Below are 285,000 nucleotides of genomic sequence, written 5' to 3'. Positions count from 1 at the left end.
AGGTTAACCCAGAAGCCATGAGTGTGCCCGTCAACGACCCCGAGAGTATACTGAGTTACCAGGTAAAGTGTGCCTTAAGGGCTTTCTGCATGGCGCGTTGCTTCAACCCTGAGATGAGGGGGACAAGGGACACTGTGCTCAAGCTCCAACAGCTGGAGTCTCTGGTTAGACATTCTGTGCGCTAAAAGAAACTAAAAGATGGATGGTGTGATCTTCAGAGAACATTTTCATGACAGGGACGACTAAGGATAGATCTGATTCTTGTACCAATCTTATTAAATGTGCCAGTTTTGTTTTTTGTTTTTTGTTGTTTGTTTTCTTTCTTTTATTGAGGGTGTGCTATCTGTCTGGACTCTTTGTAATTCCAGGATGTTAGCGTGTGTCTCCATCCCTGCAGGATGATGCTCCATTTGGAGGATGTTGTTATTCCGAGACACCAACACGTGCAATAATTCCACAGAGCGTGCCACTTTGCAGTGCAATGGGGAATTTGGGGTTTTCATTGCCTTCCTCCACGAATTCACGATTTAATTTGTCATGGAAATGTAATGGCCACAGTGTTGTGAGAAGTGCAGCGGGTTATTGATCACATATCGACGCATGTTCACCCAGCCTACATACCACAGCGGTCACTAAAATCCCTCGTGCGCGTCCTGGAGTCGCATGTGCGTGCACGTGTGGGGCATAACAAGATAAAGAGAGTTTGGATGATTTGTTTTTAACGTGATCTTCATTAGATGGCGGGTTATTTTCTCATTTACCCTCAAATGACCTTGACGCCATTCTCACATGGTGAAAGAGCCGAGTGTCTCCCACCACACATCCTTGTCATTAGCTATTGCTGGGGGCGGGAAGAGGACCGCTTAAGTGCTCAAGTGTGGTTTAAATGGGGGAAATTGGTTGAGCAATGCACTGATGTTATGCTATCCTTTACATTCACTCAGCTTAAGTAGAAATGGAGGGGGATCAGCAACACAAATAAATCAATGTCCATGTCAGCTTTTTGTTCATTATGCAATATGCATCTTTTCATGACAAACAGTCTATCATAGCTCTATGGACTTGATGCAGTCCACTCTCAAAGTCATGGCATCATTTTTATTTTACAACAACATCCTGTCTTAGTGCAGGAGTTGTGGAGAAAAGCCAGAGATGAGTTCAGTGGTCGATATAATAAGACGGCTTCCAGAAATGGAAAGGGAATCTTGAGAGAGCCTCATTCTTCATGTGTCAGCCCATATCATTGTTTGAAAGACTTTCTCCGTTACAACCGATGTGTTTTGGTCTGTCACTTTGGACCAGGCACCCCTTAGACCCCGCTGAAGTGGTTGTACAGAGATTTTGGTTTGGTGAAGGAAAATATCAGATGATTTGCTTGAGTAACCAGTCAGCCAATTACATTGTGACCACTGACATATGAAGTTAGAGACACTGATTATCACTTCATAGTATTAGTCAAAAGTATTACCGTAGTTTAAAATAGTAGATTTTTGTATGATGTCCAATAGAAAATAATACATATTGCATCTTAATATAGGGTGATATTTAGTTAGTTATTTGGAGTGATGTATTCAGTTAAAAGGAAAGACTATATAATTAATAAAGGTACAAGTACTCTACTATTTGACTTTCAGATGCAGTAGTTGGTAGTAATGTATTGCAAATACTGACATGTACAATTTATATTTACTAACTACTTTTAAAATCACAAGTTGATACTGAGTTCAATCACAGTAATCAGCTCTATCTATTGGCTTTAGGATTCTTCTTTTAACAGGGAAAATTACTTTTTTTCCAACTAAAATTGTTTGCCATGATGCAATCTGTTTTTTACCTTTTCATTCATAGAATGTGCCATGAGTATAAAAACCTAAATTTAATTCAATACAATCTATTTTTGTTTTCTTTTAAATGACCACAGGATCAAAGTGCTGCGCACAAAATTAATTGAACCATTAAATCCATCAAATAAAAGTAAACTAATTCAATTAAAGACATAGATGAAAGTACAGAGAATACATTAGAATAAGTACTTCATACAGTGTTAATGGCCAAAGTGAAGTGGTGGGTTTTAAGATTTAATATAAAAAGAGATAAAGAAGGTGTCAGATGAGCGGTAGCAAATTCTTAAATATGAGCTGTGAGCAATAAAAGCATGGTTCCCTCTGAGACTGAGTCTGGTTTTAGGCTCCATCAGAAGCAGTCGAGCTGAGTGGAAGGGGCAAGTCTGTAAAAGTTCATAGGTAGGGTGGGGTAGGACCATGGAAGCATTCAATAACAAATTAATGAATCATAGAATGGATCCTAAAATCAACAGGCAGCAAGTCGTATGAGGCTAAAATAGGTAAAAACTGCTCATGAGAGTTAGCAGACATGCAGCAGCATTTTGAACTCGCTGAAGACAAAATATAAATTTTTTTCTGTTTACTTTGATTCGATTTTTTTTTTTTAAATCAACCATACTGGTAATTGAGTACATTTAAGTAATTTCCACTATTGTAACCAGTTATATGAAAATATATTATTTGCTTCAGTAATATCAGCAAGCGACTGATGGCGCCCAATGACAGATATGAGTGTTTAATTAATATTACAAAGAAGTTAGCCTTGAAGAATATCTAATGTTAAAAACATACATCGAAAAGCAACCGCGTCAATTAAAGGCCTGATATTATATCAATGTTATTTAAGGTGCAGTTTTTATTATAATTTATCACTCTCCATGTCATAAATCTGTCCCAAGTTTTATTTCCTGAAATGCACGATTGTCACATTTTCTTGTTGCAGTCCTGTGCAGTCATATTTGGCATTTTTCCCAATCTTCCATTTGAATTAGTACGGTGGCAGAGAGTCCATTTGGTGAGAGTGCTTCGTCGTAATTTGTCTGAGGAATGCAAGAGCTGGTCAAACAGCACAACTGTAAATTTGTACACGTTTTCCCCCCCAGACAAAAGAGCAAATCTCTTGGAGAAATCTTTTAACAGATGGTCAGAGACCGTTCAAGTGAATCCTTGTTGGGGCTCTTGTACCTGTGGAGTCAACATGTACTCCTGCTGTTTGTGTAAATTAATGACTCCCAAACCAATCCTAAAAATGTTTGGGTTAACGGATTAGTCCAAATCAGCCACGTATGTGAATGTGTATTGGTGATAGGGTCTTTATTTTAACAATTTCACGGACTCTCCATCTATCCAGAGTGTAATTTTTCTTACAGTGACAAAGTTGGCAGGGATCGGGTCCAGTCCCCTGTGACATCGGTACGGATAAAGCACAGCAACGGCAAAAAGTAATAATGATCAATATTTAGCTGGATGAGTCAACTGATGGTCTATTTTTGATACTTAAACTAACAGTCTCTATTCAATGATATCATTTGCAATGCAAATCCCCAAGACGTTCACGCACAAAGCACAGGATGCAGTAATAAAACCTTTAAAGAACGAGAGCTGAGGAGCAGTAGACTTGTGTGTGTGGCATTGAATTAGCCGTGTATGACTCATGCTGCCCGTGGGCTGAGGCAGTCAAAACAGCCGTCCCTCTCATCCTGTCTCTTCTCGCTCTCTCCCTTCCATCCTCACGTATTCACCTCTTTTCTTTCATCCATTCACATGTACCCCTGCTCCGAGTGAGAACTGTTGCACATGTCTTCTCATATGACTGCTTAAACAGTGCAATCCAAGGAAGGGGGCAGCAGCGGCCTGAGGCAGTGCCACCAAGTGCCAATCCAAGCTCTCTGTCACTAAGCCCAGTCTGGAAGTGACAGCCTCAGTTGTCTAAGTCAGGAACTGTGTCCATGCTGTCAGTTCAGGGTGCTTCAAGAAGGGTCAACGTATGAGGAGGTCGTGAGATAGTGGTAATGTGGCAGATAAAAATAGGAGACTGTAGAGGAACATCATCAGGGATCTTTGGAGTGTTTTGTGAGAACAGAGGTTGGCACATCTGGTCCCGAGAGGTCCGGGTGCTGCATGTTGGTGACACGTTCCAATCATCCATCGTCTCAACTGCTTTATGTATGATTTAGTAGTATCTGCAAAAATCCCACACATTAGGAGGACATGCAAATTCCACATGGAAAGGCCTCCGCGAAAGGCAAGAGCATTGACTACTACAACTCCATGCTTGATATTCCTGCTCCAAGACATTTGAATTTAATGAATATGTTATCATGAATCTCTGCCGAAAGCCTAATATTGATTTTAGTATCAAAATCAAGTACGTTAGAGCAGGGACACACTGAAACCAAGACAGAGCTGTTGAAAGACCCGAAAGCTTGCATCTTGTTGCAGAATCACGGATGGACCATTAGAAGTATATCGGTCAGTGTCTCGCAAGCCTCTTATCTTTACTGCTGATATCCATCTTTCCTTGTCAGATTGTGTTCACAACAATATGTGCTCATACAAGTATTGTGCGCCGTCTTACTGCCTCTATGGATCTCGGGCCAGCAAAAGAGCTGACTGTACTCATGGTTCCCTCAGTGCCCTGATGAACAGAGAGGACATTTTAGTGCAGCAAACTGATCACCCTTCTCAGTCAGGAGAGAGGAGGCAAATCATTGCTGCTCTACTTGGTCAGGATGACAACAATTTCAATGATTTCACTTTGACAATATCTCTTGAGTTTGCCCCAAAATTAATTTTTCACCCACTGAAGGATTTAAAAAAAAAAATTGCCTTAGTTAAGAAACAGCTCTAAAGTCACACTGACAACAGGTCAATGATTTCGATTGTAATTAAATATCAAAATCCACATTTTTCTTTGTGGAAAAAGTCTTTGGTGTATGACGTATCTACGAATGACTTTCAGAATTAAAAGGAGAGTTTGTCAGCATCTTAAGTAGGACACAGTGCGTCTGTACTGGGAATCTGGGAATCTGTCATCTTTTTTTGGGACCAGAAAGAGCGTGGTGTAATTCTTCAGCTATCAAGCCTTTGCGAGAGATAACGTTTCTATTTTGGGGATTTGACAAGCTGAGACACTTGACGAGGTTGCCTGCGATTCTTCTTGTGAAAATGTGTCAGATGAGGCAGAGGAACGTACAAAAGCTCCGAATAAAATGATGAGTCTGCATTACAGCATATGAGTGCTCATGAATCGCTTCCTGAAGTGAAAATGTTGCTTACTGACAGAAATAACTCATTTAAAGAAAAAGTTTGATGATTTTTTTTTTTTTTTTTTTTAATTCTGATGTATAACAGGTGGAATAACAATTAGGTCTATAACACATTTGCAATCACTTCTTCAAACAGAAGTCTAGTTACTTCACAAGTAACTTAAAGAAAAAAATGAATAGTTACCTGGAAATATTTAGGATGTCTAAAAATTGTGTGGATTGTGCAAAACACTGTGTGGTTCAGTCTGATGACTGTGTCTCTCATCAAGGTCAGATGAAGTTACATCAATTAGTTGGAAGTCAAATGATGGACGCATGCTATTTTGGTCTGTTTGAGTGAATCAGTCAATTCGAAGTGTTCCAATTCATCAAACAGGATATAACTGTCTTATCTGCTCGATGTCGAGGCCAAACAATAGATGACAATGAGAATGAGCAGCGATAAACCATGTAGACAACAGCAAGCAGCACTTTTAAAGCTCAGTTAACCTTAATCTATGGACTGAGAAGACATCTTCGACAGTGTGGAGGCAGGCTGATGTCTTCTCATGCTAGAAGTACAGCCAAACTGTGAGTAAGACAGTGGGAGACATCAGGTCCACAATTGTTTGAACGAAAGTAATGGACTCACAGCAACTTCAGTAACTGAATTATTGTTTCATAAAGGTAGTTAGTTGTGCTTAGCTCTGTTCTATTCTCATATTAGTTTATATAGCCTTGATCACAGTACTTGTAAACTGTAGGAATAAGAAATATCACTTAATTTAATCATTTGTTTTGAATATATGGCTTTAAAAGCTCAATGGTGACATACTTCCAATGATGGGGGAGCTCATCCAGTGCAACAGTAAATTTGAAAGTTTACTGAGAACTAAAATTTGTAGCACAAGATTTCGTCATTGTGTGTTTGTCCACTGCAGTCCAGTATTGTTCTGGGGCAATGCAGAAGAAAATTTGTCATGAGAATACAGTCAGTCAAGTAGATAATCACTCCATTTTGTGTTTGCAGTCTGTTAAAGTGTAATTTAACTTGAGTTTAGATATACTTTAATAGTTCTCAGTCTAACAGGGGGTGATAAGCAGAGGTTATTTGCATATTTAGGGCTTTAAACTGTGCTAAAACCAAAAGTAGAGTTTTGTGTTTGCACTCCTAATTTCTCATCCTTTCACTCTTTGAATTCACGTGATTTTATCATCTGATGTCACACTGTTATTTGACTGCAGATTTTGCCATAAAGCAGCTCCAGTGAGAGTTTACCACAGTTGGTTACCGGTAAAATGCTTGTTAAAGGACAGTACTTCAAGGACAGGCAGCCATTTTGAATCAAGTGATGGGCCGCTCACTACTGTGGTACTGTGGCATTAATCTGTGTGGAAAATGATTTACTCGAAAGCCCGTCGAGGTAGTGTGACCATTATTGAGCTGGAATGAAGAAAGAAGGACAGTTGCCAGGAGATAGAAACAGGCACCAACTCAGAAATGTAATGCCACGTCAGTGGAAAATTACGCACACGCACACGCTTGGAGGGTCACACTGCTCAAGCCCAGGAGGCAAACTGAACTTGGAAGTACCATGTGAGCTCTCAATTAGCTGAAGCACTTCATATGACTTAAGGGAGGTGAGACGTGAATGACAGGGAACCATTAACATTTTAGAAAAACACATACCTGCATGAAATTGTCATTAAGAAGGCGCTACTAGTGAACTGTGACTGGGACGACTATGAGCTGTGAGTCATTGTATGTTGTCAGGACTGGACTCAGTTGACAGACCATCGTAATTGTAGAGTGGATTCCCAGCAGTGTAATCTGATCTCACTCAAGATACAAGAAGACTGTAGTTCCTTCATCTTGTGTCCCTTATTTTGTAAGTGCTATCGAAAAGGCTGTGTGTGTGTGTGTGTGTGTGTGTGTGTGTGTCTGTGTGTGTGTGTGTGTGTGTGTGTGTGTGTGTGTGTGTGTGTGTGTGTGTGTGTGTGTGTGTGTGTGTGTGTGTGTGTTTATTCAAGACCAGTTTTTTTCATATTTACATTAAAGCCCGAAGGCAGTATTTAGTTTATCTTTCATTAATTAAAGCTCTCTCTCTCTCTCTCTCTCTCTCTCTCTCACCCCCTTTTTGTGCTTGTGTGTTTGTCTGTATAACAAATTGATTCAAACTAATTGATCAGATCTGATAGACTACCATCCTTTCTAGGACAAAGAGCTTTTAAATGTGTTCTCTCTCTCTCTCTCTCTCGTCCATTCTCTCTTGTTGCATGTCTATATGTTTAGTAAACCTCATATTCTAATGGAAGTGGCTGCATCGCTGCCTCTAGCCCAAGCTCAAAACCCACTCGCTGCACACATGCCCTAATTCAGCTGCAGTGACTGATAACACTTTGTGTGTGACACACTATCAGTGTGCAATAAGATTGAGCCAAAGGAGGCATGAATACATTTTATTGTCTTTTTTTTCCCAGTGGTGTAAACTGCAGAATTTGTCTGAGGTCTGTAATGATGAATCTGATGTTATAGAGCAGGACTTTTCCACTCGTCACTTTAGGAAGAGGTGACCTGTATTGTGCTGGTACAAGTGTCATTGGTGATACTACACTGCTCCTGTGTGTGTGTGTGTGTGTGTGTGTGTGTGTGTGTGTGTGTGTGTGTGTGTGTGTGTGTGTGTGTGTGTGTGTGTGTGTGTGTGTGTGTGTGTGTGTGTGTGTGTGTGTGTGTGTGTGCGTGCGTGCGTGCGTGCGTGCGTGTGTGTGTGTGTGTGTGTGTGTGTGTGTGTGTGTGTGTGTGCGTGTCTGTCTGCGCCCTGTGATAGACTGGTGACCTGTCCACAGTGCACCCTTCCTTCCCCATAATTAACTAGGATTAACTGGGACTTCAGCATCATGTCACCCTGAATGTGATAAAGTGGTATAGAAGATAAATGGACAATTACGTCAGGGGTCTGCTATATTTGAATTCAAAAGAACCACTTCTCCTCAACACCAAGTCAAATTTGGCTGGAGTTGTAAAATATATTTGGCCTTAAGAATCAAGATAACCCATTTTAAAGTGATGTTTTTGCAATCAGCATGTTGCATCTCATGGCAGGAATAGGCCTTCTTTAATATGAACGCCTCTGTTTGAGTCATCCAGACAAACAATCAAATAAAATGTCGACAACTAATAAAGTCGCTATTTATTGAACCCTCAGATTGTTGGCTTTGTCACACAATTAAGGTAAGAACTGCTGGTTGCAGACTCCTGATTTAAGTTTTGTGAATTTTTCTGTGGTAGAGTTTGCATTTCTGTAACTGAAAACCTCAAATAGATCATTTCCATAATGTATGTTCTCATTGTAATGACTATATTATTTGTAAAGGCTTCATAGTTCCTAAATACAAAATACAAAATCAGCTTTTTTCTGTTGTTTTACCAAACATTGCTTTAACTGGATTGAAAGGCCTTTGGCCTATTTCATAAGCAGATTTTGCACTCGGGTGTGCTACAGCAATAATATCTGTTATCCATTCATATATCCATCTTCTATACCCATTTCATTCAGGGTAGTATGGTACAGCATTTATGTGCCATAAAATTTGAAATAAAAACTATCAGAGACTTACACACAGCGACCTTTTTTTTGTAACCGTTCCTTTATGTCCTGCATAAACATGATTGTTATGGCACGAGTGACATTCAGTGTTTGGTCTGAGCATGCCTCCCTAATTAAGTAGCCTCACTTTTAAAAGGCCTGTATTGTCATGGGATAATGAAGTGTGCAGTCATGGAAAGGGAAATAAATCCCTTAGCTCTGATATGGTAGAGAGGTTGTGAAAGGAGGCAAGGAGGCAGTGCCGGGCCGCCCGCTCTGGTGAATTAAGTCGATGTCTTGGGATCTCAAAGATGTTATAGACGACTGTGTAAATTATAATCATGTTATTTTGGATCGAAAAATTGACCCTTATCAGGTAAGGCATTTGGCTTCCTTACTACACATTAACTGTTGGGTTTTTTTCTCATCAAAATCTTGTGTGACTAGTGTTCAGTTGATAAGATTTAGCAGCCACGGAGGGCTAGAGGGATTAAACAAAAGACTTGAGCATGAGTGGAAGTATAAATTTAAACTGAATCAGAGGTGAACGGACACAGACAGGCATTGTTCCCATTTATCAGAACTGCCAGCAGAATTCAGTGACATTTTAATAGTAGGGTTTTATATTTCGTCAATAAACTGTGCACAGTGTTTTATCAGCCAAACCCTCAGAGAAATAAGAAGAAGCACTGCTTGCTCTTTGCTCAAAACACTCATCTTAGTAATACACACAGGGATTTGTGTTGGGTCCTGCTATGCAGATGCATTTTTTTGTCCTTGAAAGCTTTAATCAACAGCTTATCACTCTGATGATCAGGGAATACAGTTATTTATCACTGTACATGTTGGCTCAATTGTAAAATATCATTAGTGTATTAAACTACATGGCTTTTAATTTTACATTTGTAAACCTCACGTGTAGGCTATTAGAAGAAAATACAATATTTGTTTAATTATTGCATTCCTTCTAGGACCCTTTATTTAAACCATTCTGGGGGGTAAAAAAAAACCCAACAAAGACAACTGGTGATGGTGAAAACAAAATGGGATTATTTCAGTGAGTGTGTAGCTGGGAAGCTTGCCTTCTATTGATTCAACTGTGACTTCCGCATCATATCAAGAGCTATAAGGCAATCAGTTGATAAGTTCAGGTTAACCTTAAGATGACCTCGTCAAAGTAAAGATCTAAATCATCTTGAAATAATGTGAGAGAATTTGAACAAGGATAAAAAAAGCACAAAAATAGTCTATATCTGATAAATAGATCAGAGTCGAATTACATCGGTTTATTCAAGAACGTTTTACTTACTGTGTCACATGACTGTTAAGCATGGTATTTCACAATAAAACACAGCATGATGGAGCCTGTAGACCTTCAGCATTGGCGCTTCAATTTTACCCCAGAGAATCTAATATGTTGTCATTGTTTCCACATTAATCTTTTCATGAACACCCAATCACAATAACTAATTTCTTGGTGATCAATGGCATGTAGCATCACTGTTAATTAGATGCATCATTCTCAGTCAAACTAAAGCACCACAGGAAATGGGTTCTTATCCATTCTCTAATCAGTTAAATTAAAGCTAAATTACTGCTTATTATTGCTTTGTGTTTCACTGCAGAAAAATCAGCCTCTTCTGCAGAATTTCTCTGTTCCTCCTCCTTTGTCTTCATAGATATTACATTCCTGCACTGATATCCAAGATTTTGTATCAGCTTCACTAAATAGTGAATATATTATATTTATTCTATTGTTTTGGCCATTCTACTTCCACCCCCTAGCACACTCATAGAAACACATTCGTAAGGATCATGTGCCCTTATAGAGTGGGTGGAAGTATCTGTGATTTGGAAAACAGCTTCTACCAGTGTGCTTGTTACCATCTGCAGTTAAAGGTTAGTTAAAAACTATACATAACTGTATGTTGCTGCTCGCAGGCATTTATAGCATCCTCGGGGTATTTATTTATAGATTTTAGCATCTTTACTGGCTAGAGCTCTAGCCATTATTATGCTCTCATATCAAAGCTGATTCATTCCTTGGTTGCAGTGGTACAAACTCATTCCCTTTAACACTATGTGGGAGGCAACAGAAATCATAGATCAAAGATTTGCTGTTAGCATGAGCTGATGCAGAGCGTTGAAGAGACATCCTGTGAACACAGGCTGTGTAGCAACGTGGTAACTCAGGAGCCAGTGTAGAGGTTCCTGCAGCACTCTGCCCTCATTATCATAGGACACACTCAAGCAGAGTCTGACAGGAGATAACCACCACTGCAGGTGAGATGGCAACCTTGTCGCTGTGATACTGAATGCAGCTACAGAAACGTCCCGTCACTGTCTGACAGTGTTACGGACGGATTGATGGATATGACACTGCTAATTTGATTTGATTTCACTGTGGATCATTAAGCCTAACACATCCTCCAACTGAGTCATAGTCTATTTAGGCCTGGTGTGTGTTTTTGTGTGCGTGCGTGCGTGCGTGGGTGCGTGCGTGCGTTCATGTGCACATCTGCGTGTCTGTCAATAACAGACAGTCCTAGAATAGCCTGTCTGGAATTTGATGCTTATCATCTAAAAGGTTTCATCGGGTTTGCCTATTAGTGGCTCTGTTACAATTCCAGTCGTCACTTCTGGACCGGACACTGTTGGATGATAATGAACTTTTAGCTTTTCTCTCTTTTTATCAGAACATGGTAAACCTGTCCACCGGATCTGCTGGAGATGAAGGATCGTCAATTACAATCAATAACACCAGTGACGTTCTTGCATTTGTTGTCTGTGTCATTTATCCATCAGAGGTCAGATGAAGAGGTGGTGGTAGACCAGGGAGGAACCAGCTCAGTACTGAACATCCACTATGAGAAAGAGGAACTGGAAGGTAAGTAAACTGTGCAGCAGGGCGCAGAAGTGGCCATGATGACTAATTCAGAGGTCATTCAACAAGAATCGGTGTCTGCCTCAGGTTATCAAAATCTTTCAGGAAGTCTGATTCATTTTCACAACATTGTAACCAGTGTTTTCTTGCATAGTCTGCATTGTTTCCATATTTGGACATCATCTCCATTTGTCATGGCAAAATGACTGAAGAACGAAATCCTGTGAAAGTGTTTAACAGGAACCACTACATATATGAAATAAATAACTCAGACACACGTAAGCATACAATACGAAAGGTAAACTCAAATAAAAACTCAATGTTAAGAAAACCAGGCTGTCCACTGCCATCACATACACCAGCAAGATGGAAAAGCTGGAAGCATCCTTTTTTGAGGAATTCCCCCCCAAAAAGTGAACATAGAGGCTGAAAGGGTATGCAACACATTTTCCCCTGGTCTACTAAACATGGCAGGAAAATTAAACCATAAGTAGGTATGATCTTTTTCCTGAATGAATAAGTTGGCTTCTTAATGTATAATTCTAGTCTTTGACTTTAATTCTGTGAAAACAAATCAGAAATTCGATATAGCATGGTGCCTCCCAAAACACTGCCATCGTCATGTTCAGTATTGATTTGGCAGACCAGAGATGTTCTCACCTTTTATTTATAGTTACTGCATTTGTTTGAGATGCACTGTTCCTCAGCTTCAAATGCATCCAGGCATCTCTCGCAAATCTTCACCTTCTCCTGTCAAATACACAGAAATGAGCTTGTTGAAAAGCACGTCGTTTAGTTTTTCACCTTCGAATCCCAGATGTTCTGGCCTCGCTGAGTTTGCAGCCCGTCTGTTCAGAGCACTGCCAGTGTGTCATATATACTATATAATACATGACCCTCACCTGTTACATGTTGTGTATGTTTCTCTTTTCTGCCTCATATGCAGCAAACTAAGATGCATATTGTGTATTCTGACAACATTCAATCAGGGCCAGCATAAACTTTCAGAGGAATTGGAGCTGCAGTCTGTTGTTTTGTTTTTCCACACAATGGTTCACTGCTTTTTATTTTAAGTTCACTGTAAATAAACGCTGAACACCGCAGACCAGGAACAGCCCACAAGAGCTATCGTTTTGGAGATGCTCCGATGCATCTGTCTCGTCATCACCATTGGTTCCTTCCCATATATTTCCACTCGTCCATCTTTCTTCAATTTTAAAGACAAACTGTTGCCTGAACACTGAGTAATGTTTCTCACCCACTAACAGTCGTCATATTAAAGATATACCTTGGGATTTTCTTTTCAATTGTCAGTGAGTGTAATGTTATAGATGATTGATATATTTGATGAAAACCATATAATGCGATAATGTACCGTGAGGTAAAGAAGAAATCTTTCTTAATGTTTTTGTATTGTTTAGTTGGTAATGACTTGTGTGTTGATCGTTTACACTGCAGGTTCGGTTTAAGACAGTGAGCTGCTGTGTTGATTAAATTAGATGATCATTAGCGTGGGTTTGTATGTATCGCTGGGCTCATAACTGCTGCAGTGGATGATAATGATAATGATTCATTCAGAGATAGAAAGATTATAATAGAAACGACTGAAAGAATGAATTGCCTTTGGTTTTCATTGTATTTCTCGCTCACCTTATTTTGATTACCTTTAATCTCAGAAGCCTCTGCTTTGACATTTAACCTTTATCTGACGATTTACATATGTGAGTAGATGAGAAAAATGTGTAACAGTCTAAGGATTGTGCTTGTCTTGTCCCTGTGGAGCTTCAAGCCAACATCTGAACCTCAGTTTAATGGTTTTCACCCACTGTGACTTCAATCCTGTGAACTCAGTGACCACAGTGGTCTTCATCATTGGCTGGCTTTCTTCTCTTGTTTTTCTCTTCTTGTGTTTAAATGTGCTTCCTTCAGCTCAGTCACATGATCACTTTATTAAAAAACTGAGGAGCTGACCTGATTAAAACATTTCAAGACAAAGTCTTTCCACAAATGATAGGCATGATGTTCAGCTTATAAACATCATCAGATAACTTCAAAGAGGTGTCAAACATAACTTCTCTCACAATAACAGCAGAATATAGCCCAGAAAGGATGGAGACAAAAGTAAATAGATTTCACTTATCTAGCACTTTTACACTATGTAAGCAGACCACAAAGTACTTTACACTCTTAATTACATCCACCCATTCTCACAAACGCACGCACACACAAAACACAGATGACTCAATCCATCCACTGGGAGCAGTTTGGGGTTCAGTGTCTTCCTCAAGGCTCACTGTTTATATTTACTCTGTTTTGAACAGTCTGTTTTGAACATAAACACAAGTACAGGTACAGGTGCAGTACGTGTCATTTAGGTTTTGCCACTTATGCACTTAATGTGTTTTAGGTGTCAGTACTGAGACACTGCAGTTTCAATCCACCTCTTGAATTTTGTCAGTCTTACCTTTTTTATTTTTAGTCTGTAATTGTCAAGAGCTCCAGCCTGTGTTGTGTTTATCTTTTAATCTGCCCCTTTGTGCACTGGTCTGAAGATGAGACCAAACACTGTCTTTTCAGGACTGTATAAGCTGGAATTCGCTGGTTAGCTTCCTGACTTCAGTAACCATACTTGCAGCACCCCACACTGTGTGTTTTAATATATTTATAAGCATTTTATTTCATGTTTATATAAAACATTACATCATGTACATTTGAATGACCCTGAACAGGATGATGGATGCTTGGAGGCATGTGTTCAAACTGTATCAGTAAAAAACCTCTTTATCATATATTTCTTTCAGGCCACAGGACCTTGTTTGTGGGGGTCCGGATGCCGAGGCAGAGTCACCGTCACCACAAAACCCATGGTTCCCGCCACCGCAAGAGAGACAAGAGGGCAGGAAGCATCGCAACACAACAAAGCGAGGAAACTGATACAACTACCTGCACTCATGGTAGCACGTCCCCCAACACTGTTTGATGCCGGAGAGTATTTCATCCCAAATGCAATATTACTTCCTTTTATTTATCTGAAACACTTGCTCATCAATTGTAGAGCACTGAGACTTGCAGGCATACTTGTGCCCTCATTTCCCAGAGAGGAGGTAGTAATGGTGGTTAAACACAGCCCGTCAATACTGTCAGCACTTCACACATGCTCTTTGAGCCCTCGAGGCCAAAATTGACAAGCCACTAATTAGCTAACAAAGAACAGAAACTAGTCAGCGTGCGGCATATGTGTATGTAGATTAGTTCTAAAGAATGGGGAGTCATTTAAAAGCTATGTAATCAAAGTACAAAATGCAGCCTGTGATTCCAGAAGGGATTTGAGAGAGACGTGGTTCACATGTGTGTCCTCGCTCACGTTCTCTCACTTTTTCAGACACGCCGTCCCAGAGGGTCCAGTTCATCCTGGGAACAGAGGAGGATGCTGAACATGTGGCCCATGAGTTGTTCACTGAGCTGGATGAGATCTGTGTGAAGGATGGCAAGGATGCTGAGTGGAAGGAAACAGCCAGGTCAGGATCTCCTCTGGGAGATGTTGGATGAAGTGCTTGGCAATAAAGCTTCTGACAACTCAGCAGTGCTCCAGTTCTTCTGTTACGAAGAGAGAAGTGGGCAAATAGTATCTACATTTCAAGCTTATTCTTGCTCTGTTCACTCAGACAGAAAGCTCAAATCACTAAAGTGCCGCTGCGCTTTCACTCATGTTGCACAGATACCAGATCTCAATTCGGTTATTTATAGGTCATTTTATTTTTGATTGGCGTTAATCTTTAAAGCCTCTGCTTTGATATTCACATAAAATGCATGTGAGATGAGGAAACATACGTAGATATTTAAGTGAGGGATTAGGAAACACAACATACAAGCGCCTAAGAAGTGTTTGTATGTTGTGGTACATTGACATTCGAGATACAAGGATTTACATTTAGATACATTTAGAACAAACTACTTCCAGGCTTATAGATGTTGCCTTTCCCAAAACATTTGAAACATTATTTTCTCAAGTTGAATAAATATTATCATTAAAAAAAAAAAGACTTCCCTGAAGTTACTGAAGCTGTCTATGAAGCTTCACACTGTACTTTTATAATTGCTCTCTGATGTTTTACCTTCATCTGACTTTAGATGGGGCCTTATCTTCTGTGCCTTTTCTTACAGGTGGCTAAAGTTTGAGGAGGACGTAGAGGACGGTGGTGAAAGGTGGAGCAAGCCTTATGTGGCCACACTTTCCCTCCACAGCCTGTTCGAGCTCCGCAGTTGCATAATCAATGGCAGCGTGCTGCTTGACATGCATGCTGACTGCATCGAGGAGATTGCAGGTGAGGCCTTTAGTGATGGACATGTATTATAATCTCAAACCCACAGAGCTATTTATCATGAGAACATACACAAATCTCCAACTGAACATTCTGTGAAATAAGTTTGTGATTGATGGAGGAGGCAGATGTCACTTGGATATATAATTTTACAACATAGATTCCGATCCTCCTTTCTTTTGCTGTCCAGCACTTTTTGCCACTTGAGTGAATCTTACATTCAGTGCACCAAAGCAGGCCTTATATCTTGGCCAGATTGCTTCTGAATGTCCATTACAAATCAATTTATCCTCCTCAGAGAGGAAACACACATGCAGCTCAGAGCAAAGAGAAACATCACATGCAATCATCACACTGACTCAGACGTTGAAGCTCTCAGTAATAGAAAGACTCTCCGATCATATAACATTGCCATGGTGTCGTTGTAAAACTGACAAATAGCTGGTTTTTTACCAGAATTGTCTTTAATATTTATCAGTTTCTGTGACAACAGTGAAAATGGATAGTCTACTCACTGTGATGAAATCCAATTTAAATCAATAAATGTGATTTTCCGGCAAATATACAATCCATAGACGATGCACCAATGTACCTGCAATAAGTGTGTGACTCAATGCAAATTGGTCACATCACCTGAGTGTCCTCAGGATTTACTGATACATTTATACACATACAAACACACACAACTCATATTCTGTGGTCATCATCCAATGAATTATTTTACGTTCCTGATCATTCCAACACACACTCATTCATTTATTCATTCGCACAGACAGACGCCCTTGAACTTTTCCACATTTAGACCAACAAAACATGCTGCATAATGGGAAGTGGAAGGAAAATAATATCACAGCTGCAGTTCTTTTGGGGTCTGTCTTTACCAGTTTTGCACATGAGAGAATGAACTTTTTGCCGTTGCTTTGAAAAATAGATCAAGCTCAGTCAGGCTGGATGGAAACCGCCTGTGAACAGCGACTTACAATTGGATAAAGGTCTAGGCATTGGCTTGTCCATTCGAACAATTATAGCTCTGACTATATGTTTGGTCTCAAGTCTTTTGCAAACTAACATTTTTCTTCCTAGAGTTATGGCTTCATCCATCTTCCTATCAGCTCCGAGTATAAAAAAATCCCATAAAATACAAAAATGTGACAAAATGTGGAAAGGTTCTCTTTTGCAAGCCACTGTATATGTATTGAAACGTGCTTTAAAGCTCTCAATCACTCAAGCTTTGTCTTGGTCAATATGGCAGATATATAGTATAGTCACTTTTCACTTATCTGTATAACTCTTGCCAGCAGCGCCTGGACTCCAAACAGTAGCCAAGATACATTAAAGTAACATTCATTCATACATTCATTTATTTATTATTTGGCTTACTCATCATTAAACTCGATCTAGTGTCATCTGGAAATGGTTCACAAATTAAAATGATATTATAAAAAACAAAAAGTACAGACTGGGAGTAAATATAGCAGCTCTTACCATAAACCAAAGTCCTGTTGAATAAAAAAAAAAAGGATACTCCATAGCACTGGTTTAATTGTGAGACTAATTTTGTTTGTTAGTATGTCCCAGAGGACTTTGCATAATGTAACCACAAAGTTGTTTTAATGTCTTTAAATTTATAGTGATGCTAACCCTAACCCTAACCCTAAACACTGATCAATAGTATGATCCCACATAGGTACAATAAGAAGCATGTCATAAAGGTTATGCTCTTTAAACATCCATCTCTCCTCTCTGCTCACGCTATCCAGACGAGCATCACAGCAGACTCAAAAAAAAAGAAAACAAAACTAGATAAAGTCGCACATATGGAGAATTTTGAGTCAAAAATCAATCAAACAAGCATACACGTCCGTAGTGTCGCAGTAGAAGTAGTGACAGAAAGACTCAGTAGATCTGCTGGTTAGAACAAAGAGCTGACCTCCTGTGAGATGACAGTGCTTATTGCATTTACTCTATAAAAATAATATATACAGTATCGTTGAATTCATCATCTGTAGCATATGTAACTCCTGGCCGGCTGTCAGAGGACACGCTGGCGTACGCAGAGCTGTTGCCATGGTCCCACATTAAGTGGAGCTTGAACCATTCCAGGCCACTAAACGCTGAGCGGAGATGACTTTAAATTCACCATTTGTGAGTTTCGTCTTTATTATAGGATGCCATGTGCTCCTCTCTTGTCATTGTCACTATTAACATGGCTGATTATAGAGTCACTGAGGTCAGCACATCATCAGCGGCGACCTTGAAGTGTGATCAGAATAAATTCAGGCACCAGTGTGTGTGTGTGTGTGTGTGTGTGTGTGTGTGTGTGTGTGTGTGTGTGTGTGTGTGTGTGTGTGTGTGTGTGTGTGGATGAAACTGAAGAAGCTGGAATTCAGTGACGTGTCAGCGAGGAAAATCTAGGAGAAGGATGAGAGTGCAGGAGCTCTGGGGGAGACGAGGGCATGCTGATTATTCTCCAGTCCCACATGACCAGATACATTGGACACATATTGACCCAAGCTTTCCCACGCACACACACACACACACACACACACACACACACACACACACACACACACACACACACACACACACACACACACACACACACACACACACACAAACACACACACACACCTTCTGCTCCGCAGTGAGCCAGCGACAGATGTCTGACCAGATTGTTGCACATTTATTCAAAAACAGCAGTTGCAAGCATAAACAAGTATTTCAGGGATCAAGGAAAACACATTTTCATTGTTGAGACATTCAATTAGTTCTTCGCTGTGCATTTTTATTCAGAAAGCAGAGGTTTGTGAACATAGTTTTATCAAAGCTGTCAAAGTAGCCTGAATATTTAAGTATAGCTGATACCAGCCAATAAGTCATTTATAAATATTTAAAAAAGAAAGATTTATTGCATCGAACCAGGAAAGGTTTGTTGTATTTCTCGTTATCTTTGTCACATTGTTGAATTGGATTTGACGAAACAATTTAAAATTGGGAGCGTAGATATCACAGAAACAAGTGTCTCATGTTACACAGTTAAACCTATTGTCCCATTCATGTTCCTTATCTCAATCTCACCCCCACATCACCAAAGACATGATGCATGAGGTTTGAGGTTTGATGAGGAATTTTCAGCTATGATCACTGCTGCAACAAAGTGCATCACTGATTTCCAGACATGGTACTGGACCACCAGGAGGCATCAAATGAGCTGGATGACACTGTGAGAGTGAGGGTCCGAGAGGCTCTGCTGAAGAGACACCACCACCAAAATGAGAAGAAGAAGAACCTGATCCCAATTGTCCGCTCCATCGCGGAGGGCACACGAAAACAGTCCGAGCCCCATCTGACAGGTGGTTTTCTGACACAAACATATATTGCATATTACTACATATTGAACGTGTTGTACTGTATATTTGTATGCTGACTATTTACACATTCACACCTTATCATGCGCCAGGTTCAGTCACATCTTCCCACCCACCTCCATCTACTGAACTATCCAAGAATGGTTCTGGACAGGACAACACTCAAGTGGACCTCAGTAAGGTACATAAGCAGATTCTGTGACAAAGACAGCTTCCTTACAAACATTCTTTATGAATATATTTACTGAAATATGCAACTGAATGTTTGGAAGTATGATAATGCTAAAGGCTTTTTCTTATCTTTATCAGCCATATTCATGCAACGTTGGCTCTCTGTTGAGGTCAATTATCAATGTTTGTTGTGCTGTGAACATCTGCATTAACAACTTGGTCAAAGAGTGCCACCCAGGGACCAGACGGGGAACTACATTAATTTAAATTACTTAAGAGAACAACAGTCACTGCAAGACAGCTCAAATGACAAGCGGTAACATCTAACCAGGGTACATTGTAATATCAGCACCACAGTAACTTGCACCAGGCTCTCTGATAGATTTCAGGTCATGTAGAGGTCTTGTAATTTAGTACATTTTCTTTTAAATCTCTGTTATGTCTGATAAAGGACTGCTCTCTCGCCTGGGTTTCTCCTAGAATCCAAAAACATTCATGTTTCATTGATAGATGACTACATTGCCCGTATGTGTAAGAGTGTGATGACCTCTGGGTTAACCCTGTGTGTTCTTGTGTGTATTTGTGTGATAGTAACTTCAGATTTCTCTCAAAAGGTGGACCTACACTTCATGAAAAAGATCCCAGAGGGTGCAGAGGCTTCTAATGTGTTGGTGGGAGAGCTGGATTTCCTGGAGAGGCCGATTGTGGCCTTTGTCCGTCTTTCCCCCGCTGTTCTGCTCAGCGGACTCACTGAGGTCCCCATTCCCACCAGGTAGACACATTTCTCTTCAAATACATCGACTGTTCTCTATTTATAAAATGTAATTATGTAAATTCAAACAATATACATCTGCTAACAAATGCCAGATTCCTCTTCATTCTTCTGGGCCCGGATGGAAAAGCTCAGCAATACCATGAAATTGGCCGATCCATGGCAACCATCATGACGGATGAGGTAACGGCTGAGTTAAATAAAGTCAAGCTTAAGACAGCCACACAGAAAAAGGAGATGTCAGAGTTTGGATTACGAGGGCTTACAGTTACGGTTTCTCTGTCATTATTGTGTCTGTACCAGATCTTCCATGATGTGGCGTACAAGGCAAAGGACAGAGGTGACTTGCTCGCGGGAATAGATGAGTTCTTGGACCAGGTTACTGTCCTGCCACCAGGAGAATGGGACCCCTCCATTCGCATTGAGCCCCCAAAGAACGTCCCCTCTCAGGTACCGACCAAGGACACCATGAAGACACACTTTTTGCATCTGAATGTTAACAACGCCCGGTGCAATGTTTAGCAATTTTGTGGTTTGCACTTAATCCTGGCTGTCTGTAGGAGAAAAGGAAGATGCCAGGAGTTCCGAATGGCACAGCTTGTCAGGTAGATGAAGAGCTCCACGCTGAACACCACGGACCAGAGCTGCAGAGAACTGGAAGGCAAGAAGTTAACTAATATTTCGGCATGATGTTTTAAAGAATGATTGAAAAAGTTATAGTTAGTAGATTTGTCCCATTTCCACAAGTTGTTTATTGAACCATGAAAACAGGGGAATAAAGTGTCGTGTGTCATGGAACCGAGTTTAACAATCTTACCCAAGTTCACTGTTGCTGATCATAAAATCAAAATTTAGTTGTGTGAGTTGCTGAACAAGTGACTGACAGCATGACTGAGAGTGACAGTTTGAAAGGAATCACGACCCAAATTATCGTTCACTTATTTCCAGATAAAACCACAGGACATGAGATTGAGTGATCATTTTGGGTTTGCATCATATTTTGCTGTTTCAAACTGTTAAAGCTTCCGAAAGTGATATTTTCGTACTGTTTGTCCCAGATAATTCAAAATTTCAGGTCGTTCTGTACTATTTGTGTTTAACCACACGGCCTCGCATATTTCTGAAGTTACAATGCACTGAGGATTGTGCAAAAAAGCATAGTCTTGTCTTCAGGACTCTCAGACTTATTTCATTGGACTTTATCTTTAAAGTGCAGCTCTCAAGCAATTTCAGGAGCCACACTTTTATGGATTTCAAACTTTGTTTGGAACCTATATTTTATGTGTCCCTGTATAGCTTATCAATTTATAACTTGACATGTTGGTACCATAATCTAACCTAAAATAATTAGGAAATTAATTGTGGGTTTCAGGTGTAGGGTCTTCGAGTGCAATGTTACAGAGTGAAAAGTTCATAACAATGTTGCATTTCTTGTGTTTTATAAGATGTAATATTAGTGAGTTTATCTCATCAAATCTTGGATTCATCTTGAAAATGCTTATTTTAATCCTTAAATGAAGAGCTGGACGATAGATAATACACTTATTTGCTCCTTTCCCAAGAGTTTAATTGACACCACTCATCAATTTGCTGACCATGCAGCTCAAGCCAGTTAGATTAGCGCAAAGATGGAGAAATTAAACCGAGGGTTATCTGTTTTACAGTTCTCAGCAAGAAAACAAATACACTGAACAAGCACCGAGCCAAAACAAGTCCCATAGCAGTGGAAACGACAGTCCATATTGACAATGTCCATGTAATAACTATAATAAGTCAACTTCAAGTCAACAATCCCTTCACCATGGCTCTTTAAGCTAAAACTCCACATTCCTCCTGTGTAGGTTGTTTGGTGGTCTGATTCTGGACATCAAGCGGAAAGTACCGTACTATGTCAGTGACTATAAAGATGGACTGAGCCTCCAATGTGTGGCCTCGTTCCTCTTCCTCTACTGTGCCTGTATGTCTCCCGTCATCACCTTCGGAGGGCTTCTGGGGGAGGCGACAGAAGGACGCATCGTAAGAGCGCCAACACACAAACAGTCACATGAATGTGTTGTGTTTTTCAACAACAAAATCGCAGCCTTTCGGACAAGACACTTTGTATTTCCACCACATGCAGAGTGCCATCGAGTCCTTACTGGGTGCCTCCATGACTGGAATTGCATACTCGCTGTTCGCTGGTCAGCCTCTTACGATTCTTGGCAGCACAGGCCCCGTGCTGGTATTTGAGAAAATTCTCTTCAAATTCTGCAAGTATGGTCGACAACTTGTCTCCTGCATTTTAATCACTCACATGTTTGCTTTAGTTTCATGTAGTTTTCCTCTCCTCTCTCTTTCTCCTCTTCTGTGTGCCTTCTCTTTTAAAGGGACTATGACTTGTCCTACCTTTCCCTGCGGACTTGTATCGGCTTGTGGACGGCCCTGCTGTGTTTGGTGCTGGTTGCCACAGACGCCAGCTCTCTGGTGTGCTACATCACTCGTTTCACAGAAGAGGCTTTTGCTGCCCTCATCTGCCTCATCTTCATCTATGAGGCTTTGGAGAAGCTGGTTCACCTGGGGGAACTCTACCCCTTCAATACCCACAGCGACCTGGACAAACTCACTCTGGCATAGTGAGTGATACAATGATGATTTTTCACAAATTTCTCTACGTCTGGTTTCATTTTATTTAGGTCTTTGTTTTCTGAGAAGACATTGGAAAGTCTCTCATCACGAAATGTCTTTTATCAGAAAATATTATTCAGGTTTTAAAGACCCAGTAGAGCTCACACCCCTGATTCCTTTCTGACTTTAGCTGTAGGTGTGCAGAGCCTGATAAACCAACTAATACAACTTTGGATCTGTGGATGAAGAGAAACATCACACCCTCCGCTGTCTCTTGGTCCAACCTGACTGCCAAGGTATTGCCACAGTGTGGAAACAGTTACAAACTCCTCCGAGTGTTGGCATAACTTTCACTTGATTGCATATATGGCTTTGGCTCCAGATTGTTTGCTCTTGTTAACGATCAACTAACCTCTTTCTGGAGCTGCTAACCTCTGCTGAGACAAGGAGAGTCAGTCAATTAACCTTTAACTGCTGAGTTTAACTGTACAAAACAAAAAAAGTTTTTCCTATTATTATTTATACTCGGTAGGCTCTTTCTCTGCCCGTCTGTTTTGCATTTGTTTTTTTTTTAAATGTTAAGCGATTGTTTTACTCTAATGTATCATCTGTCAATCTTCACAGGAGTGTATCAGTCTGCAGGGGCAGTTTGTTGGGACGGCATGTGGCCACCATGGCCCCTACACCCCAGACGTCCTTTTCTGGTCCACCATCTTGTTCTTCTCAACATTCTTCATGTCTGCCTTCCTCAAACAATTCAAGACAAGTCGTTACTTCCCCACCAAGGTCGCCTATGAGTTTAACAGCAAATGATATCATAAATTGTGAAAAACAATAACAGAGGTCTGCCGTGCCCTATTATGAATCAGAGTGCTGTTAAATCTTGTGTACAGGTGCGGTCTATGATCAGTGACTTTGCGGTGTTCCTTACCATTGTGTTCATGGTTCTGATTGACTTTGCTATTGGAGTGCCGTCCCAGAAGTTAAAGGTGCCGAGCAAGTTCCAGGTATGAATGTAAAATACAAGATGTGTATATTGACCTTCGTCGACCAATGCCTTCAGCATTATTGCGTAACATTTCTGCCAATCGTTCCTCCAGCCGACCAGAGATGATCGTGGTTGGTTGATCAATCCAATAGGACGCAACCCGTGGTGGACAGTGCTGGCCGCCTCTATTCCTGCTCTCCTCTGCACCATTCTCATTTTTATGGACCAACAGATAACCGCAGTCATCATTAACCGAAAAGAGCACAAGCTATTGGCAAGAAAACGACTCCCTGAAAGTTCAAATCCTGTTTTACTCAGAGGTTATGGAACTATATTTGACATTTCTTTTGTGGTTTTACAGAAGGGCTGTGGGTACCATCTGGACCTGCTGATGGTGGGGGTGATGCTCGCCGTGTGCTCCATCATGGGCTTGCCCTGGTTCGTAGCAGCAACCGTTCTGTCCATCTCTCATGTCAACAGTCTGAAGCTGGAGTCCGAGAGCTCGGCTCCGGGAGAGCAGCCACGTTTCCTGGGCATTAGAGAGCAACGACTCACCGGTCTGGTCATCTTTCTGCTCATGGGCTGCTCTGTATTCATGACAGGAGCCCTGCAGGTTAGTCAGACAGGCTGTACAATACTGCCCCTACCTGGCTGTGACGGGCAGTCAATAGATAGAAAGCATGAAGAAATTAAATTCAACTTATCAGTATTTACCTTATCAATACTTATTGAAATGCATTTAACATGAATCTTTTTTGATTAGAATAGAATTTTCTACTAAAAGACATTAAACCATGTTGAAGAAATGTCCTCCGGAGGGCACCTTTTAAGCCTGTTAAGCTTGTTTTTTTGTTTTTTTTTCCTTACTAAAATGTTTTAACTAGTATTCTTTTACCAATCGTTTCACACAAGCATCTGTTCTTCTTCTTATTTAAAGCAGTGTGTATTTTTTTTGCACGTCTGTCTAAAGTTGATACTTTGACAAATCGCGACAGACAGACAAAGAAATAATTCAATTATTGTTTATTTTAACCTATTATATTGAGATGCAGAAAAACCCAAACCCATAGCACTCATAATGGAATATTAATTTTATTTTATTTCTGTTTTTTTTTTTAGTTTATTCCCATGCCGGTGTTGTATGGTGTTTTCCTTTACATGGGAGCGTCTTCATTAAAAGGCATCCAGGTAATGTGTAATTTATAACTTTGGCACACGTACATGATCTTTTTATTGGGGAAAACTCTGATTGCATATAATCCGACTATGTTTTGTTGTTAGTTTTCAATATGTTGATGCTTATTACTTCAGCTCAGAGCTCTGCGAACACAAAATGTCTTCAGGTTATATGCAGTATTTTGCTGTCCCCTATTTTACCCTCTCGTGATCTGATTAATGCTGTTGTAACTCAGTGAGGCCTGAAGGTTAATTAACCAGAGATCCAACTGCATTTGTCCTTCATCATTGCTTCCATTATATTGCCATTCCCACCATCTGTCACTGGGATCTGCTCTCATCTGTTCATTCTCGCCTTACTTCTATGCCTGCATTCATCTCTATCACACCTCAGTTCTTTGATCGCCTCAAACTCTTCGGTATGCCAGCGAAGCATCAGCCAGACTTCATCTATCTGCGACATGTCCCTTTGAGAAAGGTGCATCTCTTCACTGTCACCCAGCTGACCTGTCTGGTGTTGCTCTGGGTCATCAAGACTTCACCTGCTGCAATTGTGTTTCCCATGATGGTGAGTCAACCACATCCACTCTGTCTCCCCATGTCCAAATGTCTTTGTATGGAACTTTTTGTATATTTTTAATCATCTGTCCCCACAGGTGCTGGCTTTGGTTTTTGTCCGCAAGCTCCTAGACTTGTGTTTCTCTAAACGAGAACTAAGCTACCTGGATGACTTAATGCCTGAATGGAAGAAGAAAAATCTTGATGATGCTTCCAAAAAGATGGAAGAGGTAGTCTGAAGGGAATGTTTGTCTTTGAGAATCAGTAAATACAGTTTGACTCTATTAACGGCCATGTCTTATAGGAATCACAAGGCATGCTCAGCACTAAAACAGAGGATACACCTGTTCAGATTCCCATGGAGAGCAGCAGCAAGCCCACTCAGTCTTTAAAAGCACACGACCCCAGGTGAGTGCAAACACCTTCACATGCACACAGAAATGAAATACAGCCCAGATGTCTGCATGCTGGGATGGTAAGATCATTGTTGAAAAAGCGCCTCTGACCCCTTTGTCCACATGCACGTTTGGTTTTGGTGTGTGATGCTGTTTTTCCATTGTGAATACTAACGCACTGGGAGCGCTCCCTAAAGTCCACCTCTACCTCTGTCCGTCTTCTGACCTTACCTCCTTTCCGTCTCCCTGATCCTCAGGTGTGATCCCTCTGATATTAACATATCTGATGAAATGTCTAAGACCACCGTTTGGAAATCCCTCAACTCCAATCAAAGGGACATTCGTCCTGTGGCTGCTAAAAAGGCAAGGCCATACCCCTTTCCCCACTCACCCTTGCCCTTTGGATGTCTTCCTTTGTGGCACACTGTGGCTGCTTGCTTTGTTTGTGCTTTGTAGTGATTGCTAAAACTTACATTAAATGTAAGAGAGCGAGTGGCATAACTCTGGATTTTGTTTTTTCCACCCTGCAGGATTGAAGAAATTGCATTCATTGATGAGTAAAGGATGTCCACAGTTGTGGCAGACTCAGCTGTATCACCTGACTGTAGTTTAGGGCCACAGAATGCCAAAATTTGGCTGCTTCGCCATCGATCTCTTCAGTGGTTAGAAAAAGGAGGCTTCAACTGTTCTACCAGCTATTCAGAACACACACACACACACACACACACACACAATTCTATCTTTGTGAGGTTTGCGTATAAATATATATATATATAATAATAATATTTTTTTTATTGCACAAACCAATTCCTTTAAATTGAAATCAATGCCAAATTAATTTAAACTTTGACCCTGACAAGCAGCAAGCTCCAACTTCATCAATCTCACCCATCAGTTACATGTATGCTTATTTTTACTGTAGTTTCACCACAGCTGGTTTCAATGCCATCTGCTTGTATCCTTAAATACCAGAATGACAGCAACTAATCCAGACAGAGAAGCAGACAAAATGTTGTTCTGTTAAAGATTCCGGTATGAACTAACCAAAGATAGACTGATTTTGTCGAACAGTTCCCTTCTGATTAATTTGATGAGAGATGTGACACATCCTTAGCTAATAAAGTATTTACAAAATCCTAGAATTGCTCAGCTGACTGGACATGATGAAGATGAAACTGCAAAGATGCGCTCACAGCTGCTGGCAGTCACAACAAAAAATGATTTCTACTTCACGGGTCAACACTAAACGTCACTTCCTTAAAAAAAGTATTACCAAAGATCTCCTTGTAGCCAGTGTTAGTTTTCGAAACCCAAAAAGTAATGGCAATGGTTTAACTAATTTGAATAGGTATTCACCCCATTACCAAGCTTGAATGACATTGCACTTAAGATATTGTTGTTAATATCTATTACTTGTTAATATCTACTCACTCGGTTTTTTTTTTTGTTACATTTATTTCAGACATGTGGGTACAACAACAAAACAAAAAATATAATAAAAACACAAACATAACAGAGCAACACAAGCAAAAAAAATTAAGTAACAGATAACTAAATAAATAAGGGTCTTTTATAAAGAAAGAATCATACTGGGTAAAGCCATTCCATCCACCCCCACTATTACAATATACGTGGTATATACAGTCCTCACAAAGATTTCATATATTTATATTCTAAATATATATATATATATGAACGAAAACAACCTCTTCTGCACCTCTTTCGCTCAAAGCAACACTCAGCTTTCATCCTCACACTGTCGCTGGGCTTTCTAAAGGAGCATAAATACTTCTTATCAAACAAACCAGGTTCCTTTGAATAATCCATGTAGGTTTGTCTGTCAGCCCTAAAACTACTAGAGTCTAGTGTAATTCAGTGCGTCCTGAGTGTTCCTTTATTTAGAATAGTGATGATTGTGGTTAATTGATCGGTAGCTCCAGTAATCCACAGACATACTCGTTTGGGCCATAAAAGGACGTGTCAGTTTTGTGCAATGATGTAAACTGAAATCAGTAAACGTTAGAAGATCCACGTCAGTGGCATCAACAGTGTGTGTTTTATTAGGTGTAATTAATCTTTTGCCCTTTATGAATGTTTGTCTCTGAAATAATGATTGTTGAGGACTGGAGGTAGTGATGCCAAATGTTTGTCACGTGTTGTATAGTGTCTTATTTCTTTACCTCAGAGAAAATAATGAATGCTCCTGCAAGGCACTTTGGATGATGTTAGGTCAGGGAAAACCCATGCAGAAAAGTGTGTGTGTGTGTGTGTGTGTGTGTGTGTGTGTGTGTGTGTGTGTGTGTGTGTGTGTGTGTGTGTGTGTGTGTGTGTGTGTGTGTGTGTGTGTGTGTGTGTGTGTGTGTGCGTGCGTGCGTGCGTGCGTGCTTAAGGTATAAAGATAATAATTTTTTCGGACGAAGGCTTATGAATTTTCTTTCAAGCAATAATTTACCTACATCCCAACCAAAACTGACCCACTTTTTTTTTAAACTCAGAAATCATTTTGTAAAATAGTACCTTGTGTATTTGTATCATTATTTTTGTCATTTCTCGCAATAACACGTTTTTTTGTTGTTGTTGTTCTATGTGCCAAAAAGCAACAACACACAATTACTGAAGGCATTTTGACTCATTTATGATTGTCAAGACATTCAAATCTGGATAGATAAGATTTCACTGAAATATGCCCCCCTGGTCCTTTTATAATCACTTCTTGTGGTTGTGTTTGATTTATGTAAATTAGGAAATTGTAACGGGCAAGAAGATGGATGGATGGATGAAACTGTAACTCCAGCATCACCTTAAAGCTTGTCGAGCTAAAAGGGAAAGGAGAGTTATGTTAAAAGGAATGATCCTCAAATATAGTTCATTTGAGTTGCACTTTCTGTAGATAAAGAATGTTATTATATATTTTACTTTCAAGAGATTAATTGAGCTATTTGATTACAAAAGTCACGGTTTATATATACACACACACACACACGAATATCTTTACTTTCTTTGTGTATATAGTATAATAAGAAATTTTAAGCTACAGAAATGCTGAAGAATGCACCATATAACAAATACTCTTGAAATGAAAGATAATATAATACTGTTGCAGCTTTTTGCTTATTGTTATATGGTGAGTGAAGATGGAGTTATTCTAATAATCTATCACCACAACTGTCCTTTTGGTGCGGTGGTAATCCTAGAGAGCCTCAAAATATGATTAGTGGATATTTCACTAAACCGTGAGAGGTTGAAGTCGCCAGTTCATCAAAGTATTTTTAGATGGAAGATTTGTGGCCAGAGAGAGAGAGAGCGAGAGGATGATGTGCAAGACATATCCTGTACTGGACTCGATTCAGGGATTTTGTTATGTGCGCCTGAGAGAAGAAGATGTGGAAAAATTGCACCAGTACTGGTGATGTTCAATCTGATCACAGCCTCCTCGAGTTAATACACATGTAACTATATTACATTACATAAAATCCATGACGAGATATGTTTAGTCCAAATTTTGTCTCTGAATTTCAATTTAGGTATATCCATCCATCATTTTCTATACTGCTTCATCCAACCGCCTGAAGTCAAGCAGGCAAAGTCAGAGCTACCTATTCGCCTCAAACTTTGACTGTTGAAAGAAACTCACACACACACAGTGAGAACTTGCAAACTATATATAATAGAACATATAGAAAGGCTCCAAACCCAGACTTGTACCAGGAATATTCTTGCTATGAGGCAGGGTGCAGACCTCGATTTGTGATTTTATGTTTGTAATTTAAAGATTTGTACCTCCAGGTGTTCTATTCAAGGTACTTTCAAGCAAAGAGTGGGACTCAACTCGCCCCTCTGAATGATAACTAGTAATGATAATTGCCTCCTCTCTGGCACATATGAACATTTTGTACAATGTGTCTGCTGTCATGTAATTCTGCTTTCAATCTGTCAGACTTCTGAATGTCAGTCGTCTTTGTGCACCGGAAGACTCATTACTGAATGACTGAATGGCATGGCTACAATATTATCCATTGTGTATATATACTTATATGTATTTAACGTCACATGAATGTGTGCAGAGGAGATGCTGTACAAAATAAATTTGAATGAAAAGGACTTGACCGAATTACAAATTCACTGTTAATCATCCAGCATTTAAGGACTGTAAATCTGCTGTAATTGAACAATTAATTTATTAGCCGTTGTTAAAAAAAAAAAGGAAAAAAAAGAAAAGCATCATGTGTCAATAACATAAGCTTCACTTTCAACTATTAATGTATATGTGAATGTACGGTAAGAGTACTACAGTATGCCTTCGACATACTCTAGGCTGGCAGCATATACATAATACCAGAAAGCTTCATAAACTTAAATGGATGTGAGTATAAATATATGTGCAGTACATGTGTACCAGTCATAGAATACATTTGTTTTTTTGTGTATTCTTTTATTTTCTACCCTTTGACTGTATATTAAGATTCAGTGTCAGTAATGAAGACTGTGAAAAACATTATTCCTGGGTCTCATTTTGGATGATCGTAAGACTCTTTTATGCCTATTCCCCCTGGCCTCTTCAATTTTACATGTAGATGAAAGTGAAAACTGTGTGAGGCTTTGTCTTTTTCATGAATATTACTCGAAACCTGTGTCTTTTTCAAGGACATGGTGACAATGGAGGAGAAGGATGTGGGAGGTTTCAGGGAGAAGAGCACATGTACTGCAGTAACCTTAATCCTTTAGTCTCTGAGCCATAGAAAGAGCAATGCCTTGTCTCTTCAACCTCTGAATGATTAGTCATGATTGAAATTATTCTACATGTTTTTTATGTATATGTAATTTAATTTTTGACAATGGAAAAATGAAAATAAATAACTACAATCCAGATGGAATATAACCTATGTGTTGTTTCTTGTATTATATATAAAATGTCATGACACGGTCTCTGTTTTGTATGAGTAGTCCTGTGAATGAATGTATTTGAAGAGTTGTTTCACTAGGAGGCAGCAATTCTTCCCTTTTGATTCTGGCCGTGAAGACTTTCCCTTCTTAATATTATTAATTCAAATGTAAAACTGTTACATCAGTGTAAAAAAAAGAATAAAAAAAAGGAAGTTAAGCATCAGTAAATGAGGGGGGTGAAAACAAAATGTGTTTTACCTTCCTCTCAATCTCATGTTTCCATCCTCTCCCTCTTGTGCTGCACCCCTCCCCCAGTTTTTATCCTGAGGTGAGAGCACCATGTGCACATCTGGAGGTGATCCTGACTGCAAAAGGAGTAGCCTGTGAGAAGGAGTGTGGGGTTAAAGATGCATTGGACCCTGTATGTGTATGTCTATGTGTGCATGTGTGCCTTGGGGGTGTCATGTGATCCTGACTCCCAAATGCTCCTGATTACAAGCAGCTGGCGGGCCGCGGCGTGGACCAATGAGAGGAGCTTTTGGCTGTGACATCAGGCCCTGGAAGGGGGATGACAGGAGCATTTAGGATGGTTTATATCTCAAGCATTGAATCAGGGCACAGCAGCATCAGGCTGAACTATTACACTGCATCTCTCTCTCTCTCTCACACACACACACACACACACACACACACACACACACACACACACACACACACACACACACAGAGCTTGCCGTGGTGCCACTTGGTCTAAACATCACATTTATTTATCCACATTTTAATCAAAACAAACAAACTAGAAAGTATTCATGAGCATTCTAAATTGATTCAGAAATGTGCCCCAGTGGCCAGATTCACATCAGAAAACACAAAACAAAACAAGAATAACATTCATGATTCTAACATGATGGTCTGTTCAAGATTACATTGACTACAAATAATTAACTCTGAACTTCAAAATAATCTGGCAGGCATATCATCGTTTGTGTTTTGTGTTTTTTTTTTTTTGCTGTCTTGTAAGAAAACTTGGATATTTTGTCAGGTTCACAAACACAACTTGCTATTTTTGTATTTATTTCCGTTACTCTGCTAAATGAGGAGATTGATGTTTGGAAGGTAAATGTATCTTAACAGCCAGCACTGAAGCAAAAAGAAAAAAAGACAGAGGTTAATTTCATTATTTCAAAAGTTAAACAAAAAAAAAGGTTAGAAAGAAAGAAAGAAAGAAGCCTCCGCTTTTAAACTAAGGGAGGGTTTTCTGTTTTACAAGAAGTTAGAGTTCAAATTCCAAATTGAACCGATTTCCAAGACACTTGGTTTTATAGCCCAGAAATTTCCATTGAATGTAACATTTCTGGAAAGAGCCTCGTAAAATATGAGCGTGTCATGGCTCCAAAAGCTCAATTTCAAAATTATCAGTCTTGTATAAGAGGCGCCCAAAATGATCCTGTTTGTCTTTTCTGTCCTTTCTCTCTTTCTTTTAGACTCTCTGAGCCGTTGTCTTCTTTTCTCACTGAACAGAGGCAGCTCTCAGCTCGTCCCTCCTCTTCATCAATCTCTGTCATAAATCTGTCAAGCAGAGAGAAAGGAAACTGCTGAATACAGATTTGTCAGCAATTAATCTAACCTCTATTACCAGACTTGAATATTGTGTCCTCTATGCTGGGGAACAATAAGCCACTCAAACGTGTGCGTGTGTGTGTGTGTGTGTGTGTGTGTGTGTGTGTGTGTGTGTGTGTGTGTGTGTGTGTGTGTGTGTGTGTGTGTGTGTGTGTGTGTGTGTGTGTGTGTGTGTGTGTGTGTGAGAGAGAGAGAGAGAGAGAGAGAGAGAGCGAGCGAGAGAGAGAGAGAGAGAGAGAGCAATGCTTCAAATGCTTTGTCATTTGCAAAGAAAACAACATGAGTGTAGAGGTAAAGCATCGTTTGTGCCGCTTTTTTTCCTCTTCTCTGTTCTCTGACTACGCCAAGCGTTATTATTCAGACTTTTCTGCTTTTTGTTACTTTTAAGACCATTACTTAACAGGTAAAGCTCCAGCAGGCACACACTGCTGTCGCTTTACAGGTAATCGTTGAAGTCCACCATATTATTTAACCTTGAGGACAGATCTTCTGCTCTGAGCGAAGGCTAATTGACATTCAGCATTTGATGAAGATAAAGAGACACATGAGCGGTTAACGTGAGCTGTGGTAATGTGTTGGTGTGCTCCTTTTTATAGATTTTTCTACAGAGGCAGATTACAGTCAATATATTCCCAAGCATTCATGCAAATTCAAAGTAAACAGGAACATCCGCCTTTGAGCTATTAATAGTATCATGTTTGCCTATAACTCTGCACTGTAACATGTGCTCGTGTCCAATTTCTCTCCATGCTCTCCAATTCTCAACCTTGAATTTTTTTTTAAATACCTCAGAGAAAAATGACATTTTTCCAGAGGGACACACCTTTGATGAGAAACCTGGATTTTTTTTTTCTCCTTTCAATTCTATCACATACATTTAGACTTTTTTATGCTGTGACATAAGTGACATTTTATAAATGCACAAACTTTTTGTCTGTGCAATCTTATAATCCTCACCCCTAATTGTCTTCGATAAATGCGACCTATTGACCATGGGATTTTCCAAAGCAGTAAAGCAATAGTCATTGATCCTAATTTAAACAATCTTCTTTTAATTCAAAAACAAATCTCTACAAAACAAACAGGACTTCAGAAACGCAATGAGTCTTGAAAGAAGCCTAAAAGTGTCTGTTCCTGATAAAGGAGCATGTCACCCAGCGGGGCTGTGCTCGCTGACCTGCCTTATCAAGCTTTGAATACACAGCCAGGAGTTTTTAGTGGGATCTTTTGTTGGGTTCAGTTTTTGTTTTCCAGGAGAAAAATACAGAACATCGCAAGCCCCACAATGAACTGTGCTGACTCTGCCATTGCCTGTGAGAGACAATACCCACAATACATACATTTCCTGCTCTTTTTCCCGTAGATTTCCTGTTCCTGTTTTGTCCTTTCTGTCTCATGATTGCCCTTTTTACATCACGGCAGATCCAGCAACGCACGTTTGCATGGAATGTAGCTGCTGGTAATCATCCAGAAGCCGCCGATCAACCAATCATCACACACACACATGCACACGCACACGCACACGCACGCACACACACACACACACACACACACACACACACACACACACACACACACACACACACACACACACAATTATCATTACTGGGACAGTTCAGTGGAGCAGTGGGTCAGTGCTCAGCTGCTTCAGACAGAATTAGAGTGGCAAACAGCTGAGCTTCTCTGGGGTGCTATCATGTGACCTATCCCACCCACAAGACCAAAGCGGCGCTGGGTTAGAGTTACCATGTCCAATTTTCCAGCATGGCCTGTTATGTGTGCGCATGGAAATCCGTCTTCCTGTGTGCATTTGTCACTCGTACGCGATATGTTTCAGTAGTAATAAGCACGGTTTCAGTTCAGGAGAGTTTTCTACCTCTGCCAATAAACTTTTCTTGTTGCACGCAGAAAGCCGCACCTAAAATTTTTGAATGTCATTAGCACGCTTTCTGCCCTTTGTACCTCAACCTGTCCCAGCTACCTGTCCTCCTCCCCCCTGTGCTGCATAAACGTGAGTGGAGGTGTTCCTAACATAATAAGAGACGGCATCTGGGAGCTTCGACTCAGGTTGTGAGAATGTATCAAACAGCCCACCTTGTCTGGGATGAAAAGAACAGCAATATGCAGCACATTTTGAATTGTTTGGTTGCATTGTTTCCAGGCCTGCAGGATAACAGCATGGCTGTTTTTTTCAGTGTCTGTCAGCAAAGCAGGTAAGGGAGAAAGAGCTGAGCACTGCACTAGCTGTTACTCCTCTGAGTCACCCAATGCAAGGTCTCATAACTGCACTGCTCGTACAAGCAACTTTTTTCACTGTCCTAAGATTGTACTCTGAATATATATAAACATTCAATATAAATATAAAGTTTATATAGTTTATAAAAAAAACTATATAAACAGTATATAATATTATATATATATATGGAATATAATATTCCATATATATATAATATTACATTAAACCAATCGCAGCCGAACATTTGAGGCCAATGTGGAGGTCATATGCTGCAGCTCCTGTGTGTGCAGGCCAGTTTGTGTCTATGTATGAGTGTGCATATGTGTTTGTGTGTGTAAAGGTGGGGGGATGGGGCAGCGCAGGAATTAGGTAATATTGACATGGCTGTTTCAACCCCACCCTTTCAACAATACTAAGATCAATGTGCCCAATCAATAGAAGTCACTGGCAATAACTGAACAAGGAAAATATTCTTTTCTTTTTTTTTTCAACTTGCATGTGTCCCAACATGTTTTTCGTCAGGTTGAGGGGTTTTCATAACAACCCGCAATAAAGCATGCATGCATGTGCAAAATGAGAAAAGAAGACGCAGCAAGGCATGCATCAAGAGATTCATGTACACAGCTCAGCAGGGGAAGTGGGCTCTTTTCTGACACTGCATGATTGGTCACTTTTTCCCTCTCTCTCCCTTCCTGCTGAAATAGTTTTAACAAAAGAGAGGGAGATGGGGTGGCGTGGCTGGGGGAGGGGATGCATGGAGCTGCCCTGTTGTCACTAAGCAGAGAGAGAGAGAGAGAGAGAGAGAGAGAGAGAGAGAGAGAGAGAGAGAGAGAGAGAGAGAGCTGGAGGGCGAGCGAGGGAGTGTAGGAGAAAAGGATAGGGTCCCACAAGCCTCTTACACACACACACACGCGCGCACACACGCACGCACGCACTCATACACACGTCCATGCGTACGCACACACCACACATATTCACGGTCTTCACGCAGGTCAACCGCACACGCGTTTCCCATCGGCTCCTCTGTTGTACTTTGCGGAATAGAGGATTACTTTTGCCCACAAACTGAAACACTCATCGTGCAGATCCAGACATGGTCAAGTAAGTACATTTACCCGCTTCTGATTAAAAAAAAAAAATATCTATATATATTTTTTTTTGGGGGGGGGGGTTCTTTCGGCATTAATGACAGCGTGCGCGTCTCATGCGTCCGCGTCCCGTTTCTGTGTCTCATTTTCTTGTTTTGTACGTGCATTTTTAATCTTGTTGTCATTTGTCTATATGAGCTAAAACAAAATAAATAAAATACTCTTGACTTTGTTGACTATATGTCAACATGTGAAGACTGACAATTCATGCAATCTTCCTTGGTTATTCGGCGTTAGAGGAGAGTCCTCAGGGCGCAGTGTACAAAGTCCTCTTTGTAGTTATGATTTATCGTTTTTGTGTTGAAACTCGACTGCCTTTTAAAAAAAAATAAACGTTCATTGCTTTGACTGTTTTATGATCCGGGGTTAAACCCTCTCTGTCAGCGTCCAAACGCTATCTATCAGCTCATTAGACGCACCTACAATGTTTGAATATATGCGCAACCCTGCAAACACATGGCACGTATATGGTTCTGTGTATGGTAGTATTACTGCGAGTATTCCGAAAAGGGTTATTATTTTTAATATTATAAAGCATGTTTCGCTTATAATCACAGTACATTTTTGAGACTTTCTTTTTTCTCCTTTATTCAAGTTGATTCCTCTAAAATTCGTTTGAGGCTGTTATGCAACAAATACTATCAAAACCGTCCATCCAGTCACATGCTTGTTGTCTTCTGACTCTGACACTGGCTGGCGCATTTATACTCTTCAGGTGGCAGTGTGTCAGAGTGGTGCTGAAGTGTGAGATGAACCATGGAGCAATGTCGGAGGACCACCACTACTAGCCAACCCATCGACAGAAGGAGAAGTCGCAGCACCAGCAACCCAGGAAAGCCTTGCAGCATGCCGCTGGGCACCCACTAGCACCAAGTGGACCCCGGTCCCCCTCCTCTTCACCTGGGGGCCAGGGCTGCAGAATGCTCAGTCCTGTCACCCCATACAGTAAGTCTTTTGCTTTTTCATTGCCAGCGTTGGGATGATTGTGGAAAGCCAGACATGAATACCATGACCTCGGCTCAGCTTGAGTGTTTTCCTGTACACATTCTTCTTGTGGCTCTTCTTTTGTCCAGGACTCAGCTCCTGTGGCTGTGCAGAGGAAAACGAAGCGCTGGGCGGGCAGAGGAGGGAGGGGGTGTCTTTGAGAAGTCATGTTGAGAACACAGATATGCTAATGGCTTAAACAGCTGAGTCTCCAGGCTTTGCATTGAGGAATTTCACAGAAAGTGTTCAGTCACTGTTTTTTCAGCCCCTCTATGTGAATATAGTATAGTAAGAGTCTGTTTACACAGACGGCGGCTAAAACACCACAGTCTGCCGTGTTTTTGGGGCAAAATAAACATATTTCACATAGAAGCGGTGGTTGCGTCCAACCTGGTTCTAAGGCTTTGCATCAGTTCTTGAAAACCTTTTTTAAAAATTCACTATTCAGATAAAGACGATTCCCACCTGCAATCTGTGTGGTGTAAAAGCAGATAACCTCCCATGAATACCACCAATCATCACTGAGGTCTCTACTTGCATGTGTACAAATCACGAGATTCCTGTTCAGGCTGTTGAATATGCTTGTATTGACTGACTTGGGTATTGATTGGCCAAGCTTTAACAGGATTACAACACTAACCTGATTGGAATAATGCAACAGGGATTTACTTTGACATATTTTTACCATTCTGGAGCAGCTCCACAGAGAAGTATGGACAAACATAAAATGTTTCCTAGAGCCTTTTCTTTTTTGTTTTTTGTTTTTCTCTCTCTCTCTCTTTGCCCTGAAGTCCTCTTGGGTAAAATGAGGGAGTTGTCTGAGCAGACAGCAGTTTTAGTAACATGCATCTGTCACATTCCTCCTTTAAAGTGACTCACAGCATCTCGCTAGTTTTTCTTCCCACATTAAGCGCTCTCATGTGCTGGTATTTTAGGCTCAACTTCAGTCGCGTTTTATACACGGACTGATCTGTGATCAATCTCCAAAGACAACCACGTAAACATGCAATCAGCTACACCTCATTAAGGCCTCTGTCTGTAACGATGATAGTGTGACAGGAGGAGAGTGATGAGTAGTTTCAGCACTTTTTAGTTGCCAGATACCGGGGAGAAACGCTTCTGTGAATGAGAGCCAGATCGTTGGTAACCTAGTGTCAAGAGCCTCTCATTAGTCCCGTATAGTGTGCCACATAAACATCAACTTCTGCCTACACACACACACACACACACACACACACACACACACACACACACACACACACACACACACACACACACACACACACACACACACACACACACACACACACACACACACACACACACACACACACACACACACACACACACACACACACACACACACACACACATTAGGCCCTCTGTGGTAATCAAGAAAGCTTGTTAAACAAATTGTACCACGCTTTCGATCCTCATTAGCTGTTATAGTGAAGATGTGGGCTGCTGCTGCTGCTGCTGCTGGTGTTAAAATGTCAGACACAAGGAAAGCGCAAAGTGAAGGACAGATGGAGAAGACATGAGGAGGGACTGGTCAGCTGCAGCCTGATATATGAGTGGACACAATAAGCAAAGAGGGGGCCAGGCCAGCCTCTGCCACATGTGAGTGTGTGAGCTAAAGGAATGGGGGAAGGGTAGAACTGACCACACAGGCTGGGACACACACTCCTGTCTTTACTGCCGCAACGAAAGAAAGAGGCTTAAGAAAGGAAGAAAGGAGTGGGGAAAATTTTGTGAGAAAGAAAAGTGAAAATGTCTATTTAAAAAAAAAAAAATCAACAAAAATTATCCAAACAAAGTGAGTGACCTTTATTGAGGTGGTAAAACCATGTGAGCAGCAGTATCTCAACCTGGAGCTTCTCTCTCACTGGTCATTTTGTGATTTAGGAGATACGAAATAATGTGCAGGTAAAGGAGAAAACATAAATCAAATATGTTAGAGTATTTGATTGGCTCTCTAGCGTGTGGCCTTGTGGATTGTGCAAACCCAGAGAAAAGGGGGAAGGGGATATAAAAGTCAGAGGGAGGGTCCTCGCCTCCTTGCACACTGACTTTGCGCTCAGCGTTTCAGACTATGGCCACTGCTTACATAACAGTTGAACCCTCATTTGTAAGTGGGACAGAGCAAGCAGGGTGACATGGATGTTTTGTATTGCAACGTAATCCTGGCAAGCTCCACCTGTCCACATGCTTATTGATCGGAGCAGAGCTGTGAGTCATCTTTTAACTTACACGAATCACTAGTTTGCAAACAGCCAATAGGGCAGCACGGTACCTATTCTGATTTTTCTTTTTATCCCACTGTTCTTTTGCCTTGAATTGGATTTTAATATGCTGGATGTAAGGAGAGGATATGTGCTTTGTAAATAGATCTCAGGTTAGATTCTTGGCATTCCTGCAGCTTGACTCATCCGATAGCCAAAAGACCTTCTGCATGTCGGCCAGGAGAAGCTGAACACGGCATAAAAAACACAATACGGGAGTGTGCTTGTGACAAACAAACGTGTGAGTGTGTGTATGTGTGTTTGTGTGTGTGTGTGTGTGTGTGTGTGTGTGTGTGTGTGTGTGTGTGTGTGTGTGTGTGTGTGTGTGTGGGTGTGCGTGTGTGTGTCCGTCTTCAGGGGATGCCTTTGTTTATTGTGAGAGGGGTAAAAGCGCTAACAGAAACCCTTCAGCTCCAGGAGGGTGATTTTTGTTTCCACTGCCCATCCAAGCAGCCAACCATCACTGATGTTTCACCACCCCCCAAATCCCATTCCAGTCCGCCCCTTCCCCCACGTGTACTTCCATCTAATTAACCCCTAATTACTCTTTACTGACCAAGCCCTGGACCAGGAGTCAAACTGGTCTCCATTGACGCATAGAAAACATCAATAATTTACATAAATTGGTTTCTTTGAAGGAGAAACTCCTCAGCTCACCAGTATTTTGCACCAGAATTATCCACTCTCCATATGAAGAATGAAGAAAGAAAAAAAAAAAAAACGCTTAACCTGTTTTGTTGGCGTTTGTTGACGGCTGGACGGAAAGCAGGGATGTTCATGCCGAATCACTGAGGCTGCTGTTTAGGATCAAAAATACTTTTTGCTTGATGCTAATAATCATACACACATTGCGCATTTGGTGAAAAGCGAAGGACAAAACAATACTATGACGCCACTTCGTACTCTCGGCCCATTATAGGACACTTTCATGTTACAGTTCACGTATAACATTCAAGACAGATTTGTGCATTGAAGAAGCATGTCATGGTGGATACCCCACAAACAACTGTGGATTTTACTGTGGCTGTCTTGCTCTTCTTCAAACATGCAGGAGTTACTTGCTTCAAAATGTAGCTTTTCCACTCTTTGGTAGATCCCTGTCCCCTCTTGGCTCCACATGCATCTTGCAGGCCATCACCTCTTTTATTATAATTTTGTTTTACTTACCATCTGCACATCACTGCGCAACTTTTTCAAAAATGCGCAAATTGTATTGGTTAACGTGAGAACAATAAATGTGTGGAAACGTGTGTGTGTTTTTTTCTTCTTCAAGTAAACACATATACATTATTTTAACAAAGTGTGCACAGTTTTGTACCTAAAGCCAAGAAGTGGGTGATACAGTCCTGAATTAATATCATGACATTTCAAGTTATTAAAAAATAATTAACACAATAAATTGTTTCAATAATATGTTTAATATGTCAAAGATTGCCTTTCAACAATAACCTATTAAAATTAGCATCACCGTTCAAGCTGCAACGCTGACCTTTGCTATTATTAATGGGGTTATATTTCAGCATTAAGTCAATTGAAAAACAGCTAAATCATTAATATCAGTGGTTAGATTGGCAAACGTTTTATGATACGACAATACCAGCTATACCACCAATGTTTTCAGCTGTTTAGAAAACACAGACTGAAGTCTTAATGAAACAAATATGACATTTCTAGTCCTATTGAGAAAAATGTTTTATATGTCTTTACTCAGGAATTCATTGAGGACAAGTACAATGTGAATGTGAACACATCCGTTGTCATGAGTATAAAATGCCTGTGAGGGAGATTTCTCGTGTTAATAATGACACTTACATTGAGCTGAGTGCTGTTATAAATTGTCTAATTTACACTTGTCAGACCAATTTCAGAACACATTCATCACCAGGTGCTTCATTTGAAACTCTCTTTTCCAATTCAAGCAAATAACACAAACCATAAACGTATACTTACGTGCTTCCACCATTAAAACCTCAGGGCATCTCACGTCTCTTGGTATGGAACGTTTAACATAATCACTTTTCAGTTGAGAGACATGATTCTTAGCATATATAATTTAGCCAAGAAAGATATGGTGCCAAATGTTTGCACAATACTGGAGATTTCTGGTGTATTATACAAATATAAAATGCTACAAAAACACAAGCTGGAGGAATCAAAGGGAAGCTTAAACGCCATGTAAAATGAATATCACTGGTAGAATGAAGTATCCGTGGAATTTTTCTCTTTTTCCATTTTGGATAAGTGTTGTGAAATCATGTTACGTTAAATAAAGTTGATTACGACGTGTCCTTGTATGCATTGTGCAAGATCTAGAGTTATGGTAAATGAGCCGGTCGACATTCGAAGCCGACATAGGACGGAATAGCACAGCAACAGTGTGACAAACCTAACAGGTATGTCTGAAGACAGCTGCTGATGTATACATATAATTTTAAAACCTTGACCTCCGTTTGTGCTCTTGGTTCTATTTACACCGTGTCTTGTAGCCACGGTGCTGCAAGACAAAGAGGAAGCACTGGTCGACAGTATCGTAATCGCAATGATTACGGGAAGCCGCCATAGTGCCAAGCCGGCTTTATTCCCATCTTTTCTGATGGTAAGCCAAGCATGAGCAAGAATGAAGGGGTGCTTCCAGACCTCAAGACACAAAGACCACAAAGTGCTGGATTAGGGTGACCGTCACCCTCATTACACCCAAACTCCGCTGCCTAATATCCTCTCTCAAGCACAGATGTCTGATACGGCAGCTCATTATGAACAGGGGGGGGGGGGGGGGTGATCAACTGCAGTAATTCACATTGTCTGAACAGAAGTTCATTTTTACTTCAAGATACGTTAGAAAGGAGCTATTCTGTACACTGTGTAAAACAATTGCTACCTGGAGATTAAAAAAAAAAATTCCAGGATGACCCACACAGCAAGTTGTTGTCTATATGTTCTAAAACATCTCATATTTTACTGTTGTGATATTAAAAACATATTGACTTGATCTGCTGCATGTTTCTGTATCTTTGCAATTTGCCAGGGAAGAAAAGGCATGCAAAGGAGCCATAAAAGAAGTCTCACGCTCACAAAAATGTTCCAGCAAAGGGCATTCTTAACAAATCCACTTTAAATTACTGGAGTTTGTAACTGTATGTTTGTACCTGCTCACTGTTTCATTCCCCAGCAAGGCTTCAATGCTTGCCGAATAATTACTTGATTGTGGACTAAACTCTTCAAATAAGTTGCAAGCTTATGCGGAGGATAAAGACAAGGTTTACCGGGGACGCTTCTTTAATGCTGGTCACTGATTGTCAGATTGTCGCCGAGCTCTGACACTCACATAAGCCGCACACGCTCTAATCCATCATTAGTCTGGTTTCTTTTCCCAGTCTCGCCCTCAACATATCCAAACCCTCCAGTTCACTGTAGCGTCTTCTGATCTCACAGCGATCACTTCCCCCTTTGTTCAGTTTTCACATACTTTCCGAGAGGAATCCAGACTCAGTAGATTACAGCGCTGAAATGTCTGAGCGAGATTATCCACCATCTGCTGAAGAGGACTAGATTGAAGACGAAGTAGCAAATGATTGGCTCATGGCAGTGGCCAGCATGACCAGTGAGTAACAGTCTGATGACACCATGTCTGCATTTTTTATGAATCTGTGTAGAGTAGTGATGTGGTGGTGGACTTTCTGTGCACATGTTAAAGTAAATGGTAAGAAAAATGGTTTTCATTAGGAGGGCGGACTGCATGCAACTATTAACTTATGACTGTGATAGTGGAGCTACTATTGACGCTTTTCCACGAGTACCTACTCAACCCTGCTCGACTCAACTCGCCTTGCTTTTGACGCTTTTCCATTACGTGCTAGTATCTGGTACCAGGTACTTTCGTGGTACCGGCGAGTAGATAATGTGACGAGCAGCGATGAGTTGCAGGCGTTTCTTTGTCTGGTGGTGACCAGAGGATTCAGCGAGAGCTCGATGGAGCGACAAGCTACGAGTATCAGAAGGTCTCTGAGCCACAGATACCACCGGTGTTCCGGATTAAACGTTTTTCCTGTTAACTGGCTTCTTCAAGCAGCCCCTTTTCACAGCAGATGTTAAAAACCCGACCAAAATCCGTAGCTGTCCTGGTGAATGTTGTTTAACTGCATTTCCCTTAAAGTTTAAAGTATCGTATCGTTTGTTTGTCTTGTTTTAACATCAGCTGCTGCTAATGTCTTGTGACAGAAGTCACCAGTTAACAGGGGCACCAGTGAATCTGAAACACCGGACAGTGAAACATGATCATAACAATCCACATTTTGTGATATTCTAATTATGAATATATAAAAATATATTCTATTTAATTTATTATTTGAGCTGATATCCAATTCATGTTTGTCGTACTCCATGGTAATGGAGAACTACAGAGGCTGAGTCCAGTAGAGGTGAGGCGAAGAAGGTTGAGTCGAGTCGGGCTGAGTAGGTACTCGTGTGGAAAAGTGTCATAACAGTCAGAGTGTTGGAGAGGAGCTGAAAGCTATCTCTCAGTCTGCAGAAAAACATGTCTGCTTGTGCAGAGTCTGTTACTGGATGTAATTAATTGATTCCACGGTGGCGGTGTAATTTCAGGTTTCTGTGGAATTCCAAGACGTTTGTTTTTGTTGTTGTTGTTGTTCTCGGAGGAGCACACACAATAAAAGATAATATTTATTTTGAGCTTCTGTGCTCTTAAATTGGCACAAAAATCTTTACGTCTATAAATAATCAAACCTCACAGACGCCATTGCATTTACTTTATCCGAACAAAATAAATTGCTATTAGATTAGATTTTACATTAAATTAATTTACATTACATTACTAGATTAATGATGCTTTATAACTGTGGCAGGCCAGTTAAAGAAATAGACTGTTGCAGATTGCCCAAGGACATCTGTGTCAGAGTGTGAAGCGTGTACACATTTTTATTGAAAGGCGAATGTTGTATTTTCACTTAACCGTATATAAGCCGTACACCGTAAATTTGGATAAAAGACATTTTAGACATTTAGCCAAGGTTGACTATACACATTAAGCTCAAGGTCTCTGGACAGCCATTAATGCCTGACCATTCAGTTCAGTCATTATTGGTTGAACAATTGAGGGAGGGCTGCATGATGGGTAGTAAAAGAACAAAATATCTAGAACAGCCCCAAAACACAAAAAAACCCAACATCTTGTAAGGTGAAGGTAGGCACAGAGACTCTTATTGTTTCCATTAGTAAATTCAGATGTTTTTGTATCATTATAGTAGTGTTTTCTTCATTGATATTAAGTTTAATTATAATTTTGTGAAGCAAAACAGGGTTGACTAAATACGGCATATATATAAGTATTATGTAAACGTAATATAAAGTAGACATAGCAGAGTTGGTAGCAACTTGAAAAGTAATGGAACAAACAGTAATTACTCAACAATAATAATAATACACTTAAATATATATTTTATTACATAAATGTATTTTGTAAAGGTTACCTTAGCCGCCCTCCCTTTAATTACCTGATTATTATTCATTTATTCAGTTGTACACTCAATGTCTTAACAAAATAATCACATCACATATAACACACATATTGTGGCTTGTATTGATTTGGGTCACAGCCTCAGTTGTTGTAGACGTGTAGCCTGTATAAAAAAAAAAATCCAGGTAACCTTGACGGACTGACTCATCCTGCCTCACCTGGGAGCGTCTCCATAGCAACTAGTTTACTTTATGGCCTACATGTTCAGTTGTGCCGCTGCAGGTGAAAGCATGCATCGTCTCAAAACCAGAGGTGCTCTTTGAAGAGAGCAAAAGAGAACAACCCATCTTTTAGGAAATATTGTTTTTGAAGACATTTTTATCATACTAGATTTGAGGGAATATCTCACTATTTAAAACAAACTACATTTGTTCATCCAGTCAGGTGGCAGTGAAGGGCAGATGGGGGCGTATATTCAATATGATAATAATGAGAAAATAAAAAGAAGAAAGCTGCAATTGCTTATTCTTTGATTAGATTTCATCTAGTCCTTATTTTTGAGTCAGTACTCATGAGTCATCAGGAAAAAAACTGAATGAGATCAGGTTATCCCAAAGTAGCTAATTAATCTGTTTTTCCAAGCCTGTGAGAAAAGTTGATTCATCGCTGAAGGCGTAGCTGTGGCTTGTTGTTCTTTTATTATATGTGACCTTGAGTATTGTAATTATAAATTCATAGACAACAGAGCCTCAGACACTTCTTTTCTGCAGTATAGAGCCTCTTTGTTGGGATCATTTGAGCAAAGAAAGTCCAAATTACCTAAATTGCATTATATTGATAAATGCCTGTAAATGGTGCCTTTGTGCTACTTTTGTTCAGTTTACTTAATTTCTAGGGTCTCTGACCTCAACTTGAGTGACAAAGTCCTTTTTGATCTGTATGGAGATGTAGTAATAGTCACCGCACAGCAGGCACAGTGACTTGAGCCCCCTCCCTCAACCCTTTGGGGCCCTGGGCCTGGAAACCCATTCTGTTATCCACCAGTGATCTGTTGACTTACTGAGAAAAACCATGACTCAAACATGCCTGACTTGTTTATATGCAATGTAGTTTAGTTTCTGATGACACTTTAAAGGACTACAACTCATTTTCCCTCTGCTGTTGTGTTTGCATGGGAAAACATGCCTTCAATGTTCATGTGGTCAGGATGTGCACCGCAGCCAGACAAAATTCCCTCGAGCAAAGGGATTTTCAGAGCCAACGTCCGGCCTGAGCTGGTCGACAGCACTACGATCCCTGGATTGGATGAGTGGGATTATTGGGCTGAAGGATCATTTAATTTAGGGATCAACATGTGGACCGTTTAGCGGCCCATCTGGTGGTCTTTGTGGACATGTGACACAACCTGCCGTAATCCACATTTGCGAATGAGTAAACGTGTGTGTGCATGTGTGACGTTGAATAAATGAAAAGTCTTGCCACTGCTGCTTTCATTTTCTTTTACTTTCCTTTGTCAAATGTGTTTTAACTGAATCAAGAAGAAAATATTGAATCATTGCGAGTTTAGTCTGGTTTCATCTGATCATGAACTGAAAATATTTGTGACGGTTGGTTATAAGAAGCGTTGCCAGATGTTTCCATCCATTTTAAGATTAATCGTTAAAAAATTCCAATCTCCAATCAAAGCAAAGATATTAAGATATTAAGACGCACTCAATAATTCCAACATGTGTTCAATCCTTGCCAGACAATTACGTCTTGACAGCATCTGACAAATTTGGGAGGAAAAAAAAGTTAATAAAGAAGGCATGAATAAATGTCCTATTGGAACTAATTATGAAAATTTGAACTGCGTAGTCTCATTTCTGAAATGTGAAAATTACGACATGATCAAATAATAACAAGGTCTTCCACGGGATTTTCACAAAGGCAGCATTGTAGGCCTTTTATCATTCAGTTTCAAAGATTATACCCAACCAAGGCAGTGGAACCATGATTATGTTACATAATCACAAAAAAGTTAAGTCAGTGAAGCCATTGATACCTCAATATTACAGAATATTCCTCGTTAGATGAAACAAAAACACATAAAAAAAAAAAGTATGTTGTCAATGATAAAAGGAAAACAAAAAAAGAAGAATTACCCCAAATTTGTATTGTTTACCGACATGCAATCATGTTCTTGGTTTTGTGTAATATCATAATAAGTGATGGGATATTTTATCACTGACTTTCCTATGAAACAGTATCTCACGCAGGGAGGCCCACCTGAATACATTTGGTCTATACTCACAAAGTAATGTTTGTTATAGATTCATTATAGAGATACAGCATTAGATTGTTGGCCAGTAATGATATGTCACTTGATGCTGATGAAGTTTTCACAGTAGCATCTTCCGCTGACAAATGCTGTTGCGGGGAAGCCCGTTTGGCCTGAGCCTGGGGTCAGGACAGTTTAATAATACTCTGCAATGCCTGGAATGTCTGCCTAATGCTGGTTCAAAATGACAAACCCTCAACCACTAAACCAGTGGATTACATGGTGTAAAAATCCATGTATAACTGCAAATGTCACAAAACAATCTGACTCTCCAGCCTGCTTAAATCAATAGCTACACTTGTATTAGTGTTCCTAAATGCTTTGGTGTAGTCTCAGTGTGATGTGGAGGAAAAACTGCTATGATCTCCCTCCCGAGGAGTGTCCCCGCCTTCTACCCCCTCTCCTGACCAGCAGACCCCTGAGGTTTTGGCCGAATTAGATCACACGCCTGGTGGGGGTGGTTTTGTGGACTAAGAGACTCACAGAGAGACAACAATGGCCCCAATGTGAGAGAGGCAAAGGCAGAGGGCAGTGCGCGGGCTGATAGAGGCTTATCGCCGTGGAGACCAGGCTGGGGGCGATGTTGGCAGCTTCACATGAAGATTAGAGCAGTTGTGTCCTGCCTGGATGAGACTGTGTAAAAGAGCATGGGCGAAGCATTGATAAGATTCTGGAAAGAATCAGCTTTCCAAGGTGATTATGAGATCATATATTTAGATTTGGCTTTCAAAAAGAAGAGGGGTCAAGATGCCTCAAATTTTGGTCTTGGCATTTTGAATTTTCACATGTAATAGGATTATTTTTAAGTGAATACGTGGTTGAACATCTTTGGTCTTGTTTGTTTCAGGTCTGTTGAAGATGCACTGGTCTCCGGAGCACGCCGCCTCTTTATCTCAGTGGCCTGAGCAGCACCTAGACGTTACCTCCACCACCTCGCCGCCGTCTGCCCACAAACACGACCCGTACAGTACGGCTGCTCGCCGTGGCTACGCCCCCTCAGGTTATCCTTGGGCCAGTGATGACATATCAGCCCTCACTGCTTCCTCCCTGCTCAAACGTTATGCTGAGAAGTACTCGGGCCTGGAGTTGTCTTATGACCGCCCTGCAGCAGGGGCCTACGGAGAGCCAGGGACTTTCCTGAAGTCAGAGTCTGAGCCCTGGTCACTGGGTCAGGGCATGGAGTGTTACCCTGGACTGGAGGCGCTCACTGGCACTAAGGTGGGCTCTGCTGCTGTGGGGATCCCTGCCACAGGAAGTGTAACAGTAGTTAGCAGTAACCTGACCTCTGAGCCCATCTACAGTGGTGCTGGTTCCTGCAGCACCCCCTCGTCTCAGGAATACCCTCCCACCTATAACAGCACCTACTTGTCCTCAGGATACTGCCCTCAGCCCAGCGCTGCACTCCCACCTGGCCCCCTGCACACTTTGCAGCCCGCACCCACTCTGGTGCCCGGCTACAGCACCAGCACTCCTGTGTACAACTACCCGCCAGGATGCTACCCCCAAACCAGCCTGTCCTCGGGGTACAGCCACCCCAGCTCTTCCTACCTGCCATCTGGGATTAGTGCTCCCACTCCTCTGGCCCCAAGGCCCTCCATGGTAGGGGGCAGTTACAGCTACCCACCCCACAGTCTCGGAGGGACCTCAGACGCAGGGGCACCGTTGAAACGCAAGGCCTTTGAGATGACTGAAGAAGGCCAGGAGGGAGCGGATGTGGAGGGCTCGCGCTACAGAAAGTATGGTAATGGGCACGGCAAAGGGCATGGCAACGGTCACAGCAATGGCTACGACATGAGTAGCTCAGCCTCCGACCCACAGGCCTACAAATCTGGAAAGCCCCTCATCTCATCGCCGTACGGGGGTGCCGGGGACTACAGCCCACCATCAGGCCTGGCAGGAGAGGGGGTATCAGGGGAGCACAACTTTCCCCAACAGCAGAGAATGCCTCTGAAGATACCTGCAGCTCACACACGATCTGAGGACCCAACTGGGGGGCGCTGATAGCCCCAAATCCTGTATGAGAGGATTCCCTCGTTCCTTAAAATCAACCGGGGTTCTTCAACTGAACGGACTTGTGGACGTATATCAGTGAAAACCCTAATTTTCACACAAGAGCACGCGACGGGTTACTCTTGTGTATGATAAACATTTTCTTTACTAGTGTTTTTCCAAAGATTCAAAGGGGGTGTTGGGTTCCAGTTTTGCCCTTTAAGGTTGAGGTAAGTGTGAGGAACAAGGTCGAGGCATTCTCTACATTAAGACAGTCCAAATATATGAGTGTTTGTTTCTCTCAGGATCCTATTTATTTCTTTCCTGCTTCAGTAGCAGCAGCACTACAACATTGCTATTTTAGAAGTTCATGTAATTATTTGTGGCCATGATGTTTGTGAAAGGCCTTTGACTGCAATATGTTCTATCATACAACAGAGATAAAAAATAATTACTGTCCAAAAAGTAAAGAAAGCAATAACTACAATGGCGAGTTTGTCATAAAACTTCAGCACAATCACTACGACACAGCTGACTGTGAGGCTCAATGCGTCACTTGGCCTTGAGAAATTAATGTTTTCTTGCTTTGACCTTTTTCCTTATGCCTGTTTTTTTTTCTCCTCCACAGTTTTATTTGCCTCTCTTTTGCCTCATTTCTTCACTGGAGCCCCGCCTCCTCCACACAACCTTTGTAACCTGTTTTTGTCCACTTTATGCATATTGAGCTGCTCATCAAACTATGACTTGGTTGTACACACGGAGTCGCCCCTTATAATAGGACTATTTACATCTTAATGCAATAAAATAGTATTGGACAATTATTAGAGGTTTTATGATAATTTTGAGGAAAAAAATGTCATTATTAACAAAACTCAAATTATATATTTCTGCTAATCCAAAAACCGACAGGTATCGTTTCTCAAGAATACATCCAAGTTCTGTACTTGGCTGTTCTTATGCCTTGTCTTTAGTGTTTAAATTATTGCAAAACAATTATCCATATAAATCAAGAGCTACCAAATAAATAGCAAAAATGCTAAAACATGCATTCACTCAGAACAGTTGAAGGTGCACAAAGTCTGTTTGGATGTGCAGCTCAGACTTCGGGTAAATGCTTCTGAGTGCCTCCTTCAGCTTCCGCTCAACAAAAACTTTTCTATGAAGATTTACCTGCCTGTCTGCCACAATTTGCTTTTTTTTAATATGCATTGTCTTTTGCCTCTCAGAAGGATGATTTATAGTCGTGTTACCAAATGCTCAGGAAAATTATTGTTACCTCAGAATGATAAAAATAAGAATGTATGTTATTACCTTAGGGTGTTTTTTTTAGGGAGCTTTATGGAGCAAGGTGGGGAAACGGAGCCATGGCCGACACTTCAGGGAAACAATGAGCTTACAAGGCCTTTCAATAGCATAAAATACACGCATGCAAACGCACAACGCTAACCACACAGCTTTCTAGTTCTGGAAAACGTAAGGTTTTTGTACCAAGGCCTGAAATGTTGAATGTAATTCAGATATTTTTTTTAAAAAGTACAATACATGCCATAATGTACATCGATGATGTTTTTAGATATATGAAACATATTTTCTTTGTGTATAGATGTAATTCCCTATTAGGTATTGGTGGAGAAATGAATGATGTGTTAAGTGTTAGTGTAGTTAGCAGTGGGGAAAAGGGGGGGTTGTGGGCAAACTGTCAAAATGAAGCACTCCTCATGAACTATATTTGGCATTTTAAGACGTACAAATACTATTCTGTAACAATCGGTGATGTGGCTTTAATGTCATCGTAAAGTGTTTGATTCCCAGTTTGTATAACCGTTCAACATGTAGTCACGAGTCAATCGGCTTGAATTTAGCGCTTTACTGCTGACATCATGAGATGGAGACGTTAAATATTATCAGCATACCAACGTGTATGCCATCCTTTCATAAATTGTGCCATGCTCTTACTTTTGCAAACAAAGCCCTTTGGATCAGACATAATGAAAACATGATCAGGTTTGTTCTGAATTTCAGTGTGATTAAAAAAAATTAAAAAAGGAATAAGGATTGTTCGTTACACACATGCTTAAATGTAAAGTTACTCAGATTTAGTTAAACGTGAAAGATTTAGACAAAAAAAAGACCCTTTACACACTGAGAAATAAAACTGATTTCAGATGATTGTGTATTTCCCCGACATTTGATGAACTTTTAAGCGCTTAGCTACTACAAATGGATGCTCTTTATTGTCACAGGAATAACGTGCTCTACAGTAATTTACTCTCTGTAACAAGTCTTCTACTTCTGTATCTCAATGCGTCTATGACTCAGTGAGGAGAGTTGAAGTTTTACTGCAGATGAAAAATTGGGCTTTGTTTTTATCTTGTTCTTTCTTCAGTTGTACCTTCGTTGAATCTTGTACATTCTCTGTAACCATTTCTACCTCAAGTTGAAGACATTGTACATGGAAGTATTTATTTCATGTCATTACACATGCCTGTTTCAGAGCAGTGTTTCCATTTCTTGGCTTGTTATAGTCTACCTCACTAAAGATTGTTGTGTCATTGAAATGAAGATATCATACCAGAAAATATTTTTTTCTTGACTTTGTTTTTGTTGTCTGTGAGAATGAAAAATGTTTTAGTGTCTTTATCATTTACTGAATAATACTTTGAATATAAGATAACATTGGCTGCAGTATCCGTGTTCTTATTTACAAATAAGTAGATCAGGCCTGAAGTCTGTCTGGCACTGATGGATTACTCTCAGGGAAGTGACACTTAATTTGGTGAACATCCACAACTTAAGAATAAAAAGCTATTCCTTCAACTTCAACTACATAATTCTGCTACATTGAGATGAGAAAAAAACATCTCTCACACCCAAAACCGTCACTGATTCGTTAGTTTTATGTCTTGGCTTGAGATGTGTTGAATCTGATTCTCTCAGCCAAACATAAATGATCACATCAAAAGATAGATGGCTAATCTTAAATCATGGCAATACTTTATTGGTTTTATGCAGCCGTTAACTCTGACATGAATTTTTGCACCATAGACATTCAGCGAGTGCTGATACTTTAACAGCAGTAGGATGCTTCATAGCATGCATCACTCCACTTCACAATGGTTCAAATGTCATTAATGACACCAATAACAGCTAACTGTTTCTCAGTATGATAACACTAATGACATGTGTGGGGCTTTGCACATGAATTAGAAATGTGGAAATAGGTGTATAAGAATGAAAGTGGAAATTAGGGGGATGAAGAAATCCCAGAAAGATGGTGTTTAGCAATCTTTGTTCACTATTTGTAATACTGAAGACAGCAAAGATTGCACAATTGTAATCATCCTCAGGCTTACAGGTAACACACATCCGTGCGAATGTTCAGAACAATGTTACTCAATCAAGAACCATATGTTTGCCCATTTATTGGAATTAAACATCACAGTTATTATTTACTAGCCTTCTTGTCTGTATACAGGAATTCAGAAAATTGTTAGATGTAAAATTCAATATTTAAAAAAACAAAACAATGTCTTCAATGTTTTTTACTTTGTTCAGGGTCAAGGGATCACCAATCCCAGCTACCTGGGCATTCTGCACGTGTCACCAGTCTATTACAAGGAAAACAGACACTCTTATTCACATAGACAGTTTTAGTCACCATTAACTCATATGCCGGGTTGGTTTTTTTTTAGTTGTGGAAGAAACCGGAACACACATGAGAGGAGAGCCACACGTGCAGAGGGAGAACATATAAATAGCCTTCTCATATTATTAGACAGGAGTGCTACCAGCACACCAAATGTGGCCACTTTATTTTATATTGCGAGCAAATGGGGAAGTGAAGCCAAATTTAAGCCAGACAAAGTAAACTAATTAGTTTACATTGCAGTTAAACCACATTGTGGTTTTCCTCCCAATAAATGCTGATTTTGCAAGGAATGGGAGACCCCATAAGCAGAGCTCTTGTTGAAAGTTTAAAGTGAAAAAGTGGAGTAAACAAAGGATCAGGATGCAGAAAACAAGTGTTACAGTGACACCTACAGGCTTATTGTGGAAATAAACAGTCAGGAAAAACAAAACTTTTAAGGTGTTCTGCTGCATATATAGTGTAATCGATTGTCAAGGTTGAGCTCCACTTCACATTATGTCTGAAAGCAAATTTCAGTTGCAGGACATTAAAATATTATTTGCCAAGTATTCTGAGAGCTGAGAAAAGAAAAGTAATGGTGGAACAAAACCAAAAAATGGTAAATGTTTAAAAAAAAAAAAAAAAAAAGCATCATCATATGTAAATGAGGTGGCGATTAATCATGTCACAGAATCATCAACTGCAACATAAAATATGGAGGCTTGCAAGGTGGAGAAGTTATCGAGCATTCTTTCCTCACAGCATGAAGGCCATGGGTTCAAATACCACCTGGGTCTTTTCTGTATGGAGTTTGCATGTTCCCCCCCCATGTGTGCATAGGTTTCCTCTGGTTCTCTAGTTTCCTGCTCCAGTCCAAAAACTTGCATGTGAGGTTTATTGGTGACCATAAATTGTCCCTACGAGTGAATGTGTGTGGTTGCCTATCTCTGTTTGCCCTGTCATGGACTGATGACCTGTCCAGGGTGTATCCTGCCCTCGCTCATAGTGAGCCGTGTAGAAGATGGGAGGTTGGATACAGCATGGGCTGGCTGCTCCGTGGGTTTAATTTACGGCTGATTTTATAGCCATAATTCTTTTTTTTAAGATAATTCAATAAAAAATACAAATTCAAAATCACCCAGTGCTTTATCACAGCAGAAAATAAAAAAGGCTAGCAGGCTGTGAGACGTTTACATGTTCTTCCTGTGCCCACCTGGGCGACATTTTCCAGTCCTACTTTTGGATGGGGCAGGTGTAGAAGATAGTTGTGTGGATGGAGGGATGTTTAGTCTGTGAGGTGATGAATGACATTTGTCCAGCAAGCCGATGGCACACTGGGAAAATGCCAGCCACAAAATACTCAGACTGAGGAATGATCCTACCACACACGGCACAATACCTCTGGTAAGTATTTCATATTACCATAGGCTACCTCATCTTTGAGCAGGTACTTTTTACAGGTTCAGAATGGCCTTTGAAGTTATTCCCCTGTAGTCTCACTAGAGGGTGTTAGATAGCTTTAAGAAGTCATTTGAAGCCCTCAGCAAAGTCTGCTGAAGACTTCACAGCAGTAGAGACAGTAGTTAACAGCTGTGATATCTGCAGACACGACCAGGGGATGAAACAGAATCTGTATGGGGCAAAGAGGCACGGTGCTATATGATATCTTGGGCAGTGGCAGCAGAGGGCTGGGCCACTGATGGAAAACACACCAAGGAAAACAAATGTCAAATATTCTGGTTCTTTTAGGCTGATGTCTGCCTTCTGTCTGTCAAAAGAGGAGGGAAATATGGTTATCAACACTGCCTTTGCACATAGCTGTATGTCCTCTATCTCATGGCACAGATTTGGGAAAGCTGCAGCATGTACGTATGAACAAAGGCAGCTGTGGCCTCACCCAGATACTTGATCATGTAAATACTGCAGATTACATCGATTCTTCAAAGATACACACACACACACACACACACACACACACACACACACACACACACACACACACACACACACACACACACTCCTGCGCCAACCTCAGACAACCTGATCACACCAATGTCCTTAATCCACATCCCACCTCTGCATCGATGTCCTGCGATTCACATGCAAGATTGTACAGATTGTTACAAGACTTTACAGTGTGAAAATATACAATATATACATTTTAAAAATCACTAAAATGATGCACAACACATCAAAACAACAAAAGCAGATTTTATAATAATAAAAAAAAAAAAGATGGCATGTTGATCAATAACTCATTGTGTATATATGCTGTGACAATAACTGGTGCAATCCACAGTTGCAGCACCGGTGGTAGGAGAATTATTATTATTATTATTTTTTTTTAAATACTAAACTGCATGTGCCTCTGCTCAATGTTCACATGTACTTTTCATCTTTCTCAAGAAGCTTGCTCTCCCTATGCTTTCTCCTGCTGTGGGTAAGGAGGTGCTATACAGTGCACTGTACAGTCTGAGCCTATTGGGAGCCTGCTGCTGACTCAGCCCAGGCCACTGCATTCATCTATCTGCACTGCAGTGCTGTCTCTGCTTACCCCCACCCCCAACCCTCCCTCCCTGAGTGCGCCACACACACACACACACACACACACACACACACACACACACACACACACACACACACACACACACACACACACACACACACACACACACACAGACGGAGAGAGGGAGGGAGGGAGGAAAGAAACACACATGCTCCCTCACACACACACACCATCTTGGTACTATTGCACCATGACACACCTAATCACATCGCGTCAAACAGCAATCATATGCACGGCATATTTACACCAACAGCAAGAAGGCAATTTAGGTGTGTCTGTAAGTAATCAGTGTTTGTCTGCTAAACCTCAGCAGACTATCTGCCCACTGCGTCTGTCCCTCACTGTAATGTGCAGGTTTCATTTTCCATCACACTTTTGCATGTTTTTGTCAATGAGCAGCAACAAAAACAAACACCTCAGCTTGGAACGCGATGAGTCTGCTGAATAGCATCTGAGCTACTGACTGCTTCACATCATTCTGTGAGATAAAATCCTGACCTTTTGTTTTGTAACCAAAAACGACACCAGTCAAAGGAATAACTGGAAGGCTGCTTTATTGTTTGGAAATAGATTCGTGCTCAAATGAAGACATTCGTTCACTGATTCTCATTAAAATTGTCCCATGTGGTTGTGCAACACATGTCCTCTTTCTGACTGTATTAGTGGCAAGAGATAATGACAGTCAAAAGGGTTGTTTTTTTTTTTTGTTTTTTTTTTTCTCAGTTAAACTATTTTCAAAAGAAAACAACTTTATCTCAGTCATGCTACAAAAGATTAGCCTCATATACCGATTGGTAAACCAACATTTGGAAATGAACAGAAGTGAAAAAACAGAAGGCAAGCTGTTCTCCTACCAGCCTGAGAGCCAGTCAGCAGAACACACAGAGAGAGCACTTGTACTACATGACTCTACAAGATGTTAGTCCAGACAGTCTAATCTAGGTGGTGAGTTTTCAGTCTTCAGTTATTTTTGAACTCAATACATCGTTTCTATCGTGCGTCGTTTGGATTCACTCCCATGGGTGTCGAGATCCTCATTGCTGATTTTATTGACAGACTAAATAGAAAGCTAAAAAGGCACGTGCCGTTAAGAGATATTGCACCATAAACAAACACACAGACAGTTAAGACAACTAACTCTTAAATCATTAGGTATATCATATTGAAAGTGACAGCAAAGTAAAGTTCAACTCCAAACAGCAGCAGCGTGTTAAGGGAGAAACGTGGAGAGTTAGAGCTGCAACAAGCAAAAACGTTGTCACAAAAGTCAGCGGTGGCTCGTAGGGGTTGAGGGCGGGGCACACTGGTTCACCAGCAGGCGCCTGCTAAAAAGGCTATGAGTGTGTGTGCATGTAGGTTCTGTGTTTGTGTCTGCATCTGGATATCTGCGTGTGTACAGTAGAGGAAACAAGGGGGCTAGACATCTTCACACATGTACAAAAGGGTATGCTGGTAGTGCAATCCTCTCACCAAGGCAGGCTCCACAATTCTCAGCAAGCAGCCAGTACAACACCATGCATTGTACGTTGGCACCCAGTATGCAGAAGTCCTGGGCAGGCCAGAGTTTTGGTTATTCTCTGAACATACCACAGAAAGAAAGAAGCGTGATCAGCAACACTCTGTGGTTCTGGTTTCACCTCAATGCAAGGAGTGGACGGGAGAGTCGAGTTACAGATATTGTTCCAATGTTATATATACTATATATATATATATATATATATATAAATAGTTCAATATATATATAATATATATGTAGTATAGTACTGTATAGGTACTTATTGATTTATACAGTTTTAAATACAATTTCTGCTCTTTATTTTTTTTTTTTTTTAGCTTACTCCACTCTTTTTTTGTGAAAAGTGACTCAAAAAAATAAACAAAGTGAAACTACTCCATCTAACAAATGCGTCACAGCCTAACAAGTGTGACAAGGGGTGTCAGCTGGAAGCCATTCTATTTATGGTTATTAATATTTAGTGTTAGATTAATAGCTGTAGTTTTTTTTAAGTAATCCTGTATTTACAAAAAACTACACATGCTGTTAAAATAATATATTACATTATTTATAGCTTCTTAAAAAGTCCAGTCTTAGCTTTAGCAGTGTGGCCCTATAGCCTGAAAATTTTTTTCCCCCAAATGGATGCATGTGTATACACTTTTTTTAGTCTGGAAAGTTTATTTCTGTCATACGAATTGACTATATCCATGGAAATCTGGGAGAAAATGGACGGCAGTAGCATTTATGCTCATCATTCAGAGTTTTATTTGGTTCAAGTTAACACCCACACTGATTTTCGGAGATCTCATGCAGCAACTGGACCATGGAAGTGGAAAATGGATGAGAGAGTTATTCATAAACAGGGAGTGACATCACTGCACAACAGGAAGTGCAAAAGCTCTGGAGTGGTGCTTCGGCTCACAGTACCATAAGAATGCATCTGGTGCTCTGTTGGTTATTTGGTATTTGTTATGCAGAAGAGCTTCATGAAGAAAAATGGCAAATGGGAGACTCAGAGCACTTGTTGTTGGTAAATACTGAAACGTGGGGCCTATACAACGAGTGTCCCATTTCTGCTTCGGAAAGAATTAAGTGTGCTGCTCCAACCAACGTATCCCAATTCACTCTCATGACATCTCCTCACAGTGTTTCCTGTAACTGTGTTTGCTATCAGGGTGAACATTAATATTTTGTTTGGTGAAATTAATTGAGACCAGGCTACGGTCCATAACGACTTGACCACAAATGTAATCCAATATCAATAGAAACGTCGCCATAACAAGCGAAAGCAATGTTGCTGTTTCACTGAAATGTTGCTGTTTCACTGAAATGCCTCTGGCCCTAAAAGTTCTAAGCACTATAAGCAAGAAGCTCTAAACTGGGCCCTGACCGGCCGGCTGTCAGTGTGGGGCAGCCGGCCGAGATCGCGGTCCACCAACATGGCCGAAAACAAAAGAGTAAAACATAACTTCAGAAATACTCCCATCACATTCACTTGCATTTTGTTGCAGAGCTCATAATAGTACATTTATAATATCTCCTGAGAAAAAGGGATGGATTTTTCAAGCATTGCATACATTTCTAGGGTCTCTCTGTCTAATAACGACAGTGAAAAAAGAATGGGCAGGGCATACTTCACCCAGTCCCACTCCATGGACAAAGGGCAACAAGGGATAACAAGGCAGATCTCTTTGGCTTCTCCACACACAATGTTCTCATCACCCATTCAGAATTTTCTGTTTCTCTTCAAAATAAAATCCATTAAACACCCAAACAGCACAAGACCCTTCCCCCCTTGACATTCCTCTTGGCTTGGTGTGGCTATCAAAACTGTATTAAAATAAATGAATAAATCAATACCTAAATTCTCCTTAATAACATCCACCTAAACATGCACAGTACATCAGATAAAGAAAAACAAAAAAATATTTACACATAGGTAAGCTACGTGAAATCATATACACTGATCAATCCAGTCTCTTCTTAGCCCTTTCAGAAAGGTCTAACCACCCTCAGAGAAACATCAGAAATAGAACGGAGTTTGCCATACCTGTGAAATCCCCACAAACTACTGACAGTAGGTCTCCAAAAGTGCCCGCTCACACAAAAATATAGGCAGATGGCATGGGGTATTACATAGGTGCAGACAAATTATAAATATAAGCTTCAAAGTGTTGCGCCCTTGAAAATATTCCAGTCCCAATTAACAAACATTTCAGTTCCATGATACAAACAGTCATCTGTTTATACACCTTACACACTCAAAATCTTCAGAGCAGCAAATTATTGTTTGGATTTCACTCACATTCTTCATACACAATGATGGCATTTCTTCTGTCTACAGAGGCATCATTTTAAACATAGCCATTTGGAATGAGCTGAGAGATAAGTAAAAAAAAAAAAAAAAACTTTTTAAAAAAAAATCCATTTTAGATTATCAACCCCATATCACTTATCTTTGTTGAACAAATTTCTCTTTAACGTTCAAATTTCGACAATGTCTCGATTGTACAGTCGAGCCACCACTGCGGTCTGAGTATTAGTGTCTTGTGGACTATGATAATTCATGCAAGATTTCTGATCAAAACATGCCATCATGCAAGTCATTTCTATGCATTGAACAAGCACAATTACTTATGTATTTGTTTGGAAATCTTTCTGAGTAAATGTAAGCCCTTGGCCCAAGTTGACCCCATAATAAACAGACCCTTAACCAATTTGGTGTGAAAGCCCATGTAAAAAAAAAGCATTTTGATGTGGGTACAACAAAGATAAAATGAGTAGAAGAGTTGAGTGACATGGGCAAAGTGTTGAATATTGTTCTTTTTTTTTTTTTTTATCTGTTTGCATTTTTGCTGCTCAAACAAACAATTTCTAGCTTCAGTGAAACAAAAAAGTACTTAGAACACAAGTATTTGTGTCTTTCACTCAGTCATCCTTCTGTTCGCTCATAGAGTGAGTGTGTCATTTGCTCCTTTTTACAATTTCGTACTAAACGACACAGGAACACTCAGTGGCTGCTTTAAAAGAACAATTCTTCAGCATCAAGCAGCATCCTTGTTTTTCTCTCGTAGTACTGCCTTCCATAGGAATCCATTACTTGCATCCAGGCGTTAGATTCCTGTTCTTGATTATTTTTTTCATTCCACCTCTTGGTGTGGATACTTGTCTCATCTATAGACCAGTGGTAGGTGAGCAACAGACATTTTCCTGTCTGTTTTCAAGTCCTTTTGTTAAGCTCAGTAGTCTAGATACGATGTCACACAGTATGTTGATTATGTTTGGTTTGACTATAGTTCAAGAGTCTTCAAGCCGTGACAGACCAAGCTGCTTCCCTCTGCATCAATATAAGAATGAAGTCTGTAAACAAAATTATTGAATACTATTTTTTTCTGACTTGCAAATGAAATAATCTGTACATCTGTGTGGGTGAGTTTCCTCTCGCTTTGCTTGAAGTTGCATTATTATAATCTTTATTATTACTGTGATTATTAATCCAACGCTCTAACATTTAGATTCCCTGATGTCTTTTTGGTTTCGTCCTTTCTCTTTCCTTCCTCCCTTGCCCTCGTTGTTGTCATCCTGCTTCTCCTTGTCAGGTTTGGTTACACTGTCATAAGAAGGCAGGGAGGCAGTTGAGGGAGTGCCCTCCTTCTTTTCTTGCTCCTGATTGTTATCACCATTCTCCACTTTGTTATTTGCCGGTTTGCGCTTACAGACAAAACCCCGCCTCGCCAGGTAGGAGCGGTAGGCCCTCTGGATGATTCTTGCGGACACATCCTCCTGCTTGCGCCTCAGAGTGGTTGTGATGGGCTCATATGAGACCTTGGAAGGATTGGCTGCCACAAAACGCTCCTCCATTTGTTGCCTCAGCATGTCCAACTCGCCGCTGTCACCCAACACACGCTTGGTGAAGGCAAACAGGATGTCCAGGCAGTGGATGCGGTCTCCACTCACCATAGGCATGTCCATTGCAATCAGTTCAATGGTGTTAGGCTTGGGGACGCGGAGTGGATGTTCAAGGGCATCAGCAAAGTCAGAAAGCTTGGCATAGGTGATGAACTGGGAGGCATCTGGGTCAAACTTCTCCCAGATTTCATAAAAGGTCTCAAAGTCATCCTCACTGAGTGGGTCAGCACTCTCCTCTGTGGCCACACTGAAGTTTTCCAGGATGATGGCGATGTACATGTTGACCACAATGAGGAAAGAAATGATGATGTACATAACAAAGAAGAAGATGCCCACAGATGGGTTTCCACAGTCTCCCGTGGCTGGGGTTCCAGCATTCTCCAGGAGGGGGTCACAGTCTGGAGGGTAGTTTAGAATTGGCAGCAGGAGTCCATCCCAGCCAGCTGATGTGGTGATCATAAACAGGATGATCATGCTATTCCCAAAGGTCTCAAAGTTGTACATGTCGTCAATTCCGGCCCCATGCTTCACGTAGCCAAAGTTGGACATGCCAAAGATGGAGAAAATGAACATGACCAGGAAGAGTAGCAGGCCAATGTTGAATAAAGCAGGCAGTGACATCATGAGGGCAAACAACAGAGTTCTGATGCCTTTGGCGCCCTTAATAAGACGCAGGATTCGACCGATACGTGCCAGACGAATAACTCTGAAGAGTGTCGGTGACACAAAGTATTTCTCAATCAGGTCCGCCAGAAACATCCCTGAAGTCAAAAAGAAACAAGAACAGACACATGTCTGGTCAGTACACTGGAACACTGTTCATTGACACTTCACTGTTGTAATACGGACGTGACTTCAACAAACACACCGACTTGACTGCTAACTAGTAAAATCAGAAAACATTCCTCTTCATCCTGCTTTCAAACTTTGAAACTAACCAAGCACTCAACAGCCTCGCCCCTCCTTATTTAGCAGAACTCATGATTGTCCAACGCACTGAAAGGGCACTAAGGTCCACAAAGCAGCTGCTATTGGAAGTCCCTATAGCCAGGTATAAACACTGGGGCAATTGGGCTTTATGAGTTGCTGCCCCCTGACAGACGCACTTCAACCGACATTTCATTTATGGTTTGTGTTGACTATTTTTCTTTTTTTTTTCCACGAGTCTGGCTTTAAATGACTTATTGTTTGATGTAAAATTATATATTACAAGCTCAAACTATATTTTGGGCATCTAATGAAAACTCTAGACTAGAGCTTTATGAAAATCTGCCAAAATGGTTTGTTAAATACGGAATCATTTTTGTCAGCATTATCTTCAAGTCTATTTGCAATAATTAGCTATTTTCAGTCAAGTTACATAAACCACTCCCAGCAAAAAAAAAAAAAAAGACGCCCAGCAAAACATGTCAAATACTTGCCCACAATTGAGAGGATGACCACGACCACATCAAAGATGTTCCAGCCATTGGTGAAGTAATAATGACGGAGCGCAAAGAGTTTCAACAAAAACTCGCCGGTGAAGACAACGATGAAGATGAAGTTCACCCAGTACAGCACATTCTCTGTATCCTCTGACTGATCGTCTGTCTCCACCATCATGGTGACCATGTTGAGGCAGATCAGCATCATGATGGAGATGTCAAACACCTGCTGTGTTACAAAGTCAAACACCATTCCCTGGATTTTGTTCTGAGGAGAGAGTGAATGGAAGAAGAGATATTGACACTCAATTCTATTGCAAATTTTTAAATTACACAACGGTTTGATGCTGAATGGAGTGGAAAAAAAATGTTTACCTGAGGCCTGGGTATTGGTTTTTGTGGCTTCTTGGACCCTAGTTTCTTCATGGCATTGTAGTATTTCTTCTGCTCTTCTGTCATGAAGATATCCTGACCTCCAAAGTGAAGGGAGAAAAACAGTTTGGTTACAATCTGACAGAAGTTAGATCATTCACTCCACTGCTAATTTCAAGTACAGATTAAAAGGAGGCGTATTTTAACAAGGGATACACAAAATTAACTTCCTATATTTGTTTTCCCTGCATTTTGTTATGAGGTTAAAGTAAGGAAAGTAAATCTTATCTTTTTCTTTTGCTGATTGAAGTTATCGATGATGACACCGATGAAGAGGTTCAAGGTGAAGAACGAGCCAAAGATGATAAAGATGACAAAGTAGATGTACATGTACAAGTTGTCTTCATAGATAGGCTGGTCTTCAACCTGTGAAGGAAATACAGCAAAAGGTTAGCACATTACTTGAATAACATATTGAAAACCATGGACAATAGCTCAGAATTAAAAATCTTTTGATTTTACAGTCAGGTTAAGTTAACAGTGATGGAATCACGAGGAAGACCAATAACTTGAATGTAATACAGAGAAAGTAAACTGTTAGTCCATCTTCATAAGTAATATAAGCCACAGAAGATCATTATTGAGAATAATAGATTTTCAGAGCCAGACTAAATCAGATTAATTAAATGTTGACATGAAGTGTGGTTGGATGATTGTGGCCTTCAGAACATTGTCAAGTAAGCTGATTCAAGAACATAGTGGACTTGGCTGAAGTTAGAACATCAAGAGTCATTGCACACAGACATTCCAGAAAATAGACTACAAGTGTCATGGCACTAGAAATGTTGAGAAAACCAGTAAAGAGATGAGAGAGAGAGAGAGAGAGAGAGAGAGAGAGAAAAAAAAAAGCAATGGACCAAAGATCCCCATTTCCAGCAGGACTTTCCACATGTGCAGTCTAAAACTACTCAGAACCACTTTGCTGGTTGTAGTATGACTGTGCATGATTGTAGGTGCTCTAAAGGAGATGAGTGATGTTAGAGTCACAAAAAAAGAGCTAAAGTCCACAATCAAAGTAGCCTGAGCTTCATAACAACTTAGTGATACAGGCTGATCACCTCCATGACACACAGTTGAGTTTTTGCCAGCAATTAACCTCAAAAGCATGTCTGTGAACTTTGGGAGAAAAATATAAACTCCATACAGAAAGACTCCAACCTGGGACATTGTTTCGCATCACTGAAGCACAGTGTAGCTTTGGATTTGGGCTGTTTCAAGTAAATTAAAGTAAATACTCTACTGCAATACTCACCTTTCTGGAATCTATTGCTGCATACATAATGTCCATCCAGCCTTTGAATGTAGCCTGAAAATGAAGCCGCAATCTGTGAGAAAATAAGTTCCTTTGACAGAAATAGAAGCAAATGAGGGTAAAACTATCTTACCACTTGCAGCAGAGCCAGGTATCCTGCACCCACATTGTCAAAATTGATCTTGACATTCTTCCATCTGACTTCACTGTAGTTCGAATTAATGAGAGCAAAGCACTCGGTTTTGTTGTTCACTACATCCGGGAGAAAGTTCTCCTCAGCCGTTTGATTGAAACAGTAATAATACTTTCCGGCAAACAGGTTGACACCCATGATGCTGAAGATAAGCCAGAAGATGAGACACACCAGCAGCACATTCATGATGGAGGGAATTGCACCCACCAAGGCGTTCACAACAACCTGAAGATGAGAGTGAGGAAACAAACTGTAATTCAACAACTACACTCCAGCTGCAGGAGAAATTTATACATCAGAAAACCAACACAGTTGGATAGAAATGCATATTCATTTACGCTTCACATGTTGAAGTCCATCTCCTGGAATAGCAAAGGTGGTGGGATAACACCAGCTCAGTATGTTGCACAAACCAGTGAAATCAAATGAAGCTTTAATAATGAAAACCTAATATTTTCTACATTTTCAATTGAAAGGTCATCAGTTTTTGATATAGTGGGGAAGCAAATTTATGTAGGGCTTTTGCTTGTCACTATTTTACTACGTAATATTTATATATATATATGTATGTGTGTGTGTGTGAGTCTGTGTGTGTAGGTCGGATCCAATTTTGAAACTGAACAGTTAAGAAGACACAATAAATATCTATACTTAGAGAAAACTTATTTTTCATCCTACACATACAAATGTGTACCAATTTATGCATGTGATGTGAACAAAAAAAATAACTGCATGCCAAATCAGTATTTCAAGATAACATGACTAATAATACATAAATCATGTGGGATCCAAGAAGTGTGCTAAACTCTTTGAGAGGACACCAAATGAATGTGCATTTCCAAACACAGAAGCACCATGGGAACAGAAAGGCAAACACATAAAAAAAACAACAACATACAGGCAAACATCCAATGTCAAATTTGTTTGTTTTCTTACTTCAACTCTGATATTTTATAAAATATTACAAGACAGAGACAATGCATCTATGCAAAAAGTAATATACTGTAGCTGCAAAACGATGATCGTGAAAATCATGGTGATGAAATTCACTGATGAGCAAGGATGGCAGGGGAGGGGGATATGCAACCAGAAGTTTGTCGGTCTTCCAGTGTGACAATGCCAAAGCCAAACTGTGATAAGATCAGATAACAGGACAGTTGAGGCAGAGCAAAAGAGGATGCTGAGCCTAGGCACGAGCAAAAGGTTCTACCTTTCTGCCAAGAAACAACCAGAGGGCTAAACCAACCAATCACACAGTAAAGTGAGTGAACGACTGTGACAAGCTCAGTACTGAGCCCTCCAGAGGTCACATTGTATCAGAATATTGATGTGGAAACTGTACACAAAATAATTACTTGCATGCAAACTCTAAAATACAAGTCCACAAAACCATCCATTGTGAGTACAGATCTCCATATCAATTCATTCACACACTACATGACTTCTGGAGGAGGAGGGGGGAGGTGTTCTATGTAACTCAGTAAGACTTAACAGATGTTGGATTTTCTTCTGTAAATTACATCTCATTTTCTGATAACTTTGTCCTGGATTTCAGGCTCTGTGTGACGGTTCACTTCCACCTCTGGTTGCTCTCTCAGCAGGTTACTAAATAGTGCTGAATCATTATTGTAATGTGTTGCATCATTCAGGGGGCTATAACTGCTGCAGTTGAGTCCTTCGTGAGGCATTGGGTAGATTTTAATTCAATAAATCGTTGCGAGTTGCCTCAATATAAAACTGACTTTAAAATATATGAAATGAAGTATGATCAATCAAATCAGATGCATCATGACCATCTGAGATGATCTGCGTCCATGCAAAAAAGCTGCTCACAGATCAAATGGATTAGCTTCATAAATTCCCTTCCGATACATTTTGAAAATTTGCCGTTTTGCCATCTCTAGCATGCGTCAATGCTATCATTAAATTTGCATGCAAAAGCACCAGCTGCCTGGTATCTTAGGTCTTACCCTCATCCCTTCAAAACGTGACAGGGCCCTGAGGGGTCTCAAGGCCCTCAGTGTCCTGAGTGATTTAATCGGGCCTAGATCGGAGTAGCCCAACGCATTAGCTATAAGGCTGACTATAGACACCTACACAGATAGGGACAGAAGGAGAGGGGGGAAGACAGAGGCAAAGGAAGAGAGGACCCACATAGTTAGAGGGAATATAGATTGAAAAGTGGACCCTGTATAAACTCTACTGATGGCTGAATGGTTATATACAGGTAAATACAAATATGAGCTTCTATGAGGATCTATAGAACATACAGGTTAAACAGGGGTTATTACAATATACAAAATGTCATTAAAGACCACCAAAATTAGTTTTTATTTTTAAAGATTTTATTCAGTTCCTTATGTTTGTGTTTGGTTTAGTTTGGCAAGCCAGTCTAGCGTGATAACCAGCTTAACAGCACAGTGAGCACACCTGGAAAGAAACTTGTGGTTGACACAGTGAGAGGGAGAGAAGAGAGTCAAACGAAGGGAAAAATTAGAGGAGAGATGTGTTCACAAACACTAAATCAATGTGACACAATAATATACACACAGTACACGGTACAAAACAGTACAGTTTCCACACCAGAGGGCAAGTTTACTTAAAAAGGGGAGAGAAAATGCAGAAGGTTGAGGACAACTTTCAGGGTTGGAAGAGAGCTTAACCTGTGAAAGTAGGAGTCCCACCACAGCACACAAAACCTTACCCTGGACCCCCAAACATCGACACCTCAGTCCCTCTCGAGAGCTGTGCAATGTCTCTCTTAACTTAAAGAGACACAGGTTATAGGCGCCTGCTGTGAGAGAAAGCACAGGTTGATGTTAGCGGACAAGTTTGCAGGGAAAAGCAAGGAGATCACTGAAGCTTTGATGCTTTATCTTTGAGGATCTTTGAGGATCTTTATCTAAGAGGATTTCTAATGTTCTAATCACTTCATTCAACAGGGTTAGGGTCAGTGCTTTAAGTGGAAACAAATAAGTGCCGGTACTCCCCTTAGTGACATGCTGTCAGTCTCTCATAGAATTATGGGACAGAAACATGATATTCAGTGGCGTGCACAGATGTTTTGGGCGGCAGGTGCTCAGTGTATCATAAGGGCCACTTGTGCAATGTGCGGATCCACCGGCTGCCTTATTATAGTAGAGTGAGAATAAAATGTAAGTACATGTTATAAGTAATTACATATTTCTTTAAATATTGGCAGATTTGTAAAAATCACCCCCCCCCAAAAAAAAAAAAAAATCCAAGGAAAGAATGAGCGTGAGAGAGATGAGAGGATGTCACTACACCATCCTGAATAAGTTAAGATATACTTTTATTGTCCCTGTGGGGAGTTTATGTTTTTGTTTTTTAATCAGCCTGTACAGCATTATATGTATTGGGTGTAATTTAATTAATTTTATTGTGGTCATTGTGGAAAAAAAGCTGCAGTGAATCAATATGAAAATGGACACAGAGGAATCTGGGGGCATGGAGAACAATTATGTGGTGCAGTTTACAGAAAACAATGAGATTTTTTTGAGAGATTTTTTAAAAATTTGCCTTGACAGCAATGTTTCAATTAGGTGTGATTTTAGTGTGTGATTTTCAAAGAAATGCTGCAGTGAATCCACTTAAAAATGGAGTGGTACTTGGGGTTATGTAGGAATGGACAGGACATGAATGTGGTGCAGTTTGCTGAAAACAATTTGATTGGTATTTTTAGGAAATGTTCTGCCTGTACAGTAATATCATGTATTGTGTGATTTAAGTGTTTAATTGTTAAAAATGTTGATGCTGTTGATGATGACTTCAATATGGACCACAGACAGCACAGTCACTATTTAAATTTTTTTTTACATAAGCTGCTCCCACCATATTTAAAAAGAAAAAATACATTTACATATACAGTATAGGCTGCACTTGTCTTTAAGCACAGGTGTCCACATTGTAACGGCGCATGAATTTCACTGTGGGATTGTGTTTTTCTTATCTGAGGAGGACGATTGCTCAGCCATGGAGCGCAGCAGGGCGGGTTTTATGACGCACATGAACTCATCACCCAGATATTAAAATTTCATGAAAATCCACAAATTAGCATCATTGTTTAAGACGTCAGGTTCAAAGGGTCTGAAAATAGTAGCATTATAGTCCGGAAAAAAGTTCTGGTATGCTGAGGAGTCAAATTTAAAAGTGTATACCGGTCCACTTAAAGCACTGGTTAGGGTTTTGGTTTGACTGAGCAGGAAGTGAACAATAACTCATGGGATATGATTCCTCATTTGATTAATATCACTCTTTGTACATCGTTATTAGAAAAATGTGTTGCCAAACTAACTTTAATCTTATGGACACAGGATAAAACCTTCACTTCTGTACTACAAACTGTACACAAATCTATGCAGAATTAGTGATATAATCCTAACCCTCACCTCTATCACTACCTAAAGAGAGGGCTGAAATGTACAATGATCAAGTAAATCAAGTAATTCATTTGAAGAGAAAACTTGGGCTTCTCCTTTTCAGACACATTGTGTCTCCTTTTGTGACATGAGGAGGCAGGGGTCAAATTACAAACACTCACTGGAGCATGTTAGCAGGATCAGAAACACTGAAAGAAATGTTCCTGAAAAGCTTACCAATGAGAATGATTTTTTTGTTTGTTTTTTTACAGAGAGAAAAGAAAAAAGGTGGCCCACTGTTGCCACCTCAAATTACAAAGCATTCTTCAGAATAAATTCAGGTTTATAAAATCAGGACACATCAATTAGCATTTCAGCTCTTACAGGGAGTTCTTGGGTTTTTCTGCTGCTGTGTTCACGTGGATACAGGAACAGATTTAACAAGTTCAACTTACAACTGAGGAGGGGAAGAAAAATCAGAAACTACAATAGGTTGCTTCAGAGTGTAAGGTGTGAATTTTCTGGGTGAAAAAAATAATCTTAAAAAGCTACTTGGGATGGGATCCCGAAAAAATTTAAACAAACACACGGACACGTACAAATAATGAAGGATACGCTCAAAAAGTACCCATTAAAATAATTAGAAATACAGTTTTCATTGAATTGCAGTTCTATGTGCATTTATCATCACTATATTCTGAAATTTGGTATGTCACATATACACAGACATGCATGTATTTCTAAGACTCAGTCAAAAATACACACACTTGCAAATATAATCACCCATCTGTGGCGGGGACACTGTGGCTGTGATTTTACACCTCAGTGTTCAGACAACTCCAAAACAAATGGTGCCTATTCAGACCCCCAGTCCTCACAGGATAGATCCTCATGGTTTTTATTGATCACCTGACATCAGGGAAGAAAATGTCCCTTTGGAAAACTGAAGGCCTGAAACAATGACAGTATTTCCTGGATAATCATGTCACCTGAGCTAAGTTCTTGATCTTTGGGAAAGACCTTTGTTTACGACACACCCACACCGATCCTATAGTTCAACAGTAAATGTTCCCAAGTTGTTCCTTTTCCCAAAGGTATGTTTGAAGATTGTGTCACACCAACAGGAATTGATTAACACTGCAAGTGTGGGTATTGTGACAAATTCCATTACGAGTTCTGGAGACTTAACACAACATTAGTACACTGTCATCACATAGAAGTACACCAACCAGTTATAACAATATGATGGCCTGAATGGTTTGTGGCTGAGCAGAGCCATACATGACTACCCTGGATGCACTGTGCTTCTATCAGAATCAATGCTAACATCTGTTTGAGCTACATTAAGTTGTCTGTTGAATCAGATCACACAGGCAAGCTGTCACTCCCCACATGCATCAATAAATCCATGCTGCTGGTTCACTGCTCATCCTTCTTTGGACCACTTTCATGACCAATTTGGCCACTGCAGACTGGCAACACCCTTTAAGAGTAACGCATCTTTGGAAGAGCTCGAACCTGATCGCTTATCAGTTACGATTTGCCACTTTTCTTCCAGTTTCTAACACATTAATTTAGAGAAAAAACAAAACTCCTTAGATGCACAACTGCCATTCACCTGTCGGTGGTCATAATGTTATCACTGATTGGTGTAAAAGACCTTTCACATGTATGGATGTCGATACTGAATCACAGACAGTGTTAACCCACATTCAGATGGTGAGACATAGGAGTTCAAGGGGTAATGATTGAATACACATATGCAAAGAGTATATGGAAAAATGTTAGACTATAAAAGAAACTTGAAAAATGTAACATATCAGATTAACTTAACTCGTCTGAAAGAAAAATCCAGAGAAAAAGTCAAAAGCTTTGAACATTTAGCTTGAAAATTATTGACACACTTGAGGGCTTTGAATTTTAAACAAATGCTACAGTTTGTAGCTACGCAATGGTGCTACTTCAGTCACTTACGATTTAAGACAAAGTATAACATAGTACCTAATTATTGATAAAAACTTATCCAGTGATCCACTGGTAGTTTATCGGTTTTTAACGTGGAAATTCAAACATAATAAGAAAACAGAAAACTTATAACATACTCTAACCTAACCCTAACCCAAGAATTTACCGTACACTCACTTATCATTTTCAATTCTCCCAGAATTTTCTCCAGGCTCTGTCTTCTTCTCTGAGTTCTGAGTCTTTTAATAATCAATTCTTACACACTTTTCCTCTTCGTATGAGACAACACCACAACAATAAGGAACACCATGAAATGACAAGAAGCTTCAACTAAGACGTCATCTTGCACTGATGGGCGTGAACAAAAAACTGTTTTTCTCTGTTGGGGTGCGGGAAGAAAGTCAGGTGAGATACATATCATGCACAAATGACAGAAAGGGACAAACCATACGTGAGCCACAGTTACTGCCGGGTGGGAAAACACAAAATGACTCAGTAGCCAGAGCAAGACGGCAGCTCTGAAATGTACTGGGGTTTACAGATATTTACTGCATCAGGGATGCTGCTGTGCTGCTGTCAGGGGGCCCAAAGTTTCTAGTGGACAGCTATGATAGAGACATTGAACAGTGGGGGGAAACACACACTCTAATCAATTCTTCTTGTAATTAAGTCTAATATCTCACATTCAAAAAATGTTGAAAGCGCTACACCCCCAGCAATGTAAGAAATGTGTGTTTCTCTAATTTCCAGGATCAACGACCATGTTAAGACCATGTTTTTGAGAATTTAGTCTACCTGGTCAACTTTGTCACGTGATGACAGAGAAGAAGCATTTGGGTTTTAACCTGCAGCCCATTATGTAATTAAATATTGTCATTTTTAAGGAAATTAAATCTGCATGACAAATAGCCAACTGATCCCCAAACGCTAAAGCGTTCATTCAGTGTTGTTCATACTGATTGCAAAGTTTGCACTTGCATTAAGGAAAACATCCGTATCCGTGGCTCTGAAAAATGTCTTCTGCTTGAGTTGACCAAGGAGCAACATCTCAAACTCATTAGCTCTAAAGTTTGCAGCCATAAAAAATCATGGTGGGGAATTTAACCAAGGGACTTTGATGTAACCAAACAGTAACCATGCGTACTTACATCTACAATGAAGAAGTCCAACCAACACCAGGCGTTAGTGAAGTACTTGACAAAGCCGTAGGCCACCCATTTCAGCAACATCTCCAGGATGAAGATATAGGTGAAGACCCGGTCGGCGTACTCCAGAATGATTTTGACCGTTTTCCTCTGCTCTATGTACACATCTTCAAAGGCCTAAAAAGCAACAGAAAAGCATGATGCAAATGAGGTTTAATTTGTTCTTAACAGCATCTTTATCATATATAAATGATCGTGATTAAAATCCATTGTAAACTTAAGCGTCCAGTATTGAAGTTGAATTTTGTGTCAAAGTAAAAATTGTGGAGGATCTTCTGGGTTACCCATTTTTACTTACAATTTAAAATGGTGTTATCAGCTGTGTACACAGCAAAGGACAATGACATGCTAAATTAAACTCGATCCATGTTAATACAGATTGCAGACTTGCTTCATTGCCTGAGCTTATTCTTCAGCACATACGTAAGTGTTTTGATTTGGCAGGAGGCCTTCCCCATCCAGAAAGCTGCAAACCTAAGCTGGATTCTCTTGGTTTAAAGGTTAGTGCATTACAGCACTTTGCTGTGCATTAGCAGCAGCCATATTGTGAGCTGTAACAGAAGAAAAGCAGGGGAGAATCTTGCTTGCTCACATCCTTCGAAGGAAGTGGTGTTCACTCCCTCTAAGTGAATGGTGTGTATTTATTTATTCATTTATTTGTCCCCCCCCCCCCCAATTGTATTTCACATGCTATCTAAAGATGTGTGAATGCTGACAATTAAATCTGGAAATGCAAAAAAACAAGGGGACTAAGGACTATTTTGATTCGGGTGAAATTTGAAATCTGGATGGACAAAAGACCATTAAATACACCGAAGGCTGTGAGACGCTAGAGAAGCACTGTATCTTTAATTGATGAGCTAAACAAAATGCAGTTGTTTCAGTCATTGGTGAGTTGTCACCTGGGAGACCCCACATCCCCCCAATCTCGACACATTTCATATGGCCTGGCACACTGTAGTGGAATTTATTGGATATATTTCTCAAGGGTATATTTCACAATGTCACAGTCAACCGAGGGTTTTAAGTACGACCCAATTTCCACATACCCAGTGTTGAAAGCAAGATATTGTACTCTTGCTTGAAAATATGAACAGATTCTAAAATTATTTTCAGGAACTCATCTTCACACAATATCACACAAACAAAGCAGGATTCTTGTCTCTTAAAGACAAAAACTGCTTCAGTAATGTATACTCCCAGTGGTGGCACACACGCAATAATCATTTGAGTGGAACGAGAACATACACAGATCAGCCAAATCATTATTGCCACTTTCTTATTTGCATAGGTCCCCATACTGCTGCCAAGATAGCTTAAGTCAAGAATATACTAGAGCAGTGATTCCCAACCGGGGGTACACGGACCCCTAGGGGTACGCGAGGGTATTGCAGGGGGTACGCAGAAAGATTATAAATTAGCCTACAGTATCCACACACACAAAAAAAAAAATTATACTATATTATATTGTATTATATCATGAATTTTAGTAAGGCCATACGTTTATTTTCCATGAGTAGCAGTTCGTCCACAGTGATTGTAACACTACAATGCACATAATATGAAAAGACTATAAAGTGGCGCGCTTTAAAAAAAAAAAAAAAAGGTTCACGTTCTTGCTGCGGGCGCGCACGATTCGCGAAGCTAGCTAACTCTAGCTGCATACCGACTGTAAACATGGATGCATGGCTAGGCAGGAGTAAACGTCCAGCTACCGCTACTGCTACCGTCGCCTCGGACGCAGGCACAGGGGAGCCCAGTGAAAAAAGGAATTATGAAAGACTTATGAAAGACAAGCAAGCGCAAGTGTCTCATTAAAAGGTATGTTTTTACACTCACAATCATTGTTTTATTTAAATGAGCAGTTGGATAGATAGAAAGACAAAGGGTTAAATATAAGTACACATTAAGGCGAACACACGAGAGAGGGGGTACTTTTCACATGGAAACCAGCTCAAGGGGTACACTGGTCAAAAAAGGTTGGGAACCACTGTACTAGAGCACCAAGATGTGAGCAGGAGATCCTTTAATAGTAGATGTTGTGAGGTGGGGTCTCCAGATTACCGAAGGCAGCAAGGAAACTTGCCCACATATAACCCATCACTTGTTTACTGCTGATTTGGAGATGCTCTGGACCAGTCATCTGGCTATCACAGCTTGGTTCCCCCTTAAAGAATTACCTGTTTTAAAAGGCTTTGACCACAGTGGCTGATATATCATATCCACTATGAGTTAATCAGAGTTACTCACTTAACCTGGCAGTTGTAATGTTATGGCTGATCAGTGACCACGTGTTGTATTTGTGCTCTTACCAAAGCTCCACTGCTGAGCAGAATCATGAAAATGATGAGGGTTTCAAACCAGTTGTGTTCTACTATCAGGTAACAGGTCTTCCTCAGGAACCACCAGTGTTTCCCCCAGCCGTGAGTGATGGGGACGTCACAGCATTTGTATTTGGCCACACATTCTGGATGACGAACAAAAGCACAGTGACTGATACACACCAAGTAGACCAAAGTTTACTCCGATACTGGTAAAGTGTGTTAAACAGTGTGATAATTTAGTCTATAGGATTACATTTTCTTTTTCCATATCTGCTGATAAATAACCACAAGATCACCTACCATCTGTCCAACAGGCTTCTGGGTCAATGTACTCCTCAACAACTTCCACGACTGCCACCTCCTCCACGTCAGGCTTAATGTCGATTGTACTTCCCTCAGATGAACTGGTGTCATCCAGCTGGAACAAACACAGGACCAACAGACCCATTCAGGTTCAGCAGTGAGACGCTGGGAGCAGACTGTATGTATACGGCACAGTGCCAGTATAGCCATTACATTAATACCCATCAGGGGTTTATGTCCAGAACATGATTTATTACTAGAGTTACTCATGTTGTAGCCATGTAATGCAGCTAGTTTTCCCCCTCCCACTGTCTGTTATGCAGGATTATTATTAGAGGCACGAGGAAGCAATTCAACCTGGTCAATAATTTATTGCAGCAGTAATAATAGTCATGGTTTCACTTGCATAAATATAAATTCCTCACAGATTAAGGATCCATTTTTTCACAAAAAATGAATTTAACAATGATTCTACACCTGCAGATGAATGGAGTCAGTAACATATGCAAAAATTCCTTAAGTTGAGGCCAAATATTCATTTAAATATATATTAATGCTGACAACATTTCATTAAGGGCTAATTAATGAAAAGAAATATCTCCTTCTCAAGACACAGAAATCTCATCTTGCTGAAGCTCACAATTCCCAATAAATCATGTAATATCTTCAGTCAGTCTCCGGTGCAGCAGAACAGCAAAACGTCAGCTTTATTTCAGTAAAGTATGCACATGCAGACACTGGGCCAATGCAATTCACTGGAGAATGATACTGCACTTTAGAATCTTAAATTGTCAGCAAAGGAACATATGCACGCTCTCTTCCTCTTCTTCTCTCTTCTCTTTTCTTTAGTAAACAGCCAGATGGATCCCTGCTTTCCTGATTGGTTGCTCGCGGCTCTCTCTGTGTCTCCCTGCAGTGTGCCCTGTGGCTAGCTGTGGTTCAGAGAAGATTGTTGTGTGGTTGGTTGAGGCGGCCCAGTGGAATACGAACCCAGCACAGGTACAATCGTTGTGCAGCTGCATTGTCTTTCTGCTTCCTACAAGAAACCAGGTCAAGGTGACCTATACAAACTTCTCTGCAAACACAGTGAGTGCCATCTCCATCTATGCTCGTGATATGACTCTTGTGTCTGGCCAAATTCTTTTCTGTGTGCTGTTGTTGTCCTGCTGCAGATCTGCACTCTGTGTTGCAGTGCCTCTGCTTAAATGGGTATTGTACAAAATCAGGGATATCATGAGTGCGATAGCTCTTTCTGATATTCAGTGTTAATGGCTATAATGTAATATTAGTTATTACCATCTTCTCCAATTACCACAGTTATGCCATGTAACACAAAATCGTCAAAAATAAAAGCGCAGTACCAACTCTCATCAAGCAAGAACTACCGTGCCAATGAATAGACATTAAAAGCAAACTATGTACCGATACTTTTCCATTACGGTAACATTTCTGAGATGTTAGTCACACAACTTTGTCATGAAAGACAAAATCAAAATGCTCCATCTCAATTGTGGTGTGTGCTATGACATCTGATGAAGATCATTTATACTGTGCAACTAACGTTTTTGAAATCCATTAATCCATAATCTGTTATGCGTTTTAAATGACTGATTTTGTGAGTGTTTTAAAATCCCTGCAGCATATCTTAGTCATGAAAAAGGAAGTCCCATTTGGATTTTTCATAGACTAAAAAGACATAAATATGAATGGAACAACCCAAAGCTAAAAAATAAGTTGAAATGGGCCACAAGCTTCAGGACTTTTCAGACCATATAGGCAGTTCAGTATTTATTTGTACCTTAAAACCTGACCAATGAGAGAAACCTCCATATTTGTTTGTTTATGTAGTGGGAACTTTCTGAACATAAATGAAGGATAGTGTTCTTGTAGTATTGTCTCTGTATCAACTAGTACTGATTTGAAATGACATTAGTTTCTTATTTACAAATTTGTGCCCTTTTTTTTTTATTAGTGAGGATAATTTTCGTCTCGTTCTGACCGCCCTGTAATACTTCCCGCTTCCCTTGTCTTCAGTAGCAAAAATCACTATAGTCACTACTCCCAGAAGTCAATTGGAAGACTGGAAATTATCTTTCGCAGTATAATTCTATTGAAAATTTCTTTTATCTATAATTACCTTCATTTAGTAAACCAATCAATAAAATTAGAAGCAAAGGTAATACTGTCATGTTCCTATCCACATGCACATTGCAGTCACGCTTACTTACATCTTTGCTGTTCTCCACATCTGACTCACTGCTGAAGTCTTCAGTGTTGAGGTTTTCAAAGTCCGACTCGCCGACAGCAATAGGAACACAAACCGTCAGGTTGGGATTGTGGATAAAAGACATGTAGTCTTCGTCAATCATGTACTTTCCGACACTGCTTCCAATGCCGCTGGTGGTGCCATTGCCATTTTTAGGATAATCCAGTTCGCGGTTGATGTCAACCGTGTGGTTTGCAATGCAGTTCAGCTTCTTTTCATACATTTCATCCAGTGGTTTCTGTTCATCTTCTATTGGTGGCTATTCAGAGGGATAGCCATAGTAGAAACAAAAAAGATATTAGACAACAACAAAAAAAACAGCGTCATAGGAGAAAAAAAATTACTTGATGTGAAATCCATTAGGTTATAAGGCAACAAAAGAGTTGCCCATGCGTATAAATGTTTAATGATATGTTACCTTCTTGAGCACGGTGGCTACAAGAATGTGCATGTGGATCTTGAACCAGGCAATTCCTTTCTTAATGCGGACAACTGCAATCTGGAGGTTGTTGGGCTCACCATCGTCATCAGTTGCAGCAAGGTTGTCTGCACTGAACGAGCTCAGTAGCAAAGCCAGAAACAAGTTCAGCACCTTGGAGAGAAACCCACCATAAATTTAAACTTTTGATCCTTCATTAGATAACTAGTGTAAGGTACTAATATTGAGTTGACTCTATGACTGGTAAATTAATTTGTGTCTCACCACCAGGTTTCCAATAACCATGACCATCATGAAGACAATCAGGCACATGCTTTGTCCTGCTACTTCCATGCAGTCCCACATGGTCTCTATCCACTCGCCACACAACACTCTGAACACAATGAGGAAGGAGTGGAAGAAGTCGTTCATGTGCCAGCGCGGCAGCTCACAGGTCTCGGCGATCTTGCACACACAGTCCTTGTAGCTCTTGCCAAACAGCTGCATGCCCACCACAGCGAAGATGAAGACGATGATGGCCAACACCAGGGTCAGATTACCCAGAGCTCCCACTGAGTTACCAATGATCTTGATCAGCATGTTGAGGGTGGGCCATGATTTGGCCAGTTTGAAGACTCTTAACTACAGGAGAAAAAGAAAATGGGATTATATCACATTTTGTTCTTCCTCAACTGCACCATCAGAAGATAGTTTAATGGTGCTTACCAATCGGAAAGACCTGAGCACAGACAGACCCTCCACATCAGCCAGACCCAACTCAACTAAACTCAGAGTCACAATGAAGCCATCAAAGCAGTTCCAGCCTTCCTGGAAGTAGTAGTAGGGATCCATGGCAACCAGCTTTGCAAACATCTCCCCAGCAAATATACCTGTGAAAACCTGCAGGACCACAAACAGTGACACAGAATTACTAAACTACATCTAAATATATGTATGCTGTTAAAAAAACAACAATCACACAGCTGAACTAATTAAATCTATGCAAGTCATGGTCAAACAGAAAGAAAAGGTGTAATTTGTAAGTTCTTCATTCACTGGATTATTAGATGCAGTGGAATTAAATTGACAATGCTGTTCGTAGGAAGTATCAGTAACACACCCTTGTGATTTCATTGCTATAGACTTTGCATTATTACACTCTGATAATTCTGACCTATTCTTTAATTACATGTAATGGACTTCCAACAATTATTGTACATGAGTGAGACTAAAAACACAAAATTAAAAAAATTAATTAAAAAACCTTCAATTGTTTAAAACCTTCCTCACTCTGAAAATCCAAAATATTATAAAGGAGTAAAATGCTTGCTTGGACGACTTTTTGTTTGATGTGACGCTATTCAAAAACGACATGGGATATGTGAAGAGTGAGGACTCTAATAGCACAGTAACATCAAAGAGAAATTGTGCTGCGTTGCAGCAGACTTTCTATGGATTTGTAGTACTCTATGCTTTTTTCTATACAAGCCCCCAACAGCAGCTCATGTGTCCGAACAGTGCTGCAGAGAACACCCTGTGATTCACACTGCACCATCCATCATACTACGCAGACTCCTCTGGCTTCAATTCCTGTTTCAGTCAGTCAGCAAGCCAGCGTCTATGACCTCATTTCCTGTCTTCGTCCTGACACTGTGCCAATATCACTGCTGCCCTCAGACAGCTGTGCCAGAGTCATATCTGATAGCAAGGGCAGAGCACAATGAAGCAAAATGTCTCCGACAATTTTAGTTAACAAGGAGTCTACTGAAAATCTGTCATGTTGTCATGGAACGGGGGGGGGGGGGGGGGGGGGGGAGAGGGCGCTGAGTAGCTGAGTACTGTTGAGGTGAGCTGCAGCGGAAGAAGGGTGCGTGAACTAAGTGAGGGTGATGGGAGTCTGAGGAGCAGGCTTGCTGGCTACATTAAAATTGACCTAAATCTTTAATGAGACCCCATCAGATTCCTGCATACTCTAAGCATGTGCTTTCTTAAGTGCACATATCAAATGAATTGGTTTGAGGTCATGTAGGTGGGGCTTCTGTAACTCTTGGAAGATAAAAAGGTACATAGCTTTAACCCCCCCCACCCCCAAGAAAAATGTCACAAATAAATAGCTTCAGGAAGAAAAATGAGCAAATGGAGGTTTGCAGTTTCTCACCAAGTTGCCCACTGACAGGACTCCCTCAAACTGTTCAGTCATAGGGTAGTGCTCCATGGCCATGAAAAGGGTGTTTAAAACAATACAGATGGTGATTGCGAGGTCAACAAATGGGTCCATGACAATCAGGTACACGATGTGCTTGATCTTAAGCCACATGGGGGAGCACTCCCAGATGAGGAAGACGTTGGCAAACTTGTACCAGCATGGAGGGCATTTCCTCTGTGACTCCTCCAACTCTGCAGGGAGAGACAAGGAAACAAAGAAGCGCAACACACTCATGACTACAACCAATTGAGCTACAGAGGCAACACAGGATCTCTTTTCTGTTTTTGTGAAGAATTATCCATTAACAAGATGCAGACGACAGTTTCCTGGTATCTACACATGACATATTAATAATGGTCATACTATGCAACAAGGTTTAAATCAAAATAAATAAATAAATTAAGTTTTATATCTTCTGACAGGGAAAATAGGAATACATCCAATGTTTTTACCCTCTAACAGTGTGTTGGTGACTACACTCATTTGACTGTTGGCCCGCTCTTTTCCTTTGAAGGAGGAGTTGAGTTGATCCACTGATACCATGAGAGATTCGTGTTTCTTCTTCATCTCCACGTCTGTAGTCTGCGCTCACAGAAAGAGACAATGTCACTCAGACGGACTGCTGACTCCAATTCACTACTGCAAACAATGCAAAAACTTTCAGTATGCTGGACACATTCACAGCAATCCGTGAAATACTTTACCCATATGGCCTATTTTGTTTACGTCAATGTCCTGCAACATGTCATGTAACATATTCCAAACTCATGATTTAAATTCTCAAATAGTTGCCTTAATTTAGCATTACTGAAAACACATCCTGGCAACACTATAACGTCTCGCCTTATTAACTGGTCAATTGATTGACAACTACATCTATACAATTATAGGAACACAAACAACTATTTTCATAATAATAATGGTAATAATCTTCCAAAACTATTCATAAACACACTTTGTTTATCTTCTTATTAGTCTATAGAATATATAACTGAATTGAAAACATAGTCAACAGTAAAAGATTTCACGCCAAGATAATTTTAACTTAAACTAATTAACAATCATTAAATGAGTATTATGAAACAAGCAGAAAATCCATAATAACATATAAAATATGTTATTGATTAATGATGAAGCTAAAAAATAAAAACATTGAAAGATATTTCAATGTTTGTGAAAGAGCTACATCTCATGATGATTATTATAATGTCTGAGCAATTTCTTTTTCTTTTTTTTGGGGGGGGGGGTGAGTTTCCTTTTGTCTTCTTTATTTCTTAGTTTATTAAATGCAGTTTTTCCCGATTTTTTTCACTTCAGCAGGAGACCATCGATACAAAAGTGGCTTTTATTTGAGAATTTAAGTTAAAATGTTTAACGTCTTCATCGCATGACTACAATTCCTTTGACACATTAAACTGCATGCAAATGACATGCATGTTAACGACAGAGGGGGAAATCAAGACACTATTTGCTGCTCCATCATGCTACATTTTCAGAGAGGTAAAAGCGGGTCAGTTGGTTGAGAATAAAAGAGGGGTCCACCATGCTAGCTAGAATGAGGAGAAATATTGCGAGAGAAAAGATTTTGGGTTGTTGTTGCACCATCCAATTGTTCAAGAGGCAGGAGAGAAAGTAGACATATTGAAAAGAGATGGGTTCGGAGAAAGAGGAAGAGTGAAACTGAAAAGGAGAGAGAAAGGTAGGGCAGAGCAGGGAGAGAGACGGGATGGGTGTGGATGTGTAACGCTTTCAATAATGAGGGAGTATGACTAGAAAGTATGGACTAAAATGCACTTATAACCTTTATATAAGGATGAGTGTGTTGACAAGTTTTATGATACAGTTATCAGGAAGAGAGAAAGAAAGAGACATATTGCCATTATTATTGCAAGTGTTAAATAATATCCAATAAAATATTAACCATGATGCTGGAAAGGTGGTATGATTGTGGACATGGTCGGCTGGTTAGTGTGTTCGCAAAAAAAAAAAAAGGTTGAATACAGAAATTCAGAGAAGGGGAAGAGAGTTATTGAGTTTTAGGGAAAAGAGGGACAAGAGCCAAGGGGGAGAGGTTGTGAAGGAGAAGCTGCAGATACCAGGGCCACCACCACCATCATGCCTAAACTGTATTGGTGTCCCATGGACGTCCTTACACTGTCATCAGTGGCTGCCTTATCTATTTTCACCTCAGGCAGAAGCCGTCTGCCGGGCCCAGGGCCGATGAGAGACACCACGCCATTGCAGTCCACTGTGCTGTTCCTCTTCCCTCCAGAGTGGGGTGCCAGCGGATGGATGCGGGATGAGCCTTGGCTGTAGCCGCTGTAGCTGTTGCGACGGTAAGGGATAAACAAGGAGCCTCTTCGGTCTTCGCTCTCCTCCACTGTACTGTGCTCGTCGTCTGCAAATTCGTTCTCAGAGCCCATGTCCTTGGAGCGGCCTTTGAAGCTGAAGATGCTGCTGCGGCTGTTGTGGCGGGACATGAAGGGTGAGCCTGGGATACTGAGCAGTGACTACAGAGGGAGAGAGAAGCCATCACAGCGAGGGTTAGTCAGGGAGTTATCAAAACTGCAGGATTTTGCTTGTTTGTGAATAATAAAGAGAAGCGGGACCTAGAACAGCAGGTAAATCAAAGAACAATAAAAATGAACAGGAATCACCAAAGGAAAAAAAAAAAAAAAGAAAAGAAAGGAGAAAATTACAGAGGTGAAATGCAATAAAGATATTACCTGCATATTTGCAATCATGAGACACACACACACACACACACACAACTGCATTTATGGCAGTAAGATTTTGACGAATGAGTAGACTAAAACAAAAAGCATCACTCAGGGGCTGCCAATGTTTTCTGGAAATTAAAAACAAGAAGAAGAAAAAAAACTCCTGAGGGTTCTGCAGAGGTCCCATAGGTGCTCGTGGACCTAAAGGCAAGTTAATTCTTATCAATACATTTCAGTCACTGTGCGGAGACCACAGAAGCAATTGAACACATCATTCTGATGGAGGTGACAGCCTGTGAACTTTGCAGACTTTCTTGAAAATATCACCTGATTCATGATAGATGTCTTCCTCCCCAATCGGCTGCCAGGGAAACGAATGGTGCTTTTCTTGCTGCCGTCGTCTGACTCCGACTTCACCACTTTCTCACTGTCGCCCTTTTCTTTCTCTTGTTCTTTCTGACGCCATTTCTTCTTGCGATTGCGACGCTCTTTGGCACTCTTGGAGCTCAGCTTGGAGACCTCAGAAGAGCTGCGGGACAAATGCCCGTCTCGTTCATCCTCGAGTGCAGCCTCGGACACCGTGCCGGCAGATGTCGCCATGGCCGCAGCCTGAAAGGAAAAGCAAGGCGGATAATAGATTTATGATATGTAAAAATGATAAAGATGAAAACGATTAAGAGAGTGCGAGACTGACCTGTGTCTCCTCCTGCTGCCTCTTGAGCTGCTCCAGCATTGCCTTGAATTCAGCCTCTTTCTGCTCCGCCTCCTCTATTGTGGCCTGGTTCTGCTCCTCGTACGCCATGGCCACCACAGCCAGAATGAGATTCACCAGGTAGAAGGAGCCCACGAAGATGACCAGCACGAAGAAGATCATGTAGGTTTTTCCTGCAGCGCGCAGAGTCTGAGAGGAAAAACAAAGGCACATTAGAACTCATGTTATTCATAACTGTGTCTTTTTAAGAATCCTATCTGATCACATATAAATGGAAACGTTCTCAGTCACAGTTTTACCTGCACTTCTATATTTAACTCAAGGCTTCTTCCAGGAAAACCTTCACACACACTATGTACCTTCTCTATTTTGTTTTCTCACACACGCGCACACACCAGAGAGTGGCTAATTTGCCAAAGGAGGTGAAGCTGTTAAGGCAGTGGTCGTGGTACATGTCAAGATTAGGAAAGAAGAAATCCTAATGCAGTAATGTTAAGTGAGAATTTCAGGAAACATTTTAGGAAATTAAAGAGGAAAAAAAAACAAAGCAAAAAAAAACAAAACATATATATAAACTGGTTCAAAATTAAAACTACTACATGATTTTGACTTGTGGAATTCTTCTGGAATTAGCCGTGCATGAAACAAGCTGCCTTGCATAAGTGTAAGGAGGCTGCTGGGAGGAAGAGCTGAGCTTTTGATGTGCAGGTAAATGTGTAAATATGTTGCGACAAAATCCTTAGTTCCATGTATTGTGTCTGTTTTTCCCCAAAGACTGAGGACGCTTTATTGTGGCATCCGGAGAAGCCATTTTCCATTAGATAACGATGCACCAATCAAACAACAAGGGGAGACATATAATCATAAATTGTATTTCTTTACCAGCATGTAGAGATTCTCCCAGAAGTCTTGGGTCATGAGGCGAAAAAGTGTGAGGAAAGCCCACCCGAAGCTGTCAAAACTGGTGTAACCATAATTAGGGTTCCGTCCGGCTTTCATACACATGAAGCCTTCTGGACATCGCCTGAAAGAAAATGGCAACAATGCAAAAGTGTTACCTAAAATACGACTGATCTTCATTACCACATGCTCACATTGTGACCTTCGATGCAATGTGACCGTGAACATAACCTTGCGAAACCATTGTTTTTCTTGTTGTTTGCTTGCTTGCGCACGCTTTCATGTCCAGTGTTAGGAGTGGGATATTGATATGATTAACTTAAATATTTCATGACCTTTTCAGAAGGAAGCAATTCTGACTCATCAATTATGAATACACGTTTGACTGCTTTGACTGTGTATGTGCATGTGAATGCACAATATAGCACATATAGCACCAGCACAATCTGAATTTAAAAATATGCCTATAGTGCAGATTACCTTTCGGAGTTTCTGTACCACCGACGTATTGGATAAATGCTAATGCTACCTTTTCCAGTGTAATGTAGGTTTTATAATAACCAACATAAAGTTTCCTTAGGTAGTGAAACATTCTTAGTTTGACGTCTGAGAAACATTCCCCTTCCAGAGTTTGATCAGAACAAGACAATTACATGATTGAGAGCAGCTTTGTCTTTGAAATTCACCAGTCGTGCTTTGGCACAGCTATTTCCCCCCCCCCCCCAAAAAAATAATGTGCACGTTAAGCACATGTTGACCTTATGTAACAAACCTGCACACTAAAGATAATTTGACCTCAGCTTGGGAGACATGATGACAGGAACAAATGTGTATGTCGACTCCATTCTGAATAAGCAGATTCTTGATTGGACTTGCATTCCTTTCTGAATGAACCTAATCGACGCGCAATCTATTTCAAGCATTTTCAGTCTGATCGTACTGTAATTCCCATCGTTTGTGTCCAAATAAACCCGTCTAATGACAACAGGGCAGGTTCTGGAAACCACATTCACATGGAGGAATGTTTGAAGGCAGTACAAAGAATGGAAACGACCAACACATTAATTATTTTCCGCTTTGAGTTTTGATTGCATCTGAAGCCTGTCAGGGACCCAGTGTCTTGTTTTGTGGTTTATTTCTCTCTGTGTACTTCTCTGATGTCTGATCCACTCGTGGTTCTTTGTGTCCTAATATTTAAGGAATTGTCCTTTTGTGTCTGTCAAGTCTTTGTAGTCACGATCTTCTTAGCCAGAGTAATGTCCTGGCACAATTTAGTGTCATCTGTCTCGAATGTTCGCAGTTGCCAAGTTGATTCCTGGTTTCCATATCTGAGTCAATCTCTCCTCTTATCTTGGTTGTTATGATACTCCGTCCTTTATGCGTTTCACCTGTATGTTCACCTTGATCATATCAACCAGCATCTTATTAAGCCCTTATTGGAGTTTAGTCTTATTTCGTCTCCTTAGAGCTTCTCGTCTCGATACTTATTTAGATCTTGTCAAGTCACCTTTCTTCAGCTCTTCTGAAAAACCTCTTGAAAACTTGGCATATATATATACATACATATATTATGGCATGGGCTTGGCGAGCAAAGTGTTGACTTACCCTGAGTCAGAACTATTTCCACATAGCAGAGCATCAAGCTGATTAGGGAGGAAGTAGAAATTGGCTATGAAAGAAAAACAAAACAACAAAAACAGGTTCCTCCATTAGTCAAGTTGCAAAAAAGTATTTCACCTGAATAAGTCAGTGCAGTTTTGAGGAGTTTGTGTGAGAAAGCTATCGAAATATATCCTTTAGAAACTGCACATTATGACCTAAGACTTAAAAGTACAGAGACATCTTGTTAAGCCATGCAGTCGTGTTCAGTCTGCTGGGGAATAACTCACAATTGTTCATGATGTATTCGCCCCAGTCAAAGCCCCTGCTGCCATTTGACAGGTACTGCTCAGTCATGTTGATTGGCCAGATTACACACTTTTGCCGCAGGTTACCCATGAAGAGCTGCAGTCCAATCAGAGCAAAGACGCTGAGACAGAAGACAGTCAGGATCATCACATCCGACAGCTTCTTCACAGACTGGATCAGAGCACCCACAATGGTCTTCAGTCCTGTTCAAAGCAAGGATGTGAAGCACGCGCACACACGCGCACGCACACGCACACGCACACACACACACACACACACACGCAGATCAGTAACATTTCTGCAAACATTTGTCAGAAATCAGACCCATCATCAATTTTGTGGCATCAGAATGATTCATTAAGAATCAATTATCAGTGAGCCTTTTACAGTCTCTTGAAGTAGTAAGAGTAGCATGTAGATTTATTTGAGAGCTGAGTTGTGAGCAGCATTTGACTTTTTTAAGCAAGTACAGAAACTTCAGCAGCTTGGAATAAGCAGCTTCACAAAAATATATATTTATAAGAATGTGTTGACCACCAGGAGACAAATTGATGTGTATTACGCCTAGTCAACAAAAAAATATTAATATATAATTGATATAGACTGCTGTAATCCTTGTGCTTACTAGGATTACAGCAGAGCCTACATCAAAGAGATCTTGAGGGGGAAAAACATAGTTCCTAATTTTAAGTATCAAAAATATCTATCATTGAAAAAGGAATTATCAGACATCCAAACATAAATAATGTAAGCACAGTTCAATAATGGTGTGGGTGGATCCACAGTGTAATAATAAAAAAAAAAAAAATGTAGCCAACGTGTGTGTGTGTGTGTGTGTGTGTTTGTAGGAAGTTAATATCTCCATCTGCTGTCTGCAGAAGAATGTGTTCAGCTTCTGGCAGGATGAATCCTGTCCTCTTTTACTATACCAGTTATTCAGGTGTACCTGGTTCTTTACTTTTCAAGGTCATTTAGATTAGCTTTATTGGTAAATGGTATTATTCATAATATAGGATTAAAGTAATAAAAATCTGCAGATTATCTGTTTTAATGATCAACGTGATATCCTTTAAATAGAGATTAGGAGTAATGAAGACCACTTATTGTCTGTCAGAAGAGTTTTCAGGAATATGTACTTTCCTATTGTATTTCTAAGACTTTAAATTTGAATTTGCATTAGAAACTGAAACCATCTTAAAAATAAGATAAAAAAATAAGGCAGAAAAACAATCAAAAGACAATCACTGTTTATCTACTGCCACAGGGAGAACCAGATAATATTAACCACAGATTCGGAGCAGCTACATTTTCCAATTATGTCACCATATTTTTGAGAAATATTTAGTTCATGGGAAAAAATAACTCCTTGTGAAAATGTGCTTGAAAGACCTAGATTCTCCTCTTATACAATACTTTTTCAAATAGAACTCGGGTTTTACAATAAAGTGCAACATGTTCCTACCTCAGCACTTACTAAGCATTATAATTTAACAGTCCATCAAACAAATGTGAAGTTTTGTTTTTGTAGCATTTCATTAAAGCTGCCTTTTAAACTTAGAAACTGCAACTTTAAAACCATAAGTACATTTTTGGCTTCTTTCAAATGTTGGTATCGGTCTTGAATTTCTGTGTGTGTGTGTGTGTGTGTGTGTATTTTTTTTTCTTTTGTTAAAACAGATTGTCATCCATCCTCCTAAATGTTTTTTTCAAAACTATACAGTTGTAGAAACAAATTAGTCAGTAGAAACAAATCAAACATATGGCCTCTAGAAGAGTATATTATTGTAATTTATTAAACAATTTTTGGTAGTAATATAATAAATCTACTATGCATTCAAGTTGACCCACAAATAAAGAAAATACATTTGTTTTTGGGAGTACATAACATCAGAATAAACACAGTAGCTGTATGGGATGTTTCCATTTGAAAGACACACTTCAACTCTCGTAATTTCACATTTTCTACTTTCTACGTGAAAGTAAATGGATCAAAAGAAGTACAAGCCGAGTCATCTGACGTAATTTCCTCGCAGGAGGAGCAAATGACACCACAGCTGAATTTAGGAACCTCGGAGAAAAAGTTAATTTTACTTCTCGTGTTTGTCAATGGGAACATCCCTTTAGAGCCATTTTTCAAATGATTTCATTGCATCCCACTAATCAAATGAGCACAGCAGAACCTCAAACAGCACACAAAGCCAGGCTGAGTCAGGGGGAGCAGGAAGTGACGAGGAGAAAGAGAGTACAGGCCAGGAGGAGTTAACGGGGAGGAGGAGAGGGATGATGAGAGGTGGCATGCAGGTCATTTAAACGCCAAGGCTGGAGTCTGAATTGTCTGTGTCAGCATCACACATCTAAAGCGTGATGATGACCTTGCATTAACTGAAGAACTGTTTCCATCCCAGGCACCCCTTTGTCCCACTTTCACCGTGTCAGGCGAAGCCTCGGGCTGCTTTAATATGTTGAAGGGTTTATTCACTGTACTGTGGACTCTTTGTGTGTGTTTATTTATTTCAAATGCTGCATATGTATCTCTGCATTTCTTCATGTACTGTAATCTTATGAAGATTGTCTCTATCAAATTGTGCTTAAAAACATCCTCATAAAGGCTATAGATGTATTCAACATGAGATGGATTCGCGAAAGGTGACATTGTGTTTGTTTAATTGTCTTGCACAAATATTGCCTGATCTATACATGTGTGCAAGGGTTTTACTTTCATCAGTGCAATGACAAATATGAGGCCACGGTTTCTTCTGCTCAGTTATGCAGCAGGTGCATCCTGAGAGCAATTAGATGTGGATTAAGAAACACTGTACAGTACATATAAATAATTTTGTGAAATTATATTAAATATCCCTAAAATTGTTTCCCCATTTCACCTCCAGGATGGACAGAGACCTTCAAAAAAAAAAAGAACAACTCAAAACAAATCTTAACACTAAATTGAATGAATCTTAGAACTGAAAAACAAAACCAAAACAAAGGAAGTGCTTCATAAAGCCATACTTGTAAAAGCGTGTCTAAAAGCTCCATGCAGCATTGGTGTCATCAAATTAGGCTTGGCAGTCTTGGGAAATTAATACTCGTTAATGTAAAGATTTGACCGATGATGGAGTGATTTTCGTATGTTTACTTTATTCAACTGTAAACTCACTGAAAAGAATATTAACTCTTTCCCTGTGATACCACTGAAATATGGACATTTACAGATGCATCTATAAACATTTGAACACGATGGAAATGTTCATTTTTTTGTATGATTTAACCATCTTAGCACTAGATTAACTGTAGAATTGTCACAATATTTGGAATAAGAGAGTGTTGGCCCATTTTCCAAGACAACTTTATTTTTAGATATCTGGCAGTTCTATAATATTATTGTGTGATTTTTGTCTGAACTGAAAATCTCATGTTACAAGCATGTGGCACACTGGTGGATCTTGACTGTGAATGGACAGTTATACTACAGAAATCTTGGGGATCGATCGAATTACTCTGCTTTAAATTGTTCTATGGATTTACAGATTTACAGATATGAATATATTGGTTGATACAATCAGTTAAGCGTCTATATGCTTTCATTAGTGCAAATGATGTTGATCAGTATCCTTCAGCTGCTCCATTCCAGGGTTGCCACAGTGGATCATCATCTATACGTTTGTGAGCCAGATGTTCTTCATATCCAGTCATAAACTAGCTGCTCAGACCTCTATTGTCATATTTCATGATATCAATTGCTTTTATTTGATCTGGAGGCCATGCCAATCACAGTTATATAGACTTGAATTTGTAAGAAAAACTGTCAAAACAATTAACACTTCAATAAGAATCAAATTTGTTCAGATGCACCTGTATTTACTTTATGAGGGATCAAACGGCACAAAGTGATAACGGGTGCTTTTAATGTACAAACAGGACCGCCAGTAGACTGCTAAGCCTATCAAAAATGTATTGCTACCATTTTTGATTGTCATGAAGCAAAATTAGAACAAAAACAAGAGGAATTCTGAACCAATCCTTTTGATAAAAAAACCAACATAAATAAATGAACAAATAAATGAAGAACGCTAACAAATCGTGTAATCTCAGCCTTAGTGTTTAAATGGGAGTCTCACCTGGAATGACAGAAATAGTTTTCAATGCTCGGAGAACCCTGAACGTTCTCAGCGCCGAGACATTCCCAAGGTCCACAAACTCTGTTATGTATCTGTAACAAGGTAGGATGACACACAGAACAGAACTCCATGACGCACGACACACACGCACGCACACACACACAGTAACAACACACACGCACGAATGTCTGCGCAAGAGCAAGACACCAGCACCACCATCGAAGACCAAGAGGGGGACACCATGGTGAGAGAGAGAGAAGACCTGTCCAACCAGCGGGGAGAGAACGAAGGAGGAGCAAGAGGAGAGGAGAAGGATTGGAACAAAACCACACCTAACACCAACCCAGTGACTCGCCAACCCGCAAGCACACACACCTCGACCGTCTTACCTGGAATAACTGAAATTGTTTTCAAAGCCCTCAGAACCCTGAACGTACGCAGAGCTGACACATTGCCTAGGTTTACAAACTCTGTTATATACCTGCAAGGTGGATCAGATACAGTTACTCAGCATCCATTCCGGAAAGATGAAGGAATGATAGATAATTACATTATTGACATTAAAAAAACAAAACAATATTAACATGATATGATGTGGATTGAAACTACTGCAGGACATTTGTTTGTAGAATTGAGCAAAAATAAACATAATTCCCTGAACTAATCTTATTTTTGGGAGATATTTGAAACTAATGGTTTTCCTAAATCCTAATAGATTAGATTAGATAAACCTAATGGCTCTGCGCAACACAGCGTAGCCACTGACTTGTTTTTACAAACCTGCAATTGGAAGGTAAAGAAATCGATAATTTACCTCTGCAGACAACATGTCATGGTGGTCAGTGACAAAGCTTTTCAGTTGAGGATGACCTGGGTGTGAGGAAGAGTTTTGGGGTTTGGAAGTAACGACTATACTGAGTTCACTGTATGTTTGAAGGGTTTGAAACAGGATATTTTTAAAAGCTGCATATTGGATGTCCACACTGCTGAGGAGAGCAGGATGTATCCTGTTAGGACTGAAAGGCATTGAAGAGATTCGTAGATATTGCAGCCATTTCTTTCAAGTTCTACATCAGGGGTGTCATTTTAGTCAACTCAATTCCGCTTTGGGGTCACATGTCGCTTAATTTGATCTCAAGTGGGTCGAATTAGTAAAACAAAAGCATAGAAAATGTTGAATACATTTTTCCGTATTTTTGGTGGATTTGTAGAGGCTGATGACTCTTCTACATTTAAACAAGCATCTTTCCTGAAACCCAAATAACTTGCCAAGACATAGATCTGCATTTTGACATCATGCTATTCTTTATGTAGAATACCGGGGAAAAATTCAAAAAACCTGTTTTTCATTTGACATCTATAACTTTAACTTTTAAATTTACTTCCAAATCCAAAATATAACAAATAATCTGAACGTGCACAATTCAGTGTCCAAATCTAATGAACTATCTGAGACCCTATTTACCACAATGGTTCCCTTCACAATAAAGTTGACAAAGTCTCTTCAAGACACATCCACATTTTGATAAGTCCACCCTCATAGTATGGATTTGATGCTAAGGCTACTTAGCGAGCTGTGAGGGAGCTACCTTTTAAAGCTGCCACACTGATCTTTCAGCCGGGGTCACGGTGTAACTATCATCTTATTAAAATAGGACAATCCTCTGTGAAAGAATTGGGAACCAATGCAATTAAAGCGATTAAAACTGTGAGCACTTAAATTAGCGCTCATAATATATAAATGTAAAAAGAACTGGTTTCACTAATAGTTTTGAGCACCGTGCTATTGTGCTGCATTGGTAGCCAGTAATACTGGCATAAGTTACGCTTGTGTTCAAACAGCCAATGCATCTGCAGAGGAATAGTACTATCATAATTCCTTCAACCTGGTTTCATCGGTTCTCATAAATGACGAACCTATTATTTAATCTTGTGCTTGTATTCACTGAACCACATTAAATGTTTGTTAGTTTATTGATATGGTGGAAATTCTTTTGGTTTCGCACCTTATTTGAATTCCAGTTCTCTTTTACGTTTTGTAATTCATGGATTCCTTTATGAAATGATTTATTTATTTTTTTCCCCGAAGCATTAATACATTTCTGTACTTACGCCATTGAAATGACCATGAAGTCCAGCCAGTTCCATGCGTCTCTGAGAAAAGTGAAGTCATCGATAGCAAAACCTCGGGCAATAATTTTTGTGAGTGACTCAAATGTGTAGATACCTGTGAAGGTATACCTGAGGAAAAGAAGAAAAAGAATAATGTGAGCAAGAGCAGTTCAGGTGTGGTAAATATGAATGCAATATGTGAGAGGAAGTGCGACTGCATACTTACTCTACTTGTTTGGACCACTCTGGAGGGTCACTAAATGTCATGAATATACAGTTGGTCAAAATGGTACACATGATGATCATGCTGAATAACGTGAGAAAGTTAAGGAAAGGTTGGAACGTGGCTGACCCACCCCACCAAACACACCAATGCATCAATTTAATACCGCAAGACATGGAATGAAACTTCAACAGAAAAAAAACAAAAAACAAACTTTGGACAAAGTTCAGTTACGATTCATTTTTTGTGGTTTTCAAAGTGTAAAGCCTGTCCAGCAGCAGGAAGAACTGACAGTCAATTTCCCCTTTTTTTTGAAAAAAAATGCTTTAAAAAAAAAAAAGTTTTTTTAAATGAAAGTACAACTCATAATTTTTTTTTAAATCAAAACATACATTTTTAGAACTGGATATATTGTAAGTGTAATACAGAAAAAAATAAAGTTATTATAAAACCATAAATATGACAGCTACTGCAATTGCTGACAATATATAAAGATTTAGCAGATATTTGGAATCTTTTATTCTTCCAATGGATCCCAACAATAATATGTTTTAATGTCAACAAAGAGGCAGCTTGTGTTGGGGAGAGTCACCTACACTGTGAAAACCACTGATGAATGCCAGAAGCAGCGAGGAAAATAACACGCTGCATCTTTTACAGCAAAACACAGAAAACACATCACTTGAAAGGATATGAATGTATCAAAATCTTAATAGCTATTCGCCTAAGTAGATTAAAAGGACTTAAGATGTACAAGGAGGGTGTGGCACTGAAGCGGAAGAGTGTTTTCCCTTTGTTTATGACTATAAATGTCTGTGGAGAGAGAGAGAGAGAGGGAGGGAGAGAGAGAGAGATCGCAAGATGGTTAGACAGATTGAAGAATTAACCGTCAGGCACATATCACTCAGTGTGTGCTCTAAATACATTGATGCAATGTTGTTATTGTCTCGTTTTTCTTTTTAAAGAAAAAAGGAAGTGCTGACTGAGCTCACCTCTGAATTATGGCTAAACTACTGCATTGGTTTTCCCTCCAGCTGCAGGGCTGACTGCCACAATACAGATGATAGTGAAATCCATTTTGATAAGACTGCTCCCTGCGTTATCGCTTTACCCATTTAGAAACTGTTACACTACAAGCAGCAAGCTTCACAGAGCTTTGTCTAAGAAGCCAGAGAAAGGGGAACTGTATAAAATGTCTCGAGCCACAGTCAATGGCAGCAAGGGCCGGAGACGGCACACTGTTGTAGTCTGCTGACATCACTGCCAGTGTGAGCAGTCACCCAGGAAGCGGGGGTACACCTCCATCCTGGCTGCAGCAGACTGAGCTCCTGGCTCCGTTTCCACGGTGACAAAAACGGTGAGCTGCCTCCTGAAGCAGCAGACAAGCGCATGGGAAGCGCTCCCCTCTCTGTGGCCAAATGACTCTCTTCTTCCCAAGTTTAAAGCTCTTACTGGAAGGGAACCGCAAATGTTGTCATCGATCAGAGGCATTTCTGCTGACTCTCGGCTCTCAACAACCACTCCCCACCCATAAACAGCACTGGGCCAAGTGGAGCTGGGCCGGGGGGGGGGGGGGGGGGGGGGGGGGGTGAAGCAGCAGTGCATGTTTGTTTGTGCATACCTGTGTGTGGTTTGTCGACGTTTGTGTTCCAGATGTTCTGACAAATAAAATGCATCTCAAAAAACTGCGTACACTTTTCTGTGGGAGTGCATGTGACTGTGCAAACATCCCTGATGTGCAAAAGTCTGCATCGTGTTCATTTTATACATCACTGATACTTTTCACTTCGTTTACTTTTAGTCACATTTAAGGCTTAATCTGTATTGTAGTTTTGAACTAAAATCAATAGATTGAATAATTGTTTCTTCATACTGTATCTGTTTTTCCTCTTTCTGCTCATAGATTAGCTTTTTATTTGCATTGCTTAGATCTCAAAATATCACAATAAAAGAAATATTGAATCTCAAATAGTTTGAATTACATTGAGAATAAATGAATAAAAGTGACACTTTTATACATTTTGGATTTTTTTATGGATAAAACTAAATGTGCCAAGTCTTATACAATCCTAGTTTATTAGTTTATTGTCTTTTTACTTCATCCAGTCCTTTATAATTAAAAAAAGGCTTGAACTTTTTTAGTTTATATGTGATTACTGCAAAATGACAGATAAAATCACCTTTTATTGATGAACCAGTGTATGTTGGGTTTTATGTGATGTCTATGGACAATGTGTGGTTTGAATGAGAATCCTACACTGAGTTATGACATTGCAAAGACTTTTTCATTTAGTTTTGTTGTTTTTTGGGGGTTTTTTTCAAACAAATTTACTGTGCATCTATGAAGCCGCTGTCAGTTTTTAATGTTTGCAGAAGGCCTGATAAAATCTGTACTAAACCACCACTGTGGACAGAAACATCACGTCTCACTTCAAAAACATAATCATAATACATTTGAGACATGAAATCCCATTTATGATGTTGTCAGTGAACTTCCAATGGCTGCAATTTATTCAACAAGTTGTTGATGGCTTTTGTGCACTGTTCAAAAAATAATAATAATACAAACTTTTGGGTTTACATTCAAGCACCAATAAAGGATGGCCACTGAAATAATGTCTTACTGGTGGAGCAAATACATTTCGAAGTAACGCATTTATTCTTTAATATGTATGCAACACCAGCAACAACATCAGCTACGTAACACACACACACACACACACACACACACACACACACACACACACACACACACACACACACACACACACACACACGCACACACACACACACACACACACACACACACACGTTCATGGTTCACACCACAGGAAACATTGGCACGAAATGAGGAAGTGACCCAAACTGTCCAGAGACGAGTGGTGCCCTGAAATCTAATGCAAGTAAAAATAACATCCAGGGCCCGAGGAGAGTCAAGATGTATTCTCCACATCAGAAGGGTTTCCTTCTTCCCTGCATCATTTTCCTCCTGTGCATATAAAGCATCTATGCCAAGTAGAATATCCTTTACTAATATTTCCTGTCACCTGTTTTTTTTTTTTTTTATAATGAGCACAACAAAAACAGGGAGTCATGGAAACTGCTTTTATGTCGCCCAGGTAAAGCGCCCTCAAAGGTCATATGAAGTGTTTTGCTGACCAGGCAAAAAGAGCACGGAGATGGAGGGCAAGGTTGTAAAGAGAGTAACATCTCATTAGCAGTTTACTTATGCCCTGCATGCATAACCGTGTTCCAACGGCTAATCATTGGAAAGTATATTGCCACAGATAAGCCCTGTGGTTTTGCAGTTAAAGCAGGGAACTTCTCCCAGAAAATGTGTTTACTTATTTATTTTTTGCCTCTTTATCACAGAGTTTGACTTCAACATACCAGACAAAAGAATTCAGATTTTCATAAACAAACTGTTACTAAACAAACTGTGTTGACTTGACGTCTGAAAAATGTGCTGCTGTTGCATCCTTGGCAACTTGGCATAATTACAACAAGAGATCCAAATGTCAGGCAATTCCCTTAATTGATCATCTGCCACATTAATCAATAATCAATAAATCACTGAAACTGGAAATGCTAAATGAAAGATTTTCCTCAATGGACGCTTCATTCTCAAAGCCTGCTTTCGCAACATAATTTATATGAAACTGCAAAACCACAATCAAACTCTTTGGATCAAAACAATAAAAATGTAGCAGACAGATCAAAAATAAATATGTGCCAAAATGAAAACTTGGTTGTATTACATAACATGGATGAGTTCGTGGTGGAGAGCAAAGAAGGGAGACCTCGTCATGGCCGTGGCTTTTGCCTTTAAGGAGTGAGAAACTCATTTCGAGATTGTGAAGACCAAGTCACACTCAGTTAGTTGCTGTGGACCAACATTGAAAACAAAGTCTTTTGACATCTGCAATGAATGAATGAAGATCTGTGCCACATGTCCAATCCACTGTGATACAATATGTGCCTTTCTCAAGGTTATATTGTTGGTTTTTGGGGGATTTACCTGAGAGGTTTCACCTCATTACATTTTTTTAACTGTAGCTTTTAGTGGTTGATTGCATTATACTTGAGAGGTGTTCCTAACGTTGTGCATATCTCATGTATGTTAATGGGGTGGCCACAATATCAGAAACACTTCTCAATATAATGACAGGCCAGCACTGTACATTAAACAGGATAACATTAGAGTTTACCTGATGAAGAGAATGTTGAGTGTATGTGGTCAGATGAGTCATAACAGCAGATTGCTGACTGGAATTCATTATTGATTAGTAGGGGGGGGGGGGGGGGGGTTTCAAGGTATATTCTATAGGAAGAAAAATAGAAGAGAAAGAAGTGACAGTGAACTGCATGTGCAAAATGGTACTGACAACACGCACTTAGTGCAGTTAAGACAAAGTCGGACCTCTAGCATTTAAAACATCCAGATGTGAACAAAAAAAGTGGAAAAATATGAATGTATTATTTTTAACAGCAAATAATTCAAATTAGGCTCGCAGACTTTATGCTGCATCCATCAAATGGCTCCTCACAAAGTTCTCCAGTGGGAGCACATTTTCAAACATATAACCCACTAGATTGATGAGATTCTTGGTAAACTGAAAATGTACTACGTCTTTTCAAAACACATGTTCCATAGATTAGCTTTAGTCAAACAAGGTTTCCTAGTCGAAAAAAACCCAAAACAACAAACATCAATGTATGAGTCACCAAATTCAAAGTCGCACTCCTTCTAGTACAGTGCATTAAGGTATACTCCATGCATATATTATATTGGCCTAACGTCATAATTACATTGCTAAATACATATCCATACAGTCAGCAGAGTGGCTTTCATATAACCAATGTTTGCAGCAAATGCTGCAGAAATGTTCCTAAATGTCCACAAGGCATTGAAGAAAAAGGCACATATGCAAGAATCTGGAGACAGAATGCAGCTGCAAGGACTGAGGGAGAGAGAGAGAGAGAGAGAGAGACAGAGAGAGACAGAGAGAGAGCGAGAGAGAGAGAGAGAGAGAGAGAGAGAGAGAGAGAGAGAGAGAGAGAGAGCGAGAGAGAGAAATGAGGGGATAGAGAGCAAGTGATGCAGAACAGAAAGCCAAAGAGCTGCAGAGAGGAAAGAGCCAAACCTGGGATGGACAGAGGAGGGAGGAGGATGAGTAGGAACAGTAGGTATGCAGCAGTGGGAGAAACTGAGAAAGCGATGTGTAGAAGAGAGCAGCAGAAGAAAGAGAGCTAAGATCTAAGCAGGGAAATAATAAAGTAAATAAATCATGGGGATGATGTGTTGTACTTCTCTGAGCCACCAAGGACTCCTTCAGACACAAACCAGCTAACGACTTCACAACACAGACTGTATATTTAGATTTTCCAATTAGTACGTTGCCCGGTTGTAGGTTGTAGTTATGGTGAAGAGTGAGTCGATGAAATGATTTAAAGAATTTGTAATCATCAGTAAACCTGTGAGTAAATGATACATTTACTACAATTGCATTTTGCATTTTAGTGCTTCAGCAGTCTCAGAACTCTTTACCGGGAGTCACATACACAGGCACTACAAAGGTGACGGCTGCCATTCAAGGTGCCCATCCTCCATTGCAGCAACATGTTCTGTGTCGCTTTCCAAGGACACTTTCACTTGGCCGTGGTGAAACGGGGGATCAAACCACCAACTATGCGATTGGAGGACAACTTGCTACGAACAACTGAGCCACATTCGCCCACATCATTTATGTAAGAAACATGAATCAATAAAGAACACCAAATGCAGTTTTCACATTCTCCTTTGTCAATTCGCTTTTTTCCCCGTGCTTTACATCACCGCATATCGAATAACCTACATTTTTCTAAGCCGTCAGGTGAGCGGTGCTTTAGTTAATGGAAGTAGTAGATATAGCAAACATATATGCCACAACATGGACAACATGGACTAAGGATTACAAAGAGGCAAAAACATATCTTCAGTGTTGTTTGTCATTAAATGCAGACGTTTTGTGCAAAACATCACAAATCTCACACACAGCTTCGACGTCATGCTACTTTTACATTTTGTTAAACTTACGGGTGTCACAATTCAATACATGCGACTGCAAACCTATTTACCAAGTAATTATGTCAGAGTAAAAAAACGTTTCATTCTACTTTCTTATGTTGTAAAAAGCGCTACCTTCAACTCTTTAAACCAACTTCCTTCTTAATATCAAGCTGGATAGCTTCACACAAAAACTGTGTATACATTACTTTGATATCGCTAAACACATTGCAATAACTCGACGATAATTACTACGTGCCTAACTTTAACCTTACCCTAATCTTTTGTCCCTTCAATGCTGACAAGTCCCTGTTATGTGACTTATTTTAAGCAAGTTATTCCCAAACAACAGTAATAGATACCCTGCATCCACACAGGCACACACACACACAAGGCCCACTCTTTCACATAATCCAGTCGCTAGGTCCTTTACCTCAACATTAACCATCATAACTAACTGCTTAACTCAGACCCTTCATGCACTTGCCACCTTAGACCAAAACCCACATCTTTACCCTGAGAAATATGCAAAATGTTATTCAATCCAACACTATAGGCCACACAATGTGGTTCAGACCCAATGAGAGTAGTGTCCTTTTGGGGTTTTAGATCCCTCAAATACAGCAGAACACACGCACCCACACACACGCACGCACTCACGCACACATGCGAGTGCGCACGCACGCCACCCCTTCCTTCCAGTACCAGAGGATGCTGTGTCATCAGAGACTGAGGACTCAGACAGAGCACTAAAGCCTGGCCCCCGTTCTAATTTACTACACCCTGAAAGGAAGAACGCCAAAGCGGAGGCAGTGGAGGAGAGAGGAAAAGCTAGCACAATGAACAGAGACATACACACACACACAGACGGAGAGACAGAGACAAGAGTATTTTCTGTGTACAGAGCTACATGCTGTGCTTCAGAAGCCATGGCTGTTTTAGCCGTGACCTCCACTTGTGTGTCGAAACAACTGGTGAACGACACCCTGCTGTAAGGATAATGTAAAAAAGATTCCACATTCAGGAGAGCAAAGGATTTGCTTGTGAATCCTTCATTTCCTTTTTGCCAGTTTGAGTGGAATCACAAATTTAGTTAGAGTATAAAGTATTATATTGGAATCTGATTAATCCAACTCACACGCATGCCTGTACATGTTGGGCCTGATAACGTGAGTGTGGCCTCCATGCTTCCATTCCTGCTGTTCCCGTACGACTACAGCAGCTTTAACGTTGTCTAATCACATCAGACATTTGAAAAGCCCAGGCAGTCCTCTCCCCATCACAGGGGAAAACAAGAACTGCAACGCTGCATTTCTCTTCCTCACCACTGCCCCTCTTCCTCTCTTTTATGCATGAGTGCTGTGATCAGGTTTCCTGCAGCTGACGGTAACACACACACACACACACACACACACACACACACACACACACACACACACACACACACACACACACACACACACACACACACACACTGACATACAGTGTAATGGTGAGCGATTGGATGACGGTCGGTCGAGTAGAGGAGACAAGCAGGCTGGAAAGGTGAGGCCACAGAGAGAAGAGGAGGAGTGGACGCTAACTGTGAATCTCCTTAGAAGCACTTCCTCAGGTGTGGTAAAGGACAAATACATTACTGGATTAGGAAAAACCACCCACACAAATGATAGATTAGTATGAAGTATGGAACAGCTGAGGGACTACACAGGCATCTGTGATGGAGTTTGATCTTGATTAATCTAAATGAACGGCAACAATAATCTGTACTGATAAGATAGTAAAACATAAACGGAGCAAGTGGATGAGAAGTAGTTAAGATAATACCTGTATCTCTCTTAAAGGCTAACCATCTTATATCCCGCCATTTCTTCTTATGATAACCAATGGAGAATGGGACCCAAAATTGTTTTTAATAATAATTTAAAACTAAGTTAGTCTGTTTACATTTTCAGAAATGAGTGACACAGCTGGATTATTTTAGCAAGCCAGAAGATTTTGGAAATTATTCAACTCATACTACAACATTCAAAGCAGTGCAAGTCAGTATTCATCTAATTTCGAAAGAGATAAAAAAAAAAGTAGTGAGCTGCAAAAATCAATGTTCAGATGTATGTATACTATAAATGAAGAAGGGAATCTCACTCGTTAGAATCTTGAAGCTACATATTTCTGTTATGTGGTTGTGAGTTTTGTCCTGAAAGAAGTCAGTCATTCTCTCATTTGTGAGTTATAGGAAATACTATTTTTATGATTTACACATAAAGTCACTGTTGAGTAGTACTCAAACATCCTGAACTTTCCATATGGTCTACCTTTAAGCTCAATTTTAGCATGACTTTTGCAGAACATTCAACATCATTGTGATTGCAGTGTTTGCTATGGCATGGCTCAAGTTTTCAAACTTTGAGCCTTCTAACATATTCAAGCCCAAAAGAGGTCACAATACAGCAAAATGTCCTTTATTCGCTAAAGCCAGGAGAGGTAGGGGAAGCAGGCGTTGGGCCATAAGTAAAGTTGGAAAGGACGATAAGAAGACAATGGAAGCTTTCCTGTGGCCACCGCTGAACTGGGGCTGTGGATCAATAGATCACAAAAGGCACATGCACTTGATAGTTCCATCCGCCCAACGAGTGAGTGCTGCTTGCTGAGATTGCCGGTCTTGCTTACTGGACTTCTTGCTTCTGCAGAGGCCACAGATTCTGTTACACATTATCACAGTGACCACACTGGAGACTGGCTCCTCCGCACCTATACACAGCTGAAGGTACGGCACACACTCCTGCCCTTTACTCTTCACTTCCTGTCTTCTCCTGCCCTCGCTCATCCTTCTATCTTTCTCTCTTTTTTTTTTATTACAGAGTTGAAGCTTTCTATTTTATACATAAAAAAACACTTGACATTTCAGATGCCCCTTTCTGTGGGTGACTATCTCCCCTAGTCCAAAGTACAACGAAATATCACATTACCAATTGTCAAAGAGCCACTTATTTATACTGTAATGCAGTGTTTCTGTGAAGTAGTTATTAGTACCCCTAGTGGCACCTCAGAGGACTGCAGGGTATATACAAGATTTATTTCAAGGTAAATTCATAAAATACCAGTCTTGCTTCATATAATACATATTATAATCATAGTATAAAATTGTTAACAAGGATGTATGTGAATTAGACACATTCATTCGGTATTCAGTCAGTTCCAACAAAAAACTAACTACTAAACTAACAAACAGTAAATTGTCAGTATAACTAAAATTACTCTAAAATTGGTTTTACTGATCTACAACAGCAATTTCTTCAGAGGTTGATTGATGATTTTAAAAATGGCTGCCAGAATGTCTGTGAATTAAATTGTTGCGAGGCTGATTAACATGAGTCACTGATGGCCCTGTCTGACTCGGATCTTGTCTTGGCCTTACATTAACCACAAAGGTTTTGTACGGCTCGTTGAACAGTCGAATAAAAATGTTTCAAAAACGGTACATTTCAGGCATTTCTGCTTTGGGAACCTCTAACCACTGCAATGGCAACATATTTGCCCAAGTTAATAAGATTGTCCACCGTCACACCATTACAGTCAATTATTACTCCCGACTTGTCAAATGACAGTGTTTTGTCATAAAAGAAGCCAGTCAGCGACTGCACAGAGAGACTAAAAACACAAAGGTACATTCATGCTCCCCTCCATGTGTGACATCAACTATACCATACATTACAACATACAATCAATCAACAAATCACTGCCCAGGAACTGCTTTCCACCGTAACCCTGTGGTGTTGCAGGAGCAGAGCCATGTGTTTCTTCCTTCAGCTGCGCTTTGATTTCATAAATCGTAATCATAAAAAATATAAATAAATAAAGTCACAGGCTGTTCAGAATCTTGCTGTGCAACCTTATAATGCATGAAGGTTGTTTTTTTTTTCTCCCCAAGTCGTGATATTTATGACAAGAAAAATTCTAAAAAGCTTCTCAATGGCTCAAGGTCAGACACGATTGTGAAATCTTTACCTCTACTTTCAATTCTTGAAGATAATTATTTGCTGGAACAGTGTTGAATTCAGAATTTGCTTATAAATGACCCATTTGTACTCTGTGGGGTGTTCAACGTGTGGGCAGTTAAAGAGAAAACAACAGTCCTGCACAACAGCTGAGTGATATGTGAAACAATAAACACGTTTTAGCTTCTTTCTTAACTACCAAAACATTGTGTTTGTTCAACAGATGACGACGACTTACTTTCTTGTTCAGATAGTAAGGATCCAAATCCTCCAGCGGCGTGGCCGCCATGCCTCTAGGAACATCGCCGTAGATGAATGGCAGGCTCTTCCCAGCCTCCAAGTCACTGTTGGGCTTGGGTTCATTCTCGTCAGATGTGTCGCGGTGACTACTGTCCGATCTGGGCTTGGGTGGTTTCTTGTTCTTCTCCTCATTGATGCGCTTCTCGATATTAGTGAGCGACTCAGGGGTGAATTTCTTAAAGCTGTCAGGTCCTGGGGGTGCCATAAGGGGTGCGGCCATGTTTTCATCCTGCAGCTATTTCCTCTTTATTTGTTTTCCATCCAAGACATCCAGCTCTGAGCAAAAGAGACAGATACAGAGTGATAACGCAAGAGAGGGTGAGAAACCACACAAAGCAAAGAGAGGGCCGGCTCAAACAACAACAAAGCCAGAAAAAAAACCTGTTTTAATTCTTTAAGTGATCGTAAGGTGCAAACTGCATGATTTCATTAACAGCGCTGTGATTTTAAACTCTATGCTTTACTTCTACTTTAAAGTTGCATCCATCATGCTCACTCTCAGTGCAGCTAAAAGATTCACTAATTAAATTCACTACTTCTGCTACATAAAGCCAAAAAAACTAAAGTTTGTTTTGGGGTTTTTTTTTGTTCTTTTTAAGTGCAAACATTTGGAACATAAGCGAGTATGCATTATTTCTGCTTTCTCTATTAAGTAAATCTAAATGAGGCACTGGTTAGCCAAACTCAGGCTCCCAGCACATGATCATACATTACATTTTGCCCTCACCTTTGTAACCCCACAATCACATGTCAACTCTTTTTGAGATTATTCTCCAACAGTCTTCTGTTCAACCGCCTCCTTTTGATATATATCAACATCCATTTCATATGTTTGTGCTCATGCCATGCAGCTCTATTAGCAGGCATTTCTTTCACATTCCATGTTGTTTATTGCCGAGCAGAAAACAACAATCTGTGGTATGAGTGCATTGGTAGCACTGCTGATCTCACTACCATAAACATCCAGGTCTGCAGCACTATGCAGCTTTCAGCTAATTGTTTTGATATGGAAACAATGAGCTACGGCTGAGTTCGGACAGCTCTCAGAAATTCGAAGTACTCGTAGCATACGAGCTCACACAAAACTATTTTGGACTAAGCAAGCCATGAATGCCCAATCGAAAATATAATAGAAGAGATTATTTTCTACTTTCGCTGACACAACACTTTGTTCATACAATTGACAATGCCTGCGTTCGACCTTTGGCACTGGGATACTTGTTTCAAATTCAAGACGTAATCTGCATTCAATGCGCGAGGGAGAAAAAAAGTCAAGCATTTTGAAGAAATTTGGTCATGATACTGTAGAACTGGACAAAGCAGAACAAATATGTAAAGCTTAAAGCCTATTTGAAGTTGTTTGATACATTGGTTATTTTGGGGTTTCAACTTTAGGGTCCAACAATGAACAGGCCACCAGCAGCAGCATCGATTGGGGTGTGTACATGTGTATATGGGGGTCCAGCAAAAATGAAGGGGACAATTACTTCTTTTTTTTTCTCAAAGGAAGGGGGCACCAGAACCCCTTCTTATATTGCTACACAACCTGTACCCTTGGGCACAGCCATAGACATTTGTGTAAAAAAAAGAAGAAGAAAAAATACATTTAAAGATTGAAATTTATTTTACAAAAGCTTGTAATTACAGAAAGAAAATATAAGAAATAATAGTCAAAAATGAAAGATTGATCATGAAAAATATCTATTTTTAAATTTTGTAACTCTGGGATGAGAATATCTACCATTTTCATTTCTGTAAAACAAAAGTAGTCAACCAATGAGGATTTGTGAATCATTATTAAATAAACCTATACTGCTGAAATGGGCTGTACAATAATCTTGCTGTACTTGGCAGAAATTGTTCGACCCATGGGAATCTGAGTCATTGCTTGAATAGGAAGGTTATAAAATTATTATCGGCTGCATCTCACCAAGCTTAATAGATGAATTGCACACCTCAGCTGGCTCTGGTCATCCTGTTTAATACACCATTTATATTGGACAGTCAAATCACAACTCGCTCAAGACAGCATGCGCAACATTCAAGGAAATAATGGCGAGAGTACAGACCTGTGAATAAACCAAAAAGTCGGGAGAAATCCACTGACACAAAGGGATCCAACAACCCAGTATCTTCGAGAGAGAGGGAAAAAAGAAGAAGGTGGATAAAGTCCGATCCAAGTAACCGAACCTCGGCACAACCTCCAAGTCTCCTTCCACCAGTGCTACAACAATTGATCCGTCAAGGTGATTCAAACGAGAAAGCAATAGCATGACCACTTTCCACCATGCCCATAACGCTGCATGGGGCGAGCCTGGAAACAAGCAGCAAAACTGTCTGAAGATGTGCACATCTGTGTGGCTTTAAGCTCCCAATGAGTCCTGGCCCTCTGAGTCATGTGAGGGAAAAATAGAATGCAACAATCGGGAGTTTTAGGCTTGATAAAAAATAAATAAATTAAAAAAAGGAAAAAAAACCCAGCTCAGATCATTCGCAATACATCCTGGCGCACACAGTCCGGCGCGAGAAGCGCGCGTCTCGGGGTTCCATTCAATTACAGTATATCCCTTTCGACTAAAAATAAATAAATAAATAAATAAACCAAAAAAAACAAAAAACAAAAGCTGGATGGCACAGGGAACTAACAACTCCGACACTCTCAGCAAAAAAAAAAGAAAAAAATCTTCCCTCTGCTCCGTTTCAGCAGCATGTAACAAACTGCCGTGACGCTGCGTCGTCTGTGCGGACCAAAGCCATCCGAACGCACCGCGGGCGCACTCCCGTTATCTCAAAACAGTCCTTTCCTGGGCTCTGTGCACTCCGGTGAGGAGCTGACATCTGACTGAGCTACATGGAAACGCCGTGCCGATGAGGAGGAGGTGTATAGGGCACTTGCATCAGAGTCACATGGGTCTGTACAGAACTTCACCCTTCATTTCCTGCAGCGACGTCTTCATGCTGCCTGTCATTAAATGGACATGTGTCATCTCGGTTCATGTCCACAACACAACAGTGAGGAAAAAGTCACCCGAGCAGGCCAGAGTCCAGGAAAACAAGCTGGCTGCCAAAACATTAGAGAGGCCTGGAATAACCTCCTGGTATCCCCTATATGTGGATAGTGTGCTTTTTTTTAATGGCGATGGACATCTTGATAGGCTGTGATTCTCCAGCTTTATATGGGTTTACCCAAACGACGAGACGAGGGATGGCAACGAAACCCTCGCATATAAACATGGGCTATTAGGCCCCTGCACAGCAGAGATAAGCCCCCTCTTTCTTTTTCTTAGAGAACTTTCTTTCTTTGATGAAGCCCTTAACCCACACGGTGTGGATATTTATGCCACATCTCTGTCTTAGACTGATAGGAAACCTGTGCTCTGTTCGGGAAAGTCCACCGTTTGATACCGAGGCGCGCCGTTGTTCCACATAGGAGCAAAGCCTAAAATACTGCAGTGTGGTTTATTGCTGCTGTACGCTCCAAACTCCTAGTAGGTCAGTTGAATGCACAAGTCATGACAACTCATCCCCGAACTCCGAGCAACACACAGCACACCAGTCCGGCCAGCACGGCCCAATTTGACATTAAAGCAAAGGGAATTTATTTACAGCAAGAAATGGAGAGACTAAAAATGGCCTTGATGCAACACCACACCCGTAAAGATAATGCCTGACACTGACAGAGATCCGGAGGCTCAGTGGAGAGACTGGTGGTTTACATTAAAGGAAATTGTGTTTTATTTATGAAGGACACTGCTTTGAAGGAGGGAAAGAAAAAAAAAAGGTTTGAGGACTGCCAAAGTAAAGGCGCATCTAGCGTCTCACGCAATACTGTCTCCACAGAGATTACATGAGGAGGGAGTGGGAAGGGAGGGGGGGGGGAGTGGAGCGTGGGGGGGTGAAACTATCACAATTACAAAAAAAAATGGCTGAGGGGAAATTGCTTTCAAAACGATTTTTTTTTTTTTTTTTTGCCAGCGACGCATTCCTCACGCACTTGGAGCAAACGGGCTAGTTTACAGCGGCCACTCAAGAGAAGTTTGACGTGATCTCACTTCTGTATCCCAGATGCGTACGTTTCACATTCTGACACAGTGAAATGTCATTCCTCCCAGCAAGCAGGCCAACTCCCCAAATAACCTGCTGTCTGCCCGCTTCACACCGCCTGGCATCACAATAAGAAAAAGAAAAAAGAAAAAAAAAAGAAAGAAAAACGCCCCCCTCCACCCCCCCTCTTCCTCTCAAAATGCGCATTCCCCCCCCTCCCCACCCCCCCCACCCCCTGACTTCTGCCCCGATGCCCCGCATACATATCGGTCCATGCACTGGCAGGGAGCCGCTAGGAAAAGATGCTGAGAGAGGGACCGCTCTGCGGCACTGGGATGCAGTCAGTCGACAAAGTGGGACCGGGCTCCATCTCACCGCCTCGCACACCAAGACCAGCCACAAAACACACTGTCCACTTACTTTTTCCTCGCATTAACAGAAATCCAGGCAGCTGTCACGGAACTGCAGATGTAGAAAAGAGTCGGGAGTAACTGCGGCTGTCGCCATATTGTTGCTGCTATCTTCCTTCCCAGTGCGTGCGGCTACCCTGCATAATTGATGACTCTCAGCAAATTGTTAGGGAGTGTCGGCAAATGCCTTCAGTTTCAATAACGGAGAAGAGACCGCAGCATTGTAAGGATTTAAAAAAAAATAAAAAATGTTCACATAACAATAGTGCATTTTATTTGATCAAGGCTCGTATTACAATTGGCACCACATTTATTTTTCTTTTTTTTTTTAATCGTGATTTACTGTTGAAAGAAAATAGGAATGTAACTTGGGTTATTTCAGACGGACACTTGGTGGATACAAGAGATATTTAAGACACGAGTTTCATAACGACAGTTTGTATAACCTTGAAAACACAGTGTGTTGTAGGTGGTAACCCACTTTTGACCCCATTTTGTATTATAGGATTAATATTGCATTATATATAAGGAATTTGAATTAAAAAAATTCTAGCACTTTGTTTCACATAAATACAGACAAGAGGTTTAAATGTTTATTCCTGACCAACTGCACCCAACCAAATTATGTGCCAACAATAATTACTTGTGTTAGATAAAATTTTTACTTTGAAATAATGCTTCTTGATTATACACTGAAGAGCATTTGATACATTTATGAGGAACATGCATTTGTGGGATGAACAGCAGAGCTGAGTTTGTCGGTTACACCAATTACATTTTCACCAACAATGCCAAACATTTTTTTCCTGTTGCATTTGACTCTTACTTTAAGCATCTCTTACCCCCACATTCAGATCAGCAGTTCCAGACCTCAACTCCACTACAGTTATGGGATTGTACCTTTTGTACCAGGGTGGCCAACACAACCATGTTAGCTAATATGTGGCTGATGCCGGTTAAAAAGTCATATACCATCCCTCAAAATCAAGCTCCAAGTGCAAGACTGTTGTAGCTGTGCAATGTTCACTTACTGAGGTTCTGTTTGTTAAATACTTAACATGTTAAATTGTCAAAATTTCTTCTTTCTTTATATAAACTGTGAAATCCAAGAAAAAACAAACAAGACTCAAAAGAAAAGAGAAGCTGTTTAATCATTGTCAGAGAATGTTTGACAAATACATAGCTCTGCTGCTCATCCCACAAATGCATGTTCTTTCCAAATTAGCATGTTAAAAGAGAAACAAACAGGCTTTCCAAGAGTGTATGATTCATCATTTAAACACACACACATGCATGCAAACACACACACTTCACCAGCTAGTGCGGCAAGTGGATTTCTTAAAAGTAACGCAACGTTTTCTTTGGGTGCATCTTTTTAGTTGGGAAATTAAGTTATCACATGTTGATTAAGGTGTGACCATTTATCCCCAAAAATGGCATTTATTTAAAACCCTTTAAACAGTTAATTATGGTCATTAAAATATTACTACTCAGTAAAATTTGTGTTAATTATTGGCTCTGTTGATCCAAGTAGCATTCATGTACATTTGCCCCAGATTAAAAAATAAAGAAAAACTTGAGCTGGATGACAAGGTGACAAAGATGTTTAGTAAAGACTGACATTGCCTCACTCACATTATTTTGAGTTTTTAACTAAGTTATATACACGTTTCAATATAATGCAGCTTTCACATAAAGATATCACAATTTAAATGTGCAACCTCACAAAACACTTCCTGTTCCTCACAAGTCTGACACTTTCACTGTGTCTCTCTCCTCCTGTTGTCCACCTGGAGGCAGTGGACCCACAGTTTTCCTCCTCTACCATGCAACCGAACCAGGGATTGCTATACAATTTGTGTCTGTTTTTTGTGGTGCATTATTCCACTTAAAAAGAATTCACTCCTGCGAATTTGATGTTTGGCGTGTGCATGTACTTTCAACACATTTGAGATTTTGTGCGAAGTATTGTGGGAATCAGGGAATTTGACTTGATAACGGATTATAGAAAGAAAGAAAATCTGTGGTATCACACATGTTGGACGTCTACATCTTTCCATAATCCAAGCTTTTCATCCACACTGGTAAGCATTCTTCAAATGAACCCATGAAGTGACAAATAAGCAATGGTGTGTGTACCTCAAGCTCATAGGACATACACTTCCTCACTGTTGTGTAAAATAATGGAGTAAAGATGAGATACAATTGCCCCCTGCTGTCAAAGGTGGCTGAGTTTGACGTCAAGACTGCATTAATGTTGAGCCAGTTAGTCCACAAGGTCACCTGGTTGATGCTTTTATTCTAAGAATCTGATGTAATGTGAAATATTGATAACACATTCAAACATTGCTTCAATTCATACAGTTTACTGCATTCAAACAGTCTACAACTGTGCATAGAGTCAAACTGCAAACAACAACTTGTAACTGAAAAAAAAAAAAACACCCGCCATAGCTACTGTAACTATGAATGTAGGGTTTCCCAGCACAGAGCTTCAGGCTTTTAATAAGTGATGTGTTTTCCAATGCGATTCAACAATGTCTCCATCTGGTGGAATACGTTTGAACTCCAGCTTCATGACAAATGTAAAGAATTTGGCCTCCTTGTCAGAACCGGGAGCATAAAAGAGGTGTTGTACTGTGCTGGAGGTCAAAACAGCTTTGGTGTTTGCTGTTGTCAAGAGATTTGAAATCAAGCTTTACAACATACGAGTGGGACTCCTCCAGATTCCCTCATAAGGAAATGAGCCGTTAAACTATTTTTAGTTTCACCGTAATATGATGAAACAAAATTCAGACCAAAGGTTAGCTCCAATTGACCTTTAAGCTGTCTGTAATATTTGCATCTTCTTTCAGTGAGTAACAAAATGTAAAAGGGAATATAAGGTGCATACAAGGTGTGGTGCAAATCTTGTATAAAGTGCAGCTGCTCATACTTAGTCCAATTTAATCTGGGATATTTCCAGATTCCCAATGCCCCTGACCAATAAACAACTGAGAAGCCCATAATAGGGAACATGGAGACTCTTACAACCACCAGCAGCCATAGTGGGAAACATTTTGGCTTCAAAATCCACCTAAACCATCTGTGAGACATTGTTGCTCATCCATCCAAAAATACACACGCAACAAAAGCCTGCACTGGTGGCTGTAATTGGAAATGTATAATAAAGAATTCATCACATCATAAAGAGTAGTACAGAAACAATGCAAATGACTGTTAAGTCATTTTTATATGTTGCTCTGGTTCTAGTTTAGGTTTGACTATTTACCAAAAATCATTAATTGCTGTCTGTGTAATGGAAGTTTATATCAGCTGCATTGTTTCTGTACTACTTTGTTCGGTACAGCTTCACAGCCCTAGAGCATCCATTAAATATATAAACATATGCAATGTGTATTGATAAGAGAACATGAGTAAACATTTAAAGAAACACAAAGTTAATTTTCCACAATTCAGTAAAGTAATTCCACAAGTTTTGAAATGAGTAACTTGTGACAGCAAGAACAATTCCTAACAATTTATTGAAGACTAAAAGTTAGTAAATGAATAAGATGAATACAAAACCATATTCGAGGTGTGCATGTTGGCCAGTAAAACAGATATAACCTGTTTCAATTTTAGTTTTTGACTATTTTATTGTATGGGGGTTATTGTTTTATTTAAGAATAATGGCAACATTAAACTGATGACACAATTATTTGAGCTGGTATTTAAAAAAAAAAAAAAAAAAAACTGTTTCCTGCTCCCCCATGTGTTAGCATGGGGGAGCAGGAAACGGGACAAAGACGAAACAAAATAAACAACACAGACAACAGAGAGAGAGACAATACACAGGTGAAACTCGTAACGACACATATAGGTGCACACAGAGGGAGAGACAACTAGATGAGGTTAAAGTGAGGTTAGACACATGGGAAGAGACAGATAGAGAGAGACCTGTATCATCTTTTTTAAGAACGTATTTTTTTTAACTGTTTGTTTTGATCTTTCTTTTCTAATTTACTTTTTGTTTTTGTTCATCTATTTCCACATATCGGCCATGCATGTAAATCAACATAATTAGACGAGAGAACAAGCTGGACTATCCACGATGAATTAAACTCCCCAACTGTTTGTTTATCTGGATTTGTCAATCTTTATCTTACCTCGGGCAAACGTCACTTGTTGAGGAGTGCGGCGTGATTACAGCCGGAAGTGACGTGTATGATCTACCAATTCGTCACGTATCCTTTAGTAACGTATCCTCTCACGTGTATCTTACATTACACGACAGAAGCATGTGTGAAATGCAGTCGTTTGATCAAAAATAAATAAAACAAAAATATAAAAGCATGGAATTTTTTTTTTTGTAGACTACGAGGAGCCACGGGAAGCAGAACTCTACTGTGACTGGAGTGCGTGTCACTGTCGACCTTTATTTTGAAGCCGGAGTCCCACTTCCAGTTTGACCCAGCCTTTAAAAAGACCCATCCACGAGCGCCAACACGCACTTAGACGCAACAACTGTGAGAGCTGTCAAGATGAGCGTCTTCATCCAGTTTTGGACTTTAGTCGCCAACATACTGTGCATTCCGCTGCATTTGATGGAGGCGGTCGGCCTGTATGGAATTTATAAGCGCATCTTTCCCCTATGTCAGTATCGCATTTCGATCAAGTATAACGAGAAAATGCACGACAACAAGAAGGAGCTGTTTCGCAGTCTCTCCGAGTTCAAGAAACCCGGCGGGCGACTCACACTGCTGGAAATCGGCTGTGGCTCCGGCACCAATTTCCAGTATTATCCTGCAGGTTGCAGGGTGATCTGCACGGACCCCAACCCGCACTTCGAGAAATATCTGAAGAAATGCATGGACCAGAACGACCACCTGACGTATGACAGGTTTGCTGTGGCATCCGGGGAGGACATGGGGTCGATCGAGGACGAATCGGTGGACGTGGTGGTCTGCACGCTGGTCCTGTGCTCGGTGAACGACGTCCAGCAGACCCTGCGAGAGGCACAGCGGTTACTACGACCAGTGAGTCCCCCCTCCGTATATATTAGTGTTCTAATAAATATATTAGAACACTAGTATATCGTTACTTAAGGCCACTGTTCGGGATTAATGATTTGCCCCACATAAGATAAAAGAGACACTCAACAGCCAAACTCGCAATGTATTTGATTTTCATAATCTATATATAATAAATGTTCTCTCTAAATTAAGTGAAAATAAAAGGATTTTTTTTGCAGCCTGTTTGATTAATTTATTAACTAGGCTATCAAAGTTTTAGATATCGCAACGCCCTGGTATATGAATCCCACCATTGTGTCAACATCAAGTCCAGCAGAAAGCCTGATAACAGACTGGCACAAGCGGGTTTACAGCAACTGGACTTCAGTTATTGGGATGTAGACATTGTCCCTTTGAGATTATTTACAATTCGATAAATGTATAATCTATACATAGAATCTATTTTATTGCTGCAGGAGAGCAACGGACAACCACAGATAGACTATCGGTCTCTCACCCACTGGCGATATCCAGTCTTCAGACTGTATGAGGAAGTCACAAAGGTCAACAAGTCAACTTTTTGCCTGAGAGCATATAGTGTCTGCTTATGAGCAATTTCAGTTAGAATACACTTATGTATGTAATGTTTTACTTTTTGTTACAAATATGCTAAGAGGCGGGGAAAAAATATTTTCTCTGACGTGTACAAGACTTTGTCAGGTACCTCTGTAAAAAAAACCCAGCATAAATGCATGCCTTAAAAGACAGTCTGCCACATAACAGGAGTTTTAATAATATATTCGACAGAGATCAAAACTGCTTGGAATATGCTTTCCATGTGCAACAACTATAACTGGAGACACTTCTTGATACTGTGGACAATCCTTTGTCTTGCAGGGTGGAGCCTTCTTTTTCTTGGAGCATGTTGCAGCGGACCCCTCCAGTTGGGTGCACTTCTTCCAGCATGTTCTGCAGCCCCCGTGGTACTACTTTGGCGATGGATGCAAGATCACCCGGGAGACGTGGAAAAATCTGGAGGCAGCCGGATTCTCAAGTCTCAAACTGAGACACATCGAAGCACCGTTTATCCTCCTCATCAAGCCGCACATCATGGGATATGCTGTGAAATAGGAGTTTGTATTCTTTGCAGCAAGCTTCCCTCACAATCACTGTGGCTATGCCAATGATTTAATACATCTCTTGTGTGACACAATCGTCAGTGGTAGAGGTTAACGCCAGTCACTTAAATACAAAACTTATTTTTTTAATTAAAAGAAAAACATTAGAATCTTTTTTTTTTTAAATAAAATGTGAAAATGTCACAGATCCCTGAGCTAATTTTGTATATTGCTGAAGTGAGGGAAGAAAAAGGCTTACTATTCGTGGTTCATCTCTCACCTGTTTACAAGGAAACTGACACGAGCTAAACAGTTTTTATCGACCAGTGTTTATCTGTAAGATATTGTATTAACAGAAAATGAGGCAGTGCAAGAAATAGCTTTGTTGTTGTGATTTAATATCATTAAAACGCTTCATCCTGCTGCATTGGCCTTGTTCTGTTTCTTCATTATGAGGCGCACAGTGCGCTTGCGCCACCGTGTGGCCAAATGGTGACGCTTGTCGGTCAGGTGTTCTGCCTGTAATCTTTTGATCTTCTCGAGACGCCTTGTCTTCAGACACACGGGCACTTTTTTTTTTAAATTGCCAAAGACCAACCGAGGAGGAACAATGCAGTGCTTCATGATGTTTTGCAGACTGGTCTGCACGGCCGTCAGTCTGCCTTTATATCTCCTGGAGGCGGCGGGACTGTACGCGGCGTACAAGCGCGTGTTCCCTCTGCTCGCCTACAATATCACGTTTTCCTACAACGACAAAATGCACGGAATAAAGCGGGAGCTCTTTCGAAACGTGGCCAGCTTTGCAGGCAGCGACGGCACACTTCGCTTGCTGGAGATCGGCTGCGGGAGCGGAGCGAACTTCAACTTCTACCCGTACGGCTGCACGGTGGTCTGCACCGACCCCAACCGGCACTTCGACGCGTACCTGCGGAGGAGCATGGACGCCAACAAGCACCTGACGTATGACAAGTTCATAGAGGCGTCCGGGGAGGACCTGCAGTCCGTCGAGGACGAGTCTGTGGACGTGGTGGTGTGCACCTTGGTGCTGTGCTCGGTGGGCAGCGTGCCGCGGGTCCTGAGCGAGATCCGGCGCGTCCTCAGGGCGGTGAGTCTCCGCCTGCTGCCTTCACGTGCAGTAGGAAATATGAGACACGAAAGGTTGGCGGGAGGTATGGCTGGATTGACCTGCTTTAGAGCCTTGGAGCAACACACAACTTCAGGCTCCTGCCATTATTATTTTCCAGCCCCTATTTAGTTTTGGGTGCAGCCTGTACATTTGAAGTTACATGGAACAATATACTGATAAAAGCAAATTAAAGTTTTTGAAAATGTACTACTACAAAGTATATATGGAACACAAATTGCACAAATGTAGGGTTTGTATATGGTCATTGTTCCATTGATCTTCAGGAACGGGGGTTTCAAGCTGAAGTTGGCACTGGAAGGCCACATCAGTGGTTCAGTCCAGTAGTACAAAAACAAAAAGCACATTTTAGTCCCAGGAAATGTTCTTTGACTTTGAAAAATGTATGCAAATACACAACTGAATATGCAATAAAATCTCTTTTGGCCAGACAGGTGACAACACCTGTGCTCTTATGCTCAAATGTCTTCACAATTAACAAATTACAAAAGTAGTTTGTTAACTCGTGCAAATGCTAGTCAACACTAGACAATATCTTTTGTTGTTTCTTTTTGCAAGCAGCAGCTGAACTTTTTTTTTTGGAAGAAGAATTGCATTGAGGAATTCAGATTCCAATAGTCAGGCCACAGGTTTGGGATTTTTATTGTATAGACTGCTCTCTTTATCCAGACTATAAAAAACGGGAGCTCTTATCACTCCTGTTAATGTACGAAAAGGGAGAGTACATTCTTTATGCAATAACTGATGATAAACGCCAGGCACTTACAGGTTCACATACATTGTTCACACTCACATTATCTGTGCGCTTGTTAAGTTACTAATTAACCACAACAAAAAGATGGGTCTTCTGAGGACACAGAAAAATCTCATGCAAACTCAGGAAAAGTATGAAAACTCCTTTCAGGCCTGGTTTTAAACCTTGTTCTAAGGTGACATTTCTACCCGCTCATTGACTGTGCAACCCTCTATTAGAACAAACAAAAGGAAGGGGCTTTGCCTGCTTTAGGTAATCATTTGTAACCTGGCTTATTGGTGGTGTTTGATTCAGGATCGCCTCAGTCATACACTTTCTTTGCCACTAATCACATTTGACAGTTCCAAACAATAACACTAGAGAAGTAGCTTATAGAAGTTGCATTTAAAAAAAAGAAAAAGATTAAAATTAAAAATATTTTTTTCTTGGCACTGTTTTTCAGGGTGGAGCTTTTTACTTTTTGGAGCACGTTGTTTCCGACCCCTCCTCGTGGACTTACTTCTTTCAGTATGTGTTTGAGCCTTTGTGGTACTATCTTGGGGACGGATGCGTCGTCACCAGAGCGACGTGGCGAGACCTCGAGGCGGCTGGTTTCAGTGAACTTCACCTGAGACACATCGAAGCTCCTGGAGTCACTTTGATGATACGGCCACACATCATGGGTCATTCCATCAAATGACCATAAATGTGTAATGATTAACGTTACGATCAACACTTGGGAGTAAATGACTGATTAGCTCTTTATCGCGACAGCTGTTAGTGTGTGGGATAAGTTAAGACGGAAAGTATGTTTTGTCCCAGTTTATGTGCAAGAAAGCAGAGAACGGACAAATGTGAGGGTTGGAAAAGATGTTTGATATGGGCCATAATGTAATGGCCATAGAATTAGATCAAAGCACCTCCAGAACTGAAGTCAATATGGGCGGTTCTCAGTCTGCTCGTGTAGCTAAAGTCTTTCTATCGCAAGTAGAAAAAGGTGGTGAGGGTTAAGGTGTAGTTTGTTGTGGTGGACACTGCAAAGGGGGGATCTACACATAATGAGGCAGGGTGTCAATGTTACAGCTGATGTGTGTATACTTAATAATAATCACTAAGATAATACATGTATTATCCTATAGTTCCTGTTTTTCAGTCGACATTTCATGAAGCAACATGTTTAATGGTTAATAACATAAACTGCTATTTCCAAATCCAAAAGTCTTAGTATCATTGACATACAAGTGAAAACTAAAAATCGTACACGTGAAAATAGATTTATTTGCGTACAGAATCAGCAACATTTCAAACATGGTTTGTTCCTCTTTCCCACCCCTCCCAAGATGTACACAATAAATATTACCTGGACACTGTGCATTTTTTTTTTCCCTGATTGTCAAAAGTAACTGCCGAGAAACAAACCACAACCCAAGTCATCATTTCTGTTACCCTTTATGTTCCATTGCACAAAAATAAGGAATGACAAATGTAACATCTCCTCATGGGGAAATGAGGGGAACTGCTGGTTCACAAAATAAACAGAAATTATGTCCGTGTAGTACAAAGTCAAGGTTCTGCAAATGCAATTATGTTTTATTTTGTTTTGAAGCCCAACAGCAACATCTTTAAAAACACAAGAAAAAGGGAGGAAAGGAATACATTTATAAACTGAGACTCAGTGTTAAAGCTCATAATTTTTATACCTCCCAGTATTCAAAATGTACACAACTATAAATGTTATAGTATTAGCATTAAAAATAAAAAATAAAACAGCAGGTGAAAATGGTGAATTGAAGTTGTTTTGTTTTTTTTGGTTGTTTCACTCTTGTAAGCCTGTCTGTCAAAAGACACACAATTATCAAACAGAGTGAAAACAACAACAACAAATGGAGACATTCAGCCTAAAATGAAGTGTTCCCAGAAACCCTGTCATGTCCAAATGGCTGAGCTGTGCCACCGTGTCTCCAGCGTCCGCCTCTATTCAGTTACGCTATCCTGTTTTAACGCAGTAGAGATCCTTCAATGTCTTCAGTTCTTCAATCAGAGTCTTATTTTGGTTCTCAAGCACAGCGACACGGTTTTCCAGACATTTGACGTATTCCTTTTTCTTCCTTCGACACTCGCGGGCTGCCTCTCTAAAAAACACATAAAACATGGCGTTTGTCTTACTGTATTAATTTCCTCCAAATCTTCATGTTGAAAAGCTACAATTCCAATACAATACATGGAATCCCCAGCTACTCTATGAATTGTATTTGGAAAAAGTAGCCTTCAGCAGTATTTAGCAAGTCATAATAAAGTTCAATTCAACCAGGCACTGGCAATGCCAAAGGTACGATTGCTCTCCTCAACAGTTGACCCCATAAATGAAAACGATATAAAACATCCACAAATCTAAGTCGAGCTCAGTCGTAAAGTGTGTTCGTACCTGTTTTTTGCGAGCCGGATTTCTCTCTTGAATGTTGGATCGTCACTCTTGCCCTGATGTCCCACCGACGAGGTCATAACGACAGTCTGAGGCAGGGAGGTGGATGTGGGCGCCGTGCGGATCTGATACGTTTGTACCTCCCCTCCTGTACCTGCACAACATGGCAGAAAAAAAAAAAAAAAAAATCACATCAGGAGTCATGAGATCTGCTACAAAACTTACATCACTTGAAAGGACAAGTTTCTAATACTATACACACAACAGCAAATAGTTTTTTGTTGTTGTTGTTTTTTGTTACTCAAGACCATCTCACATAGTTCAAAAGAGGGCAAAGAAGTAACTGCTAAACACAAACAGTCACCAATAAACCTGACTTAAAACACATGTCTTTGGGTGGTGTTGGGGACGCTGGAGTACTTAGGCAGAACATGCTAACTCCACACAGAACGGCTCGTATCCCGGAACCAAATCAGGGCTGTTTTGCTAAACACTTCCAAGAGGGGCAGTTTATACTTCTTCGCAGCTTAATCGTAATTGAAATTAAAGAAAGTGCCTGGATGTCTTTTGAGTGACAACCCAGCTTTTTTTTTCTTCCTTCCAAGATGTTGAAATGTTATTAAGGGAAAATTATTTTTTAAATATAAACAAAACAGACCAAACAAACAAGGAAACAAATGTCCTCACCTTGCACTACAACCTGATTGCTCGGCACCAGTATCTGTTGGCCATCAGGCATCTGCGCGTACTGAACGATGGTGGCGCCCTGTTGGGCTGCAACAGAGTTGGCCATGGTGACGGCCTGCAGACCCTGAATGGATTCAGATCCTGGAGAAGCCAGCTGGATTGTGCCATTATGGGAGATGGTAACTGAAGCAAACACAAAGATGACACACTCATGTTTAAATATATAAGAAAGAAAAACATCTATTGGTGTGAACTTCATTCATTAGACATGTAAGCTAAGAATTTAGCACATTCTTCAGTTTCCAGCACATCTGCTACTCAAACTGAAACAAATTGGGACACCATCATATAGATTAGTTATGACAATCCACTTGTGAAAAACAAATGTAACTGTCAGTCAAGAATTGACAAATGCATACAGGCAAACACAGTCTCAGTTTCAACGGTCAATAGATACAACCTTGAATTCATGTTCACTTTGTTTAAAGTCAATGAATTGTTCTTACTGTACTGGCCAGTGCTGGTCTGGTAGATAGGGGTTGTTGTAACACCGGTCACTCCTGTGGATGACGGGCTGTTATCCTTTCCCTCAATGAGTGTCACTTCCTCAGAGGAAAGCTCATTTAGGATTTTCCTACAAGGTCAGGCGAGAACGGTTTTTAACATTTTCACTTTAACAGATGTTAATGAAACAAGAACTGTGTATTTTCTGTGGGTTCAGTGCTTTCCCCCCCTGCTTTTACCTGTATGAAGGTCGTCTTGCCAGAATCTCTCTGGTCTTCTGAGTAGTTGTTCCACTGTCTGACGAGTCTTGGGAATCTTCACTGTCCGTACCCTGGCTCTATAAATCACAAAGTAATTAGATTAAATGGGCTACTCTGAAAAATAGCTCAATTTTGGCAGTTTAATGTATTTTTTGTTATATAGTCATAACTATAATGGCATGAAAACCAGCAGGTCTCACCTGGATACTCTGCACTTGCGGGGACTGAATGACTGATGACTGTGCAGACTGGATCACCCCTTGAACCTGAAACTGACCCCCTGGCAGTTGTACAACCGCAACAGAAGAACCTCCCAGTGACATCTAGAGAGTTAAAAAAAAAAAAAAAAAAAACAATTTAAAATGAATAAGTACTATTTATTACACACTTGAAAACATTTCAGATTATATCTGTACAAACAGAACACCAACATTGAGATATTTTCACATATAACTTTGATTTAGTCGGTCGAAATGTTTCTTGTGTATTAAAAAAAAGTGTTTCAATGATACAAGTGTAAAATATCAATATAAAGAAATGAAATATTTACATTAAAGCAGCTGTGACTCATGCTCTAGTGACTTTGGACAAAAACTACATTGATATTATTGTCAATTATCATAATTAGGTGTATGGGGGTGATGTGTGATGTCATTTATGCTGCAATGTGCCGTTTTGAATTCATACAAAGTGAAATCTATGACCTACTTAGATACGTTGTGCTAAAATATCGAGCCACCAAATGATATGTACTGATAAGATGATAAACTGTGGTTTTTTAAGGTACTTCAACAAAGTCTAACATAAAGTTTAAGCCTGACGATTACATACATTATGTAGCTGTATTGACAGGCCAACCGGGTACTTGTGTTTTCAGTATGAACTTATATAAATATAATGTGAATAATTTGGGTTACGACTGGGCTAATCTGAGAACAGACGACATTGCAGTAGAAACTGCCTGTGACAGACGTGTTGTTCTTCCACAATAACCGAGAAGGAGCAATTCAACATTACCTTTCTATTTTTTTATTTTTTTATTTATTAAAACGTTTAACAGTCCGTGGCTGCATTACCCACGACGCTGTGGCCTCCTCGTCATTTGCTATCACGAGCAGAATGAAACTGGAACCTTAGTAAATCAGATTATTGACGCAAACAACAGTTTCTTCAGAAGTCTAAACGGACATGGCAACGAAAAAGGCGACTTCCTCTTTGGTACCGCCGCATTAGCCAATACAACTAACGTTATCGTGTAGTTACGAAACACTCGGCAAACACTCCATACTCCCATTTCTGTCCATATTCAAGTGTGACGTTTAAAAACCGTGTACGACTACTTGTTGCACAACGAGTCGATCGAAGTTAGAACTTTGTTTTTATTAAAAAAAAAAACAAACAAACAACAACGCCAGTTAATGGCCGCTAACGTTCAGCAAAACTGGACGTTCAACCCGTTTAAAACGCTCCAAAATCCTCCGTGAGCGCGCGCTGTGAGCGACAAGTTTCGTTCCGCGGATTCACGGGATGGACGAGCTTTTGTCTCCGTGAGCAAATATGTGCAACTCTGTCACTGGCACGCAAGTCACCGCGTCAATAGACGTCAGCGATACGGGGAGCCATTAAGCTAACTACACCTTCCCTCTTCGTGGAGCGGCGAGGAGTTGACGGGAACAGCGGCCGCCGCCATTACCGCCGCCGCGGCGGAGCGGACGGGCGCAACAGTAACGCCGGTCGCAGCTATATTTACCTTTCCGAACGCCGCGTGAGTGCTCTCGTTCACCGCGTGGACTTCGTGCAACTCGTGTGTGAACTTTCAACCAGGGTGTGACCAGAGAAAAGTTACTTAGCAGCAGTGGCTAACAGCTAAAAACACAAAGATGTCAGTTTAAAAAAAAATAGAGCCGACCACTTTTTCTTCAAAGGAAATGGGCGGGGGTTGCGGGCGAACGCACATGACGTCACCGTCCCTTTGTGCGTCGTGATTGGTGGAGAAAGTTTGAGCAAAGCGGAAAAAAAACAGCTTCACTTTTAATGTGAGTCACTCCTGAAATGTTTATTTAAAACCTTGAAATCTGGTGCCCGATATCCTTACTTGTGATTGTGGGTAAAGTTAAGGGAGTTATTTTAAAATAACCTATTGTTTTCCATGTCTCCGAGATGCTCCTATGATCTTAAAACAACTTAAAACACAATGAACCCCCACAACTCTTCTGAAAAAAACTTACAAATCTCACACATAAACTTTTATCATAAAGTATTATTGTAAATGGTTTTCTAGATCTACAAGCAATAAAAACTCTCCTTTTGCCAGAAATTTGTTTTCTCGAATGTATATATATTTATGTAGATATTTGTGTGTTATATTTTATCATTTTGAATATAAACAGTATCTTAGTTTATTATGCCTTGAAAACTGGGACTTCCAAATGCATCTTTTGTGTGTGTGTGGAAGCATAGGTATAATTAAAACTGAAAGTAGTGTTTGAAGGGGTCCTTGCACACCCAGACACCTAGCGCATGTTGAGGTTTGGTCCACGTCAGAGTGCGATGGAAATGTGAGCGAATTATTACATTGCCCAATTCTGTGTGTCACACAGCACTCGACCGACATCCCCCACTGCCCCTCTTCCAAGCTAAAGTCATCTTTGGCATGGTACAGCTCACTGCAGGACCTCTGTCTGTCTGTCTGTCAGAACCGGCACGTCAAAGTTCAGATGCGCCTTTTGACGAAAAGTCATATACTCTTTTCATGGGGAAGGACGGTCTTATGTACAGGCCAAATTTGAGGTCTCCTGGATTTATCCTGGATGAGTTTAATATGAGATTTCCATAGTTTATGAAAGAGTCAGAAATTACTTTTTGTTCTCTTGCATTTTTCATGCAGTATTTTAGTTGTGTAAACAGTTGTGTAAACAGACAATAAATATGCAGAGACCTGCAATGATTAAATGCCTCTGTTTATTATGTATTACTTATACATAAAGTATAAAACAAAATACAACAAACAAAAATAGAAAATAAGTGAAAAATAAATGGACTGGGTGTACCATCTTGGGTTTATTTTTTTTTGTTTGTTTTTTTTAACCATGTGAGTTAAAACGTATTCTGAGCATTAGATATTTATCAGTGGACTAAATCCTCTCAGAGTTAGGTTAGTTTTCAACAAATAATTAAAATACAACATACTAAAAGTGCATACACAAAATATTGACAGGACAACTCAAGAGAAATGAATAGTTGTAAGTACACTACTGGTTAAATTTGATCTGTCCGCTGTTTTAATTGTTACAAAATGTATAAGCATCATGTTTATTTCTCCAGACTGTGCAAACTTTGAAATTAAATTGCACTGTCATCGGGATTGCATAGTGTGTAAGAGTTTTGACAGAGAAAGAGTGGAAACCAGAGGGAGCCCTTGTAGACTTCCCAGCAAAGCAGGTAGACGGCAGATGGACACTGGCTGTCAGTCCACTCTCTTTATGCTCGTTAGGTTTGCAGTAAATACAAGGAGATTCATTCTGACGAATGCCTACATTTTATGGGCGCTATTCACAGATTGCACCAAGGGACCACCTGGTCCTTCCCTGTGTAATGAGTTTTGTTCCCTGAATATACTGTTTCTTACATATTGATCTCCCCTGCTTATGAGATGAGCTGTGACACAAGCCAATTTTCTCTTGTGCTCAGCTGAGTCATGCAAACATTCCGCTGCAAATGTAGGATGCAATGTTAAAGCTAAGATGAAGTGCTGTTAGATTTGTTTTAGTGTAAAATAAGACACTGGGGGAAAAACCCCAAATGCCAAGCTGAGTGGTCTGTCAAAATATTCCCACTTCTCATGTAACATTAAAGATGAGAACTTAAAAGTCTACACAGCAGTTATCTACTGTAAGTACCAGTAGTGCAAAGTGCATTAATGAAACGATGATAATTCCTGCATACCGTGTATGGTTTCTAGAGTTGTGTTTGGCATGATTGAATGTTATAATGGGAGAACTGCAAAAGTCTAAAAACAACAATAAACTATTTACATATTGAACATTAGGGGTTCATCACTGAAATACAGTATAATCCAGTACAAAGAAGCAAATAATTATGGCAAGGAGCACAGGGAAAGCACAAGATCTTAGGAAATCAAATACATTTTACAAACACATCTTGATGCAAATCTAATGTTTTAACCATTTTCTTTTTCATACATTATCTTTGTTTGCCAGTCGAAGATGTTTCAAATGTGGCTCAGCTTTGCATTCACAAGTGCTTCGAAGTCCAGTGATTGAATACAGAAAATAATCCATATATATGATGCCTTGTCTCTACTAACTACAATACCAAGGACAAAGCTTTCGGAATTCAAAGTAATTATTTACAGAGTTGCACAAAGACAAAACACAGTTGAAATTTTGAATGCCGAGAGGAAAAAGGGCCAAACTCTTCATTGCTTGCTCCGTTACGCAACACAAAACTGAGAGGGTCATGATGGTCCCGCAGCACAACATACAGTGGTGATGGATTAGATGAACAGTTGTGGGCCTGCCCTGAAAACAGTCATTGGATTGGTTTTAACCTTCTCCACAGACACTTTTTTCCTAGTGGCCAATAGAAAAAGGTTTCTGGCATTAACAGTGATAGCCCTCCAAATAAACTCTCAAAGCTCCTCAAACTTATATTATATATGCTCCTGAAACCATTAGTTATAATGCCTCATTTTTATAATAAAATAGACATTTTTTTTTGAGAAAGTGCAATGTTACATCGAACCTGACTAACAATGCTTTTAAAGTTAGTTATCTTTACCCATAGCTATATAGATATTATCCCAAACACAAAAGTACTTTCCGAACTGTTAAATCTTATTTACAATCTCCTTTCTGCTACTGTTATCGTCCCCCAGCTCAGTTAACTATCCAGAAACCAACAACTGGGAGAGGTGAGACAAACCTTTATACATTTATACAAATAAAAACATCTATACATTAACGTACAGTATCGAAAATACAAGGAGACTCTCATAGGTACAGTACAGAATATGGCCTCTTTCCTTTTGTACTTTGATTCCTTTGGGCATCTGTTAGGAATTCCACCACTTGTCAAACCCAATGCAGAATACACAGCCATAATTAGGAAATATATTAAAAATCAAGATAGGAATGTATGGCTGAAGTTTTATAAGGCAGGAAATATTATATTAGGGCAGGGGAATATTTTTGGTGTCATTATTAAGGGAAAGAAACAAGCTTTCTGAGCAATACATGCCAACTGAGGCCATCTGTCCTCCTATTCATCCATAATTTGTTTTAAAAAAAAAGACCAGGGCACAAGCATCTGTGTGCATTTGTCTGAAAGCTGCTCATAAAAAATATTTCAAGTTGTTGATTTAAGGTTTGTAACTGTGCAGACAGACAAGTGAACATGTTTGTGGTGACTATAGAATAATATGACAGGCCTTTACAAAGACCTTATTACAGTATTTATTACAAAGTTGTCCTCTTATAAGTGCTGTTTTGCCTTTTCATCAAAAAGTGCAGCAGGGATTTTGCTTTTCTTTGCAATAGGCAGTATTGCATTTTTACGTCCGTCCCATTTTAAATAATTCATCTATAAAAACACAGTGAACAACTCCAAACATGGCAGATCCAATCACAGACATGCAGTGGCGAAGATATGCTGGTGTCACACAGGGCTTGGTGTTAGTTACATGTGGCTCATGCTTTTAACTTTGGACCCTCAGCCAAGCCAGAGGTGGAAAGCCTTGGACGATGGCGGCAGAGGACAGGAGATGGTGGCTTCTCAAGCCCAAGGAACCATGAGCGCTCACATGTTGTAAGCAACATAGATGGGATCCAGCTGGTCGGCAAGGAAGGAGTCACGCAGATGCATGCGTTGCTTTTCTCCCCTGGAGTTGATGGGTATCACCCCCGGGTCCACAATGACCACGACGCCCACAATGAGGTGGTGCTCCTCCAGGACCACGTTAGTTATCAGAGGCACCAGGTCCAGCGCGTCCTGTTCTGAACCACACAGCTCTGACACCACCACCAGCAAGTTGGTCCATGTAAACACAGCACTGCAAAGGAAGACGGGAGAGATGCAGGACAGCAGTGTTAGGTCAGTCCAGCAGAGATTCATGGTTGACGGTGGCACAATAAAAACCTGTGAGTTACAGGGGAGGAAGTTGAGTGGTTAAGGTGCATACCTCACAGGGAGACTGTTCTGATTTGAAAAAATATATATATTAAGAAACTACTGTATAATTGTTTGGGAGAAAAGAAAGTTTCTCATGTTATCAACTACAAGAAAAAACTGTCAATTTGTCTGAATTGCATGATTATCTCGCATAAATAACAACAAGATGATAATTTTTTTAATCATTCCAAAAAAGATTTTGTTCTTTGCAATATGATCATCCAGTTTTGACAAAATCTACTGCAAAGTGAGAATGGTTTCAAAAATAGAATATAAAACTATAATAACAAAAGGCGACATGAAAGAACAGAAGAAAAAAAACATAAACTGCTATCTTCAATGCAACATTGTTTACAATGACCAAAAAATAAGAATAAGTGTGAGGTAAGTGAGGTCATTTGCTTAATATATGAGGAATATTTCCCACCTCTCAGCAATACTTCGGTGAGCTCGTGACACCGAGGTTTCAATGTCAGTGGGATGGTAGCGCAAACCTCGTAGCTCCAAAGTCTCGTCCAGTGCGCCAACCACAAAGAGAGCGTCGTGGCGGTCTGAGCACAGAAGCGCAGGGAATGGAATTGAGCGAGAACATTTCGCCGACAAAGCAGAGGGAAATGTAGGTCTGTCTCCTGTAGGACAATGAAGTACATAACAACCACACCAGATCGATCAAAGTCTATTTACCTCCACTTGCATCTAACAGCTCTGTCCTCTTCACAAAACCCAGGTATCCAGTTCGAGCCCATAAGGTCTGTGGGTCTCCAAAGCTGAGCTTCGTGTTGAAGTGATCAGCCTGAAGACTCTCCTCTCCGTAGATGGTGTAGTAGCCACTGGCATTGTGAGGGCTGTTGACCCAAATCTAAAAGACAGAGGAGCATATATGGGTTTGTTTTGCTGGAGTCACATTGCGAGGAAGAGTGTGTGCTGCGTTGTGTCGTGTCGTGTCGTGTCGCCTCTTCCACCTCTCCAAGGTGAGAATCTCCAAGTGGGCCTCTTGTCTCTGGATTGACTATTATCACCCGAACGCCCGGCAATATCTGCAAGTAACATACAAAAAAAACCCCAACCTGAATACAGAGACACTGAGGAATAAACAAGTAAAATATTCTTAACTTTACACTTTAGACACTGAGGGCACACGACATGAATTTATCTGAGGTTTCCCACCTTTCCTGACTCCATTAGAGGAAGACTCTGAGGAGCTCCTCTCTCCACCAGCCGCACTCTAAAAGAACAAAAGCACATTATGTTTATTTCTTTTTGCTACTCAGAGTTTTAGGTTTTTTTAATAGTGTTTTTTTTTTTCTTTTCTTTTTTCTATCTGGTTAAAGACTGATGTATTCTCACCTGTCATGACGCAGAGACTTCATGTCCACGTACACAGTACACGGGTCTGGACCAGTAGTGCCCTATAAGACACACAAAACAGGCACAGAACAGCTTTTACTGGCTCCCATTTCCAAGTATTAATCCAAGAGTGCATCTCTCAGAGAAGCTAAGTGGGAGTACCTGCAGGCACACCGCCAGGTTCACTCTGGAGCCAAAAGCAGTGCTGACAGCTCTGGACGAAAGCCCCAAATCCTTAAACAGCTTGGAGAAGGAGTGCGAGAGGGCGAGGCGAGGGCGTTCCTCCGCTATCACCACGCAGCTTCGCACACATGACAGGTTCACACCGCGGGCCTGAAACACACAGTGATGATCAAACTCATGGCTCAGTGTTTGTCATGAGTCGTGTTTCTCTAGCGGTATGCAGCGTTCTCACCTTAAGTAACTCAGTCTGTGTACCCAGTCCTTTAGTGCAAAGCTCCATGACAGAGTAGGAGCAGAAGGTGTCTCTGACGCGATACTGACTGAGTGTGCTCAGCCACAGAGACAAGCAGCTCTCCAGCTCAAAGGGAGGAATCAGGATGGACTGGTGGCCCGAGTAAACACTGAGGCAAGAAAGATGACGGGAAAGAGTAAGAATAACAAAGCAGGCAAAAGCCAGAGACACATGCTTCTGTATTAGCGGTACGTGACGTCTTACTGTACCTCGCGAGGCACCACAAGACAAAGCCCAGGCCACAGTAAGGATCCAGGCAGATGGCGATTTGGCGGGAGGAGTACAGCTCACACTGAAGCTTTATAGAGCGACAAAGTGCACTGACAGCTGCATGAGAGATCTTATGAAAAAAAAAAGATTCACATTTCAGAATGGAGCTTCTGAGGGTTACTACAAGTAAGACTCGCATCATAACCTGAAACATGGATATCTTTTAGCCAAAAATGCCAGTGGAAAATTTCCAAACATTACAACGACATTTGTAAAAATGATCTTGAGTTGATTGTCCCTGGGAGTGTTTTAAAGATATGGTTAATAAAAGTTATTTAATCTTTTTTTTTTTTTTTCCCCCCCAAGCAAAATGTGACTGCACCTTACACTGCTCGCCTTAGCAACTGTTAAACTTCTACTAACTCTGATCATGTGCAACAAGCACAGAGAAACAATATGGAGGTAAGTGGGTACACATGCACATCAACCATCTAATTATTTCCTCCATTGACGGAATCATGCTCATAGTGTTTAGGTTCTCTAAAACTAATCTCGTGTGTGTCTCACCTTGACCCCGGTGAGCATGCCTGTAGTGGACACACTGAAGTCCAGATAAGCTATCATCTCTGCTGTGGGCGGCTTGTAGATCTGTGGAGGTCGGCGACGAGGAAGGTCATCTGCAAAAGCGAGCAGAGCAGATTTTACAGGAAACAAAGTCAACACGACAATATAATCGACAAAAAATCACAGTCTTTTTTTTTTTTTCTTCCTTGCTCGTTACCATGTTGTGATAAGTTTCCAGAGCGCTTACAACTCTACACATTGGGCGGTTTTAATAAATGACTGACTTCCAGTTGCAAACATCACAGTAATACTCTGCAATGAACGACACAAGCGTTTCTGACAGAACTGTCCACTTTATAGAGTGACATTAGATACACCGTCCTGACCACCCCTCAGTGCTCATGAGCCTTTTGTACTGTCTTGAGTTTACCTCAGTAACTGGAAACAAAGTGCACTTTGTTAAGATAATTGTTTTAGTTTTTATTTCAAAGGTACAGTATGTACTATTTATGTTTAATATAACCTGAACAATGAGACAAAAAAGTCCTGATATCATGTAATAGATGTGGTTTATGATGTGCGGCTTATATAACTACAAAGGCCAGCAAGGTATCCGACATGCCCCAGCCCGTTTAATCCAGCAATACAAGTTTGCACCACAAGAGGGTGTATAAGGATGAATAATAAAAATGTATTTGTATGGCACTTATACATAACTAGAACTCCAAATCCTCTTTGTTTTTGTGCAACAAACTATTAATGTATCATTAGGATTTACATTTATTGAGCTATTGTTTTACAACATATGACAAACCTGAAATTCGAATCAAAAAACTGCAACAATATCATGCTGCCGTTCACTATTTGCATTACTACTTATAGATCACAGTGGATTTTTAATATACTACTTACATCTTCAAAGGCATAAACATTGAAGTAAAAAATATCGTCATATCATGATCAGAATAACTGTCAAATTCTAAAAATTATCTTAAATGTACACACATTTCTACCTCTGACTCATAATACAAACTAAAGTAGAAAGAAAATAAGTTATGTGTATTTTTATACTGGGAGTGTGTATTTTATTTTTAATTCATCAATATCGTGATGCTGATACGCCGTATTGACAAAGTTCATACAATCGTCACATACGGTTTGGTCAGTTTTCTCCCAGTTCTTTACCTGTGTCGATGATTGTTGGCCACGTTTTGATGTTCACAGAAGCAGCAGCCTCTTTGGAGCGCAGAGTCCTCATGAGGTTTTGTGTTGTCAGGATACAAGCAGCTTTACTGACCTGATAACGACCCACAAGCATGAATCATGTGAATATGAGGGTCTGCTATACAAGTGCATGAACTTAAAACACAGTCAAGTTTACCATTTTAGACCTATTTAATCACTGTCATGTAATAACTTATATCAACTCATATTTTGCCCATTATCTAATGAGTTATTTTACATACTTAGAGCAGCATGAAAGAAATCCTTTCAAAATGTAATAATACATATTGGATGGAACGGCCATTCTAGTCACATTCATTCGCTGAGGAAACATACTACAAAGCACGCTCTTCTCAACTATGGTTGTATAAAAAGTTTAACTATTTTACTACATGATCTAAAAGTTCTCAGATTATTAGTTGATACAAGCCAAGTTTCAGCCTAGTTTAATTTTTTTTTAGTTGGCAGCATAAGTTGTTTAATGTTTCCAAGTCACAGACTGTTATGTACAGATGATGTTGTGAGGAATAAATCATAGCCCGCACAAAGCACTTGCAGAAAAATCTCTGAGCACGAACAAACAAAACCCAGCGCCCGCTTACATCAATAATCATGCGGACAGTCGGCAGCGTGGCTGCCAGGTTCTGAGGGTGAGGAGGCCTGACGTTCACAGGCACACATCCAGCGTAGAGACATCCGTAGAAGGCGGCAATCAAATCGATGCCTAACAAAACATGGAGGAGGAGGACAAAGACTGGTATGAGAGGAGAAGGACATGACCGGGGCTCCTTTCCGTGTTTGAGGCGTGGAGGTGAACCCACCAGGGGGATAGAGCAGCACCACGTTCTCTCCAGTGTTGATGCTTCCTTTCTCACTGAGCGCGGCCGCTATCTTTTCTGCTCGCTTGTGAAGCTGGACGCAGGTCGCTGTGCCCACTGTTACGCCCTGAATGGACAAGACAGGAGAACACAACTCGTATGACTGCAATTGAACATTATTCCATTGCATTCTTTTCCTGAGTGTTGATGATCTGCTCCGGACAGGCGGGTACCTTTGCGTTTAGGAGAACGTAGAGGACGTGGTCCGCGTCGGTCTGCGCCCTCCACTGAAGAGCTTCTGTCAAGTACTGATGCTGTTTTTAAACAGAAACATTTTTTTAATTATAAACTACAAACATGAAGGTGCAAACACATCCATGGGGGGTAGAAGCAAGATGTGTTGTGCTATTTATTTATTTTTTCACTGAAATCTAAAAAAAAAAGTAAAGCAAGGCTTAAGATGCACACCTTCGTAAACAGCTGTCTCGCATACATTTATCATTTATATAGTATTAGCAATTAAACATAAACACTGTGAGCCAATCCAGCTCTTAAAGTAATGGACAATAACTTAGGATGTGAAGGACCATTTGTAATTAAACAGGGGAGATGGGAGGTGCACTGCTCGTGGCAAAATTAAAACCTTAAAAACATGCACATTCTTGCTTATATCTATAGAAATGTAGCACAAGCACATAAAGTAAAACCACAATACAGCAATTACAGCATGATCACAATAAAGATGGGTGTGGGGAACATGCCAGAAGAGGCCATTGTTCTTACCATCACAGTGGGCCACATACAGAGCTAAATCCAGAGAGAGATGAGAGCACAGAGAGAGGAGAGTCCAGATTTTTCTATGAAACCCAACTCTTGTTGAGGTTCGACCACTGTTACAGTGGCAGAGGGAAGTCATCAAATCTCAATATTTACCATTCTAACACACATCATGTGTGAATGCAGTTAATCAGTTTTCACGTTCAGAGTTAGCGGCAAATGGATTAATTGAACTTTTAACTACCTTCCGGACGAGATCCTGGTCTTCGATCATGCCGAGGTCCCTCCCAGCTGCCTGGGCTATCCTCTTCCCCGCTACCAGGTTGCCAACCATGACCGATGCTGGGCCCACACCAACTGCAAAGAGCAAACTGCAGTTAGTACCTGCCTGGTGTTTGTATTGCTTTCATGAAGTCGCAGCTCACTCAAATGTTGAGTCATCTGGAAGATACACCAAGAGTGTGTAACCTCTGTGAAATAATTGTTTTTACAAACTTCCAAATAAGTTTGCAAAAATAATTTAAAAAAAAGATCTAGAACATGTTTAAATAGTCAATTCAATTATGTTACATCAGTTTAGCTTTTGTATCCAGTTCTAGTGGTTTTACCTTCTTAAACCATTTTAGTTGTTACAGTTATAGATGTTTTTGGCTGTTTTTTTTATTATTATTTTTGTTGTACTTTATGTACCGGTAGTTGTTTTGAACATTTTAGCCATCTCATATTTTCTAGGTAATCAATGTGTTTGTAGCAGTTTCATAAATGTTAGCTGATGTATATTTATTAAGCCTTTTCTAAAGCAATTTTGGCTAACTTTTTAAGTGAGTAGATAAGAGCCCTTTTTAAAAATAGTCTTTTATGTAAATTAAATATCACTGCAATACTACAGTGGGGGCTGAACAGAGACCTGTTGCTCCAGAGCTGTAGTTTGGACTATAAAGCTTCAGTTATTTGTAAATACAACAGATGTAAAGTCTCAGTCAATTTAGACCATTCTAATCTATTCATTAAGATATTGCATTCATAAAGATAATTCACATGGACTTTTTATAACCAAAGTATAAACATTTAACACCTTTAAATGAGCAGCAACATAATATAAGATAACCATCTTCTCTATTGTACTATAAGAATCAAACACAGTTCTTATTTCCACTTAGATGAGAGTAAGACTAATGTTGATTCGGAGTAAATCAAGTTGACCAGGTGTAGAATCTAGCCTTTGTCGGTGAGATACTTTAAAATCATACAATGTGTGTGCCATTTGCCAGACCTTGACACAAACAGAGTGACCAGAGTGAAATACTTAAAACTATGGAGCCTTATCAGGGAGGATTTATCCTGGAGTAACCTCAGTGGAAGTCATCCAACATTTCTGAGCGTGCGCGTGTGTCAGACACACCTGGCTGCTTCTGGCGGGGCTTGGGCAGGTTGGTGACACAGGTATGGGGACACATCAGGATGTTACACGGATGCAGGCTGCCGTCCAAGTAGAACTGCTTGGTGTCCGAGATGTGGATGCCACCCAGGGGCGTCTTCGGTAAAGTGTTGGCCGGGACCAGAGCCAGACAGTAGAGGCCCACCTGGTGGATGCTGTCGATGGCCTGCAGGAGACACCAGACACGGATGATTTGGGGAGTGGCTCTATATTAATTATGAGTGGCTTAAAAGAAGATTTTTTTTAAATCAGAAGCCTGCAAAACACGTGGAAGAGGCTGAGGAGGTGATTTACCTGCAGCACTCGGCTCATCCACTGGAAGCTGTCCTCTTCACTGGCATCGGGCCTCTGTTCCGCCACGATCACAACCCTCTCGTCGTAGAACACGGTGACTGAAAACACAGCGATCCTAACAAGCAGAAACAACCAAACATTTAAAAAAAATGTTTAAACTGCTCACCCGCTTCCAGGTTGTTGTGAAATTGTCATCCTGCTGTGTGTTTGCTGGACCACCAGATGTCAGCCGGTATAAATTTAAGATTCACACTTGAGAAAGTCTCCTCACCTTCCGCGGTACACGGTCTTGACTGGCTCCACGGCGAGCGCGGTGGCAACCAGGTCGTCAGCATTGTGTCTCCGCCCACTCACCATCAGCAGACCCTCGATCTTCCCCACCACGAAGATTAAACTGCCCTGTAGGGAGGGGGCAAAACACAGCAACGTCACCATACAGTCGGTGAGAGGAGAGCAATTTCACCTGACTGTGCGGGGGGGGGGGGCTCTCCAACTCACTGGGCCAACGAAGCCCAGCAGTCCTGAGCGTACGAAGGGGATCTCGCCGATGGGGACTCCGTTAGCGTTAACAGGGATGACCTGAAGGAAAAGAGAAGACGTTAGAGGTAAAAGGTAGCGTGTGTCTGCACAGGTATACTGGGGCTTTCCCTCTGCTTTCATACCTCAAAGGTGTTCTTGGTGAGTCCGGGAAGGCCGTAGTACATGGTGCCTCCAGCGCGGGAGTTGATGATTATCTCTCCGATTTCGTCTGTTTTACATAACTGTGGCGGGCCGTCCGGCCTAACGATACACATCAGAGCTGGAAGAAAATACAACAGCAATTTGAATGGTAAGTAGTAAGGAAACTATGAAATATTTCACTTTTAAAAGGATCCTCAGTTACCAGTTCAGCCTGATTAATATCGTTCCTCTTGGTACCAGAAAATTCTAAAGGATCGAGGAACAGGATGCATCATCTGTTTGAGGTGTGTACATTTAGGATGTTTTCTATTCTGCACGTATATTGTGTTCTTAAAAATAATGCAATGTAAATACCACATTTGGAAATACAGATAACATTCAAATTCAACAACAGCCTCCCAGAATAAATGTAAGCCTATTCTTAAAGTTGAAAAATTGTAATGTATGAGCCATTTGCGAGGTGATAACACAAGTTCTGTTTCGTCAAGGATCTTTTTAATTTTGTTTCAGATGAGGACACTAAAGAATCTGGACTCTTTCACATTCTGTAAAAAAAAAAAAGAAGTAAGTTTTAAATTTGACCATTAGTGCAGAATTATTTGCAGTAATCTTATTTCAGACATTTTTGAAGAACCATTCAGGTTACATTTAATACAGTGACGATTGCGTCAAACATTTTCTTATTGCTTCGTCTTATACAGAAAGATTTGACAGTTCGCACAAAGCTCTTTTCCCATGTTAGAACCAATTCATGTCAGGTCAGCGTTTTCCTACAACGTTCATTTTTCTTTGTTTTGCTTTTTGGAACTGAGATTCCTCACATTTTACTTGGAGGTCATGCATGCTTTTTGGCACCAAAGTGTCAAAGTCTTGATCCTTTCCCAGCAGCATATTTATGCTATTTGCTTTTAATTCTTTCTTTTTAACTGCTGCGTCTCACCTCCAGGCATGACATGTCCCACATCTTGTACAGTCAGGGCCGAGTTCTTGTCCTCCGTGTTGACCCTGATGACACCGTGACTCAGACCGCCCATGGAAAGGATGGCCCGGGCAGGGAGGGGAGCCCCCGGGACTCCCGACCTGCACAAAGAAACAGGCCGATCAGACGTGTGTGCTTCCATTCGTTCTGTCAAAAACACCATTTGCTGACAAAAATTTGAATGAAACCAAATATAAAAATGTACATCTTCATCAACCCGGCTGCACCAACACAAATAAAGTCAAATCTTCTTTTTTACCCCCCCTCCGTATGAATAACTTCAGGTAGAAATAGGTCATTTGTGAATGACTTTGGTGGAACTTCTCTGTGAGATACCTGCGTATAGCAACGGTCATGGCCTCAGGAGAGGTGGCACAGGGACAGATGACCTCAGGCTTCAGGCCATGAGACTGAAACACGTTCAGGAAGGCATCGCAGGACGACACCGACCCTGGACAGCAAAACACCAATGATTCAGCAAATACGCTGATGCTGACTAGATGTAATTTTTACAGACGTATACTGGAGGACGGCGCCGTACTCACAGGGGTTAGCACCATCAGCAACGATGAGCATCCGCAACGAAGCAAGGCTGGTGTCTCTCTGGTCTCGATGAGCCATCATGGCCCAGTGCAGATCACGGCACTTTACCAGAGCGACACGAGCTGCACAACAGTAAAGGGACCCATTATGGATCAGACATTAAAGTACCTTAGATGTGTCCATATGAGTCAAGTTCAAAGGGAATGAGAGAACTACCTTTATGGATGTGGACCCTCTGTACCCAGGAGAGAGGACAAGCCTTCATGACCGCATAGGGAACGCTGATCGTGTGTATCCTGTTCATGACGGCCTGGAAAAAAACAAAACACAAATACAGTATCATTAAAAAGCGAAAAGGAACCTACGTTGGGTTAATTAAATAATTGTGTTCTTTAATTCAACATCATGTTTTACAGAATAAATATCAGACTATGCTCTTCGGAATTATACGACGAACATAAGTTGTCCTTAAAATCTAAACATTGGCATTTTCACTCTTCCAACTACCTTTTCGGATTTTGGCCATTTCATCCTTCATGAGACTGACAAATTATGCTCGTATCGAGTTTCTTTATAAATGTTGCATATTCAAAACAAAACATTTTAACACTCACTGTGAGAACTCCATGCCACAAACCCATCTCCTTCTTAAAGTCCAGGACATTCACTAAAGTTTCTCCTGCAGCAGAGACGGAGAGACGTGACCTCGAGCTGTGCTCATGCAGGAACCTTTGGGTAAACAGAAACTCTGCAAACACCACTCACCCTCGCAGTAGTTGCAGGCCTGGGTCAGAGCCTGGCAGTGGGTCAGCATGGCTACTTTAGACACGGCCACGCCCACAACGGTGCCCTCTTTGCTCGCCTTATACTGCATAGAGAGGAGTATGTCAAGCTCAATCCTACTTTAATATACTGTTTTGGATGCTCACATTACTTTGAAGGGATGTTACTCAAATTCTTAAGGATTTAAGAAAAAAAATGCTTGGAAAACGCATTCCCATAATTCTTAAGATGTTTATTTTTGCTTTCAATGCACAGAGGCAGATGAGGCATTTGTTCATATTTTTTGACAATGGAAAGTCAAATGTATCAGTCAGATACAGTATATTGCTGTTTTCAGGGGGATTGTGAAAAATGCAGCATGTAGAAAAACTATTCTTATGTTATTAGGAGAACAACAAAGGGATGATATTATGAGTTGACATAATTTTCACAAATTCTAGAAATTGTAAACAGGTAATTAAACAATCTGATTGTTCAGTCATTAAATTACTGATCTTACTAAACATGAACCAATTCATGAACTCTCCAAATACAGTCATTGGCTCAATGGAGGGTTATAATTATCTTTTTCTCACAACAGGATGCATGGAAACAAATGGCTCAATCATTGTGGAAAATCACGGTTTGGTGTTACTGACATCCAAACCAAATACAAGCCAGTGTGAGACGGACCACTTCATTATTCAAAGCAGTGTGCAGCGGCGTTACCTCTATATACGCGGGGTCGGTGTTAGCAGTGGGGATGTGCGGCTGCCAGTCCTTCGAAGGCTTGGTCAGGTACTTTGAGTCTGTTATCACCCACTTTAGTCGAGGCCAGCCTGTTAAAAGGGGTAAAGTCACACAACTTTAAATGAAAGATATTAATTTAACTGGTGAAGCAAAATTCACAGCCGTAAATACCAATTAGCCACATGTATTTTTTATTTTTTTTAATACACCTGCCACGTTCAAGAGAGCTTACTGACCTTTGTACTGCATTATTTCACCAGTGGGGGTCTTGGGTAAACCTTTTAGGCAGATCTCACTAGTCAGAGCCAAACCCACACCACAGCTACCGAGCAGGAAGCCGACCTGGCTGATACCGGCATCCTGAAGACACCGCATGCACACGTCAAGAAAACACACGTGATACTTGTGAATGATGAGAAAGTGCATGTGACTCATGTGAGGGGTTTCAAACCTTGCGAGACAGAGGCACCTCTATAGGTACAGGAATGACTTCAGCCAGGAGGCAACCATAAAATGCCACCCAGAACATCCCTGGGTCACTGTTGGGGTACACCAGCGCTACCTAGCAGGGACAAGAACTCTATTTAAGAATGTTTTATGTGTCTCTTTAAACCTCAGTGTTATTTACACATCAACCACAAAAGCAAAATGCAGCTGCAGCTATTTTGTAGAAAGTTGATAATAAACCTGAACCCAATATTTAGACATGCAGCAGTTTTGTACTCATGTTATGTTTTAACTGATCAAGACAAACTGAAAAACACATCAAACTGTCTTCAAAGTTTCAACTCTGTATTGACGTTTGAATGTTCACGGAAATTTCTGTTAGTTTAACAGGTCATTGTGAAATTTAGTGCCTTTTTTCCAATACCGAAAGAAACATGTTTGACATGCATCATGTGTCAGTCTTCTTTCTGTGTCTTTGCCGTCTCACCCTGTCTCCAGGTTTGAGGATCTGCTCATTCTTGGTGCCCAACTTGTTCAGCAGCGTGTATGCCAGCTTGACACTGCGACTCCAAAGCTTTCCTAAGAGACAAACGGTGAAACGGGAGGATTGCAGGAAATACATGAAAACCATCTCCAGATTTGTTTTTAACCCCTTAACATTTTTATGGACTGAATTGTGAAAGCTGTAAACTCCAGCATTATTATGACATGAACTGAATTTGAACAGGATTGATTTCATATTGGAAACAGCTCCACAATGTCTGCATGGGCAAAAAAAAAAAAAAAAAAATATATATACTGTATATGCGCTTGCATCTCACCGTAAGTCAGCGTGTAGAGCGGCTTGCCCGTGATGTCCAGAGCTGTGAGAGCAGGGCTTTTCCCCTGAGTGGCCCCCCAGCGAGCCAGAGCCGCCTGCAGGGCCGGGGGCCAGTTGCTGACCACTCCCAAAGGCTCTCCTTTCACAGGGATGATCTGACGGCCCTCCGGCTTGGGCATGTTGGGGTCTGGCTCAGGCACTGCAAAAGATTTAATGTGATGTGAGCTACAAACATAGCATTGCATTATTAAGTTAAGATTCATGAGATCTGTTAAAAGAGCAGGAAGCTTGTGTTTGGAGTGTCACTGGTGCTCAAATAAGTTCTGACAGTCTGATACAACCTTGAAATTAGCCTTGAAGGCGACTCCTACTAAAACAATGCCACCCCAAGTGGAAAAAAAGAAGGTGCAGCAGTTACTTCTATTGAAATATCCCAGTTCTTGTTTTCTTTGCATTTGTAGCGTACCTTCTACGATCTCCTCTGAGTCGTCGGTGAAGAACTCGCTGAGCGGGGGCCTCTTTGGCCTCTTCAGGGTGTTGAGCAGCTGCTGGATCTTTGTGGACACTCGGCTGTTCACGGGAACTCCTACAAGGAGCAGCAGCGGGGATGAACACACGGCCACAAACACTGGGACTCCAACGAACAGGGACAAAACTCAACCTCTTCAAACATCTTACCATCTCATAGTCTGCTGATTTCCATCCTATCGTGACCTTAATGAGTCATAAGCGTTCATATTGACCTGATTGTAGTACGTTTTAGGAATGAAAAGCAGCAGCATAGGTAGGTGGTGTCAACACAGGGAGAACGTGAGAACTGGGATTAAGGATTTGTTTTGCTTTAGGGACACACATGAGGATTCACTTTGTGTGTAGACGGTGTTTAGGGTTGTGTTTTTTTTTTAATTCTTTTTTAGCCTTGACCATTCACTGGAGACAGGAGGGAGAAAAAGGGTAGACCAGGAAACACAAAAAGCTAAGGGACATTATACAGTAATGAGTTTCCTTACTCTGTAAATTACCTCTTGCTATCAGCCAGTCAAATAAAGAGTGAAAAAGTGGAAAAGATCGAGAAGAAAAGAAAGCAGTAAAGACTTATTAATGAAACAATTCATGAATGGAGTATAATGCTCGATTAAAAACATGGAAATCTGGCACACATACACGAAAGTGTAAAAAAAAAAATTGCATGGCGTCGACATTACCGTCTGCCGTCTCCATCATACTCGAGCGACTCTGCCCGCGGCTCATCCCTCGGACGACGGCGTTCGAGGGCAGGTCGACTCGCGGGCCTCTGGATGGAGGAGCCACAGCTGTCACATCTGGAGGGGGGGCGCTATTCTCTGAGGGGGCTGCAGAGAGAAAAGAAATAAAAAAAAATTTCTGTGTATTCACAACCTGACAGGTTTGGTTTGACTGGTGTGAAAATGGCTTCTTCTCGCTGTTGGAGTCAAAGGCGTCAAACTCCTAATTCAGTGCAGCCACGCACATCTGCACTCCAGTGGGTCGAACCAGTAAAATGAAGACACAATGATGAACAGCTTCACACAAAACCTGAACAAATGTAACTTTGCAATAAGTATCGTTTCAACACTGTCATTTTTTTTATGATTACAATGGAATGTCAAAACCCATGTCCGCTATTAAAAGTTTGAATTTCTTCTTTATTAATGTTTTTTACATTGTGAGTTATTTGATTTTTCAAATCTGCTAAAAGATCAGAAAATATATTTGAGGCTGTTTCTCTTCAGACTGATGTTGGTAAAAGCTTGTCACAGTGTCTGTAGCTAAACAAGCTGACTAAGGTCCCTTGAGATGAGGATTTCAGCTGAGATGGATATACAAAAAAAAAAAAAAACTATAAATGCAACACAAACTAAAAAGGTCTACATGGATGAAATGCAGCATATAAAAGAACTGTACTTTTCTGGCTGCATCCCTTTTATCAGCGTGGACTAATGCTGTAATCCTAACACACATAAATGTCTCCATACATTTTAGTTACATCATATAGGCAGATTGTGTCCTCAGCAAAACTGACTAAAATAAAAATTTGGACTACAGCTAAATGTTACACTGGTGTTTATTAGTCCAACTTGTGCTTCGATGTTAGATGTGACCTTGCAAAATTGGTTTTGTTGGATCATTTCAAAGTGTGAAACCAAGACTTGAAGCTGAATTACAAGCCTTCTAATATGATGTCACAGTGTTACCGTTACTACTTTTAGTAGCCGACACAAAAAAAGGTATCACATGTGACAAACATCCCGACAAAATATAATCCACAGCTTTGGAAACCAGTTTGGTAATAACCTTAATGCCTAATAAAAATGTTTAAGAGGCAGGGGTGTTACACATACACATTCAGAAGAAGATAAAAAAAAAAAAAAGTGTTCCCTGCACTAAAGAGTGAGGATTAACATGGAAACCTGTTTGATTGCGACAACACATTGTAGTTTCTCACCAATGCGACTCTGAGCCAGCATGTCGGTCACAGCTGCAGTGCGGCTCTGCTGAGGCGGGTGTTGTGAGTGGTGTTGTGACGGGTGCTGAGGCGGGTGCTGAGGCGGGTGCTGCGGTGGGTGCTGAGGCAGGTGCTGAGGCGGGTGCTGAGACGGATGCTGAGGCGGGTGCTGCGGTTGGTACTGCGGTTGGTGGTGAGGTTGATACAGGGGTTGGTACTGCGGCTTGTACTGAGGCTGCGGCTGAGAATGGCCCTGATTGGGTTTGGCCTCTCCGTGGGACAGAGTGGAGGAGGCCGAGGAGGAGGTGGAGGAGCCCTGTGCGGAGCGGTTGGCCCAGGTTTCAGGGATCTGAAGGTGAGAAGGCGGGGGAGCAGTGACGGACGACTGCCTGCGTGATGAGGACTCCTCTTCAGAGCCTGACGAGGAGTCTGAAGAAAACAAAAGGTTGCAGACTTGAGGCTGAGGTTCCAATTTTAGCATTGTCATTTGACTTTTTCATGCCAAACCTGGTGGTGTGCGGGTATTAATGGGTGACTGCACGTAAGTGGACCGCCGCTTGGTTGGCATGGGAAGTGCAATCTTCTCCTGCTTATGTTTAGCCAGGGCAGCTTGTACTGCTTCAGTGTGGATATCTACACAAACACAGAACAGTAAACAGTCTTGTAAGTCAATTTAAAGTACAACCATAAAAAAAAAGATAGAATGACAGTGAAAATGAGACACCCCGATAACATATTTAAAGCTTGATAGTCAAGGTACAGGACACACAAAGCGCATGAACTATTAAGTTATTTCATTTTGCCATTTTTCTTTTTCACCATGTATAGTTTGAAATGTTTTATTGTTTTGATTCGATTTAAAAAAAAAAAATGTTTCCCCTCAAATATATTTGTCATCCTGGCATCTCTGAATTAAGACCTACACATTATGCAGTCCAAAAGATGGAGTTCGATGAATCAATAAGTGTAAAAACAGCTTTTAAACTCACCATGTCTCTTTACAGAGTTGGATAGTTTGAAATATGATCAGGCTAAATGATCTTGTCACACAATAGGAGGCAACAGGAGGTTTAATTGGAAGAAAGAGAAGAAAAGACAAACAAACATGATCATCTATGCTTGTAAAATTATTCATGAAAGACATCCCACAATAGAAATCTACAACTCGAAACACACAACGTTAAATAATTATTTGATGGGAAGACATTCGTTCAGTACACGTCAGCGTTCAGGAAACTAAAACGCTCTTTTGTTTCATTAGGATCCAAGAGCTGAAGACAAATTACAGGTGAAAAGTCAAAAGAAAATCCTCAGAGGACGACAGTGTTTCCACCACTAAGACGAGGAGCCATGGGAAGAGAGCAGAGCTGCGTATTAACCCACTCACATGCCTACACAGGCAAACGCACACGGTGATACATGCAGAGATACTTTCACTTGACGACACCCACAGGCGCATTAAGACGCACCACGTGGACGTCCTCACGTTCAGCAAAAAAAAAAAAAACCCAACATGCTTAACAAACGACCACTCAGAAAATAACATCTATTAACTCATGGGGACATAATTTCTGCTCAAACCATCGACACATTTAAATAAATCATCAAGCACAGCTCGTTACACCGCGGCGGCGGCGGCAGCAGGGACCATAATTACATAACTGGCATTCTGCTGAACAGAGCGCTGTGAGATAAGTCATCCTCTCTCATAATGCGCCGCCGTCCGCCCTCACACGGCAGCGTCACGAGAGCCTGACTCCTCACACACGTCTGGGAGGACGAGGGCCGCTCCACGGTGAGCCGCTCAGTAGGGGGTGCGTGGAGCCAACTCAATCCACACCAACATCCACAGACCCTCATCTAGTATTATCTCAACTACGTGCCACTTTGGAGGCATGAATTACTCACAATATTGTCATTAAGTTGCGTCTGGGGATATTGCCCGCAGTTATCATTCATCATTTCATCAGGAACTTTGAAGCCAATAAAGGTATACAAAAAGATAAAACCCTTGTTTATAAATTCGCATCCGTTTACACGAACACAAACATCTGTATTTAAGCTTTGCACTCCTTTGAGTTTTTACAGTTTCTCTTAAGAAATCTGCAACTGGAATTCAATCTCCAGTTGTACCATGGAAATCATGAAGTAAGTGGCAGTGATTTGCTGTGGTATCTATGTATCTTGTTGTAAATAAACTGTGTTATAATAGCTTCCATACAAAACGTCCTCATCATGGTGGGAAAGAGATCATGTATCCAGAACAAGCAGCTGTCTTGATTCAAAGCATCCTTATCATGACCGTCGCCGACATGAGGCCTCTGTTACACTGAAGCTTTTTGACAAATATTTTTCTTATTATAATATTTACTTTAACAGAATATTCAAATGAAAAAAAAAATCAGATTAATACCAAAAACATAATCTTGCTTATTTATATATTAAACTAATATTGATTAAACTTAAATGATTAAACTAATCATTGGTTCCAGCTCCAAAAGGCTACTTATAATACTTGAAGTTAATTTTAAGGTGTCACCGATCACTTTCCAGGCTTTGCAGCTGGCTACACTGCTGCCTTGCTTACCTGACATGTCCCCTCGCAGCAGTTTTTATTATTTTTCTTTTTTGGGTTACTTTTATTGAGTCGTATTTATAGTCTGCTGAATTGTTGGATTACCGGACACGGATACCTTTGTTGTCTACAATAGCAGCTACACATTTATAAACATATTTTAAGTAAAAGAACACCAGAAGTGATTGCTGTGGAGAGAATGTAATCTGTATTTTACTGCTACATAACACCCGTGGATGTTTTTATACTGTATGCACTGATGATCTTCCACACGGACACAAACTCTGGTCCGGAAAAGCACACGAAGGCGATCATAATACTACATGTGCCTTGTCAAATGTGCTTGTTTACATCCTTTTGCTTTATTCTGGATTCAGATGTAGAATGTATTTGGAAAAGTATAAAGCTTTACAAGTAAAATTACAGTTACAAAATCTTTACAGAATATAATGTGTTCAGGGGAGACAAGTAAACAAGCTTTAGCTTTTTAAAAAAAAACAAAAAAACAAACAAAAAAAAACTGACGGGAGCAAAGAGTTCATCTGCATTGTCTGCCTCCAAATGGGTTTAACGCCATCTTCACCGAACCATGCAGAGATAAACAAGACGTTAAAAAGTATTCAGCAAAAATTTTCAGTGGAAACAACTGTGTGTGCGTTTTAATAGAAATGTGGATGTTTTTACAGTTCAGTTGAAGAATGTTTCTCTGTGTAAGACAGTACAGTACCAACCCTGAACTGGTCTCAGTTTAACTCGTATTGAACTTATTTTTATTTATAAACTCATGTTTATTGTCTGGCCCTGGAAGGTTATATGAATTACAAGTGCAGAGTTGGCACATTTTAGTACCAGAGGGTATCCTGGTCAAAGTCAAAAACCTGATAAGTAATAATAAAATAGCCCCATTTTTAAAATTTAATCTAGCATACACAACACTGAAATATATATATTCAATATACAGATTCTTCATTACCTCTTAAAACCATGGGGAGAGTGCAGTATGACCATGATCATAATGGATCCAAATTCCACTTTTATATTTTACCACAGTGTGCAATTCCAGTTGAGTCTTTACTATACGTTTCCAGCTCTGAATCATCTGCCTTGCGAGCTAAAAGAAGTTACATGCAACCTTGATTTGATCCTGCTGAAATTTCATGATTTGTGTGACTCATTTGAATATTCTGTAAATTGCGCATCAGTCTATTTTGTATATCTTTATTTCGGTTATTGTGTTTTGAAGAAAGGGGAACCCACTATAAGTGCTCATTTTCAATTGTGTAACCATTCAATGGAATGAGCTTCATGAAATCTGAGATATCAGAAAATAACATGATTGGAATGAATAAAAGAAGGAAGGAAAGTTCCTCTCAGCATCTCCTTCTGAATCCTTAGATAAGATTGCACTCAAATAAACAACTGCATAGATTTTCAGTGAAGCTGCAACATTTCCAAACAACCCTCTACCAAACTCCAATCACACAGGCGAACTTCAGATTGGCCTGTCTGGTATTTAGCATGCTGTTTGTGCGACGCTGTTTTACATGGGAGGCCAGCAGGAGGAGAGTATTAAGTAAAGAAACAGCAGGATGTGGCCTGGTCCGCAGGGAGAACTCATTCACTGCTTGAACCTATGTGAAACTAATCTTAAAGACTCTGCTTTCCTCCTTTCTCCTCATGGAAGGTTTTCCCATACAGACGATCGAGCGATCCCCGGCTCTGCACACACACACACACACATAGCCGGGCTCTGGTATCACCCAGCTCTCAGAGAGGGGCTCCTCGCCGAGGGGTTCCCAAGCTGCAGCGCTGGGCTGCCATCTGAGTCGCTGACACACGCACACGCACACACTCCTAATTGGTCCCTCTGAAACATCCCAGCACTTAATAACAGGCTGTCTGTAACAGGTGAAAGCTGATGGAGGCTAATTTCTGCTCTGAATGGCGCGTTTCCTCGGTAACTGTCGTGCTTTCACGTGATGCAGGGTCTCTCCTTTTAGGGTGTGTTGATGTTCTCGCTGACCTGATCGATAGCGGTCATCTCTGGTTCCTCCACTGCGATGTGTCCTGCGGGAGCGGCGCTCCCGGTACCGGGACGAGCTGGACGGAGGAGCGGCGTGGCTGGAGTGGCTGGAGGAACTGGGAGCTGGAGGCCGGACGTCATTCTGAGGAGGTGGCACTGTGAGGAAACATGTAACAAGTGGGATGTTTTAAAGCACTTATAGGGGATTTCCACAAATTAACAGTTTATCTATATATGTGACTGCCCTCTGAGAGGCACCCTCAAGATCTTTTGACTTTGTTACTGCAGCAATGCACTCGGCATAGAAGAAAAATTGCATATGGGGATCAAGAATAACAACAACAATTTCTAATTTGTGGTAATAATCTGCAATATTTGTAGCTCCATATTTACACATAGATATGTATTTATTTAATCTATTTGGGGGGGGCGGGGGGGGGGGGGGGGGCAGCATTCCAACAGAGGAGGGAAATGATCTGAGATGCACTAGGAGGCAGCAGTGAGCACTGTGCAGTCTCATGGTACAATGACAGCCTTGGCCTACACTGGACATGTAGTTTTACACCACATGCATTTACTCAGTAATGCACATGTTTCTATACTCATTGCTTTGTTTGTTTCCTGAACTCTATCAAAAAAGTGAAACATGGATCATGAAATGTGTTCATGAATGTTTAAAAGGCATGAAAACACAATGTGTATGTTAAGCAGAGCGCGGCTATAAATGTAATAATTTCCATTTACACAGACCTTGAAATGCAACAGATAAAACAGATGGCACATCTGTTATGAGAGTGTTCAAACATGAGGTGACATTTTCTTTAAAACACGGGGAGTGCACGGTCTTCTTCGCCCACAGCAAACAAGAGGAGATGAATCCTTACCGGGAGCTTGGATTATGTAAGGAGCCAGGAGTTTGGTCCTTTTCTTCTCATAGCCCTTCTGTGTGATGTCACCTGGAAAATAAAACCAAACAAAACACGATATTATTCATTAAAGCACAGACCATGATTGCACGGCTTGTAATATATGAAGAATTACGCATTTGTTTAGATTAAAATCAGATTGACCCACAAAAAGTCAATAGATAGAGCAACTTCTTAATCGCATAGATCCATCCATCCATCCATGTTTTTGTGCAGTGGGAGGAGCAATATGTCCATTGAGTTTATCTACACAGTGCCAATGTATTGATCGACACAGAGGATGCTATGTATGTACATATTTCTGATATCCCCAATAGAAAACCCTACCAACAGCAACATCAAATCTAAATGTTACTGTTAAAAGTTGTTCAATACGAAAACTGTAATGACACCCCACTCACAGCTCATGTAAAGTCATAGCTTACAAATAAACATTTCTCATGACCACCTAATCTAGATATGAGTGGTATTACAGGACGAGAAAGGATCAGAGAGGAAGTGAGACAGGTGGAGAAACAAGAACCAAAATAAAAGCACAGATGGATGCAAACAGTGTGGCAGTAATCTCCAGTGATGTCTGAGGGCATCAAAGATATGGCTCAGCTCCAGCCTCAACGATAGGGGGGGAAAAAAAACAAAACGACGTCCAAATTTGGAAACATACGGAAGCGTGGGCATGCGATGTGATGATTCAACCACACAGAAAAAAACAAAAAACAAAAGTGTAATCGCCGAGCATAAGGAAGGTGGGAGACGAGGATAAATGGAGAGGACAAGATTAAAGAGGAGGGAAAGGTTAAGATAAGGACTGTGTGGCAGAAGAGCAAGGTGAATGATGTCGTATTCAAATGACCGAAGAGGAGGAAGCCTGAGTCATGTTTCCCATCAAAAGGGAGTCGAGCAATGTGTGTCTTGGACACCCCTTTCAGAGTCTCCCGCTGATAGTCCATCTGCATCGTCCTGCACCCTCCCAATCACAACACAGGCTGACTGAGCGCTCTGCCGGCCCTGAAGCAAAACGCCTCTGTGGGCAAATCTGTCAGGCTGCAAGACACATACTGTATAAATCCATGTGGAGAGCCAACACTCAACTCCATTGGCTGGTCTGACTTGGGAACCTCACTTTATGAGCAGCAGTCACTGTTGTATCGTCTCCTGAAAATCTGAGTTTCAAATCCCAGATTACAAATTAAACTGCTGACATACACAGTGAGGAGAAAGGTGTTGTTTTCTTCCACAGGAGAAAAGAGGATCAGGTGAGAGTTTCAGTATGTTTAACTAGGGAAGCTATGGGATACCCATGTGATCCAAACAAGTTGAGTTTTTTTTTTTGTGTCTTTTCTGAAAAAGTGTGCAAATGTATATTTCATTACAATTAAAGCAAAATGCAGGAGCAGAAGTAACAAATGACAAACATGTTACTCTTATCAAGTTGTATTTTGGGGTATTTGCAATTTAATGTTAATTACGGAGCACTGAAAGTGTCAACATACCCTTTTGAAATTGTAAAGAATATTATTATTATTTTTTAACTTTGCTACTTTTTTCATTATGGGAAAATTTATTTTTGAGGACCTAAACATACATAAGGTTTTCTGACAAAAATGTGATCATTTGGAGGAATCACACATGTGACTGGAACAATGGGTCAACGGCGCCACCTGGAAAATTTGAAAAATTCAGCCTCAGGATCCCGATTCACGTCGAGCTGCGAAAGTCGGCACACATATGTAACAACCCAAGATGCACAAAAAAAGCCTCTTACACATTTTTTCAGGTAGATTATTGCATATTGGATATTATATTGAAGGAAATATAGCGAACCCCCTCTCCAATTTGTGATTTGCCAAAAGAAGCCAAACGCTGTGGGGCTCGCAAACTCTCACCAACATGGAAAACCAGAAAAATTTTAATGAAAGCAAATGGGCAAGTTTACGAAATGTGCTTTCGATTCTAGAAAATGTCTTTTTATGGTTTTCATCAACACGTGTCACGTTTGACAGGAAAAGCTGCAGGCCATCCCTGTGATCTGTGTTAAACCCTCAACAACTGTTTGGTCTGAACAATGGCTCTGAATGAAGCTATTTCACATGGATCAATTGAATGTCAGCGATGGACAATGGGGTTACATGGAGGTAAATGGGGTTAAAAAGTAACAAAGTTACTGTGAAAAGTATTTTATACTTGAATAAGAGGATAAGAAAAATAAAAACAGTCCTGAACCCACAGTGATAACATCTATTTAATTTACTGAATGTAAAAAAACAAAAACCTTTATGAGCACATATAAGCACTTAATCAATATGTCAGCTGACCAACTGTCAACATGTGACACTTCAATCGATTTCTGAAATCACTCATCTGCCACCACTGTGCTTTAAACCAACACAAAATGCGGTGATACTTTTGCGGGTGAGACATTGTCACCAAAGGTAGGACACAAGCTGTCTCAACACACTATAACTGCTGCACTTCAGGAGGCATCGTCGCATCCTGTGAAATTGAATACAAAATTAAATTAAATTAAAGATAGTGCCTGGCTGAGAGTGACAGTCTTCTCAGGCAGTGAGAGCAGTGGATGAAGACAGAAGGCCGCAGCGATGAATTCCGTTAAAATTGAACTGTTCGGGAATGTGAACGTTGTGAAATGTACCCAACAACAGCGGTTCAAAGAAGGACAAACTGTGAACCAGCGACAAGGTTGTGGGCGCCCAAGACCCACTGATGCATGAGGAGAGAAACAACTTGCTCATGTGGTACCGCAGAAAAGCTACTGCAGCACAAACTGCTGAAAACCTCCATGCTGTTGTTGACAGAAAAGTGACTGAGGGGTCGGTGCATCACAGCGCGCTGAAGAGAAATCAAGGCGCAGGAGGTGATCAACAGCCCATTTGGAAACATAACGTCCAACATCCATTATTTCATGCCGACTTCAACTGCAGAGGAATGTAAAGTGAGAGGCTTCAAAAAGACTTTGGAAAAAGCAGGTTTGGAGACAAAAAATAAAAGTGAACATGAACAAATGTTATGCTAAGTCCACTCTGACACAGCAGCAATGTTTGTGCTTTCAGCTACAGATGGAGAGTGGGTCAAAGTAGAAGCAGGATTTTAGTATGTCGTCTGTGATGGACTTTTAAAAAAAAAAGGAAAAAAGAATGGTTTCTTTTATCTAAAAATAAACAATATAAAGCTTAATCTGGATATGTATTACACAGACTCATCTGGGCCGCTTGTGTTTCATCCGGTAAAAACACAAGATCATCAGTGAACAGAATTGTAAACAAATGGCGCAATATGAGTCTTTCAACGATTAACTTCAATACGCCTCCGCTGAAGCACAGAACAGACCGAACTCCTACATTTTTAAGCACCAGCTCATCATCGTAACGTCAATCGTGACATGTTGACGTCTGTCATAGTTCTTCAACACAATGGACACGACATCGGTGCCTTAGCAGTTTCCACAATGACACCGACAAACAACAACACTGCTGCATTTAAAGAGTGCTCCTGTTTGGATGACACGGCCTGAGAGTCCACTTTGCCACAATAGCTACTCTGGGCTTTTTTTTCTGCAGGAAAATGGAAGAAAAGCAAACACTTCCATAAGTAATGCATGAACGGTACAGTTGGCCGCGCTCAGTCACATGATTTATTTTTAGCTTATGTGAACAGGCAGTTTCTCTGCAGAAAAACAGAGATGCAGGGAGGGGGGGACAGAGAGAGAGAGAGAGAGAGAGAGAGAGAGAGAGAGAGAGGGGAGAGAGAGAGATAGGGGGAGAGAGAGGGATGGAGTCCGTGGTGGGGGAGGGGGCTGCCATGGCATTAAATGCATCTCAAAGTAATCACTCTTCCATCTGGATGATTTTACATTCGTCTGTTTTATGTCTATTATCGGACTCCAGCTGCTGGAGCTGAAGGGTTAAACCTCTGAGAAGGAGTGTCAGTGAACTAACTACACATGGATGGATGGATGGATGGATGGATGGATGGATGGATGGATGGATGGATGGATGGATGGGCAGCTCATCAGTCCCTCAATGGGTGAATTTAGCGAGACAGACCAGTCCCACCTTGTCGGGAATTTTTGATTTTTTTTTGATTTGACGTTTACTATCAGGAAGAATGTGCAAACTCCACAAAGGAAAGCACAAAATATCAATCCCGAACAAAGCTTTAATTCAGTGAAAGGCAAGAGCGCTCACCCCGCTATTGTAGAAAATGTTCGCAAGAAGAAAGGGTGACCAGGCAAAATAATACTTGCATCTGCTTGAGAGGCAAAGCGCAGCACCACTGAAGAGAAGGAGGGCCTCAACGGTTAGCCCACTTTCTCACAGTGACCCAGTCACGTCCGTCCCGATGGCGGAGGTCACCGGCAAACTGTCCCCGAGTTTCACTCAGGCGTCACATGAGGCAGCACACAGCACTTCTCTTCAGTTTGTGAATGATTTTCTGAGCATGTATCTCCTCTTTCCTCCTCACGTCGGAGACGGGAACATCAAAGCAGCTTCTTCTCCTCTCTCTGCCCTGTAACGCTCTCACACTTTCCAGCCTGGGATTATTTGAATTTCACTAAAACCCGCTCACTCCGTCTACCCCACAGGCACTCAGTCAGAATAGTAATTAGCCAGCGACCTCCATTCTCTTTTCTCTTGCCGCTTCCTCACTCCCTTCACATCTCACTCGGTTGCTTTCACGAGACAACAATTTGAAATCGTGTCGACACCTGCTCGCCCCCCAAAAAAATTACGCCGACACTTGTTACGACATAACAGAGAAAACGGGCACATCCAGCTGTTATCTCACAGAAGACAGACAAGCTCAACAAGGTCTGATGATAAAATGCCAATTAAAAACCGAACAGGTCCGATTTTCCACAACACTGAAACAGAAGGAAGATTCAGAATTTAAAAAAAAAAAAAAAAAAAAAAAAGGACATGTGGTCAGTGCGACTGGCCCGGTGCCATCTCCATCTGTGCTGATTAAATCTGTGTTGTTTCTTTTTTAAATTGAGACCTTGTTGTTTCTTTACTGAACGAACATTCCCGAGGCCTGAAACAGTTGGCACAGTTTGGTACAAAAAAAAAAAACATTTTACCCAAACCTCCTCTGACCACTGAATGTCTCACTCAGCTCTGAAATCCCTCGCTCACGGTGTCACACAAACACGACACCGATTCCATCAATAATTGGCAAATATACAAATATTCATACAGTAAAATGTTAGCGCTGGACAATGAAAGTCTAATACAATCACATGAGATACAATTCAATACATTTCTAAGAATGCTTCGGCACAACAATGACTGCAGAATTATATATATATATACATCTTTGAGCCACACCTTCACTCCAAATACAGGTTGGCCAAGTCCTGAATGCAGTTGGTTTTATTGACATCAATTACCTGAAGTGAATCATATCTTTTTTGAATTTCTGGACGATGGCCATCAATTCTCTTTGTCTTCGTCTGCCAGCAGTCCTGTGTAGATTATGAGGGTGAAATCTGTTATGTCTATAAACATTTTGGGGATAAACTAACTGATAAGGATTTATGATCCTTACTATCGAACTGAACCTTGCTCTTTTGTTCTCACTCGCGGCAAGGAGGTGTGCTTCTTAAAAGAAAGAAGGGGCTCAAATAGTCCGTTATTAAAAAAATAAAAATGACATTTTTCAATATTTTCAAAGAACATGTTGTCCGACTTCAATTCAAAACCAATCAGTCTCTCTGAAATGTACCCTTCAAAGTAACTTTTATGATTGCATCTTGCATGATAAATTATATTCAACTGATTATATAACTCACAAATAAACATCATTTGCAGTTTTTTCAAGCCCCGACTTTGTGTTTGTGAACGACAACAAACCTCCTCAAGGATCCAGCCGTTCACAGTGCATGTTGACACAGGACCTCAAATGTACAAACAAGATTGTGCACTCACGCGACCTACATTTGGCATTGTAGGGTTACTCACTTTCTTATCACACACACACACACACACACACACACACACACACACACACACACACACACACACACACACACACACACACACACACACACACACACACACACACACACACACACACACACACACACACACAAACACGCATGCATGCGCGCACGTTAATCTGTTTTATGACTGCTCACATTACTGAAAAGCCTGTATGCTGAGAGTTTCGTGCATCAATTTGGACACGTTTCTCCACTTCTCTTCAGTTTTTGTGTGCGGGTGTGTCGTCGTCAAATTGTTGGGCTTTCGGTCATTAAACAGCAACGTCTCACACGTCAAATCAGAAGGCATTCTTTCACCGAAGAGCACATTCCTCAAAATGAAACTTCCTGCGTGACACGTGTGAACATTTTTAGTCAAATGGAGTTTACTGGCACTGGAGAGTGCAAGATATGCTATCAAAATCTAAAACACGTGTGCAGACACACACACACAAGTGGACACGCACACACTGTAGGTGTTCAAGAATTCTCTGTTGACAAGTAGGGTGTGGCCAACTCCGGTAACAGTTCACATAGTGGATCATGTTTCGCACACATGCACGCACAAAGAGACTAATACCAGGAATAATGGTGGCCAGTGCAGTGGAGTAACTGAACTGAAGCTGACTCAGCCTGCAACGAACAGCGAGAAAGAGGAGGGTGTGGCAGACACACCTGACGCATCACTCTTCCACATTTTGAGGCAAAGGTGTTGGGGGGGGTTCTCACTGAGCACACATCCTCTTGTAGTGTTGTATCATGAGGCAGAGTCGTTAGATCAGGGCACAGGTTTGACAGCAGGTTTGTACTTGTACTTGTCTGCGAAACGTTAGAAAACCGTGCCGATACAGCTGAAGACACATGTATGTCAGTCTCAGTGAACTGCCGGGGCAGGAGATGCCCCAGTCAAGTCATGTCAAATCAAGTCACGTTATGTTCATGTGTACAACCCAGTTTCACAAGCAGCCCTCCGCCGTGTTGTGCAACAGCTGCATGTCATTTAGGAAACCCTCTTCAAGCAAAATTTCAGCTTTAAAAAAAAAAAAAAAAAAAAAAATGGTGCAATGATCAAATAGAAATAAAACGAGACAATTCAATGCCGTGGCTAACCTCCTCTTCATTTTAAGGAATTGGACCATCACGAATGCATTTTCTTCTCCAATGACCTATCTTAGGAAACCTAATTACTCAGTTTTAAATAATTGGATTAAAGGCAGGGATTTGTGAACGACCTATCTGATCTCCTGCTTTCAACCTCGTCATATAACCTCAGTGAGCAATTCATCTTCTATACCTGCTTTGTACAGATTTGAGTCAACAACTGTGTAAACTACGGGATACGCTCCGGACAGTTCAAAGTCCCTCAGAGCTAATATACAGAGAGCAACAGACAATCCCCACCCACACATGAAACAAATAACCCTGGTTGGATTGTGGAAGGAAATGGGTCCAGGAGGAGACAATCCAGACAGACACAGATAAAACATGCAAACTCCACAGCTGTGAGTTGACAGTCCTCCCCACTGCATAGCCATGATGGTTGCATTGTATTCCTTTCATCCAAGATGCACATCATTGTTTTAGTTCTCTCTCTCTCTCTCTCTCTCTATATATATATATATATATATATATATATATATATATATATATATATATATATATATATATATATATATAGCCCAGAACACTGGAAAAAATTACAATCTGCAGAAATAAAAGTGACTCTTCTAACAAACAATGAGTGGGATGGAAAGTAAGCTACAATTGTGTGAAAGTATATTGTTCTTTTTACATATTTTGCACATTTGCCTCTGGTAAAACTCATCAAACAGTAAGAACAAATGTTCCTCCATCCTTAAATGTTCATCTGAATCAAGTCCACTCGCCTGAAAACAAGAACATTTATTGACCAATTTTCTCTGTGACTAATTCGCCTCATCCAATCAGATACAGGACTAGTGTTGGGAACTCTCCCTCTTTTGCCTGTGTGTGAGGAGGATACAATCCACAAATGTATATATCGAAAATACCGATTTAACAAATTTTGGAAATGAGAACAAGTCCTTAGTAAAAAAAAACAACATTTTTTTGGAGCAAAACCTGCAACTACCAATATTTTAAAGTGACTTTAAAGAAAAACAAGCATGGAGTCAAAGTAAATTCTCAAAAAAATTCTTCACTTATAAAAGAACACATGTAAAAAAGGTTTATAATAGCAGATGGTGGAGGAAAAGTCAAATGTATGTGTTTTGTGCACACTGAACAGAATTAAATTCACAATACAGTTTCAGGCCAACCAAATCTAATTCTTCCAGGTACATTTCGAATATGATGCACACCTCGAAAACACTGGATGAAGTTTTGGTAGACTCTCCCACATGACTTATTGTGATATTTCAACATCTGTTTCGGATTTTCATGTTGTTTAGTTCAAACCAAGACCGTCAAAAACTTGCCCCACTCATCATGATCACATATTTCTGACTTTGTGGGTTGATGCTCTTCACTGAAACACCCTCACTTGACTGCAGTGGCTTGATGGTGAACCCCGTCGAGAAACACTGATGTTTTTCCACCACTTCGGTATTGGCCCGTGGCAACGTGTCGCTAAGTTTTCTCCAGGGGCCACAGACCCTTTTCTCCAGGATGGTTTTAGCAGCTTAGTGCCGCACTCAATTGTGTTGCTGTAACTGTGGCTTCAACATATGGCTGTGGTAATCTAGAGAGGGTTTATGGAAAATGCACAAATGTGTGTGTGTGTGTGTGTGTGTGTGTGTGTGTGTGTGTGTGTGTGTGTGTGTGTGTGTGTGTGTGTGTGTGTGTGTGTGTGTGTGTGTGTGTGTGTGTGTGTGTGTGTGCGTAAGCAGTGGGGTTTGGGGGCAGGGTGTGTGGGGGCACCACATGGGCCGTGTCCATGGCAACCGTGCCATGCGGCGCTGCACGCAGAAACGTGATATGTAAAAACCATGGAGATGCTACTGGCCGGCGCCGTCCACTGAGAGCTGCTGCTGACATATTAAAATCACCAGGAAGCGGTTGAGAAATGAAAGGATGAGAAGAAAGCAGCTTGTCATTCATTCATCACCCACAGCTAAACCTACAGATCCCATGAAGTATATTGGACAAGTAAAACTTGCAGTGAAATATTGCAGTGAAGAAACAAATCTGTTTCGGGACGGAGAGTCGTCTCTCAATTAGACGGTTCGATTTCTTATCCATCTTCAAGTGTCCTTGAGCAAGAAACCGAACCACAAATAGCTCCCAATGGATGGACTGAGAGACTTGCATGGCGGCCGCCCCCAATGGTGTGTGAATGCATGTGTGTGAATGGGTGAATGTGAATAACAATGTGAAGTGCTTTGGGGACTGCTCAAGCGCTGGTAGCGCAGTAGTGAAGATGATTTTTTGCAACAATAATGGTGCAATTTTTCAAAACTGTAATTGATCAGCCATAAGGAAATTATTTCCAATAATGGAAAACTGCAAAAAAAAAAAAGGAAATCTCTTGTTTGATTAGAAATCTACAAAATGCTTTACTTTGTGAAGAACAACAGATGGTAATAATAATACATTTTTTGGAACAATATTTTTAACCAAAGTCAAAGATACTTTACAGATAAAAAGCAATACAGAGACCAAAACTAATAGTAATAAGTGGCAGTAGTGATAGGCTGTTATCACAATGTGGTTGGGGCTGATCATCCTTTTAAAAGTTGGTAGTTTAATCCCGTATCTCAGCCTGTTCAAGTGTAGAAGTGTCTTTATGCAAGGCTGCAAGTTGAGCACTTTGCACGGCTGTCATCAAGTCCATTTTACATTTAAGTGATTTCATTGTGATGGAAATGGCTATATCACAGACTATTACCAATTTATTACCAGTTGTTACTACTCTTCTGACATTTGGGCAGTGACAAGCAAACGAGCAAGTTGCAGTATTTGTGAGCATGGAAAGTTCAGCATGAAGGAGAAAGCACCATGTAAACTGGAGACAGACGTGGATTAAATTGCCCTGCACTCACTGGTCTGATGCACGTGCTGAAGGCAGTCCGACTGCTGCTTCCACTTGGCACTTTTTAATAATTCAGCGAACAGCACAGTGACCTGACCACTACAAGCTCGTCTCCCTGCACCACCCTCCTCCTGACTCCGGCTTCTCTACGGGCTGCGTCACTTTTCAGCTGCAATCTGCAGAAGTGAGAAAATGGATTGCGGCAAGTTTGATCATATTTGTGCGACGGCGGCGTGGAAGCTCAGCCCTCAAGTCACCTGAGGTTCGCCGTCAACTCGAAAGTGAGCTGGCCCCGACTGCTCAACTGACAGCCTGTGTGCGTGTGGAGGTGTGTGCCCAACTCTCATCTAAATAATGCAGCTTATGTTGTCCACAAATGCTTTAATGCATTGGTGTGTGTGTGTGTGTGTGTGTGTGTGTGTGTGTGTGTGTGTGTGTGTGTGTGTGTGTGTGTGTGTGTGTGTGTGTATGTGATGGTGTGTTTTTCATGTGTAGGCCTGTGTTCACGGTAAAATTAGACCCATAAGGGTTTATGTAATAGTCTTGATTCATATACCTAAAAAAAAGATTAATTCTGTTGTCGTGGTTTTGTTTGACAGGAGGAGCGCAGGAGTCTCTTGTTTCATGCCGCGAGGCCGAGTCTGAGGCCTGGAGGACTGAAGACCGGAGGTCATCTCCGCACCACTTCATGAGCTGTTAAACAGAGAGGCGAAATTAGCTTCCTTCCTGTCCCTGTCAATACTGTGTGCATGCACGCACACAGTTTCAGACTACGAGCCTGCCCAGTCGAGAAGTGGTCATAGTTTCTATATTCCTGAGGAGGAATCCCTGAAGTATGTACCACAGTACACAATGAAATTCCTTTACCAACAGTAATGTAGTGAGGTATTCTTCTGGGTGCCAGATAGCTTCAGTGTTGTCCACAAAACTGTTATAAACAAATCAGTGAGCGGTTAGGGTGCACGCCAGAAAACGTCTTTTAAAGCCAAAAAAAAAAAAAAGAAAAGAACAAAGTGTAATTCTGATAAAGTGAAAGCATGACATATCAAAACATCTTACTGTAATCTGCCATTATCTGATTTTCTACACCATCTTCTTCAAACCCAGACGCGTGGACGCGAGCGTCATTCACTCTCACTACAGTTGAATAACGTCCCGGAGTAACACCATGCCTTATGCATCATGTTTGTCTTTGAGGAAGGGAAATAAACAATGATAATAACAAATTGTGGTGGGGGGGGGGGGGGGGGGGGGCTGCTCAGCACTGAGAGAGAGAGAGAGAGCGAGAGAGCGAGAGAGATCCCCAGTAGCAGCACTGGCCTAGTGTGACTCACAGGCTAAATGAGCCAGGCGTGTTGCCCCCTGATGCTCTGTGACCTAGATTGAAAGGCGCGGGCACGACTCTAATCTCTGGTTTCTCCTCCCTCTCTCTCAGTGCTGAGCAGGCTGCCGACATGAAAACCTGCCTTTCCTCTGTAGCATCGCGGAGAGCAACAACAGCAGGTTGCGGATACTGCTCCCAAACCCCCCCCCCCAAAAAAAAAGAATCTCCCACATCCACTCATGGGCGATGGCAGATACGGCAGCAACCCAGACAGTGAGCAAACTACAGACCAGAGAGAAGTGACTCTATGTGCTGAGCTGTCCTCTTAATGGACAAGTGATGCATCTGTGGTCACACGTGCGTATGTGAAAGGGCAGGCCAGATGGTGTGCATTGATGGTCACGTATTGAGCCGAGTATCATTTCACATGTATCATTATTGCAATACTGAAATGGCATAAAAGTTACAAAGTACTCACTCTGTAGCCTTAATAGTTGGAATGATCACAACAATAATTGGACAGTCTCCTTAAATCTCTGAATTTTATGACTTTTAAAGATAAACTTCTGATTTCTGAATGTCAATACATAGTAGGTGCCGTCATAAAAACGATCATTAAACCTTCATTATTCCAGTAAAATAATAGAATTTATATTCTATTATTGTACCTGGAGTGAAGCATATATTGGCTTCGCTGCAGGTACAATGTAGGATGTTTCTGAAACACTCAATATAACTGTGTGCCGGAATTTACAGTGTTACAAACTCCCAAGTATCCGTACTCGCATAACAAACAGTACCTGTAAACTAAGACTGTGTATATTATTTAGACAGTGTCCAGTTTTATCATGTCCAGACAGGTGATGTTACATCGGAGCTTAATAGGACAATTGCTACAAACATGAAGTGTTTTGTTTTGTAGAAGGAAAAAAAAAAACATCTTTTGAGTTTTGAAAGACATTTTTGTTCTCATGTTTAGCGTTTTACAGAGAATATACAAACCGTTGTAATTTTTACAGGTTTTGCAAGTCAATTAACCACACCTCAGGAGCAAAAAGCTTAAACTGGCTGAAAAAAGAAGAAGAAAAAAAACAGACTTTTCCACCTTGTCATGACGTCAACATCACCTCCACTCCACGTACCAAGTGGATTTAGGGCACTCCCTCCATTAGAAGCCTTTCCTTTCCTGTCAGCTTTGCTTTCAAAATGACTGAAAGATCCTCTTGGAAAGTTTGAGAGAGGAAACCTTTCCAGAAGTGCAAAAAATAAAGATGACAAAGCTATATAGTAGGAGCTTGTGTTTGGAACGATGATGTAATGTCCCTGGAAGCCTCTTTTCTCTCATTTTGCAACTTATTAAAGGCTGCCTTTACGAAAACATATAAAGAGAACTTTTAAAATCCCAAGTTGGGGATTAGCTAATGTATTTTACACCTTATTAAAGAAACATAGAAAAACCCATTGAAAATAAAACACTCGTAAAAAATAGAAAGGTATTTCAAGGTTTTATGACTCTTGTTGGCTACTAAACTATCTGGAAATGTCAAATTGTGCTTAACGACCTTAACCTCCTCATCATTTATGAGCAGAGAGAAACTCCCCACAATGTGGACAAATTTTATTTTGAACTATCTTTTAGTTATAGACCATGCAGAATGAAGTCAGTGTAGAGTTTACCTGAGGGGGCCAAAAAGGGGGGAAAAAAAGGGGTAAAAAAGGTGAATAAAACATGATTAAAGAAGTCAAATTCAGACATTTCAGATACAAACACTTCACTTATCATGTGAATAACTTCTGCACAAACTTTCTGTGGTCATTCTTCACTCTCACGTGCTCATACAAACCGTCTAAATACTGGAGACATTATGATTCCCACACACACACACACAGTGGAGCAGACCTGCTTAGACTGTTGTGGTTTGAAGCACTGAATTCCAGTTGGACTCAATCACCACGTCTTTGACCGTCTCAAAGCGTTTCTTTGTGTCATTTCACACACAGAGGTCAATGTGGGCAGAGCTGCTCTTTTATTCTCCAGCACACACACATACAGACTAAACTTGCACACAAACACAGACAAAATGCAGAGACGCACTGCAGCTCGCAACTTCTTCTGTGAGGAAGGCAAAAAAAAATAAGAAATGCTGATGCATAGTTTTCTCTGTGAGTTGCTAGGGGGAGTCCCATCTTCGGGGACAACAATAGGAGGATTGTTGCCATGTAAAAGATATCCATGAGAAAGCCCGAGACTCGCTGGGCGCCCAGCTGCCTCTCGCCCTGTACCATCAGCCTCGTGGTGGCTGAGTGCACGGAGCAGACGGCGAACGCACTTGATCACAGTAGAAGTTATGGAGCCAGACGCCGGGCATCTGGACAGCTCCGCGCCTTTCCATCCAGACAATAACTGTGTGTGTGAGATAGAGTTACAAATGATGCCGAGGTCCTCGGAGGCCGTCCACGTCAGAGGGGGGGGGGGGGGGGGGGGGGGGGTGTCGCCTCACCGCTCAGTCACACTCAAGAGACGGAAACCGTCTCAGGTAAATCAAAAAGTCCTGCCTGAGGACATCCCTTCTACCAGGAGGTGGAATGTTCTCCCTGTGCATGCTTGGGTTTTCTCCGGGTATCTGGACGACTAGAATATAGTACATGCGAGTGTGTGGTTGTTTGTCTCGCTGTGTTTACCCTCTGCAATGCTGGATTGGATGGAAAGGCATAGAAGACCAATGAATACCTCAGCGAAAAGAAGAAAGAAAAAGGAAGCTCTCGATGTACTAAATAAATTATTTCGAAAGGAGATCTTAAAAGTGAACTAAAAGAAGCCATAACTTTTGTCAGAGCAGCGTCAATTCAGTCTGTTTGCTCCCTGGTGTTTCCTCACAGCTGCCTCAGGGTACAAATGTCACTGTAAATACTTCCTTAATTAGAGCTTCAGAAACACTAAAGCGATAAAAGATTAAAAAAAAAAAAAAAAATTATGTATTTAAGGTGACTGGTTTCATTTGAATCGTGGCCTCAGTTCAACTCAAAGTTACCATGAGGATACAGGGAGCTAGACAGTTGTTGACAGACTCTGCAACAACGGCGTAACAAACGCTCCCCCTTTGAATAGATTCTCGTACGACCATGCTGAAGTCGTCCGTGCGATTCTGGAACGGAGACACGACAGAGGCGCAATGCGTAACTCGTATGCGTGTGGTCAGCGTTGGTTTCGCCCTCCCACACAAACACCCTCCTGCCTCTTGTTGCGATCCTAATGTGGCTCACGGTCATACCAGAAGGATGAATGATTCATTTTGCCGTTTCATCGGAACAAATACTAAGTCAAAATGCCCTTAAAACAAAGCCTTTGCAAAAAAACAAAAAAGGGCTTCTAGTCACTTGAGATATGGTTTGACAACTGTTTATTGTTGCACTGCTCATGAGTATTTGACCCAAACGAAACTGACTCAATAACACATGTCAGAATATTGTAAAAGAAAGTATATGCTGGCATATGTCTCTGTTAGGCGAACAAAAAAAAACAATCTCGCTTGTGAGCCTGAGATATATAATCAAATAATTGTAGGATTCAATATGTTCAGCTGACAAAATGGATCCAGTCGTTTGCTCCACTTAGGAGTTTTGTTGAATCACTGCAGTCTGTGTGGCGACGACGTCGAAATGAACGGCCCCGAGAGGCCGGCTGAGGCCTGCAACGCTGACCAGGCACAAACAAGCTGTGTACTTAAGACCTTTATAGATTCACTAAGAAACATCTGAGAGCTTATTGTCAGCAAACTAATTAAAAGAAATAACTAAAAGTGATGAAAAGGGATTTTTTTCTTCTTCTTTTAAACGATGGTTAACAGAAAGTAAAGGGAGTTGTGTAAAAGCATGGATGACGAGTGGAAGTAACAAATACCTTATTTAAGTAGTATTTTAGAGTAGTTTTGTTTTTTTTATTCTAATGGAACTCATAGTTAAAGTACATATAATGTAAACTAAACAGATATGCTAAATGAGTGAACTTAATCAAATGCCAAGATTGATGATGCGATTATAAAGTGACTAAAGCTTTAAATCGTGAGATTAGAGGTTCCAGCAGCAGTATTTTCACTTGTAACTAAGAAAAATTTAAGCAACAGTGGAGGACTTTTCCCACCTCTGGTCTGCATTCACATGCATATAATAAAATGTTAAGACATTAAAGCTCTAAAGGAAGCAACGAGCCTCTTATCATGGCTGCGACAGCAAACACTTCCGGGGTTAAGTGAAAGTTGATAGATAAGGAGTGAGGAGGGACATTTCAGACGTACCTTTAGCCTCGCTGCCTCACGGGACGGCCAAAGTATCAACATATAAAGTAACGCAACATGATTCGTTACTGTAGTTTATATTAGTGTCTAAAGTTATTTATTTATTGTTTTAAAATGCTTGAATGCAGTACAACAGTTCATATTTTACTACTACATTACAAGATGTTTATATATTCAACAAGAGAGTTGTTTTTTTTAAAATGTTCAATAAATGCTGTTCCAAAATCAAAAACGTAATTGTGTAAATAATCGCGATGATGATTTTTTTCCCCCCATAATCGAGCAGCCCTACCTACTGTTAAAACTACACCTTCCAGCATCAAGAGGCATGACTTCAGTTTATTACCAAAGTGCCAAAGGTTTGGTTTCACTGACACTAATATTTCAAGGAGATATATATTGTCGTCTCCCAGCTCAGTTCCTGGGAGAGTTTCTGTCCTGCGATGTGGAGTTTCACCTGCCCTCCAACCTGGGCAGATCCCAGTATCTGTGTGCAGCCTGTCATTGAAGGAGGGGGCAGCGGCCGATGCTTCCCCCATACTTTAGGCTCCCTGCATGAAACACAATATTACTCATCCACCCCCGAGGCACCTGAGAAATGCACAGCACCAATCAAGTCGCTGCACAGTGATTCACAGCAGGAGGAGGAGACTTGCATAACGGCCAGCTACATATTCCCTTTTTTATTTTTTTTCCCTCCCCACCGTCATTCCCAGAAAACAAACAAGCCTCATGTAGATCTGCTGCAGTTTGGAGCTCTGACTGAGTGATGGAGGGGACACACACACACACACACACACACACACACACACACACACACACACACACACACACACACACACACACACACACACACACACACACACACACACACACACACACACACACACACACACACACACACACACACAGAGAGACAGAGACAGAGAGAGGCCTCCAGGATGACAAAGTTGACCCATTTTCTTTGACAGGAGTGTGTACGCTGACATCACTGTGGTGACAAGCCATACATGTACGTGTGCAGATAATGTGAATTAAAACCAAGTATGTTAAGAATAATAAACGTCATGTTAGCCCACTTTAAAGCTCGTGATGTTACCTCTACATGGAACAATCCCAGTTATAAAGTCAGGGTTGGGGGGGAGTGTGTTAGCGGATGGAGAACTGGGAGCTTAAGAAAAGAGGTCAGTGTATGTTTATATATGATTTTGGTGATCGCGTCCCTGCAGCAGTCCTGACACCTGCACGCGGAGGATGTTTATGTCCACAAACGGACACTGAAGGTACGGTCCGGTCCAGTCCAGCCTGCAGCCATGTCCAGCCCGTGTGTGTTTGAATGTGTGTGTCCCTGTGTGCGCAGGCGGTGCAGCCTACCTTCGGACAGCTCCAGATCCAGCTCCGCCAGCTGGTCCCTGACCTCTTTAGGCAGAGCCGACAGATCAACGCCGCGGTCGGCCATGGTGGAGAGCGCAGCAGCCTGCGGGACGTTCGCGATTTCTGTGAGCGTCGGCAGACACGGTCCAGCATGAAGCTCGGGCGAGATCAAGACGCGGCGGTGGTGTTTACTCCATCTTCACGACTTCCCGACACCGCCATGACTGTGAGAGATGTGAGCAACCCGCCGGAGGACTCCGCCGGTCACGTGACGGAGGGATGGCTAAGAGATGAGGCGGACTCTCTGCTCCCTCTGCCGGTCTGACCGTGCAACTTCACCTGCATCCGCATCACCTGCAGACCCCCCCACCCCAGGCTGAGACCACGCTCTGATCCCCATGTTTATACACGTAAACTATCACCAAGAGGACAACTACAAAGGAAATAACAGGCCAAATTGTGGTATATCCTGTATATACACTCATCCATTCCTACCCCCCCCTTTTTTTTACTGATGTTATCCCAAATCATCAAATATTTGTATAACACCACACCTTTAGAACCAAAAGAGACATTTGTGTTTTCCCACCAAATCAAATTTAAATGAAGCCGCAAAATATGTTCAACCTTTAAAATGAGGCCAATACAGCGTCTAAAGTTTCATAAATACAGTAGTTTTGCAATGCGTACTTAAAAACGGTATCTTACAAATTAGGATACATGTCATTACATTTTCAGCTGTTTTTGTACCCGATTCTACTGGATCCATCCTTCTTTGCAGTGTTCTTCAGATCATTTTTACATTTTAGAATAGACTAGAAATACTTCATTGATCCCAGAGGGAATTTACCCTGCTTTCACCCATGATTAGCTGAGATCCGCTCCAATGGTCGAGGCGTTACAAAAGATGGATGAGTGGTATAAAAGATGCAAGTGTGGGACTGAAGGGGGGAAAGAAAGAAAAAAAAGAAAAGCAAAGTGCTGAAAGACAAAGCAAAGTCTGCAGTCAGGTGTTGCTGGAGTGACCTCTTTCGCCCAACGAGGCGAGGAAACACTTTCCAGCTGCAGATTGTTTCTTGGCTCGTGCAGTACAACGTCCCCAGAGGTAGCTCAGCGAGGGCCTCTTTGTCTTTACCATATTTGTCTTAAAAAAGGGCAATCATGTGATGAAACTAGTCAAGTTGTGCTTTGAAATGTAATCATATGACAAAAGTGTTTGTTAAAATGAAAGTCTAGAAGTTCTCACACATTTTGACGAAATGTATTTTTCAGCTCAGCTCTGATGTGACGATAATGAGGGGGATGAAATGAGAGCAGAGCCAAACATACTGAGGAACATTTTTATTAATTTATTTCATTATTTGCCCGAGACGACATATTCATTAGGTTAGACTATACACAAGTAATTTTTCCCATCTTGAGGCCTGAGTGTTGTATGAACTCCGTCCTTACAGATATCTCCAAGACATTTTTTTCATGTGGTTCAAGCTTCATAAGCACATAAGACATCTATCCTCTTTGACAAATTAAGGGGACATATTATCATGATGGAAAAAAAAGAAGAAAAAAAAAAGCTTAAAATTCCCACAGAGAAAAATAAAACATCTTGAAACAACATGTTATATATATATATATATAAAACAAACAAAAAAAAACCCACAGTGACAAAAAGGGGCAAAAACAACATGATAGTCTTGGAAGTACAACGCTGTATAAAACAATCTGCTTTCAAAACAAGCACCTCACACAGGTATCAGGGATACTTCATGATACAAGACTGTCGATCCTCAGAAAGCACCCAAGACCAGGACATCTGTAACTCGCTACAGATGTGCACCAATCATCGACCCCATTCATTCACCGATACTCATCTTCACATTTGCTTTGGTCACCTCACAACTTTAGCTTTCAAATGAAATAGACCAAACCCCTCCGGGCAGCTGGGCTACACACGTCAGCTAAAGAACATTGATACTTGTTAGAAAAATATATTGCACTACTCTTTTCCTCAATTGAAATGCCTGGGTACAGGATTTTACAGTCTATGCTTGATTATCATTTAAAGGCCCTCTAAATCACTAACCCTCTAAACGACTAATCTCAAGTGTGTTACATAAGGACTGAGGATGGAATCCTTACATAAATACAAATTTATTTTTTTTTGTTTTTGCATCAATAATTTGATGTTATAGAACAGAAGAGAAACATGAAAAATAAAGAGGAACTAGTATGGTTCATCACAAACAGTGGTATTCTTGAGTAATCCATGCAGTCAACAGGGTTTGATACGTAGGATTTATGCAATGACATCGACAAGCAAGAGGAGATGGTGAGAGAAACGGTTTGGTTTGTGACGACGAGGACACCGTCAAGTGTACTTCGGGGGGGGGTTAACTCAAAGAGGAAGAGAAGACATACAGTGAAGGTAAAGAAAACACTTGAAAAGTAAACAAAGGAAGCGATAAAACTTTTTCCCAGGCTGCCTTGTACTGCAATCAGCCAGCAAAACTCTCACATTAAGACTTTCACTGCGTCGGCAAAACATTACATCAAGAACTTGTTCAGGCATAAAAAGGTTTGCTCACACATTTAAAAAAAAACAAATAAAACATAAAAAACACAGGATGCCGTACAGTGAAATTGTCAACCTGGATAAAAAATAAAACGAGCCTCATCGCAGCCAGTGTAAGTGGAAAGAAGTTCTACTGAAGCTGCTTTTGTAACTGGGATTTTTATTTAATCATAATGTTTGTCTTAAAATGTAAAACTCCTCTCAGATGTTGACACTGAACAGGAAGTGACCCGAAACCCTGCAAAGTGATGGTCCACAACGTGTTTTTCATATTTACAGACCGAGTGACCAGAGCCTCTCGGGAAGGAGGGCCTGTTGGGGGTGTAGGGATGACGGAGGCACTGTGCCGTGTCCGTGTGTGGATATCGTTGGCTGTGAGGGTGGAGGGTATCTTAGTCTGGGGGTTGAGGGTGAGTCCCTCTTTTCAAACACAAAGAAAAAAAACTAAACAAAACAAAAACGACAACAACTTTGCACCAGTCCGGCCTCCTACTTCCAGTCAAGTTCATTCGGTCGACCCGAGTCCGCACATCATCTTGGGGCCGACTGTGACTGCGTCGCCATGACAACCCCTCCAGGCTGGCCCGATCCCATGCCGGCCAAGACGGACATGGCCACCGCCTCCGCAGCGCGAACACTCATCCCGTTGATGGTGGCCGCCGGGCTCGGGGCCGAGTTTGGGGTCGACGGCCCGTGCTGGATGACCGCCGCCGGGGAACCGATAGATTCGGTGGGCGTGTCCCTGGAGGTCTCCTCTCCTCCTGCAGCTACAGACAGATAGAGAAACATTCACCCTTAAGAGAGGTGAGCGCGTAAAAATGACACATTAGATGGATGAGATGACAAAGATGATCGAGTACAGGACACGTGTTGGTCAGCTCATGATCGTACACCGTTACCTAAGAAAGCTGCTTTCTTCTGCATAACAGTGACGGGACAATCTTTATGGGCGAGAAGCAGCTGCTTCAGCTGTGCCACCTCGTTCCTCAGGAGGGTTACTTCGCTCTGATGGCAGCACAAAACACACACGTTACTCTTCCATATTGTCATAAAGGAGGTTTGACCTCTGATTGACTTCAATCATTAAACGGCATTTTAAAATGCAGATGCTCCTAAAAAAATTTTTTTACTATTAATTTCTCTCATAAGTTAACAGTGACATATTAATGTATTTAGACATTTCAAACCAATTCACAAGGATAAGTATCGAGTCATGAAAAAAAAGCGTATTCAAATATTGCATTAGATCAGAATTTGTTATCACTAGACATTATGTTTATCACAATTACAACCTTATAAAAGTTTTAAATGTATGAAATTGTCCAAATACCTGACAAACAATGAACTTCTCATAGCTATTCCATTTTGTTTGGGAAGCACCGCTACACTCCCTGGAGGACACTCACCGACAGGGAGACATTCATGTTGGCAAGATCGTCTGCCTTCTTTTCCAGAGAATTAACCCACAGCTTCCGTTTCTGCCTGCACCGGGAAGCCGCCGCCCGGTTTCTTTCCAGAAAGCGCTGCCTCCTCTCGTCAGGGTCCATCTCTGACGCTCGTCGCCGCCGGCCGCCTGTCGGCTGTGCGGGGGACACCTGGAGGATGAGGAGGGGCCAGAAATGGGCTACTTGCAGATAGAAGGGACGACTGTCTTGGTTTTACTCACTATAGGTTGCAAATATGATATAAATGGTTTCAGTGATGCCACATTATGAATTCACGCCAGTCAAAGGTATATTTTTTTCCCAGTGAAGTCCGTTCTTGGCAGTGTTGACTGTGCGGCGTGCATTGTCGTACCTGTGGTTGTGCAGGTGATGGTGCGTCAGAGTTTTGAGTGGGCTGCTGGCTCTGTTCCTGCCGCTGGGGTACCGCAGGATTAGATCCTGAACCTCCGCCAGCTCCATCTTGTGCTCCGGGCCCCTGGTGAGTTAGAGCTGCCTTCAGCCGCTACCAAGATGCACAAACAACACTGCTCAATGCTAATAGTACTACCTTCATTGAGGGGGAAAAAAAAAAAACCTGATCAAACATTTGGCATGGGTCCCCGAGATCAGTCAAAACCTAAAACGATCAACGTTATTAAATCTTGCCGAGTATTGCGTACACACACAAAAAAGTGGTCAAGCGGGCAATGCTGCCAGCAATTAGGACCACTAAAGTATTGGCAAATACAAGCGTAAAGTGTGGGTTGGAGCCATGGGACTTGCCTTTTGAAGGTGTGCTGTGTATTTGTTGCCAAGATGTTCACATCTGATTTGCTAAATGCTGTAAGTGATTCCAAGGTGGAGCCTCTATGGGAAAAATATGCATCGTGTCGTCCACCAAAAAAGAGCCGGCATGCCACAAGAGATGTTCTGACCCGGTCGTCAATCAATCAAAATGCAGCTCAAGTCAAACTCGTTTCAATCCTCACGCTTGCCTTTTTCCAGCCTATCAGCTTTGATAAGTTGGGCTACGTTCACTCCGCAGGTCTTGATGCTCAGTTACAATTTCTTGCGGGGGATCCCATCTCCTGCCGTTTACGGGAGTGAACATGGATGCTACACACGGTCAGCACGTGTGCATCCATTCTCAATTGGTTGTGCAATAGGAGCCGACAAAATAAAGACAATATGACCAGGGGAAAAGAGATTGAATAAAAGAAAAAAGAAAAAGAGTGCCACTTATAAGAATGGCATTTTGTGGAGGAGCAGCTGCTTCCCCCCTGTCGATGCGTACAGCAGACGCATCGACAGACATCGGATACATATCAACTTTAGTATCCACATGTGATCGAGGCCTGGGTCTGATGTGCAAAAATTGGAATTGCAACAGCGTGCAGCATTACATTTCCCACAGATCGACTGACAGGCGCCGTCAGTGTTTGTCAGCTGTTGTTTAAATGCAAGTTGTCATAAACTGAGTTTTTTTTTCTTTCTCACCATCTCAGAGTGAAGACTATACCCCGACGGGGAGGACGACCCACTGCTTGCTCCTCCGACAGGGGGTCCTGGAATTCCAGGGATGTTAGGCACTGTGTTTACCGTCCTCGCAATCTGCAGATTGAATTAAATGTCCACAAAAGGACAGGAAAAAAAAACAAAACAAAAACAAAACACAAAGGTATGAGAAACAGTTGCCGAAAAACATTTGAAGTGAAGTTTGTTTTGAGGGCTTACAGATATAACTGAAGTCATTTGCACAGGACTGGGCAGGAGCGGGACTGTCTGTCCGTTGGGGAGGTGTCTCACCAGGGGATACGGGCTGCTGGGGGAGCTGCTGAATAGTTCATACATAGATTTACAAAGTGTGGACCAAAATCCTACTCATTAACTCAGGATCCTACTGACAAAGGTATTTTATGTTTCCCATGAGTATTTTTTTCTTTTAAAATGCACTTGTTAAGAAGTACTGCTGGAACATTGTGGAAAATATACACTGCTGTGCTGACATTTACTAAACAAATATTACATGACCCTACGTCAAAGCTTGAAAACCTTTTTTGTGCTGTGATTTTTTTGGGGGGCAGGGCAGACAAAATGTAGGTTCACACCTCATTTCCCAAGGAGCAGGATGCTCCCTCATAAAAACTAGTAAACAGTTAAGCTCCAGCTGAAACTCTACTTTATATCTGCACCTTCCCCATGATAATGAATAGTTCATCAACACATGAACCAGATCACATTTTAATAGACAATTGTAATTGTAAAAATCTAGCATCTGTTTGGTATTGACTGAAGGTTTGCAGGGTCTTTCATTAATTCACCATCTCCACTCTGAAAAAGACTTTGAAGCACGAGCCCTGAGAAAAACTGAAGAACATCAATCTGTACATTTCACCCGGCATCACTTGTGTGTCACTGTGTGTTGCTTTCAGTGCCCGGGCATGCACTATAACAAGGAGCAGCAGGAAAAGTGTTGTCGTTTACCCAAGCTGTCTGTTGGAGGGCGGAGCTTGTGTGATGACAGAAGTGGGAGATGGTAAAGTCGGGTGTAGTGCATCATTGCTCAGGTGCAGGGGGAGAGACCCTGGACGGACTATAGTTGGAGTGGGAGCCGAGCTGACCAAGGGCTTTGCGGGAATCTCCTGATAACAGATTTAACAAGTCAAAATGTATTCTTCAATCATACATTTAGTCCGTCTGCCAATCTGAAAGCAAGTGTGCACGACTGTTTGTGACAAAGCATTGTACCTTGCCTCTCACCCTTGAGTCTCCACTGTCGTCTGACATGCTGGATGATGAATCAGGGCTGTCGGGAGGGGAAGAGTCCACCTGTAAAGGACCCTCATCCTCATCCTTTACCTCCGACGGTGTTTGTAATGGGACAGGCTTAAACACCAAAAGCACATGTTAGACTATAACGGCTGTCAGATATTCGTCAGTGAAATGCTTTTAGAAATGTAATTTTATTCAACAGTGGATGAGAAAACCAAGAGTACGCTCTGGATTCAACACTCATCCCGATTCTCACCGGGTGTTTTGTCCTCTGCTCCTCTTCCGGTGCTTTACAAAACTCCTGTTCAAAGGAACTGGCCAATTCATTAAATAGGCCGACCTCCTCACAGTTCTTCAGGAAACGCGTGGGTGTGGGTGTTTGGTCTGCAAACAGAAGAAAAAAAAAAAGAGAGAAAATAATACATTAGTCATCAGCGTTAGAAAAAGGGAACAGATAAAGTACAGTACGGTACAGCTCTATAGATTACTGACAATATCATTACTTTGCTGCATCCAACAAATACCAATGAACAGTAACGGAATTACCTGCAATGATAACCGAGTCTGTTCTGGCAGGACCAAATTTTAATGTCATTTCATGCTTGTGTTTGTGGACCGACAGATGGTCTTCATTTGTGAATCTCTGTAAGAAATGACACAGCAAAAAAGGAAAAAGAAAGTAGTTAATGCTAAACTATCGAGTATCAGCATAATCCCCATGGTGTGAAAACACTCCGTCGATGAGCAATACATCTGCTTTCTTTACAGGCCATATGCAGTTAATTGAGCTGCTATAAATCGTGGTTATCTCTGAAGTGAGCCATGAATGTAGTCCAGATGTGGCTCGCTGGTTACAATATGTTGAATGGCGAAACATAGATCAGAAACCATACCTGCCCACATCCAGGGGCAGTGCATACGAAGGGTCGATCATCCCCCATCTCAGACAAATGTTCTGCAAAGGAGAAACACACCAAACTGTTATCAGATTTATTAATTCGTGTAGAAATCTCACAAGCTATTTTAATGAATATTACACAATGCACTCATTGCTGTTAGTTTTCTATTGATCTGGACTAAACTAAACATATTATACTTTAATAATCCCCATGGGAAAATTATTTTCTTTCCACATTGACCCATCCTATTTCTAGGATGCGGTGGGTAGCCAAATGATGGTGCACCGGGGAGCTGTTAGGGGTCAAGGGTCTTGCTCAATGACCAACAATGATGGCCTGTCCACTGTGGGAATTATACCTGCAAATTCCTGATCCCTCCTCAAACCTCTAAGGCCACCACTGCCCTAAGCAAGACCAAACAGTTTAGAGACACACTCCTAAAGTCAAAAACAACAGAAATTATCCATTAAAGTCTTGATACTTAGTGTAAACCAGGAATACTCAAAATCGGAGGCGTGTATACATTTCTCTGAATATGAATACATTTAGAGGTAGGCTTCTAGTTTAACTGGTGTGAAATGAATACACACAATTATTTAACTCTCTTTGGTATATAAGATTTAATGCCTTAATCATGATCCCAGTTCAGCATCTGTTCATTGAAAACACCAACAAGGAGGCAAGTTCAGTCTTCAAGTCAAAATCACTGCACATTAGGTGTCGTTATGTTACATATTCTGGATACTACTGTCGTCTGTGGCTATGGTGTTCAGTCCTGTATCACTTCTCTGCACAGTATGTCAGGAATACCTGTTGAGAACATGCTGCCACAGCAATGTACACAATTCATTCCAATGTCCGGCAATGCAGCCACTCTTGACAGATGACTGGGAGGAACACAGGCCGACGGTCTGCTTGGAGGAATAAACTGGAATCCTTCAACAATGAAGGCAAGCAGAGCCAGAAGCAGCCACCTTGCACCAAGCAGACCTGCCCGGCTGTCACCGGCGCTCGCTGCCAGCCCCGTGGAGGTGGAGCTGCGGCGGAGCGAGCTCCATCTCTCGGGTTACAGACTGCGGACAGGTTACCTGGAGCACCAATTCTTTGCTTAGCATTGACTTTATAAGCGACGGGCCTCAATGTGAGATAGCCACCCCACAATTGTCACCACAGTGTTCATTTCAAAATCGCCACAGACGTGTCATTACAGAGAACATTCAAGCCCACTGTGCCGAGAGTCATGTCGGACATGCGGAGGGTCGGACACGCCTCGCAAGGCGATTATTTTATTTGAGTAGCTGCTTCACACAGCTCGGCTATCTCAGCCCAGGCTAAGTGCTAACCTGCTCGGTTAGCTTCTAAGTTTACACTGGCAGCGCCGCAAGTTAGCCCAGACGTTAGCATGCTAATGCTAAAGACCGCTGGGCTCCCACAGCGAGCCCCGGCTACCGGAGCTCATCACATGCCCCGCGAACACTGTCGGGATCTGTGTCAAATTCCACCACAGCTCACACAAAATTATTGAAATGTGAGAAACCTGACCTGGCGTAGAGACTGCCTCTGGACCCCCCTCCCTGCTCCGGACACTGCTGCTGCCGCTGCTGGCCGTTGTTGACACTCCTGACACTTCCATTAAGCAAACATCGCGAGAGTTGGGACTTGGCAAAGTATTACGTAACAGGATTGATAAAGGCGTAAATGTAAACACGGCGTGCAATTCATTGATAAAATCGGAATCTCAGGTGTGTGTATTCAATCTTTATACACGATCCACTACAAAACTATCACCATTACTTGAGTGCCTGAAATCTATACAAAGAACATTTCATTGTTCGACTGTTAACAATATGTACCACCAGCAGTTACATAACACCTTAAGGTTATTTCAGGGTGTTTACTTAGCAGATGTCAAGGGAAGAAAAAAATCCCAATAAATCCGCTCTGCTGGTGAAGGCATAGCACTCACATTGTCCTGATGGTTCTGCAAATGAGAACGTGCGGGAAGATCTAAGGTGTTCTCTGTAATTTCAACAGAAATCATCTCTCAAACAAAAGGACAATCAGACACACCAGTTTAAAAATACCCCTTTATTTTCATACATTGAGCCAGTATTAAAATAAACCAGTGTTAAGTTGAACTTTCCGATAACAGGGTTCTGATGAAGTATCTGCAAGCTAACGAAATAAAGACATTGACAACCAGCATGCACACACATGTACTTTACCCCACGACATTCAGCCTCAGCCGCTATCACAATACATGACACTGAATGGAATTATTGTCCCCATGTGTCGTGAAGCGATAAAGGATTTTAACGTCAACCCAGAAAGCCTTGGTAGGTGTGACATTTATGTGCTCCTGGACTTATTTTTTCAAATTGAACACTGTTAAGGCACTGGATTCCTGGGCTGAGACAGTAATTCCATGCAGTCCAAGCAGAATTATACTCCTCCATACAGTTGTACTAAAAACTGAAATAATGAAGACAAAACGGTAAATACTGTACAGTGCAGTAAATGAGGACAAGCACAGGACCGGAAAACACAAAGTATAACCAACTAAAGAATATCCGCACATTTGTAGTTACATAAAGCTAATCATCATTTGCAACATTTTTAACAACTTAGTTGGGAAAAAAAATACAATCTTTTCTTATTACTTCACAAAAATTGAAAGCTTCAATATTGAAAGGATAACGTATTTAAATTTTTCAATTCACACCCCAAAAACAAATGTTGCGTTCACTGTGCAGTCAGTACAGATCCATATCCACATTTTGTTTCCTAATAAACAAGAATGCTCATCTGAAATCATTTGAACAATGCAACAATATCATTAACAATCCAAAGAAAATATTTAATGCAGAAAATGAAAGCGGTTATGCTGCTCCACAGAATGCCAAAAACAATTCAAAACTAAATCAGTACATACAAAGACCAGTATGTATGTGTATATATATACACACACACATATACATACAAAAAAAAAAAAACCTAACCTAAAAGTGGCTTGAGATCAATATACTACATTCATCTAAAGTTTCACCACCAAAATAAATTTAAGCAACAAATGTCACCAGATAAAATATAACAAAACACTGGTGTTAAAACAAGCGTTAACCCATTCGCTGAGAAAAAAACTAAACAAAAGTCATGTTCTTCGGAGCATCCATTAGTAGTACATATGTAGAATTGAGTTGCCAGTGAAACAGAGCTGCTTGTCAACAGTTGCAAACTAAAGCACGATAACTATGACCATCACCTTGCCTGGTAAGAAAGTCCCTGAACCCGATCTATGCTAAACAGGTGAGCTGTGCCCCCCCGAGGCTAATGTGAAATGATTAATTGGATCACTTTGGGCAAGTCCCAACTAAAAAGGGAGTCAAAAATCAGACTGGAACATTGACACGAACATCATCTGACAGATTCTATCAGGCATGGACGCCGTTCTGCATTCTGCATCACACAAGTCACATAAGCAGATCTGCTGCAGTTTTATTACAGCGCTTGTTCAAACGTTAGCAGTGCTGATCCAATACTTAAACTAAAACGACATCTGTAGACCAACGCAACTAATACAGCACAAGTATTGGCAAATGTCACAAACACTTCAGCAGTATCTGTACAAGATTCTCAAATCACAAGTCAAAAATGGCCTCTTTATAAACCACCACTAGCAACCACCGACTCTGTAAAGAATTCAACGTCTTGCACATCATAAATAATTTTATATACTAGATTTCTATGATAAACTAATAACAATAATGAAAAAAGAAAAGCTCAATGTCTGTCACATGGAGACAAGTATTTCAAACAAATCAGATGTAACTTGCCATTTTGCATGTTTATCAGATTGATTTGCTTAGAGATGCACAACCTCCCTTTCCTCAATGTGTAGAAACCACTTAATTTAAGCGCATTGTGTATATGGGGGGGGGGGGTGGATTTTCACTAGAAAGCCTGTTAACCTCTGACAGACTATATGCATTCATTTTTTTTTTTTAATAATCACCACCGATATAGTTTCTGAATAACTTCAGGTTTGCAACAAGATTCTTTGACAGGGTTTGTCAAATGAAATATATTCATCTCTTATTTACATATCTTACGTATTTACAATGTACAGTTCACAGTTCTCTTGTGCTTCATGTTTTTTTTTTCTTTCATTTTAGTTATTTGGCGAGCTTGGGGGAATGTTTTGTTCCTTGCCACTGCGTCGGGCCCCCCGCTGTGGGGAAAAGCGTTTGCCTGTATTAAGTCCTCTCTGATGCTCCCGAATTTTGTTCCCTGCTCCTCCAGCTCGGGCCTGGCCCATTGCTGCTTTGAAGGGGCGTAGCGGTTGTTGAGACCGTTTGTCCCCGGGTTTCTCAAGACTTTTTCTGGAGTTGGGCTGAGGCTCCTCACCCCTGTTGACCTTGAGTTCTTGCAGAGGATGGCTGGCTGAATTTGTGGGAGAGGAAGAAGAGGAAGGAACTTGTGCTGGTAGTGGCTCTTTCGCCATCCTCTGGCACACCTCTGCATAGCTCAGCTTTCTTAGCCCCTGGTGAGAAATCATCATGGGATATTAGATACATAATGACATTGCATCCTAAAAGCCCTTCAACGTCTCAAACATGGGCGGCCTGATGCCAGCTTTACCACAGGAGACGGGTGACTGAGCTACAAATGTCTTAGTGTCTTGTTTAAAAACCTTCAGGAAAGCCTATAAACACATTTCAGACAATCACCATTTCATCGATAACAAAGGTTGTACTGACTGGACCTGGATGACTTTATAAATCACTATAATCTGATGCAGCAGTGAAGAAAAAGAAAATCAGGGCTTACTGGCTCTGTTGTTGTTGGAGTTAGGGAAGAGGGGGAAGCGACTTCCGTAGAAACGGCCTGGCTGCATTCAGAGGCGGATAATTCTGGAACTGTTGGAGCTTCTGTTGACTTGGAGACGGGCACTATGGAGGGAGGGTCACATTTTTTCTCTGACTTGGTTGCTGGAGGCGCACTGAATCAAAAAGGAAGAAACAAGTTTAAAAAAAAAATTGTTGTTTACATTTATATTTTTCACCGATACTTTATTCAACTTGAAGAGAGAGGTACCTTGATACTGTTGGAGCGGCTGTTTGTGGCGCCTCAGCAGCAGGTGAAGAGGCAGGATCAGGTGTGTTTACAGGACTGACTGAGACGCTCACGTTAACTTCTTGACTCGTGGACTGAAAGAAAAAATACAAAAATATGGTAATCTAGTTAAAGATAGAAATACACAGACCCAGTCGCATGGTGATTTCAATTGTCAATAGTAGAAGGCCCTGAGAAACTAAATATTCACCTTGGTCGTCACTTTTAGGCCACGCACAACATCAGAGAGACGCACTTCGATGGCAGTCTCACTCTGCGTGCTGACAACCGAGCCGGGCAAAGGAGGGAAATTGGATGTTGCCAGATCAAACTTTGGTGTAGGTTCCTTTGCTTCTATTACAGCAGGTTTCTGTGAAGATTAATTTCAAACAGACACACACATGAAAAAAAATAGGAAAAAAAAAAGAAAGAAAAAAAGTGGCAAGAACAAAAGCCCCTTTTCCCCCCAGAGAGAACTTTGATCAAGAAAATATTTGTGAATTGGAAAAATAACGGAAATGTGCTGACCATCATACGCTCATCTTCTCTTCTCTTCCTCATACCTCGATGGCTGCCTCTCCTTCACAAAAAGCAAGTTTGTATTAAAATTATAGTCACAAAACCAAGATGAAAAAAAAACCAAAGACAAAACAAAACATCAACAAAAACACAAGGTCTTGCATCAAAACATGAAGTCTGTTTACGTCCGCCAACTGAACAACATCTATACAATAACACTTTAACGTTTGTGGAATGCAAAGTTTCAGACCGACATTGCATTGACCCAACATTTTGAATGAAATCCACCTCTACAGAATTTACAAGCAAATGAACTCACCTGCCACGCCCAGCTCCGCCCAAATCTCCACTGGGTATGATCATCAGTGGAGAAGTATCTTTCAGGTTCAAGGAGGCCAGAGGCAGTAGTTGTGGTGTGGATCCAGATGTTCCCAGTGCTTGGATGGCCTGTGGACTCATGGGACTGGATGTGCCATTCATCAGAATACCTGGCGCTAAAGAAGGAATTGCATCTCCAGCCCGAAGGGAACTCTTCATAAAGTTTCTGTATGCAGAAAGAATACATAATAGACAACTTAAAAGGTTAATTCTACCAGAAACGTGACAGACTTTGATATTTCTTATATATGAGGAGTAAAGCTGTGGCATTATTTTATTGTTAGCACTTCAAACCACAATATATAATTTAGAATCTGATTTAAAAAATAAATAAATAAATAAAAAAATTTAGTCCCACATTATTTCATGAAACAATTTGCACCTACCGGTTCCTGCTGGCAGGATGATGTATATCGTTTGAGCTGGAGTTTGATTTGTAGCCTCCAGGATTGTTAAAGCCATTGATGAATCCACTATTAGGGAATGGTGCCTAGGTGAAACAAAGACATAAAAAAAAAAACCCAAAACAATGACATAGTGCACTCCACAACTCTAAGAGAATCAAGGCAAAGAATATCACAACTGCGCCAGTGCGGGCGATGACAGACTTCGGTACTCACCAGTGGCGTTTCAAAGTAAGGGATGACTGAAGGATTCCAGGTGGGCGACACCACAGGATAAACAGGATACTGTTGCTGGGGGCTGTACACCTGCTGCATGTAGACTGGAGATCCGTACTGGGACTGTGGCTGAGCATGCTGACTGTACACACCCGAGTCCACACTGCGGAAGCCATTCTTTCCAAAGAAAGTGTTGATGGCCTTAATGCGGGCCTATAGGAGAAAGGACAAACACCATGTATGCATGGTACAACACTTCCACTGTATCAATAGTGACTAGCAATGGAGCTCTCTTGTCCTTATGTCCCCTCAGATCTCATAATCTCACGGTCATTAGGCCATAAAACTCTGCACTAACTCGGAGAAAAGAAGGGGGGCGAATTGAAGTGGGGGTAGAAGAGGAGAAGAGGGCGAGGGAAGAGTAGAATTACAGCAATGAAATTAAGATAATTTTACAGAGAATCTATGAAAAGTTCCTCCCAGCTAGGCACAGTGCATATGGGTCCTTCCAAGCGCGATACTGATCATCACCGGGGCTTATATGGGACCATTGTCATGTGACAGCCTTCTTAGCTTATCAGAAACACAATGTCACAAAGTCCAATTGAGAGAAGATTTATACTATGTGGGACTTGGAAACAGTAAATTTCACATTGTACTAAGAAGGCCACCATTTCTTGGCTCAGATTTGTTAAATTAGTGGGCAAACGCTCAAAGTAGTGAACTTGATGCTTTCACCTTGATGTAGCGTCTCTGCACACAAATACCAAGGCCACTGCTGAGGTGAAGGCTTAGCCCAACAGACTTGTCTAAATAATGTTGGCGTAACGGGTGAAAGTGTATCTAAACTTGTTGGCAGATCTTGCTGAGGAGCTTGTCCAGGTCAAAGTCAGGAAAAAGCGGTGGGCTCTCCAGGAGATAAACTAGGAAAAAAACTTGACGCGTGTTACATAAGAAATTAAAGCATACACACCATGATTGGTTTCCCCTGGAACACCTTTACTTCTTCTCTTAAGTACCTGTAAGCCTGGGGGTAAAACAAAAAAAAGAGTTTAACCAGTGTAAACTCAGTGCTGTGCCTTTGAAGCTAAATTAAACAGGAATTGACGAATCAAGAAAGATTGTACCTGTAGTGCATCCATGTCTGACTGAAATGTAATGTACCAGTTGCTGTTGTGAGCAAATTGAGCACTTAAAACCTTTGGACAGTTGTCACTCTTGAAAAGAGCTTCTACCTCCTGTAAAAAAGAAAGAAAGCAACACTCAATATATTTTGCCATAAAAAAGAGCTCAGGTGATACAAACTTATAGACTTCCATATGCTAAAATTGTTCACTCAAGCAGAACTTTCTTATTGAGCGCCACAATGTATTCTCATTGTTGAAATTGTTGAATTTTAGTCATGTAAGGTTAGGTTTTTTTCCCCTACTGGGTACATTTCTCCCCTCACGTCACACCTCACAAGAGGTGGCTGACAGGAGGTTAAACTTTCAGAGGAACTGTAACTCTTTTTTTGTTTGTTTTTTTTGCTCTGCCTCCTCTTCCATAGTTGAACGAGAAGCCAGAACCTACAATGCCACAGGGCCATTTTTAGTAGGAAGACAGTTTGATAGACACATCGAGCGGAAAAATGCTATTATTAAAGTAGCATGCCACTTTTGAAAACTGGCTGTGCAACCTCGCCTAAGTTGTTTGCATGACATTGATAGTGTGTGGCGACACAAGAGCTCTAAGTTACCAGTGGCAGAAGATATAAAGTATAAAAGCGTAGCAGCAATGCAAATTACAAGCCAAGTGACAGAAGCTAACACACATCCCAACTGTAGAGAAGACATGACTACAAATCTTTATGCCGTTACACATTTTCTGCTTCACTCTACCGACTGTGCTCAAGGGACACACACCATTGAGGAGGCCCATAGAAACACTGCCTTAGGAGCCAACTATGAAGCTTAGTCAGGAGTTGAAAAGCAAAACAACAAATTCAACATCTTACCCAAACCACTGTGGCATGTATTTGTCAGTCAACTGCTAAAACTGTACATTTCCTGTCACGTCAGATATCAACACTCCACTGTCTACTGTGAGCACCACAACAATGAGCTAGTGCTCGTGTGCATACAAATGCTCTGGAGATAAATACTGTCTTTTCTCTTGTTCCCATCTCTACAAGACCTGTTGCCGTCAGCAGCCAAAAGCATTTATGTGTGGCACTGTGTCCTTGTGAAGTTTTCTCAGTACAGAGGGGAATAACAATGTTTAGTTTTGTCCCCCCTCAACACAAGGTCAATTTGAGGACGGCACTGCAGGTTCAAAGTAAGCCATAACGGAGCTACAGTAAGCCAATAGCCTAAGTCTAGTCTAAAATCTACTCAGAGCAAAATGAGTTCACAAGTCACTGTCAACAACTTGCCAGTCAGTTCATCTCAGTGCAACAAAGTAACAGTATCTTGTTTGGCAGATTTACTGTCAAGATAAATAGGTCGACGCTGCAAGGGAATGTATTTAATCTGCAGTATGTGGTTGCCTTTACCTCAACTGGCGTCGTCTCAGGTACTTCTCTGAGAATAAGGATGCAGCGACTGTGGTTTGGCCGAACCTTCTCACCTGCTTCATCCACTTGAACCACAGGAGAGGCTGTTGGGGGGAAAAATGACAATACAAAACATTAAAAATCAGACAAACCAGTAAAATATTTCAATCCCAAATAAGGAAGTCATCATATTCTGCTTGTGCATTTAAGGAATTATTTTCAGTGACAAATTGATTTGAAGGCAACACAATAAAGTATTTGTCTCTTTATGCACTTGTGCAGTCATTTCTGATCAAGAGCAAAAATGCTGGTACCTCGCATTACATCCAGAATAAGATCCATGTCTGTTGTGAGAGCTTTGATGTCCTCCATGCAAGCAACAGTCCAGATGGGAACAAACTGATCACTGTCCATCTGAGATATCAGGTAAAGGTCCTTCGATAGGTTCTCTCTGTAAACATTCAAATCACAGCATTTAAGTATTTTGGAGATTACATCCCTCCGTATTCTACTTTTTAATCCAGAAAAGGGTGGTGGTGTGCTGGTGCATATCTCAGTTCATGTAGGATGATTCTACACTTGCCATGCACAAACATTAGTTTGGAATTCTATGACGAGATGCTAAGCGTTCAACACAGAAAATACAAAGCAAATCACTCAATAAAAAAATTAATAAACCCAATGAAATATATCCATCACTTTGTACGTGTGGCTACACTGTGACATTTACAGGGCAGCACAATACGCTTAAGTCAGAACAGTTTTGTATATAATTGTTAATGGCAGTGTTTCAAAAACGTAAATACACAATCACTCACCTGGAAAAGCAGAACTCCAGTTGTTTCTTTAATGACTCTCGCAGAGTATCTTCAGACACAGGTTGTTCCTTTGTCACATTATCAATGGTGGATTCACATTGAGAGTCATAGACTAAATAGTTCAAGTCAGGCTGTTCAATGCCATTCACAATGTCTGCATTTACAGGTGTGCAGTCCAGATACTCTGTGTCACATCCTTTCCCCCCTGAAGGAGAAATCTCTGCGTAACCTAGAAGGGAGACAGCAAGCAATAACGTATTGGTTGTGAAATAACTGCCATGTTTAGAAAATTACATAATACTTTAAGCAAGCTTTGTAACGTTTCTGTTTATTGCAGACACCCATCCAGAGATAAGACTTACAATAATGGTAGCTGCAATGCACGGCAGTATTGATTTAGATAATTGGCACAACAGGTGACGCATGCAAATTTTTGTCACACACCTCATCTACTCATTCATTGGTGAGATACCCACACATGCCTAGGTTTTTTTGTAACAGGATTAATCTGAGGTAAACACTTTAATAGTGCATACCTTCAGTCATCTCAGGAGAAGGGTAAGTCTGCAACCAAGGAGAATCCACGGTTCCCTCTGGGATGTCATTCTGTTGAGATGGGATTTCCTGCCACACTTTGGCATTGGGGTTCAGACCCACTCCCTTTGTGGTGACCTTAAATAAACAAAACAAAAAAACAACACGCTTTTAGTTACAGGAAAATTACGTTTTGCCACCTGCTACAGTCACTATGTAACCTTGAATAGTGCAGCTTTCAGAAAATATTTAACAAAACTTTGGGTTGCATTGTAATTTATTTGACTACAAATGCAGGGGTCGATCTTAACGCCAGTCTGAGACTAGTACATATTTCTACGGACTACTACACATTTCTGATGGCTCGCCATGGGACTAGTGCAAAATTAGACATTTCCAATCCAACTTTCTGCTCCATGAAGCCTCGTTTGTGCTTCACTGTTACCGCAATGACGACATGTTTTTCTCTCGACTGCTCTGCTTGGGAAGTAGCATTGCAGCTAACCAAGTTTTCATGACATGAGTTACAGAAACAAATTTATTCGGGTTGCAAAGTCGAGAAAAGATTAAAAAATATTCAAGTGATGCATTCAATTTTGGGTTTTCAACATGTCAGCCCAAGAACGTACTTGTGAGTTCGGCCTTCATACATCATGATACAATTTAACATTGACCCTTAGACGAGGCCAAAAGAAAATTCACGAGTTTCCTGGTTTCAACATGGAGCAAGACATAACAATGCAAGCCACAGTTCTAAACCCGACTAAATATACTACAGCCAATCCAATGAATAAAGACAGTGCAGACATGATCCTCTAATCCAGCTTTGTGTTTTTGCAACACACACCATCCGAGTGCTCATTGGCTTCGTTATCTCTTTCCCCGCCTCTCGATGAGTCACATGTAACCTTGCATGGCACAGGTCCGCCGGAGCTTCTGCGTGATTCCAACAAGCCATCACGACCTGTCATTCTCGCGAAACTAACAAAGTACCTTGAGTTATTGTTGGCAACTACACAATTAGTTTGTGTCATTGAACATTTCGGTCAAAAAAAACAACAAAACCCTGGCCCCGGCGCGGCAGCGGGTTTGCAGGGCAGCCGAGCAGGATCACGGGGGACACACTGAGCACATGGCGACTTTGTGCCTCGGAAATTTAAACATGCGCCGATGACTCCCATCACGCTGGCTCCACTACTGCTACGCCTTAATCTAGTCAAAAACAACACGGAGGAGTTTGATAATCAATGATTAAATCGGCTCCAAAAGCGAGCCCTTTATCTCGGATGCTTGGCGGCATGACCTTTATCACGCAACTCATCTGTAGCGGTTCAGCTAGTTGTATAACCGCTACCATAGAACTCCCGTCACGTGCCGCAAAACTACACGTGAAATGTGACAATAAAAATATACGCCTTGTACAGCGTGTGACGAAAGAAAATAACAAAACGCGTCCCTACTAATAAGCAACACTCTGAAACCCAGCGGCCGGCCAGCCTCTCGAGTTGACGCGCTACCATATGTTATCCACTAGCTTGGAGCTAACTAGCTTGTTTTCCTCCCAGCAGACTAGTTAGAACCAGTCTCACTTTACACCGCCAACACGAGCGAGTTTGAACAACCCGGTGTAACTAAGAACGACTGCCCGGGCGGGTAAAAAAATAATAAAAAAGTCGTTGTGCGGAGTATTATAGCCCATAATGTCCGTGGAAGTGTAAAGTTACCACAGTGGCAGCGTGAACGAGCCTCGGGTAGCGCGAGCTTGGGAGCTCGAGCAAGGACGCAAACAGGTTGTTAGCAAGCGTGCCCGCTCCCAGGCCCAGAACTCACCATGCTGATTCAACCTGCGCGTCTCCTCTTCTGCTTCAGGAGAACGACTTTCTGTGATGGTCTCACTCGCACACAAACGCTTAAAACTATTAAAAAAAAAAAAAAATCTTATCAAGGGTCGTCTGTCCGGCCGTCCTCGGTCCCAAGCGCGTGACGACCGTCTCCCAGCAACTCGTGCAGATTACTCCCAACACACCGCGTGCTCCTCCTGTCCAACCGGTGGAGCGCAACTTTGGTCCAACTTGGACAACTAACGACTGTTTGTCTGTTTTCTGGAATAAAAGTCGTTCTCGAAAGAAATGTCTTTGCCCCCCGCCGCTCAGTTCTTCATGCCGAAGCTTCTCCTCCTCTCGCTCAGCATGTGACAGCTGCGTCCTCCTTCTGCCACCGCGTTAACGCCGTCCGTCCCGACAGGCTGCACTCCGCCCCCGCCCCAACCTCCCCGGCAACAGCCGCGTAGCGACGTGAGCGTTTGACCTCCCGGAGGAGGACGTGTGCTCCATGCCCTCCTGGGATCCACCTTCATCTTATAATCGACCTTTTCAGGTTCAAAACAAAACCTGGCTTGCCCCGTTTTCCAGTGTCGAGAAATGACGTGAGGCTGAGCTGCACGACATATCGATAATACTTTAACCCCTTTAAAAAAAAATATATATATTTTTTTGGCAGCGTGTGTTCCGCATTCAAAACAGATCTATTTTATTTTCATTCATTATTTCGTCATTCTATCATATATTGTGCCAACAGGACAAAAGTTGGAAGCATATTAACTTAATATCAGTCAGTCAAAATTCACTAATATACACAGTTGACAATCCGCAGGAGCTGAGAAGTGAAATAGGGTTTAATAAAAGAAAGTTATATCAATATATTTTTATAAAAAAAAAGAAAAAAAAAGTAGTTTCTTTAGTCTATTTATCTTTGCAGCATTGGAAGCATTATTCGAAGGTCCAAGGAGGGTCTCCAAGGTGTTCGCCTTACTAAAAACAAATGCATTTAATCAAGATAAAAACAGTATTTCCTCAAGCTGAAAATTCAGCTTGAGGAAATACTGTTTTTATCAAATCAAAGTGGTGTCAATACATCAATTTGATTTGGTAATTTGTAATTTGTAAATAAATTATTTATCTCACCAATGTGTCTATGTAGATGTTTTTGAGTGGGATAGTACTTGACTGCAACAGTGTGGTGGTTGATGTGATGCAGTTAAGAAAAATGCTTTCTTTTAAAATATCCTTTGATCTCTTAATAACCTCTAAAACATGAGGTGAAAAAGTATAACTTTGTATGAGACAGTGGGAGCTACCTGAGCTAAACTGAATCTACCACAAATCCTATTAATAGATTATAGCCTCTCCCACAAAACGACTATTTAAAAATCCACACACAGACAAGTCGGTCACTTTTACATTCATGAGTCTCTAACTCGGAGGGAGAAGGACATGACCCCTGACCATAATTAGAAGCCAGTCAGCGTGGTTAAAGGTTAACGAGGCTCAGGCACTGCGTTTATCTTTTTTGAGTAACTTCGTCATGAGACAAAGACTAAACTCAATGATCATGAAAGGATTTAAATCTTAGGAGATCCAATTATTTTGGTGATTGGTGAGCGTGTAAGGGAACCGATTTGTTTCCAGTCATGTTGGGCTGCACCTCAGGATGTGAACAATACAAACTGTCTGACATTGTGATTGCACAGATTAAAGAACAACTCCAATCCCACACTCATGAGCTGCTGGGTTTTCAGGTACATCCACTCGCAGGCTGTTTGACATGTGGGTGAGGCGTCTCCCGGACATTACTTAAAAGTTGACTGAGAAACCTGCATTCAGTTTGAGCGCTATGTACAACAATACACAGCTTTTAAAACAGACAAGTTCCAGCCGGTCCCATTCGTACGAGTAGCCAGTCTCAGAAGAGACAGAACAGGCCCTACAAGTTAACTGAAATAACAATAATAATGAAAAACAATCACGATTACGGTAAATGCAAGTTTCAATGTAGAGGATTTAAAAAATTTAATTATAATTGTGATACTGTTTTCAGCCGTTCAAACAAACTATTAGACCACGGACAATACGGACAGATTATTCCACAAAACAATATATTCGGAAACCCAAGTAATGTTTTTATTTGCCAACAAATTTCATGTGCTTAGAACAATCAAATACAGATAATTAATTTGTTACGTCATTGAAGCACAAATTTGCACCAAACGTTTCACACTTCAAATAATTATTCTACAATAGTTGACATGTTTTTTTTCTTTTCTTCCTGACAAACACTAAAAATCCAATCAATCATTCTCATTAGGCCTTTGTTGTTGCAGCAGTCTGTGATCCTTGTTGGCTCTGCTGTAACTGCTGGCTCTTCATGATCATTACTTCAACCACAGCTGAAAGACAGAAGATGATTGTGAGTCGATTGTGATCATTTTCTTTGCCATCAGGAGAAGGATCCTCAGTATGTAGTTACCTTCTCTGACTAGCAGATTTTCAGGTAATATTCCCAGTATTTACATCGTCACTTTCCACTCAAATTCCCACCGTATTGGACAGTTGGTTAACTTGTGTCCTGATAGGAATGTTTCTTCCCAGTCATCATCCGTTATCATTACATTTGCTTTCGGTTCTTTAACTTCTATATAATCACCATTGGATTCATACTGTAGTGTTTTTTTTTTTTTTTAATAAACCCTTTTTGTGAGTCATCCTCTGTAAATGACGAACAATTCTTTGACTTCCATAGTGCTCGTCTGGGGTTTTATATGTCTAATTTCTTTAGTATTGTTGACAATATTTTTATTGTCTATAATAAATTCATTTCCAATTCAAAGCTTCTTTTACATTTACTAAGTAGTTAATGGTGGTGATTCCAATGGCACCTTAGGGCAGCTCCTTTGCTCCATTTCCACCCGTATATTATCTACATCTTCAATTATCCATAATATTAGGCTCTAAATTGGGCTGCCCAATAATAATTCTTGAGATCTGGTCAATTTAGTCCTCCCTTATTTTTAGGGCCCCAACAGTGTCCTGTATTTAATTTGTGCTTTTGTAATTTGCTATCGAAATCTTGCCATGATTTTGTCCAGCCTTTTAATGGTGGCGGTGTTATGGTCAGGTTTTAAACAGTAAACAAGGACGATGTGATATAGACTGGAAAGAAGGTTGTTTTTTGTTTGTTTGAAATCTTCGGAGAGGGATGCTTTACTGAAATACCAATTCTATTGTTTAAAAATCAAAATAATAAGGAATCAACATTAAGGACAGATGACTAGTGAAAGTGAAGATTTAAACAATGCAGACCAACTTCTGTCAGTTATGCAAGCATTTGTTCACGGACTGCTAATATTTGTCAACATGGTGGTGAACATGCACATTAGTAAAGCAGCTATTTGCACGCTGACATTTTTGGGGGGAGACAAACTGTACGTGTACACTGTCTTAGTTCTGTCCCCGTTACCCTGCAAGGTCTCACTTTCAATAAAACAGATTCTTAGCTACTAGGAGATGACGTTTAAAGATTCAGTCATGGCACTCTTAAAAAAAAAAACAAAAAAAAAAACACGAAAGGGGTGGGAATGCCTTAATATGATGAAAAAAGTGAAAACAAAAATGAAAGAACCTCTGAAGAGGAATGAAACACTGTAGACTTACCCTGCTTCATAGCATGTTTTTCCTGAAGAGCTGGTTGAACCTTTTCTATCTGCTTCGTGAGAAAGTCTATCTTACGCTTGAAGAACGCCTTTGACTCTTCTAAGTTCTACAGAGACAAACAAAGAGTAGACACAAGAAAAGTCACATAACCCCAAAGAGAAAAAAAAACGTGTTTGTCGATCACATTTCAAAATCAAACTGTTACCTTTTCAACATAGTAACCTGTCCCCACATCCACTAAAACATGCTCCACGTCGTTTAATGTTCCCGGAACATACATCTGAGGAGGAGCAATGTTAAGGAAAAGCATAAAGAACTACAGATGTAAATGACGTCACATGAAGTGCATCACAGAAAGGATACAGAGCTGGTAAGGGGCACAAGCAATTCTTTCCCTGTATGCAAGGAGAGAGGGGTGGACATCGTTAGAAAATTACACAGAGCAAAACAGTCAAATCTTGAAAATCATACAAGTGTGCATAAACAAAGAAGAAGAAAGAGTAACTGTTAATATAGACATTAAAGTATTAAACACTTACAGATAGAATTCTAACATTTATAGACACCCAAAAACCAACCTAGAAGAAATGCAATTATCATAAAACTGTAATTCATATCGCTTAATACACTTAATATACTACACCAAAGATTGAAATCAATTATAAATAGGTTTCATTGATTTACATGCGACGCACCTTTATTGTTTTTAATGAGGACATTGAGGCTGTCTTTTGCTTCGACATACTTGGTCTGCACAACTTTGAACTGAGCAATTGAAGTGGTCAAGAACTCTACCTCCTGGAAAAGAGACAGAGAGAGAGAGGGGTGTTTAAATCAGTCAGTGTGTGAAATAATCACACCGAACAAACACCAGCTTCACGCGACAGTGACACCTGACTGGGGGAACAGCCGACAACATGCCGGACAAGAGGAGGGTGGTGTCTGCACAGAGGCGAACAGTTAGCACCGTTAGCGTCAGATCCACCCGCCATCTTCCACCCACATCATCTCCCTCATGGAAACACACTGACGCAGATCAACAATAAAAGTGTCCTCTACCTGGTCCAGTTGGGTTTTTAGCCCTTCTAGCTGAGGCATGGAGAGGTCTGTGAGGTTCACCGCCATGATGGAAACGTGATCAGATCACTGCAGAGGGAGCGCGAGGAACCACTTCCGGGCCTTCTTCTTCTTCTTCTTCTTCTTCTTCTTCTTCTTCTTCTTCTTCTTCTTCTTCTTCTTTGGATGAGGCCGACTTAGGCGCACCACTGGTGTATTGCTGCCATCTGCTGGTTATTAGTCAAATTCTCAAATTCCTCTGAATTTTACTCGATTCCGACACGGGGCGTGTTTATCTGGAACAGCGGCCTCGCTTGGTCAAAGCGAAAACTACATGTAGTTACGAAGTTCACGTTCGGCCTTCTTTGATTCATATTAACTTAAAATAATTGTGGAATTGTTTTAAAAATTAAAAAAAAAGTTCAGTGTGGATTAGAATATATTTCTTATCTTATTTGTTTTTGCACAAAACATAAAAAATATAATACATAAGAAATAAATCCTGATTGTGCAAAAACTGAAAAAGCCCAAGGGGGTTTATATGAATTCTCCCCATCGTTAAACATTACAGTAGCGAAAATAAAATCTAAAAGAATTTATGCTTGAAAGTACAACAAATTGGTAAATACAAGTCTTTTGGATTCCTTATTGGAGAACAGTGAATGTGAAGAAAAAAAGGTGATACATTGACATTATTGTTAGAACTATGAAAAACACAAGCAGGGAGTGCTCTTGCATCATTGCAAGAAAGTCTCCATTTCGAGTTTGGCTGGAAAGCATTTTTGACTTTGCACATTTCAACATTTTGAAAAAAAAAACAAAAAAACCAAAACAAAACAAATGCAATGATCACAAAACAGTGTCCTCGCAATAATGACCAAAAAAGTAAATAGATTAAAAAAAGAAAGTCTGTAAAATGATTTGTTACATGATGCCACAGTTTTCTATGCGATGACAGTGACAACCTGGCTTTTTACATTAAACAAAGGTTCTCACCGATTGTCACCATGGTAATGCATCAAGTTTGTTAATGAGCTTTCCAGTGTGCTGATGTTGTAAATGAAGTCATGAAAGCCAGAGGGTGAGATAAAAGTGTTTTTATCCTATTGTTAATGTAATTTGAGTTATGATGTTTAAGCTTTGTTTAGCAGCCTGGGAATGCTGCAAGAAGCCTTTTAATTTTTTGTATATGATTCAAGACAGTGGCTATGGGTGGGTAGAGCAGCACTTTTCCACCTCAGCAGTATTACCAGTCAGGAGGGAAGTGAAGATACATTTGTTTTTGTTTTGTGGCAGTTAATAGGTTAGGTTTAAATGTTCTGATCAATGCATTCAAGGTTGTTTGGCAACTTAAAACTGTTTGTAGATGTGACTGTCTGTTTGGCCTGTGACAGAATATTAACCCTTCTAGAAGATAGATTAATCAGACATTCCCACTGGTAATGATTAAAAAGGGTTTGAAGAATTTCAGTCTTTTGTCTAATTTATCACTTGGGAAAACTTCAGTCACACACAAACACAAACAAGTGGTACCGAAACTGCAAAGAAAAAAAAGTTAGCAGCCAATTTTGTTGCAGAAAAGATGGCCATTTTTTGAAAGTAACCATCTTTGTGAGTTTCAAAGAGTCCAGTACAATTTTAAATTCTGGTAAAAAAAGAAATAAGTCAGTTTAGAGGCAAACACAAGTAGGGGTGTAAGGGGTTCAGCATTTATCCATAAAGCAATTTACAGGAGATATAATTTGAAGAGTTTAATCAAATTAGATTCATAAAATAGCAATGTTATTTTCCAGTCAAACCAAGAAAACTTACCCTTGGGAAACTTGCTGGAATATAAAAGTCTAAAATGACCAATTACGATAAACCCCAAATTACATATCAAAATGTGAACAAAAACAGAAACATGACAAAGCTCTTCGGTGCTGATCTCTGAAAAGAGCTGCAACACATTCATCCATCTTGTGTTGCAGCTGCACCGTATTGCTATAAAATAGTAACTTGTTCACTTTTAACCTCCAGAATATTCCCGTTCATATTCGTACTTAGACAATGCATGAACTTATGTCAGAATACAATGCGAGCAGAACTTTATTGCAAATTGTTCAATGAAAAAAACATTTCAAAAGATTAAAATTCAACGCATAAAAACATTAGAACTGAAGAAATGACATCAGCGTCATTTCCCCGTGTTAAAACAAAATTGATGTGACATGTTACTGCAGGTGGATGGGTAAGCCATAGACCACAGGTGCAGCTCCGATGAGGTTTTTCAGGTGTGTCGCCTGACGGGATGGGCCCACATGTGCGAGAATCGTTGCTCCAGACTCGGCGGATAACCACGACTCCAGCAAGGCTTTGGTGAAGCGATCAATATCCCGATCGGTCACATCCCACAGGTTTCCCAAAACAAAGGGGCTTTAAATAGAAAAACACAGCAGACAGAAGAAGAAGAAAAATAAAAGTCAGAAATGGAAATGATAATGCATAGGTTTTATATATATAGCGCTTTTTTTCCTCGGAGACTCAAAGATGCTTTCCATTGCATGATTCATTCACTGGTGGTAAGCCAAGTATGTGGGCAGACTGAAGGAACTAAACACTCACAAACTGCATTCACATAGGCAGTTTAAAGGCTTCAGAGGACATTTTGGCAAGTAGACCGGCAAAGATGGGAATCAAATCTGCAACAGTCTGATTGCGAGACAACCGCTCTCCCAACAGAGCCATGCCGCCCCCAACAAACATTTGAACTATGACAGCACTGACTGTGGCACCTGGCTTCAAATGAATGCATGAAGACTGATCTCTCACCAGCCTGCTATCAGGTAGTTGAGGATGATGCCTTGTCCTTCCTGATTGCCGCGCACTGCCAGAGCGGCGCTGCTGCAGCCAAACAGCAGAGAAGCAGCTCTCATCCGTCGCTTCAGGACCGTCCGGCTGTCCAGAAAGCGTGCGCCTGCACCGTGGCCCACATAGCTACAGCACGGACAGAGAGAGACGCAGGTTCAAACAAAGATAGAATTTTGAAAACGCACAAACCGGCGGTTACGGTTAAGAGTTTTTTCCAACAAACATTTGATATGAAAGTAGCCAGATGATCAAGTCGAACGAAGCAACTTTAAACATAATTCCTGGAAAAGTTCAAACTTAAACACTTGTGGGACTCACATGTAGAGATCCTTGGTCGCCACGGCTTCTTCCAGTTGACCGACACCAGGAGCAATTCCACACACACCTTGCCAGTCGGGTTTGCTTTGATGAGAGACGGTGTTTTCGGTAAACGGGTGAGAAGTGACTCATGGGGATAGCTTTAAATGAATGTGTTCCAACTTATTTAAATTGGTCTCACCTACAAAACCACTCCTTGAACTGGTTCTGAGAGTTCCCTAAATTGGCATCGGGGTCCAACACATAATAGACCTTGCTTGTATCCACACCTTCCTTCAGGATAGACTGAGGCTCAGCCTAAAACAGACGATTTAGCAAATGATTGGCATTTTTTTACCAATGAGGAAAACTGTCAGAACATTACATGAGAGTTTAAGAAAGTCACGACGGGAACAAATCTGAATCTCACCTCCTTCTGGATGCTCAGTCCAAGTAGCGAGTGGAAGGAAGGCATTCGGCTCACAGAGCAACACTTCAAGATAGAAGTGCTCTCCCACGGCAGCTTCTGAAGATACTGCAATAAGCACAGGACCGATTTAGAAACGATTCTCGACTCGCAATTGTTTTTAGTAGTTTGCGACAGACGCAAAACAAACCTTGTCCAGGATAAGAACCACATGGCCGCCTGGCTTTTCTCTATCCGAGAGTTGGGAAACGGCTGCGTGGAGAAGCCGAGTACACTCATCGTCCCACTGGGGATAAACTCCAAGTGCAAATCTTTGAAGATCTTCATCGGTTAGCATAGGAGATGCAGAAAGCACAGCCTAAGGCACAAGTCAGAGAGGCTACTTATTACTGGTGTGTGGTTGATTTTACACTTTCTTTACATGACATGGGAAGAAAAGATTAAAATCTGATTCAACAAGTTTTTCTGGAGCAAATAAGGACACACCTTCAACATGTCCTCGCTGACCGTCACTCCCCGGGAGGATAAGGCTTTACAAAGGCACTGGGCCTGTTTAGAGAGCTCGGGATCTGACAACACTGGCAGAAGTAAGCTCTTCCAGCAGCCAAGAATGTCCTCCATCCACTTCAACAGTTGCTAAAAGAGAGAAAAGACCTCGTACGGTTTTTCACTTTTCAAAATTTAAAGTCAAAACGTGTCAATGGAGAAAAATCAACTCCCTCTGCATTGCTTATATAAATTGATGTCTTTTTCCCCCCTGGTTTGAATTATTGAGCAGAAAAACCAGGTGAATGATGCAGGCATCGTGTTGCTCTTCTCATTACCTCCACTCTGGAGTCAAGAGCCCTGCGGCCCTCCCACCACTTGGCCTTCTCAGAAACACAGCTCACAACCTTCTGCTCCATCAGAATATGATCCAACTCCTGCACCAGCCAGGTGATGGGGTGCTGACAAAAGGAAAAAGCAAAAAGTCTTTATTGCTGACAAGAATAATTAAACTTACAAAAGAAGCTTTAACAGTCCAAATAGAGAGAAATGTTGTCCATTTTCAGCCACATTGAAATACGTTTTAATTTCAAACCCAGTGCAAACTGTTGCACCATTACTGACGAATTGACATCTACCCAAGAACAAACTCCACAAAACATTAAAAAAAGGAGTGTTTCAATACATTTTGGAAGCTACAACGACACACCTTAAAATGAACACTCACTGTTGTTGTGTTTGAGAGAAAGAAGTACAAAGATCTGCACGGAGAAAATGCTTTGACTGATCAGTCACCTGCTCTTTAGCCGTCGGGATGTGGACGGTGACGGGGGCAGAGCCCTTCTCAAGACGGGACAGTATGATGCTGTCACCCATTTCTCCGGGTTTCACGCCGAGCACAGAAATCAGACACACCGTCAACCCTGCATCGGAAAAACGTTAAGGGGGAAGAAAAAGGCAAAATGATATAATCACACAAACACAATGCAGAAAGGTTTCTGCTCATGCTAGTCTCAAGCATATCACTGAAACTCTCTACAAAAAAAGCAATAACATTAACTACACGGTCCTCTTTCATCACTGCCCATGTGAAAATCACCTGATGGAAAAACAACTAGTGACTTCGGTTGAATTTGTTGTTTTACCTGGAGAAAGATGCTGAATTTGTTCAACAAAGTCTTGGCAGTGCTTCTGGGGGAAAGATTCCGACTCAGCAGTTGAAAATGAATAGATGCTCTCCATTTGAGACAACTCTTGTTCAGTTGAAGCGCCGGATTCAGTTTTACGTTCATCCAGGCTCAAAGCATCCATTTGTTCCGTCAGCTCAGAGGAAGACTTTTTCAGCTTTCTATTGAAATGACAAAAAGAAATGTTTGGGTTAAGGCGTAACAATGTATGCAGGTCACTGGAAGACTGTAGGAGACTTGTGTCCTTACCTAAGACTGCTGGCTAAATGTCTGCGTGTGCGATGTCGACTTGTGACGCCCAAAGACTGGGAATGCAGCATTGCTGTAGTAACGGGGTCTTGCTGCCCCGTGGTCAAGGCCAGAAGCCCACAAATGGTTGGGTAGATAGTGGGAGAGGGAAAGTGCTGAAGTGTCAACCAGGCTGAGCGGAGCAAAAACCGAACATCCTCCAGCAACTGATGGTCTGGAAAAACAAAAAGGGCCAAAAAAAGAAGTGATTTCAAAACAATACCGAGGAGGATAATGCACAGCCTTTCAAAATACACTCAAAGACATCAGGATGAACCTAAAATGCACTATAACCTTTACAAGGTAAACTTGATGTGACCTTATCTTAACGGTTGAAAGCTCAATGTTTCTGCACTTTTGGCATGACTTGCCGTTTTCAAACAAGGAGCTTAATGGAAAAAATTAACAGGCGTTTGATCCAAGAATTTACCAATAAATTTCGCGGTTCAATTAGAATTGGTTCTTAAACAGTCGTCCTCATCTCACTGTTCACATTCTGACATCACGAGTCCAAGACGACACCCAACGCCATTGTGAGGCTTCAGGCAGGACGTTCTCAGACCAAAGTGGCCACAAAGGTTAAATTGTCAGAGTGTGATCAAGCAGGTTGAACAGAGAGACACTGGAAGAGTCACAGAAAGACAGAAGTGGACAACCTTTGGCCATCATCCCACCCTGATGACCACTTCCCTGTGAACAGTGCCCCGGAGAACGGGATGATGAATGCCACTCAACTCCAGGCACACTTGATTCAGACTTACCCGATTGGCTGTCTGAATAAGCGAGGTGAGTTTGTGCTCTTCCCCCGAGATGGTCTCTGCTCTTCAGTTCACACGATTCGCCTCTCTCCAATTCGCAACACTTGTCCCGTCGCAGCACCTCGAAATCGATGTCTGAGGAGAGACAATGTTGCTGAAATCCTGAACGTGTTCCATAGATTATGGAAAGCACTTTCAAATACACAAATATTTGTTGTGAATGGTTTTGATTGAAGTGTTCTTAAGTTGTACTGTGTGCCTAAAAATGCATACCGATCTCTTTAATAGAAGACGGGTTGTCTTTTGCCTCCGTGTCGGAATTCCTAAGTTGCTCAATGCTTATTTCGAGAACATCCATGGGTTCCTCCTCGATGGTTCTCATTTTGTCTGGCTCCTCCAGCGAGTCTGCGTCTGCCTTGGTCATTCCCCTTCTGCTCCTTCCTCTTCTTGATGAGGTAGTCTGATGAACCAAAGTGTCGTCGTCCTCAGAAGACGCCGTCCGAAGCACAGCAGTAGCCTTTTTCCCCTTCACCTGCCTCTTGGGCACGGCCTTCTCTGCAGATGGCTCGAGGCTCGTCTTAGCAGTGTTCACAGCTCTTCTCGTGGATCGTTTTTTTGGAGCATCTGCTTTTCCTTTGGAGTCGGCTTGAGAATTTGCCTCTGAATCGCTTTCATCACTGAATTCCACCTGTATAAAAATAACATTTTCCATTAAAATACACAGACAGCGTATTAAACAACAACAACAAAAAATTACATTTCAAAACGTACTATGAAGCGGGATTTCTTGACACGTTTTGGGGCAGCAGGCACAGGTTTGACTTTTTCTTGAACTGGTGACAACTCCTCATAAACATGAAACTCCAACTTCGAAGCGGTTTTTGGTGCTTTCTGCACGGAGGAAGATCCTTTTACCTTCTGGACAGGTGTACAAACCAAAGTAGGTACGGTGGTGTTGAAGTCAAAACAGCCATGATCTCCAAGAGACGCGTGAGAGGCTACTGGTGTTTTAGGAACGATATGCGTTTCTTTGGTTGAGGAGCTTTTCACCGGCTTGGTTTTCTTTACCTCCTTGTTTTTGTCCATCAAATCAGATTTTTTAATGACATGTTTGGGCTTCTTCACCATCAGTAAGGTTGGGATGGTTTTCTGGTCCGATTTGAGTTTTTTCATGACTTTTGGTGCATTCCAAGTCCAAGCATTTGAGAATACCTCCTCTGGACTGCAGCCCTGTCTTGCACCCAAGGTCATCAATGAGGCGATGGCTTTGGTTGCCATAAGCTCCGCCTTTACAGGTCTTAGCACAGGAGAGGGTGAAGAATCGACAAATCCTAGGCCAGTTTCCAGTATTTTCCACACAGCACAGGCTTTGTCCTGCCTTGGTTGCAGTTCAATCAGGGCCATACGCAGGTAAACACTGCCCACCAGGTCCTGCATCAAGGACAGCTTGAACAGGCCTTTGGGAGGGTTTCTGAGAGGAAACATTTTCAACAACTTTGCCCCAAGTTTGGTAGCGACACTCTTGCAGCGGGATAATGTTACCCGGTGAAGCTTTGAACTGACATTGGCTTCACTAGGCTCCAGCTGAAGAAACAGATCAGCCTGTGTAGCAGCCCAGCGAGCAGTGGCGCGGCCCAGGTATGGCTCGGAGCAGCAGGGGCACTGACAGTCCGTTGCATGCACAAGGGAGGAGAGCCAGCGGCGAGGCCGCGCCTTGAGAGGCGGAGAGGAGCCCAGCTCGTTCACCACAGGTTCTTTAGCAAACCATCTGACGTTCAAAATGTCCTTCAAGTCATCCTCTGTGGTCGGAAGGGGAGACTGGGGTCTCTGCGCTGGACGGCCTTTTCTTGGTTTGATTTTCACACCTGCTTTCCGGACCTGATCAGAAAAATCTGAAGGAAAGAGAAAAGTGAAGACTTTAGTGGTTCAGGGAAAAGGACGCTCCGCATTTGTGATATGCATATTGCAATGGTTTTCACTGGGAGCCTTTTCAGCTCAACCCTGTGGCATGCATGTGACGTTCGTTAGACCCGTCAAAAAGTGGGGCTTTAAACACAAGACCAGTAGTGACCCCTATTAACTTTAGTACAGATCGATGTGTCGACAGTTTCTACATGTCACTGCTGAGCCTCACATTTCAATACCTGCATTGTTGCATAATGCAAGTTTGTTTCACATGTGAAAGAGAGCTTCCAGGAAGCGATGAACAATTTCAGAATTGAGCAAAGAAAACGTTCATGCCAATTGGTGTACTATAAAAACCAACCTTACAGGTAAACAATATAGAAAACAAAATGCAAATATCAATTTGAAAAAAACAAAACTGCATTGCAATTGACACAATTTTAGAAAAAGTCCCTAAAGAAATATATAAAGAGAATTTTAGTATTTGAAGCTGCACATTAACAGACCTGTGCCGATATCCAGGAGATGTCTGACTTTGTCCAAATCACTCCTACATTCTTCCTTCTCCCCTTGCATCAGCTCCAACTCTGCTTTTATTACCAACAGCTCGGCACATCTGAAACAAACACATTGATTTTTATTTTGTCAACAAGCACTTGTAATCACGTGATCACTGCTCACCTGTAGTGTATTCATCCGGCATTTTATGAAGAGCTTAAATTTTAACTATGCACGCCGACAACCTCGAAAATTGTCAGATAGCGGATAATTATAACAAAAAGTCAATATACTAAACATGTACATACTGGCTGAGAGCTTGCAGCTTGATGGCCAGTTTCAAGGCTTCGAGACATTGGAGTCTGGCATCATTAATGGCCCCACAAGCGCTCCTCATAGCCACCATCTTCACAGAGCAGTTCAACAGCTCTGACAGCAGCTGCCACTTCAGCACCACGTTATCACCTGCCCACAGCCCGGAGAGACAATTGTGAAACAAAAAGGCATCACAAGTGTTACAGGCGCATCATCATAAACTCTTGAACAAACATACCCTGATCAATGAAGCGCGTGTCTGAGTTACTGCCACTGGTCCCATATAGGCCCTTTCCCACTAAAGTGACCAGCAGGCTGCAAAGAAGCTTCAAACTCTCATACAGGGCCGTGTCTGGAGTGTTTATGCCTGAGACACACAAAAACACAGGTCGCCATTGGCATGTTGCGGCAATTGCAAAGATGTCAATAAAATACAATGTGCATTGTTACACGAGGCAAATTGCTTTTGCCGACCTTGCTCTGCGATACGGCTCCGCTGATTCGGGGGAAGCTGAGATGTATCCAGATTTAGAAAGGCGCTGCAAGTCTGGAGGGCCTGTGCTCGCAGCATATACCAACTCTTTGACTGTCTCTGCTCATTCACGCTTTTCAACACCTGGCACAGATGAGGCACACCACGGTGCACCTACGACCAAAAAGATGGAACTCGGATTGAATAAAAGCTTGCTCTCGCATAAACGATATAAGAAAATGCCGCCGACATGTTGCAGACCTGTCCCATGCTGTAATAGTACTGAGCTTTCAACAGGATGGTCAGCATAGTGAGGGAAGACGGTCCCTCAGTAGGAGTCTCTGAGGACAGAACCTTTTCTGCTTCTTCAAGTTGGGCCTGGAAATAATAAATCAAATTACAGGATAACTTTGTCGAGACCCATTTCAATTCTTGACAGAACTCAAATAAACTCGTCACAAAGTAATAGTTCATCAGAACAAAAAGAGCCTTACCAGAGCCAATTCGGGGGTTCCCAGGTCCAGGAGGAGGCTGGCTGACTGACAGAGCGACCGAGCACAAGTCTGAGCTTCGGCGAGTTGACGTGAAAATCCAATCACGAGCTGGTGAGCTTCCAAAGCCTTCACGGGCTAAAAAAAAAAAAGAAGAAAAAATGATCAGAAAAAAAGAAAAGAAAAGAACTGTCAGACAAATACAAATGTTCTTGAGCATCATACTTCAGGAACAAACTGTGAAAATATCCTGTAAATTGAATAAAACCAACACAAACAAATACAAAACAAACAGCTATGAGAACACATTTAACAAATTAATTCTTTGTTTTTAATTTAGCACAAAACAAGATTTTTTTTAAATATTTTTTATTTTAAAGTAAAGTGTTACCTTTCCAAAGAGCTTGAACAGAGCAGCAGCCACAGAAATGGAGGTACACGTCTGCTTGGGGCTCCTCACAGAAGGCATGGCTGCTTTCTCAAAAAGAGTGGACCAAGCTTCCAGGGCACTTTCCAACGGCTGACACATTTCTTAAACAGCGAATTTCAGAAAAAGAAGTGTTAAACAGTAATCGAGTTTAGAATTCACTTTTATGATCGCTGAATAGAAAGTTATCCTACTGTTCTCTGCAGCCAGGTTGAATTTAAGGCCTTCATAAACCATATTGCTGTCTTGAGTCTTCTGCTTATCTTCATAATCAAAATCATTGTTTCCAATGGGGTTAGCCACACACTGTCTCTGCTCCTGGAGTTCCTTCTGTTTCTTGTCATTGTCAATGGCCTGGCAAGAGAAAAAAAGGTTCCAACAATGAAAAAACCAAAAATGATACATACATTTGTTAATTGCCACTTAAATCTTCCAGAGTACAATGGAAAACTCAATTTGATAAACTAAAGCGGTGACGAACCAAGGGACACAAACCACTTCAGGAAACGCTGCCTCTCAAATATATGAACACGACACGCTGGCTGATCAAACGGAACTCACTTCTTGAAGATTTTTCTCCAGAGTGCAGATATAAAGCCAAAGGAAAGCATGAGCTTTGTCATCCTTCAGTCGCTCAGCGTTCTCTGGAGTCTCTGCTTCTTCTTCAAGAAGCCGTAACGCTTCGTGTGTGAAATCAACCGCCATGCTGTGTCGGCACAAGTCAACATCATGAACACAGACGAGGAAAACTACAGACCAACTCCTGAAGCTCGCAAAACTTCAAGAAAACATCTGGTCGTCATTCAAGGCCCATAGTTAATTCAGACTGGCGTGGATAAAAGTTCTCACCAGTCGGTCTGTTCACTGAAGTCCTGGAAGCAGACCACCTGGGCCATTTCACAGAGGTAGAACGCTCGCCGATGGGTGTGGAGACTCTCCTCATGGCAGATGTCCAACAGATCACAAAGTGTGTTGTAACGTTCTTGGGCAGTGTCACCTGCCACCTCCTTATAAGCACGCAACTCTTCCTCCAAAAGACAAAGCATCACTTCCTCATTGGGGGCGTTGAGACCAAAACCATCACGTAATGTCCTGTTCCGGGAGTCATGACAGCACAAGACAAAGACGGATCGGTTTAAAAAAATCAGACATGCACGTCTAGACATTAAATCGAAGCAAGACAACGCGCATCCGTACCTGAGCCGCGTGTCATCCTCAGAGCTTCGGGCCGCATCCATTTTTGTTTTCACCCACAGAGAGACGGGCTCAGCCATGTGGCCAGTGACCTTGTCCCCGAGAGCCCTCAGCCACAGGATCACCCAGTCGAGAGCCCGCTCCAACTTTCCAGCCCGTCGAGAAGTTTGCACTGCCAGCATGAAGGGTCGACTCAGCTGCGTGGTGACAATATGAACAATATCATGAATATTGTTTTCGGTTCACAAATTTCAGCCAACATCAGCGTTTAACCATTATAAGGTGAACACATTTGAAAGAAGATCCCTTTGCCTCATGTTTTATGTAGCATATATTTAAATACATTGTGTAAAATTCGCAATGAATTCACTCACCCTATCCACAGAAAGAGAATCCGGGCAATTCTTGACTAGATCTCTGCCGAGGATCTCAACAAGACTGAAGCCTTGGTCATAGAGACGACGGTTGTACAACCAGCAGGCCAAATTGCTCACAGCAACCACTAGAAAGGCACAATTCTAATTTACATGTTTGCAGGTTGCAGTGCAAAGAAAAAATGTAAACAAACAATCAAACAAAAAAACCCTTGTGCATCAACAACTACAATGGTAGTGTATATATTCACCTGCTTTGACCACATGATTTTCACTGGACAACTTGTGTAGTGTGGTCATCATCAGTCCAGCTGTGGCTTGGCAGTACAGCAGCACTCTGTCCAGTGTGTCACTGTTCTCAAGCTTTGGACAACAAGAGACAATCAGTATAGCAAAAAAAGGTCCAATCAGAGGTTCAGAAACTGGATTAAATCTCACAATAGTGCCAACCTGTGAAGCCAACATGCTCTCGTATGCAAATACCAAGCCTTGGTAAACACTGAAGCAAAGGGCCTTCTGCAGTCTGCTTGCCTCAGCTTGACTTGTTGAATTCTGCAAAAAACAATTTCGTAATCAAATGGATATTATATTTTTCTCAAAGAAATATTTCTTGATTAACAGCCAAACTAACCTGGTTTAAAATCTTTAATATCCATTCTTGATGTTCCTCCAGAAAAGAAAACAAGGCCAAAAGCACAGGTCCACTCAGACCCTTGTTGTTCCCACTTTCAACAGCCCATACCACGAGACTGCAACTTTCCAAGACGGCATGAGATTCGTGGTCTTCTAGTTTAGTTGGGAGGGACCTCACGGCTCTCGCACACTCAGTCAAAGCCTGGCCATCTTCTTTGCCAGCTTTTGCTGCTGAATTAATTTTTACTCCCCATTTGCCAAGCACCAGCGCTGTACAACGGTAGTGATCACAGATCTTGCTCTCGATCTCAACCAGGAAGGTGGAGGCCATAACATGGTGGCCTGCTTTACAAAGTACCTTCACAACGATCAATACCATTTCAGATAGAGCATAAACATTCGGTGTCTCCCTGGACTGCTTGGGCCCATCCGCCTCTCCACGCCGACTGCTGGTCCAATGCCTGTCGAAACTCGTACGCATTTCCTGGAGAAGAAAACGGGCATCCTCCTCTGTGACCTCTCCACAGCTTTTCTGAAATTCAGTGATGACATCTATTGCATATGCAGGAGCTTTGGGGAAAGGCGGAGTTGCACTTTCTGTGTCCAACAACAAGAGGAAGGCCAAAGCTTGCATTCGATAGTGGAGCTTGTCTCGCGGATTCAGGTCGGTCCCATCTTTGGTAGAGTTTAATCCGTTCCATAGCACAGAGAAGCAGCTCCGCACAAGATTGTGGTAGTCCTCCTCAACCTGCAGACCATAAGAACCTCAGTAAAGTTAATTCTGCATTGTGGGTGGTGGATAGACAAAACATGGACATTAGGTCTTGTGGAGAACTGAAGCCTACCTGTTGTACCGAGGAGAGCCTGCTGTGAAGTCGCTCTGCCACACGGCTGCAGAGAGGATAAACCTCTAGGGAGCAAAGCTTCTTGACAATATGGAAAACAATCTTCTCCATGTAGAGTGGACAGCTCTGGTGAACCAGTGGTGCACAAATATCAAAGCCATGAAGGGAGATCTCGACCAGCTTCACCAACTGACTGATGTGGTCAAAGTGGAGGGATCCCACTCCCAGATGATGGTTGCAGGCTCTGATAACTCGGTCACACAGTGTACGACACTGAAGGCCAGGTCGACTCTTCACATATGTCTGGAAAATACAGTAAAAATATTTCCAACACAATTGGTATGGATGCACGGTTAACTGCAGTGATGGGTAGTCCTGCTGTGTGCACAACACACACGCTTGTAATGTTATTCAGTGATAACTGTGTGGTTGTGCTCACCTCCAGTTCCTGAAACAACAGTCCAGCTTCTTTGACAGAAGCGGTCCGCTGGATGTATTCTTCCACTTTCAAACACTTCATGTCGACAGCTGTAGAAGACAAACCATCTGAGGTTGACTCATGTTAACGCTTTTACCTCTCGATTGCTGGCGTAACGCTTATGCTAATGATCGGCCAGTATGTGCACAATTTAATGAATATATTCGCAGTCGATAGATCGCGTTCGTCATCCAATAGGGCCGGACACTGACAGTTTACGATGTAACGTGAGTTAGCCGGGCGACAACACGACCCAACACATCATGTTGGTAACGGACATGTTGACCTGCGCCTGTTAACTGCGACTTACCTGAAGCGATCGAGATCTATTGAACAAAGATGTATGCTAAATGAGATCAACGGTAAATCCTTCGGATTTAATAACAGCCATCTCGGCGTCTGTGGCGGAGGATTTCAAAGGTTGAACAGTCAGTCGGAAGGCAGCAAAACGCCGCGCTACGTTTTTGAAAGATGTGCTATCCAATCACAGCAGAGCAAGGAAACGCAAGGACTTGTGGGTACTGTTGTTTTATTTACCATCAACACAAGATTAGACGAGAAGAGAGCAGAATAGAATAGAATAGAAAATAGAAATAGTTTATTTATGCCAGAATGAAATATTAATATTAATAATAATAATAATAAATATTATTATTATTACTATTATTACTATTATTATTATTATTATTATTATTATTATTATTATTATTATTATTATTATTATTATTATTATTATTATTAACAACAACAACAACGACAACAACAATGATTATAATCATCATCATCATCATCATCATCATCATCATCATTATCATCATCAAATGAAGGCCCATTAATGGCTATTTAAAAAACTGTCGGTAAACAAATTAATAGCTTTTTTTTCCTTCTTTTTTTCCCCATCCATCCATTCATCCATTTTCTGCCGCTTATCCGGGGCCGGGTCGCGGAGGCAGCAGTCCGAGCAGAGTCACCCAGACTTCCCCCACCCCAGACACTTCCACCAGCTCTTCCGGTGGCACCCCAAGGCGGTCCCAGGCCAGCTGAGAGACATAGTCATTCTTCTTTTTTTTCTTTTTACGAAAAAATGGGGTACCAGCTGGAGAAATTATTTTTTTCTGTCAGGAGTTCACATGACACCAAATAATAGCCAGCCAACAACTATTTCCCTATGTGAATTTGAGGGCTAGGGTTAACTAAAAACATTACCATTACCACAAGGGTCAAATAACCAAATAATGCCACAGATGTACATTAAATTACAGCAATTTTCACTTAAAATGGGATAAAATGAGCAAATGCTGTTTCTCATGTACATGCACACAATACTGTTGTATTTAGTGGTGTTCTATTGACTCTATAAATACTTTCCAATTAGAGAGTGTTGAAGCCAGTTTTTATGTTTCAATAAAAATTCTAAACTTAGTCCACCTGGAAAGACATTTTGTGTTATTTGAGCCGTCGGATTGAATTGATTCAAATTCACCACCATACTTTGTGATCAAAATTCATTTATTGACTTTATTGATTACATTATTGATATTGTACTGTCTTCTAGCAATCATTACAAGTTGCTTCAATTTAAGACAGTCAGACCAGGTTCACTCCTGAATAATCATGGCAGGAGGTCACTAAACGGTGTCTATATCGTTGAAGACATCTTCTGGTGAAGCCATCTCAGAGGGATCCAGGCTGACGTTGTACTTGGCCAGGATTTTCAGGATGTCTCTCAGCTTCAGCCACCACTGTTCCTTTGGAATGCGATGTCTGCAGACAGGAGAAGAAGAAAGAACAAACAACATGGTCACTTTTTAAGTCAACGCAGGATTAAGTTTTGTATAAAAGTTGCTTTTGAACCACTAGAGGGCAACCAGGCTCCATGTTTTCATTTTATAGCAAAAAACTTAAGCCTTACATATCACATTTCAGGAGATAATATCAAATGGCCCAGACAAATGAAACTGGTTTCAAAGTTAAACTTTCTGTTTTAGTAATATCACATGATCCATAATCGATAATGTTATTAATGTTGTCATGCCTTATGCCTTATGTCATGCCTAGGTTTGTGTTTGAATATATGTACAGAATAAACCTTCAAAGTAACTTCAGGTTCTGTGAAATATTGTCGATGTGAGTAGGTGAAAAACAAATGAACTGAAAACTTGAAATAAGGTCTCACTTAAAGTCAGTGACTTCTTTAAGCTCTGCAAGTGGCTGCAGCACCAAAGCTCTTCCCTTCAGGCCCAGCACACAGGCCGTATCTGGAGAGCTGGTGAAGACGAAACCTAGAAGTTTGAGTGCAGAAAAAAGAAGACATATGAGCACAGGGACCACATGTAGTCAGGAAAGCACAAATTAGCAGAAAAATTTAATAGCGAGTACTCACCATTATTGTAGGACTCCTTCAGCTTGTCAGTCAACCAAAGAACAGACTTCATCCCCATCTTTGTGCCAAGGTTCCTGTCAAAGGGACTGGGTGTTCCTCCCTAATAATGCAGAATAGTTGACAATACCTTTATGATCTTGAAAAGAGCATCACATTATGATTCAGTGCACAACACGAAGAAAAACTCCAATGATAAATGACTAATTAACACACCCGCTCCATGTGTCCAAGTGCAGTCTTCCTGCATTCATAGACACCCTTGCCCTCTTCGGAGTAGAGGCTGTAGATGAAGTCAGTGGTGTAGTTTTCATTGCATTTCTTATTCCTGAAAAAAGTATAATAAAGGAAATACGGTACTATGAACTCTTGGTGAACAGTACACTGGTGATGTTGAGAGCATAAATAATGCAGATCCCTTCAAACCTCAGAATGAGTCCTCTCTTCACTGTCTTCATCTTTTCCACCAGATGCTCCACATCGACCTACAAGACATTGTCTATGAAAAACGAATATTCAACCATCCCTCACTAAAGTATGACATCCCATAGCTTCCTCTTTACTGCACATTCATGAGGAGACATACAGACCATCAGATCATGAATGGTGAAAGGTTCCTCATGAACGTAGGCTGCATCAGCTCCTGATGCCAGGCCGGCCATGGTTGCCAGGTAACCACAGTATCCCCCCATGGTTTCAACAATGAACACCCTTCTCTTGGTTCCAGCTGCAAACATCTTGATCCTGTCACAGGTCTGCAAAAAAGGCAAATGCATTAATGAATTGTGTCTCATGGATAATAGTTTTAGGATGTGTGTCTGTATGATTTACAAAATCACTTTACCATGGTTATGGTGTTGAGGGCAGTGTCAGCGCCAACACTGAAGTCAGATCCAGGAACGTTGTTGGACACAGTGGCAGGAAGAACGACCATGGGAATACAAAGATCCCCATAATTGTCCCTGGCTTGCACCAACTGCAAACCACCGCTGAATGCCTGGTCGGAGCAAAGTAGGATGCAGTGACTGACTCACATAGTCATAAACACAAGTTTGTAAATATGAATTCAACAGCTAATAACACCATTGGTTGTTACAGTGCTGCTCACCTCAAAGCCTCCAATGATGATCAAAGCATGAATTTTGAACTCAACGATGTTCTTACTTATGTCCTTCAAAAACCCCTGTGGCAGGGTTCTTCATGAAAAAAAGAAAAAAAAAACAACATGAGATTTTATTGTTCATTATTTGAATTATCAGTATCCTAATAACCTTAACAGGGGGGATTTTTGCACCTTGCTGGAGTCATTTCAGTGCTAGTAAATGTATTGTTTATGATGCGAGGTAAGACAAAATAATCATCTGTAACAAAGTTTGAAACATGTGGTCTTATCGCCGTGTTCCTCTTCAAATTGATTTAATGTCCAACCTCTTTGTTCCAAGAAAGGATCCACCCTTTCCAGTCCATCCTGCCACTCCAGACCACCCGATTGGTTCAATCTGTGCAGAGACACAGCATCTCTTATGCCCTCATGACTATGCACTGTCACACTGAAGTTGATCAATTCAATAAGATAATACCGCCCCCCTTTGAGTGCATGTAAACAGTTTACCTTTCCATGAGCCAAGCCATCAAAGCCATCATGAACTGCCAGCATCTGGTGCCCATGGAGGAGCCCAGTCCTGACCGCTGAACGCACAGCAGCATTCATTCCAGAACATGGAGTCCCAACATTCAGGATGGCAATGTTGACCCCACTCTGATGATGGAAAAACAATCAAAAAGAAACATTTTCAACAGGTTGGACAATAATCGATTAGTGTGAAGTCGGTAATCAGAATGAAAGTGGCAGAAACGTAGTTCCTGACCTTTGCTTCTGGGGGGTGCACATGAGCCAGCATTTTGTAAGTGTCCCAGTTGTTCATGAAGCTCCTGATGACAAACAGCAACGAGGTGCAGGCATTTAGGATGTACCATAGTACATGAAACTTTTAATTGATGAAGAATAATATTGATGCCTCACTTTCCCCTGAGCATCACTGCATCCTCATAACGCCCCTCAGCCATGGCTATGGTTACATCATTTGTCTAAAAAGCAAAAAAAGCATTTGTCTAAAAAGCAAAGCAGGGAAAAACTCTTGAAATATTAATAGACATGAAGAGAAATGTGTTTATCTCATTTATTTGGGTTGCCATAAATAATGCCATCCTCTTTCAAACTGTGTACAGGGAAGAATTTAGATGTTAAACGATGTTATGTTGTTGTGTGTGGTTCGGAGATGACTCACCACTTGCACACACTTCATCAGAGGCAGCCTGACGGCCATGTTTCCAGACAAGCTGACGACACAAGCAGGAGTGTCTGGTGTGGCCTCCAGTAGAGCCATCACAGCCTCCACACCCATCCTGCTCGCCTGAGTTAGAACAAGAGAGCAGGAGGGTTGCTCAAAAAAACAAATGCCTTTTTCCACTAATGGCTTCTACAACTGTAGATGATTGTGGTTGATTATGTACAATAGAAGATATAAAGGTTATATATGAAGGATATTACCAGAATCCGATCAAAGGCAGAAGGTGCTCCTCCTCTCTGCGCATGGCCCAAGATGGTGGCATGAGTGTCAAAGCCCAGTTGCGTTGATATCAGCTGGACAGACACACTGATAATGAGCAGGCTGCGTGACATGAGTCTTGATGTGCTAGTATAATAAACAGCACTGACCTGTTTGACCACATCACAAGTGATTGGTACACCCTTGCGATCCATAGCTCCCTCTGCAACGATGATGATGTTCAAACCGGAGCCACGGCCTCTTTGCTATAAGAGACAGAGTGGAACTTTAAGATAAACAAGCATGCCTTCAATGAAATCAGCTAAAGCCAAACCAAACATGAATGTGATACGGTTGAGAGGGATATTTACATCTATCAGTCGTCTGCAGAGATGATCCTCCCATCCTTCCTCTGGGGGCATCTCTGGGATGAAGACCCAGTCAGCACCACAGGCCAGAGCGGCCACCAGAGCCAGGTAGCTGGAGACAAATATTCCTATCTTTTATAGACGGTGACGGATATGGAGATTTTATATCTTAAACAATTGACATGAAAGTAAATTACAGCTCGCCTTAAATCCAGTTCAATTAGATGACACAAAGGCTGCGTTGGTGAAGTTGAACGGGTCCGTGAGGAGGAGCGACAACGTAGCCGTCTGTTGATTGGCTGCGGCGATCGTCACTCTCCACTTGCCCGCAATATTTAAATATTTTGTCTGCCGTAAACCCTCCTGTTGTTGTTTACATACCCCGCTTTGTGCTCACTGGTTGTTGTGTTAACTTGGTATATTGAAACCTTGGCACACAACACAGCACCGCGGTCATTCAAGGAGGCTCAGACGCTCTTATCCGCAACACTCACCCGCAGTGTCTGCCCATCACCTCCAGGATGAAAGTCCTCTGTTGACTACAAAATGAAACATGTTCAGTCCCAATATCAAGATTCATCAACTGCTCAGCCCATCAGTCATGTAGATGAATGTCAAAATGTGTACCTCTGCGCAGTGTTGCTGATGGCATCAACTATCTCCATGATGCGATGGAGTGCAGAGTCAGTGCCGATGGTCATATCAGTTCCATAGAAGTCATTGTCAATGGAGCCCAACATGCCAACAATATTGAGGTGGGAGGAGGATTTGGCTTCAGCTTCAGTGATCTTCCCTGTGCGTAGACACATAAGACACCAACATGACCAACATGCTGATTCAGCAGGGCTATCATGTGTGCTGTGCTGCTTGAATTAGTGAGTTGTTGAAGTCATGGCTCTTACCAGCTGTCACCAGATCTGCCAGCAGTTCACTCCACTCAGTTCTGAACTGGTTGGCGCCTGTCAGGGTACCATCACCTCCGATCACACACAGGTTGGTGATGCCCAACTTGACCAGGTTACAGGCCGCTTTGGTGCGGCCTTCCTTGTTCATGAAATCCTGACAGCGACCATTCCCAAATACAATCCCACCCTGTTGTCAGGCAAGGTGGAGAAGTTTCACTTCCAAAGAAGAGCCACAAGAAATCAAACATGACGAGGGGGCACGGTTATCTGAAACCTTAGCGCTCATGTCTGAGGTTCATTAGGTTTCGCTATTTATGATCTTTGACATTTAGGTAACCACTGACCCACGGGACTACAGAGTTACACTTTGACGGTGTGATTGTCAGGTAAAAACAATAAGGAAAATAAACACTGAGCAAAACATGTTTATGGTTTCGGTGTTTGTGCTCACCATCTGGAGCATCATTGATGCACTCTCCCAATTCACAGTGCGGATGTTGTGCTCTCCATCCACCAGACCCTGGTAACCCTGTCAACAAACAAAAACAACTCCAATCACCCCTTTGAAACAGGGTCATTGCTTAAAAACGCCTTTATTAACATCAGCATATTTTTACAGTGGCAGCTGTATTTCTTTTAACCAAATAGGGATTCATTTATCAAGCAGTAACATTCAAAAACAATTGGTTGTTTAGGAGCAAACTCTCTGCTTGATTAGTATAAGCCGGGGCTTCTTTCCTTTTGGGGGGTCTAAAACTGGAGAAATTTTATTGTTTTGTACCCTTCCTTTTAAGGGAGACTCATCTTTCCACACTTTGAAAACTTCAGGTTGGAATAATTTCTCAGGCAAAATGTGTGAAGATAGATTTGATCCAGATTATCATGTGCAGTATTTGTTCCAGCATATATTGTTAGTTGAACATTAATTGCTTTGCTTTAGTGTTTTGTACTGTTTGACTAAATGAAAGGGCAACACGGGAAGCATATTGCAGTATTTTCCCTTCTAAGGTTTTAAAATAAAATTATTTAAATAAACAAGCAAATACTTACCTCATAGACAAAATACACTTTGGCTCCACTGTAAAGCCCCATTTGAACCAAGGCCCTCAAAGCTGCATTCATATCTGTATAATGGGGATATATGCATGCATTTATATATGTGGATAAATAACAAACATTGAAACTTTTTGCACAAATTCATTTTTATGCGATGAGGTGACTGGGGCAAGCACAAAACAGATGACAACAAAATACAATGGCGTCATAACATTTTGCATGGTAAGAATTCCATTGGTAATTCAAGTTAAATTGTCTGTGAAGGCAAGACATGGAAAGGGGAGCCAAAAGCATCTCAACTTACACTGTGAAGGAGCTGGGGAGAAAAAATAAAAGTCGAGCTGCCCTCTCACTCTGCAGCACCACTTAACAAACACATGATAGAAAGGTCATGCTTCTAAAATGAATAGATACACATGAGGTTTCGCAAAGTTCAGGGAAGAAGAGAAAAACATCTGGCAGACGAGTCACTTTCTCACAAGCTCACACATTAGGATGTATTTAATTCCACTGCTTATTTTAATACTTATTTTAATACATAGATAATTGAGAAAACTATTGACCAGATGAAACTATGAACAAATAGTAAGATCGAAAAATTCTAAAATCGTGAGTTCTCGCAGAAGTTGATCAAGTTTTGAAATGAGTCTATGTCTGTTTGACAAGAAATGAAGATTCAAATGACTAATATTTTGAGTGAGACTTCGTTTTTTTTCACCTTGCATCTAAAATATATTTTTAACTGCAAATGAAAAGGTTTGATTCATTAAATCATGTTTAATGTATTATTTTACATATATCCGCATCACACACATCTATCACACCACTTGCTCCAGTAAACAAACAGTGCTCAGGCACACTACGCTTCCACTCCATGCTGGAAATAGTCCACTCACTGTTGGCAACGCCGCCTGAGGTCAGCACCGCGATTGACCGACCCACACCCATCTTGGTGAGGTCAGCAGGAGGGTGTTGTTCCATGGTGCTGGAGTTCCCGTTGGCTAAGAAAAAGAGTTTGTGAACATGAAAATTCCTGTCGCGGTACTCATTGTACTGAGAGGAGCCACTCACCTCTACTTTAGGCTGCCAGAGATGCAGACTTGTGGACACACATAGCTGGGCTAACATATTTAGTAACACACAGAGCCTATTAAAAAATTCAACCCCCCCCCCAAGTCTCTTATTGCCAAATCCCTTTATAACTTCTGTCTTAGTATTTTATTGATTTTATTGGATAGAGCGGATAGAGTAGAAACTATTTATTGTAACATAACTAAATTGATCAAAATTATGTAGAAATGTCAGCTGAAGATCTAAATTTTTTCCCTGCTGATTGACAAATAGTCATGGTTTGTAAAGTCCAGGTCAGCAGATTTCAGTGAAACTTTGCAGACATGTTCCTTTTGATTAATTAAAACAAAATAAGTACAATACAATTCATAAAATTTGACTTCATCCTGTGTTGAGAGGGAATGCCATCATCATTAAATTAACAACATTTTGCAATAAATATTGCAAAAAGGATTTGTTGTTTTAATAAATCTGTATGCAGTACAGCAATTAGTGGCGCAATTAGTGGCTCTTTGTCAAGCTTTCTGCAGAGCCTCATCATGGTAACAGGTGTGTTTGAGCAGGGAAACATCTAAAACGTGCAGGATTGCGGCCCTCAAGGACCAGGATTGCACACCCCTGCCCTAACCCCCCCCTCCAAAAAAAAACCCTTTTGGGTGGGATTTTTAAAAATCTGCCAATATTTAAATAAATATCCAATTACTCATAACATGTGCCTGTAATGCTTTTTTTTTTATTTATTATTTTTTTAAATTTCTATTTCACACTACTATAATAAGGTAGCCAGTGGATCCACATGCTGCACAAGGGGTCCTCATTTTACACTGAGCACCTGCTGCTTAAAGTATCTGTGCATACCATTGAATATAATGTTTTTTGTCTCATATTTGTATGAGAGACTGACAACATGTTACTTAGGGGAGTACCAGCACTTATTCTATTCCAGTTAAAGCACTGGTGTGGACAGTATCCAACTGTATCCAACTACTGTGGATGGGAACAAGAGGCAGAGAATCCTTGTGTGTGAGTGCATGCGTGCATGCCTCTACCTGCAACAGAAGTTCCTGGAACGAGAGAGAACCAAGAAGATCGCATCTCCCAACTGGGTGCAACCATATGGAATTGGTCATTGATGGAATTGGTAAAAGACTGTCCCATCGTGAAGAGTCCCTGTCTACTCAGAAGATCACTAGTTTTCTCAAGACTCTAATAGATTATGTTTTAGCACTTGACTGCTTAGCTGCAGGGGAAGAAGTAAAATGCCTTCACTGGTGGAGGCCGTTTCCAAGCTGCTTCAGTGAACACTGCCCACTAGTAGAATATTGACTTGTGAGTGACAAATGATGGTGACTTGGCAGTAGAAATACATGACTTATTAAATGTTTCACAAATGAATAGTTAAATGTAGTTCTCAACACATAGTGGTCCCATGATGTTGGTGTTATTATAATGAAATTCATTTTGTCTGAATATCTTACTTATAGCAAATCATCATAAATCTACTAAAAAAACTAAAAAAAACAACTACAACAAAAAAACCCTAATCTCAAAAACATGTTTGTATCTTCTTTACCTTTCAAGCAGATTTATGAAAACAAAACAAAGCCAAAAAAAATGTCCCACTGTTTATTGCAATACAGAAAATATTGGAAATTTAGTGAACTGGCATTCCCTCTCAACACAGAATGAATTAAAATTGTATTAACTGTATGTGTAGTTTAGGTATCCTTCTCGAAGCACAATATACAGTATGGGTATAGCCCAGTAGAGAGTGCTATAGTACCAGCAGCTCAATGAAAGCTCAATGTTTCATTTTTACAAAAGAGAAGGAAACTTAATGAAACTAAATGAACATTTTAAGGGTAAAAGAAGCTGTGGAAAGCACAAGAGTTGCACTTTCCAATAATGTTTATAGTTTGTTGTTACTTTGAAAGCCCTTCTGTAAATGTTCCCAAGAAGATGGGTAAAAATTTAAACCGTTCCCGGTCCCACAAGAGCCAAAATATGGCATACATTATGGCAGCTTGTTTCCAAGGCAACCAATTATTTTTTTTAAGTAAAAGTACTTATTTTTTGTGTTAATTCTTCAATAGTAACAAATGTGCAAAATTTCACTGAAAACTGAAAAACGTTACTTTCCATGGTTTAGGCCCTAATGACTTTTTTCTTCTTCTCAGTAAGCAGCTCTGAAAGAGTTTCAGGGCTGGAATGAAGTCTGACCTTTCATCACTCTGGAGGAGAATTATTATTTGTAAAAAGAATTTTAATACATCAGCAGTTGGTTCTCCCTGTTTATTCTGTCTTTAGTCATATTTTCAAACGCAGACTCCTTGATAAACTGTGTATCACTAAAAGTACTAATTAACAGTCATTTTGCCTTTTCACTGGTTGCTGTATTTCTAGGAGTTTTCTATGAGTACATGAACTCAATAAAAAAATGTTTTTAATTTTCATAGAGGGATCCGGCTGATGTCAGGTGGAGTGTAATGAAGTGAGCTATTTCTATGGTGAGAAGGAAGTGAGGAGAAGAGGGGTCACTCATGTTTTTAAAAAGAATCCTAACTTTTGTCTGATTGGCTGAATGATGAGAAACGTAAAAGTCTGACATAATGATACATAAAGGATTTTATCAAAGAGTCAACCAGGTAAGTGTACCAGATACTGGTTATTCAACTGTTCGATATTCTTCGTAATAAAAGTCACAGCTGCAACCACTGTACTTATCTTTTGAAACTGTAGCCCGACCTACCAGCATCCTTTGCGGAAATCACACGTTCTTCACGTTCAAATGCCGTGAGTCTATCACCACCTGAGGAGGGAGAGTGACACCATGGTAACCTGTGATCCAGCCTCAGCTCTGACTTGACTGGACAGCCACACCAATAGTTGTTACTATTAAAAAAAAGCAACACCCGACATAACTCAATTTTACTCACATGATAGACCCTTTCTACAAAAGACCGCTTAAGCACTATTCTTCAATATTTTTTCCTCTCAGTGATTGTGACCATGTTGTAACATCCGACTTTGTGTTGAAGGCAGATTAGTTTAATCCCACTGGCCTTATCTTGTCTTTCACTGGAACCATCAGTGGTTAATACATCTAGGCTGGTTACTTACAGCTGAATGCTGATGGAGGGGAAAAACAATGTTTTCTTTTCTTTATGGTTTTGTTTTAAATCAGAAAGAAGATCTTCTCTGGGTCCAGTCAGTCAGACACGTCCAGCTCAATACAACACCAACAAGACCACTGTTTTTGTTTTAATTGATGGCTCTTGCTCAGAACTCTCATAACAATTTGTGATTCTTCGATGTGTGCAAAAGTGTTAATTTTTTTGCACGTGAAACACACAACATGAACTCACCAGCAAAAGAAAACAACACTGTAAAGATGCAGCTTTTTATGACTTCCCAAAGTTAAAGTTCTAAGTGGAAACCCAACTAATAAACGATGAAATACTAGTATACCCACGAGTATATATTAAATGTGTGCAGATTCAGCATGCTAATGGTGATCAAGTGAGGGAAATATTAAATATTTCAATATCATTATCAGACTGACACTCTCAATGAAGACATCACTGATCACTAAGAAGATGAACATCGATGACTGCAATACTGTGAACTATTTTACCTTTATAAAGACAAGTTGCTTGGAGAAAAAACTTGCAGTATTCGTCTTATTTTTTAGTGACATTTTATTGTTATGGACTGTCCTTCCAACTGTACACAGACCTCTCGAAGAGTCTGGTAATCCTGTTTTCACAGCTTTTATTTTATTCTTGGGCTTTCTGGTCTGTGTGTTTAGGGTGACGTTCATGCAGCTGATCTAATAATCCCTTTCTGCGTAGTGCAACAGGTTGTTTCAAGGTTGTATCATTTACTCAATCAATTAATGATGATTTCACTTTTTGAGGATTTGCAGACTGTTCGGCTCACCTTCTCGCTTCCACCCAAACATCGCATCATTTACTTGAGGCGTGGGGATACCGCCCACCACGCAGAGTTGGATGTTTCTTAAGGCTACGAAGAGATAATCTTCATCCATCATCATGGTCATGCTTCTGAGCTGCGTATCCACCTGCAGAGGAGGCAGATCAGGGTTACAACTGAGATTATGTTTAAAAGCTACACTATAGGTCCAGCTTCCAGACTGATAAAAATCAAGCGGGAAACGCTACAGGTCACTGCTGTGCCACCTGGACCGAGTTGGTTATGCACACACAAGCAGAGGCAGGGCGGAAGGCCAGAGCCCTGCAAGGATTACACCTGATTCCATACACGGACATAATGAGCGGCTCGTTAACAGGACTTGTCTGTGCTCTAAGGAGCACAGTCTGTAATTGTGGGGGGGGAAAAAATCCACCTCAGGCACATTTAACATCAACACAGACAGGTTACAACATATTTCTCGAGCTCTTAGGATATGTGAAGAGTAGTTCTGCAGCCCGCCGCTAGAAGAAGGTGTCTCACATCATCAGTAGGGTAAAAAAATAAAAGGTGAGGCCGTGGGCCTAAATCTGACAGTGAGGTTATGTGACAGAGAGGTGATTAAGGCCCTGATGTGAATCAGGTGTGCTGCCTCACCTCTCTGCCCATAAAGGAGAAGCTACCCGGACAGGCAGAGGAGACACATGCAGGACTGCAGGGTCTGTGTGTGACAGTTTTGAGTTTGTGGCCACAATTCTATTTCTAATTGGGACATTCAGATTCGGATTCAAAGAAATCAAATTCACTTTCTACTGGCACAAGATTGATCCCATAGTTTTATGTCATGGTCAGCTTTTAGGGCAGTTTTGGCCCTTCTGTGGAGTTATTACTACACATTGCAACTGTCTCTTGAGAAATAGAATGAAGCTTGTATTTATAAAGTGTCCTGTATTGAACTGATAGTATCCGTATACATTCACTTATTTCCACGACAATCCATAGTAGAGATTGGGAATAATGAACAAAAGGAAGGATTTACAGTCATCGACATTAACAATGAGCTGACAGCAAAACAATTGACATCTTCTGATAACGCATAACAAATGTTGCCTTTTAAATTTGATATTTTAAAATAAAAACAAAAATTAAAGAAAATAACTGTTGAGTAGTTTGAATGACAAAGTCACTTGTCGTGCCGCTTTTTCATTTTATATCCAACTGAAAAAAGCCGACGCAACAAGAAATTTGTCATCCAACAAAGCGAGATTTAAAAAAAACCAACCAAAAAACAACAACAAAAATAGTATGTTGACACTTATAAGAACTGATCATTCAGTAAACATTTAAGTTGTTTCATGGCATCTCTTAGATCTAAAAGTGCCTTCCAAACCTGAAGCAAAATCTTGGTAAACCGGCTGTGATCATGTTGAGAAGACTAAAAAAAAAAAAAAAAAAAAAAAATATTCAGTTGACATGATGCCACATTAAGCTTTTCCTGTTAATGTTTTCATAATTTTTTCATACTACATCTGTACAATTGTACCACGTTAATGTTTACAGCATTTAAAAGGACATTCTGTTGGCACTGCATGTTGTTACATGAACATCTTTTATAGCTGTTCTTAAAAAAAACCCCACCCTTGATCCAGGTGTTTTAGCAGGTTACAGGCACCATGACCACCAGCATTGGGTAGGCAAGTCGTCACATAATCAGTCCCCTAACGCCAGTTATATATAGGGGTGTGCAATGCAGAGGATTTGTGAATGCAAATGAGCGTCTCGCTAGATTTTGACTGCAATCAGCAGAGGCCTTTATTTAGACATACCAAACGTAACTTGCAGCATCACGTGACACACAAAACCCAATTGACTTCTGGTTGCCACCTTGCAAATATTAAACTAAACTAGATTAACTAACTGACTACACGAACTAAGTAACAAAAACACAACAGAACACAATCATTGCCAACATTATAAACCTAACAAAACCCCCAATAAAGACATATTAAACACAACGAACCCAAACTCACATAATGCATTCCAGCAAAGCCTGTGTCAACTGCAGCTGGCTGGCATGTGTTTATCTAAAGGAATAAGGATCGTAAAATATCATTAAGGAATCTCAAACAATTACTCAATATCGGTCTCCAAACTCGCCCAACAAGATAAATCTCATATCGGGTCAGTGCGTCCGTTGTTGGCGTTGGAAACACAGAAACACGTACGGCGGAGCTGTCTGCGGTGCTGAAACCGCATGAACTCACATGAAAGTGACAGCCAACACATTTAGAAGCCTGTTGGCTTATGCGCAAATTCAAATTGTGCAGCAGCTCTTCTGCTTAATTCAGGCCATTCACACCGCTATCCTAGACATTTCTGATTCCTAAAACGCCATCGTGCCTCCATTTGCAAGCTCATGTTGTTTCGGATAGAGTAAAACAACTTGGGTCTCTCTTCTGGGGCAGGCTGCTTGTTGTGCGTGTTTCTGTCAATCAAGTTCATAGCTTCGCACCAGTTTCATCAACCTCCACAGCATTAAAACCTGTCCTGTCCTCTCTTCTATCCTCGCACCACCAAATGTCCACAGCCGCTCTGCTTGCTCATGGGGATTTGATTGTTGGGTTTCTCTCTGTTAAAAGCACCTAGAAGTGTTGCATTTAGTGCTATATAAAGAAAGTTGAAAGTTGATGAAAGCAACACAAATTCAGGAATTTTACTTTATTTATTTCTAATGTTGTAAGCCGTCTCAAATGACAAAATATAGAGTTTGATTGGAAGAAAAAGGTGTTGTGGATAAGACTTATTACAAATCCACTGTAATTCCAAAAAACAGAGTACAAATCCAACAAGCATACAAGATTTTGTAGTGTGAATATAAACTAGAAATAAGCTATAATTCTATATATTGATACACCTACAATCATATTTAGAAAAAAATTATGAATTTGTGATTAATTAAAACGTCTTTTTATGTAATTTTCATAAATGCATCCAGCCACTTTAACGAACTATAATTATGAAAGAGCTGAGCGCCATGCCGATTGCTCCGTGAGTGCACTGCTCACCCGCTATGATACGTGACACCGCGCAGACATGTGTTAGCTCCTGCAGTTAAAACCAGACCAACATCTGGGCATAAACTTTCTCTTTTATTACTTAAAATGTTCAGAGAAATGTATGTCTGAAAACAAATAAGCTGTGCAGTTGAAAAGTTAAAATGCTGCCTCATAGCTGACATTCATTGTGTCCATGGCAGCACCCAGTTAGCACGAGTAACCACTTGACATTTGAAAGTTGATGAAAGCTACGCAAATTCAGAAATTTTACTTTATTTCTTTCTAATGTTGTAAACCATCTCACATGACACAATATAGAATTTGATTGGAAGAAAAAGATGTTGTGGATAATACTTATTACAAATCTACTGTAATTCCAAAAGACAGTACAAATTAAACAAGTGTCCTATTAAACTTTATAGTGTGAACATAAAGTAGAAATGAGTTATGAGGCTATGTATTTATGCAGTTACAATAATATTTGCAAAAACTGATGAATGGAAAAAAAAACTGTTTCAAAAGATGTGATGTGACTATCTTGTGATTAATTAAAAGGTCTTTTTATGTAATTTCCATAAATGGCATCCAGCCACTTTAATGAACTATAACTATATGAAAAAGCAGTGCTGATTGCCCCGGAGCGCACAGGAGCGCACAGGAGCGCACAGTGCACCGGCTCAGATACATGACTCCGCACGAAGTCTGCGCAGACATCTGTTAGCTCCTGCAGTTAAAACCACACCAACATTGCAGTTTGGCCATAACATTTCTATTTTATTACTTAAAAAGTTCAGAGAAATGTATTTCTGAAAACAAATAAGCTGTGCAGTAAAAAAGTTAAAACCCTGCTTCATAGCTGACGGCTTTGAGCACCGTGTTCAGGTGCAGCAGTAAGTGCGCTCTCAGACACGTTAACCAGCTGATCTTAAAGTAGCAATATTACATGTTAGACATGATTAAAATATGACTGATAATCACCAAGGATCTGGAACATGCATGTGCAGCACACAGTGCACAATTTGTTGTGTCCGTGGCTGAAAACCAGCCAGGTCCGCTGCCAGTTACAGGAGTAACCACTTGAGATTTGAAAGTTGATGAAAGCAACCCAAATTCATACATTTTCATACATTTCTTTGTACTACTAATACTTTATAATGTGAACATAAAGTACAAATAAGCTATTAGGCTATATACAGCTCTAATAATATTTGGAAAAAACCATGAATGGAAAAAAATTTTTTTTGCTTCAAAAGATGTGATGTGACAAACATGTGATTAATTGAAATGTCTTTTTATGTACATTTCATAAATGGCATCCAGCCACTTTAATGAACTATAACTATATATGAAAGAGCTGAGCGCAGTGCCGATTGTCCCGGAGCGCACCACGCACAGGCTCTGATAAGTGAATCTGCACGATGTCTGCGCAGACATCTGTTAGCTCCTGCAGTTAAAACCAGACCACTATAGCAACTTGGGCATAAACCTTCTCTTTTATTTGTTAAAAAGTTTAGAGAAATGGATTTCTGAAAACAAAAAGCTGTGCAGTTAAAAAGTTAAAACTCTGCTTCTTAGCTGACGGCTTTGAGCGTGGTGTTGTGCAGCAGTAAGTGCGCTTTCAGAAATGTTAACTAGCTGCAGGGATCTTAAAGTAGCAATATTACATGTTAGACATGATTAAAATATGACTGATAATCACCAAGGATCTGGAACAGGCATATGCAGCACACATTTGTTGTGTCCGCAGCTGAAAACCAGCCAGGTCCGTGCTAGTAACCACTTGAGACTTGAAAGTTGATGAAAGCAACACAAATTCATAAATGTTCATATATTTATTTGTACTACTAATACTTTATAGTGTGAACATAAAGTACAAATAAGCTATAAGGCTATATATTTATACAGCTCTAATGATATTTGGGAAAAAACTATGAATGGAAAAAAAATATGTTTGTTTCAAAAGATGTGATGTGACAAACATGTGATTAATTAAAAAGGTCTTTTTATGTAATTTTCATAAATGGCATCCAGCCACTTTAATGAACTATAACTATATATGAAAGAGCTGAGCGCAGTGCCGATTGTCCCGGAGCGCACTGGCTCTGCTAAGTGACTCCGCACGATGTCTGCGCAGACATCTGTTAGCTCCTGCAGTTAAAACCAGACCACTATAGCAACTTGGGCATAAACTTTGTCTTTTATTTATTAAACAGTTCAGAGAAATGTATTTCTGATAACAAATAAGCAGGTAAAAAGTTAAAAAGCTGCTTCATAGCTGACGGCTTTGAGCGCAGTGCTCAGGTGCAGCAGTAAGTGCGCTCTCAGACATGTTAACGAGCTGCAGGGATCTTAAAATAGCAATATTGCATGTTAAACATGATTAAAATATGATTAAGCAAAAGTTTGTCTTTAGAACTTCAGAGAAAATAAAATAAAGATATGTCTCTACTTACTGGATGCTTTCCTGCAAACGTCTTGCCTCTTGCTTGGATCAAACCCCGAAGTCTCTTCAAACAAAAAGACAGGCAACTTCTATGGAATTAATGAGGGAAGATTAAGCAGCTATGACCAATCAGCTGCCAGCATTTTGGAAACTTTACTGTGACCTAGAGTATGGAACCTTCTCATTGGTCAAATGGACAACTGCCTGTTGCCTGCCGCCTGCCAGGTACGTGTCTTGCACCAACAAACCTCTCATTTCTCCATAAAAGTTACTTTAAAACGTTTAAAAGTTTACAAAATACAGCTATAGATATAGATAGTTTTGAACTGATGTATAAACACCTGCAGGAAAAATCCACAGCATTAAAAAATGGAAACAAAGGCTGATCCCCATCAAGAAGGAGATCAAGATTTGTTTTAATTAAATAACTGACTATAAATACAGAATTTGTCATCTTGTAAACCTTTAAATCGAGAGGACTTTTAGCAGGGGGGCAGGTGTAGGTTGAGTCATGCTAATGTCAAGCTAATTGCCCCAAAAATAAAAGAACTGTAAATTCAAATGCATTTAATGCATTTAATGCAAAGAAACACAGTACTACAACTGTACATGCATTCTTTATCCACACAAAAACCTGGAGTTATGCAAATTTCCATTTTATTTGAGTAATTATCTCAGAAAAACCAAAAGTTCTGGATTGACAGTTTGAAGCTATTTCATTGCATTATAGATGGATGTGTTCCTCCTACTATACCAACCAGGGACTGAATGTGTGTGAAAAATCTTGAAGAACACAGTTTTTAAACTGCAACACTTTGTATTTTAGAAGGTGAAAAATATTGTATGTCACTTAATGAGAACTTTAAGGGTCCAAATAAAGTATAATTTCTAAAAGGTTGGTTGCTTATGCATAAAAAGATGTGAAATGAGGAAATGAAATGTTTCAAAAATGTTTATTTCTAAAAAAAAATAAAAAAAAATAAAAAAATATGAGGGAGTCCAGTATAAAGCAAAATGGTTTCTCTAATGACTGCAGTCTTGTGTGTGACAGATCCTGGTCTGTGTTCCTTCACCTCAGCTGTGACAGAGGAACACTCATAAACCAGGAACAACTTATGATTCTATTGTTCGGGTGTCTTTAATATGTAAAAGTTTCTATTTGTGAAATTCTTTCAGAACTGGCCAAGGCAAGTATTTTCTAACCCCATAAGTCCAGATATCTGAAACCATCTTGACTTCAGCTTGATGAGATTATTATGTGTCCCTGTTTAATCATTACTGAAGTGCTGGACTTCTTGAAGCTTCTATCTCTTTAGATTGATCATGTGAGCTGCTGCTCACTGGGCCGTGTGCTTGGGAAAGAAAATTAGCACAAAATATTTCAATGGCTTATGCATGCTTCTCATATACAAGCATACATATACTCTTGTTGCACATATTATTTTGACTTCTGACTATAAACTCACATTCTAACTAAGCCTGTAACGTGATTCTGGGATTCCCTCTTCTCCTCTGTCACTCTCATATGTCCACTTCACTCTCCGTTAGAATCAGTCTTTTAATTCATAAAATTGAGTTGCTTCCATTTCCTATAGCTGATAGTAAATCGTACATCAAAAACATTGAGTGTGTTGCTTGTTTTCCAGTCGTGCACATCTCCAGTCATTTTCTCATAATGGATGTGTGAAAGCTCCTGCTTGATGTTCGTTCAACAGGGTTTCAACAGTTAATAGATGATCCATCACTTCCCCTCAAGGTTTAGCAGTGAGAACCTTCTCATTATGTTTAAATTCCGTTACACATTGATGATGCTCGTTTGCGTATATGCTGCTCAAAGTTTAGAAACACTAATAATTCACCTGCAGTGTAAACATGTCTGCTCCTGTGAACTGGAGCAATGTAGGCCAAGAAGGGCCAGGAAGAAACCAAGCAACTCTAACCTACCTGGCAAAAAAACTCAACATTTTCACACATCAGCAAATTTCACTTTAGTTCATTTTGTAACTACAGATATCAGACTGAAGTGCAATTTACCTGTTGTGTGATTATATGCAAAGCAATGACTTTCTTTTCCTGTCTCTTCTTTTCAGTCTAAACAAAAACTTAAAGTCACTTCACTCAACTGAAAATATTTTAATAAGGGGTCTTTACAGCCAATCAAAGTTACACACATCTTTCATGTGTGCAACATTTAATTGAGTTGGTTTATTCATTTGATCAAAAACACTCAAAAAGATTTGTTGTTATTGTTATCTGTTCCACCTTCAGTCATGTGATTGTTATGATATTTATATGTCTTTTCTTCACTGTTAATTCAACCTATTCTGTCTTTTAATGTCTCCTGCTATCAGCAGACTGGGTGGCCTGCAAGCAGGGATTCAGGGAGAGAAGTTAGACAAGTGAAAAGACACAGTGAAGAGAAGGAGCTGCCCAGCTGATCTGGAGAGGCCAGTTAGAAGCCAGGCCCCGCCCTCGTGTCAACATCTGAATCCACCCATGACTCTTCGGAGTGGCAGGTCGCAGCTCCAAGGACAAATCCACATCCAACACAGACATTGAAGCATGCCGGCACTTTCCTCGGTAAAACTGCAGCCTGAGACATGTCATCAGCATTGCTGCATTTTAAAAATGCAATAATATGAAATAATATAGAAACTGAAGAAACAAAACTCTGAAGCTGAGACACTTGGAAAGTCTTTGTATGAATCTTTAACTTGTGGCTCGCCAAGATAGTAAATCATTCACACCTCATGACTGTGCTTCTTTATTCCTAAATATCAGCTGTGGATTTGTCGTATTGGCTGGTCAATTAAAATATGAGGTGTTTTCACCTGCATTTAAACACTTTGACCACAAGGGGTAGATATTAATCAAGATTGTGGTATAAAAGATTCAAGCTTTTTATAACTTTTACCTATAAAATCCTGTTGCCAATAATTCTGACCAAGTCTGTATTTTAAATTAAGGTTACATTAAAAGAGAACATTTCAGAATTTGTATTGCAATTTGACTCAAATTGCAAGATTAAATTTTGTTATGAAACAATCATAACAAAAGTCAGGTTTCCTTTCTTTAAATGGAATTATTCCATCTCAGTTATGGATCACATAGAAAGGGATCATGTCACAACCAGTCTTCTGGTGAGCTCCAGACAGGCTGCAAGAGAAACTGTGAGATGATTTGATGCAATAAATCGTCAACTTGCACTGAGTGCATTACTAAACTGTTTTAACATTATCGTAAAAGAATTAAATCAATATAAAGTTCTCACAGTGGGCTAAAAAAACCACCTTGTTTTTTCAACCTAAACAGATGGAGTGAGGAAGCGGTCAAGAGGAACCGTTTGCCATTTTCTCAGTTTTCTTGATGACCTCTTGACCTTTACTCTGAAGACCTTAGTTGAACAATACCAAGTTTCATTTCCCAGCGCTAACGAGAAACTTTCTGGTGGGCTGCCTCTTGCTCCCCCATGAAGTTAAACATTGATTCAAACTCTTCAACCCAAAAGAGTGTCACCATTATCATAAATCTTAAAAATGGATCAAGTAAATACTGAATACCTAAATACGTTCACACATATGTGATGACAAATAGATAGAAAAAAAGTTGGTAACCTTGATCACCTTAATATTATACTTTTAAAAAAGAGCACCAACACATTTCCGTTATTTTCAATAATCTATCAATAATTTTTTTCTGAGGAAGGGGCTGCCGTGCCTCAATGTCTGTGTTGGATTGTGGATATTTCCTGTGTTTCCTGTCGCTCCAAAGAGTCAGTGGGCCCTGAATCTTCACATGCTGACAGGAGGCCAAAGTCTGGCTCCTACTCGCTGCTGCAGACCAGCCAGGAGGCTCTGCAGGCTTACAATACTCTGTTTCTTCAGATGGATGTATCAAGTCACCAGTCTATACGGGGAAGCAGATAACAGTGAACGATCCATCTCACAATGTTCTTTCCTGCTTAGTCTGGTTGGGGTCACAGTGGCAGAATAGAAAGCAGAGAAACCGAGACATCTTTATCCCCACAGCTCCTCGCGAGAAACCCTGAGCTGCTTCCAGTCCTCCCAGTCAGACGTGCCTGGTTGACCTCTCAAGAGAGGCAATCAGGGGGCGTCCTCATCAAGTGAAACGACTGCTCCTCTCAATGTGGAGGAGGAGCAGCTGGACTCTGAGTCTCCTCTGGATGGCTGAGCTCCACAATCTATCAAGAAGTGTGACAATTGCCACCCTGCGGAGAAAACTCATTCCGGCCGCTCGTACCCGCGGTCTCATTATTCCGATCATGACCATAGGCGAGGGTGGGGATGTAGACTGATCTTTAAACAGAGAGCTTTGCTTTATCGCTCAGCTGCTCTTTATTATAACGGTCTGGTACAGTGACTGCATCACTGCAGCTGCCTGTCCGAACCTGTGGTCGATCTCACCATCCCTGCTCTCATCACTCTTGAATAAGACCCCAAGATACCAAGGGTTAAGTTAAGTTAAAACTGATCTTGATAACTGATAAGTTAAAACTGATCTTTTCTTTTTTTTTAAATACAGTGTTAGTTACCAATAGATTTGAGAAGAACTATATCTTAAATCAAGGTTATATTAAAGGAAAATGGTCAGCTATTATAGTGCAAATGATCTTTGTGTGTAAGACTTTCATCTTGTAAACCTTTAAATCGAGAGGACTTTTAGCAGGGGGGCAGGTGTAGGTTGTGTCATGGTAATGTCAAGCTAAATGCCCCAAAAATAAAAGAACTGTACATTCAAATGCATTTAATGCAAAGAAACACAGTACTACAACTGTACATGCATTCTTTATCCACACAAAAACCTGGAGTTATGCAAATTTCCATTTTATTTGAGTAATTATCTCAAAAAAACCAAAAGTTCTGGATTGACAGTTTGAAGCTATTTCATTGCATTATAGATGGATGTTTTCCTCCTAATATACCAACCAGGGACTGAATGTGTGTGAAAAATCTTGAAGAACACAGTTTTTAAACTGCAACACTTTGTATTTTAGAAGGTGAAAAATATTGTATGTCACTTAATGAGAATCATTTAATCATGGGAAGAAAGTGTCCTTTGTTTGGAATTAGTATATTTTGGTTAAATACAAAATGGAAACCCATTAATCAACAAAAGACATGAAGATTGTACTAATGTAGCGACACCTCCACGCCTCATCTTAAGATGCATTCAAACATATTTCAAATTTCATATTTCTTCTGTTACTGTTTCATGGAAATCACTGAATGTGTAATGAGTGGAATAAAACCCTGCATGTGAACTGCTCTGGATGTACAAAAAAAAATCTTTATAGGAGCAAGTTTTTCTTGCTTGTCTGACGATATTAAAATTGTAGATTCAGATGGACCAATTGAAATGATTCTATATAAAAATACAATAAGATGGTACATAGATAAACCAACACATAGTATAAATAAACACCTGCTCTCGCATCCTGGGGCAGCAGGCTGAGGGTGGAGACTCCAACAGGCTCAACAAACCAATCAGAAAGGCTTGTGACGTGGTGGAGGTGGAGTCAGAGAGGAGGATCTGGTCCAAACTGAGCTCCACCCTGAACAACGCCTCTCAGCCTGCATGAAGGAAAAGTGACTCCATAAAAGCACAATAGTGATTTGAATTAAATATAAATTTTAGTTGAATTTCAGTATGAAACCTGCCAAGTCAAGAGTTAAGGATATCATTAATCCTCTATAGGACGTTAGTTACAATCTCTAACAGCTCAAGTGTTGAAATGCAGGTAAAAATTTAAATGTGACCTATTCAGCTTTTTAAAGACCACATTACAATATTATTGTTACTCTTGTTACTCCCACCATGTGCTGCTGCTTTCACTTTTCAAATGAGTAAATATGAGCAAATAGTGATGTGTGAGTGGATTCAGTGTTTACCATATAACATGGATTTTGAAGATTTAAATGGTGACACACGTTTGTGTTGATAAGTTCCATCCATGATTAACTTCTGATAAACCAGAGTTAATAGTGTGTAACAGCATGAAACCATGAGGTTTCGCACTGTTACAGCTGAGGTATGTCTTAACTAAGATCAACAAACAAAGGTCACCCTGCCTGAGCAGGGGATCAAAGAGAGTCCATGATAATTAAAACCCATTTCCTTACAACCTTTCAAATCAGCATGTTTTACAGCCTGTGCTCGTCCCGGGTCCAGCTCAGTAATGGGGAAACTTCAGAGCAGTTCAAATATTTTTTTCCCACTCATTACAAATTAAGTGATTTGTGCGAAACAGTAACAGTTAAAATATGTTTGAATGCATCTGCACATGCTGTATGGAGTGTTGTCACAATAGCTGGGATACAAAATCATGAGCTGCTGACGTGAACAGGCTCATCACAGTAGTACTTTTTTTAATAGTCAATTAATGGGTATCCATTTTGTATTCAAATACATATGTCTTACACATGGATCAGCAATGACATTATAGAACAAAACCATTTTAAAATATAACATTACATTAAAATATAGGTCTATCTGAAACTATTGGTAATCCTGCAATTAAAAAAGAGAAAGTTTTATCCACCATGACTTTAGTTACTGTAAATGTCAGGAGTCACACACCTCGCTCCAGCACCGGATCCTCTCTGGCACTCCTGCAGGCAATCAGCTAATTGATTGCCATGCATTCTTAAGCCCTGCAGTGAGGTAGGTCCGGTGCCAGAGGATTGTCTATTCCCAGTCCGTGTGGAGAGTCTCCTGTAGGCTGCTGTCGCAGGTGAGTCGGTGTTGTCCTCCCCGGGGAGGCCCCCGTTCCTGTTTCCCGGTTCCTAGAAGTTCCCCGTCCGGGTTCCGTCCCGGTTCCAAGAAGTTCCCCGTCCGGGTTCCGTCCCGGTTCCTAGAAGTTCCCCGTCCGGGTCCCGTCCCGGTTCCAAGAGGCCCCCCAGAGATTCCCCCGGGTCCCGTCCCGGTTCCAAGAGGCCCCCCAGAGATTCCCCCGGGTCCCGTCCCGGTTCCAAGAGGCCCCCGAGAGTTCCCCCGGGTCCCGTCACCGTTCCAGCTCCCCTTTCCCCGTTTCCTCAATAAAACATTGACGTTTGCAAACAATTCACTGCTTTGAGGTCTGCTTCTGGGTTCAGGCTCCACGCGCCGGCTCCCAGCCGTGACAGTAAAGTTCAGATTCTAAACAAAAGTATTGATTAGTGTTCAAGTATTCAATAATATTGACCTATAGTGGTTAAATTGTTTAATGCAGGTGAAAACAGTTGACATGTTCAACTTCTCAAACACAACCAGATATTAATATAGTTCATCATTATAAGTAAATGATTAACCAGTTAATACTACAAATCCACTGATATGAAGAAATAAAGAAACATGATCAGATTTGAGAGCAGGATGGCAACGATAGACAGAATAAATATGTTGAGTTTAATTGTCTCAGCTTCAGATTATATATACAGTATATACTGCTCAAAAACAAAGGGAACACTAAAATAACATCCTAGATCTGAATGAGTGAAATATTCCTATTAAATACTTTGTTCTATACATAGTTGATTGTGCTGACAAAATCACACAAAGATTATTAATCGAAATCAAATTTATTAACCCATGGAGGCCTGGATTTGGAGTCACTCTCAAAATTAAAGTGGAAAAACAACAGGCTGATCCAATTTTAATGTAATGTCCTTAAAACAAGTCAAAATTAGGCTCAGTAGTGTGTGTGGCCTCCACGTGCCTGTATGACCTCCCTACAACGCCTGGGCATGCTCCTGATCAGGTGGCGGATGGTCTCCCGAAGGATCTCCTCCCAGTCCTGGACTAAAGCATCTGCCAACTCCTGGACAGTCTGTGGTGCAACGTGGCATTGGTGGATGTTAGCGAGTCATGATGTCCCAGATGTGCTCAATTGGATTCAGGTCTGGGGAACAGGCGGGCCAGTCCATAGCATCAATGCCTTCATCTTGCAGGGACTGCTGACAAACTCCAGCCACATGAGGTCTAGCATTGTCTTGCATTAGGAGGAACCCAGGGCCAACCACACCAGCATATGGTCTCACAAGGGGTCTGAGGATCTCATCTCGGTACCTAATGGCAGTCAGGCTACCCCTGGAGAGCACATGGAGGACTGTGCGGCCCCCCAGAGAAATGCCACCCCACACCATTACTGACCCACTGCCAAACACGGCGTCTCGAGACTGTCACATGTGCTCAGCGTGAACCTGCTTTCATCTGTGAAGAGCACAGGGCGCCAGTGGCGAATTTGTCAATCTTGGTGTTCTCTGGCAAATGCCCCATGCTGTAAGCACAAACCCCACCTGTGGATGTCAGGCCCTCATCCCACCTTCATGGAGTCTGTTTCTGACCATTTGAGCAGACACATGCACATTTATGGTCTGCCGGAGGTCATTTTGCAGGGCTCTGGCAGTGCTCCTCCTGTTCCTCCTTGCACAAAGGTGGAGGTAGCAGTCCTGCTGCTGGGTTGTTGCCCTCCTGCGGACTCCTCCACGTCTCCTGATGTACTGGCCTGTCTTCTGGTAGCGCCTCCATGCTCTGGACACTACACTGCCAGACACAGCAAACCCTCTTGCCACAGCTCGCATTGATGTGCCATCCTGGATGAGCTGCACTACCCGAGCCACTTGTGTGGGTTGTAGGCTCCGTCTCATGCTACCACTAGAGTGAAAGCACCGCCAGCATTCAAAAGTGACCAAAACATCAGCCAGAGAGCATAGGAACTGAGAAGTGGTCTGCAGAACCACTCCTTTATTGGGGGTGTCTTGCTAATTGCCTATAATTTCCACCTGTTGTCTATTCCATTTGCACAACAGCAGGTGAAACTGATTGTCAATCAGTGTTGATTCCTAAGTGGACAGTTTGATTTCACAGAAGTGTGATTGACTTGGAGTTGCATTGTGTTGTTTAAGTGTTCCCTTTATTTTTTTTTAGCAGTGTGTGTGTGTGTGTGTGTGTATATATATATATATATATATATATATACATACAATCACAGCAGCCAGAGGAAACGCTAGGGCTTTTGGGTACTGTAGTTTTATTGTCCGATTAACACACGAATGGAATAGACACAATAGTCAAATAACCAAATAATGCCACAGTTGCATATTAAATTGCAGCAGTTTTCACTTAAAATGGGATAAAATTAGCAAATGCTGTTTCTCATGTACATGCACAAAATATTGTTGTGATTAATGGTGTATTGATTCTAGAAATACTTTCCAATTAAAGAGTGTTGAAGCCAGTTTTGATGTTTCAATAAAAATTCTAAACTTAGTCCACCTGGAAAGACATTTTGTGTTATTTGAGCTCTCGGATTGAATTGATTCAAATTCACCACCATACTTTGTGATCAAAATTCATTTATTGTGAAATCAACTCTTGTGAACTATCCAGACTGTTGACTTTTTATACAAGTTTCATTCACCTGTATCTAAATAGTAAACCCTTAGATCTAAACTGGTACTGAAAGTCAAAAACAAGTGATCCAAAAAAAGCCAAAATCATTTCTAACAATTTAACACCCCACTTTACAAACAGCATGTTTTTATCTGAAATCCCACAAATAAACCAATGTCTGTTTCATAAGCAATCAGTTAAAGACTGTGAGTTTTTTTTTTCTTATTCATTGATTACATTATTGATATTGTACTGTCTTCTAGCAATCATTACAAGGTGCTTTAATTTAAGACAGTCAGACCACGTTCACTCCTGAATAATCATGGCAGGAGGTCACTAAACGGTCTCTCTCTTCTTGATGACATGTTCCAGTGAAGCCATCTCAGAGGTATCCAGGTTGATGTTGTACTTGGCCAGGATTTTCAGGATGTCTCTCAGCTTCAGCCACCACTGTTCCTTTGGAATGCGATGTCTGCAGACAGGAGAAGAAGAAAGAACAAACAACATAGTCACTTTTTCAGTCATCTTAGGATTTATGTACAGTTTGGTATTAAAGCTGCAGTTGGTCCTTTCGAACCAGTAGAGGGCAACCAGGCTCCATGTTTTCATTTTACAGCAAAAACCTGAAGCCTTATATATCATATTTCAGGAGATAATGTCAAATGGCCCAGACAAATGTAGTCATACTCCTCGAAATACACTTGGCCCTATTCTATTCTCCCTTTACGTACTTCCTCTTGGATCGATTCTCCGGAAACATGGCACCCCTTTTCATTTTAATGCTGACGACAGCCAAATTAATTTTCCTATTGCTTTTTTCTGTGAAACCGCTCCTTGACTGCAATGTTGAATTTAATGTTGATCTTGATCTTTTAAGTCAATGCTTCACGCACTCGCCTAAAAACCTCGGCGTTAGACTGTACTCTGATCTTAAATTTGATCTACAAATAAAATCAGTGGTCAAGTCCAGATTTTTTCAGTTGAGACAACTAGCCAAAGTCAAACCCTTTCTGTCATTGCATCATTTTGAGATTTCAATCCATGCTTTTATCACCACTCGTTTAGATTACTGCAATGCACTTTATGTCGGGCTCGGCCAGGCTTCACTCTCACGTCTTCAGCTGATCCAAAATGCTGCTGCTTGACTTTTAACAGGTACCAAAAAACATGAGCACACCAGTTTTAGCATCGGATCACGAGCTCCCTGTTCGTCTTTAGGATTGATTGTGAAATTCTTTTATTTGTTTTTAAATGCCTTCCTGGCCTCGTCCCCACAGTATTTATCTGATCTGCTCCGGCCGTACCCTCCCTCACGCTCTCTCAGGTCGGCACATCAGTCATCGCTGTTTGTCCCTAAGACCAAGAGGAAGCAGAGAGGTGATCGCGCTTTTTGAGTCATAGCCCCAGAATTGTGGAATGAGTTGCCTTTTCACATCAAACAGGCCGACTCACTTCCTGTTTTTAAAACCTCTCTGTAAACACACTTTTTCTCTTTGGCTTTGAACTCTTTGCAGATTTAGTGATTTATATTGTTTTTATTGTTCTACATTGTTTTTTATTCTGTGTTGTGAATTAATGTTTTTATTTTTATCTTCTCTGTGTACAGCACTTTGGCCAAATGTGTCGTTTTAAAGTGCTCTATAAATAAAGTTGAGTTGAGAAATACATGTTTATGATGTGAAACTGGTATCAAAGTTAAACTTTCTGTTTTAGTAATATCACATGATCCATAATCGATAATATTATTAAGGTTGTCATGCCTTATGGTTCCGTAAATATCACTGAGACACAATTGCCTGACCACAACTCAGATTTGTGGGACTGATCATTTACTATTCAGTACAATGACATGTAATGACCCACTGATCTAATCAATCATTTTAAGGTTTGTGTTTGAATATATGTACAGAATAAACCTTCACGGTAACTTCAGGTTCTGTGAAATATTGTCGATGTGAGTAGGTGAAAAACAAATGAACTGAAAACTTGAAATAAGGTCTCACTCAAAGTCAGTGACTTCTTTAAGCTCTGCAAGTGGCTGCATCACCAAAGCTCTTCTCTTCAGGCCCAGCACACAGGCCGAATCTGGAGAGTTGCTAAAGAAGCGGCCTAGAAGGTTAAGTGCAGAAAGAAGAAGACATATGAGCACAGGGACCACATGTCGTCAGGAAAGCACAAATTAACAGAAAGATTTAATAGCAAGTACTCACCATGCCTGTAGGACTCCTTCAGCTTGTCAGTCAACCAAAGAATAGACTTCATCCCCATCTTTGTGCCAAAGTTCCTGTCAAAGGGACTGGGTGTTCCTCCCTAATAATGCAGAATAGTTGATAATACCTTTATGATCTTGAAAAGAGCAGCAAATTATGATTCAGTGCACAACACGAAGAAAAACTCAAATGATAAATGACTAATTGAGTCTCACACCTGCTGCATGTGTCCAAGCACATTCTTCCTGCAGTCAAAGACACCCTTGCCCTCTTCGGAGTAGAGGCTGAAGATGAAGTCAGTGGTGTAGTTTGTGTTGCATTTCTCATTCCTGAAAAAGGTGTAATAAAGGAAATACGGTACTATGAACTCTTGGTGAACAGTACACTGGTGATGTTGAGAGCATAAATAATGCAGATCCCTTCAAACCTCAGAATGAGTCCTCTCTTCACTGTCGTCTTCATCTTTTCCACCAGATGCTCCACATTGACCTACAAGACATTGTCTATGAAAAACGAATATTCAACCATCCCTCACTAAAGTATGACATCCCATAGCTTCCTCTTTACTGCACATTCATGAGGAGACATACAGACCGTCAGATCATGAATGTTGAAAGGGTCCTCATAAACGTAGGCTGCATCAGCTCCTGATGCCAGGCCGGCCATGGTTGCCAGGTAACCACAGTATCCCCCCATGGTTTCAACAATGAACACCCTTCTCTTGGTTCCAGCTGCAGACATCTTGATCCTGTCACAGGTCTGCAAAAAAGGCAAATGCATTAATGAAGTGTCTCTCATGGATAATAGTTTTAGGATGTGTGTCTGTATGATTTACAAAATCACTTTACCATGGTTATGGTGTTAAGGGCAGTGTCAGCGCCAACACTGAAGTCAGATCCAGGAACGTTGTTGGACACAGTGGCAGGAAGAACGACGATGGGAATACAAAGTTCCTCATAATTCTCCCTTGCTTGCATCAACTGCAAACCACCGCTGAATGCCTGGTCGGAGCAAAGTAGGATGCAGTGACTGACTCACATAGTCATTAACACAAGTTTGTAAATATGAATTCAACAGCTAATAACACCATTGGTTGTTACAGTGCTGCTCACCTCAAAGCCTCCAATGATGATCAAAGCATGAATTTTGAACTCAGCAATGTTCTGACTTATTTCCTTCAAAAACCCCTGTGGCAGGGTTCTTCATGAAAAAAAGAAAAAAAAACCAACATGAGATTTTAATGTTTATCATTTGAATTATTAGCATTCTAATAACCTTAACCGGGGGATTTCTGCACCTTGCTGGAGTCATTTCAGTGCTAGTAAATGTATTGTTTATGATGCGAGGTAAGACAAAACAATCATCTGAAAGGTAATCTAAAAAGGTTGAACACATGTTTAATATATCATTCAACAGAAACACTAGAAAATGATAACCTGTCTCAGAGAACTGACAGAACTCGTGCACTGCTGTAACATATCGGAAGAACACATGTAATAATGACTGTTTATACACTCTTGAATGCAAAAAAGTTTGAAACATGTGGTCTTATCGCCGTGTTCCTCTTCAAATTGATTTAATGTCCAACCTCTTTGTTCCAAGAAAGGATCCACCCTTTCCAGTCCATCCTGCCACTCCAGACCACCCGATTGGTTCAATCTGTGTAGAGACACAGCATCTCTTATGGCATCATAACTATGCACTGTCACACTAAAGTTGATAAATTCAATAAGATAATACCGCCCCCCTTTGAGTGCATGTAAACAGTTTACATTTCCATGAGCCAAGCCATCAAAGCCATCATGAACTGCCAGCATCTGGTGCCCATGGAGGAGCCCAGTCCTGACCGCTGAACGCACAGCAGCATTCATTCCAGCACATGGAGCCCCAACATTCAGGATGGCAATGTTGACCCCACTCTGATGATGGAAAAACAATCAAAAAGAAACATATTCAACAGGTGGGACAATAATTGATTAGTGTGAAGTCAGTAATCAGAATGAAAGTGGTAGAAACGTAGTTCCTGACCTTTGCTTCTGGGGGGTGCACATGAGCCAGCATTTTGTAAGTGTCCCAGTTGTTCATGAAGCTCCTAATGACAAACAGTAACGAGGTGCAGGCATTTAGGATGTACCATAGTACATGACACTTTTAAATGATGAAGAACAATATTGATGCCTCACTTTCCCCTGAGCTTCACTGCATCCTCATAATGCCCCTCAGCCATGGCTATGGTTACATCCTTTGTCTGATATTAAAAAGCAAAGCAGGGAAAAACACTTGAAATATTAATATACATGAAGAGAAATGTGTATCTCATTTATATGGGTTGCCATCAATAATGCCATCCTCATTCAAACTGTGTACAGTGAAGAATTTAGATGTTAAACGATGTTATGTTGTTGTGTGTGGTTCGGAGATGACTCACCACTTGCACACACTCCATCAGAGGCAGCCTGATGGCCATGTTTCCAGACAAGCTGACGACACAAGCAGGAGTGTCTGGTGTGGCCTCCAGTAGAGCCATAACAGCCTCCACACCCATCCTGCTCGCCTGAGTTAGAACAAGAGAGCAGGAGGGTTGCTCAAAAAAACACATGCCTTTTTACACTAATGGCTTCTACAACTGTAGATGATTGTGGTTGATTATGTACAATAGAAGATATAAAGGTTATATATGAAGGATATTACCAGAATCCGATCAAAGGCAGAAGGTGTTCCTCCTCTCTGCACATGGCCCAAGATGGTGGTACGAGTGTCAAAGCCCAGTTGCTTTGATACCAGCTGGACAGACACACTGATAATGAGCAGGCTGCGTGACATGAGTCTTGATGTGCTAGTATAATAAACAGCACTGACCTGTTTGACCACATCACAAGTGATTGGTACACCCTTGCGATCCATAGCTCCCTCTGCAACGATGATGATGTTCAAACGGGAGCCACGGCCTCTTTGCTGTAAGAGACAGAGTGGAACTTTAAGATAAACAAGCATGCCTTCAATGAAATCAGCTAAAGCCAAACCAAACATGAATGTGATACGGTTGAGAGGGATATTTACATCTATCAGTCGTCTGCAGAGATGCTCCTCCCATCCTTCCTCTGGGGGCATCTCTGGGATGAAGACCCAGTCAGCACCACAGGCCAGAGCGGCCACCAGAGCCAGGTAGCTGGAGACAAATATTCCTATCTTTTATAGATGGTGACGGATATGGAGATTTTATATCATAAGCATTTGACATGAAAGTAAATTACAGCGAGCCTTAAATCAAATCCAATTAGTTGACACCAGTGGTGTGCAGTCAGGGGCAGCAGGGCTAGCACTGCTAGCCCTATTAAAAATAGTTTAATTTAATAATTTCTTTGTTTTTTAATAACTAAAAAGTGATTCTGAAATCTGTGTCTGGAATCAATTAGTGACTTCAGCAACTTTATCCAGAAGGCGACTGGTTATATTTTGTGGAGGTCAAATCTCCTATGTCCTCTAAATGCATCACAGCTCTTTTCTGCTGCTGGGGGCCAGCAGTAACTGCATTGCTAACCTCTGATCGAAGCTGGATGCTGCTATTGTGTTAAAATATAGTGATAGTATCATTAGCCAATCAGATTTTAATGTGTTATTGACGGACTGCCTTAGGGCCAGCAGAGTTTCGAGCGCTGGTCTTGGTGTCGTCATTGAAATGAGCTTGACTGATTGGCCCATGGGCAGGGATGTGATGACGCACATTTTTATCTGCTAATCTGGAGAGATGGCAGCTAACAGTAAGATCGATGATACGATAGCGGACCTGCTTCGTCACTCTCCACTTGCCCGCAATATTTAAATATTTCATCTGCCGTAAACCCTCCTGTTGTTGTTTACATACCCCGCTGTGTGCTCACTGATTGTTGTGTTAACTTGGTATATTGAAACCTTGGCACACAACACAGCACCGCGGTCATTCAAGGAGGCTCAGACGTTCTTCTCCGCAACACTCACCCGCAGTGTCTGCCCATCACCTCCAGGATGAAAGTCCTCTGGTGACTACAAAATGAGACGTGTTCAGTTAAGAGTACCAATATCAAGATTCACCAACTGCTCAGCCCATCAGTCATGTAGATGAATGTCAAAATGTATACCTCTGCGCAGTGGTGGTGATGGCATCAACTATCTCCATGATGCGATGGAGCGCAGAGTCAGTGCCGATGGTCATATCAGTTCCACAGAAGTCATTGTCAATGGAGCCCACCATGCCAACAATATTGAGGTGGGAGGAGGATTTTGCTTCAGCTTTGGTGATCTTCCCTGTGCGTAGACACATAAGACACCAACATGACCAACATGCTGATTCAGCAGGGCTATCATGTGTGCTGTGCTGCTTGAATTAGTGAGTTGTTGAAGTCATGGCTCTTACCAGCTGTCACCAGATCTGCCAGCAGTACACTCCACTCAGTTCTGAACTGGTTGGCGCCTGTCAGGCTACCATCACCTCCGATCACACACAGGTTGGTGATGCCCAACTTGACCAGGTTACAGGCCGCTTTGGTGCGGCCTTCCTTGGTCCGGAAATCCTGACAGCGAGCGCTCCCAATTACAGTCCCACCCTGTTGTCAGGCAAAGTGGATAAGTTTCACTTCCAAAGAAGAGCCACAAGAAATCAAACATGTCGAGGGGGCACGGTTATCTGAAACCTTAGCGCTCATGTCTGAGGTTCATTAGGTTTCGCTATTTCTGATCTTTGACATTTAGGTAACCACTGACCCACGGAACTGCAGAGTTACACTTTGACGGTGTGATTGTCAGGTAAAAACAATAAGGATAATAAACACTGAGCAAAACATGTTTATGGTTTCGGTGTTTGTGCTCACCATCTGGAGCATCATTGATACACTCTCCCAAGTGGCAGGGCGGATGTTGTCCCCTCCATCCACCAGACCCTGGTAACCCTGTCAACAAACAAAAACAACTCCAATCACCCCTTTGAAACAGGGTCATTGCTTAAAAATGTCTTTATATATAGCAGTATATTTTTACAGTGGCAGCTGTATTTCTTTTAACCAAATAGGGATTCATTTATCAAGCAGTAACGGTTAAAAAACAATTGGTTGTTTAGGAGCAAACTCTCTGTTTGATTAGTATAAGCCAGGGCTTCTTTCCTTTTGGGGGTCTAAAACTGGAGAAATTTGATTATTTTGTACCCTTCCTTTTAAGGGAGAATTGCTCAGGCAAAATGTGTGAAGATAGATTTGATCCAGATTATCATGTGCAGTATTTGTTCCAGCTTCTATTGTTAGTTGAACATTAATTGCTTTGCTTTAGTGTCTTTTATTGTTTGACTAAAGGAAAAAGCAAGACAGATAACATACTGCAATCGTATCACTTCTAAGGGTTTAAAATAAAATGATTTAAATAAACAAGCAAACATTTACCTCATGGACAAAATACACTTTGGCTCCAGTGTAAAGCCCCACTCGAACCGTGGCCCTCACAGCTGCATTCATACCTGTATAATGGGGATATCGGCATGCATTTATATACAGTATATGGATAAATAACAAACATTGAGACTTATTGCACAAATTCATTAGTAATATTTTGCAAATGTACATGAGATGATAGTCAGCATATCATTCTTATTCTTAATTATTACAGCTTAGCATGAGTGGGAGCCTGCAATACTGAGCAGCATTCATGAACTGCATAGTTGTTGCGTCACACAGGGCTTAAATTACATGAAGTATTGGGGGGGGGGGGGGGGGGGATGCAGCAATGAGGTGACAGGGGCAAGCACAAAACAGATGACAACAAAATACAATGGTGTCATAACATTCTGCATGGTTAAAATTCCATTGGTAATTCAAGTTAAATTGTCTGTGAAGGCAGTGAGCTTGGACTGCAGGACAGGTCTTCTGCCTGCTCTCTTACGGTGGGTCACTAAAAGGACAAGACGTGGAGAGATCAATCTTAAGGGAGCCAAAAGCATCTCAACTTACACTGTGAATGAGCTGGGGTGAAAAAATAAGAGTCGAGCTGCCCTCTCACTCTGCAGCACCACTTAACAAACACATGATAGAAAGGTCATGCTTCTAAAATTAACCCCATAACAGATACACTTATATATGTAAAAAGAGAAGATGTTTGAAAAATATCTGCACTGAAGGAATAATGAAGTTGTAAAACTAATTAAAATTTAGTATAAGAAATGGCGACAGTTTTGCAAAGTTCAGGGAGAAAGAGAAAAAAACTAACTGGCAGATGACTCACTTTGTCACAAGTTCACACATTAGGATATGAGGGGTCAATGCTACGACTTCCAAAGGTCACAACGGACATGTACCTCATCAAGTTAAAGGTTAGGGAGACATCTGCTTCAGAGTGTGTCTATAGAAACTCTGGATTATGTATTTAATGCCACTGCTTTACACAAGTTATTTTAATACATAGATAGTTGAGAAAACTGTTGACCAGATTAAACTATGAACAAATATAGAGATTCTCAAATCATGAGTTCTCAAAAAAGTTTATCAAGTTTTTAAATGAGTCTATGTCTGTTTGACAAGAAATGAAGATTCAAATGAGTAATATTTTGAGTGAGACTTCCTTTTTTTAAACTTTGCATCTAAAATACATTTTTAACTGCAAATTAAAAGGTTTGATTCATTAAATCATGTTTAATTTATTATTTTACATACATCCGCATCACACACATCTATCACCACACTTGCTCCAGTAAACAAACAGTGCTCAGGCACACCACGCTTCCACTCCATGCTGGAAATAGTCCACTCACCCTGGGCATCGCCGCCGGAGGTCAGCACGGCGATCGCCCGACCCACACCCATCTTGGTGGGGTGAACAGGAGGGTGTTGTTCCATGGTGCTGGAGCTCGTGTTGGCTAAGAAAAAGAGTTTGTGAACATGAAAATTCCAGTCGCGGTACTCATTGTACTGAGAGGAGCCACTCACCTCTACTTCAGGCTGCCAGCTAGAAAGAGTAACGGGAGTTGCAAACGAGCACAGCTTAACTATGCAGACTTGTGGACACACATAGCTGGGCTAACATATTTAGTAACACGCACACACATGCACACACCGCACAGGCACACACACCACACAGGCACACACACACTACTCAACACAAATGTATGAAATCATTTATGATGATCTCATTTATTTATGTGCATAGTGCATTTTCATTTTCAATAGTTTTGCATATAATAACTTCATTATCATGATATTAATTAAATGAGCTGCAATGACAACAACTCAAACAATTTCCAAGGTCCATGATGTGAAATCAACTTTCTTCCACTTTGTTGTTCAATGAGTGCATAGAAGCAATATAGCAACAAGAAGATTGAGGAACAAATTTGCTGATCAAGCTGAAAGAATGTAAGTCGAATAAACTGCATCAGCTTTTTCCTTTTCAAAAAGCCATCCACCTGGTATGCACTATCCTGGAAAGCCCTTCTCTATTCTGCTCTTGGTCAATCACAGGTGAACTCACTTCAGCGTCTCCCTGCTGTCTTGGTAACGGTGTGACTGACAGGCTTTCTAGCCACTCATGTTAACTGTTGTACATTCTGATGCTATTAACTTTGACTGAACAAACGCACATAAACACGGCTGAAGAATTAGCATTATAGCATCTTACAACACGTTTTACTCTGCAAAAGGTGGGGTTGTTTATGACAGAAAACTTTTGGCCCCATCTTGCGCTCCAACTTGTATGAATACACCCTGATACTGAAGGTAGCCTCTGCCTATCACCTCCCCACCCCAGGGATATACACTGTTGATGGATTTATTTATTGATTGAAAGATTTATTTCCCAGAGAAGGGAAACAAAATCGTTGTCGTGGTATGAATACAAACATGTGAATAACAACAGTAAGTAAATAAAAGTCAAGAAAAGACATGACATAAAACTACCAGACATTATATTAAATAAAGACAAATGAAGCAGAATCACAGTCATGAAAAACTTCATTTATAACTTAGAATCAATTAGCGAGAATATAGTGATAAATATATATAGATCAATATAGTGATTGAAAAATTCTCAAATAGTGAGTTCTCAAAAAAGTTAATCAAGATTTGAAATGAGTAATAATAATATTTTGATTTGAGACTTCCTTTTTTTAACCTTGCATCTAAAATACATTTTTAACTGCAAATTAAAAGGTTTGATTCATGAAATCATGTTTAATGTATTATTTTACATATATCCGCATCACACACATCTATCACCCCACTTGCTCCAGTAAACAAACAGTGCTCAGGCACACCACGCTTCCACGCCATGCTGGAAATGGTCCACTCACCTTGGGCATCGCCGCTGGAGGTCAGCATCGCGATCGCCCGACCCACACCCATCTTGGTGGGGTCAACAGAAGGGTGTTGTTCCATGGGGCTGGAGCTTGCGTTGGCTAAAAACGAGAGTTTGTCAACATGAAAATTCCTGTCGCGGTACTCATTGTACTGAGAGGAGCCACTCACCTCTTGTTTAGGCTGCCAGAGATGCAGACTTGTGGACACACATAGCTGGGCTAACATATTTAGGCACACATGCACACAAACAGCCTATGAAAAGAATTCAACCCCCCACGTATCTTATTGCCAAATCCCTTTATAAATTCTGTCATTGTATTTTATTAGATAGAGTACAAAAGGTAGAAACTATTCATTGGAACATAACTACATTTATCAAACTAAATTTATCGATTATTTTATCGAAGAGTCAACCAGGTAAGTGTACCAGATACTGGTTATTCAACTGTTCGATATTCTTCATAATAAAAGTCACAGCTGCAACCACTGTACTTATCTTTTGAAACTGTAGCCCGACCTACCAGCATCCTTTGCGGACATGACACGTTCTTCACGTTCAAATGCCGTGAGGCTATCACCACCTGAGGAGGGAGAGTGACACCATGGTAAACTGTGATCCAGCCTCAGCTCTGACTTGACTGGACAGCCACACCAATAGTTGTTACAACACCAACAAGACCACAGGTTTTTTTTTCTAAATTGATGGCTCTTGCTCAGAACTCTCATAACAACTTGTGATTCTTTGCTGTGTGCAAACGTGTTTAGCCCCTGACACCCCCCCTGACAAAACTGTCAGAGAGTTTCCACTTCTAATAAACCCCTTTTGCACTCTCAGACACATTATGTCTGTTATTCCTGCCCAGATTTATGAATCTGATAATAATTAAGTGGAGTAACTGCAAGATGATGTGGGTAAGGGCTTTCATGTGTTTGGGGGTTTTCTTCTGAGACTGCTTTTGTTCAGTCAGTCAAATAAAGCTGAAACAACTGAAGAATAAGCAACTTGAAACTAGATTTTTTTTTTTTTTAAGTAAAGAAAATGCACAATATAGGAGATTTCAGTCATTATAATTGAGTGTAAGAAATTTGATTTAGAATTAAAAGGAAAAACTCAAAGTGACAACAGGGTCTCGTCTGTTACAGGCAACTAACTCTATGACGCGTTCTTTAAATAGATACTGTAGTTGCTATCTATGAAACTCAGTCCCTCCCCCTGTGTGCTGCCATTGCTGAGAAACTGCACAGTCATCCTCACAAATGAATGTGTTAGTCTTGCAAATTTACAACCCAACATGAACGCTTGTAAAAAGGCAAAATTACATGACAAAGATTCCCAAGAGTAAGATTAAATTTGTTCTCTGTCAAGACCTAAAAATAACAGGATGGGACAGAGACACTGAAAGCAACAAATGAAAATATGGATACACACCTGAACTTTTCCTCCTGAACCAGAACATCAGACTAACCCCAAGCATGACCCAGAGAAGCCACTGGACTGAGAGAACTTCCAGGTACCACATCCTCACAACTCCCCTCCTCAGACACCATTTTGCATCTGATCGGTATTAATAGCTTTGATATCACTTCTTCATTGTGGAGAAGAAGCCTTCATCGTTAAAGCATGCTGGGTAATCAGATACAACAATGTAAATGCAGTGCTGATGGGCTTACATTTTTAATCTTTTATGTTACTAGACAGTGAAAGTGAAAGTTAAAATGTGAAAACATTATCCTACAGAGAATATACCTCAGGAAAAAAACCCTCAAGATATGTTATGTTATTTCACATAAATTACGGTACAATTTTGTTTTGTGAAACACACAACATGAACTCACAACGCTGCAAAAATGCAGCTTTTTTTATGACTTCCCAAAGTTAAAGTCAACTCAATGATGAAATACTAGTATACCCACCCCCTTTCCCCCATCACATATACAGTAGCCAGTTAGCATGAGTATATATTAAATGTGTGCAGATTCAGCATGCTAATGGTGATCAAGTGAGGGAAATATTAAATATTTCAATATCATTATCAGACTGATACTCTCAATGAAGACATCCCTGATCACTAAGAAGATGAATATACATAACTGCAATACTGTGAACTATTTTACCTTTATAAAGACAAGTTGGTTGGTGAAAACAATTGCAGTCGTCTAATTTTTTAGTGACATTTTATTCTGGACTGTCCCTCCTACTGTATCCACAGACCACATGCACTGTGTGCAAAGCCTCTCCTTGGACTGGGGGCCTCATTTGACATTGACATTCAGCTAATGAAATTATGAGTATTACCGAGCATCCTGCATGTTGCAAGGCCCTGAAAGGTTGTTCGTGAAGCCTGTACATATGAGTTCATGCATAGGATGCCTGTCATATCCAGCATAATGATGTAATGTCAGTCTGACCAATCAGGGTTCAGAACAGACACTGGTTTAGGACAACAAGAGTGTTTGAAACCAGCGGCGGCTTGAGCAATACAGATTAAATAAAGAGGAGACTCAAGCTTCACTCAGATGATCTTAAAACTCAGCATGTAAAGGTTAGTCCATATTGTTCACTTCCTCTGCAGATAATGATTGCATAACATTCAGATACAGTCTTCAAAACTCTTGTGAACAAAAAAACAGGTGTACAGCACTATTTCACATCCTAACAGTGAGTCATTGAACTGACCCGCACCGTGCTGACAGTTCTGCTCAGCTAATGTGTCGCAGCATTGAACGGGTCCTCGCAAACCCACGCACGTCGGAATGTGTCACATGTCGAGGTTTTGTGTGCGTCTCCCAACTTCCTGTTTTCAGCAGGTGGCACTATGCCCGAATGTTGTAACTGTCTTATGGCTATGATCAGATTACAAATTAGAATTATGAGCTGTGACTGTGTGTCAGCCTGGCCATAGTGCTAAAGAAACAGCGACTACCAGGTTATAGAGCAACTTCCTCCAATTAACTGATTTCAATTCAGCTGAACTCACTCTGAAGGCAGAAATAGTGATTCTTCCTACACGTAAAACTGAAAATAACTTAACTGTCTCACAAACAGTTCTGTGCTGCACCTTCTGGATGTCACGTGCTTCTGAATGGACAGTTGTGTGATATGTACTCAATGCCAAACGCTTTCTATCCTCCTCAGTGTTACCAGCAGCATCGACAAGTTGTTATGCAGAGTTTCTGTTTCTTTGTTTTCTTTGTTTCTCGAAGAGTCTGGTAATCCTGTTTTCACAGTTTTCATTTTAGTCTGGAGCTTTCTGGTCTGTGTGGCGTTCATGCAGCTGATCTAATAATCCCTTTCTGCGTAGTGTAACAGTTTGTCACAAGGTTGTATCATTTACTCAATCGATTAATGAGGATTTCACTTTTTGAGGATTTGCAGATTGTTCAGCTCACCTTCTCGCTTCCACCCAAACGTCACGCCATGTATTTTAGGCCTGGGGATACCGCCCATCAAGCTGAATTGGATGGTTCTTAAGGCTTCGGAAAGGTCATCTTTGTCCATCATGATGGCCAGAGTTGTGAGCGGCGTATCTACCTGCAGAGGAGGCAGATCAGGGTTACAACTGAGATTATGTTTAAAAGCTATAGGTCCAGCTTCCAGACTGATAAAAATCAAGTGGGAAACGCTACAGGTCACTGCTGTGCCACCTGGATCAAGTTGGTTATGTACACACAAGCAGAGGCAGGGTGGAAGGCCAGAGCCCTGCAAGGATTATATCTGAGCATAACCGCAGTTTTTGCCCTTCTAGTTATTATTAAAAATTGCAACTGTCCCTTGAGAAATCAGGATCGTAAAATTAAGGAATCCCAAACAATTACTCAATATGGGTCTCCAAACTCTCCCAACAAGATAAATCTCATGCCGGGTTAGTGCGTCTGTTGTTGGTGTTGGAAACACAGAAACACAGATGGCGGAGCTGTCTGCGTTGCTGCAACCACATGAACTCACATGAAAGTGACAGCCAACACATTTATAACAATTGTGCACCAGCTCTTCCGCTTAATTCATGCCATTCACTCCGGTATTCTAAAAATTTCAGATTCATAAAACGCCATATTTTATGAGCCTCATTTTCTCAATGGATATGAGAGCCAGTGATGAAAGTCTTCCTTGCTCTGACCTGTTGCGGCTGTAGATTTATATGCGCTTTAAGGTAGAAAAAGACCTCTCCACCAATACTGTGGTGGCTGGAATGGTCAACACCAACAGTTCAAGGTCATTTTCAACCAAGAAAGACAGCAGTTGTTGAGGTGATTTGTTTTTGATCACCTGTGACCTATATAGTCCAGTGAGGTCGGCCTTTTGCCTCACAAAATTAAAATGCTTGCCATAGTTAGCAGGGCTGTGCAGTCTTGCATTATCAAAATGTATTGACAGATCATCAAAATTATTACAGTCAAGTAAAGCCAGAAAATCAAGTTCTCCTAGTTTCTGATATTGTGCCTCCATTTGCAAGCTCATGTTGTTCTGGATAGAGTAAAACAACTTTCGTCTCTCTTCTGGGTCAGGCTGCTTGTTGTGCTTGTTTCTGTCAATCACGTTCATAGCTTCGCACCGCTCCGGGAAAAGATCATGAAATGAGTCCAGCGACTTGCACTGGTTGTTCAATGTGTTCATGGTGTTGCTGACATGAAGAGAACATAATCCTGTATCCAACACCTTGGCCTGGAGAACACGGAACAATGGGTCTGTCTCTTAGCATTCCTTTGCTGGAAGTCTGGTAGCTGTGAGGGGCTGTGGCCTTCACAGTAAGACAGCGCAGGAGTGAGAGACTTATACAGCCAGGGGTCAGGAGTCATTTGGGCTATGAAAAGCATAAAATGCTGACACTTTCAAACCTAGAGGTACTGTAGGCTGAAAATGAATTTAAAAAAAAAAATTATATTATAATTAAAATCTGTTCCGTCCTGTCCTCTATCCTCGCACCACCAAATGTCCACAGCCGCTCTGCTTGCTCGTGGGGATTTGATTGTTGGGTTTCTCTCTGTTAAAATCACCTAGAAATGACCGTGTTGCATTTAGTGCTATATAAAGAAAGCTGAAAGTTGATGAAAGCAACACAAATTCTGGATTTTTACTTTATTTATGTCTAATGTTGTAAACCGTCTCAAATGAAAAAAATATAAAGTTTGTTTGGAAGAAAAAGTTGTTGTGGATATAAGGCTACATACGGCCTATATATTTATACAGCTCCAATAGTATTTGGAAAAAATGATGAATGGAAAAAAAGCTTTTTGTTTCAAAATATGTGATGTGACGAACATGTGATTAATTAAAATGTCTTTTTATGTAATTTTCATAAATGCATCCAGCCACTTTAACGAACTAAAAACTATGAAGGAGCTGAGCGCAGTGCACCGGCTCTGATAAGTGAATCTGCACGATGTCTGCGCAGACATGTGTTAGCTCCTGCAGTTAAAACCAGACCAACATCTGGGCATAAACTTTCTCATATATTACTTAAAATATTCAGAGAAATGTATTTCTGAAAACAAATAAGCTGTGCAGTTAAAAAAGTTAAAACTCTGCTTCATCGCTGACGGCTTGCAGCAGTAAGTGCGCTCTCAGACACGTTAACGAGCTGCAGCGATCTTAAAGTAGCACTATTTCATGTTAAACATGATTTAAATATGACTGATAATCACTATGGAGCTGGAACACGTATAGGCAGCATACAGTGCTCAATTCGTTGTGTCCATGGCTGAAAACCAGCCAGGTCAGCTCCCAGTTTGCTCTCGTAATTTGAAAGTTGATGAAAGCAACACAAATTCATACATTTTGCTTTATTTCTTTCTAATGTTGTAAACCATCTCAAATCACCAAATTTAGAGTTTGATTGGAAGAAAAACATGTTGTGGACAAGACAAGCCTAATTCCCCAAAAAACCTAGTAGAAATAAAACAAGTGTACTAGAATTTATAGTGTCAACATAGATTAGAAATAAGCTATAAGGCTATATATTTAGACAGCTACAATGTTTGAATGCAAAAAAAAACCCGTCTTTTTATGTAATTTTCATAAATAGCATCCCACCAATTCAGGGAACTATAACTATATCAGAAAGAACTGAAGGCAGCTGACGGATTACCAGAGCGCACCGAGCACCGGCCCTGACTGGTGACTCCGCACCCTGTCTCTGCAGACATCTGTTTGCTCCTGCAGTTCAAACCAGACCCACATTGCAGCTCAGACATAAACTTTTTATTATTATTATGATTATTATGATTATTATTTAAACAGTTCAAAGAAGTGTATTTCTGAAAACAAACAAGCAGGTACAAAGTTAAAAAGCTGCTTCATCGCTGACGGCTTTGAGCGCCGTGTTCAGGTGCAGCAGTGAGTGCGCTCTCAGACATGTCAACGAGCTGCAGGGATTTTAAAGTAGCAATATTTCATGTTAAACATGATTAAAATATGACTGATAATCACTAAGGGTCTGGGACATGCATGCGCAGGACACAGCAGTGCCGAAGTAATGCGCAAAGAAGCCAATTCTTCGTTAGCGCCCTGGGGACGGTGAAGGGTTCATCCACAAACAAGCCAGGTCCTTTTGCGCTAGTATTCACTTAATAAAGTAAACATTCAACGCTAATAAAGTAGCTGCAAATACGGAGATGCAATATAGAAGGATAATATTAAACTTCACGAGTTTAGCATTGACAATTTACATGGAGGGGGAAAAAGTCCACAAACTACAAGCACAAGTTTATCTTTAGAGCTTCAGAGAAAATAAAATAACGATCTGTCTCTACTTACTGGATGCTTTCCTGCAAACGTCTTGCTTCTTGCTTGGATCAAACCCAAAAGACATTTCAAACAGAAAGACAGGCAACTTCTATGGAATTAATGAGTGAATTAATGAGGGAAAATTATGCAACTGTGACCAATCAGGTGCCAGCAATTTGAAACTTAATTGTGACGTTGAGTATGGAACCTTCTCATTGGTCAAATGGACAACTGCCTGCTGCCTGCAGCCTGAGAGGTAATTGTCTTGCGACAACAAACCTCTCATTTCTCCATAAAAATTACTTTGAAACGTTTAAAGGTTTACAAAATCCCGCTTTTATCCACTTTTTATTTTAGAAGGTGAAAAATATTCACTTGATGAGAACTTTAAGGGTCCTAATAATGTATCAATTGCTTATGCATGAAAACAGGTGAAAATATTTTTTCCTTTGAAATGAGGAAGCAAAACAATTAATACGTTCCAATTTTTTTTATTTCTATTAAAAAAAAACTGCCTGTACCTGAAAACGAGATGGACACTGCATTTCAAGCACTTGGATTTTAGTGGCCCTGTGTTTTGGACTGTGGACATGGCATCTTGGCACCAGACACATCTCAGGGAGTGGAAACGGCGTTGCAGGTTTTCTTCTCTCTTTACATCCCCCAGTGATTGGGGAAATCAGACGGCCTCTCTTCTGATTCATTTTCCTGCCACTTCCATCTCTTTGATATGATTGTGTTGTGGTTCAGTGCAATGAGGGAGTCCAGTATAAACAACACTTCATAGGTGATCCATCACTTCCCCTCAAGATTTAACAGCGAGAACCTTCTCATTATGTTTAAATTCCGTCACACATTGATGATGCTCGTTCACGTATATGTTGCTCAAAGTTTAGGCCAAGAAGGGCCAGGAAGAAACCAAGCAACTCTAACCGACATGGCAAAAAATTCAACATTTACACACATCAGCAAATGTCACTTTCGTTCATTTTATAACTACACATATCAGACTGAAGCGTAATTTACCTGTTATGTGATTATATGCTAATAAAATGGCAATTACTTTATTTTCCTGTCTCTTCTTTACAGTCTAATTAAAAACTTAAAGTCACTTCACTCAACCGAAAATATTTTAATAAGGGGTCTTTACAGCCAATCAAAGTTACACACATCTTTCATGTGTACAAAATTGAATTGAGTTGGTTTATTCATTTGATGGTTTATTCATTTGAAAGATTTGTTGTTATTGTTATCTGTTCCACCTTCAGTCATATGATTGTTGTGATATTTATGTCTTTTCTTCACTGTGAATTCAACCTATTCTGTCTTCTAAGGTCTCCTGCTATCAGCAGACTGGGTGGCCTGCAAGCAGGGATTCGGGGAGAGAAGTTAGACAAGTGAAAAGACACAGTGAAGAGAAGGAGCTGCCCAGCTGATCCGGAGAGGCGGGTTAGATGCCAGGCCCCGCCCTCGTGCTGTGAGACCATTTTCTCCATTTTCTCCATTTTCTCCATTTTCTCCATTTTCTCCATTTTCTCGATGACCTCTTGACCTTTACTTTGAAGACCTTAGTTGAATAATTTAACTTAATTTAAGAAGTTTAATTTCCTAGTGTTAAGGAGAAACTTTCTGGTGGGCTGCCTCTTGCTCCACCATGAAGTTAAACATTGATTCAAACTCTTCAACCCAAAAGAGTGTCACCATTAATGTAAATCTTAAAAAATGGATAAAGTAAATACTGAATACCTAAATATGTTCACACATATGTGATGACAAATAAATAGAAAACAGTTGGTAACCTTGATCACCTTAATATTATACTTTAAAAAAAGAGCAACAACACATTTCCGTTATTTTCAATAATGTATCAATAACTTATTTTATTCAAATCAGTGTCACGACCGCAGACTGAAATCACTTCAGCCAAAGAAGAATTTTTTCTGAGGAAGGGGCTTCCGTGCCTCAATGTCTGTGTTGGATTGTGGATATTTCCTGTTTTTCCTGTCGCTCCAAAGAGTCAGTGGGTCCTGAACTTTCACATGCTGACAGGAGGCCGAAGCCTGGCACCTACCCACTGCTGCAGACCATATATGACAATACTCTGTTCAGTTATTCTTCAGCTTATCTTTTCACTTGCTTAATGCGGCGCTGGAGCCAATCCCTGCTTATTATGGGCGAGAGCAGGATACATCAAGTCACCAGTCTATACAGGGAAGCAGATAACAGTGATCGATCCATCTCACAATGTTCTTTCCTGCTTAGTCTGGTTGGGGTCACGGTGGCAGAATAGAGAGCAGAGAAACCGAGACATCTTTATCCCCACAGCTCTTCTAAAGAAACCCTGAGCTGCTCCCAGTCCTCCTCCCAGTCAGACGTGCCTGGTTGACCTCTCAAGAGAGGCGATCATCAAGTGAAATGACTGGCTCCTCTCAATGTGGAGGAGGATCAGCTGGACTCTGAGTGCATCCTGGGGCAGCAGGCTGAGGGTGGAGACTCCAACAGGCTCAACAAACCAATCAGAAAGGCCGGTGACGTGGTGGAGGTGGAGTCAGAGAGGAGGATCTGGTCCAAACTGAGCTCCACCCTGAACAACGCCTCTCAGCCTGCATGAAGGAAAAGTGACTCCATGAAAGCACAATAGTGATTTGTATTAAATATTAATTTTAGTTGAACTTCAGTATGAAACCTGTCAAGTCAAGAGTTAAGGATATCATTAATCCTCTATAGGACATTAGTTACAATCTCTAACAGCTTAAGTGTTGAAATGCAGGTAACAATTTAAATGTGACCTATTCAGCTTTTTAAAGACCACATTACAATATTATTGTTACTCTTGTTACTCCCACCATGTGCTGCTGCTTTCATTTTTCATATGAGTAAATATGAGTAAATAGTCAGTGACGTGTGAGTGGATTCAGTATTTACCATATAAAATGGAGTTTGAAGATTTAAATGGTGACACACGTTTGTGTTGATAAGTTTCATCAATGATTAACTTCAGAAAAACCAGAGTTAACAGTGTGTATCAGCATGAAACCATGAGGTTTCGCACAGTTAAGCTGAGGTATGTCTTAACTAAGATCAATGAACGAAGGTCACCCTGCCTGAGCAGGGGATCAAAAAGAGTCCATGATAATTAAAACCCATTTCCTTCAATCAGCATTTTTTACAGCCTGTGCTCGTCCGGGGTCCAGCTCAGTAATGGGAAAATGTTTCCAGTCATTACACATGAAGTGATTTGTGTGAAACAGTAACAGCTAAAATATGTTTGAATGCATCTGCACATGCTGTATGGAGTGTTGTCACAATAGCTGGGATACAAAATCATGAGCTGCTGACCTGAGCAGGCTCATCACAGTAGTACTTTTTTTAATTGTCAATTAATGGGTATCCATTTTGTATTCAAATAAATATTATGTCTTACACATAGATCATCAATGACATTATAGAACCAAACTATGTTCTTTAATTTAACATTACATTAGAACATCTGAAACTATTGGCAATCCTGCAATTTAAAAATAAAAAGAGAAACGTTTTATCCACCATGAACTTTAATTGCTGTAAAGTTCAGATTCTAAACAAAAGTTCAATACTATTGACCTCTAGTGGTTAAATTGTTTAATGCAGGTGAAAACAATTGACATGTTCAACTTCACAAACACAACCAGATATTAATATAGTTCATCATTGTAAGCAACTGATTAACCAGTTAATGCTACAAATCCACTGATAATATGAGGAAATAAAGACACATGATCAGATGCGAGAGCAGGATGGTAACGAGAAACAGAATACATGTATGTTGAGTTTTCAATTGTCTCAGCTTCAGATTATTTATTAGTTATCTGTGACTCTATGGGGATTAACATGAATATCTATACATGTTGCCACTGACACTTTCTTTGCACATCAGATATTAAAAGATGTAAGAAATCTTTACAGTCAAAGAAATTCACATTAGGAATCAGTGTATCTGCGTATATGTGTACGTTTAAGTATATGGGATTAAAGATTAAATGTTACACTTTTAGATTAAATGTTTTTTTTCTATCAAATCATATCATATTAACATCTAACATTGACTGATATGTTTAAGAAAAATTCCTTAATTTAGCATAAAATATAGTTTAAAAGTGAACTATATTCAAAACGTTCTCAAAACCAAACCTGGCTTCTGAGAGTCCAGTATGTACGGAAGTCTTGTACTGGAGTCTGGAGTCAACTAAACATGGGTCAGTATGCAGCCAGCAGACAGTGAGCGATGCAGCAACGTGACTGTGTCACTAGCATGACTTTCATAGCAGAACAAATTGAGATTACACAAGTGAAATGCAGCCAGCCGAACAATGTGACAGCACACAGGCTCACACCGGGACCCCGCCAACATTTACAGTGGATGTATTTTGAGGACATGATTGACACAATGAAAAAAACTTACGCTCTAATCTTCACAGCATGCCCATGTAGTACACTCTGATCTCCAACCAAAAACTTTACACCGTGTCGGCCTGCATTTCAGAAATGTGAAGGGTTTAAATTGGGGCCCTGTTGACAATGTGACTCACGCACGCATGCATGCACATACATTCTGCCTGAAGAGTACTTTGAATGACAAGGGTTCTCGTTATTGTGATTAATCGGTTTGTGTCATCTGTGAAAGTCATGATTGTCTTTAAAACCTCACATTGCCAACAGCGAAATGACCTCTAGAATCACATATATCACTGCGGACAAAAGCTCGCTTGTCATAAACAGACGTCTCAGGTGGCGTTTTGCACTCTGGTCCTGTGTGCACTATCTTTCGAAAATGGTGCGCCCCATGTGGGTTGAGTGACATGTAGCTCTCTCCTGAGGCAGACCCCGATCAATAGTACCATTTCCAGGTAATCCCCTCTCCTGTCTTGCCGGACACTGTTAGCATTCGCACTGTCTGTAATAAACCATATGGGTCGATACAGCACCAGTTCAACACAAAACACTTCCACCTCAGCTAATGCAGTGACATCTGAACTGGATATTGCTCCAGCCTGAACCCTCACACTGTCGTAGTGTCTAAAATACAGTATATTGTATGTGATTAAATCATACTGTGATCAAAAGGACATTACTGTTGTCAGAGGCTAAAATGGTTATATGTGACTGAATTTTCATGCTGAGATATTTAAAAATAAAAATAAAAATCAATAATGAGAAATATTGAGAAAGTCTGACAAAAATGTCATTGTCATGTCAATGATTTGTTTTTTAAGTACAGCTAAGTCTTCCATCTGTATTGTATTCTTTTCTGTCTGTGGCATTTGACCTGTGGGATCTATTGTCAATCAGACACGGAGTTCATGGCTTATTTTGGAGGCAATCTGTGGGCCCTAAAGAAAAAGGGTTGGATGCTAGTATAGTTACTGATAAAAGTGTGGCATTCACTGTCTTGCTCAAAGACACTTCGACACACAGTATCGGCGGGTGGGTGATTGAACCTGCACCATTCCAATTGAGAGACAAACCGCTCTACTAACTCAACCTCAGCCCCCTCCACCCCAGTAATGTACAAGGTCCCTCTCAAAAGAGCTATGATGTTTTATATGTTTATTTGTTTTCATAGTGATCCTGCTTTTTGTTTGGTTTGTAAAGCATCACATCACATCCCAATTGTGATCCTAATGTTTTTTGTCTCATACAGTCAGGTGTAATGTTGGCGATAATTATGATCCATCACCAGATGGCATGAAAACAAAGTCACCTGCAGAATCAAAAGCTGTTTAATACATATCTTTTGATGATCTTTGCATGATCTGTATGATAAGACGATATGAATGAACATGCACTCACAACAGACAAGTATAGATTTGTTGTTGCTGTCCGGCAAAAAAACAAACTGATCTTTGTCTTTGTTCACAAGCAGCCAAGAGGTGGCAGCAGCATCTGATGTTTCTCATCGCTGTGTTTATTGGGGAAGCGCATGCAAAGCCCTTGCCTAATAAATCATGCACTGAACGTGTCAGTGGAAATTTTGTTAGATTTTATTGCTGTTTAATCAGCTCAATGAATGTTTTAATAGGCTGATATTTCAGAGAGCGAATAGCAATGCAGTGATAAATCGTGTGGTGAGATTTGACCCCCCTCCCAAACCTCCATACCACTTTTCTCTTCTTTGTCGCCTTTCTGCTGCAGAGAATCGCTCGTGTAGACCTACACAGCTATATATTCACTTGTTGGTGCAGGAGAGTAGTTTGTTATGTATATTAATATATTAATTTGAGAAAACATTAATTTGTCCATGACCAGTGATGCTGTAAGTGTATTTAGTTGATTGCTAAACTTAAGCCGTTTCCTGTCATCACTGTTCAACTTCCCCCCCTATTTCTGTATTTGCTCATTGTTTTCTTTTCCCAGTCCCCAAAGGAGCTTTATGAATTCATCAGGTCTGGTCGCCGGGCCCCACCTTACCTTCAGACCTCCCACACCATTTAACATGTCTTTACCCCTCCTCTCTCTGAGGATTGCTCCATTTCTGCATTTGTTATCCACAATCCCCCATTCCCTTTTTGTACATATCTTAATCAGTCTATCTCCCCGTCTGCTATAGGTTTCACCCGTTCCCTCTTTGTCAAGTTCTTCTGTTGACCTTCAATTCTCCCCTATTTCATTACTCTCCCTCATTCCTGTATTTCATCCTTGTTTTCCTGACCATAAGATGGTAATTGAATGCAAAATCAACATGGCCGTGACATTTTGGGGAACACTGCTCCCCCCTTTGGGCTCTGTCTCATATATATTGTTGCCCTCTGTGTGCACAGATGTATGATGTGTGGTATCTTCTAATAAGGACATGGATGGGAGAACGGAGGAGGCTGGGGGCTTTAATTAAAGACTGAAGGGTCTTGCTGAATAAGTAGAGAGAGGAGGTAAAACGGTGGCTATCTGCTGCTAGAACAATAAATCAACCTGCCCCTTCAGCCGCCCTCAACACAATATCACCAAGTGGCATTCAGCCCCCCTCCTTGCAAAAGCAATTCCGTCATGTCTTGTTAGCTCATTCGTCTTCATCAACACCAGTGGGAGGTTCAAACCCCATCCTCAACCCCCACCACACCTCCAGACGCACCCCCTCCTCCCAATGCCAGGCGCCATTGGTCAAAGCAGAATCAGCTGTGCCTCGGCATGGGCACGAATGTCATACATTTCTCTCGCACGTACACATACTTGTGTTTTCAGAAGTTACTAGGACATTGCATTTACATGCCTTAATTTACCACAGACATACTTTAAATCCACCTGCAAGTACAACTACTAACCTAAGCCCCACCATTACTGTAACTTTAACAGTAAAACACATAATCACCAATGAATTCTATGTTTTTTCATTAGGCTTAAGTTTTTTTGTCCCTATAAAAAAGAGTGAGATATGCATAATGTAACTGTGTAAACAAATTCAGGTCCCACATGTCTCAGTGATAAATACATGTACACACACACACACACACACACACACACACACACACACACACACACACACACACGCGCGCACGCGCGCTCGTGTGGTGGCATGCAACAGCTGAAGAGACAGCAGTTAAACTAATCTTAGCTCGACCGAGTAGCTCCGGGTTGAACAGTAATCTTATTAATGAACTCATGGTTAACACACGCGACGCACTAATGGCATTCAGGGGCAATTAAGGGATGACTAATTAATGAGACATTTCCTATGAAGCTTATTGATATGTTAATTTGCAGTCATATAAATCACAGTCTTAATTGTACTGCTTTCAGATAAGATTTTCATAACACATAATAATTAATTGTTTGGCTTATGGAATTGTTGATTCGCCTCTAAATATTGTTTGTGTTGAAAAACAGCTAGAACATTTCTTTTTCTTTTTTTTGAGTCCAGGAAAACAAAGCACTTCATTTCAAATTCTTTTGTATATCCTTAATATTAACAATAATAAAACTGTGTTGCTGTGTGGGATATAGTTTTTCATGGTTTTAGCACATCCATGGAGTAGCTCCATACTCCAACAAAACCTTCCCATTGTATCTGCTACATACTTTGAATATGAGATGATTTGATGAATAGCACCTAACAGTTTAAAGACGTGTAACATCGATGACAAAAAAAACAAAACAAACAAAAAAACCTCCCTGGTTCATATTTAGGCTTTGGGGCTCTTCTGTGTGGAGTTTGCTTAATTTCCCTGTGTGTGTGTGGGGAAGTTTGAATGTGAGTGTGTGTGGTTGTCTTTGCACCCTGCCAGCTGTGAGTGACTCATACACCTCACAACCATTGCATCATGAATCATAACTGTATTATTTTTTTAACAAATTCATTAATTTAATCTTCTGAACTATGCAGCATTTGAGGGCGCAATCGAATGAATACATGAATTTGCTAAGGAGGCAACTCCTATAAAACTACCACTATATATCATGTAACGTACAAGCCACAAATGTTTAATTTGTATTGCTTGAGGGTACAACTAATTCAAAACCTGTATTGACAACCCACAATTCATAACTAGGTTGTTTTGTTATGCTGCTTATACTCTTTCACAGTTATAGAGATATTATCATACATTTGATTTCAATACAATCAGATTTTCAGAAATTTCTTCTTGTCAATTACATTTCAGATTCTGCATGGAAGTTTATGATCACTTAATAAAACATGCATTGCTGTAGATACTGGTACTAAATATGGTTGTTAGAATGATCTTCATCTTGATCACATCAAATAGCAAAAATTACACCACAGTAAAAAAAAAATTCATTGCAGCACTAAAAATTAAAGACTTTTCTTTCATAAGTTTTTAAAAAAGGTTTTAGTAAATCAACTTTCAAATGAAAATACAATTTTTACTTTTAGAACTTCAGACATTTGATTTCCTTTTCCTCCTCATTTACAGTGACATACAAAGATAAACTGAGCTCCAAATGGATTCAAACCAAACTGTATTTAAATACAGTATGTAACCAATATCTCTATTATTCTGTGGACTTTCCACTGTTGCCATACACTACAAGGTCACATAGTTCAGTCATTACTTTGTCCACACAGTCGCATGACTTGGGATCCACCCTTGCTGCCATAAATAGAGGGGTTTGATCTGAATGTCATTAGCTGTTTGGTGCCAGTGAAGAAGAAGAATGTAGATAAACAATAGATGTGCCTTTTGCTCCCACACAAACAAAGAAGCATAAAATGAGAAATCTTCACTGCTTTAACCACAAGTTACAAAACATTTAAAGGTCTGTAAATGTTCGCTGTGCTTAGCATCGGAGCCATGGTTGAAATCAGAGAAATAATTGCACTTCTGCTTGCACAATGGAAGGCCACTGTAATGTTCGAGTAGTACAAAAAGAAAAACCATATGTATTGAACAAAGTGTACATATATTTTTATTTTTACATATATTTTTCCTTGTTCTAATATAAATTCAAACTTTTCATTGAACACTGAAATCAAATTGGTAATAAAGTATTCCGACCAGACACAACAGTTCTGCTCATGTTATCTTTATTATTGATATTAGGCAAAATGGCAGGGTGAATCATTCAAGCATGAACTATACTGTGACGATATACTAATGAAATAAAACGTATTTTAGTAAAGAATGCATTTAAGTAAGTAAAAAACTAAAAAAACCCAACAACAACTTATTCTATTCAAATTAATTCCTAACCTTTTTTAAAACCCTGCTGTCTTCAACAATGATCCACACGTCATCATTTTAATTATTGAACAAATGTCAGTTTGGACAGCTACGATATTAAAGAACGTAAAGCTAAGATATTGAAGCACATTGTTGATGAGCTTAAACACGCGCACGCTCGCACGCACATAAGACTGTCTATCAATGTTTCCCCCTGTCAGTGTCGCGCAGACATTTGATCGACAGCTGTCAATCCAGCTGATGAGAGCTGACTGAAGGGGTCAGTCTTGTTACTGGGGGTGGTGGTGGGTGGGGGGGCTGTGTCGTTAAGAAAGGACTTGTGGAGAAGGGGATGGGAACAGACAAGGTCTGCTTCTGGTCTGGGCTCTCTTCGACCCCCACCTGGGGGGAGGGACACACTGGTCAGAAGTGAGAGAGAGCGAGAGAGAGAGAGAGAGAGAGAGAGAGAGAGAGAAAGAGAGAGAGAGAGAGAGAGAGAGAGAGAGAGAGAGATGCCTCGGGGCCATGAAAGCTGTTTGACATGACATGATGCCGTGAGAGTCACACCAGCAACCGAGGTGACCAAAGACACATGAGATCTGCATTAGACTCAAGAGCCTGGCATGAGAAAACTCTCAATCTTAAGTGTGTCAAAAATATGTCCAAGCATCAGTGTGATCTATAGGAGACGGAGATGGGGAATGAAGATGATGGGAAGAGACTTATGAATTAAGTTAGGGGGAGAATGCACCTCACGTCCTTGCTCTCGACTGCTGGATACAAACGAGTAAAAGAAAGAGAGTGAAATGAAAGGAGACATGAGACGAGAGAAAAGCTGAATAGCTTGAGGGAAGCATACAAGTGTGCTTTTTAAAAAAAAAAAAATAAGACTATACTTTGGTCACCATCTCTGCTACGGTGAGAGGAAGAGAAACACGGAGGGAGAAAGGGCTTGTGAAGAAACTGTGAGAAAGTGTCAAAAACAGACAGCTACAGAGACAAAAGCAGGATGCTGAAAGTATTCACCTTTAAAAGGTAAGGGGGAAAATAGCGGACAGTCAGAGAAAAGACCGCTGGCGTTGACAGAGGCAATTAACAGTCAGATGGTACACTGAAAGACTAAAAGGAGAAATGGAAGGATCAGACTGTATTCACAATGAAGAGGGGAAGCGACAGAGAAGAGCAAAGTGCAAAGACAGGAGAGGAAATGTAATGGAGGAGAAGCTGTCGGTGGACTTTGGTCCTTTGGTCCATGGTAGCCTAAACCGAACACGGGCTGTGCCCCCGAACCCCCATCCCAACACACACACACACACACACACACACTGAAATTCATTCCTCTGGCAGACTGTCTGATCCTCGATCCTCAGGGAGGTGTTAGTCTGGAGCAATCTAAGGGGCTTCGTTTGGACACCAAAGTGAGGGGAGTAATAATTCTCTCTCTCTCTCTCTCTCTCTCTCTCTCTCTCTCTCTCTCTCTCTCTCTGTCTCTCTCTCTGTCTCTGTCTCTCTCTATCCTTGCATAATATACAGACACACCCATGGAGCCAACACACACACACACACACACACACACACACACACACACACACACACACACACACACACACACACACACACACACACACACACACACACACACACACACACACACACCCAAAGCCCCCCACAGGCAGAATTGTCAACGCGGCGCTGGTGAGTGTGTAACAGTGAGGGATGTTATCACGGTGGTCGGCTCTCATATGAGATCCAGCTCAAATCCCTCCGCTCTTCACTGCAGCCTGGAATAGACGAACACCACCACCCTCAGGAGGAAAGGTACACAAAGCCTCTAAAAGAAGGACACAATTAGAGGTCAGCTCAAACCAGGAGGAGAACAGTGATTTATTGAAAATGTCGATATGTTGCAGGAAAGATACTTTTATGTTCGGGTTGCAATCTTAAGTTACAGTAATGTGTGTTGCCATAAAGAAATGAATTAGCAGTAACGGATCTGCCAAATATTCAGTGTAGTACATGTACAGAAAACACCTCGTGTTTAACATAGAATAGATAAGTGACTTCTGATTGACCATAAATGCGTTAACTGATGACAATATTGGTAGTAAAAATAACAAATTTGTGTATCTGCGACATTCGATTTCAAATCTAATCAAAGGCTACATGGTTTCATACCCATGATGAAATATAGGTCTCCAATTAACCTCATAAAACATGTCTTTGAATGCCATGTGGAAGCAAGGTGTCCAAAGAAAAGTATAGTAAGGCAAGTTAGTTAAAGAGAGCATGCAAACTTGAATAGAAGCACCCTTGGACTGCAGGGTTTGAACTGAGAACCTTCAACGTTGATGCTCTGAGAGGACAGTGCTACTTTTTGAACCACCATACTGCTAGGAATAATAATATGTCTTATTATAATGTCATGATTTCATTTTTGTTTTTTTTGCACTTCTTAGCACTTTGACTGCTACTAACTTTCAAAACGTGTTTCCCAGGCAGAACAAAGTGTCTTGTATTATGTTTTGCACACAAATAGTAGCCAGTCATGTTAAAGAATCATAATTTAATGTTTTGATAGACCTCCTGGAGTCTGGTTGCACTGTAAATGATTTGGATGTGGCAAACATGTTTTGTTTTGACATTTGTACATTTTCTTAAACCTGTTCAGGTGTATAATAATGCATGCCATAATACTAACTGGACATGGTTGGTTCCTCATACACCAATGTTGTATTCCTATGTTTACTTAAATGGTGTGCATAATTACAATAGTGGAACAATCCACTGACACAAATTAAATGAATGAATTTGCAGCACACTTTTTAAGACAAGCACATTTGAAAAAGTGAATCAATATAATGGGTGAACTAGAAACCACGGCTGATGTGATCAACTGCTACATGTCTCACCATGCATGTGTGTGCTTGTGTGGAGATCAATATCAAACAGTGTAGTGACAACATATTCAGCCTGGAGGCCTATCAGAGAGAATGTCAACCCCCTCTGGTGAGATGACCCCACCAAGACACACACACACACACACACACACACACACACACACACACACACACACACACACACACACACACACACACGGTCCGCATGTCACCTCTTTCCCAATTCATTATTAACGAGCTTGCTGGGCCTCATTAGCTGAAGGCCACACAATGCAGCCTCCACAAACAAAACAAAACGGTCCACAACAGTAATTGCCTTCTTCCTCCATGTCTCCGCCTCCAAGCTTCCTTCTTCAGCTGACACCTGCTGTGGTGAAGTTTAACAGGAAACAAATCGACACACACTAGAGGTAGAGAGGTAGAGCTGCCTCACCAGAACCACTCAGTCCGCTTTAACACTTTACTTTTTTTTCTTTTTAAAGGGTTTGGAGTTTAAAACAAAAGCCTTTTTCTATAACATGCATGTTCTTATAAATTGGAAGAAACTCTTCTTTTCATTCTTTGTACTCCATTCTTTGGACACTGATGTTTCTGATGAATGGTTTTTTTCCCCTTCTAATAATTAAAAGGCATTGTTTGCATTAAAGGGCTGCACCTCAACAAAAAAATCAGACAGCCGGAATGGAGAAAACAGGAGACATCAGCAGGGTAAACAACAAAAAGGTAAAATAGACAGAAGGGATGCTCCAGTGCTTGGCTGACACACATGGGGTCTCTGTAGACTGAGAAGATGCTTGGAGAGGAAGGGAAAGAGAGAAAGAGAGTTGTGTGGTGTGGTGAGCAGCATCCACCCCTCCTCCCTCACTCCAAGTCTCCACCTCCCTCTCCCCCCACAGTGGAACTGTATGCTTGGCTTCTCCTGCTTTCTTTAGCATTCCTCCCCATCCTCTCCCAAAGCCTGAGAGGACCGAAGCAGACAGCAGGGCTTGTCATAGTCACAGGACTACGTCCAAGCTCAGAGTGTTGCTGGGTTTGTCTGTGTGTGTGTGTGTGTGTGTGTGTGTGTGTGTGTGTGTGTGTGTGTGTGTGTGTGTGTGTGTGTGTGTGTGTGTGTGTATGTGTGTGTGTGTGTGTGTGTGTGTGTGTGTGTGTGTGTGTGTGTGTGTGTGTGTGTGTGTGTGTGTGTGTGTGTGTGTGTGCCTTTTTGTGTGAGTCCACAGGCATCTGTACTGTATGTGAATGTGCTTGAATTCACTGTAACACCCGAGTTAGTATAACTTCAAACGTTTGAGCAAATTGATTAAAGTAATCGAGCTCATTAACTTAATGAAAATCGTTTCTCTATACTTTTTTCAATTCTTAAACTGTATAGAAAAATGTCAAGTCATTTGTAGGCAACTTCAGTCAGTATTATTAAAAGTATGCCAGTTGCATTTATGCAATTGAAATTATGTAGTATAAACTCAAAACTGTAAAAAAGTAATGATGCGTTTCAGGAAAATTCATTGCTTTAAATCATAGTAGTTGTATTAAAATGTCTGAAAAAAACTAACGAAAAATAATGTATCACAGCTTAAACCTCATTTTGGATGAATGCTTTAATTTCACATGATGATGGATTAAGGTTCAATATTCATAGGTCTTGTTTCATCATCAGCTTTCTTTATTAATATTCTGGTGCCCGAGTTTTAAGTTGAGTGGACTCACGTTATTAGAAAATAAAAACTAGCAACCATGAGCACTTCACTGTCGACGTCCAGTCAGACGTGATCTATTTCACTGTATCTTTTCCATTCCCATCGCTCAGTCCCAACATGCCGGTCAGTTTGTTCTGACAGTTCCTATTTGATTCCGATAGTCGGACCTTTCAAGGCAGTTGCATGATCCAGTTTAACAGTTTCCCATGCAGTAAAATACCTTGTCCTAAAACCATTGTTGCTGAGTTTATATTTTGTTGTGGGGGGACCATTACCACAGATGGATCACCGCCCTGACTCAGGTAAATTACATTTTACAGTAGCTCACCAGGGAGACAAGGGGGTTTGTTTTAATGAAACATAATTTGTCAATCTTTGTTTCACTGTCACATTGTTTTAGTTAGATGACAGTTAAACAAACCTCCAATCAATTTTACCTCAGGACTGTGTTATTGAAGGTACTGGGTCTAATCTTTATATAAGTGGTGGCTGTTTTATTGTGTTTGGATGTCTTTAGTTACAAAAAGTAAGATTTCAATACCCATTCAATTTATGGCTTTTTTGTTTTGCCACAGTCCCCAACATAACATGTCACACATATCACACTATTTACCGGTACATCAAAATTATTAGAATTAAAAGCTTGCAAAAATGCAACTGCTAAGTTGGGGCAGGAGGATGTGAAGGCAACTGCATTTTTATCAACCAGGTTACAGTTCTTTCTGCTACTGTTTATTATACACGCGCGGCTCCCACTCCCAAACTGCAGGGGGTAATTGCATCGCAAACACACTTCCACTGCAGTATTAAATTAGACTTGCAGGTGATCCTGCAAGTGGAGAGCAGAGCGGACCATGCAACTATTCTTTCAAATTAAAATTTGCCTCTGTTGAAGTTTGACACTGAAGCAAATTAACATCTATGAGTCAAATCTTGTGTTTTCAGAGTGGATTGTTCAATCGAATAATGCGCTCATGTCATTTTCTGTGTTCATATGCGTGAAAGCCTCTAAAAAGTGTGACCCTATATAAGTCTAGTTTATCTCATGGTGAATAAATGAGAGATCTTAGGATGTAGAAACTATTGACAGAAAAACTCTTGTGACTTGGAAAGCTTTGGAATACACACACACACACACACACACACACACACACACACACACACACACACACACACACACACACACACACACACACACACACACACCATCAACTATCCCCTCTTAAATATCTATAAATTATTCACCGAGCCTCAATTGACAGGGCTGAGATCCTAATGAGAAAAATGTAGCAGGGGAGACGCTCAGCCGTATCATTGCATGCACGTGAGCATGTGCAAAGTGTAAATACGCCTCATGTCTTTGCATATAGATAGTGTGAGCTCAAATATCGGTGAGTGCAGTGTATGTATAGTGAAGCTAATTAGTATCAGTGCTGCTGGACAAGAGAAATCATTAAGTCTCTCTGCGTAATTAAGTCACGGAGGAAAAGAAGAAATTCCAACAGATCTTTCGCACTCACAGTCCTTTAGATAGGTACACTGATATATGAGAACACGCAAACACACTGTCTTTCTGTGTCTTTTGCTTTGGCATGCACAGATTGTGTAAAGCCAGAAGCTCTGAGAACGAGATGATAAAATTTATATAAATCTTATGTTTATAACTTAACTGTAAAGCTGGAGTCTGGTGCTGGGCAGGGCACCTCCATATAAATCCACGACATTGCCACCTTCCAGTCCTTGGAAGGGCTCAGTGTTTGGTGCTGGGGTGGAATTGCCAAACACATATGAAAGTGACAGTTGAAGGTCTCGGCTGATGAATGCTCATGTTTGAAATGTGTTTTAAATAGGGGATGAGTGAATAACAAAATCACTACAGCCAGTGCAGTGTAAATGTACACTACTACATTTTACAGATGCACAAGAGGTCTGTTATTGTGGGGTCTTGGAAAACGGTGGATCTTAGAAATACAATCAGGCTTTAGCTGATTAGTGGTGCACTAACTTTCAGCACTAGCAAGATGACAATGTGCCTCCAATGTACCAAAACTAGAAGCGCACTGGTCAATGTGCACAGCTTGCAATGTTCCAATTGAAGGACACAATGATATCCTTTTTAAAAATGTTTTTAAAATGCAAAGTATAGCTAGTCTTTGCACTGCATGATGAAATTTGGTGTCATCATCAACATTGGGAATAGATTTATTATTGAGTATCATGCTACTTTATTGACAATGATTAGGATCATTTTTTTTGCTGCTTCTTGTTGATGAATCATTTCTTTCAGGAATTGTCGTCATGACAAGTTCTGCATGACTCTCAAACAAGGAATCCTTGTCGGGAGCACTTGCGGTTGAAAACACCAGACTTTGTTAATGACCGCAATACTCAAGCAGACCAAAAGATGCGTGTACCACCAATTGAATTCCAACTAACTTGAGCTGAACTTAATAACTGAACAAGTCATTACATTGTCCACACATTGATCTTTGTAGACAGTCGTCCAAAATCATTATGTAACAGCTGTTGCTGGCAAATTAACCCGGCAATATAGCAGTGAAGTTGAGGATAGATTGGTGAAATGTTCCTCACAAAATGATTAAAAGTCATTCTATGAATGATAACAATAAAATCAGTTTTAACATTTCTGTTGAAAGCCCTGCACGCCCACACCAGCTTTTTGGAATTACCAAGCGTGAGACCCAGCCAAACAACCCCACTCAAGGTCACGAGTCACAACATACCAATAAGATTGATGAAGTGGAAACTTTCCAACCTAAAGAGGCACAACTAGTTAGAAAAAGAGTAAGAAAGGTTTAACAGTATGATGTTAAACTTTGCTCAGGGATCCAACAATGCATACTATGCTGCAAAGCCATAACAGGTCCTGTCCAGTACTAAACTACAGGGAACAGGATTGCTTCAACAGTATTGATCACTGCTATTCCTTATTGTACATAAATATAATATGAAGAGATCCTCTCTTTTTAATCAAAATGATTTAAATGAAAGGAGTGTCAATTCTGCAAGTCTCCTCCTGTGCAAAAAAACCCCAAAACAGTTAATAACCTGAACCAACACGAGCAATATAGTGCAACAGGTTGTTATAGCAATCATCTATTTGCTTTCATGTGTTGGAACAACAATATTACAAGCTGCTACATAAACACATTCTCCAGGCAGAAAACACAAAGGGGGACACAACAGGCTTCAGGGAAATCATAGTGTCAACTTAATTTTTGAATGCAACCTTTGTTCCCATCAAACGATAAGTCTACAGTGGGAATGTATACGTTTTCAAAAGAACACAAATATGTCTTTAATGTGCAGGTTTCAGAGGTGTGCAACAGCACCGTGAGAAAGACCAAACATCTAATAAGACAGTTTCTGAAATGGTCGAACGTTTTGTTCCTATTTCCAAGCTGCGGACAGTCTTTCACTGGGACACAGTGAAGCAAGCAGATAGAAGAGCAGATGACACAGATACATCGAAGTTTCTATCCCCCCTACCTGTCGACTTTTTCTCCTCCCAACAACCCCCACAACACCTCTCCCTGTCTCCCTCTCTGTTACCTTGGAGTCTGGCCGTCATGCTCCTGTGGCTCCACTCTAAAGGTTACGCTGTGTACCCACCGTCACTGCCTGTCACTCCACCACCACAACCAGCCACACACACACAAACACCCCCCACAAACACACAATCCATCAGTCTCAGGCCCTGTCAACCAAATATTGTCTGTAAAATCGCCAACGCATCTACAGCTTGTCTTTGTTAAGAGGATGTTGTGTTGAATAGAGTTTGAAAGCTCACTAAACAGCTCCAGTGCCATTTCTAATGTGTGGAACGTGTGCCAAAGACACAGAGAGACAAAACGAATGTGCACAGAGAAATATGAGTGTGGTTGTGTGTTCATCTGCAGTCTGCTGGGCCCGGCACATGGAATTAAAATGCTGCTCACTTGACAGAAATCAACAGGGTCCTCAGAGGCCTCCTCCTCTTCCCTCCTCCCTCATTCGACATTACTCCCTCCCTGTCTTTCCCAAAGATGAATCCTCTGCAAAATGAGCTGACGGGAGCGTCGAAGATGAGGAGAGGATTGTCACATTACAACAGTCACATGGATCAGTATAACTGACGCTTTCAATTGTGGGCTTTATGGCGATATTTATTTTTTAACATCTTTGAATGTTGATGCACTGTTTCACAACTGTAGGAGATTACAGTTCATTCATTACAGTTATCCTTACTTTTACAATCGTGGTCAATGACATCACATTCCACTTAGTGTAAAATCCTATTCGGCATGTCTTTAAGCACTTCTGAAATCATAAAACATGTTTCTGGAGTGTGTCTTGCATCTTATACAGTGGGGGTAATACACTTATATCGTCCACATACAGCTCAATTTCACCTCGATTGAGCTGTACCAGTAAATAGTAAAATGATAACATTGCAATGCATAGCAGGCACCCCTAATGTTTCTTGTTGTCATTTAAATAGATGTACAATTTGAAAATGATCATAATAAAGCATTTTTTTTAAGAATGTATACAATAAAAAAAAGAAAGAAAAATATAGGTTAAATCTGAAATCTTCCCAGCCACAGCATTCCTCTCCACACATGAAGACACAGTAAAGCTGGCAAAAGTTTCTTTTTTCTTAAATTACTAACCCTATCCCTATTAAAAACGCTAACCCTATCCCTAATCCTCAAGTGATTGATGAAGCTGTATCTAATCTAATTGAAGAATGGCATACCTGTCTTTGACTATAACCATCTATATAACAAAAGACTTCTCCACCATTTTTGCCTATCTTATTACAAATACTGTACGCCTGAACTGTCTTTTTGTGTCGTCTCAACCTGTGGAAATCAGATGTTTGCCCTATGATGATCTCTGACTTGGTGAATGCATGCTTCAGTCAAGGCAACTAAAATGAAACAGAAAGGATGAAGAAATTAGAGGCTAAGTTAGGGAATAACATTAGCCTCCTTATTTGTCCCAAAACTAAACTCATATACAAGATGTCATGATGTGAAGACTTTCCCATGTGAAATGAACTCTAAATAAAGCCCAATAGAATATTTACACTATTTAATTTCTCAGTTTTTGTATTTCATTTCATTCAATATAAACTGAGATATTACAACTTAAAATGAATATAATGCCATAAATGTGGTCTTTTTCAAATTGAAGTTAAAACTGAAAAAGTGACTCCAGAAATTGAGGCTCAGGCATTAAACCTGACATCTGTAGTTAGGTGGATTTCTTTTGGCTACTTACTGACATGGGGAACACATTTAATGCCCGGTGGAAGTTCTACTTTACATGTCAATAAGGGAGCTCATCATTTTGAGAGGACGCAACCAATGAACCTGATTCTCTGATAACTGTCTTTGGCCTGCATGTTCTGTGCTGCCGCCTGGATATCAATTGAAACAGAAAAGCCCAGCCGTCAGTCAGAGGTGCTTGGACTTAATTTAACAAAATTAGTTTAGCGACCTCTTTTAGGCAAAGCATTTTTGAAAAATGTGTCCAACATGAACTCTCCAACATGATTTTTTCTGATTCAACACACACTTGAGAGCAAATGTGTCAAACGGTCTTGGTCAAGGCCTGTCCATTACACAGCCTGCACAGAGAGAAAACCACATGCACTCAGATATTCAGTTCTATGGGACATTTAGAGTCAACAATTAAACTCTACACAGAAAGGAGTTTTTTTTTTTATACTGTCGCTCTGCCAATCACTATTGATGCGGTCTTGTGTGTAACTTCGGCCATTGGCCTACAGATCAAACAACCAATGTCAAATATCACGTTGCCTGAGTAGCTTGTTCATTCTTAAATTCACAGTTAATTTACAACACACAGATTTAAAAGAAAAGTCTTCATTATGGTCTCAAATTGCATCCCAGATATCAACACACTGATTAAACAAGCGCTGTTTTTGTTTTGTGATTACTTAATAAACAATTTCGGCCTTACTGTAAAACCTCCATCTCACAGTCACTATGACAAATATGTGAGGGACTCTGTTATTTGAACAATAAACATTGTTTATTCATTTATATCTGTTTCTCCCCACTTCCTGTCTCATCCTTCTTTTCCTTCTGTCTCTCCTTCATTCTCCTCTCTGTGGGCCGTCCGTGGACCGTTCAAGCGCTCTGACGACATGCACCGCTGAGCTCTCAACATCTTGTCTCGTCACGGCAATTACACACACACACACACACACACACACACACACACACACACACACACACACACACACACACACACACACACACACACACACACACACACACATATACACAGATTCAACATACTCAGTACACTCGGGGTGTTTTGCGAAAAAAAGTACATTGTTTATATTGAACAATGTACTACATTCTTGAAAATCATATCACTTATATACAAAAAAAAAAAAAAGAGAAAAAGAAAATATTTCTGGTGATACAAAATAAGGGGGCAAAAACTGCTGGTGTCTCAATTGGATTAACCTTTCCCATCCAAGACAAGACAAGAACTCTCAGATTGCCTCACACATCAACAGGACAAATGGTTGACTTCAGGAGTGAGGGATGGAGGGAGTGAGCAGGTGGTCCAAGAGGTCAGGGCAGGGATCAGTCACTGACCCCATCCACACTACTGCCAAAGAATAAGGGTTAATTAACAGCAGACTTTAATCACCTCTGATGAATGATTCATAGCTTCCTGGTCTATAACCAGTATTTAAAACACATGGTCAAAGGCTGAGCTGTTATGAATTATTCAGGTCTTTCTGCACCCGGCGCCACATTTCACTCACACCAAGCAAAGACAGATTTGAATTCCAGCCTGTGAGCATGTCGCTAGCATGTTGATAAATAATACACCATTAGTGTTTTGAAATACGACGATGGACTGTCAGAGGAATGAAGGGTTAAAGACTTAATGATATGGCAATTTCCCTAAATTAGGCTGCTGTCATGAAGAGTCATAATCTGGCAAAAAAAGAGGCAAGGAGGATTGAAGAGACAAAAAGAAATGTTGTAAGGCTGCTCCAGAACAAGATAAATGAACAGAGAAGGAGAGAGAGTAAGTTTGGCGAACTGAGATTTACTGTCTTTGCTGTGAATGCAGCCAGTGATAAGTCACCAGCAAAGCAGCTTCAATATATTCTTAAAATCCATGGTTGTCTTGCCTTTGCTTTTTCCACATATCATTCAACTCCTGATCACACTTTAGATAAACCGAGCTTCAGAAATTTAGAGGCCTTCATATGAAAGGCCTTATTTAGGCCTCACAAGGCACAGCAGAGATGGACAACTTTGGAGCTGAGCCCAAAACAAGGTGTGTGAATAAATATCAATTCACTACATTTTATGATTGATACTATACATTTTATGATTGATACTATAGTTTGAGTTTGTGAAGTGTCCTCTGTGGTAATTTGTACTATTAATCATTTCCATACTTTCTTCTTTATTGAAAACGCTTCTGACTTATAAACACCCTTTCAGAGAGAAATAAAAACTATATTAAAACATTAACATTAACATTTAAAACTTAACAATGTAGGTGATTCCTGGTCACACGTGTTAATACAATTAATACCAGAAAATAATTAGCTGAAAAGAAAACGTGAACCAACTTTTTTACTTGAATAAATCTCAGGGGAAATGGGAGTGTGTCACGACTACTTGAGTGCTTAGAATAGTTATTCTGTTGCAGCAGAGAAAACCAATCACATGTTTTCATACTTGTCTTTGACAAAGCTTAACAATAGAATGATAATAAGTGACTCACAGTGTATTCTCTTTTACCATGAAACATGGTGAGCTGATTTAACATACTTTTTCTCATAGATTAATGTCTCCTTCAATGCTTCATATTCAAGATAAAAAAAAAACATCTTCAGAAGTGGATTTAAGTGTTTTTGGTAAAAAAAACAAACAAAAAAAAAAAAACTGGACATAATGTGAATCTGGGGAGAGAATGACTGATTAAACTGCTAACTGTGTTGTTTGGGGCTTTTTCTTCCAGCGGCTGCACCACTTCCCCACTATTTTCTGAGGTGATATTAGGCCCAGTGTTTGACCGGCATCCTCTCCTCAGGGTCCCGTCTTTGCCCTCGCATCCTTAAACAACACGTCAAACTTCGCCCTGTCTCCACTCCTGAGTCACGTCGCAGTGTCGCGAGAAACACTGATGTCCTTCTAGGAAACAGTCTCCCTCACCTCTGAACAGAGGCTCACAAGCACCTGTTGTCACACCAGGTTTCAACTTCAGGGATATTATTAAAAAAAACAAAAAAAAAACAGCTTAAAATAAGATAATGAAAACCATTCACTTATATCAAGGTCTGCAACCTTTCCCATCAAAAAAATACTTTTTTTTGTCACTTTCCACCCAATAAAATTGTTGTGGAGCCACAAAACATGTTTAATCACAAGAGATCACACATCTTATAAAGTTGTTACACAACAAAAAGTACATCACATTGTTTATAGATGTTTATAGATTTGTTTGTATAGCCTAAACTCAATACATATGTAAATATAATCAATAAAGTTGATCAAGAAATTAAAATAGATTTCTTGGTATGTTTTGTATCATGGCATGTCTTGAAAAATCAATATATATTGAGAAATTACAAACATAGCATTGAATATTAGATTGCAATTAAGATATTTTGACATGCAAAATGTTTCCTATGCACTTGTTCTTTCTTATCAAAATTGACAAATCTACAACCATTCTACACATTCAGAAATAGGCATAAGGCTCATAAACAATGTACCTTATACCAATACATTTTATATATATTCACATATAGTCACATTATATGTTTGTTTCACCAAACAAGTTGCCTAACGCTGAAAGCCAGAAGTCTATAGTCTCACATTGAAGTTACTTTACTCACTTGTTACTTTCGGTTTGTTATTCCACTCAGCTCCTTCAAACTTACCCTTAAACAACCTCAAAACCACTTGTTGCATCTTCCGTGTTTAATTTGTGCAGAGATGGAAACAACACATTGTGATTTAACAAGCAGTCAGCTATGCCCTGGAGGCATTTACTCACAGAGTATCAGAGAAGCTGTTGCAAAATACAAATGCAGATGAAATGAAAGAAATAACGCTGCCCTTCTGTATTACATGTATATCCACCCGGATTAATGACAAAGACTGTGCATGGGGTACAAGAAGGTTACTAATTAGGTGTCAGGCATGAACACAAAACAGCACAAGTGTTTAGAAGATAAGTGAGGTGTAACAGATTAAAAAAGGCTTCACATCATTTTACAACTGGGAAGACAAAGGAAAGCTTTGTACAGCAGACAAGAGTAGGCATCTTTTTAGTTCACAGGAAAATTGTATAATTTACAGGAATAGAAGACACCTTGATTCTTGTTCTTTTTTTTTTTTCGCACTAGCTAGTAGGGATTGAAAGTTTAAGCAGTGATGTCTATTTGTCAAGCTTTCTAGATCAGTCAAATGAACAAGTAGGCCTCAGCAAAAATCCCATCAACAGTTAAATGTCCCATCAGACAAGATCCAAAAAACTCTGATGCACTGCCGGTGCAACACATTTATCAGCTGCGGCGACCAAAAATCATTTGTAGATTGACAGAAGTCGTTCCCTCTCTCCGTTTCAGCACAATTATGTTCTCCTTTTCTGTACAAGTTACAACTACAGCAGCAAACATTTCCCCCATAACTGTGCCTGGAAATGTTGTTCTGCATCTGAATCCAAGTCGAGCAGGCACAGGCTAAACGAATCGCTGTTAACCGCGTGATAAAAACAAATGAGGCCACTGCACTCGCGGTTTGTGGACAGATCAAGAGCAAGACAGAGAGAGCTGGAGGTAAAGCTTGAAAAGAGGGGGAATGGGCAAGGCTGTGTGGGAAGAAAACAGAAATAGTGTAGGGGGGGGGGGGATTTGTTACAATAATTGTGCCCAGAGCCCTTGTTTACCCGGCAGTGAAGACAGGTAGAGGCTTCAGATTAAGGACACGGATGGATAGATCAGTGTGAGGGAGACAGATTATGAGATGGATGGTTTTTCACTGTTAGATTACACATCTCCACCAAATGAAGGAAGATGGATGAACTGCTGGACTCAGCATGTGTGGCTGATCCTCATCGAGACCTTATCGAAGTGTTTGTCTAAATGGAGTCGTGTGCAGTTTAATCATAATTACGGGATCAGTTGATAAAATGATTCACTGTTACACTTTGCTGATTCATAATCTTTTGTGTACTTTGGTGTGTGCGTGCCTGCGTGCTTGTGTGTGCAGGTGTGTGTGTGTGTGTGTGTGTGTGTGTGTGTGTGTGTGTGTGTGTGTGTGTGTGTGTATTTGACTAAAGCTTGTGTACCGAAAATGGTACGAGTGTGATAATCGCTTCTTATCAGTGCTGTGAGAAATAGGCTACGAAACAGTAAAATCTGCTGAAAAACCATTTCATCTGCTTTTATGCAGCATTTTCTCCTTATAGTTGTTGCAAATAAAGACGCAACACATTTTTTTAAAAGTTCTCCTTTTGATCGCTCACATCAGAGAGATCAGAAATCCTCTCTGTAATGACGATTCTCTTCAGGCTAATGCTGGTGAAAATACTGTCGCTGTCATTGCCCTGGCTTTACGTTTGCTTTTCTCTGTATTCATGAGTTGTTTTTCCCGTGTTTGTGTTCTCTCTCTTCGCGTCTCTTATGTCTTTGTGACTCCAGGCTTGTGTGCTTCCTCTCCTCCCCCGATTGCCCTTGATCTTTGTCCGCCGTGTCACATCAAGCCTTCAGTCGGTCTCCGTGTCTTCATTGGTCCGCCCGTTAAGTTTCTGTGAGTTTTCGCTTCCTGTTTAAATAAATAAACTTTGCATCACGAAGCTGGATTTTCTCCTATCGAGGTAATTTCAGGGATTAATCCTGGGTTTTCCATCCTACAATGCTGGTTCACTTTGTCCCGTGGTCAACTAGTATAAAAGCTCCACCTCCTGACCAATCAGATCTCTTGGAAAATGGTGGATCATGATTTGATAAGAAAGAGTTTTTAAATAGACGCAATCCTTTTGATGTCTCCGAGGAAATCTTACACGAGTGGTACAGATATTCATCGGATGGGTTAGAAACAATAAACATCATCTAATGGATTCCATTGATTTCATCCATACAACAGCGACAATGTGAAGAAATAAAGCTGCGTGGCTAACCACTTTGACGTATGCTTTTGCACTTGATCCTGTCTTGAACCTCACCTCCACTGGGGTTACATCTGAAATAAAGAGGTTAATCATTATAGCCACACATGGCATAGCTGTAGAAACATGAATTAATGGAACGCACATCTACTCGTGCCGTCACGTGAGGATTTTAATATTCCAAAACAAAACGCTGCAGCAACAGTATTGCTTTTGGCCTGGATGATGTATTTGAATTCTTTATTTTTTGGGGAGAATAATTACTCTGCTATAGTAAAGTAAGCTGCTCTGCAGGGTTTCTCAATGTTTGTGATTAGACAGACGCTGTAAACTGCACCCCTGTTTTGTGAACGTGCCAGATCAGAAGTTGAAAACTCTGGGTTCAATCACTTCGTAATGTCGCTTATTACTGGGAATGTCTGAAGTTTTCAACTCAGGTAACAGAGAGATATTGCGGATATGTTCTGACAGCCGCAACTCGTAAAATTACCACCAAAGAAGTGACTATAAGTGGCATTAGTTTAACATTTGTACATTAGTGAGAGATGGAGGTAAAGAGGAAGTCCTGTGGTTGATACTTCTAACTTTTGATAATCTACCTGATGCATCAGCCTTCATAGTTCACCACTTCCTTTGTTGCACTTGATTGATTGATTTGCATTTGTATTTTTTACAAATTTCTTTGCACTCTTCAACTGATGCTGATGCTTTTGCTATTAAAGCATGCAACTAAAATATGTGAGCTTTATTAAATTTATAATAAGGTGGATGATTATTGCATTACAAGATAACTTAATAAATATGTGGAATTAAACAATTTGTTTTATAGAGGCCAATTAAAGTGAAAACAGGGTGTGCTTTCAAAATGGTTTTGGGAGCCCTCTGTGACGTATTATGTATCTACATCAACTCTTCTAATAGGGCGAGTGAAATTAGAAATATAATAGTATCGGACATTTTACTGTACATATAATCACACAAAGTTTCCGAATGGGTGTGTGAGTGGTTGTGGGTGTGTGGGCATGTGAGTGGTTGTGTGTATAGGAGAGCATTGTCCAGTATATCAGACAGCCCTGTCATGTTCATGTCGCAGCAGCAGGGTATAGGAGGTGTTCTTGTCTCTGAGTGATGCGATGGCATGAACAGCATGGTTTAAGAGCTAAAAGAAGGTCATCGATGTCTCGCTTCACTATCTCTCCCTCCTTTTCTCTCCTCTCTCTGTTGCCCCTGTCATCCCTACTGGATGATCCCTCGCGCACTCTTCCAACCCGCCTGTCTTTCTGTCCTTCGTCACGGGTTGCTGTGTTCCATTCCTTTTTCTTTTTTCCTCCCCCCGCATCCTGCTCCGTGCTGAACTAAACTCCTCCAAGCTGATTTATTTTTGCTAAATTCACGGTCCACAGGAAAAAAAAGTATTTGTAAACTGTTGGAAGAAGGAAGTGGAACAAGGAAAAGATCACAGCCCCAGACCAAACTGAGTATTTGTTGCGTTACATGGCGCTTTCAAATGAGGTCATCAGAACTGCACACTCTCATGAGACGGTGATCTGCTGATAAATGATTAGTATATTGCAGTAGCATTGGGGAAAAAAGAGATGATATGGACAGGGGCAGATCTTCTATGATGACAAACAGGGAATCTGCCCCTTTAAAAGCTGATCTGCTATCTTGAGTACTCCTCCAATTGTTTTTTTTGTTGTTTTTTTTGCTTAAAGTAATGACAAATATTAGCGTCATTTGGTTCTTGGAAATGTCTAGGAAATTTCTTTATGTTCGTTTTTTTGCTTTCAAAAAGTTAAATAAACTTTGCTATATGGACAGTAAATGTCTTCAAGTTTTACTTATACAGCAAGCAAATGGCAAACAGACTTTATTCATACAACACATTTTCACAGATTAGGCAGTCTCAAAGTACTTTAAACTTTCAGTCACATGTCCTCACTCACACTTTTAGAGCCTGTTCTAAACAGATGAATGAATTTAGAATATCAGATGTGATTAGTGATCTCATGCTCTGGCTGGGGGTCGTGAAGCCCGCTTGATTTTAAATGTTAGAACATTTTTCTAAATGTTACAAAAATAGATGAGTCAGCATTTGAGTCATTCACTTCACAAAACTATTAATTTTAAGCATTTACATTAAAAGTGTATCGTTCGTTTTAAAATATATATTAATCCCTTTTTTAAGTGTTCGTAATATACAAAAAAGCAAAGCTCACAAAATAATTAGAGGGATCAAAAATGTCGGCAAATCAGGCTGCAGAAAACGTTAATGAAAATAAGACTGTAAGACTGTACCAAGACAATTAAATAGAATATGGCTTCATAGAAGCAATGGACAAGATTAGAGCTGAATGCCTCTTTTCCAGTGAAATCTGTGCAAACTGAAGCGCCACAAGTCCATCAAACAAAACAAGATGGCGTATAAACCTAAAGAGTTTATTTTCACAAAAGAAGAACTCGTCATTGAAGTATATAACAAACAAACTGCATTTCACGAGTCTCCTCCAAATATCTTTTGCAATTGTTTTGTAGAGGTAATTTCTGAGCAGGCTCTTTGCTGACTTTGTGACTGAATATCTTCCATATTGGGCTATTTTTTTTATTTTAATAACTAAGTTTCTATATTATTATATCATTCTTCATTTATTATTATTCAATTATTTATTTCATTGTGGGACACACACACACACACACACACACACACACACACACACACACACACACACACACACACACACACACACACACACACACACACACACACACACACACACACACACACACACATGTTGCTATCATATCGGCTCAGGAAGACTCAGTACAAATCTTAATCTATATACCTGGTTGTGATGGAGTATAGGACTGTGTGTGCAGTTGACTTATCTGAAATAACCCCGGGAGATCAGTGTGCTGTAAACCAATGTGACCCCGCACTAAATACTGGACTTATGTGACAATAATGTTCGATCCCCGTCATCACTTGGCTACACTATTTGTGTTAATCTCCTTGGTTGATTTTCTTCTGTTACTTGTCACGATTGTGTGAAATGTACATCTTTACTCAAATACCAAAATGACCCAATGGTTGAAGTAAGTTTTGTGTTTTCACTCTGCACTCATAATACTGTCATAAATTTGCTCCTGTGAATCCCTTCAGCAGAACAACTTCCGCAAAGATGTGCATACAATGTCAAGTTTTCATGCATGCAAATCTTTAATAGATCGGGCCTATACAGTCTTTTGGAGGATGATAAACTATAAGTTGCACAACATTCACTCCTTTGGCGGACGACTGTCCTGAATGGCAGCTGCTTCATCAATAGTGTGTGCATGTGAATGGGTAAAAGTGACCGATTATGTAAAGCACTTTAAGAATGTGAAGTCGGGAACAGGGGCATGTGCTTTATTAGTAAAGAGCATGTAACATATCAGTCCACAATTTTTGTCATTACGTTTTTCAGAACAATGGCAGCCAAAACAGATTTAGTGGTTATACCAAAACACACAGAATATAATCTTTTTTTTTTGTGTGTGTTATTTTAACTTAGAAACATTTAATAGACTGAAGTGGACTTGTGTTGGGTAAACCAGGAGTCCAGAAAAAACTAAATAAGACTCCTAAAGCAATTTTAGAAAACACAATGTGATTGCAATACCGTAAGCTCAGTCTGTTGCTAATAATGTCATCCATGAATGTTGAAAGGAGCAGCTGAAGGATGTGCTGGTCCTGTGTTGTGATGATTCCCTATAAACAAATGGTCACCCTTTGATTAACTTTAGGGGATCTTATTACGTGTCCAAAATATTCTAATAGAGATGACACATAATTGCAGATTGGTTAAGCTGAGGCTAGAGAACACAGAAGACATGGAAAGCTGCTAATTGTCCATTATGCTGCTTTACTTATAACTTCAGCCATTAAAGTACAAGTCCTGTGCTTAGTTCTATCCTCAACCCAAGTTTTACCCCAGTATAAGCTTTCTTGTGATAATCCATATTTAAACTTCAAAAGTTGCTTCCATCATAATCCCTATGGCCATAAGAAGGTGACATAATTATTATCTTCTGATTCTGGAGATTGCAAATGGCCTTTGTGATAGCATATCATTATGACTAATGAAAACCAACAAAGATTTAATCTTTAATAAGCAGCACAATGAAATATGTATCTAAGTCACGGTCACCAAACCCAGTTGACACTGGGCGCAAAGTCGCGGTCGCTGTGGACGGTCTCCACAGCACTAAAAAATACATGGATGGCCGCTTGTCTTGTCTGTTCTATCTTGTCTCAAACTGGACAAAAGTCAAATTCCTCTCAAAAATACACTGAATGATTTAGAAAATGAAAGGTAAAAGATTTAAACAGGACTTATACAGAGGTCATTCAGCATTTCCCCCCCAATCCCCCAAACTCCAGTTGCACCTGAAGGGAAGCAAGTGACCCACCCACTAAAACCAAAACTTCAGGCAAATAAGTAAGCCAATGGCCCAACAGTTATTTTGGTAAAACTGAATCCAGTTTTCGGGAAGGCCAAATAATGCTACGTGTGGGGATACTGGTTACTCAACTGATAGTATTTTGAATATTGATGAATGATTAATTGTGATAGTAATGAAGTAAAGGAGAGAATGATTACTACTCTACCACCGATTGTTATATCTTAATGTCACTTCTAACAGAATAGCATTGACAGGTGACACATCTGCTGCCCATTACCAAACTTCTCAGACTGTAGCAAAGAATTAAAATCCCTTTGTTCTTCCTGTGAGAACCCCAAAATAAATCTATTCAGGTAAAAATGTAAGAGCATACTAACTATGTCCTGGTGGATATGGATGATTTGGGAGCTGATGCCGATTTCAATATTAGGGCATTAAAAAAAAAGTAACTTCTTAGTGCAGAGATGACACGTCGACATAAATATGTGCATTGATGTGTCAAATCAAAGATGGCGGCGTCCAGCCAGTGTGCCAGTAGCTATAAAAACATGGTTGGAGAACGAATCAATTTTAAAATAGCTCAGCCAATGGTTCTCTACATCTGTAAACAGTTCCAATTATTTTCCTTACTAGTGAAAGTCACAAGATTGCGACAGGGTACTTTACACGTGGCTTTTCACTCCTCACTCCTTCTCTCTGCTACGGGGCAACTGAAGCATGTCATGAAATGAGTCAGAGTGTCCTCAATTGGATCCGTAACACAAGGACATTGGAAAAACACCATATTCCCTGTATTTTATTAGTGAAAAAAGTGTGAACATTGGTGTCAATTGGCAATTGATTATTCTCTAGTGGCTATAATTGGCCGATTAATCGGTCTGGCAGACAGACCACAGTGTTTGCACTATTCCTGCACGTGTGTGTGTGTGCGTGTGTGTGTGTGTGTGTGTGTGTGTGTGTGTGTGTGTGTGTGTGTGTGTGTGTGTGTGTGTGTGTGTGTGTGTGTGTGTGTGTGTGTGTGTGTCTTGTTCACTTGGTGTGGTCTCCCTGTGCTTCTCGTGCTGGAGAGGCTGAGATCACGGGTTTCCTGGTGAGAACTGCAGGTTGTTGGTACAGACAAGAGCTTTAATTAATGTTCAGTGTTGGGTGGAGGATTTCTGACACAGTTGCTCAGCAGGGATTCACACCGGCGCCACAACTAATGAACTCCTACAGTCTCTCCAAACAGATCGTCATTCGGCTTCCGATGACTATACCGGCGTATCATTGGTGACACTTTAACGGGACAATGTCACACTGTACTTGTCAATTTTTTTTTTTAAATCTAACAAACCTAACAAAGTCACAAACTTTCCTTGAAATAGACAAAACGACATCTTTGTTTGAAGACCCTGTTGAGTAGTTGTGTCTCCTCACTAATTATGTCTGTGGCAAAACAATTTCTAATCCAAAAAGCAGCAATACAGATATGAATTGGAGTGATAAATCTTTATTTACCAATGTAAGAGGGCTTACTTAACCTTGGAGTGCTGGCAGAATTAAAATGTGTATTTCAGGGGAAAACCCACTCTGTATGCTTGACCATGCTGTGGAAGGAGAGTAAGACACGAGTGCAAGAGGGAGAAAAGGAAGGCAAAAGCTGAAGATGGAGATGCAAGTAGAAAATACAGGAATGGAGGGAAGAGGAATAAGGAGGGGCAGAAAACAGAACCGAGTAAATGCATGGAAATATAGTAGATTGAGAGGCCGGTGCTGCAGTGGTAATCTATGAGGAGGTAAGTGAGGAGAAGATAAAGGTATGAGATTCAATCAGGACTCTGGGAAGAATGGGGCAGGTAGAATATGGATAATGTGGTTTGGATGGTAGAGGAGGAAGAGAGAGGGGGAAGGGATGGGAGTGGGTGTGGAGAGCGAGACAGATGACAAATTGTGATTAATAGATGGGGTCCGGGGCAGCAGTGTGGAGCGCAACTCATTAATAGAGAGAATTAGAGTGGCTGTGCAACTCAATCTGCACACTGTCACTCGCAATCAGGGACCATAATCAGATCTGCACACAGACAGAGGTGGACGTACGGCAAGGGTGGGGCCCATGTTTTTGTGCACTTATGAGGAACGTTGGCTGTGTTCACTGTCACTATACTGAACATTTAACCTGGATCACAACCTTTTCATTATCCTGCTCTTAACCTCCCCATGACCCCCCCCCCCCCCCACCCCACCCCATTAATCTACTGCTTTAAAGACATGAGATAGTCTCATTTCCACAAAGAAGGAATTCAACTAAAACTGAAGGCTGCTGACAATCCTATTGATTTGACTTTAAAATGTTTGCAATGATTGCTAGTTGTTGAATGTATACATGCTGTATATGTTACATAGATAAAACGAGGTGATGAAACACAGGTAAAGAAATCTTTTTTTTCTTATTTTTAACCAAAGTGTGGGTTAGTGGGCCTTTGATTACTGAAGGCGGGTCATGAGAAATACATTTCAAGAAGTAATTTTTAATTCAGTTTTGTAATTCCATTTGGAACCAATAAAAATGCTGTACAGATATACATAAAAAAAGAACTTGTTGAGACTTTTGGAATACTCACATGAACCTCCCAGCTGTATAATCATCCAATGGTGATTTTGCTGATAGATATGCATTATTTCTATTTTGTGTTAAGTGAAGAACGAAAGAAGGAAACAGGTGTTACAGACCAATGAAGTCTGCGTATGAATTATTGGTTAATGTACAAATCAATTAAAGATCATATTTTAACTGCGGAGAAAACTGGTTGTGCTCTGTTTACCTTTTTTTTTTCTGAAAACAATAAAACGTTTGATTATTTCCATTTCAACAAAAGTCCTCCAAACCCACTAAGCAATAGTATAACCCCAAATTAAATGACACTTTCATGCTAAAAACCAAAAAAAAAGATACATGTATGTGAAGAAGAAACTTGCTAACAATAAAACATCCTCAGCCCATTTATTTAATAGAAAAAAACTGCTCACTCGTGGCCATTTAAATCTGGCTGGCATATTATTTATAAAGTTCTGATTTAGAAAGTTCACAGCCAAACACCATCAATGCACAACGTATGCATACTTGATATTACTGCCCTATGTTACTTTTCACTTGTTTTAAGTAGAACTCCCCACCAGTACCTCTCTCTTTCTGAGTTTCCAAATCATAAAACAAAAAAATAAAACTCTCCATCCATAAGTTTGAGTTGTTGTTCTGTATGTTGCACAAACAAACAAAAGCATTCTTTTCGGTGTGTTAATGAAATGGGGGGAAAAAAGAATCAATTATAGGATATCTTTCTGCACTGGAGAAAAGATGATTACTGTTGTGTATATAATGTAATAGTGCCAGGGCTTTCAACCCAACAAAGTCACTCTCCATGTTCTTCTGGAGGAGCTCGTAAGGTAAAAAAAAAAAAAGAAAAAAAAAAGTGTTATTTTTTGAAATTGTAATTACAGTTTCCTCTTTGCTTTGCAGAAATACAAGATGCACACTCAACAGCGACATGTAACTGCTTCCGATGTGATGCTCTGACCCCAACATTTCCATTACCCTCCCTGACTTGCCATTTTCCATCCTGCTCTGCCTCTTGGTCTCTTCTTCTCGCTCGCTGTCTGACCTGTGAGATTGCAGGTCAGGTTAAGCCCTTTCCAAAGCCACTTACTTGGCTTGTGTTTGTGTCTCGCTCTGTTGATAGCACCTCCACCTTGAATGAGCTGGTTAATACCAGGGTATCCTCTCTGATCACATGCTGACTCTCTGCTCATGGCCTGATTGGTTTTACTGATTGTTCTAAACAGACAGGGTGACTGTCCTGCTGGTAAATTACCTCTGTCCAGCCTTATCTATCTATCTGGCTGTGCTGCTCTCTGGGAGGCCAGAGTGGCTCAGTTGGAATGAGTCATTCCAAGATGCAGAGCCTAGTTTTTTTTTTTTATTAATCCCAAGGAAAAGTCTATTCGCCTCCACAAAACTAGATTCAAACTGGGTTTTCCCAAAGCTACTGAAGTGCTGCTGCATAGTGGAGCATGACGAAGATAAGCTACTATATTTAGGACTCTAGATAACTTTTTCAGTAACTGCAGATTGGTGATCACTATTACATAATGAACTGTCATAATGTGAAGCAAGTTTTACAGATTTTGTGACAATGGCTTTATAGAGTTATTTCCACCTACTGAAGATAAGCCACTAGCAGCTGAAAAAAAAGTATTTTTTTTAATAACCTAATGATAATTATCCCCATTATGATTACTATCATCATTATCGCCTCATAGCAAGACGATTCCTGCTTCACATTTGGCAGCTGGCTGTGTGGAGTTTGCAGGTTATTCTCTATACTCTGGCTTCATCCCTCAATACACACACATGCTGTTTAGGTTAAGAGGCGTGAGTGCGGTAGTCTGGTTGTGCAATAGACTGATTGCCAGTTAATAGTGTAACTTGCCCTCCGCTCTGTGTTAGCCGAGACTGCCTCCAGCCCCTCGTGACTCGGCACCTGGATACATTTGAAATAGAAGATGCTTGGACTATTGTTATTATTTGAATAAATTACTTTAAAATGCAGCCCTTTTTTTTCTTTTTTTTTTGCAAAGATCAGATGGTGCTAGTTTATGTACTTTCTTTATTGTCTTGTATTATTTACCATCAGTGATCTGGATTTATATATTTCTTCTGGTTCATGTTTGTTTTTGGGCTCCGATTCCATTTAACCGTCTTGTTTCTGGTGGTTGTCTGACTCCGCCCCTCATGTCCCCCTCTATTCTCCCTGTCGTCCGGCGTGAACCATTAGTCTCTAGTGTATTAATGTTTGTTCTGCAGTCTTGTATGTGCCACTGTGTTTCAGCTGTCTGTGTCTCGTTCCACCATTCATTGGTTGATTTAGTTTCTGCTTCTTGAGATTCGTTGTGTGTTGGACCACAATTCTGGACAGTTTTGGAATAAATCATTAAACTCATGACTGTGTTTGAGGTATGCAATTGGGTTGTCAGTCCACGCTCAGTGACAACAATTTTCTCTTGTAAGGAGTTTGCATAGATATTTATTTGCTTTGCCTTTTGTATCTTAGGGCCCAGCTCGAGACAGTCATTGTCATTAGCTTATGCAAAAAATGTCATAGTGCATGCCTATACACAAATTAACTTCTCAATGATATAAAGTAGATATACACAATTTACCCTGCTTTTCTGTTTCAATGTTGTAGATCAAATATAAGTTCTTCTAACTGGTTCACCTTATTGTTCTGCCAGTGTCTTATTAGATTATTATCATGCAACTTTGGCTTCAAATTTGTTTTCAAATGAAAAGACTTTTGTTGTCTCTTCACTGGAGTGCAGACGGTGTCCTTGGCTTTTGCCTCTCGTGTGTTGTGTAGTTATTCCCGTCCACTCAGCACGGCATCTGTTGCATGTGTCTCTCTGATCTGTCCGTCCTGGAAGAAAGAACCTTCATCCATCACTTTCTCTTTCTGTGCATGTGTGAAATGTCTGTCTTTGTTGAGGAAAAAGATAGAGTACATCTTTCACGGAATGGGATTTTTTTTTTTTAATAGAAAGATATATGACAGTTCATAATTTTCCTAGTTTTTCTCAAAGAAATTGAGAAATGTGTCATTTAGGAGGACAGGTGTAATCACAGGCAGGTGATGTCTTCTTGCTTGACTTCATTTTTTCTTTTTTTTTTTTCAGGATTCACTGTGGCTTATTGAGTTTGGGTCAGTGAACCTATATGTTAGCAAACAAGAGCCATGTCCAACTTGAACATAATCCTGTAACCCACTGCTGCTCAGAGCTTACAGTCTTGTGGGCATCCCCTATATTAATCATATTTCTGCCTCTCCGACACTTGAAGGTCAGAAGTGAGGAGGATTGATATCAGAGTTACCGGTAAAAGAAAAATATGTAGCATGTATTTGATGAGGAAAAAAAAGTACAATTTTGTCAACTGCGTTTCCTTGTGAGACAAATTCACAACTGAAAAACATTTTCCCTCTATGTAGTTTGGGGTTAATTAAACACAGAAGAGGATGATTTTGAGCAGACAAGAACATGATACCATACATCACAGGGAAAAAGAGGCAGGACAGATATTATTGCTCCACAGCTTATACATTCATCGGCTTAGTTAATATTTTATGGGGCTCTAAAAAGCTCATTCTCTCTAAATTGTCCTGCCTTCTTGGCAATAATAATTTAAATGCAGAGAGCCTCTGAGTGTGTCAGAGTCAAAATGTAAATTATATGTGTATCTGTGCACATATGTATGCATATAGTAGCTCCCACACCTGCCATAATAAACATAAAGAAGCACGCCAAGGCACGCTCACAAAGATGTGAATAAAGGCAGCGAGCATATTGTAAAATATTACATTCAAAAAATGGATAAAGTTCTCTGGTTCCTATACCCTTGCTTTCCCAATTTTGAAAAAAAAGAAAGAAAAAAAATGTAGAGACCTCACGGTTTCCCACTGTCTGACAAGCAGTAGTTATTTTCTATCTCCAAATGCAAATGTGACCAGAGGCTTGGCATCTGCCTGAGGGCTCAGTCGGCTGACAGTATGCATCCTGGGGAGTGATCTATTGATCCATATTCAATATCTGCTACACTCTCCAGCTCAGTAAAGTTGGGAGATGAATAAATAAGGAGCAGAACTGACAGTGCATACAAGCGCACGAGGACTGGGAGTACCTAAATGGTTTTACTTGGCTTTTTGTGAGGGGATGCCCATAGGCCAGCATTAGATCCAGGATAAGCAAGATGAAGGATAATACACTAAAATTCAGCATGGATGTTTTTCCAATACATCGGGTGTGTATCTCTGATACTGATGAGTGGAGGCTGACGGAAACAAACAGTAAATGTGATATCTCAAAGTTATCACCCACCCTCTTACAAGCAGCAACACTCTCAGGAAGACAAACAATTCAAGAAATAATTAATTCATGAATGATAAAACGGTAAAATCAGGGAGGTTGAATAAAAAAGAAGGAGAGCATGAGGAGAAAGAGGAGGGAGAGCACGAGGTGGAGGGGGGCAGTTGTCAGCAGGGATACATCTTTCATCTCTAACGAGGTCTGAAAGCTACAAAAACACAGACATTGACAACAAACCCCGAGAACACCACACTCCCCCATTCATTTTATCTTTTCACTTCGTCTGCCTGCATGATGTGATTCAGTCTCACATCTTAGCCCACGTTTTGTGCTCACACACTTCAGTCTTTGCTGCTCTCCCAAACAAGTAGCTCACAGCTTACTCCTCTCCAAAAATCTTTATTTGGTTAACCAGAGTTTCTCAAATGATCTGCTTCCCGTATTGCCGCAAAGATCCCAGCCCACATTTTACAGATAGTGATATAAATAAATAAACGCAACCTCAAATGATGGCAACTGCAGCAACGAACACATGTGAAGTGTGTAAATCCATCAGAGATCCTAATGGATATGATTTCAGTTATAAAGTCCGAATAAATTGTCAATATTCTGAACAGAAGCTTCCGATTATACAATTATTAAACAGGATGATTTATGAAAAGGTCACCGAATGTGTGTGTGTGTGTGTGGTGTGTGTGTGTGTGTGTGTGTGTGTGAGAGAGAGAGAGAGAGATGAGAGAGAGGGGGGGGGGGTGGGGGGGGGGGGGGGGGGGGGGGGGGGGGGGTGCAGGAGTAGTAGTCAGATGTTGAGGAGAGAGAAGACAGAAAAAACAACAAGTGAGTGAACTGTTGCTCCGGGAGGAACGTGGCTGCTCACCGGGATCTTTGCAGCCGTGAAAGTCCCGTAAAAGTAACTCCTCGCACCATGTGACTGTGTTTTCTGAGCAGCGACACGACGCACTGAATTGTATTTAAATCAGTGTATTTTAATTTTTTGTTTTTGTTTTTGTTTTTTGTCCTCCCAATTTTTAATTCTCCTCGTGCGGACTGTCCGGAGCGTTTTTTGTCGGAGCGTGGTGTGGCTCCACGGCGGGTCCTGGATGCGGAGCTGGAAGTTGGTGTGACTCCCGGGAGAGACGCTCGGCTCGCTCGGTCAGTGGAGGCTCTCGCTCCGGTCCTGTTCTGTCTCACTCCCGGTCTGGAACACTTTCCCTGCGGCGCTTCGCCCGCAGTGTGAAAGACGCTGCGAACGAAAGGACACGGGAAGCACGAAAAACCTCGGTAAGAACTGCTTTGCATTTATCCCAATTATTATCTTAAACTTTTCTTTTATATTATTTGCTGTGATCCGATTGAAGCTGATTAAAGCGGACCCCCCCCCCCCAAAAAAAAAAAAAAACAAAAGAAAGAAAAAGAAAGAAGCAGAAATCCATTAAATTAAGCGAGAATAAATTAAAATCATATTACTTTGTTTAATTCACATACCAAATTTTTGTTTTTTGTTCAAACTCACTAGTAAATTCGCAGGCCTCAACATGATGTCATTAAACCTTAGTATGAGTCCTCTTTACATTTGTTCATGATGAAAAATAGAGTCAAGGCACTGAATACATTACATTAAAATGTGTCTATTTTCTATCGCGCATTTTGAATTAAATACACAATTTAACACAACTGATAGCAACAACTATATTTTCTGAAATGTGTTCAGTATTTAACTTTAAGAATATGATGGGAGAGTGCTTTAGTTTTTGCTAATGTGAGTCTCTCTCTCTCTCTCCCCTCTCTCGCTCTGTGTGTGTGTGTGTGTGTGTGTGTGTGTGTGTGTGTGTGTGTGTGTGTGTGTGTGTGTGTGTGTGTGTGTGTGTGTGTGTGTGTGTGTGTGTGTGTGTGTGTGTGGCTTTGCTTTCTTTTAGATCACAAGAGAATCACTGATCAAATCTACCCAAGCTGCCTATACAAGTTTCCACATCACCTAAGAGTTCTCCCTCTTTACGAGCTGTAACAAATCTGTAGGTTGAGAGGAGAAATAGATTCTGAGATAAATCTAATAAAACCGTGAGCCCCAAAACCAAGCTCAACCAGGCAGGAGGAGTGAGGAAGAGAGCAGGGATTTAGCCATTTCCTTGTTTCCTTTCTCCATTCCTCAACAGACAAGCAAAGCGCCCTTCCCTGCATGTGGCGGGTGAGATGAACTCCAGTGGGAATACTGTCGACCCCACCTGACAGCTCTCTGCCTGAACATCTGAAGGATTTCACTGGGGCTTCCACAAACGAGCTGGATTAACAGTAAAAGCAGTTTACCACAAATCCAACATCTTGATGGTTGTGTTCATTTTCATCAAACAAATTTGAAGTATTTGCGTCATATGGTGCGTTATCTTTAAATAGGGAGAGAGCCCTGAAAAAAAACAAAACAGAGGAAGAGGACAAATAAAAAGATATAAAAGAAATGTACTGAACAACAGGAAATGCAAAAACCCTCCTTGTCATTCTCCCCTTGACGTCAGATTTTTTTATTCCTGCGTCTGTGAGAGACTTTCCACGTCCTTGAAGAGTTCGCCATATATTTCCTCTGTCCACAAAATCACACCTTTGCTACCTCCACCTTGATTCAGTAGCTACTTACCTACCCAGACTTCAGCCTGGCCGGGACAACCATTCCAGCTAAGGGGGAGGAGGACTTCCTCACGCTGGCTGCTTCTCGGCTCAGCCGCAAGAAACGTGTAATCGGGGCTGGAGTCGGCGTGGCCATGGTTCTAGTCCTGCTGGTGGCCATTCCCCTATTGGTCCACACAACCAGGGGGGAGGGTCGGGAGGAGGGGGCACACATTACGAAATGCTCGGGAGCTGCAAGATGGTGTGTGACACTTTCGCCCCCCCTCAGGGAGAGCTGACATCCGTCTCCCCGCAGCCCCCAGACTTTTCAAACCGTAGGGGCAAACAGGGGTTCAGAGGGAGCCCCGGACTTCCTGGTCCTCCAGGTCCAAAGGGCCCCCAGGAGAGCCTGGCAAACCTGGTCCACCTGTCCACCAGGGCCCGGACCTGGTGGCTATGGCCCCCTCCTTGTATAGTCCTAAAATCGCTTTCTATGCGGCCTCCGGAAACAGCACGAAGGGAGTGAAATACTGAAGTTTGACGACGTGGTGACCAACGTAGGAAACTACTACCGAGCCAAGTACCGCAAGTTCACCTGCCCCCTGCCTGGTATCTACTACTTCACCTATCATGTCCTGATGAGAGGAGGCGATGGGACAAGCATGTGGGCTGACCTGAAGAAGAACGGACAGGTGAGTGTGGTTTGATGTGGATTATTCTGAAATGTCTTGCCGGATTTGTCAGCAACACGAACGACAAAAACCATTTGAAAGTTTTCTTATACATCAGGCACAATCACAGGAAACCTCAGAATGAGAAAAACAATTAACTTTCAAACTCATCACAAAACAAAATATAATATATGAGGTGGTTTCATCAGGCATCTTGCTTCAGATTTGATGAAGAGCAGATTTTGATCAAATGCATGCTTCGTTGGTGATGATGATGGTCTTATAACATTAGTCGATTAAAAAAACAAACTATAATTTTTGAAAAAAAAGTTGCATTTTCACAAAGGTCATATTTATTTCAAAAACACATTCAACTTTACGTTGATGTTGAAATTTAAACAAAGTAACATCTGATTAAACATGCCAAGATGTTACAGAGAAGAGAGA

General features: G+C 40.8%; 14 protein-coding genes across 15 annotated transcripts in view; 5 read left to right on the top strand and 9 right to left on the bottom strand.

Moving 5' to 3' along the window:
* Positions 1-17: 17 nt before the first annotated feature.
* Positions 18-26,453, top strand: slc4a8 (solute carrier family 4 member 8; the record flags this gene model as incomplete). The annotated part of the gene is made up of 25 exons (XM_080495442.1): positions 18-62; positions 11,485-11,566; positions 14,365-14,517; positions 14,946-15,081; positions 15,728-15,888; positions 19,062-19,238; positions 19,346-19,434; positions 20,039-20,196; positions 20,292-20,379; positions 20,500-20,646; positions 20,757-20,857; positions 22,038-22,212; positions 22,316-22,449; positions 22,563-22,808; positions 22,991-23,096; positions 23,425-23,586; positions 23,694-23,807; positions 23,901-24,062; positions 24,150-24,401; positions 24,908-24,976; positions 25,359-25,532; positions 25,621-25,752; positions 25,827-25,930; positions 26,175-26,280; positions 26,448-26,453. 25 exons carry the CDS (start codon positions 18-20, stop codon positions 26,451-26,453), a joined length of 3,279 nt encoding a protein of 1,092 aa, XP_080351568.1.
* Positions 26,454-30,573: 4,120 nt separating this feature from the next.
* LOC308129497 (fidgetin-like protein 2) lies at positions 30,574-48,865 on the top strand (the record flags this gene model as incomplete). Its single annotated transcript, XM_080495441.1, has 2 exons — positions 30,574-30,616; positions 47,712-48,865. 2 exons carry the CDS (start codon positions 30,574-30,576, stop codon positions 48,863-48,865), a joined length of 1,197 nt encoding a protein of 398 aa, XP_080351567.1.
* An 11,184-nt stretch (positions 48,866-60,049) lies between these two features.
* scn8ab (sodium channel, voltage gated, type VIII, alpha subunit b) lies at positions 60,050-102,075 on the bottom strand (the record flags this gene model as incomplete). 2 transcript variants are annotated; one of them, XM_080495816.1, is made up of 27 exons in its annotated part: positions 60,050-61,215; positions 61,876-62,146; positions 62,254-62,358; positions 62,539-62,676; positions 63,563-63,616; positions 63,696-63,980; positions 65,726-65,848; positions 71,248-71,421; positions 73,617-73,771; positions 73,929-74,046; positions 76,160-76,456; positions 76,616-76,789; positions 76,901-77,257; positions 77,342-77,515; positions 78,774-79,012; positions 79,274-79,403; positions 80,975-81,331; positions 81,869-82,150; positions 82,236-82,442; positions 83,136-83,277; positions 84,759-84,822; positions 85,043-85,264; positions 89,180-89,271; positions 91,292-91,420; positions 91,518-91,598; positions 92,197-92,327; positions 101,794-102,075. In XM_080495816.1, 27 exons carry the CDS (start codon positions 102,073-102,075, stop codon positions 60,050-60,052), a joined length of 5,949 nt encoding a protein of 1,982 aa, XP_080351942.1. The 2 variants fall into 2 exon arrangements, with proteins under 2 accessions (XP_080351942.1, XP_080351943.1); XM_080495817.1 differs by having other exon boundaries at positions 81,008-81,331.
* An 8,739-nt stretch (positions 102,076-110,814) lies between these two features.
* Positions 110,815-112,848, top strand: LOC308129633 (thiol S-methyltransferase TMT1A-like). Its single transcript, XM_080495623.1, has 2 exons — positions 110,815-111,327; positions 112,201-112,848. Exons 1-2 carry the CDS (start codon positions 110,833-110,835, stop codon positions 112,432-112,434), a joined length of 729 nt encoding a protein of 242 aa, XP_080351749.1. The 5' UTR covers positions 110,815-110,832; the 3' UTR covers positions 112,435-112,848.
* A 183-nt stretch (positions 112,849-113,031) lies between these two features.
* On the top strand, positions 113,032-114,998 carry LOC308129632 (thiol S-methyltransferase TMT1A-like; the record flags this gene model as incomplete). The annotated part of the gene is made up of 2 exons (XM_080495622.1): positions 113,032-113,526; positions 114,762-114,998. 2 exons carry the CDS (start codon positions 113,032-113,034, stop codon positions 114,996-114,998), a joined length of 732 nt encoding a protein of 243 aa, XP_080351748.1.
* A 558-nt stretch (positions 114,999-115,556) lies between these two features.
* Positions 115,557-120,051, bottom strand: atf1 (activating transcription factor 1). Its single transcript, XM_080494697.1, has 7 exons — positions 119,922-120,051; positions 118,372-118,494; positions 118,151-118,248; positions 117,914-118,041; positions 117,408-117,590; positions 116,724-116,874; positions 115,557-116,430 (listed from the first exon to the last, which is right to left on the bottom strand). Exons 2-7 carry the CDS (start codon positions 118,492-118,494, stop codon positions 116,286-116,288), a joined length of 828 nt encoding a protein of 275 aa, XP_080350823.1. The 5' UTR covers positions 119,922-120,051; the 3' UTR covers positions 115,557-116,285.
* Positions 120,052-121,113: 1,062 nt separating this feature from the next.
* On the bottom strand, positions 121,114-161,683 carry dip2bb (disco-interacting protein 2 homolog Bb). The gene is made up of 38 exons (XM_080495073.1): positions 161,478-161,683; positions 144,436-144,507; positions 143,552-143,707; positions 139,461-139,586; positions 138,954-139,382; positions 137,695-137,841; positions 136,956-137,075; positions 136,491-136,688; positions 136,157-136,248; positions 135,674-135,784; positions 135,459-135,582; positions 135,202-135,311; positions 134,476-134,578; positions 134,325-134,389; positions 133,927-134,020; positions 133,713-133,832; positions 133,504-133,618; positions 133,129-133,268; positions 132,170-132,306; positions 132,006-132,086; positions 131,779-131,906; positions 131,508-131,622; positions 131,178-131,379; positions 130,020-130,132; positions 129,232-129,312; positions 129,002-129,125; positions 128,783-128,904; positions 128,142-128,253; positions 126,960-127,069; positions 126,392-126,522; positions 126,123-126,291; positions 125,870-126,040; positions 125,708-125,769; positions 125,528-125,585; positions 125,323-125,397; positions 125,045-125,219; positions 124,788-124,911; positions 121,114-124,241 (listed from the first exon to the last, which is right to left on the bottom strand). The coding sequence occupies exons 1-38, from the start codon at positions 161,560-161,562 to the stop codon at positions 123,989-123,991; spliced, it is 4,950 nt and encodes a 1,649-aa protein (XP_080351199.1). The 5' UTR covers positions 161,563-161,683; the 3' UTR covers positions 121,114-123,988.
* A 1,164-nt stretch (positions 161,684-162,847) lies between these two features.
* Positions 162,848-170,751, bottom strand: atf7b (activating transcription factor 7b). Its single transcript, XM_080495074.1, has 12 exons — positions 170,687-170,751; positions 169,139-169,200; positions 168,792-168,888; positions 168,502-168,629; positions 168,234-168,359; positions 167,958-168,115; positions 167,208-167,307; positions 166,971-167,084; positions 165,847-165,996; positions 165,456-165,644; positions 164,949-165,054; positions 162,848-164,816 (listed from the first exon to the last, which is right to left on the bottom strand). Exons 2-12 carry the CDS (start codon positions 169,184-169,186, stop codon positions 164,581-164,583), a joined length of 1,452 nt encoding a protein of 483 aa, XP_080351200.1. The 5' UTR covers positions 169,187-169,200; positions 170,687-170,751; the 3' UTR covers positions 162,848-164,580.
* Positions 170,752-171,252: 501 nt separating this feature from the next.
* On the bottom strand, positions 171,253-181,846 carry larp4ab (La ribonucleoprotein 4Ab). The gene is made up of 15 exons (XM_080494500.1): positions 181,489-181,846; positions 179,661-179,796; positions 179,125-179,353; positions 178,621-178,757; positions 178,307-178,410; positions 176,901-177,011; positions 176,747-176,800; positions 175,774-175,986; positions 175,540-175,643; positions 175,095-175,319; positions 174,785-174,836; positions 174,468-174,626; positions 174,239-174,351; positions 173,972-174,143; positions 171,253-173,684 (listed from the first exon to the last, which is right to left on the bottom strand). The coding sequence occupies exons 1-15, from the start codon at positions 181,489-181,491 to the stop codon at positions 173,313-173,315; spliced, it is 2,184 nt and encodes a 727-aa protein (XP_080350626.1). The 5' UTR covers positions 181,492-181,846; the 3' UTR covers positions 171,253-173,312.
* A 1,757-nt stretch (positions 181,847-183,603) lies between these two features.
* pfdn5 (prefoldin 5) lies at positions 183,604-186,345 on the bottom strand. The gene is made up of 6 exons (XM_080495308.1): positions 186,207-186,345; positions 185,843-185,945; positions 185,511-185,542; positions 185,353-185,427; positions 185,148-185,253; positions 183,604-183,883 (listed from the first exon to the last, which is right to left on the bottom strand). The coding sequence occupies exons 1-6, from the start codon at positions 186,270-186,272 to the stop codon at positions 183,798-183,800; spliced, it is 468 nt and encodes a 155-aa protein (XP_080351434.1). The 5' UTR covers positions 186,273-186,345; the 3' UTR covers positions 183,604-183,797.
* Positions 186,346-188,416: 2,071 nt separating this feature from the next.
* espl1 (extra spindle pole bodies like 1, separase) lies at positions 188,417-200,170 on the bottom strand (the record flags this gene model as incomplete). The annotated part of the gene is made up of 31 exons (XM_080495440.1): positions 188,417-188,618; positions 189,015-189,179; positions 189,372-189,455; positions 189,553-189,668; positions 189,781-189,885; positions 189,968-190,135; positions 190,264-190,413; positions 190,602-190,724; positions 191,059-191,186; positions 191,409-191,611; positions 191,700-191,913; positions 192,500-192,631; positions 192,770-193,184; positions 193,268-194,388; positions 194,908-195,017; positions 195,208-195,364; positions 195,453-195,581; positions 195,689-195,860; positions 195,948-196,064; positions 196,181-196,315; positions 196,569-196,708; positions 196,799-196,958; positions 197,166-197,310; positions 197,454-197,696; positions 197,802-197,995; positions 198,173-198,300; positions 198,424-198,535; positions 198,623-198,724; positions 198,804-199,553; positions 199,651-199,953; positions 200,090-200,170. The coding sequence occupies 31 exons, from the start codon at positions 200,168-200,170 to the stop codon at positions 188,417-188,419; spliced, it is 6,504 nt and encodes a 2,167-aa protein (XP_080351566.1).
* Positions 200,171-201,756: 1,586 nt separating this feature from the next.
* LOC308129495 (ATP-dependent 6-phosphofructokinase, muscle type-like) lies at positions 201,757-208,367 on the bottom strand (the record flags this gene model as incomplete). Its single annotated transcript, XM_080495439.1, has 21 exons — positions 201,757-201,892; positions 202,305-202,410; positions 202,512-202,611; positions 202,725-202,836; positions 202,935-202,993; positions 203,099-203,263; positions 203,353-203,505; positions 203,617-203,704; positions 203,937-204,007; positions 204,121-204,267; positions 204,377-204,440; positions 204,532-204,596; positions 204,797-204,922; positions 205,060-205,323; positions 205,429-205,537; positions 205,920-205,964; positions 206,053-206,218; positions 206,328-206,517; positions 206,782-206,859; positions 207,381-207,454; positions 208,283-208,367. The coding sequence occupies 21 exons, from the start codon at positions 208,365-208,367 to the stop codon at positions 201,757-201,759; spliced, it is 2,403 nt and encodes an 800-aa protein (XP_080351565.1).
* Positions 208,368-227,204: 18,837 nt separating this feature from the next.
* Positions 227,205-239,352, bottom strand: LOC308129211 (ATP-dependent 6-phosphofructokinase, muscle type-like). The gene is made up of 24 exons (XM_080495052.1): positions 239,225-239,352; positions 238,317-238,376; positions 237,789-237,893; positions 236,256-236,360; positions 234,895-234,968; positions 234,334-234,411; positions 233,880-234,069; positions 233,605-233,770; positions 233,465-233,509; positions 232,547-232,655; positions 232,178-232,441; positions 231,915-232,040; positions 231,670-231,734; positions 231,515-231,578; positions 231,259-231,405; positions 231,075-231,145; positions 230,599-230,686; positions 230,335-230,487; positions 230,081-230,245; positions 229,914-229,975; positions 229,704-229,815; positions 229,487-229,586; positions 229,280-229,385; positions 227,205-227,748 (listed from the first exon to the last, which is right to left on the bottom strand). Exons 1-24 carry the CDS (start codon positions 239,313-239,315, stop codon positions 227,613-227,615), a joined length of 2,682 nt encoding a protein of 893 aa, XP_080351178.1. The 5' UTR covers positions 239,316-239,352; the 3' UTR covers positions 227,205-227,612.
* A 44,685-nt stretch (positions 239,353-284,037) lies between these two features.
* Positions 284,038-285,000, top strand: part of c1ql4b (complement component 1, q subcomponent-like 4b) — a gene marked incomplete at both ends in the record, with an annotated part of 17,674 nt that continues 16,711 nt past the window's right edge. The window contains 6 exon segments of the mRNA XM_080495158.1: positions 284,038-284,112; positions 284,115-284,271; positions 284,274-284,309; positions 284,312-284,351; positions 284,353-284,375; positions 284,378-284,574. Coding sequence (XP_080351284.1) covers positions 284,038-284,112; positions 284,115-284,271; positions 284,274-284,309; positions 284,312-284,351; positions 284,353-284,375; positions 284,378-284,574 — 528 coding nt within the window.

Source organism: Blennius ocellaris (assembly GCF_963422515.1).
Source record: "Blennius ocellaris genome assembly, chromosome: 4".
Classification (NCBI taxonomy): domain Eukaryota; kingdom Metazoa; phylum Chordata; class Actinopteri; order Blenniiformes; family Blenniidae; genus Blennius; species Blennius ocellaris.
Note: the sequence above shows the minus strand (reverse complement) of the source record. Positions and strands in the feature narration are given on the sequence as shown.

Coding starts and splice junctions, on each gene's coding strand:
- LOC308129633 (XM_080495623.1), top strand. CDS start 110,833: ATGAGCGTCTTCATCCAGTTTTGGACTTTAGTCGCCAACATACTGTGC. Junction 111,328..112,200: donor CACAGCGGTTACTACGACCA/GTGAGTCCCCCC, acceptor TTTGTCTTGCAG/GGTGGAGCCTTCTTTTTCTT.
- atf1 (XM_080494697.1), bottom strand. CDS start 118,494: ATGTCACTGGGAGGTTCTTCTGTTGCGGTTGTACAACTGCCAGGGGGT. Junction 118,042..118,150: donor GCAAGACGACCTTCATACAG/GTAAAAGCAGGG, acceptor CTGACCTTGTAG/GAAAATCCTAAATGAGCTTT. Junction 116,431..116,723: donor ATCCGGCTCGCAAAAAACAG/GTACGAACACAC, acceptor TGTGTTTTTTAG/AGAGGCAGCCCGCGAGTGTC.
- dip2bb (XM_080495073.1), bottom strand. CDS start 161,562: ATGGCCGACCGCGGCGTTGATCTGTCGGCTCTGCCTAAAGAGGTCAGG. Junction 143,708..144,435: donor TTACATAATCCAAGCTCCCG/GTAAGGATTCAT, acceptor GTTTCCTCACAG/TGCCACCTCCTCAGAATGAC. Junction 125,586..125,707: donor AAGTCTCTGCGTCATGACAG/GTGAGAATACAT, acceptor TTGTTCTTTTAG/AGTGCGGCTGGTGGAGAGAG.
- atf7b (XM_080495074.1), bottom strand. CDS start 169,186: ATGGGGGATGATCGACCCTTCGTATGCACTGCCCCTGGATGTGGGCAG. Junction 168,889..169,138: donor CTGCCCCTGGATGTGGGCAG/GTATGGTTTCTG, acceptor CATTTCTTACAG/AGATTCACAAATGAAGACCA. Junction 167,085..167,207: donor AAATGACTTCAGTTATATCT/GTAAGCCCTCAA, acceptor TTCAATCTGCAG/ATTGCGAGGACGGTAAACAC.
- larp4ab (XM_080494500.1), bottom strand. Junction 175,987..176,746: donor TCCAGGGGAAACCAATCATG/GTGTGTATGCTT, acceptor TTTCTCCTATAG/GCCCGCATTAAGGCCATCAA. Junction 174,627..174,784: donor GAGAAGATGAGCGTATGATG/GTCAGCACATTT, acceptor TAATCTTCACAG/AAACCTGCTGTAATAGAAGC.
- pfdn5 (XM_080495308.1), bottom strand. CDS start 186,272: ATGGCGGTGAACCTCACAGACCTCTCCATGCCTCAGCTAGAAGGGCTA. Junction 185,428..185,510: donor TTGTGCCCCTTACCAGCTCT/GTATCCTTTCTG, acceptor GCTCCTCCTCAG/ATGTATGTTCCGGGAACATT. Junction 185,254..185,352: donor CAGGTTACTATGTTGAAAAG/GTAACAGTTTGA, acceptor TTGTCTCTGTAG/AACTTAGAAGAGTCAAAGGC.
- LOC308129211 (XM_080495052.1), bottom strand. CDS start 239,315: ATGTGGTACCTGGAAGTTCTCTCAGTCCAGTGGCTTCTCTGGGTCATG. Junction 234,070..234,333: donor TATCAATGATGCTCCAGATG/GTGAGCACAAAC, acceptor GCCTGACAACAG/GGTGGGACTGTAATTGGGAG. Junction 230,246..230,334: donor CCCTTAACACCATAACCATG/GTAAAGTGATTT, acceptor CCTTTTTTGCAG/ACCTGTGACAGGATCAAGAT.